Source organism: Phragmites australis, chromosome 4 (genome assembly GCF_958298935.1).
Source record: "Phragmites australis chromosome 4, lpPhrAust1.1, whole genome shotgun sequence".
In the NCBI taxonomy this organism is placed as follows: domain Eukaryota; kingdom Viridiplantae; phylum Streptophyta; class Magnoliopsida; order Poales; family Poaceae; genus Phragmites; species Phragmites australis.
Genome location: NC_084924.1, coordinates 10539599 through 10802136, shown reverse-complemented (window position 1 = coordinate 10802136; position 262538 = coordinate 10539599). Strand labels below are relative to the sequence as shown.

General features: G+C 43.4%; 16 protein-coding genes, 1 long non-coding RNA gene and 2 pseudogenes across 28 annotated transcripts; 12 read left to right on the top strand and 7 right to left on the bottom strand.

Annotated features, from left to right (window-relative positions):
• Positions 1-26963: 26963 nt before the first annotated feature.
• On the top strand, positions 26964-32371 carry LOC133915672 (uncharacterized). The gene is made up of 3 exons (XM_062358919.1): positions 26964-27634; positions 32007-32078; positions 32161-32371. The coding sequence occupies exons 1-3, from the start codon at positions 27026-27028 to the stop codon at positions 32161-32163; spliced, it is 684 nt and encodes a 227-aa protein (XP_062214903.1). The 5' UTR covers positions 26964-27025; the 3' UTR covers positions 32164-32371.
• A 390-nt stretch (positions 32372-32761) lies between these two features.
• LOC133915673 (uncharacterized) lies at positions 32762-33579 on the bottom strand. Its single transcript, XM_062358920.1, has one exon. It carries the CDS (start codon positions 33253-33255, stop codon positions 32929-32931), a length of 327 nt encoding a protein of 108 aa, XP_062214904.1. The 5' UTR covers positions 33256-33579; the 3' UTR covers positions 32762-32928.
• Positions 33580-40525: 6946 nt separating this feature from the next.
• LOC133915671 (uncharacterized) lies at positions 40526-44291 on the bottom strand. The gene is made up of 3 exons (XR_009909368.1): positions 43211-44291; positions 42440-42573; positions 40526-41204 (listed from the first exon to the last, which is right to left on the bottom strand). It is a non-coding gene; the product is annotated as an uncharacterized LOC133915671 (long non-coding RNA).
• A 9781-nt stretch (positions 44292-54072) lies between these two features.
• Positions 54073-58845, top strand: LOC133915669 (nuclear transcription factor Y subunit A-9-like). Of its 8 annotated transcripts, none has more exons than XM_062358916.1 (7): positions 54073-54442; positions 55130-55431; positions 56906-57009; positions 57118-57189; positions 57704-57868; positions 58058-58181; positions 58268-58845. In XM_062358916.1, exons 2-7 carry the CDS (start codon positions 55167-55169, stop codon positions 58330-58332), a joined length of 795 nt encoding a protein of 264 aa, XP_062214900.1. In that variant the 5' UTR covers positions 54073-54442; positions 55130-55166; the 3' UTR covers positions 58333-58845. The 8 variants fall into 8 exon arrangements, with proteins under 8 accessions (XP_062214900.1, XP_062214898.1, XP_062214901.1 ...); XM_062358914.1 differs by having other exon boundaries at positions 54075-54442; positions 55124-55431; XM_062358917.1 differs by lacking the exon at positions 54073-54442 and adding an exon at positions 54449-54953.
• A 12035-nt stretch (positions 58846-70880) lies between these two features.
• On the top strand, positions 70881-72504 carry LOC133915668 (probable cytokinin riboside 5'-monophosphate phosphoribohydrolase LOG4). The gene is made up of 6 exons (XM_062358909.1): positions 70881-71095; positions 71180-71277; positions 71402-71432; positions 71518-71617; positions 71879-71949; positions 72115-72504. Exons 1-6 carry the CDS (start codon positions 70952-70954, stop codon positions 72334-72336), a joined length of 666 nt encoding a protein of 221 aa, XP_062214893.1. The 5' UTR covers positions 70881-70951; the 3' UTR covers positions 72337-72504.
• A 42049-nt stretch (positions 72505-114553) lies between these two features.
• LOC133915667 (putative ABC1 protein At2g40090) lies at positions 114554-119419 on the bottom strand. Its single transcript, XM_062358908.1, has 11 exons — positions 118970-119419; positions 118676-118801; positions 118334-118429; positions 118122-118222; positions 117749-117785; positions 117210-117428; positions 117013-117124; positions 116461-116552; positions 116191-116370; positions 115472-115585; positions 114554-115019 (listed from the first exon to the last, which is right to left on the bottom strand). The coding sequence occupies exons 1-11, from the start codon at positions 119282-119284 to the stop codon at positions 114819-114821; spliced, it is 1593 nt and encodes a 530-aa protein (XP_062214892.1). The 5' UTR covers positions 119285-119419; the 3' UTR covers positions 114554-114818.
• Positions 119420-129194: 9775 nt separating this feature from the next.
• Positions 129195-132537, top strand: LOC133915666 (protein yippee-like). The gene is made up of 5 exons (XM_062358907.1): positions 129195-129583; positions 129703-129746; positions 131780-131888; positions 131973-132028; positions 132190-132537. The coding sequence occupies exons 1-5, from the start codon at positions 129488-129490 to the stop codon at positions 132272-132274; spliced, it is 390 nt and encodes a 129-aa protein (XP_062214891.1). The 5' UTR covers positions 129195-129487; the 3' UTR covers positions 132275-132537.
• A 15525-nt stretch (positions 132538-148062) lies between these two features.
• On the top strand, positions 148063-163180 carry LOC133914588 (protein yippee-like; annotated as a pseudogene).
• A 20068-nt stretch (positions 163181-183248) lies between these two features.
• Positions 183249-183875, top strand: LOC133914587 (uncharacterized). The gene has a single exon (XM_062357664.1). The coding sequence runs from the start codon at positions 183249-183251 to the stop codon at positions 183873-183875; it is 627 nt and encodes a 208-aa protein (XP_062213648.1).
• Positions 183876-184231: 356 nt separating this feature from the next.
• LOC133914180 (protein ANTAGONIST OF LIKE HETEROCHROMATIN PROTEIN 1-like) lies at positions 184232-185694 on the top strand. The gene is made up of 3 exons (XM_062357318.1): positions 184232-184660; positions 184850-185075; positions 185159-185694. The coding sequence occupies exons 1-3, from the start codon at positions 184256-184258 to the stop codon at positions 185602-185604; spliced, it is 1077 nt and encodes a 358-aa protein (XP_062213302.1). The 5' UTR covers positions 184232-184255; the 3' UTR covers positions 185605-185694.
• An 11728-nt stretch (positions 185695-197422) lies between these two features.
• LOC133915664 (zinc finger CCCH domain-containing protein 24-like) lies at positions 197423-200938 on the top strand. 2 transcript variants are annotated; one of them, XM_062358901.1, is made up of 2 exons: positions 197423-197786; positions 198122-200938. In XM_062358901.1, the coding sequence occupies exon 2, from the start codon at positions 198145-198147 to the stop codon at positions 200335-200337; it is 2193 nt and encodes a 730-aa protein (XP_062214885.1). In that variant the 5' UTR covers positions 197423-197786; positions 198122-198144; the 3' UTR covers positions 200338-200938. The 2 variants fall into 2 exon arrangements, with proteins under 2 accessions (XP_062214885.1, XP_062214887.1); XM_062358903.1 differs by lacking the exon at positions 197423-197786 and adding an exon at positions 197795-197968.
• A 1939-nt stretch (positions 200939-202877) lies between these two features.
• LOC133915665 (alkaline ceramidase-like) lies at positions 202878-209637 on the bottom strand. 3 transcript variants are annotated; one of them, XM_062358906.1, is made up of 3 exons: positions 209420-209637; positions 208345-208634; positions 202878-203777 (listed from the first exon to the last, which is right to left on the bottom strand). In XM_062358906.1, the coding sequence occupies exons 2-3, from the start codon at positions 208599-208601 to the stop codon at positions 203261-203263; spliced, it is 774 nt and encodes a 257-aa protein (XP_062214890.1). In that variant the 5' UTR covers positions 208602-208634; positions 209420-209637; the 3' UTR covers positions 202878-203260. The 3 variants fall into 3 exon arrangements, with proteins under 3 accessions (XP_062214890.1, XP_062214888.1, XP_062214889.1); XM_062358904.1 differs by having other exon boundaries at positions 208345-208699; positions 209420-209636; XM_062358905.1 differs by lacking the exon at positions 209420-209637 and adding an exon at positions 208996-209381 and having other exon boundaries at positions 208345-208699.
• Positions 209638-211515: 1878 nt separating this feature from the next.
• LOC133914179 (oleosin Zm-II-like) lies at positions 211516-212031 on the bottom strand. Its single transcript, XM_062357317.1, has one exon. The coding sequence runs from the start codon at positions 212029-212031 to the stop codon at positions 211516-211518; it is 516 nt and encodes a 171-aa protein (XP_062213301.1).
• Positions 212032-215140: 3109 nt separating this feature from the next.
• LOC133914178 (uncharacterized) lies at positions 215141-218809 on the bottom strand. Its single transcript, XM_062357316.1, has 15 exons — positions 218561-218809; positions 218355-218463; positions 218144-218208; positions 217972-218010; positions 217706-217802; positions 217508-217604; positions 217328-217394; positions 217168-217244; positions 216959-217037; positions 216657-216736; positions 216490-216574; positions 216314-216382; positions 216168-216235; positions 216033-216081; positions 215141-215931 (listed from the first exon to the last, which is right to left on the bottom strand). The coding sequence occupies exons 1-15, from the start codon at positions 218765-218767 to the stop codon at positions 215548-215550; spliced, it is 1572 nt and encodes a 523-aa protein (XP_062213300.1). The 5' UTR covers positions 218768-218809; the 3' UTR covers positions 215141-215547.
• A 1835-nt stretch (positions 218810-220644) lies between these two features.
• On the top strand, positions 220645-230035 carry LOC133915663 (pescadillo homolog). 2 transcript variants are annotated; one of them, XM_062358900.1, is made up of 14 exons: positions 220645-220783; positions 220873-220958; positions 221315-221443; positions 224670-224789; positions 224876-225001; positions 225466-225550; positions 225654-225764; positions 226407-226497; positions 226639-226928; positions 227042-227149; positions 228170-228291; positions 228752-228962; positions 229067-229294; positions 229705-230035. In XM_062358900.1, exons 1-14 carry the CDS (start codon positions 220760-220762, stop codon positions 229792-229794), a joined length of 1821 nt encoding a protein of 606 aa, XP_062214884.1. In that variant the 5' UTR covers positions 220645-220759; the 3' UTR covers positions 229795-230035. The 2 variants fall into 2 exon arrangements, with proteins under 2 accessions (XP_062214884.1, XP_062214883.1); XM_062358899.1 differs by having other exon boundaries at positions 226407-226500; positions 226642-226928.
• A 12735-nt stretch (positions 230036-242770) lies between these two features.
• Positions 242771-245914, top strand: LOC133914586 (kinesin-like protein KIN-13B; annotated as a pseudogene).
• Positions 245915-246841: 927 nt separating this feature from the next.
• On the top strand, positions 246842-250452 carry LOC133915662 (adenylosuccinate synthetase 2, chloroplastic). The gene is made up of 4 exons (XM_062358898.1): positions 246842-247230; positions 248869-249561; positions 249636-249947; positions 250093-250452. Exons 1-4 carry the CDS (start codon positions 246925-246927, stop codon positions 250261-250263), a joined length of 1482 nt encoding a protein of 493 aa, XP_062214882.1. The 5' UTR covers positions 246842-246924; the 3' UTR covers positions 250264-250452.
• A 613-nt stretch (positions 250453-251065) lies between these two features.
• LOC133915660 (N-terminal acetyltransferase B complex catalytic subunit NAA20) lies at positions 251066-253771 on the bottom strand. Its single transcript, XM_062358897.1, has 6 exons — positions 253574-253771; positions 253382-253472; positions 252675-252807; positions 251784-251853; positions 251511-251571; positions 251066-251411 (listed from the first exon to the last, which is right to left on the bottom strand). Exons 1-6 carry the CDS (start codon positions 253649-253651, stop codon positions 251320-251322), a joined length of 525 nt encoding a protein of 174 aa, XP_062214881.1. The 5' UTR covers positions 253652-253771; the 3' UTR covers positions 251066-251319.
• A 2020-nt stretch (positions 253772-255791) lies between these two features.
• On the top strand, positions 255792-258781 carry LOC133915659 (F-box protein At1g55000-like). The gene is made up of 2 exons (XM_062358896.1): positions 255792-256327; positions 258185-258781. Exons 1-2 carry the CDS (start codon positions 255962-255964, stop codon positions 258557-258559), a joined length of 741 nt encoding a protein of 246 aa, XP_062214880.1. The 5' UTR covers positions 255792-255961; the 3' UTR covers positions 258560-258781.
• Positions 258782-262538: the final 3757 nt, after the last annotated feature.

The window sequence follows — 262538 nt, the reverse complement described above, 5'->3', positions numbered from 1 at the left end:
TGTATGAGGAAGACTTGAGTGGAGGTGTGTGAGTGTTGGAAGAAGACTCGTTGTGGATGGTCAGTAGCAGGTGGTTTACTACTCTATTTATAAGCATCGACGACTTGGCCACTACGGAAGTTTTGCATTCTGCAATGATAAACATGCAAGGTAACGTGTTCCCTGCTCCAAGATAATCCAAACTGAGCTGCGTGCGCTACTGATATAGGTATCAAGATTTACTTTGATGGCCCAATAGTCAGTGTCCTGAAGTATCAGTGGACTTAAGTCAAAACAATTAAACTCATACAAGCCTATGAGTGCCTATGGATTTGGTGTTCTGAAAATTTTTTTGGAAAACAATGGTTTTGCTAGAGTCACATGACGTGGAGGATAAGCAAGGTAAAAAGTTATGCTTTATCAGTGATTTGGAACTTTATCCAAACAAAACATTGGGCACCTATAGTTTTTTTTTTACATGATAGACTAGAGTCAGACGTACTGTGTGCTGCCGCTGCAATCCAATGGCCCATAGTACTAATGCATTTGACTTACTAGTGGGCCTAGAAGTGAATTTCTGCAATCATCTCTAATAGTTGGCACAATGACATGTGGGCCATGGTAAAGTTTTACTTTTCACTTTCATAATGTAAACTACAAATATTCATAAGTACTAAATTAATACGTGGATTAACTCAAATATCATAATTAATTATCCAAACATCTCATTATATTGTATATAATTATGTTGTTTCTCACATTTCAACATACCATCACAACCACAACCGGAACTCTACGATTGATGCAAATAGACAGAAACATGCTCATAACCGAGAGCGCCGCAATTCGAATTATTTTACACCCTGCAGGGGGTACTCCGTTACCCACACGACTTGAAGACCATATGGCTTGCGCGACCACATAGGTTCACACAAGAGGGTACTCATATCAACCTTTCCTAAATAAGCCCTAATCGTTTGAACATGCGCCTTGGCATACGAGGGTCATCTATAACTACTCTCAGAGCAAACTAGATACCTCTTCAAAGTCTATTATACTGACAACACCTGAGACTAGCACGCCAAAAGATCACAACTATATAAGGTATCCGGCTCATCCGTCCCATATACGAATATGTGGTAAGTACGAGCAAGTGCTAAAGCCAACTACAACAATAGAATGTGCTTAATCGATTCAAGCGGACCTATAGCATCCGAGACTTCCTTCTCGAACTATCCCTATTACCCGCCCGAATCTCAGCTCATCCTTACTAACTTCTACCATTCTCCATCATCATTATCTTTGTGATATAAAGTAAGCCCCTTGCCCAAAACTGAGCTAAAACGTCCAATGCTACCAAGGAAACCCTAGGGTACTTACCCAAAGTCCCTTGCCCAAGTGTGTGACCTTTGGTGAAGGAGAAATCAAAGGAAAAGCTCAGCTGAGAGGATGACTCAGCTGCTAAAATTTTAGAGAAAGGGAGGTGACGAATTTGAATTGGAAAACCTCCAAACCTTCATGCATATGAGCAAGAATTAGATGGATGAGAAGCTAAAGAGGAGAGGAATGCAATGGTATAACATGCATACCTCAAATCCTTGTTCTTGAGTGGGATTTTAGGTGGAGAATGTGAGGATTTGAGAGAGGGAAAGGGAGCTCCTACTATGTTCTTTTGCTCTTGGCTGTTGGAGAGAGCAAGAGAGAGTGAGGAGGCATGGGGGAGAAAGGAAGGGGTGGGGCTGTAGCTGAGAGAGAGGGAGGGGGTGTGGGCTAGCTCAAGGTGGGCCTCACTTGTAAGAGAGCCTAGCTAAAAGCTGCTGCTACACTATTCTTTCTCTCCACTTTTCTTCCTCTCTTTTATAATAACTCCAAAGGTGTTCTAGAACTTCAAAAATACTAGAAATTTTTGTGCCTTGATATCAAAACGAGATTAACCCAATTTAAATTGGATTTACCCAAAAGCCTAGGCAAGACTTAAACTAAGCGAAAACTCTAACGTAGGTTATTCTCAAAATGCAAAGCAAACATCAAATCACCATTTGAAATAACAAGCAAATCCAAAATGCTTAACAATTAACATGATGCTATATTGCTTATGATGCATAATTATGCTTAAAGACACGGTTAAGAAATTGGGACGTGACAAACCTCCCCCCTTAAAAGAATCTCGTCCCGAGATTCAGGTTAGCATAGGGGAGAGTATGGTGAATCGAGGAACTTCACATTGTGGGAATGGAAACTAAAACAACACTCACGCATTGGAGAAAACTTGGGATAATCGGCACGAAGTCGACCTTCACGTTCCCACGTTGCTTCATCTTCGGTCTGATTACTCCATTGAACCTTTAGGAATTTAAATGAATTGCGTCGTGTCTTCCGTTCGGCTTCATCAAGAATGTAAATTGGATGTTCGCAATATGAAAGGTCGGGTTGAAGGCCTTGGTCACTCAACGTCACAACTTTGGTTGGAACGTGTAGACACTTCTTTAGTTGCGAGACATGGAAGACATTGCGCATGACAGAGAGGGATGGAGGTAGCTATATCTGATAAGCTACCTCGCCACACCGGGCAATAATTTGGAAAGGGCCAACATAATGTGGTGCTAATTTTCCTTTTATTTGGAAATGTTGTGTTCCTCTGAGGGGAGAGACCTTAAGATAGACGAAATCTCCAATTTTAAGCACAAGCTCTCATCAATGACAATCGACATAGCTTTTCTGATGAGATTGAGCTGTGAGAAGGTTCTTGCGAATGGTTAGGGCTTGCTCTTCTGCCTCTTTGACCAAATCCAGGTCCAAAAAAGCTCTTTCGCCGGACTCGGACCAATTTGACAGGGTTCGACATCTCCTTCCATAGAGTGCTTCGAACGGAGACATCTTGATACTCAATTGGAAACTATTGTTATAGGAGAATTCGCAAATGAAAAGCATATTTTCCACCTCTTCCCATAGGTGAGAGCCCAAGCCCTTAACATGTCTTCAAGGATTTGATTTACTCTCTCCGTTTGACCATCGGTATGAGGATGGTATGCGGTGCTATGGAAGAGTTTAGTCCCCATAGCTTCATGAAGGCTCTTCCAGAAAGGAGAGACAAAGATAGACCCACGGTCGGAGACGATCTTCGTAGGAATACCCTAAAGACGAATGATTCGAGTGAGGTAAAGCTCTGCATACTGCTTGATAGAAAACATGGTTTTGACGGGAAAGAAATGAGCTGATTTGGTCAACTGGTCCACAATGACCCGAATGAGTCATACCCTCTAGTGGTCTTAGGTAGTCTGGTAATGAAATCCATACCGATTCCCCCCCCCCCACTTCCAAGAGAGAATAGGCAAGGGTTCGGCCTTCACCCTCTGGCAAACATCACACTCGGTGACGTAACGAGCGACCTCACGCTTCATATGGGTCCACCAAAATCTTTGCTTGAGGTCTCTATACATTTTGGTGCTCCTGGGATAAATAGACAACAATGAGTCATGAGCTTCACCCAAAATCTTCTTCCTTAACTTATGGACCTTAGGGATCACAAGTCGCTTTCTAAACCACAAGATGCTTTGATTATCCTCCGAAAAGTCCACAGCTTTGCCCTCCTTCATCTTGTCACGAATTCGGGCCATATCCTTGTCATTCTTCTATGCTTCCTTTATTTGATCGAGGAGGGTGGATTTGACCTCAAGATTTGCAAGAAATCCCTCAAAGACCACATTGAGTCCAATTCTCCAAAATTCATCACAGAGTGTGGCATTTTCGGGCTTGACCATAAAACAATTGCACCAAGCCTTTCGGCTCAGGGCATCGGCAATGACGTTCGCCTTACTAGGATGATAATGAACCTCTAATTCATAGTCCTTGATAAATTTAAGCCATCTTCTTTACCTCAAGTTGAGGTCATCTTGAGTGAATATGTATTTGAGGCTGTTGTGATCGGTGTAGATATTACAAAGATTTTCAAGAAGGTAATGATGCCAGATTTTTATAGCATGCACAACAACAGTAAGCTCTAAATCGTGAGTTGGATAATTTCCCTCATGATGCTTTAATTTGCGAGAAGCGTAGGCGACGACTCCGCCTTCTTGCATGAGAACACAATCGAGACCTATACGGGAAGCATCATAATAAATGTCAAAACTCTTGTCCACATCTGGTTGAGAAAGGACGGGAGCAGTGGTGAAAAGATTCTTCAAAGTCTGGAAGGCTTATTCACAAGCCTCGGACTAAGCAAACTTTACTCCCTTCTGCAAGAGTTTGGTCATAGGCTTAGCAACTTTGGAGAAGTTCTCAATGAACCGACGGTAGTATCAGAAAACTCCAGATGTTGGTGACATTCTGCGGTTGCCCCCAATTGAGCACATCTTGAACCTTGCTTGGGTTAACAGCAACATTATTTTCGAAAAGGACATGGCCGAGGAAAGCAACTTTCTTGAGCCAGAATTCGCATTTGCCTAACATGGCATAGAGACGATGTTCACGGAGCCTTTCAAGAATGACTGGGAGATGCTGGGCACGTTCTTCTTCGGTCTTGGAATAAACGAGGATATCGTCGATGAAGACTACGACGGAAGAATGCAGCTCTTCCATGAACACTGTGTTCATTAGATATATGAAGTAAGCTGGTGTATTGGTTAGGCCGAAGGACATGATCGTGTACTCATAGTGTCCATAACGAGTGGAGAAAGCCATTTTAGAAACATCCTCCGATCGAATCTTTATTTGGTGATAACCCAATCTTAGATCAATTTTGGAGAAGAACGAGCACCGGTCAATTGATCAAACAAGACATCAATGTGAGGAAGGGGATATTTATTTTTGATAGTGACCATGTTGAGAGGATGATAATCAACACGCATCCTCAAGGTATTATCCTTCTTCTTGACGAAGATAGCTGGGCATCCCCAAGGTGAGGAGCTTGGACGAATGAAACCATTCTCAAGTAATTCCTTCAACTGTTTCTTCAATTGAATTAACTCATTTAGAGGCATACGATAGGGTCTTTTAGACACTGGGGTCATTCCAGGTGCGAGTTCAATGAAAAATTCAATATCCCGGTTGGGCGGCATCCCTGGCAAGTTCTTCAAGAAAAACATCCGGGTACTCGTGCACCACTGGGATATTCCAAAGGTTCGTGGTTATGGCACACTACAAAGCATAGAGATGGGGACCACCCTCTCCCAAGTGGAGGGGGATCCAGACACCGGTCAAATTTTAGAAAGAGATGATCCTTCGAGCGCAATCGATGAGAGCGTCATTTTTGGTTAACCAATTCATCCCTAAGATGACATCCACTCCCCTAGTATCAAGAATGACCAAGTTTGGAGAAAATGAAACTTCTTCAATAAGGATGTTGGCCAAAAGACAAACATGATTAGTTTGCAACTGGGTACCGGGTGCATCAATATGATAGGAAGAAGGTAGAGTCTTAGTGACCATATTGTGACGCAAGACATAATCCTCCTTAATGAATGAATGAGATGCTCCAGAATCAAAAAGTGCAACCGCAGGGTGGGAATTTACGAGTACCGTACCAACGAGCACGCTGTCGTCCTCCTACACCTACACCTCAACCTACAAAGAAGAAACCCACACCCAAGAGAGCTCCTATCACGTCCCAAAATCTGTAATTACATAACTAAGCATAAATATGCTTCTAAATCATTATGTTTAATTTTGTGTGATTTTATTTTGTAACTATAAAGCAATTCGTTTAAAATCATTTAAATAAGAGAAAGAAAATTGGGAGAGAAAAGAATAGAAATCGCATTGGAAATACCCCCTTTTCTCTTACACATGGGTCCCCACAAGTGGGCCAACCACCCCAGCCACTCAAATGGGTAGCCCCACCCGCCCTCTCTCTCTCTCCTCCCTCACTCCCCACGCCTCCCACCCAGCAGCACAGCTACTGCAGCAGCTCCCTCTCACTCCCCTCTCAAGCTCTCTCACTCTCCCTTGGATTTCTCTCTATGGGAGCAAGACCAAGGTATGCATGTGGTACCATTGCGATCCTTAGCTCATAAGCTATCCATCTATCCAATTCATTTTCTTTTTCATGGAAGAATCGAGTAGTTCTTGAAGTTCTTGAGCTTTTTGGAGCAAAAATGGAGTTTTTGACAAATTTGAGCTATAGAGTCGTGTTGCTAGTTGATGAGGGAGTTCTAGGACCCTTGGACTATCCCTAACATGTTCCCTTAGGCTTGGAGAAGATCACAACTCGAATCGACCAAAAATCCACTCGAGAACAGCTTTTCTGGATGACCCGGATACTCCGACCTCACCCGGATACTCCGAGTTCAGCAGAAATCATCCGTCGAATTGTGTTCGAAATTTGTTAGGGTTTAGGGTGCAAGATGGGTTTAGAATCCTTTGGATAGGGCATATACACGTTTGTGTAGCACAGATTTGTAAAATGAGTCAAATCAACCGAGGGAAAATTTGTGGAAAAACCTAAGTCTGCCTCACCCAGATAATCCGGGTAAACCCGGAGACTCCGGGTAATTGCGTTAATGATTGACCGAGAGCCTCTCCTGGAGCCTCACCCGGAGTGTCTGGCACAATCCGGATAGTCCGGACCAGCCCAAAGGTTCCGGATTAAGTTAGAAAAGTGGCTAACCGAGCGCCTCTTCCGGAGGTTCACCCGGAGGGTCTGGACCCAGATACTCCGGACCAATCTGGATACTCCGGGTGGCCATTATTTTTCAGATTTTGTTTAGACCGTTTAGTTTTATATTAATTCGCATGTCTTGTACTTCTAGCATGTTGTTAAGTATTGTGGCATACCTTGTTGCATTCATTCATGCTCATCATTGCACACATTCTTGTTTAGTGAACAAGGAGCCGGAGCGTGACGCGGTTGCAGTTGAAGATGACGCTCACCTCCCAGATTTCTACGAGTGTTGCCTAGGTAATTTTAGGCAGCCACCTGAGCAGCAAGACAAGCAACTAAGCATATTGCACATTTGTTCGATTGAATGAAGTCTAAAATTGATAAACTATGCTTATGTATGTTTGCATATGTCGAGTCGAGATCGGGTACAAGTGGATAGATCCTATGTTGAATGCATTACTTCTACCTTGAATTGTTGTTCTCCTTCCCTTGTCGCTTTGAGTATGTTGTTGGTGTCTAGATTACAAGTTAAATCGAATGCTTAACAATGCATAGTTCATTCGGTGAGCATAGGCGTTATTTACTTTCGTAATGATTACAATATTGGATATGGGTTGATGATGGTTGTATGAGTGGTTAGTATGAGACGAGACGTGGGAGGTGCTAGGAGGTATTTATCCTGCCCGGATCTAGAGTTCCCCTGGGTAGGTTAGAAGAGGAAACCGGACACCGTAGACCGCTCATGTCGATTAAGCACCGATCGTCGGTGTAGTCAGCTTTAGCACTTACCTTACTCACCACATGCCGATCTTATGGTAAGGCGAGCCGAATACCTCTGTAGCTGTGATTATTTGGGCGTGAACATCGACGGTGTGAGCGGACGGGTTTGTAAGAGGTGCTAGTTTGCTCCGGGAGTAGTTCTAGTACCTCCGCACCGAGCGATGCATTATCCAAATGGTTGGGGCTTATTAGGAAAGGTTGACATGAGTACCCCCTTATATGGTTCTGTGTGTTTATGCAAGACGTATGGTCCTCAAGTCATGTGGGTCCAGGAGTATCCCCCTGCAGGGTGTAAAAATATTGCGAAATGCCACGCTCTCGGTCATGAGCATGCTTTTGTCCATCTACATCGGTCATAAAGTTTTCGCTTGTGGTTGATGGTTGGATATGTGGGAGATGGTTGAGTTGGTCTTTATTACATGTATGTTCATAATGGTTCCAGTTATTTATGTTCAGTTGGTTATGGTAGGGTAGATTTATGTTTTGTTGGTTAAGTTAGTTGCTCACACTATATGTCTAGGTTGCTTACTATTTATGTTTAACTTAACCATGTAACTTTTCCTTGCTAATGGCTCAATACATAATCCTTGGAGTCGAGCTATGTATATATGCTCTATATTATTTAAGTCTTGCGAGTACCTTCGTACTTATGCTTACGTTTTCAGGTGCTGCTGGTGAGGAAGAGCTGATGTTTGGCTACTTCGTGCCTGTCGATCAGGGTGGCGAGCAAGAGTAGTGCATCCTACTCTCGGAGGTCGTGCTTTTGGGGTGGAGCCTAAGGGCATGTGGCTCTACTCTCCTTTGTTGTATAGGTTTATATTTCCGCTGCATAGATGTTGTTACCTTTTGATGTAAATTGTTGGAAATGTTTGCATGTTAAAGAACTTGTAATATAAATGTTAATTACTTGCTCTTTCTTAAGCTATGTTGTGATGCTAAATGTTGGAAGGTATGTGTTCCGATCTTGGGTACAAAACACGTTCCGGAACTACCGGGATGATATTCTGGTTAATCATCGAGGTTGTGATTATGAATAATGATCCTCCTGATGATTAATTAGAATATAATTTGGACGGTTCCTCACGGCTCCATAGTTTAAGATGAGCGCACCTGTGAGAGAGCCTAGAGTAACTGGCAGTCAAATTCCTCAGAGATGCTATCACTACACCTACTGCTAGAGAGAGGGTCCCCTTGTTAGGTTTTGCTTTCGCCATAGGAGAGATTAGAGGCGTGAGTGGGAGTGGAGTACCCGGTGTTGAGGAACGGACAGGCTACACTAGCCTAAAACAAAAAGTTTCTACGGCATTCATTTAGGAAATCATGCTAGTAGGAGATCATAGATCGTTACCGCTCGACGTGCAGTGCAGCGGAAGAGGAGTTGGAGTAGACCGATCTAATGTCGTGCGCATCAAACACCTCGATCATCTTCTCGATCAGATCCGTGACCAGCCCCGCGCAGGTGGTTGTGCTCCTCGACCAACTCCAAGCAGGTGGTCGTGCTTCTCGACCAACTCCGAGCAGGTGGTCGTGCTCCTCGACCAACTCCGAGCAGGTGGTCATGCTCCTCGACCATTCTGATTAGGTGGTCGTGCTCCTCGACCAACTCCGAGCAGGTGGCGACCAGTCCCGAACACGTCGTGTTCAACTCACCGAGAAGATTAGCGTCGCAATAGCAGCAACGCCCCTTCGGTATCCTCACGTACTGGGTAGAAACGTCGAGCGTCGATGTGTTAGCACCGCATGTGCGGCTAGGGTTTTGGGAGATCGTGTGGAAGGCTGTGGCTAGGGTTTCAGAGTGGCTCAACCTCAGCACGCCCTACCCACGCCTCTCCTTATATAAAGCTCGCCAATGGGCTCTAACATTGGAAGCCCTTTAGGACTCTAACTTCTCATGGATCACAATCCAATCAAAACTCATATACGAATCCAGTTCGCATGTTTTGTTCCAACCTATTAAGTGTGTGACCCGTTAGGTTCATGTAAAAACGGCTACGACTCGTAAACCCTTTCCAAACCGAAATCAATAGTGGTCCCTAGCAGGACATGTTGACTCCCGATTATACATAAAAGATCATATCGGTTGAACCTTGATATACACATGCACCAATCCCTTCGCCTCACGATACCCGTCAAACTCAAGGCGAGATACGTGCCACCCTTGTAATAGCTCGACCATTCACTTGATCAAGTAATGGATTCATCATGATTAACTCTTTAATCATATTGGCATGACAATGCACTTTCTCAATCCAACTACCTTGAGGGCCCAGAGATATCTCTCCTATTATCAAAGAGGGGCAAATTCCATCATGATCGCTCATACCCAACGACATGTTTCATAACAAACCCAAAAATTACCTTTATTACTACCCAGTTATGGAATAGCATTTGGCAGCCTCAAATTATGCCACTACACATTCTGGGAATCAATGACGATCTCAGGTCTAAGGATCCTGCAGGTACACCATTAGAGATAACAACTGGTGGTACATCATAAATAACAATCCCAACAGTATCTCAAGGTGGGTCTGTCCAACATCATGTTCTCTAACATAAATGTTCACATTATTGACCTTGTATCTCTATACCTATGATCCATGAAATGTGATCATCAATCAATACATGTGCTGGTCTTATGTATCATCACAATGATATACGACAAGAATCGACTAAGAATAACATCATGATATAAACAAAGAGTTTCATGAACAAGTCACATATTTACCAATCAATATAAACGATAGTAATTCTTGAAATAACACATTATTCTGTAGTACATGAACATAGATGTGTGATACAATCATCTCTTTAATTGCCTCTAGGGCATATCACCTTCACCCGAGACATATACCGCCCCTCTGTTAGTGTACATGAGTCTTTTCTTCGCTCCTACACATGAGTCTCTAATGCTTTTTGGTCTCTTTCTAGAGGCATTGCCCAGCGTGGATTTTAACCTGACTCATATAGTTTTGGTCCACGTGTAAGAGGTTTTGAGTCCCAGCGCTTTGGTGGATCACATGTTCCCATCGTGGTACTCGTCCCTAGCGTGTTTGTGTTGAGTTGCATGCTCCTACTATTTCGGCTTCTAGGCAAATGATCCAGTACTGGATTTCTAGGAGATTTTTGACTAACCTCGGTACTGAGTCATCCACCTTCTATTCTTCTTTTATGTAGGTGGCAGGTGGAGACCTGGAGAACAAGTGGCTTATAGACTCTGGTTGTTCGTACCATATGACTGAAGATTCATCATGGTTCTCCAGCCTCATCTCGATAAAGCATCACGAGTACATCACTTTCGGGGATGATTAGAAAGGTAGAGTGAAGGCCAAAGTAACGGTAAAGGTAAATGAGAGTTTTACTCTCAAATATGTGGCTTTGGTTGAGTATCTGGGATACAACCTATTTTCTTTATCTCAGTTGCTAGATGAGGACTTGGAAGTGCGCTTCAAGTACGATACTTCTTGAGCTCTTGATTCTTCTAGCGCTTTGATTTGCAAGATTTCTCGAGTTGGGAAGAGTTTTTGGAGCTAATTTTTCTGAGGTTTCTGGTTCTTCTCAGTGTTTACTTGCTCAACCTTTTTCTGAGCTTTAGATTTGGCATAGGAGATTAGGGCACATGACTTTTGATTTGCTTACTCGTTTGAGTGCACTAGGTTTGATCCGAAGATTGCCCAAGCTTAAGTTTTTGTGCTCTTTGTTGGCATGGCAAGATGTTTGTCGCTCCTCACCCACCAGTCAATTTGGTGATGATTGAACGATCGGGAGAACTTCTCCATATGGATATTGTTGGTCCTTCCTAGGTTCGTTCGGTGGATGGAAAGTGGTATGTACTTGTTATTGTTGATGATTACTCTCGCTACTCTCGGGTCTTCTTTCTTGTAAGCAAGCATGAAGTGTTCCCACACTTTCAGAGCTGAGCTTTGATTTTATTCAAAGAACTTCCAGGTGTATTGAAAGCAATTCGCAGAGGTAATGGCACCAAGTTCAAGAACTATCTCTTTGATATTTTTTTCCTTGAACATGGTATTGAGCATCAATTTTCTGCCACACGCGTTCCTCAACAGAATGACATGGTTGAAAGAAAGAACATGACTTTGGTGGAGATGACTAGGATGATGCTCGTTGAGTATAGGACTCTTAGAAAGTTTTAGGCTGAGGCCATTAGCACAGCGTGCTACATCTCAAATTGAATTTTTTACGCTCGATCTTGAATTTGACTTCTTATGAGTTGCGCTTTGGGAGGAAACCGAAAGTTTCACATTTAAGAGTTTTTGGTTGCCGGTGCTTCATCCTAAAGTGTGACAATCTTGACAAGTTCGACTCGCGCTCTTCTGATGATATTTTCTTAGGATATTCTCTTTATAGTTATGCTTACAGGGTTTACAATCTTGAAATTAACACCATCATGGAATCATATGATGTGACTTTTGATGAGTCAATCGCATGTGCTAGTTCTTTCATTAAGTGTGCAGGTGATCAGGAGATGAGTGAGAGCATCTTTGTAGATAGCGACCTTCTAGCTCTTGGTGATGACAAGGATGATCCACTACTTTCCTCGACCACACTTGCTCCAGAGCTGGCTCCTACTTCTTCTACTTTAGTAGAGAGTCTTGCAACCTCTACTTCCACTTTAGCTATTCTCGAGCATGCACCAGCTGTGTTTAAGGGGGATGTTCTCTCAAGGCGTGAGGCCCCTCAACACATTCAGTGGTGACACCCTCCACAGACGATGATCGATGACATCAATGAGAGGGTAACGAGGTCCAAATCTGTTTCTCATACTCATTTTACTGATTCTGCATTTGTTGTTTTTTTTGAGTCCCATGATATTGGACATACTTTATCTGATTCAAATTGAGTCAATACCATGCATGAAGATCTTGAATTTTTTTAGAGAAATCAAGTTTGGATCCTTGTAGAGCCACCCTCTAATGTTCACACCATAGACACAAAATATGTTTTCAAAAACAAACAGGGACAGGATGAATCCATAGTGAGAAAACAAGGCTAGACTAGTGGCTCAGGGTTTCACTCAAATTGAGGGGATAGACTTTAGAGAGACCTTTGCACCAGTAGCTAGGCTTGGAGCCATTAGGATTCTTTTGGCATTTGCAGCATCCTAGGGTTTCAAGCTATATCAAATGGATGTTAAAAGTGCTTTCCTAAATGGTTTCATACAGAAAGAGGTCTATGTCAAGCAACTTCTAGGCTTTGAGCACCCCAAGTACCCTCACAGAGTATACAAGCTTCAGAATGCTTTGTATGGGCTTAAGAAAGCATCTAGGGCTTGGTATGATAGGCTTAGGTCTTTCTTGTTAGAGCATGGATATGTCATGGGGTCGGTTGATAAAACTTTATTCACTCTCAGACATGGCAAAGATTTTCTACTTGTTCAGATTTACGTGGATGATACCATTTTTGGTGGATCTTGCCATGCACTTGTGGCTAACTTTGCAGAAACTATGAGAAGGGAGTTTGAGATATCGATGATGGGTAAGCTCAACTTCTTCCTTGGACTTCAAATCAAGCAATACAAGTAAGGTACATTCGTCCACCAGACGAAGTACACCAAGGAGCTGCTGAAGAAGTTCGACATGAGCAATGTGAAGCCCTTGATGAAACTGATGGCTACCTCGATTGTGCTTGATCCGAATGAAGATGGCGAAGTGGTGAACCAACGGGAGTTCAAGAGCATGATTTGGTCCCTCTTGTACCTGACGGTGACAAGACCGGACATCCACTTCGCGGTCTGTGTCTACGCGCGCTTCCAAACTTCACTGAGGACGTGTGGGGAACCGTCCAAATAATATTCTAATTAATCACCAGAAGGATCATTATCATAATCACAACCTCGATAATTAAACAGAATATCATCCTGGTAGTCCCGGCACGTGTTTTGTGCCCAAGATCAGAACACATGCCTTCCAAAAATTAGCATCACAACATAGCTTAAGAAAGAGCAAGCGATTAACATTTAAATTACAAGTTCTTAAGAATGCAACCATTTCCAACAATTTACAACAAAAGGTAACAACAACTACACAGCGGAAATATAAACCTATACAACAAAAGAGAGTGGAGCCACATGCCCTTAGGCTTCACCCCAAAGCACGACCTCCGAGAGTAGGATGCACTACTCTTGCCCATCACCTTGATCGGCAGCACGAAGTAGCCAAACACCAGCTCTTCCTCACTAGTAGCACCTGAAAACACAGGCATGAGTATGAAGGTACTCGCAAGACTTAAACCATATAGAGCACATATACATAGCTCGACTCCAAGGATTATGCATTGAGCCATTAGCAAGGAAAAGCCACAAGGTTAAGTTAAACATAAGCGGTAAGCAACCTACACATATATGTGTGAGCAACAAATTTAACCAACAACAACATAACTCTAACCCGTCATAACCAACTGAACATAAATAAAAGGAACCATTATGAACATACATGTAACAAAGACCAACTCAACCATCTCCCACATATCCAACCATCAACCACAAGAGAAAACTCTACGACCGATGCAGATGGATAGAAACATGCTCATGACCGAGAGCGTGGTATTTCGAAATGTTTTTACACCCTGCAGGGGATACTCCTGGACCCACATGACTTGATGACCATACGGCTTGCATGACCACACAGATCCATACAAGGGGGTACTCATGGCAACCTTTCCCAATAAGCCCCGATCATTTAAAATTGCATCACTCGGTGCGGCGGTACTAGAATTACTCCCGGAGCAAACAAGTACAACTACAATCCGCCCGCTCACACCGTCAATGTTCAGGCCCCAAATGACCACAGCTACAAATGTATTCAGCTTGCCTTACCATTAGATCGGCATGTGGTGAGTATGATAAGTGCTAAAGCCGACTACACCGACGATCGGTGCTTAAACGACGCAAGCGGTCTACGGTGTCCGGTTTCCTCTCCCAACCTACCCAGGGGAACTCCACATCCGGGCAGGATAAACACCTCCTAGCACCGCTCACGTCTCATCTCATACTCACCACTCATACAAGTATCATCAACCCATATCCAACATTGTGATCAACAATTAAACCTATCGCTCGCGAACAATGGGACATTCCACCGCTCGACTTCTACCGGTGACCTATGCATTGCTAAGCATTTAAGTCAAAAATGTACTTAGATGACAACAAGCTCTCAAGGCTACAAGGGTGTGGGTAAACTATATCTCAAGGTAGAGCAAATGCAACAAACATAGGATCTACCCGTTTATACCTGACACCGACTCGCTAATCAAGCAATATATATAAGCATAATTTGTCAATTTTGAACTTCATTCAATTGAACAAATGTGCAGTATGCTTAGTTGCTTGCCTTGTTGCTCAGGTAGCTACCTATAATTACCCACGCAACACTCATAGAAATCTGGAAGATTGGAGTCATCTTCAACTGCCACCGCGCCACGCTCCGGCTCCTTGTTCACTAAACAAGAACGCGTGCAATGATGAGCATGAATGAATGCAACAAGGTATGCCACAATGCTCGATAATATGCTGGAAGTATAAGACAAGCGAATCAATGCAACTCTAAACGATCTAAATAAAATTTGAAAAATAACAGCCATCCGGAGTATCCGGGTTGGTTCGGAGTATTTGGGTTCGGACCCTCCGGGTGAACCTCCGGAAGAGGTGCTCGGTTACTGCCCTTTTGCTTATTTGATCCGAAGTATCCGAGTGAATCCAAAATATCCGAGTTCTGGAGGCTCCGGGCTATCCTCCGGTGAAGGCTCTCGGTTAGCCACTATTCTAACTTAACCCGGAACCTCCGGGCTGGTCTGGACTATCCGGGATGTGCCGGACACTACGAGTGAGGCTTTGGGAGAGACTATTGGTTAATCATTAACGCAATTACCCAGAGTCTCTGGGCTTACCCGGATTATCCGGGTGATACAGACTTGGGTTCTTCACAACTTTTCCCGCGGGTGATTTGACTCAATTTACAAATATGTGCTACATAAACGTGTATATGCCCCATCCAAAGGATTCTAAACCAATCTTGCACCCTAAACCGTAACCAATTTTGAACATAATTCGACGGACAATTCCTGCTGAACCCGGAGTATCCGGGTGAGGCCGGAATATCCGGGTCAGCCCAGAAAAGTTGTTCTCGAGTGGATTTTTGGTCGATTCGAGTTGTGATCTTTTCCAAGCCTAAAGAGAACAAGTTAGGGGTAGTCCAAGGGTCCTGGAACTTACTCATCAACTAGCAACACGACTCTAAAACTCATTTTCGACCAAAACTCTATTTTTGCTCCAAAAAGCTCAAGAACGTCAAGAACTCTAAGAACTACTTGATTCTTCCACAAAAATGAAAATGGATTGGATAGATGAGTAGATCCTTAGCTAGAGAACGCAATGGTACCACATGCATACCATGGCTTCGCTTCTAGAGTGCGGATTCGAGGGAGGAGTGAGAGAGAGCTTGAGAGAGGGGGGGCTGAGTGAGCTGCAGCAGCTATGCTGCTCAAGTGAGGGCGTGGGGAGTGAGGGAGGAGAGAGAGGGAGCAGGTGGTTCTGCCCCATTTGGTGGCTGGGATGGTGGGGCCCACATGTTAGAGAAAGGAGGCATTTCCAATACGATTTCTATTCTTTTCTCTCCCAATTTTCTCTCTCTTATCCGAATGACTTTAAATGAATTGCTCTAGAGTTAAAAACAAAGTCACACAAAATTAAACATCATGCTTAAGAAGCGTAATTATGCTTAATTATGTGATTTCAGATTTGTGACGTGACAGGAAGTCTCACCGCCAAGTGGTGAAATACATTCTGAGGTACCTCAAGCATACTCTCGAGTATGGACTTTAGTTTTCTGCTGCCTCTTTGCTTTCTCTTTGAGGTTTTTCTGATGCGGATTTTGCTGGTTATAGAATTGATAGGAAGAGTACCTCTGCTACTTATCATTTTTTATGTACTTCACTTGTGTGTTAGTCTTCTTGTAAATAGTCTAGCGTTGTGCAGTCAACTATTGAAGCTGAATATGTAGCTGCTGATAGCTGTTGCTCACCAATAATCTAGTTCAGCACTCCAGAACCAAATATATAGATGCGAGATTCCATTTTCTGAGAGATGAGAAGGGGGACATAGACTTGAAATATATTTATACCTAACATCAGCTAACCGATATCTTCACCAAGCCTCTAGATACTACTAGATTTACCTATTTGAGGAGAGAGCTTGGTGTGTGCCATTCCTATGGTATTGTGTGAGGTTGAGTTACCTTTGTATATACTCTATCTTACTTTTGTTGTATTTGTATTGCATCATATTATGTAAGATAATCATAGTAGTTAAGCTTTGATTTGTATGTCTTTAGCATTTTCGTTTGCTAGAATTGAATTTGGACTAAGTTGAGTAGTTGTGGGGAACAAGCTTTTAATCTTAGACTCCTCTTAATGCTTTAATATGAAATATTTCAAGAAAGCTAGATTTTCTTAAGATGAAATTTGGCGATTTTATGAATCATGTAGACTATGAAATTTTACATTCTTGATCATCATGTTCGTAATTACTTTGGCTTAGTCAATACTTGTGCTAAGGCTAGTTTGATGAATATCTTGCTCTAGACTTCTTGGTTCAAATCAGTGGATTCAGGAATATTGCACTAGATTTCTGTATTTGTCAAATTTTTAGCTCATGATAGAACCTTGGGGGAACATGTGTTCCTTGTATCGCAAAGACACTACTTGAATTAATTTTATGAATACTTGATGAGTTGTGAATTTTGAATAATCATGTAAAAATCAAGTTTCTTGCGTAAAAATGTGATCCAATACGGTTGTCTTGAAGGCTCGAGGTGTTTGCCGTACCTAGTCACGCGACACTTCGCTTGGATAAGAGGCAACTTGAGGATAAAAATGAAAGAAATGTGCCTAAAATATAATCTTGTTTTATTCACTTGATCTAACTAAGTATTAATTTCATATGTGAGTGTGTGCAAAGCCTACTATTATGAATGCTTGTTTGCCTAGTTTGATATTGAAGTTGGTTAGTTCTTAATACTTGTATTGCCTCAGCACGAGTGGATGCTTATGTGGTTGTTGCTTTGAATATGATTTGGCTATGTGAAATTAAATACGCCAACTAATTCTTTGGGTTTAGCTTGTATAGCTTCATGTTTTTGTGTCACTATTTCTTTTTGAGCCTTTGTGCATTTGTGAGCTCCATCTTCTACTTTTCCGTAGCCCTTTGATGTTTCTAGATTTTTGAAATGCTTTTTGGTATATTTATGAAAGCTCATTGGGATTACATGTTCATGCATTACATAATATTTTGTTCTTGATGTTTGCATTGCCAAAGAGGGAGAAATGAATGAAAAGGGGGATATATGAAAAATTTGCACATAATCAAAGAAAAATCTTGCATAAATGAAAAATGTGCATTCATCAAGGGGGAGCATTTGATTTTGTGTTTTTGAGTTGTTATTGCTCTTTTGAGATTTTTAGATTGTCTTTGCCTCTCTTATGCCTTATGCATCCTTACTTATGTCAAGTAACATGTTTTTGCGCTTTCTTGAGTTTTTGGTCACTTGGATGAGCCTATCTTCTTCAAACCAAAATCTTTGTGCTTTGAGGTGTTGTCAATGCACTCATCAAGAGGGAGATTGAGAAACCAATTTAAAATGTGCATTGGTTTATATGTGATGAGTAATTGACAAGGTTGTCGATTTGGTTTGTCGACTTTTGGATTGCTTAAGCTTGGTTTGAGCATTTTGATTATGGACTAACTGGAGTTAGTGTTGGAGAAATGTGTTTGCTTGTCTCATGGTGTGCAGGTGACGGATGCAACTTGGCAGTCGACGGTGGGTGATCGGGCTAAGCGGGTGCTTGGTGCCGGACGATCAAGGAGGTTCTACAGAGTCAAGGGTGATCCTAATTGTACACGTGAAAATCAAGTAAAGCATGAAACAGAGGATGAAGATGGTGTATTGACAAAGTCAAGCGAAAAGGATACCGGTGCAAGTGATAAGGCGGCCCGAGGGATCAAGAGTGGGAGAGACTTGCTGACGGTCATGATCGCAAGACGGAGTACACGTGTCGACTTCAGAGCACTTGCTTAAGGTATAAGCAAGTGGCGAGTCACGTTTTAAGAAGCATGCAGAAGATTTTACGTTTAGACCTCAAAACCGTGGGATGATTGGAGGAGTATGTCACACCCGATTTTAACGGACAAAACCAAATGCGGCTTATGTGTGCCCAGGAGGTTTAACAAACATAAGGACATCATAGGTGAAGTAACAAAAGTAATACTTTAATTTACAACTGTTTACTTCTTACAATAAAGACTTCACATAAACAACTTTAATAACTAAACGACATCATCTAAACGATGGCAGCGGGACGAAAGCATCGGCGACAAGCACTCCACAGGCAACGACCGGAAGACACGCTCCTAGAACACCAGGTCGTCATCTTGGAAATCTTCAAAGTCTTCCACTGAGCAGCATAGGTATTGTGGAAGATAGCAAGGGTGAGCACATGAAGTACTCAGCAAGTGTGATGAAGTAATGACATATAGGCTTTCAACAAGAATAGGCTAACACATGGTATATTTGCGTAAATACGAGTAATGAAAAGATATTTGAACTCAAAAAGCATTAAACAATTATTAAATGGATGTAACCCATACAGTCCAACACCCAACATACAAGGCTCCCCACCTTGTATACCATAACTGTCTAGTACTCCATAACCACAACCCACTAATCACAATTCACTAATCATGTGAGGATCCAAGTCTCCCATAACCGCGTGCACGGCGGTTATAATAGTTTTTACACTCTACAGAGGTTGTCCAGCTTTCCCCACGAGTTAGTAAATTCCATGTTATCGTGTTTGCAAGACACTTAACACACGTCAGTGGTGTGCCGTCAAAAAATCACTAAATGATATTTTCCACTAACCATAGCCTAATCCAGTATGCATCTGCCCACTAGGTTTCACCGCTAGGGTTTACGCGAGTCTAACTCCTACCCAGAAGCCCCATTTTATGCTAACACAACGCACACTGGATAGACTCTAACTAGTATGTCACGCCTTACCCATATCAGCCTCGTGGTTGGTACGTTACTTCTTGGGTTGTCGCTTCACAAACCGATTCTTACTTAGGTTACTTGAGCAAACACTAAACCAACAACGTAACCATGACAACCACCAAAACCACTTCAATCAAGGCCTAAAGTTCCATGTTACTAGAATATTAACAAGTTAACCACCATTGTTGCATATGTTCACTAGTTAAGATTATGACACTTCACAGTATCCCAAAAGCATAGCTAAATAATCTACCCACCAAAGATATCTAACCATAAACATCTAGATTCCAAGAGATGATAAGGAAAAATCTAAGAAAAACCCTAACATAGGTGACTACCTATCAAATTAATAGACGCTGCATGCAATTTTTAAAACAAAATAGTTTAAATCATATGTTCAAGATGATCAAGGACACTTGCCTTCTCCTCCATGATGCTCAGTGTATCCTAGCTCTTGATCTTGACGTTCCTCAAATTGATCCGAGATATTTTAGACTAATCGCACAATTACTGACAAAGCACACAAACAAAATATTCTAAGAACAGAGCACAAAACAAAGAACAACAAGACAAACCATATCTAGAAAGATAAAGCTCAGATAAACGAATATAACAGCGAAAGAATCGCTAAAAACAGTTTTTAGGGTTTAATTTGAAAAATAAAAGGAAAATAGAGGGACCTATATGTAATTTTGGAAAAGTTTAGGGACCTAAGTGTAAAAAGGCATATCTCTTTTTATGAAAATAGGAAAGTCCAGGGGCTTATTTGCAAAAATTACCAATTACTGGAATTATTAGATTTATTTTTGTATTGAAAAATATGTTTTATTACGTGGCTACTGATTGGGCTTACACGTGGGAAAAAGGTGACGTGGCAAGGTGATATGGCTTGATGATGTGGCACTAGAGCTAACTAGAATTAAGTGTGCCACGTGGCGGATTCTAACTGGTCACCAAAAGGGTATGGGTGGGACACGGTGACTCCGAGAGGATAGCGGCGGTGCACGGCCGGAGTACTCGCCGGAATCATGTCGTCGGCGTCGGATCTCGACGGCGAGCGACGAATCTAGAAGAGAAGCGTATGGGGAGTCGGTTTGGGGGCTTACCAAGGTCGGCACGGTTCAGGAAGGGGGTCGACGACGGAAGGGGGCGGCGATGAGCTCGGGATCTCGTCGGCGAAGGCGCTCCGGCAGTCGGAAGGTGAAGGCGATGACGACTAGAGGTCAGGCAAGAGCAAGCGGTTCTCCTGGTGAGCTCGGGCAATGCTGGCTGGCTCTAGAGTGGCGAGACGGCGAGCTACACCAAGGCGGTGACTATGGCAGCTCGGCAGGCTTCGGATCTCGACGAGAATGCTAGAACTCAGCGGGTTTTGTGATGGGAAAAGATCAAGGAGGGGCGGCTAGTTTAATAGGCGGCCGAAGGGGGTCTCGTGGAGGCCAGGGACTCTTGGACAGTGACTGATTTCTGATTGGATATGGCAGTGCAGCCGAATTCGACTCGGAGAAGATGACTCCGACGGGTGAGCCCCACATGGCGACGGCAGGCGGTGAAAGCAGATCGGGTGCGGGCGCTTTCTTATATACAGTCTTGATATGTGCTGGCTATGATGTGGTTACGGTGGACATGGTATATAGCAATGTGACCCATCACATGTTGGAGCTTCTCCCAATGATGAAGTCACAACTCTGGGAGAAGCTCTTTGTCAAAGGATCCAGTGGAAGAGGGGCGACAATGTGGTCTCCAGTGCATCTCAGTCTAGACGAGTTTCAAGTGCACCGTCGCCGCACCCCTCACTTCTAGAGAAGCCAACTTCACTGCCTTCTCCTCCACATTCGGCAACCTTACTTCCAGCTCGAATTTTGTCTCCCCAAAATAGCCCAAGAAGAAGGAAAAGGGAGCCGAGAAGAAAGGCTCTAAGAAGCGCTTGCCGAAGAAGTCGAAGGCCATTACACCAATGAAGAAGTCGATGAACATAGGAGCATCATGGACTAGAGCCCATACAAATTTTAATATAGGAAGCCCTTGATGACAGTAGATGACCTAACAAAGGTGGGACAATCAGGTGTCGACCTGCATAATTACTACATGCAGATTTCTAGAGACACCAAGGTTCAATCCATAGTCATACAGTACATATAACATCACTTCTTAATTGAAGATGACTACTTCCTTGTGAGTTTCAATGACTTATATGACCTCTTCAACCTTGATGCCATGGTCGTATCGTTGTTACGGATCTTCATATTGTAAGTCCCTTGAAACTAGACATTCAGTAATTAATACCAATAAGTCTTGAATATAACTATATTATTATCTATAGACACTTGAACAAAGAAACAAAGAAGAAGAAGAAGAAGCCCATTGGATTTCTTGACCCTGAGGCCATTTCAATCTCAGCTATCGAAACACATGGCAACTACGTTGTGGACTATATGGCTAGGGCAATGCAATACTATTCCAAAATGAACAACCTGTTAGACGCCCACAACATCGGTGGCTATTGGATCTTACTGGTCATTTGCCTCAAGTGGAACTTGGTATGATACCTCGACTCATCAAGACCAGTATGACCAAAAGGCAAATTTGGAGAACGTGATTACACTATAAAAGGATTCCTTGATGCGTAAGTTCTGTCAGGCTTAGTTTACATATTTAACTTTTCTAACATCCAAATGTTCTATAATTCGATCCCTCTTTATGCAGGGCTTTTGACAAGTACCTTCGAGTTGATCCTGACTACAACGCAAAAGACGGCCATAGACTAACACATAAGACCAGGTTCGCGGTAAATGCTATCAAACAGATTACCATATGCTCTATGTTTCTACTTTTTTTTCTTTTAATCTAAACGTAATTTTTTTCCATTGTGCTAGCAACAAGCACTGGACAACACATGTGGATTCTATGTTGTGTACTACATGCTCTTCACGATCCGAGCAAAGGATATCAAATCCCCCGATGTAAGTTCAATACAATATTATTCATAACTAATTTAAGTAATTAGTTTAATTTCATGATAACATAACATTAGTTACATGTCAAATTATACAGGATTATCATGCTTATTTTTTCGACAACGGTGCACTCTCGGGATTTGACAACGGATTGCCGAGTTCATGATGTCTGAAATCATCAACTCACATGACGAGTTGCACTATAGAAACCCTTATTGTGAGGTCTTATGTAATAGGAATTGATTGGAACTTTATAACCGTTGTGATTCTGTGATGAATTGATTGGAACTTTATAACCTTGCGATTCTGTGATGAAGTGGGTTCTTATATAATGTGTTTGTCGATATGGATTTGGATGTATTGCTGTTGTTTCCAGGAAGAAGACGACTGTCAAATCCTGGTTATGCTCCAGGATGCAGCCAGCAAATAAAACAAACATGCAGGGCAACCTACACATAAATGACGAGTAAATAACATTACCCGTACTTATGTAATCATATAAGTGATAGGTGAAGAGGTTACCTATTACTTGTGTGAACATATAAGTGATGGATCACAAGGTTACCCGTCACTTATGTCTTTCTCCTTAGCACATGAGAGACACGCGTCAGTGATGGGTTACAATTATGACCCGTCACCTATGATCTCATAAGTGATAGGTCGTAAACCATTACTAGTGATGACTCATCAGTGACATGTCACCCTTGAAGATTATTACCCGTCACGATGTTTTTTTTCACGTAGTGTCCCCTTCCCATCACCATTACAACAGAAATAGTCATCCAAGCTAGGTCATCAATACCGACTAGGATAGAACCGACACTGATGAAGTATCGATGCCTGTTCATACCTTCCTGTGCTCGATCATCAATTGAGAAGGGTAGAACCGGCACCGATATTCAATATCAATGTCGGTTCTTAGTACAAATCGACACTGATTCTTCAGTGCTGGCTGGTAACTATGAGTCGGCATTAATACTGAGTATCAGTGCTGGTTCGTATTACGAGCCAACACTGATACTCGATCCCTACATATATGATGACTTAGCTGCAGCCTCTCAATCCCTTACACGCCTATCGATTACACTACCTCCTCGACGTCGCTGTCCTTGGAGCCCTGTTGTCTCCCCAATGCCATCATCCTCATCCTCGTCGTCGTCCTCATCCCCGTCGCCATCCCTAGAGCCCCACCATCCTCGTCCCTGGAGGCCCGCCGTCCTTGTCCTCGTCCCCATCACCGATGCCGCCTCCGTGCCGTCCCCGATATTGGTGAGCATTGTCTCTCCTTTCTTCCTCCCTGTGTGATGCCGCTCTCTGCTTGGTCGACGCACGCGCAGCCATAGCCGCGCTGCCATGCCATGGCTATGATGCACAGCCCGCCGCCGAGTCCAAAACGCCCCCCCCCCCACACACACACGCTCCTGGCCCGCTCCACCCCTCCTCGGTTAGGGCCAAGGGCGAGGGCCGCTGGTAGTTCATGCCCTAACTCCAGCGTCCAGAGAAGTAAAATTTGTTGATTTACATATGCCTTACTCTTTGTAGATGTCACGTGGATCTAACAGGTATCATGGATGCATATGAAGTAGTGTCTACATCCTATCGCGTGGTGCCTCCCCCCTCTCGCATCCTCCCAGCATATTCCTCTACGAACTCGACGCCCTGCTCTCCCTGGCGCGCTCAGGGTTGATCAATATAGTATACCTTGCATCTATTTTGGTTGGACAACTGATAATTAAAAAATATGTAGTTGTTAAAGATATGCATCTATTGATGTAGGTGATTCCTCCTCCAGTTTGGTTAAATAGAACGATTGCTAACATAGAGGGTTGTACACAACCTATTGTAACTACCACTATAGATGATAGTGGTACAAAGAAGATATCAATTAGTTTTCAGATGTCGGTAAATGAAGAATCTATCAATATTGTTGTCTTTGGCATCCAATAACCTGAGATGTGGCTCAAAAAAACACGTTGGCAGCGGTTTTGCAAGAGATTGAGGATCAAGTTGGGTACATTTTACCTGACTACAGCTATTTCAAATTACAAATTTGAGTAGAATGTGGAGGATGTGGCTTCAATGACTATCAGTCTATCATGGTTACATGCACATGACACGGTTGGTGCTACAAATTTTAGTCTATAGTATTTTTTCATACATTATCAAATTTTCTCTTCATATTCATACTCTTTGCCTGTAGGATTTTTACTGGAACGACAGCATTTGGATGTTAGCTTAGGTTCACTCTTACGTTATGTCATGGAGCAGTTGGGTTTCACAATGATTCGCCCGAAAGTCAAAATAGTTCATGAAGGCAAGTATCAGGCTTATGTGGAGTTCGGTGGAGGAGGTTTTGGTGTTTATGTGACTATGATGGACCTACCCTTTCTTGCTCGAGATAGTGCGCCTGTTTATGCACTACACCATTTGGATGAGATATATGGAATTGATATTATAGATATCAGCTATAAAGACTATATGATTCGACGTGCATCATAGAATTAGAGATGAATGCATTTGCAATGTATTTAACCTATGATGTGAACTATCATAATATTTATATGTGGATGTTGATGAACTCATGATTATGTACAGATGTAGATGAACTATTTGTGATCCATGTGTATATATATTTCAATACAAATTTGAAATAGGATTTTGAATATTGTATTATTAAATTAATAATTTATTTGTGTCTACAGAAGTATCAGTGTCGGCTTGTCACATTAGCCGGTACTGATACTCAGACTATCAATGTAGATTCGTTCTTATGGACTAACATTGATAGTCTGAGCATCAGTGCTTGTTCTTTGTACTGATAGTCATAGACTATCGTTGTTGAGTAATTAGTGTCGGTTCAAAAATCACCCCTGATGGTGTTTTTGAGTCATCACTGATGACCATTCTGTTGTAGTGCATTGAAGCACACCGAAGAGTGGAAACCAACTGAAGGCACGTTCAACTCACCCATGCACACAACCATCATTCGTGGCGCCCAAAGGTTTTGGCACACCCATCGTCCTGAGGCCTCATTGGGTACGACGCTGGATCCAGCAATGGACGCTGGACTTCAATTGTGCCGATCATCACACCGTCCACTACGACTCTGGCGCATCCACTAGCATTAGGCAACCTTCCATAGAGGAGAGTCCATCCAAGAACAACGCTCTAGATTTGGATTTCAATATTTGTAGCCGGAGATGGATGATATTTGGACAATAAGCTCTACCAGCGAAACACTAATCAAAATGACCTCAAGACCAGCAATAGGCATACATTTAGGGTGTGATTGTTTGCTTGCATGTCCTGTTGCTCGTATGGATCATATATGCAGTTTGAGCGGATGCAAGTTGGTTGAAAAAAGAAGAGTGTTTAATTGGTTGTATCTGTTTGGACAGGCTGAACTGTGTTTCTATTTGGTTAACTGAATCTGAGGTCGTATGAGTGGATGCAAGAGTTGAGATTTTAATTGGTTGCTCGTATAGATGTGGTTTTATGATACTGACAAGTGGATATGCCTGCATAAGAGGATGCAGGAGCTTGCATCCACCGGTCTAAGCTAAAACAGTACATACAGATAACCAAACACGCTTCTCTCTGAGATTATACGGATCCACTGAGCCGGGATCCCTAAATGCGGACAATAAATCACCCCCTTAATTCATATGCTATACGCTGACACTATTGCCTTGTACACAATGGGATATATGGCCTGTTTGGTTCATGTCCCTCGTGAGCCTTATCAAATCTTGGCATTATCAAAACATAGGTAATGCCAAATCATGAGCGAAAAATGATGTTTGGTTCACATCCTTACCAGTTCAATGATAACGCCAAAGCATGAGGTGAAAACAAATGATGTTTGGTTTCTAGCCTTACCAAAATCTATTATGGTTGTTTATATGATAAGTAGGACTCACATGTCATCTACTTTTTTACCTAAGTATACCTAAGTGAGATCTTGTTTTGTAGATTTAATTGTAAGGAATATAGTAATGTAAACGGATCATAATTTAGATATACAATTTAAGAATATTAGTTTGAAAATCATTAATCATATAGTTTTAGAAAATATGCAGCTCTACAGCTGCTGCCACCTTAGCAATAGAGTGCAAGCATGTAGCGCTACCAAATTTTGACGATCGATTCACTCACCCGCGAGTCACCCACGCTCATGTTCATTGTACATTGAGGTGGCAAATTTTTTCAAACATAACAGACAAAATAACATCCAACTAAACACCAGCCAAATACAATAAACATGTCAAAGTTTGGTAAGTTTTTATGTGCCACAGACCAAACAGCGGAAGCAAATTCTATAAGATTCAAAAACTTTTTTCCTATAATAACACATATATACTCTCTCTCCTCTTCAACCTAACTATTAAATCATAAAATAAACAATATAGATAAATCTTACGGACAAAGCTGTATAAAATTTGCTCCCAAATAGCCCCATAGTCCCATTCTTCTCTTCGCATCTTGCACCATGGCTCACATCTCGAGTCGCAAGGGGACGGCTATGATACCGGATACGCCAGGTGGCAGGTCTATATTTGTTCTATTGCTTTCCCCCCTCTGCCCCAGTCCCTTCCGCCATCACCAGTCCACTCCACCAGCCCATCCCGCAACCCACCATCGCTCCGCTCGCCATGGCGAAGACCACGCAACCCTCCTCCCGTGACCGGGAGCCCCTGCTCCCGTCCTCCGCCTCCCCGCCGCCCTACCTCGACCCGCATCCCGCCGACTCCTACGCCGTCCTCCTCGTCCCCGTCCGCCTCCGCCGCCGCCTGCGCCGCGGCTGCGGCTGCCGCTGCCACTGCCTCGCCCCCCTCCTATCCTCCCTTGCGCTCCTCGCGCTGGCCGGTTTCCTCCTCTGGCCCGCCGACCCGGACATCAGGATCGCGCGCCTCCGCCTCGCGCACGTCTCCGTCGCGGCCCGCCCTGCCGTCGCTGTCACTATCTCCACTTTGCTCAAGGTCCGCGTCCGCAACCCAGACCTCTTCGCTCTCGACTACACCCGCCTCGACGTCTCCATTGGCTACCGCGGCGCTCCACTGGGGCGGGTCACATCCGGCGGGGGCCGCGTCCGCGCGCGCGCTGTGTCGTACATCGACGCCGATCTCCACCTCGACGGCATACGTGTGGTAGAGGACGCGATCTACCTCCTCGAGGACCTCTCGCGGGGATCTGTGCCCTTCGACACCGTCGCCGAGGTCGAGGGCCACCTCCACTTCTTCTTCCTCAGCATTCCCGTCAAGGTGCGCGCCGCGGAAACCCTAATTGTTGATTACTTTTCTTATACAACGCAGACTTGGTGAATTGATTAGAATCTCTAAGCAATCGAGCTGGCTGTAGCGATGGATTAGGTAGGATATTGATGACTGGTGAAACAAGTTGGAATTTTTCGTCTCTTACAATAGCTTGGCCGTATATAGTCTATCTGACTTGGTTTTTGAGATCCATATATTGGCTAATGTACTTCAAAGAAAAAACCAACTGAGGGCAATGTAGCAAAAAAAAGTGAGTAAATAAGGTTTACACCAGAATATCTTTCATTGGCCAAACCACCAAACATGGTATGGTCATCGTGTTCAGAGCTTTCGATTTGAGATTATGGTGTAATATATTGTTAGGGGAGAAACATGCTCTAATTCTCAAAGTCATGATTCACTAAACAGTCTAATATTTCAATCTGTATAGTCGACACACATGATTAAATGCTGTTTATAGTTTGCCATACCTTGTATTGATTCATCATCTTTGTTATCATGATCATCGAACTTTTACCTCTTGCATCTATAGAACATCTTTATAATATTTTATTTCAATGTACAATATAATACAGTATATTACTGTAGGAACTAGGAACACATGGTCATTGAAAAGGCAAATCAATATATGCTCTGTTTGCTTTTCTTTTTGTGAAATAAAAATAAGTGTTCAGAGTATTATGAGGTGCTGGATTCTGTTTGCTGAATTTTTCCTGTGTGTATGATTATTTTGTAGCTGAACTGGCAATTCTGGGCCAGCGTTTCAGCTTGTTTCCCCAGAGTTTGTATGTGTTGATGTAAGCGCTGTTAATGTTGCCACAGACATAGTTTCATGGTAATGAAACTAAGGGAACAACCTTTATTCCAAAAAACAAAAACTGACTGGTTCTTCTGAGAATTGTTATCCATAAGGGTCACCTCATAAAAGGAATAATAGATTTAACATCATGAGTGAAGAATACATGTCAACAATTCATATGGCTTAAAATCACTTATTGTACTCATCAGGTCCTATGGTACATAAAAATAACATTTTCACATCCCTAGAGAAAGTATATATATTTATATATTCTTTGCTAATATTCATAGTTGAATACTTAAATGCCAAATTGTTCCTGTGTTTATCTAGATTTGGAATTACTGTGAAACTTGCCAAATTGCTTTATTATTTATGTTTAAATAAAGCATTTCGCTCAAATGAAATGACAATTTGAGTTAGCATATTTACAATTTTCCTTCCATTTGTATCCTGCCTGCACGGTAACTTGTAATTCAGAGAACAATCAAGTACCTAATAGAACAAATTAAATGGTGTGGCATACACGTTCTTTTCACAATCCTGGTGCATGTTTGGCACAATGATGTTCTTAAATCTAGAGAGTTATGAAAAGGATATTATAGTTCGAAAGGAGTTTTGAGGATCTTCGAAGGATGCTTCAGGGCTGATGACTAAAAACTAATTATGAATCTAAATATTTCAATATCATGTATTTGACTGTGCTCGCGCAATCCTACCAACTCAGGTGGCATGGAGCTTCCATTGCAAAACCTTGACCATGCAGTGCATGTCATCTCATCTGTTAGGAAGAAAAACCTAACTAACAGTAGGATCGAATGTGGCCCCCATCTCTGTATCACATAACCATTGAAACACCAAACATCAGGCTTATCTGACATAAGAAATAGTTCTCAAATCTCAACAAATTGCTTTCTCCATGGGAACTCATGGCAATTTGTCTTGTGATCAGCACACCTCCAAGTTTTCCTGACCAGCGAAGGCTACCTATTCCCTAGCAATGATAAGGATCTAGTTTGGCTCCCAAAACCTTGCCAGGTATTACCAGACCTGCCAGGTTGTTATTTTCGCTGTCTCAGTTGCCATAAAGCTAGAGTTCAAGAATTTTCGGTCTGACATCTACTCATCACAAACCATGTTTATTGTTCACTTGCACTTCTGCTCCTAGTTGCCCATAAAGATATGTTTGCTCCTTGTGAAAGAAATTTGTTTATTTTCATAGTACACCCATTGCTCACTAGAGTATATATGGAGCAACCTTCCTAGATTCAATGAAGGGTTTGTTTGTTTTAGTTTGGGATTCTGAAAAGTAGCTTCTAGATTGTAGATTTTGAAAAGCTGGATTGTAAAAAGCTGAGTGTCCAAAAGCCGAGGGTTGTTTGACATCCTGGATTATGGTGTGGGTTGGATGTTTGCTTTGCTTACGTAATGTCCGTAATACTCCTAGTTTTTCTGAGTGCATATTTATATCTATTTAACCTTTTCTTTCATTGTTTTTCATATTTGATCCTAATTATATGATAAATGAGCTGTGTTGTGTGTATGTATTTGTAACTACTACATTTTGGACTTGTAGCAAGGTGAGAAATACAAATTTTCGTAATAAAATCCATCTAAAGTTGTCTCGTGATAATAAAAACACACATGGCAGAGGTTGTCTCATGGAGTAAGGAAAGACAATGTAATTATGAAGCTATAGGAGAAGAAAAAACCTTAGGGTTTGATTGGTAATCTTGTTGTTTTTATCCTAAATCCTGGCAAAGATCGATCTAATGGCCTATGATTTGACTACACAAGAAATTTTTATTTCAAGCTCATGGAAATATAGTAAACCCGTTACATGCAAGAATGTAATTAAATATAGCATTCGGGATATGTTTGTATTCCATTATATAAAAGGTATCGCATACAATCTACGACAAAATCTGAAAAGAAAAAACAAGTACTTCACAAGTACTGATCTAACGGATAGTTATTGTTGGATGGAGAGAAGCTAGGAGAACCCACCGATGTATCTTGGCGTGGAGTGGAGGGTTGAGACTTGAGCGGTGGCATCCTGTGCGCGATCACCAAACCACGTCGCATCGCGTGATTGTGGTGGAGTGGAGTGCAGCACGCTCGAGGTAGCGTCGTGTGATCGCGTGAGGGGGCGTCGGGGGCGCAAAGACGCAAGGGGGCGGAGGCTGGGAGGAGACGAATAGAATAGAAGGATGTGAAGGAAAAAAATAACGATGCGAGAATAGTAATGGCATTGGTGGGTAATTACCCTAGGCTTGTGTGTACACTTCTATTTTTCAAAGAACTAGTCATGGACAGAGGTGCGTGGAAGTTAGCTATCTACGTGTCAGAGCCATGACTAGACTTGCAAGATCTTATGGGTTTCATCTCTAGCCTACCTCAACTTGTTTGGGACTGAAAGGCTTTGTTGTTGTTGTTGTTGTTGTTGTTGTTGTTGTCGCAATCTGTAAAAAGTTGGTGGGAGACAGCTTGTAGATTGTGGTAGAAAAAAGGGGTTAGATTTTGAAAAGTGGATTGTACAATCTAATTGTTTGTTTTAGCTTAAGCTTTTAAAAGCAGCTTTTCAGAATCTAAACTAAAACAAACAGGCCCTGAATCATGCCTTAGCAGTGTTTATGTGTCAAAAGCAGGCTAAATCCATGCGGGTGTTGCATTTGGATATTTTATTTGTTTTGGCATAACGTTATTAAGGAGGCCATAGTTGTTTTGGCTCTAAAACATCTGTTCTTCCCTTTTCCTCCGAAATCTTGTTTGGAGGGAGGTTGAGAGGTGGGGCCATATTTAATCCTGTGCAGTGCCTAGTTTTTTCACGGATTCGGCATGATATAATGACCACTGCAGAGTGCAAACACGGCGAGGTTTGCAGGGGTGCCTCCATTGCAGCAGAGCCGGTTCCACATTTTTAAGACTCTGGGAAAAAAATTGCATTTGTCCTTGAAAATACTCGTCTGATGCCACTAATTTGCATGGCACCTTTTTTTATCTAACATGTTTAGAGGGTATTACTTCTATATTGGTATTTGTATTGCTGGAAATTCAGGGGATTAACATAGCGTTATGCTGATAACACTATATGTCTATCAAGAATGTTCTGGTTGCAAATTATTAGTATGCATGGGAAGGAATTTTAGGAAAAGATACTGGCGTTGCCGCATTGGTGATTTCATTGATCTAGGTCATATATGTTTTATTTCCAGGTTGGGTCGGTTACTTGATTCATGTTTGTTATGACCAAATAAAAATGTTCGTTCTACATTTTTTGGTCTCATGGAATTATTGACCCACCTATGAATGCATCACCGAACAAGAGACAGGTGTCTTGCTTCCTGGCACTTGGTTACTCATAATCGACTGCTGCATTGAACAAAAGATGGATGGATGGATGACTGAACCATATAGTCGTTTTTGTGTTGTGACTTCAAATACCATGAATGACCTTTTCCTGAAAAAAGGATTGTCCAATAGTATACATTATTTGTGCTATGCTCGTTGTCTATCATCCACAAGTACTGAAACCCTTGTATGATTGTTCTTGGCTTCTTGCAGGGGACAATATCTTGTGTGGTGCATGTTAATCCACATAATCAAACCATAGTACATCAGGACTGCTATCCAGAGGTAAATAACTTCGCACTCTATCTTAACCCACTGAAGGTTGATTGCATCTTTTCAGAAGCTGACCTGATGTTTTCTTCACCAGTGAATTGCAGTGGCGTCGAAGCTATCTTCTCTTGCGAACAGATCATTTCTAAGCTTTGCTTGGAGTCCTTGTTGTAAAATTCAATCCATTGGCCATGGATGTACGTGTGCAAAAACGATACTGGGAGATAGGCCTGATGTAAATTTGTTAGCAGGCCGGAACAGCTTACTTTAAATCCATTTTAATAGTAATCAGTTCACCTAAGAGAAAAGGTTGTTTGCCATTGCCATTTTCCGTGCTGGTCGCCTGGTTGGGTGCATGGGAACATGGGATCTGACACCGTGGTTCCTCTGTATTACCTGTTGGTGCGGGGAGTCTGCTCTTGCTCCGGTTTAGCTCGGGTACTTTTGGTCATTCGAGCTGGTGCGTTGTTTTTTAAAGGTTCCTTGCCTTTTCATTTTGGGTGTAATATTACTAGATACACCAGTTATGGTAAGTCAATTCAATTACGCATTTGCACCTTGCACGGTTAACCAAAGGACGCATTGGTGCAGGAAGATGGCGTTCGGATGCGAGTACAAATACACGTACTGAAGGCAACACTGAACAGAAACTGTATCCAGTAGGCGATCGAACAGACTTTATAGTTCACACACGCAGGTAATTTACCTACTATTACTAATTTATCAGTACCAAAAATCTTACAGTGAGGATGAATCCGGAGATCCTAATCTCGTACTCTCGTGAACAAAGTTTCCAACTCTATGTTGCTACTACACTATGCTGATGCTGGTACTGTGCTAGACCCTACCACTACACGAACAAGCACTATTTGGGCTCACTCGTCTTTGACGATCCCTGCGGCGGCGCCGGCTGTGGCAGCCCGCTGTCGAGGCAGCTCCGGCAGCGCCTCTCGACCCACCCCTCGTCGTCACAGTCGTCCCGGCTCGGCGCCACGTGCCGGCCGCCGCACACCCGCGCTAGGACGCCCGCCAGCACCGCGGCGAGCACGATCGCGGCCACGATCACCACCAGCGTCTCCACCGACCTCCCAGTGGACGCGGACCGCGCGGCCGCTTGCTGCTGGGCCTGCTGCGCGTACGACGTGCCCTCCTGCAGCGACCTCCTAACCGTCGCCCACGGCACGGTCGCCATCGATCGCCACACTCTGCAGCGCACGCGAAGCTACAGGGCTGGCTGCCGCTGGTCGATCCCCTCGCCGACGCGGCTGTTGCTTACTTATAAACAGAGGTGCTCGCGGCGGACAAAAGAGGGGTCAAGAACTCGAGGGAGGCAGGTCCTTTTGACGCCTTGTGCGGTGTGTCAGTGTGTGACACTTGATGGCCGCCGCTGCCACTGCGAGCTGCTACTTAGGCGACCGTTGGCTCTGCATGCCATGATTTTTGAAACGACGTGGCGTCTCTTTCTTTCCCTCGCTTGGGAAACCGCTCGGTCCGCGTCGGCGTTTGAAAGAGGCAAGGAGGGAGGGAGGAGGCTGGCTGCACGGACGCGGGCAGCCGGGTGCGCGTCGTTTGAGCGTTGTGCGCGCGGGGCCGCGGCAGGGCGCAGCAGCGGCTTTGACCGGTCGGGTCAGGGTGGGCTCAGTGGGTGGGGACTCGGGAGCGGGGGTGATACTAAGGGTATGTTTGTTGGTTAGAATGGAATTTTGTACAGCCGTATGTAGATTGAAGGAAAATATGTTAAGTGAAGTTATACGTATTAAAAAAAATATTTAGTTGTTTATATTTTTTAAACAGTTTAAATTGATCTTCTGTTTAATTGATTGAATTTAAGATTATATACATCTACTGAGTTAGACGGGAGGAAATTCAGGTAAGCAAAGACACCTCAACATGTTCTCTCGTCGCTTCGGTGTCCTCTTGCAGCTGCGCAGCGCAGAGGGGTGGGCTCGATTGCTACAGTATGTCAGTAGCGTGCCCACACCCGCGGCTGATGTTGCTGGCGCGGCTTGGGATCTGAGCTGGAGTGGTTAGGATGGGCTCGCCCTTCTCCGGACTCAGGGTGTGCAAGCGCAGCGATGGGGGTGAAGGCGGCAATGGCATTTTGCTGTGCTCGACCTGGAGAACCCGTCGCATTTGCATGAAAAGAAGAGGTGACAAGGACTTCTGGCTTCTATGTTCGCCATCAGAAGAGCAATTTGAAGCGAGAGTAGACGCAAGAGGCAGGATTTTTAATGGGCCAGACTGCTAGCCCAACATGCTGCCGAGCTTTGAATGTGGGCCTCTCATCAGCGGTCCTCTGTCCTTCGTCAATGTAGGCCGTCAAAAATCTTAGAATCGCGGATACGTTCTGCATCCGCAGACATGGCTAGTTTTAAAGATCAGGTGTATTCAATGGTGAAGTGTCAAAAAAAAAAAAGGTGTATTCTTGCAGTCCCTAAAAAAGCACTAAGTGTGTACTTTCTTTTTAATAAGTATGAGGAACTCACACACATCAAAGACACACTATACACCCCACATGGGTGCATTTTATCACATGTCTAAATTAGATTGGATTGCATTTTATATGTGCATGCACTTACACGAGATTTGAACTTAGAGAAAAAATAAACATCCATGCCGAGTCTAGAGCTTGAACTTGAATGTACATGATCCACCATCAGGATCCTAACTAACTAAACTATACTTAGTTCTCACATAGTATCTACTTGCAGTCATCCATTTCAATCGTAACTAGGCCTTCAATCTCTGTCTAAAGGCACGTCGTTCTGCATATATATTCACCTAAGCTAGTTAGCTAGACATGCATTGCATGCGCCATATCTGGCAAAGAGGTAGGACTGACTTATTAAATTGTATGCATTGGCTAGTTGGCCCCAAAAGCTTAATCTCATATGGAAAAATTGGATAATCCACTTATACTTCAATACTCTTTCATCATGTATAGGCTGCCTGGAACGTTCAAACATGGCTCTTCGCCTCCCTCTTCACCGTTTAGTGAATGATTTCCACCATCAGGTCAAAGGTATAGCACCACAAGAAAACCCTTTCAGCCTTATGAGTGGGTACTGACTTAGAGAAAAAGAAGATGATGAGCCTTAATAATAATGCTGTACTGAACATGGCCCTGGGGGTTCCCAGACTGCTAGTAGTAGATGGTGTGAACGTCCGAGACCTTCAGGAACCCGGTGTCATACGGCTCGTTTTTGCGTACAGATCACTGGCGGAGCCAGAAATTAGCAATTAGCCAAAAGAAAGTGTCCAGTCAAAAAATATGAAACATTCAAAACAGCATAAATTAAAAGTACATATTGTTCAAACTAAAGATATCCATAAAAAAATATTTAATAAAATTATAATTTAATTTTAACTTTACGTTCCTTCATGGTTTGAAAGCGGTTGATAATATCATTGTCCTTAACTTACAAAAAGAACTCACCCTCAATAAATGTGATCAAACAATCATTGTATTGATCCCCCATCCTATTTCTCAACTTGTTCTCCACATAATTCATGGAGAAAAATACTCTCTCAACACTAGCAGTAGCTGCGGAAAGTATTAGCACCAATTTGAGAAGCTTGTACACAACATCATGTTTGATGTGCTTCTTTGTTTTAACAAGCATAATAGAAATATCAGCAAGATTCTTCACTTTTCTAAACATTTCATCTCTACGCATATCAGTAGCAAATAGTTGAAGTTGATAAGGAAGATGATTCAACTCCGAGCTTGAGAAATCATTAGGATAAAATTGAGCAAGCTTAACAAATTTGGCTTTATTATAAGCAACAAATGAATCAGCGAGATTGAATGATGCCATGCAAAGAAGCAAATCTATGTTTACCTCATCAAATCTCTTATTAAGCTCTCGAAGTTGCCTATCAATGACACTTAAGAACATGTCAACATAAAAACGATGTAAATTCTTGACTTTTGTAAAGAATCTCCTATCTCTTCCAACCGGTTTGTAGAAACTATCCATATTAGCAATTTTGATTCCATACTTAACAAAAAAAGAATTGAAATCTTCAAGAAAATCATAAGCTATATGTATGTATACCATATATATACTCGATTTTTTACCAAAATTGTTGGGTATTCCTGGGAATACCCATGCATCAACATAGGTCTGCCCGTGGTACAGATCCCGCCTCAGCAGCTGCCCAGACAGGTCTGTCTGTGTGGCAGCCGAGGTGGAGAGGCATGCGCTCCCGCGGTAGCAGCGGTGCTCGGCGGTCAGAGCAAAGAGGCTTACGGTCGCGCGGCAATAGCGGTGTGCGGCGGCTGGGGGGGAGAGGATTGCCTGGGAATGAGGCGGAGGTTACCTGTGGGTGGGGGAGTGCGGGGGGTTCTACTGTGAGGGTGGTGGCGTAACACGTCTCTAGGAGATGATATTAGGAATTTGGACTAAGGCTTTGAGAGTTGGAGGCTTGTAGTTGAAAGCTAATAGCGATGGGGCGGTTAGCCTCTCTGGGCTAGGCCGGAGACCAAGCCAATGAGCCCCTTGTGAACTAGTTTAAGCTTAGCTTGTTTGACCACCAAGCTAAGAAAGTGGCTCCAATTAATTTGTTTGGCCACCGAGCCAAGCTTAGTCTTTTTAGCCTGAGCTAACTAAGAAGCCTCGAGTTTTATTTTCAACCCTAGTTACATCTAACAAATCCCCCCTTAACCTTGGTGTACATTGACATCGACAACTCCTATCTTCTTCCTCAGCTCAAGAAATCTTTCTCCCCCGAGTTCTTTTGTCAGGATATTTGTCATTTGTTCTCCGGTGTTCACATGCTCGATGTACGTTACTCCTTTCTCAACACACTCATGGATGAAATGATACCTCATGTCTATGTGTTGACTTCAATCATGGAACACTGGATTATTGCTTAAAGCTATTGTATATTGATTGTCCACCAGCAGCTTGAATCTTTCAGTCATTCCTTCTTTTCGGCTCTTGACCAACCTATGCAGCCACAAACCCTGACATGCTCTAGTGACAGCCGCAACATATTCATTTTCACAACTTGACAATGTCACTATTTTTTGCTTTTTTGAACTCCAAGTCACGACCGAAGGCCCTAAGAAGAACATCACACATGTTGTGCTTCTCCTGTCCTCTAAGTCTCCTGCAAAATCACTGCCAGTGTAACCGGTCAATGTTAATTTAGTGCTTCCTCTTCTGAACACACACCCATAACTTTCAGTTCCACTAATGTATCTCACAATTCATTTTATAACTGCCATGTGATGGGATGTGGGTGCTTCCATAAACAGACTAACCATCCCTACTGCATAAGAGATGCCAGGCCTGATATTAACCATATATCTCAGACAACCAACCGGCCTTCTGTATTCAGTTGCATCCACAAATGAGCTCATATCTTCCTTCTGCAACATTAGTCTATTTTCCATTGGAGTTAGACAGGGATTGCATCCAATCATCCCAGCTATCTCAACTATCTTCCTCACATAGCTTCTTTGACACAGTGTTATCCCATCAACTGATTATCCCACCTCAATACCCAAATAGTATTTGAGTGGACCAAGATCACTCATGCTGAATTTTTCTTTCATCTATGTTCTGAACTCAATGATCCCATCTATGCTTGATCTTGTGATGACTAAGACACAATACAATGTCTCACTCTCATTTGTGCCCCTTGAGTTCATTTGCTGACGCATGCCCAGTGTCAGAAGGTCAAGGAAGTTGGTGTCAGAATAACGGACATAAAGCTATTGAACTATCATCCACATAAACTCCTGCCAACAATATTTCTCCATCCTTGTGCCTTTTATAGACATCATGCTCAAGCGAATTACTGTCAAAGCCTAATGAAATCAGTGTTTCATCCAACTTTACATTCCAAATCCTTGGTGTCTATCTCAATCCATAGAGTGCTTTGTGGAGCTTCAGAACAAGATTAACTTGTACATTGTCAATAAAACCAGAAGGTTGTTCCACATATACTTCCTCTGTTAGTTCACCATTAAGAAAAGCTGACTTCACATCCATGTGGTGGATTTCCCGACCCCCATGGGCTGCCAATGCTATTAGCACACGTACAGTCTCCATTCTGGCAACTGGAACAAAAACCTCATCAAAGTCAACTCCTTATTTTTGTGCATATCCCTTTGCAACTAATTTGGATTTATGCTTTATCACAATTCCATTTGGATCCTTCTTGAGTTTAAACACCCATTTCAAACCAATTGTCTTGTGGTCTTTTGGTAAAGCTGCAAAAATCCATGTCTTGCTACTCTCAATTGACATGAATTCTTCTTCCATTGTTTTCCTCCAATTTCCATCTCTGATTGCACCTTCAACATTGGTAGGTTCTTCAGCACTAAACAAGCACAATCCATATACTCTAGCTTGAAAGGTTTAGTGGTCTGTAGCACATTATTCACAATCCTATACCCGAGTGGTACTCCTTCTAAATCATGTGATTCACTTGGTGGAGGAGAAACCCACTCAACTTCTTGATGTGATCCTTCTGAGATTGGTATTGTTGGTGTTGTCAGATTTCCAGCAAAAGCACTTAAGGGGCTACCAGATGTATTGCCAGTATACACTATCTCTTCCTCAGTGACAAATGTATCTTCCATTGTCCTTACATCACAGGTGTTCCCTGAATTCTCCCACTCCCAGCTCCTATATTCCTCAAACACTACATCTCTTGACACATGCAATTTCTGTGTGTCAGGATCATAGAACTTGTAGGCTTTTGATCCACTTTCATAGCCAATGAACACCATTGCCTTGCTAATGTCTTGTAGCTTCTTTAGATGTGGATCATACACTCTCACATGAGCCACACAACCAAAAATTCTCAGATGCTTCACCTTTGGACATCTGTTATACATGGCTTCATATGGAGTCTTTTCAACTAAGCTTCTTGTCTAAGCTCTATTGAGTATGTAAACCGTTGTAGTTGCTGCTTCACCCTAGAACTTCTCAGGCACTTTCATGCTTTTCATCAAACTTCTTTTCATAGCAACTAAAATCTAATTTCTTCTCTCTACCACCCCATTTTGTTATGGAGTATATGGTGTTGTCAGAGACCTTCTCAGGCTCAGCTGATCACAATAGTTTGCAAACTTATTTAATAGGAACTCACCACCTCTACCAGTCCTCAACTCTTTCACCTTGATATCACTCTTTAGTTCAACTCTTGCTTGTACTGTCTTGAAAGCCTTCAGTGCTTCATCCTTAGTTTTAAGCAGTACAATCCACATGAATCTAGTATGATCATCAACTATGAGCGTGAAGTACTTTTTACCTCCAGGTGTATGCTGGTGTGGTAGGTCCACATAAGTCTGCATGGAGCAACTCTAGTGGATCCTGTGCCCGATAGTTAATTTTATGTAGATGGAAAAGGCTGTCGATGTTGCTTCCCAATCAGGCACCCTTCACATAGTTGTTCAACATGTTCAATTTGTGGCAACCCTTCAACCAGTCCTAGCCTTAACATGTCCTTGAGGGCTCTAAAATGAATATGCCCATACCTTTCATGCCATCTCCATATCATATCATTACATTTTGCTAGCAAACACATAGGTCCAACTACATTCAGTGGCATCTTGTATAACCTGTTACTTGCCCGGGACACCTTGGGCAGTAGAAAATATGCCTGATCATAAATATTGAGTTCTCCATCCTCAATTATGATCTTACACCTATTTTCATCCAATTGCCTCAAACTAATGATGTTACTCCTCAGGTGTGGTATGTAATATACTTCAGATAACGCTAGATGCTCACTGCTCTTGCACTCGAACATAATGTTCCTTTTCCCTCAATTTCTACCAATGAATCATCCCCAAAATTTACTGAGCCCTTCATTGTTTTATCAAGATATGCAAACATAGATATATTCCCAGTCACATGATTGCTACCACCACTATCTAGATACCAATCATTCATACCAGTATCTTCAAGGATGAGTTTTTCTCACTGAGAAATACATGATGTGTGTTCTTGTTATCGGATAGAGATTGCAAAGCAATATTGTCGATCATCACCAATTCGCAGTGGTGTGCCATCAGGAGAGTGACTTCATCTTTATGTGCATGCACGAGATTCACCCCATCTTTCCTTTCTTATCTTCGACGCTGGCAGTCTTGTGCCCAGTGTCAGAGTTTCCCACAGTTTCAACACTTGTCCTATGACTATCTCTCTGGGGAGCCTTAGCTTCACGGGCACCAACACCACCACCTCTACCTCTGGACTAGGGATGAGAACGGTTCAAAAACAATCGGAAAATACCTAAACCACTTTCAGTTTCATATTTTCACTCAGAACCGAAGTCGATAACGATAATGCCAGAAACGAATACGATGTCGATAATATGAGAAAACCGGAAACGGTGATATCAGAACAAAAATATGCCGGTATCGATTGGGAATCGATAATTCAAACTCAAAAGCACCGAACCGTAGCACCGACGGTCACCATACCTGACCTCTAATGCATTGGGTGTGTAGGATGAGATGGACAATGTCAACTAAGACCCAACAAAAAGATTGAGTTTGGCTTAAGGTTTTTAAACCAAACTAATTAAAATGGGTTCTAAACAAATTGTAGCATCCCCAGAAAAATTGGCATAAATTTTTGGGTCTTTTAGCGGCTCCAACCAACAGCTAAAGAGAGAGAAAGAAATTGGAAACTAAAATTGTTATCCATGCGGAACCACAGCTCATGTCTTTCTTCAGCTCTCCTTTTCCTTCCGTTCAGCTATGACAGAGAAGCACGGCCACATGCCCACATGACCGCCAGTGCCTGCTGGTGACCAAACGTCGTTACATGCCATCTTGGCCTCCCTCTCTATGTCCTTTGTGATGCCCCGGGTAATTAGATTACCCGAAACTCCGTGTTTCCACTGTACTTGTCCCATGATCAGTAGCAAGTACACACGGTTACAACAGTGATATCACATCCATACATTTTATAAGGTGAATATGTTTAATTGGATTAAATTTACAATAATATGACCAATCGGTCTACAATATAAAAAAAATGCAGCGAAAAAATACAACAAAATAGATTCAAATATCCAGCAGGTGTGCCTCAAACCCGCCCACAAGCAACTGACTGGGAGTTGAATCCTAGAAAGACCCAACATCATCGCTTCCATGATTTCCTGGCATTATTTCTGAATAAACGACTTCAGGAGGCAAGCTATATATATTGCAATGATACAATAATGCAGGTTGAATTAAAGGATGGCCAACATATCTAGTTTTGCATAAATGCCTTGACAATTTGGAAAATACACAATATAATAGATTTGCAACGTAATTTAAACAGAGCAAAACGTAAATGATAGTGCAAATAAATAAACAATAGCAGCTTCATGTCTACCACAGACCATGAAGATCGATTCTCCACCTAGACATACACAATACTTACACTAGTGCCTACAAGTGAAACCCGACATCCCAAAACAAATAATCTAAACCATGCAGCCTTTCCTAAGGGGCTCTTGACCGCGAGCTCGGCTATTCGAATAGATTTAGTACTCTGCAGAGTTTGTACACTTTACCCACACGACATGAACATCCCTTTGGTGGTACCCGTCGATACCGTACACTCTGCGTGTTGGGTGTACATAGGGCATCATGACAAAGCCGTTACACCGATTAATCCTAACCCTTGCTCCTCCCAATTAATATTATTCCCTCCAACTAAGTACTCCAGAGGCGGTCCCACTAATCTAGAGGGTATTAATCGTTATGTCGGCAAACTTTGATCCCACGCGTATAGCCATGGGAGTCCCTTCGGATACACCCACCTCGTGGATTACCCGCACATACACACCAAACTCCAAGAAGCAAAGGTAGAATTATCCGGGTTAATAAGCTAGGGCCGTCATCCATACCGGCACATGTGGTTGTACTGTTTCCCTTAGTTCCGGGTACAAGGTACCGGTCCTCATACAACACGAGCAGGTCTCCACCTATACACTCTTCTGTGAGACGACGCTCACCTTCTGAAACACATTGACATAAACCTGTCCGAATCTGAACAACAACTCAAGTTTCTCAAAACAACAACTTAACTATTTTTAACAAATCTTTTTATATCCCAAGTGATAGTATGACAACTAAATAAATTACCATAGACAGCAAAGCTAAGCATTTCTATCACATCTTAGTCCGGTTCTACCCAAGTGACATTATCATGTCAACTCAAAGCCTAGGTTAACAATGGTAAGGTTAACAAGTTCAAGGAGAGTTGACATATTGATTCAATTAGGTCATGACTACCATCCCAAATAGCAGTTTTATAAAAACATCTATGCATGCGTAATAAATTTTCATAATCAATGCATAAAGTAAATTTAAACACTGGGCCCAAAATGGTCAAAAGGGATTGCTTGCCTCTCACCTTTGTGATATTTCTGATCTCTATCATTCATCGTTGATCGCACTTACGTACACGACAAATACTCGATCAATAAACACCGAAAGATGCAAATAAATCCATCCAAGAAAATCCACAGCAATGGACATAAAATATTTCTGCATGAAAATAAAGAACATGATTTTAGATGAATTTTGCAATAAGAATCGTGTTAATCGGAGTATGAGTGAAATGTATTTTTCTTGTGTAAAGTTACACTAACAAAGATTTTTAGAAGTTAACAATGTGAGATCAAAACATGTGCTAAAATAATGGCCAAACTCATCTAACATTCTGGACAACATTTTTCTTATAAAGTACACTATTTATACATATCATTAGAAATGGATTCACAGACTTTAGAAATTCCATGATTAAATGGTGAATTAAACAAGATTGATCACATTTAAATCATTACAAAACTTAATCTGAAATTTTCATGAAAACTTGAATTTTTATACTTTAGTTCTTGGCAAGATAAAGCTAATAAAAGTGGTTTCATATTTTTAGAATATTGCATTAATTAACTGTAATTTAAATAAGCTAAAACACATTTAATTTATTAATTAATTGTCGGAAAGTATTGCATGAGTTCTATCATTTTTAACATGTAGACTACAACAAAACGAAACTAACAAATTTGGTTTCATATTTTTCAGGGTCGTATTTATTTTACTATAAATTATACCAATTTCTAGTTATTTTGATCAAACGATGAACAGTCCTACAGAGGCTAGACGGGAGCAGTGGCTAGACCGTGGGCTTGCCGGAGGCAAAGCGGGCGACGGGAGACGACGTGGTTCGGCTGGAGAATGGCACCAACGCGTCGAGCACGCGAAGGCGAACCAGTCCATGTGCTTCTCGTCCGGAGAGCCCGACCAGAGCACAGGCGGCGACGGGTAAGACGGCATGGCAGCGCTCGGTCCTCGGCGAGCACCGCACCGACGACGGGCCGGGGCCAAGGGAGTGCGCGCTTTACGTCCAGTGGATCACGGCGGAGCTCTCAATGGTGCAAGTTGGCTTGGAGAAGCTGTGGAGCAGCCAGTCGTCGATGAAGTGCTTCGGTGGTGGCCACGGTGACCGGTGGAGGCAAAAACGGCCATGGCGGCGCGTGCAGCGGAGGAGGAAAGATCATGGCGGCGGCATGCATTAGTGGCGAGGAGAATGGCGATGGCGCTCGGCTCAGAGAAACGTCGAGGCGCACCGCGTGCTGGACGCGGAGTGCACCGGCGCAGGAGCGCCCGAGCGCAGGCTAAGGCACGGCGTGGCGTGGAGCTCTTGCAGCGCTGCTGTATTTGAGCTGGAGGGAGTGGGCTGCTGCTACTTAATCATCCTAGCACTTGCCTGCTTGCTTGCTTATACTGTTCCTCTAGAACAAAAATCTACACAACGACAGTAGAACTGGTGGGCAGAAATGGTGGTGACCGGAGCTACGGAGAACGGCGCGACCAAGCAATCCACAGTTGATTCCCTGGATGTTGACGACTGCGCGAAGCGATGGGGACCACTGGCGCTGAGAAGAACGGCTGCGCTCTCGCCCAACGAGGCGAGCTCGCGAACTGGTGTGGTCGAGGGAGGTGAGGGAGAGGGAAGGAAGGGGATGGCCTGCTCCGCTTGGCTTTAAAGCTAGAGGAGGGAGGCGGGTGCGGTGGCGTCACCACGCCGCACGCTCGGCGCGAGGCCAGCAGGAAGAACGACGAGAGTGCGGAGGTGCACGGGCACAGAGAGGTGAGCGGACCCGAGCGACCGGATAAGGAGGAGCGACAGGCGCACAGGGAGTGTCACTGTGCGGGATGGCTGGCGTTCTCGGCTGACAGCGAGCACATGGAGCGGCACGGTGAGGAGGACGATGGTGGCCGAAGCTTCTCGTGCCGTGCCGTGGCAGTTGGTTTAATTGAGCAGGACCTAAGGAGAGGAAATGGGCCAATGAAGAGTGAACGTGGCCTGCAAAGTACGCATCTATTTTTAGCTAAGAAAACTTTGATTTTAGAAATCTATCCAGATGCGCTCTAAAAATTCTACCAAAAATTATCAAAATACTACGTACCATAAGGTATATCTGGTTAAAAATTTTATAACTTCTAGCTAAGCCATTTTTTTCTCAAAATTCAAAACAAGATGTTATGCATATAAAACATGATTTGTGATGCATAGAAAAACTCAAGGAAAATAAAAGAAACAAAATCTCATAAATACATTAACACTAAACAAATAAACCATCACAGATTGAACACACCAAATGAATTATTAAAGAATTCAATTTATGCTCTAAAATTTTAAAGAAACTTGATCTCTTAAAAATTAAACCTGTAGTCTCGCATTAACAAAGATTAATTATCTTAAAAACTACAGCTTATAATTTTGGGATGTTACAGTTCTACCCCCTTAAACAGAATCTCATCCCCGAGATTCGACTGGACATGGTATAAGAAGATTAGAGCATGTTATTTTGATAGCTACAAGGATATCCTATGGTGTCATAGGTGTGTTGCACTTTGTCAAAGTAGTGTTGTCTTCATTTGTGGAACATCTTCGGACAAATGACCGATCTCTCCAGAAGGATTGCAGGTTGTGGCCGTCTTCTTTCAAAAGTGAAAATTTTCTTTAGTAAGGACCTACCTCTCTACCGGTATGCTATAAGCACAAAGTGGACAATTGTACTATGACCGGTGGTGATGTATTTGGACTGGGATGTTGGCCTATGTGCACACATAGGTTCCCTCCTAACTATGGCCATATTCACCTAGACAATGTATATGACTAGTTCTGGTTCCTTTTCTCATATGAACTTTTTTTTGAAATATATATGTATGTCTTTTTTGCAGACACAGTTAAAAAAAGATAAACATAAGTACTCAAGATATTCTCCAAAAATGCCAAGAAGTTTCTGTGAGATATGGGAAGACTCAAGGTATTCTGTGAGATATGGGAAGACTCAAGGTCTCGCCGTCGCGGAAGGAGATGTCTTCAAATTCACAACGAAGGCTCTGCACCTTTGCCTTGTGTGCTTGATCACTACCAATCTGCATCGTCTTCAGCGCATCCCAAGCCACCTTCGCGGTGGTCTTGCTAGCGAGGATCACAAACAGCTTCGTCGGCACTGCGCGTAGAATCGCTTCCAATGCCATGCAATCCTCTTGGAAATCATCGACGCTGTGCTCGACTACGTTCCACAAGCCTCGTGCTTGTATCATGACTTTCATCATGAGAGACCGGTCGGCGTAATTGGTCTGCATCAATATCAGGTATGCAGCCGATCCGCTGATCTCTTTCACCACTTGTTGTACCATCAGGTCGTCGCCATCGCCGATGCCACTGGCGTAGACCTTGGGATGCGATGGTGACTGCGAACCGTCGGACACCCTCTCGTCGTCGCTTATCTTAAACATCGCCAGATCAATCTAAGGAGGTTTTGGTACCAATTTTTATTGCAAATCGACTATTTACACTCAAATCGAACACTCACACACGCGAGAATCGGAGAGCACAAAGAAATTTTGGTGCACGCCAACAACCTGCGCATTTTCAGTTTTATGATTTCCTCTTATTCAAACGGAAGCACGACTCAACGAATCCCAATTCTCCTGCCCATGACCCAATCGCATTGCCTCATCGTGACGCTCATGGCACCTGGAGAATCGATTCATTACACACTGGCCTCATTGCGAACAAAATACATAGCTCAGGCTTGATCCGACGCTCTAACCTAACAACTAAACCTACTGACGAAAAACCAACAACACTTACACAGACAATAAATAATAACGACTCCAAATCTAACAGAATACCATAAAAAAACACACAAACATAATCAACATCTGACACTAAACCCTCGTAAATACCTCCAACAAATCACGAGTAGCCCAGCACGGCAGCACGTAGTCCCAGTTGCTCCTGCGTATACAGGCATGATTGGTGCGTGCAGGAGCAGGACACTCCTCGACCCGGGCGCCTTGCTTAGTTCGAGCACGGAGGGCGCGGCGCGCTGGTGCTCCCCAAAACCCGAGCTGCCGCCTCGCCGCGAGACAACACCGAACCGTCCCGTCCCGCGCGAGCGCGCTTGAAGCCAAGAAGAAACCATGCTGAGCTCGCGGCGCCGTCACGTGCCCGCGCCCGCGCCCGTGCCCGTGCCCGTGCCCCGCCCGTCCATCGCCGTCGCGCCCGCTCCACCAACCGCGGCAGGGGCGAGCCACGTCGCGCGCGGTCCCCTCCCCTCCTCAACCCCAGCACCCCACCACGAGGGACGCGTGGCCCGTCGCTGTCCCAGTGCTGTCCGCGGCACGTACCGCGGGGGCGGGGGTCCCGCAGACCACGCCACGCTGTAGGCGCAATGACGGTGTTGCCCCTGGACGTGGAAGGGCGGGGCGAAGGGAGGCTGCTGGAACGCGGGCGTTCGACGGGTTGGCCGGGGCGGCCTCTTTCGGCAGTTTTGCATTTACCGGTTTACCCAAACCCGGCTGGTTTTACTGTCCTCGATCGCTCCGTGCGGAGTTGGGTGGAAAAAGGGCCCGGCAAATCCGGGTTAATCAAGTCTGTCAGAGGCACGCAATTTTTTGAACGGCTTCGAGCGGTTCCCAGTTCTCTACTGACCAAAACACCCTTTGGTTGATCTTCTAGAAATAATAATGGCAATGTCGACGTCGTCCATCTTGTCAAATGAGACGACGCTGGAGAGTGTAATTGATTCTGGGTTGGAAACCGAACTTTGCTATAATTTGCCGCGTAAGCATGACTTTATGGCAAGATTTCATTAGGCAGATTTGAGATTGAAATTCTTTTGCATGGCTTGTTACCTCGCCGGATTATCAATAACGAAGTGGGGCCTTTTCGCGAGCTTCCCGAATAAGCTCAACCTCCCTTGTTTATCCGCACTAAATTTCACCCTAGCTAGACGGCCTTAAATCATGAGGGTGTGCCTTTTTTTATTCGTTGCAAGTCTTAACCGCAGCAAGTTAGCTTAACAATGAAGTTATAATCACACCAAACGCACCAAACAAAAAAGGCACTAAATTAAAGCATCACATCTTGTCCTTAGTAACGTAGGTATGTTAGAATAAGTTAGCAAAAGCATATATATATTCCTGGTTTCATGCGGAACAGAAGTAAAAAAAGTTGTAATCGCAGCACAAAGAGCACGGTTCGGATGGCCATTTACTTGATAACCTGCCATCTGGCGGGCTGTCGGCTTAATTAAACACACAAGAATAAGCCACCGTAGGCTGTCAGCGCTCATCAGACATCGGCGCCAGCACCAGAAGACATCACTACCGGTCTAAGAAGATTCACGCGCCAGGTGAAGCTCAACGCACGAGTGACTAGGGATGAGTGGGCTCAGTAAAGATTGGGTCTGAGATCATGTAATTGAAGAAGATAAATATGAGAGCGTGAGTGAGAGAGAGCAAGTGGAATATGAACATCCTAACGAACACTCTGAATACAGTTGTCCTCTCTTGTCTCCAACTCTTTCTTACTCACGAGTTTCCTTCTCCTCCACGTTGATCCTCTCGATCGTCGATCTCCCACCATAGCTACCCTAACAATCTGGTATCAGAGACCTTCCCTCCTGCGACCGACCTCGAGAATCCCCACCACCACCATTTCACTCGGCTTCAGAAGCATTCGAATGTCATGGACCCCACCACCACCAAGCTCATCCTCGTTGAGTTCAAAAGCTTGGGGAAGCGATTTGAGGGCGTCGAGAAGCACATTGACAGGGTGGAGACCACCCTGAGCGAGAAGTTCAAGTCGATTGAAGATGTGTTGAACACCTTCGACGCATGGAAGGCGCAGATTGCCTCCGCGATGGAAGCACTTCAGCTGGAGATGGGGGTGATGCGCAAGTACATCAATCGGGTCATCATTGACTAGTCGATGTCCTCACCAGGCCTACTGGTGTCATTAGAGATAGCCGTCGTGCGCCCACTTGCAGGGGACACGACTATCGGTCATCAAATCAGATTGGGCAGTGGTGAGAAGTTCAAAATAGCTTTTCAAACACACACATGCCATTATGAGTTTTGTGTGATGCCATTTGGATTGTTTGGTGCCCCAGCAACATTTCAAATGGCCATGAACAATACATTGGCACCATTTATGCGTAAAAGTGTATGACATTTTAGTGTACAGAAAGAGATTGCCAGATCATGTGAAACATCTCAGTCAAGTGTTGCAGTTACTCTGACAGGATCACTGGAGAGTTAAATTGTCAAAGTGCTCTTTTGCTCAACCCAGTATCACTTATTTGGGTCACATAGTGAGTTCAGCTAGAGTTCAGACAGATGGGGAGAAGATTGCTGCAATTAAAGATTGGCCACCACCTACCAATGTGAAAAAACTACATAATTTTTGGGCCTTGCAGGCTATTATAGGAAATTCGTGTGCCATTTTGGATCCATCAGCAGGCCATTGACTGATCTATTGTGTAAAAATTCAGTGTTCTTGTGGACAACCATTACTGACAAAGCGTTCCAAATTCTCCAGTAGGCATTGATAACAGCACCAGTCTTATCTCTTCCTGACTTCACCAAACTGTTTCAGGTCGAGACTGATGCAAGTGAGACAGGTGTGGGTGCTTGTCGAGGGTAAATCCCTGACAGTGATTCCGGGGTGTGTTGGTGGGTGCATGAATGGCGTTTTAGGGAGAGAATGTGTCTATTCGTGTAAATAAAGGATTTTAGGACATAGGGGGTTATACAGGTTCGGCTCTCCCGAAGGATAACAACCCTATGTCTTGATTTTTTTTGTGTTATAGTGGATCTTACTTGGTTACAGTGGTGTTCTAGAGGATTGGCAGAACTGATCTATCGTGCCTTTACAACGGGGTCTTCATCCCTTTATATAGTAAGGAGAGAAAGAACTAACATACCGGTTCTACACAGATGCCCTCTGCTCATTCTAATATCTATCTCAGATCATCATTACGGAGTACCAAGTACGCAACTCTACTATGACAGCATTGTACATCGTGCTGCCGTGAGCCGTCTTTGCCTAGTCTGTAGAATCTTATCCTGTTGCATTTAATGCAACGGGACGAAATGGTGCACTTCTACACCGTCCCCGTCTGCTTGCCTCTGCGCGCCGTCCTTGTCCACTTACCTCTATGTGCTGTCTTCGTCCACTTGCCTCCACGCGTCGTTCTCGCCTACTTGCCTCTGCGTGCCGTTCTCGCCCACTTGCTTCTACTGAATGGCTGATAACATCCCATCTGTCGTGCGGCGCTATGCCGACCTGTAGAGTCTCACACCGTAGCCTTTAATGCTATGGGACGGGACACGCCCCCTACACCGCCCACGACCTTATCCATCGGGGTCGGTGCCTGGTGAAGAGAATTGCTCGGGCAAGTGTCCAATCAGGTCCTGCGACTAGGGAGGCTGATCGTGGGTTTGTGTGAAGATGTGACAAGATTGGTCGCTGGAGGCTTTGCACCGGTCATGGTAGCTCATCGACCGACTAGATTTTTTAGGAGATGTTCCCCTGGTCGTTTGTGCCCTACGTGGGTCCGTTTAGCCGGGGTACCCCTTTACTTGGTACACCGACAATAGCCCCCAAGTTCGCCCGTGATCGCGGTTCGGCCTGATCCTACCACCTGGGTCCCAGGGCAAACACACCTGGGTCCTAAGGCAAACACAGTTTGCCCCATGAGTGGTTATTGTCTCCGTTCATCCTCAAAGTTTCAACCTTTGAGCTCCGCATCATGGGAGGAGGTTTCAAATGACCTGAGGGATTCTTGGCTTTTCCTGCATGGCCTTTCGGGTTTCGAGCAGTTTGAAGGTTTGTTGTAGTCTTTTTTAAATGATGGGTGTTTGAGGGTCCTCCGAGTCCTTCTTCTGCATTCTTTCCTTGTTTTGAGCACTCTTGCGCCTAGAGTCCAGTTTCTTCGTCTTGTCTTGCGCTCGGCTCCATAGAGTAGACGGACCCGGAGGTCATGGCGCGTTCCCTTTCTACCGGAGAGGTCGATGATGTTGGATGAATTGATGGAGGGGGTTTTTCTTCACTCCCTGGATTTGCCTATCGTGGTGCTTCCGGGCAAATCTTCTGTCGCGGTTGTGATTGCGAGATCAGGGATGATACCCACCCGAACGGTGCCCACGACCAGCTAGCCTATGCCGTTCTTCAGAAAGCTGCCCTTTGTAGGGTCGTCTCGCTCTCCTTCCTGGGCGGACCCCCTGGCCAATGTAATCGATATTTTAGATGACGAGGGGGGGATTGTTTGGAATCTTCTGGAGAAGAAGATCGATGAGGAGGAAGAGTTGGAGAAATAGAAGCGAGGTCTTCGGGGCATGCTGGGGCTGGTCAACAGCCTTATCTGGGCTTTTGCGTCGGTCGCGCATCTTGTCCCTTATGCTGGTCGCCGCTTGACCCCTGGAGCAGCGAGTTGCTGTCCGAGGGAGGAGTATAAGTGGTTCCTTGACTTGGTCAGGGGTAGATAGAGGTGAGTGTATGGCGGGTTTTACACGTTAGCCTCGCGCTGGTCTCCAGGTTAGGTAGTGGCTGTCAAGCGCGGTCGGACGCTGTGGTCAGAGGTCCAATTTGCAGGGAGTCCATTTTTGGTCAGGAGGTCCTACAAAACAAGGAGTTTGGTTTTTAATTTGAGAACTTATAGGTCGTATTCTGCACTCGTCCAGAAGGTCCTACAAAAATAGAGAAAACAAGCTCGTTTCAGAGCGATCCTACATATAGAACTTGCGTAACAAGGCAATGTTCTAGGAGTTGTGTAACTCACAGCCATCCTCCATGGCTAACTTGACCGTGCCAGGTCGGGTGACATTGATCACCTTGTAGGGTCCCTCCTATTTGGGAGAGAGTTTATTCCTACCAGCCTTATTCTGAATTTGCCTAAGGATGAGGTCGCCTATGACCAATGTTCGTTGTCGTACCCTTCGGTCGTGGTAGCGTCTGAGGCTCTGCTGATATCGGGCGGCCCGAATCAGAGCGCAATCGCGGAACTCTTCGATCAGGTTTATGTCATCATCTCGTCGCGCCACTTGGTCATTATCCGAGTAGTTGCTGACTCGGGGTGACTGGAGGGTGATTTCGGAGGGGAGCATGGCTTCCGTGCTAAAGACCAAGAAGAAAGGGGTTTCGGCCGTGGCCCAGCTGGAGGTCATTTGTAGTGACTAGAGTACCGTAGGGAGTTCGTCCACCCAACACTTTGAATAGCTTTTAAGCCGATCAAAACCCCGAGTTTTGATCCCTTGTAGTATCATCCCATTTGCCCTCTCAACTTGTACGTTGCTTTGGGGGTGAGCCACAGATGCGTAGCAAACCTTGGTCCCGATTTTCTCGCAGTAGTCTTGGAAAGCACTACTGGCGAATTGAGTTCCGTTGTCCATGATTATACGGTTTGGACTGCTAAACTGCACTACCAGCCCCCGTATGAACTTAATCACCACTGCGGCGGTGATCTTCCTGACGGGCTCAGCCTCGATCTACTTAGTGAATTTGTCGCTTGCCATGAACAGGAACTCAAAACCGCTTGGGGCTTTTGGGAAGGAATATTTGGCAATTCTATTAGCAATTGATGTCTCTCTACCTACGAGAAGGAATATTTGGCAATTCTCTTAGCAATTGAGCAATGGTGTTCTTACTTGCAGCATGGTGAATTTACTATCTATACTGGTCACTGCAACCTATCTCAGCTCAATGAGTAGCGCTTACATACACCATGGCAACAAAAAGTCTTCACGAAGCTGCTCAGACTCCATTATCTGATTATTTACAGGAAGGGGACTGCGAACAAAGTGCCTGACACGTTGTCACGCTGTCCACACTATGAAGGGGAATTTCAGGCCATATCTTCATGCAACCAAGCTGGTTAACTGACATTGTCTCTAGTTATGCTCAAGACCCTGACACTCAGAAGTTAATGGTGGTAGCTACTTCAAAATAGACTCCCACAAGACCTTTTACCTTTAGTCAAGGCATTCTCAGGTACAAAAATATAATTTGAGCAGGCAATGATTCCAAACTATAGCAACATATTATAGCAGCCTTACATGATAGTGCACTCGGTGGCCATTCCGGTTTTCCGGTTACATATCGCAGGATTAAACAGCTTTTTGCGTGGAAAGGCATGAAAACCCAAGTTCATTACTTTGTTTAGAGTTGTCAGATCTGCCAACAGGACAAACCTGATCGTGCAAAATACCCAGGTTTGCTACAACCCTTGTTGGTTCCCACACAATCTTGGCAAATCATTTCGCTTGATTTTGTGGAAGGATTACCTCGCTCCAGTCATTTCAATGCTCTACTGGTCGTCATTGACAAATTCTCTCGATATGGTCATTTCATACCCCTCTCACATCCATTTTCTGCTCAACACATTGCCCGTGCGTTTATGGATTCAGTGTACAAACTCCATGGTCAACCTTTGTCGATCATCTCAGATTGCGATCGCATTTTCACTAGTCACTTTTGGCAAGAGCTATTCCAATTGGCTGACATCCAATTGTGCATGAGTTCTGCATACCATCCACAAACGGATGGTCAGACCGAGTGCTTAAACCAATGTGTTGAAACATACTTGAGATGTTTCGTCAGTTCATGCCTAACCAAGTGGAGTAACTAGATTTCGCAAATGGAATATTGGTACAATACCAGTTTTCACTCTACTCTCAATAAATCTCCATTTGAAGTGTTGTATGGAACTACTCCTCGCCATCTGGGCATCCATGATGGTCATAATGGTCCTATCACTGACTTATCAGCATGGTTGCAGGAATGAACATTGGTGGATGGACTCTTGCACCAACACTTATTGTGCGCACAACAATGTATGAAGAATCAAGTGGATAGAAACAAGTCAGAATGTCAATTTGCCGTGGATGATTTGGTTTTTCTGAAACTACAACCCTATATCCAGTCCTCGGTTGCTATTAGAGTGAATCACAAATTGGCTTTCAAAATTTTCGGCCCCTATTAGATTCTGGCCAAAATTGGTTCTGTGGCTTATTAGTTGGAGCTTCCTCCGAACAGCTCGGTGCATCCGATCTTTCATGTGTCACAGTTGAAATGAGCTGTTGGCATCACTACTCAGGTATCTCCTCAATTGCCATCAGTTAACCATGCCTTGCAGATTCCGAAACGCATCCTACAACGTTGACTGGTGACTCAGTGCCCAACTACCATCGCTTAGGTGCTGATCAAGCGAACATCTACACCAAAGAAACTTGCTACATGGGAAGACACGAAAGTCTTGGTGCAGCGGTTTCCTAACGCACCAGCTTAGGGACAAGCTGGCTCCCAAGGGAGAGGGGATGTCAGCGCTCGTTAGACAACAACGCCAGCACTAGAGGACATCACTATCGGGCTAAGGAGATCCACACGTCGGACAAAGCCCAACCCACGAGTAATTGGGGATGAGTGGTCTTAGTAAAAATTAGACCTGAAACCATGTAATCGAAAAAGATGGAGTAAATAGGAGAGGCATGAGCGAGATCCTTTGAACATTCTAAGGAACACTCTGAATACAGCTGTCCTCGTCTCCAGCTCTTTCTTTCTTTTCCACGTTGATCCTCTGGATCGACAATCTCACTCTCCACAGACACTGCCGAAAGACCCGGGTGGGGTTAAAGCCACCTAACTTCTCTGTTCTCTCTCTCCACAGACAGGTCCGTGGTGACCACTTCACTTTTGTCGTGCACACGTCAAAGCCAATCTATCCATACCTCACCAAAAAAAAAACACTACTGTATCTGTCCAGTCGTCCACTCACCCAAATCGCACACCCCGGAAATTAAATTAAATTAAATTAAACTAAACTAATCTAACACCACCCCCGTCCATCTGTCTAACCACTACAATAATCCCCCGCCCAAACCCGTCTTAGCAGCTAGGGTTAGGAGCCCACGACGCGCGCGACCTCGGCCGTGCTCGCTAGCCTCGGATTGGCCGGCCTCCTGCGATCCTCCCCTCCCCACCCCGGCCCAGCGAGAGAGAGGAGACTGACTGACGCGCTATTGGCCGCCGCCTCCGCGCCTCCCTCCAGTGGTCAGTACCTGCAGCGGCCTCCTCCCGTTGTTCGCTTGCTTGCTTGCTTTTACTCCTTGTTTCCTGATTGGTGGTTCGCGCGGATTGGTGTTGGCCCTTTTTTTGCTTGCCCTCCTCGGGTTTGATGCGGACGGTTTCTATTTTTGGGCGGCGGGTGTGGGGGTTTCGGATAAGGCGTCGTCCGAATTCTCCGGAATTGGGGACTGGGCAAATGAGGGGGTGGTGCGGGGATCTTTCAGGGATGGAGTTTGTTTCGCCGGTTGAATCGGGCGGAGATGGCTGCCGTACGTTGATCGTAGCAGCAGCTGGTCGGGGGTGTGATTCTTGTAGCAGGAATGGGGCTCTCTGATTTGTGCAGCGTTTCCGGGCGAGCTGAGGCTACTAGTACTTGTTTCACTGCTCGAGTAGAGGAGGAAATTCTTGTGTTCTTATTAGCTGAGTTGCACTGAAATTCGAGTACTGTTGGGAGCAGGACTCGCGAGCTTGTGTTCTGCGAAGGATTCAGAGCGTGGTACAGTTTTTGCATCTCATCTCCAATCGAGTCCAGATCGATGGATACCCTGTTTTGCACTGACAGGCCGATCTATCGACGACCCAGCCTGCTTCCATTCTCTTGATTGACCTTTGTTGTTCGTCTCTGTTTGACTTTTCCATGACTTGCCTTCCTGAATGTACTGAAAGAAACAGCGAGGACCTGGACCACGGAGCAAGGCAGCGAGCGGGCATGGAGTCGCGGCCGGGCGGAGCGAACCTGGTGGAGCCCAGAGGGCAGGCCGCCACTTTGCCGTCTGGCGGCACGGCGATGCAGCCGTGGTGGACGGGCTCTGGGGCCGGGCTCGGAGCGGTGTCCCCAGCCGTCGTGGCACCGGGGAGCGGCGCAGGGATTAGCCTGTCGTGCAACCCGGCGACCAAAGGCGCCGCGGCCCACACGGGTGACGATGCGAGAGGCGAGAGTAGCGGGGAGTCACGGAGATCAGGGGAATCAAAAGGTTTGTGCCCCTTTTTGTGTTAAAGAGATGAACTGTGTTCTTTGTTGTTGCAGGAAGTTGCTGTACTGGTTCTTTATCTCTTGTGTTCATCAACGCTTTTTTTAAGCATATACTACATCACTACTCCATCTTGGTTTGAATTCATTGGAAGATTGTTTTCTATATTTAGCTGATCCTATTTAAGATGCTTCCACTAAGGATGTACGGCAACAGTTTCCTTATATGGCATAAAAAGGTGGGAGAAATTCTGACATTGAATGCAGGGTTTACAGAAGGCTCGTTTTTCACATTATATTATTTCCGTTTCTGTCTCAGCATTAGCACCAGCTGAACTCTGAAATCTCATTGCTCCATTGATCGTGAAAGCCAGTCTGTTATTCCAGAAGTGGAATTTTCATTCAAAAGATAGTAATTTTAAATAATAGGAAAGCTTGGTATTTTTAGTTTTCTGATTCGAAAACCTTCATAGATGCATCAATCTCATGTAAGGGTCTTGTATCTGCTGTGCTGATGTAGAATTGTCAATTATCGAAATGTTATATTTATTAGTAGCTCCACATGCCTAACTTTGGTGATCGTACTAAGCAAGAATCTGAATTAACTAGAGCAAATTCTGCATGATGACGATGATAATCTAATAGTTTTCTGTCTGGATCTTGTGGTAAATGTGCTGTAATTTTGGTTGTCTATTATTGACCCTTGCAGACTGATGTTTATTTTTCTTACTGTGTCCTTATGCACGAATGGTTTTTCTCCGTATACAGGCACTCAAGAATCAACTAATCATAAAATCAGCCGTTGTTCGTATTAACAGACAATTAGAAGGAAATAAACAGAATGATTGAATAAAATAAAGTGTGTGAAGAAATTTGTATGCTGTATGGTTGCACGGCTTAATAAACTATTTAATGAACCTATAACCATTTTCCAGATAGCGACAATTGAAATCTCTATACCCATTTTGAGTTTCCTGGCTTGCATGGCTTGTCTAATTGACCTTAACTCCTTTGGTTAGTTAAGTATTTCATATTTTTATTCAATTTTCCAGCAGCTTCCTGGAGCACTGCTGTCTTCACTGAATAGGAAATGTGTATGCAATCTGGATAAAATTATTTTGTTTTGATGAAAAAAATAAAATATATTGTTGGTTGATATGTTGGGATTTTAATTGTCAACCACGTACAAGAGTTTTGCGGGTGAAAAGAGTGAATATTTTCCAATTATTATTTTGTAATTATAAATTAACTCTTAACCTTTTCTCAGTCGAAGTGATGTTTGAGAAAGGTCAGATGAGAGGAATAATGCAACTATCCTGCGTAAACTTTTAGTCATTGGTGCGAGTACAAGTTCTACTTGCATAAATATGCTGTTTGATCTGAAGGGGTTTAGCTCATCTTCCATCATTGCATTGGCAATAAAAGTAAAATGTTTTTCTTCCTTTTCACTAAGGACAGATGTTTTTTTTTAATTCCAGATGGAAGTGTTGGTCAAGAAAACAACCATGCCACATCACATATGCCTGCTTTGGTGTCAGAGTATTTAGCACCATATACACAGCTGGAACTGAACCAATCAATTGTGTGCACTCTTTTCTCCATGGACTCTGTTTATTGCCTGTGTTTCCATTTTTGGTTAACTTATCTGCAATGAGCTTATCGTCTCATGTTCACATCTTTGCTTGTGTAGGCTCCTGCAACATATCAGTACCCAGATCCTTACTATGCAGGCATGGTTGGTCCCTATGGAACTCAACCTGTGGTACTGTTTTATGCAAATTTCAGCATTAGAAATCATTTCTCTGCTTGTATGCAAGCCTAATAGCACTAGTCTAAATAATGGTTTTACCTGCTATACTTCATTCAAACACAATATTAGACCTAAGATGAAGAATTACAGATAGAGTGTATATGTTATTATTGAACAGTTGTCAATCTTAATCATGCTGATAAATCTCAGAAAACGTTACTAAAACACAGTGGAGTATTTTGGTTCCTTTTTTTTAAAAAAAATAAATAAATGCTAACTTGTGATAAGCAAAAAAGCTCCCCGTATCATATACTATGGAAGATCAGAATGCTCAGATGTCTTGTGTCCAATACAGCACTTTGGCTGGACCAATGCATCTTCGTTTTATAAAGATAATATATATGTTTAATTCCTCTGCTTGGAGCATTCCTGAACTGACTGAATTAACTTGAAAAGAATAGACGCATCCCTTTGTATTGTAATTGCCCCTTTTGTATCTAGAGCATCTTATGCCTGCTCTCCGCAGACCCATTTCCAGCTACCTGGATTAACTCACCCTCGCATGCCATTACCTCTTGAAATATCCGAGGAGCCTGTCTATGTAAATGCTAAGCAATATCATGGGATTTTAAGACGAAGGCAGTCACGTGCCAAGGCTGAGCTTGAGAAAAAGGTGGTTAAAGCCAGGAAGGTTAGTGAATCAATCTCATGTTCACGCTATTTCTGTACTTTTGAGGATTGTACAGTCAGTTACTCTGGGTTTTCAGGATGTTCCTTTGTAAATTAAACTCCCTGGTTCCTTTCAGATGACTTTGATATATAGTCAGAAGTTAAGCGTATAACTCAATAGTTTGCTAAGATTTGCATTTGATAATTTCAGCCTTATCTTCACGAATCTCGCCATCAACATGCATTGAGGAGGGCAAGAGGAAACGGCGGACGCTTCCTAAACACAAAGAAAAGTGACAATGGTGCTTCCAACGGTAAATCTGAACCTAAGAGAGGTAATACAGCTGTCTCATAAGCTGTCGATATGCTTCGATCTCATAGAACACTGCCATTTCTGATACCCTGCTTTTGGGTTCCTTAGGAGAGCAAAACTCCGAGCATATCCATGTACCTCCTGACTTACAGCTACGACAGAGGGAGGCATGAAGTAGTGGTCTGGCAACCTAAGACAGTAGCTTCTGTCCACAGGCAAACGCACTTGAGATTGGATTGAGAGCTCCAGCACTGCGCTGCCATCTTTGCAATTCCTCTTCTTTGTGCAAAGAGGTCCAAGGTTGGTTCACCGGAATGAGCTTGGTACAGGTTGTTGGTCCTGGCAGAATGCAATCTGGGTGCAGGAGTCCGTCGAAGTGTTCAATGCCATGGGTAGGTCTGCTGTTTTCAGGCAATTCATTCTTGGCTTTCACATTCCACCCTTGTTTGTACCTGGTGTGTGTTGTAAGTGAAACTAACTTGTGTTCTGTCGTCGGCGTCCTGATGTATAATTAAGATCAACTTCGGATTATTTTCTGTAATTCTGTGTCTGGTTCTCTCTTAGTTTGAACAAGGCCAAAGTTGAACTCGTCATACAGAGATAACAGCTCATGTTGACCCGTTCGGTGTCAGCCACGTCAGTGTTGTACTGAATCCTGTGCAAAGGCAGAAGCTTTGTTTCGATCTCTTTCGGTGCCAATCTTTGTACACGGAATGCAGAAATATGGGTTCCCCGAAGCCCCGAATGGATTGGATCGTTTCTGCTTCTGCCAACGAAATGAAGGCCTCGCCCCTTCCGAATGCTTCTCCGATCCTGAAGTTCTCGCGAAGAGAATAAGATGCAGGTTTTTCATGATTTACGCAGGAGCCAAGTAATTATTGTAAAGTTCCTGGGATGTGAAATTCGCTCCTTTTTTCTTTAATGAAACGAGGAATCTTTGCTTTGCTGCACTTGCATCTCTTTCGATTTTCTGTTTGTAATGCCATGGAGTTGCTGAATGCGGTATCTGCACCGTTGATACTTGAATGCCCAATCTTACCAAAAAAAGGAAAAAGAAAAACTGAATGCGTTAATTTGCCCGTTCTGGTAACTTGATGTGGTTGGATTTCGAGTACGTTTGAAAATTTGACTGCCGTGCAGTTTTCACGTATAATGAGTTCCATATAATATCGATTCCATTTTTCCAATGAGGTCGATTTTCGTACACCCCAGTACGTATACGACTGTGGTCACTGGCCAGCCGTCAGGCAGCCGGGCCGTCGTGGTTTGCCCAATCAGTTTTCCTGTGGGCGGCATGGGAGGCCCACGGCATCTCCTGTCAGCCGCGTCGGGTCGGGCCAAAGATAGGAAACTGATACTGTCCCGCTCCTGATAATACTGTATATATTGGCAACTTCAAATGGCGCCTGGCGCCTCTCGCGAAATCCAATTTGATACATTTCAATAAAGAAAAGGTCTGGTTTGATGTCGCAACTCTCATCACCTATGATGTGATGTCTAATGGAAACCATGTCAGACCGACTAATTGTGATCACTACCCACCGACAAAATGAACGGATAAGTATTTCATCTGATCATAAATACATATCATAAATAAATATGTTTTGGATGAGATATAATTTTTATGTATAATTTTGATCACTAATTTTTATTAAAATATATTTATAAAAACTATTGAATTTGCAATATTTTAAAACAAATATATATATATAATTTTAAGGTTTCTTAACTAAATATTTTGAAAGCTATAGTTAGTTAAAGTTTAAAAAGTTTAACTATTTTTTTTCTAAAATGACATGTATATGACCAGTGGGAATAGCAATTAGAGCCCGTTCCGTTAGTTCCCATAGTTTGCTGTAATTTGTGTGGCAACAAATCGAACGCTAGCAACGCAGGCCAAATTTACTTGAATAAGCTATGCCAAATTGTGGCTGCCGACCAAACCTGTATTTTCTGAACGGATGGTGCACATCCTTTCTGGAGCCAGGCACCGGGGAAAGGAAATTCTATGTGATCCTTCATCCAAAAATACTTACGAGACTCTGATCCATACTATTTTTTTCTGATCCAACGATTGATATATGCAACTGAAAGGAAGTAGTATGATACGTGACGTGACATGTATAAGAAAGAGTCTTTCTGTAAGATCGGATCTCGTAGAATTTCCTTATACCCATTCTAATCGGGGATCACAACAAACGATACTAGCGTATATATCTTGTGCTACGCGGTTCTGGGTCGGTGGTAGGTGGTGTGGAATCATTCTACCGTTGGTTCCTCGGTTGACTCGATTCCTTGCAAAGTCGCAACAGCAACCATGCATGCAAAAGCTAAGCTGCTCCCTCTGCGTACGTGATTTGGCGGCGCATGAGCAAGGTCAACACTGCTAATGTTCTAGTGATGCGCAATTTCATGAATATTTTGATGGTACTTTAACCTGATATAGCCACCGTATACGTTTACGCACGGCAGTCGGTGTGTATCTGAAAAAAGATCGTAATCAAAACATGCAGCAACAATACTAGCTGGGACGCCTAACTGTAGTAGTGCAGTTTTGACTCAGGCCAATTTTCTACAACTGCTGAAGCATTTTGTTTAAATTATTGCAACTTAACATGATACACATAGTTCACGTGTGCGAAAAGATCGAAACCCCTCGTAAATAATTACTAGAGTAAGCAAAAACAGACACAACGGCAACTGTATATCACAATCGTGACTTAAACTTGATTTTTTTTAAAAAAACTAGGTAATCTTTAACTCAAGATTTATTCAACTCGCTACATGTTGTTCTGCGATTTTTTCTTCTGGAATTAGGACCATATTTTATAATTTTTTTTCAGTCCACAGACCAAAAGTAGAAACAGGGCAGGCTCATTCCAGTAGCCAAGGAGGTTATTGGCCCAAGCTAGACTACGTTCATTAAGGGCAAAAACATCCTGAAGGGTTGGTTACACTTCATGAAGTTATTCATGAGCTTAAGAGAACAAGGAAACAAGGTTTGCTAGTTAAAATTGATTTTGAAAAAGCTTATGGCAAGGTGAAATGGAATTACCTTAAAGGGGTTATGAAAGGGAAAAGGTTCTCCCCCTTATGGATAGATTGGATCATGCAATCTATCAAGGGTGACAGTGTGTGTATTAATATCAACGGGCAGAGGGAACCATTCTTCAGAACTTACCAGGGGTTAAGGCAGGGTGATCCTCTTTTCCCCTTGCTGTTTAACATAGCGGCCGATGTACTGAATGCTTTGATGGACAAAGCATCCTCCAAAGGTCTGTTGAAGGGAGTTGTGGACCATCTCATCTAGGGGGATTACCTACAATATGCTGATGACACCATTTTGATGGTAGATAGCTCTGAGAACTCCATTCTAAACCTTAATATCATCATGCATTGCTTTGAATGGCTATCCGGCCTCAAGATCAATTTCCATAAAAAGTGAGGTATTTGTCTTTGGCATGGAGCAAGGTGAGCAGCAAAAGGTGGCCAACATGCTCAATTGCAAACTGAGGCATCTCCCAATGAAATATTTGGGCATTCCCATTTCAGATCATCAACTTGGCATTCCTGCTTCCTTTGAAATCCTAAATAAAATGACCAAAAGGTTAGACCCATGGAAGGGAAAAAACCTATCATATGGGGGAAATTGACCTTGACAAATTCCTGCTTGACTAGCCTGCCCATATATACTATGGGTTTTTACTCTCTGCCAAAAGGGGTTCACAAGTAAATGAATATCATCAGATCCAGATTCTTTTGGAGGGGGGGCTGAAGATGTGAACAAGTATCACTTAGCAAAGTGGGAGGCTATCTGCAGAACTAAAGACTATGGGGGTCTGGGTATTCTTAACACAGTAGTGATGAACGAGTGCTTACTTGTCAAATGGATTGACAAGATTTACTCTAGCTCTGAGGAAACCTGGTTCAAAATCCTTAAAGCCAAATATATGCCAAATGGCAATTTCTTCACCTCCAGGCAGAAGGTGCTTCCCAGTTCTGGCAAGGGTTGCATAAGGCTAAGCATCTATTTCAATGGGGTGCTATTTATAAAGTGAATAAAGGCAACAAAGTTTTCTTCTGGAAGGATGTGTGGTTGGGACAAACACCACTTAAAACCTAGTTTCCGGGCCTCTTTGACTTGTGTGAGAATCTAGACTCACTAGTCTCTGACTACTGGGTTGAAGATGACTGGGAGGTTCAGTTTAATCGAAACCTAACAGCAGAGGACCTTCCCTGGTGGGAGGAACTGATGAACAAATTACAAGATATCCAGCTGAATGACAATGAAGATGAAGTAGCTTGGGCTCTTGATAAATCCAAGAGATTCACAACCAAATCACTCTATAGGTTCCTGATCTTTAAAGGGGTTGTTAGCAAAGGAGCTAAAAAGATCTGGACATCCGAATTGCCTCTCAGGATCAAGGTGTTCCTATGGCAGATGCTATACAATAAGCTCCCGGTGGCTGTCTCACTGATGAAGAGGGGCTAGAAGGGGGAAAAGAACTGCTGTTTGTGTGGCAGGCCTGAGGATGTCAACCATGTTTTCTTTGGGTGTGTGCTCGCCCAATTCTCGTGGAGTGTTTTGAGAGATGTCTTCGGCTGGAACGGGTTCCCTACCTCGGTTGCCGACTTATGTGTAAGCTGGTTACCGAAATCCTTTAACATCTCTCAAAACCTAGGGATCTTTCTTTTTGCAGGTATGGCTTGGGCTATCTAGAGGACAAGGAACATCATGGCGATTGAGAAACACTACCCCAAGAGGCCTGTCGAAGTTCTGATCCTTGCTGTATCATTCCTGCAGAAATGGAGCCCCCTCCTTCGCAATGACGATAAGATGATAGTGGATGGTGCTGCGGCTCAAGTCCAGGACTGGCTTTGGAACTTTTCCCCTAGTCCTGTTCCAATATCTGACATTACCGATTTATGACCTGGCGCTGCGTGTTTCTGATGTAATAGGGTAGTGTTGCTGCCACCTAGGTCCGATGGTTGGCTGTTCTGTTGTATTCCAGGGAGACTTTAGCGTTTGTTCGCTCTGGGCTGCTAGTTTCCCTAACCCCTTTGTCTATGCTCTGGCACTCCTCGTGCTGTTCTTTCTCTGCTGTGAACCTATTTTTTGGCTTTCAATAAAAACCGAGTTGATCTCTGTTAAAAAAAAAGTAGAAATAGGGGGAAAATATTAGTGGCTGGGTCTGAGCAGTCAGGACTGGCATGGTTCCCTGAGTCAGCTCTACCATGCATGTCTGCAGTTAATTTGTGTTGATAGTGAAAAATGACAAGTGCAATAGTTTAGGCCTAACAGTTAGTTTGATTTGATTTTTATGTGGATAATTGGCATAGGTAATATGTTGGTTCGATGTTTAATCTGATTAGCTTAATGATGAGAATTTAAGGCTGAAGCTGATTCAACTATTATTCGGTTTTGAATCGGAAGATAAAATGCTCTATTAGGATAAACTTTACGAGATCAGAAGGTAATTGTTGAAGACGATAAGGTGCAACAATGAAGATCAGAGCTGGTCGGGAATATTCAGGGGTCTTGTTGGACCTGGTCAAATACGAGGAAGTGATCTCTGATCTGGTGATTTTTGACCAGGTGGCCTCTGACCAGGGTCTCTGATCAAGATTGTGTTTTGCTAATACAGTTTAGCAGTGAACAAAATAGGGGGTAAGGCCCGCTGTATTGTGATGGGGTTATCGGGTGATGGGTTTCTTCTGCACTTGTTACATTGTTTTTCTAGCGTTCCACAAATCTCACAGATTTTTCCCTTTTTTATCTGTCTGTTTTTTAACTGATATGGCAGCTTGCTATTGATTTAAAATCTGATAGATTTTTTTTTTTTTAGAAAATCTATCAACAGACGGTCAGTCCCATTTCTTTGGTTGCAAACGAATCTCCAGGTACAGTGTCGCATAGATTTCTTAAGCTGGGGAATATCTGTATGGATGAACCGGAAAGCTTACTCTTTTTTTACCTTATTTAGTAGGGCTCTGGTTCCTCGCTCAGTTAGGTTTTAAGTTTATAGACCACCCTCAAGGAAGATTTCCTTATTTAGTCGGACGTCAAGCAACCACAGCCTATCGTGCATTGCAAATGCATGACCGCTAAAAATGTGGGATCGTTAGGGTGTTTGGTTTAGCCGGCCAGCGCCAAAGCAGGGAGTTTGATTCGGTGCCGCGCGCAGCAGACATCGGTACGACGGAACACAGCGGCGGCAGCGGTACGAGTACGACCCGCAAACCGCGCGATGGCTGGACGCAGTGGCTAGGCAAGAACGCGGCTCGGCTTCAAAAAGGTGTACGCCGCGCGAGCGTACGGGCGCCAGGACTGCGCGAGGACGGTGGGTAGGTAGAATCGGGATCCTATGTCAGAGTAATCTGCGACTCCTTGACTTTAAATTGGTAGATAAGATTTGATCCTACACTAATTCTCTAAATAGTAAAATTGTTGTAGTACTTTTGTGATGGTAAAATCCGACGCTATAAGAACAATGTCTAACGGTAAATTACTATATACACCTCACAAATTACTGTTTGTCTCTAATATGGATATGAGTGGGTATGGGTCGTGGACTCATGGGTGCGCTTGGCATCACCTATGGTGATCTCACATTCTCACACCAATCTCTTCTATGTGAATAGATGGTGAATAGGCCATTTATCTAATGCGGTCAAAGTTTCTAGTCCTAACTCCTATCGAGTTAAAGTAACAACTACTGATATCTGGATTGCGTAAGGGTTAAAATTAAAGTAAAGACTTATTTCCGAGCATACAGGCGCTCGCTCTCCTATCTGCACACTCGGTGAACTATTCGATCGATCGCAGAGGGCTTAACCCTGCACACACACCCGACGTGGGAGGCTCCACTCCTCCCAGTGGGCCCTACTGCCCCCACATGACCTATTCGTGTCAATTGAACGAAGACTCTCAACTTGTGAAGCGATGCCGTAAAAGCATCATCTTCCTGATCCCCTTTGAGCTCTTCGCCAAATCCAGCCGCCCTTTGCCCAAATCAATCTCAAATCAAGCACCGCAAGGCTTCCCCTTCCCTTCTTCTATTCATTGCTCAGCTACAACTTCGAGCTCGCCAAGCTGCACCCAGGAGCTCTCACTAGTGCCCCTACTGCGATCCTGTTCGAGGAAATCCAGCGAAAGGGCGGTGGATCCATTTATCCGCGACACAAATCCAGCGAGGTGGCACCATGGGCCATGGTGGAGGGTGTTGTCCGATGCGGCTAGCAACATGAGGCCCAGCAAGGGTGACCCTGCGTCAAATCTCGCGAGCACAGGGCATGAGGCAAATCCGACGATGGCGATCCCGTGTCAAATCTCATGAGCACGGCGTGAGAGCTAGATTCGGCAGCGCGCATCCTGGTGACTTGATGCGCCATCATCGCCTTCATAGTGCTCTACATCTTCGGCCTCACACTACTCACCATGAGTGTCACCGTCCCGGACCTCGGGCTTCCCGACGCCGGTGGTATCACCCCTACCTCCACCCCAAATGTGGGCTAGGGCGTTGTCTTCTTCGCCGCGCTCTACCTCATCACATCATCATCGACTGCATCAAGCCCTACGTCTGCTCCTCTAGTGCCGACCAATTCAACGACACCGACCCACGTGAGCGCTAGAGCAAGAGGTTAGATGCTTTTGCATTTCAATTAAAACCAATATGCATTCTGAGTTTTGATGTATTTTCTTTTCAATTAAAACAAATTTGCTTTCTAAGTTTAGATGGATTAGCTTTTCCATTAAACAAATTTGCTTTTCAATATGCATTTTTGAGTTTTGATGGAGGCCAGCAACACAAGGCAACCGGCGGCTTGGAGTGTCTTGAGCAGAAATCGAGGCTAGCTGATCTCATCCCCAACGATGAAGAGCTGGACTAGGTGTGGAGGAGCTTGTCCCTGACGACAAAGGATGTATTGATTTGCTTCCCGGTTGCAGCAAATTTCTTCAAAATGTGTATCATTATGCTTTTCTTATGTGGTTATTCTCGTTGTCGGTGGAGTTCCCTCTGTCCCTGGGGTTGAGGATTGGGTGTTTGATGCTGGTGGGGCTCGTCCCCGATGAGGAGGAGCTTGACCTGAGTAATACTATCACTTGCCTGTAACATTGTACTGATTTACTTTTCTTGGTGCAGCATTATGTTTTATAATTTGTATTAATGTGCTTTTTCGGTTTGAATATGCACAACATGTCAATTGATTTGAGCTTTTCCTGAGTGATTTTAGATTTGGGTATTGGGGCTGAGGTTGCGGAGCAGAGCAGACAGCGATGTGGGTTCGTGGGTTTCTACTTTGGTTAGATGACCTGATTAGGAAGCTTCTTAATTAAGCATCGTTTCCTAAATAGAAGTATGTGGGCAGACATGCATTTGGACACATGTGCTGGCGATAGCCTGGTCCTAAAGTTAATGTGTTTTGAATCATGTCTAGTCAGTTTTATGGGCCAAACAATTCACTTGAAAGTGACGATATAAACCAGGTGCAAGTTTTTGGAGTTTATTATGTGGCCCATGTGTATGCTAGAGAAATGTGAAATAGTTGTTTTCCTTTTGGGGAAAAAGAGGAATATGACAAGTAGGCTAGAGAAATGTAAAACCATGCACAAGTGACTGCTTGCACCATCCTTGTCATTGAAATGGCTTTGAGGATCATGCGGGAGTGAAATCTTCTTCCACTACTTCGTGTGGTAAAATTAAGGGAAGATACTAACATGAAAATAGACTATGTTACAGTCGGCGACCACAATTATCCGATTCACTTCCAACTATTGCCCATTCAACACCATTCATATTTCTCCTCCCCCCTTTGTCGTGTCTCTCTTATGCACCTCATCTTCCTCGCCTCTCACTACTTCCCCAGTTCACCCTCCTCCTCTTGTTTCATATGGCGTCCATGCTACCAGATCCACACCTACTGGCCATTGCTGCACTAACCTAGTGGGGCCAGGCTATCACCTTGCCTAGCCCCATGTCGTTGGCACATCCAATTGTTGCTCCCCATTGCCTCCTCGCCCCCCTCTACCACCATCGTTGGTCTGGTCCGATGCCACGAGCATCCCTGTAAACTTGGGAGCACATATTGGGCCCCAAACACTAAACTCATGTTCAAGTTCAAATCGACGTCGATTGTAAGCATGATTCAGTCGTGTGAAGTCTACTGGGTTGTATATTCATACGCATTTCAAAATGTTTAGATTCCAACAAGGAAGATTATTTGGAACCATAAACATCCCGCTAATGACACTTGAAAGCCAGGTTCGAAGGTCCCGTCGCTTTGGTGAATCACTTGAGCTCTTGAAGTGCCTATATAAGTTCTGACCGAAGAGATTCCTTTGATATCCGTCTTGTCTTCTTACTCATCCTTAGAATCTCATCTCATATGTCTCAGGTTCCCTCCACCGACCATTATACCATCGGTTTCTTATTATATATAGATTTAAGATAATATAATAGAAAGAATCTAAGGACCTGTTTGGTAGGGATATCTAGATTCTTCCTGAAATGTTTTGGTTCCGGATTCTCTCTAGAAATGTTTCTCTGGTGCATCAAAATCACCTCTGGAAATTGTTTGGCTAGCTGGTTGGATTCGATTTCTTGAAAGAGAGGATGGTGTTGCAATTGACTATTTTGCCCTTTACTGATATGTTGTGTGTGTTTTTTTTTGCAATAACAACATTAACACAAATAATGTTAATATGAATTTTCCTTTAACGTTAACACAAACAATGAGAGAGCATTATTTCATTGAAGGCAAAAAACAGAGCAACCATGACTTTTCCTTATCTCTCTCCTTTATCTATTCATCTATTCATTGAAGGCATAATAGAGTAGCCATGGCTGCTCCTCTTGGAGCTCGCTAGCGGTGAGGAGAGCAATGGGGGGTGTCGACTGCCATGAAAATGGGTTCACAAGATTGAGAACATCGAGTTGGCTTGGGCAGCAGCGGCACGAGCGACGAAGGCGGTGGTGGGCAATTTTGGAATGAAGAATCGTTTCTTCCACGAAACCGCTTCACTACTACAGAACATGTCATAAAGTAGCGTCTCATTAGTGCCGGTTCTAAAATAACCGATATTGTTGATGTATCAGTGCCAGTTCTTAAAACTCCCACGCGCGAACCACGATTGAGGCACCAAGAACCGACACTAATACTTTAGTGCCGATTCTAGCCATGAACCAGCACTGATAGTGCATATCAGTGCCGGTTCTTGGTGTCTCAATTATTGCTCGCGCACGGGAGTTTAAAAACCGGCACTAATAGTGACTATTAGTGCCGGTTGGAACTAGAACCGGCACTGATACCTGTGTTATATATATCTAGCACTTAGCCACTCTCCTCGTTTGCTTCATTCAGCCGGACGCCGCTCCTCCTCCCCGATCGCCTCCTCCTCCCCGTCTACAGCCTCCTCGTGGTGCGTCGGCTCGTCGCCTACTCGTCCTCATCCTCATTGTGCATCGGACCGCCGCCACCTCGTCCTCGTCTTGTGCCACCACCTCGTCCTCGTCCTTGTCCTCATCATGCGTTGACCTGCTGCTGCCTCCTCGTCGCCCCCTCGACGTCCACGTGGTGAGCAGCAGCGGCAATGGAGGTGGAGGGCGTAGATCTAGGTAGCGTGGAGGCTGCCACTCCATCCTATTTGGTCGCTTGGGTTCGGGTGACCACCCTCGTACTTCCGACCTCCAAATCCTCAATGGCGTATCCCCTTCTTACCCGGAAGGGCCATGAAACAACTAGGTTAATTTTCAAATTCAAGTTAGCAAATTGTATTTATCAAATTGTAGTTAGCAATTTTAATTAGCTAATTTATGTCATAAAATTAGATATGTATTTTAGTTCAAAATATGTTGTCTTATTATTAGATATTTATGTCATGATATTAGATGTGTATCGCTATATCAGTGTTTTAGATGTTACCATCACTTTCCAGTGAGTAACTAGTTTGGTTCTTCCTTGTTCTTCAATTGATGACTTGACATAATTACGAGATTATCCACATGTGCTGATTGATATGGTATTGATGTTTTTTTCTCTAGACATGTAGACGTACCTATGACTTGTCCTAGGTATATATGCATGCTCAGAGATAAAAATATCTTTGCTATAAATTATAAGAAGGTTAGTTAATATTGAAGTTTGCAGTTAATGAATTCAGAAACTAACATACTGATTAATGTAGATGATTCCTCATCTACAATGATTACATGATATTATTACAGATCTTGGTGGCACACCACCTATGGTGACGACCATATTAGCTGATAACAATACAATAAAGATCACTATCTCTTTTATTATTGCTTTTCCTATAGAAGAATGTATCACTATAACAGCATCAAGCTCTGAAACAGACCAAAGACTTATGGCTGAAAGATCTACTATCCATGCGCTTCTACAATCGATTAACCTGCAACTTGGATACATATTTCCGGACTATAACTATTTCAAATTGAAAGCGCTTGAACATAATGAGGATGTGCTTGCAATGACTCCTAGTCTCTAACGGTTACATGCCGCTGAAATGGTTAGTGACATGAATCTGTAGTTTGTAGCTAGGATTATTTCAATAATATTATTTTTTTCTCTATATTGTTGCTCTTTGTCTATAGGATTTTTACTGGAACGCTCGGATGCGGATGGATCGTATCTTGACTTCAATCTTACGTCTTCTTGCCTAGTAATAGGGGTATACATTACTTGGTCCTCAATGTAGAAAGATCCGGGAAGGAAAGTACCAATCACACCTTAAGTTTCAGTGTGATAGTAATAGCTTCGTTATTTACGGTAGTCCAATGGAACTTCCATTTGAAGAAACAGCTAGTGCGCTCATTTATGCACTGAATCATTTTGATGCAATATTTGGAGTTGAGATTTTAGATATCAACTATGTATGTAATGGTATTTGACAATACAAGTAGTCAGCTTGCGAACCATGTTTGTCTATACTTCTATAAAATGCACGAGTTACGACACATCTAAGCAATGTCCACCGTTCACCCGAGTTGATCAAATTATCATTGTGCAAAGTTGGATCCCGTTTCTCCTCCAAAAATACATTTAATTTTCTATTATTTGCCTTCCATACTAGACGCCCAATATTTGATATTTATACATTCTAAAAATACATTCAATCTCCCATTATATATCTTTCATATCTAGACATCTAATATTTATCTTCTATTCATTCTCCGTCGAGTTACTCCAAATATGCACACCTCCCGTATGTCGCATACAGCGCTGGGTTTCTTTAGATGGTGCGCTGCCACCTACATGCCACCTCCATCATCGTCTGCCACGAAGATCATCTCTGTCACGCTATCTTTACACCAAGAAATTATACAAGAATTGTTTTCATCCATTCACAAATCGGTCACCATCTTAATACTCCTCACAACATTGCTACTGATGGCTAACTTTGAACAATACGGACCTCTCTACCCTCATGTCCAAGTACTTGCTATTCTCCTATTTTCTAAAATTATATAATTATATTATAAATTTCATGTATAGAAGTCTTTTCTTCAATGTTATATTATTACTTTTTTAGATTGCTATATCCCGAATTTACTTTACGAGTATATGTGAACTATATGGATCGAGTGGCTACCATCCAGCAGGATATTATTTTAAGGGGACAAGAAGATCTGTAATTATAGCAAGAAAAGGGTATTCTTGTGCATAAATAGGAATCGAGCCATCGACCCTATGAGGGGACCCCGTAAGGGAAGCTAGCCGGCCGGCCTCCATCATATCCACCCTCTCTATCCCATCCTCCTCTCGTGAGCCATGGAGTCGAATCAGGAGAAGGTTGCGGAGGGCAGAGGCGGCGACGCCCGGAGTCCGGTGCAGACGGTCTGCGTCTTCTGCGGTAGCAGTCCGGGGAACCGGCTGTCCTTCAGCGCTGCCGCGCTCGACCTTGGAAAGCAACTGGTGAGTGAACTAGCTAGCTTAACTAAAATATCTAGCAATGTTAGCTGGCCGCGCGTTCGATCGATGACTTGATAGTTTTTGCAGGTGGAGAGGCGGCTCGACCTGGTCTACGGCGGCGGCAGCCGCGGGCTCATGGGCCTGGTATCCAAGGCCGTCTTCGACGGCGGCCGCCACGTCCTCGGGTAATCAATGCCGACCCCACCCAAATCCCAATGCAAGCATTTCTTATTTTTACCAAAGCCACACTGCGTACTTCTTCTCCCTCCTTTCCGGTTGGTCACCCCTCTCTTGCCCTTGCTGTTGCAGGGTCATCCCCAGTGCCCTCCTACCCGAAGAGGCATCACCGAATCTCCATTCCTGTTTCCTATCATGTATTTTCCATATATTTAAGTGCGTATGAAACACGTGCTGTCGATGTGTAGGTGTCAGGGGAGACATTGGGAGAGGTGAAAGTGGTCAGGGACATGCACGAGCGCAAGTCAGAAATGGCGAAACACGCCGACGCTTTCATCGCCCTGCCAGGTCTCACTCAAAGATGGATAATATCAGCATTCCATTTTCAAGAAAAAGATAATCTCAGTATTCCATTTTAAAAAAGATAATCTCAGTATTCTTATTCCTAAACAGCATCACCTTTCTACTGCGACGTCTAGTCTAAAACATGTATTATTCGGCTAAAACATGTATTATTCCGTCGTTGCAATAATGATCGATGTGAAAAACATGGGTGCTCGATCGAGAGCCGAATGATGATCTTAGCTACTAGTTGTCCAATATGCGCAGGCGGTTACGGGACAATCGAAGAACTGTTGGAGATCATAGCGTGGGCGCAGCTGGGGATCCACAACAAACCGGTAATCTTGTCGTATTTAACTGCCATTTGCATTCTAGCTAACCTAGGCCCTCATTCGTCATGCCTAATACTAGCTTGGTTTTCACCCGCTAACACGAAAACGATGTTTAATACTAGGGGTAGCCAACAAACTAACGCTGCATGGTCGTTGGTGTTTTTTGATCAGGTGGGGCTGCTCAACGTGGACGGCTACTACAATAACCTGCTCTCGCTGTTCGACAAGGCCGTCGAGGAGGGCTTCATCGACGCCGCGGCGCGGAAGATCTTCGTCCTCGCCGACACCGCGGGCGACCTGCTGGCGCAGCTGACGGAGGCGAAGTTGGTGTTGGAGGATGATGACGATGCCGCCGGAGGAGAGACGGCCGCCGCCGCCTCCGCTGGCGTCTGAGGAAAAGAAGCTAATTGTCTTCGTGTATTTGTTCCTCTGTCTCTCCTTTCGTTGTTCTCTTGATTTCAAGTGTGTTGTTTTCTAGACTTCATGAATTGTGGATCATGCAACCAGCTTTTTTTTTTCCCAAATGGAAGGGGATCACATCAAACTTTGAGTAGTACAAACCCATTATATTAAGAACCCTTGAAGACAAGAAAATTATATAGAAATTATATCTAGATCATTCACTTATCTTCTCCAACTCCAGTCTTCGTCGCCGCCCATGGCATCGCTCCACTAGACCGAAGCAAGGTAAAACGTCGAGGTTGGAGTCAAATCCTACAACTAGATCTGCCAAACAACCCTAACATTAGAATTCCCGCAAGATTTGACATCTCGAATCTAAAGCCAAGACACATGTGAAGCTATGAAGGGGTATCAAAAGCTGCATCTCCGGATGTGAATGAGGAAGAAAACATCAAACACCACTATCCTTGGATACATTGTAGATGGTAGCTCGGAAATACATCCGCTGCCATCGCTGATGAGGACGATGACTCAGAAATAAAACCCTCAAAAGGAGACAACAAAAGCTCCCTCCCGTTTGCAAACAGAAAAAGCAAATATAAATATCTTAGTCCAAACACGAAGGAGCCTAGAACAAACATATCTCAACGATGGCCCGAGGCACGTTAGATCCAGAGCCAACATCGGGACTTTGGATTTTTATTGACGCTAAATACTATAAAAACTATAGATCTAACATGAGGGCTTCCTGCTCCTTCTCGTAGCCAGCGAGGATGCTGGAGGGGAAAATGAGAGGGCCCAAGTATGCAGCAGCGGAAGAAACCCTATGGGAGCTAGAGGGTAGATTTTTTAACGAAAATAGCACGATTGAGAATGCAATCTAGGGATGGCAATGGGTATAATACCCACAGGTAGAAGCTATATACACACGTACCCGCGAGCTAATTTCCAAACCAGTACCCGCACCCATTACCCATCACGGGTAAAAACTGACACCCGCACTTGCCACTCGCGGGTATCACATACTCGCGGGCACGTTTGTATACCCGTTGATATAGTAAACATGCATTAAATATAAGAGTAATTATGTAACAATAATATCATCAATTTAAACATGCATCTCAACTAAGATAATGAACAATCATCTCACATATATATAGCACACATATCACCCATACATATATAGTTCACACATACAACATATTGTTTCACGATTCAGCGGTGCTTAGTGCAATACAAACGAGCATGGTTCAACAAGACAATAAGTGCGGAGCTGATACACGGGCAAAGTGTCATGTGTAAACCTATTTTATACCTATCTCTCTATACCTGTTGGGTTTAACTTAAAACCCGCATCCATACCTAAGATAAAAATTTCATCACAAATCTATGTCTGTTAGGGTTTTAACCCATGGACACGCGGGTAAAATGTGCTCATTGGCATTCCTAATGTAGTCTACCTAACCAGCTTTCATTTCTTAACCATGTTGTAGGATTGAGAATGACAACTAGAGAGGAGTGAATAGGCGTCTCAACCAATTTCTTCCAAAACAGATGATATTTTTCCATTTTCTCATTCAACACACCTCAAAATCAAAAGCGCAAGCAACATAAAAGAGATAAACAAGTCATAATAAAAATCTTCAAGGAAAACATAACTCTTATGGATGGAATTGAGCACTATGTTCTATTAAAAACCAATCCATGTGTTATTGCAAACAAATGCTTGCAATTTGAGAAATAAACATTTAAATCCAAGAAGATAGTCACGGGGTGAAAAAAGTCTTCAAGTTGATGATTTAGAGGCAAGGGAATTCAAGACCAATTCTAAATGTGAATTTTATGCCTCTAACAACAAGAACAACTTCAATAATGTGAAAAAATTTAGCTTTCAAATAAAAACAAAAATTACAACAAAAACCGAAAAACTTATAACAAATAGAGAAAAATTAGAATGAACACAAGCAAAAGAGAGAACATAAACTTTATTTCTTGCAGCAGAACACCCTATTTTTAACAAATTATAAAGTCTTTTTACAAACAAAATCTCTCACCTAATACATAGGCTAAACACTCATCTCTCTACTAAAATCCTAGCACACAACTCTTAAATGGATGGCTCAAAAGTCTTAACCAGATATTCCCTGTATTTATAGCCTAGGTTCCTTGACCTATAAGTTTTCTAAATTGTTTCTAAAATACTCCTATCTTCCAATACACCACTACCTACCATCAACAACATTTTCGTCCATCTTTTTCTTCGTCGTGACCTAGCTTCATGATGATGCCACGTGCATTCCTTCTTCTAACGGTTTTGAGGTCAAACCGTGAAACCACCTTACACACTTTTCAAAGTGTGACTCACCGCCATTTGCTTACACCTTAAGCAGGCGATCCGATGTCGACATGTGTACTCTATTTTGCGATCTCAACTGCCGGCAAGTCTCTTCCGCTCTCGATCCCTCAGACCTCTTTGTCATTTGCACGAACATACTTTTCGCTTGATTTTGTCAACACATTATCTTCATCCACTTTTCCATGCTTTGCTTTCTCTCTATGTGTATAGCTAGAATCACACTTAGCTCCGCCCGATCTTCTTGATCGTTCGGCACCAAGCATGTCACTTATCCCTGGTCATCCCGCCATCGACCTTCAAGTTGTATCTATCATCCGCACACCATAAGACAAGTAAACACGTATCTCCAACGCTATTTTTCTCTGCAATTTTGGTTAGTTATGATCATAATTGCAATACATATATATATGCTCATGCAGTCCAAAATTAACAAATCACATCAACAACTTTATGAATCACTCATCATATATATACACCAAATATATTTTAACTTGATTTCTCACATGTTAAATAGTATTTATCGTGATTGTAATAGCACAAAGAATGCTACTCCCTCAGTATATATACGTTATGTTATACCTTCATGGCAGCAAATGTTCCATGCACCTTGCAGCATCGTCAAACGTGTACGTTCAATATTTGCTCCACCTTTTTTGTTTTGCATGAGTTGAATTTGCACGCGAGTTTGAGCAGAGCAGCATAATACAAGGATAACTTTTGTCTGTTTGGTATATCTCTAGCTATAATAAATTTTAGAGACGTATATTCTTAGTTTTATATTTGTGGAGCTAGAATTATAGATATATCAAGAATATTTAGATAAACTATTTTATTTCTATTTTTATTTAAAAATATAGACTTAAATCATTTAATTTTAAACTACAAACTTAAGATCTAATATGAAACTTAGCGCTAAAACTCTAGCAAATGAAATCTTATTCTGTACGACTTTTCGGTGCTACGAGGCTAGCTTCTTAGGCCATCTTCAATAGATACTCTAAAACTTTATCCCTATAATACTATTACAGCATCCTTTAATACTATTATAGTATCCTCTAATTTTTTTATCTCCAACAGCTACTCTATTTCGTACCTTCTATTACTCTTCTCTAAACATGGCTAAATGGGTCATTCGTGCCGACCCGGCACGGGCCTGACTCGGCACGGCCCGGCTATGGCACGGCCCAAACGGTCCATCTACAGTAACAGGCCGTGCCGTGTCGGCCCGCGTGCCTTCCCCTCGGCCCACGGCACGGCCCATCGGTGATCGTGCCATGCCGGGTTGGCCCGGGCACGATTTCGGCCCGACGGGCCGAAATAGATAAAAAAATATAAAAAATGAAAAAATATATAAAAAATATATAGAAAATAGATAAAATATAAAAAATATTAAAAAATAGTTAAAAAATTAAAAATATATATAAAAAATAGAAAATACGTGTCGGGCCGGACCGTGCCGGCTCGGGCTAGGCCGTGCCCGTGCTGGCCCGACTCGGCCGGGCCGTGCCGTGCCGGCCCGTCGTGCCGCACGCTCGGCCCAGGCACGGCCCGTAGCCTCGTGCCGTGCCGGCCCGGCTCTTCGGTGATCGGACCGTGCTGTGCCTGGACCGTGCCTCGGGCCGGCCCAGTAGCCACGACCCATTTGGACGTCTTTACTCTTCTCCCTCCCTTTAAATCTACAGGCATACTTTATGAATAGTAATACATCGTCCGGTTTTTGTCCGCAAAAATACCGCCGTCTCATCCCGTTTGGCTTCCTGTAGCGCTGGAAACCATACCTGTTAGAGAGAGTTGCGGGAAAGTCGATCGGCAAAAGGTATATCAATAGGGATGCGGCCGACAGATGAAGCCTCGGTTGAAGATGGTTAGACTTACGGCTCCTTTCGACCAAAAAACGTACGGCTCCTACCGTGTCGCCGTGTACTAACCATAACCGATAACATGCTCAAATTAGAACAAAGCTTTAGCTCATTACTAGTACTGCACTAATGGTACGGATAAAGAAAAAACAAATTAACTTGCATGCATTGATTCAAGGGCACAATGAAGTAGTTGCATGGAGCCGTACTCGCAAGCAGCTCAAGCGCTTAGTTTAGGTAAAAATCTAAAATTAGATAATATATATGAGCATATTTATCAAAATAGATAATATGTAGTCGTATTTACTAATTTAGCATTCGTATTTAGCATATCGTGTACCGAAAATAGATTTTCGGTATATCGTGTATTGAGAAGCTATATTCAGCACACGGTGTGTCGAATATGGGCTACTGTGCCATATTCGGTACACCATGTGCTGAATATAGACCGTATTCGGCACACGGTGTGTCGAATATAGACTGTATTCGGCACACGGTGTGCCGAATACGGGCTACAATACGGTATTCAGCATACGGTGTGTCGAATATGTTTTTTTCCTGCCGAAATATGAACCGCGACGTGACCTCACAGGAAAAAAACACTTTCAGCACAACGTGTGTCAAATATGGATTACAGTGCTATATTCGGCACACTTGTGTCGAATACGGTCTATATTTGGTATACGATGTGTCGAATATGGGCTACAGTGCCGTATTCGGTACACGGTGTGTCGAATATGGCTTTTTCGATACACGGTGTATCGAAAATTTATTTTCAGTACACGGTATGTCGAATACGAATGGTAAATTAGTAAATACGACTATATATTATTTATTTCGATAAATACGTTTATGTATGCTATTTAATTAGTTTACCGTAAACGAGCGAGCAAAACGGCACGAGCGAGAATCCAGGCCGGCCCCGGCAGCTCGCAGCGCCCCTTGATTTTCCACTGCCCGGTACCAGTCCGGCACTGCACTGCACTCGTGCCGCAAGTGGGCGCGCGTCAACCGGGTTGCTGCCACAAATTAACCGCGCCAGTACGTGCGCCCTGCCTGCCCCCATGAGCGCGTGTCTTTTTGACCCCTTGCCTGCGCACAAAGCGGGGGCCGGCACCGCGCGAGACAAGGCTAGCTCGCCCGCGCCCTGCCGTGCGCCGGCCGGTCGCTCGCCTCCTTCGTCCCGTTGCCGTGCCGCGCGGTGCCGTGGGGTGCATGGACCCGCCCGCGAGGCCGGCTGGACTGGCTGCCGCATACGCCCGCGCGCCGAGACAAAAAGCTTGGCCCGGCCCGCGTAGTGGACCGGTCAATTATTGGGGCCGAACTACAGGCGCTACGTACATGCTCGCACTCACTCAGCGGTTACAGTAGCCACTGCCGAGCTGCTGCGGTCTGCCTGCTGCCTCCCTTGCTCCAAGAACAGCCTTTGTTTGTTTGGTTCCTCTTCCCTCCTGTCGAGTACGGCCGGGCGGGCTCTGGCGAGTGGCGAGTGGCGAGTCGCTGCTGGTCCCAGCTCTGCCGCGCGGTGCAAAGGGGGAGGCATGCATGCGCTGGTGCGCGCACACCGGCCGCCGTACCGCTCCACTTTGAGAAGCGGATGCGTATCAATATCAATACTATATATTAAAGCTCCAAAAATCCGAACGATTCAGAGTTCAAGCACTGTAGCTGCTGTTCGTGTAGGGCCCTACGTATGTATAAATATATATATATATATACGGATACAAATATGTATATATATAGGTATATGTGTACATATATGTATATGTATGTGTATACATATCCATATATTTACATGTACAACATATTTTTTGAAACATTTCAGAAAAAATAGCGAAAGGTATAATAGTTATATTGATAAATCGGCTGAAATAATCTAAAATGTATAGAAAAATATCTAAAACTCAAAAAAATATGAAACAATTTTTTTTAGGTTCGTATTACCGTCGTCTACATATTAAAATTATGTGCATGCATAAAAATAATGTTGTTTTCCCCATAATTAAATGAATGTGTTAAATATTAATAAATTCATAAAGAAATATTGAGATGTCTAAAATTGGTGAACCTAATTTTTTTAATTTTTTGTCATGTTCTTTAAAAAAAAAATGGGCATAGCGTAGGTGTGCCAATCCGCCTTAGTCTCCATAACTAGAACACGCAAGATTTCTTAAGGCATGTTGAGCCATGTCGATAGTAGGCGGGAGCCGTCGGATCGGAGATAGCAGAAAAACATGCGTCGTTAGATTGCCCTGGCGTTGGCACTGTTCACAACGTGGCTTCAAGAGAGCTCGCATGAGTAAACAAAGAGGCGTACAATGTAGAGGGATCTAGAGGGCGCGCCATCGCCTCCCCCTCTGTAGCGTTAGCGCCGACACTTACCACTCGCGGCCAACCAATTTCTCCGCCAACGACCTGGAGGGGCTTGCCCATAGCGCGAACTCGACCAAGTTCTCTACCAGCGACATGGAGGGGCTTTGCCTATGGTAGGGCCCTTGGAGCAAACGTAGGCAAGATCGGCGAGGGCAACGTTGGCATCGGTGACCAAGATGCAGAGGAGCAAGAACGAAGCTGCCTCTGCTATCCTCGCACGCACCAAAGTTGCCTATGCTGTCCCCGTGCACGCTTGCAAGGTTTTCGGTGTAATGCTGCCAAGAACATCGACGAGGCGATTGCATAATCTACCGCTCCCCTCTCCAGGTTCTCCGCGCGACCACCGCTACTCCATCTTCTCGGCCGCTCCCCGCGTTACACTACACCCCCCTGCAGGCCCATCGCGGCCCAGCCTGCCTGCCCCACCACGTATCCATGCCGCACCGCCTCTCCTCGCCTCCTCATGTCAGGCCGCTGTCGCCACCGCTACCCTCCTCCGCAGCGCCCTCACCAGCTCCCATGTTTCCTCCCTGATCAAGCACTAGGTGGCTGTTGAGACTGTTTAGTTATTATAGATCCAACTTTGGAGGGTAAACAATCTATGAGCTCAAGGTTTCAACAAAAATACTTGCAGATGGTGCAACAAATAGCATATTCTAGCCTCCAGATGTTATGTTTCCAATCAATTTTGTCAAAAGAAAAATATTGTTGTGCCAAATCATTGTTCTTTCTTATGTCATAATAATAATTTCATACATAGTTGGTTGCCAGCCTGTACTTGTGTTTTATGGACAAGCATTCTTTAGCCACAGTGTCAATGATATTGTAATTGCAGGATGATATTGATGGCAAGGATCAGCATAAACGATCGGGAGAATTCTCTCAATGCCATTGAAAAAACCTTATTATTCTCTCTATGCCACTGAAAAATTTGATCTTCTTTCATTGCCATCTATTTAAACTTTCTTTCCGTCTCTGCCACTCCATCATCTTCTCCAGTCAAAAACACTGTTTGTGTGGTTATTATTCACAGGTGGCACAGCAGCTTCTGTTCCTCCAAAAACAATGATATTCTATTTCTTCAAAAATTCTAAATGTTTTTTATATGTTACATAATCCATGTGCAAAAACGATGGCAACGAAGATGATGGAGAAGATGATTTTTGACATAATCCATGTTACATAATCAATGTTACATAATCCAAAAACAGTGTTTTTGATCGGAGAAGATGATGGAGTGGCAGAGACGGAAAGAAAGTTAAAATAGATGGCTACGAAGGAAGATCAAATCTTTCAGTGGCATAGAGGGACAAGTTTTTTCAATGGCATTGAGGGAATTCTCCTTAAACGATCTCTGAGCTCGAGTAAATTTGGATATTTTGGTGTATGTATCATGTGCTTTCGCTCTTGGATCTTGGTTACTCTGGTTAAGGTGGTGGTTGTTCCTTCCCCTCTATTTCTTGTTTCTCTTTTTCGCCGCCAATGTTGGTTTGATGGTTCACTTATTTAGATATACCAGAGATGTGAGGTTAATGCTTGCAGTTTTCGGACTTCCATTCACAGGAGGCTGTAACTTCGAATTTGTTAGCAGGAGTGTGGGATTCAGATTCGGAGTTTGTAGTTACATAGTTTAGATATATGACATTAGGTTTAGATCATTCCATAATGGCAGCAATCTTCATACTGTGTTCTGAGTGATATTGATCCCCAGCTGTTTAGTTTCTTCCGCCGTTCCTTACTCTGTCTTTAGATAGTATTTTCCCCCCACCATTGACTAGCTTAATTTACCTGCAATTTTTTAGCTCTGCAGCTATCAGCTGATGAGTTTACTGAAAATACACCGACCATGGATATTAAATAGCCCCAATTGGCTATGCTCTTCCTACTTTCTTTCTTTATTTATTTTTAGCATATATCAATACCAGTCGTACATGGTTTTCATTTGTCTCTCTTTGATCTATTAGATCATCTCCAATCGATTCCTATCAAGGTCCCAAATCTCTTCATGAAGAGATTTTCGTTCACTTCAGTGTTCTAACGATTTTTCTTCATGGTTCTCGTCACGAAGAGATTCCTAAGGTTATTCCCTTCAGGATGGGATTCTCTATTCTTTCCCTTCACAAATCACTCTGAAGGGAAGCTGTTGAAGATGAGAGAAAATAAAAGGAATAAGAATGAAAAGAAGAATCGAAAAGGGAACGAAATGGAGGGAATGTAGTTAGGGATAGTCTTACTTTCTCTAACAGCAAGAGTTATAACTGTACGTCTCTATTGTATAAATGCTTTCTATGTATGCGCATGTGCAGGCAATGGTATAGATATGTCATACCGGAGTGCATGAATGTTGAATGCCTCAGGAATTTTGAAGAGGTTGGTGCAATCAGGATCATCTCTTCATTATAATTATGTTATGTGTTTAAAGGATGGTCTTAGCCCAGCAACGGAACTTGCAGCTGGCAGCTATGGCTACATATTCCTTAATTCGTTCACTGTGTTTATTTCAGAGTAAGTTTGTAAAAAATATACAAGTTTGAGTTGCTGTAGGATCAAAATCAGCAATCTGCTATGAAAATCGGAGGAAATGCACTCTAAATGGCAATGCAGCTGGTAATTGCAAGAAACGCGACATCCATGACAGCGGTGCCCTGTGGATATTGCCCCTAGGAGTACTTCTAGGCTTACTAAATTACATGCAAAACCAATTGAGAAGTTTATCACCTTTGGTTTACGAAGTTGCTATGGTGAGCTAAAGAAGAACCTTTGATGTTACCATTTGATCTTTCAACATTTATTTGGAATTTTGCTGCAAATGGCATACTCTTGAACGATACTAATCATGTATCCATATTATACTGACACTTGCTGGTTCTGGTAATCGCTGTGCTCCATAAAGAGGCGGCGCTTTTCTACAATCTAGGCAAGCTATCTCTTAATTTGCATACACCCAATTCTTAATACTTAAAAGTGTTGAAAACTTGGATTTTTATTCAAACCATGCAATTCACGTATATATCGCGATTCCTCCTTAGTACTTATTTTCTAGCTGCTGTATCACATCTTGTTTGACCAATGCCAGCATTTTTCTACTCATGTTGTTGTCTATAAGCTGAGGAGCACCATGAAAATAAAGTGCTCAGAAAAAAATTGATTGCACTTAGTGTACCTTGATGATTAGCTGCGCACATTTCAAATGATCTTAAGCTCATTTCTTAATAATTGCTTTCTAATATTCTAGGGCTGAATTGCTTTTCTGTTCCCCGGCGACACCCCCCCCCCCTATAAATTAAGTTGGCAGCTAGAACGTGACCTCTGTGAATCACCATCTTGGTCCATGTTCTCACCAGAATTTAGAACCAACCTATACTATTCTTATTGATTGTAAACAAGCTATTCATACTCATTTTTCTCAATTCTAGCCAACTGCACAGGTGGTTTTCTCTTATGTTATTAGCTTCTTTCATCCTATGAATAAGTGAAATCAGTCCATATATAGTCCAGCCTGCTTAGATTAAATACACCTCTATGAAAAGATTAGACTTCTCTAAAAAAGCAGATACAATATTTAAATTATATTTTGTATGAAATATGGTGGTTAAGCCCTTCATGTACACATCGCCATAGCAGACAATGACATTGTGCAAAGCATCAGTCCACCATTGTTTCAAACTTCATGTAGCTATATTTTGTATCTTCTTTTTATCTAAGCATGTAATTTATCGTGTTTCATTCAATAATTGTGTTTGTAGTACTGAAAATTAAAATCCACTGAATAGAGAAGTAGGATAGTATTGAAGTGAAAAAAAATAGAAATGTCATATAGAAAATCAATGTGATAGGGATTTGTTTCCTTCCAGTATGGTAGGACGTGGCAAATTGTCATAAGTAATATGGCATATATCGTCACGACTGAACTTATGTGGTTTTGGTCAACTTTGAAGATGTTCTTTTCTTCAGATCGTGTTAGTGTGTCGTTTCTTCTCATGTATCACATTCAAGCAAGAACGTATCATGGGCCAATGGGTCGGGCTAGCAGGCGTGGCAAGGTCGCGCTCTATTTCTAAGTCTCTATGGAGCTGTTTGGTTAGAGATCAAAGGGAGTCTAAGTTAAATTTTGGTTGTACTCTAAAATTTTGGTCTTTGTTTGATTTGAAGTTAAAATTTGGTCATGTCTCAAAAATATTTAGCCGGCAAAAAAATTTCTGTAGTGTTTTTAGGTAAATTTTGAACAATCAAATCGTTCGTCAAAATTTTTAACCGACTAAATTTTAGCTTGACGTAAAACCAAATATCATTTTAACAGTCAAAATTTGATACTACCTAATTTAATCTCTAACTAAATTTTAACTTGGACTGTTAAGGCCAAAAACCAAACAACCCCCGAGCACGTAAGAAAACTCTGCCTTCATTGAGCCACGTCATCAGAGCAACGACGACCGTCGGATCAAGCCAGTTAAGGAGTGCCGCCTGATCGTGAAGGTGATGAGTTCTGTTGCCGTAGCCTCCGGGTTTCTCTCGACTCTTCCTTTCTCTCCATCCCGGTCCGCGTTCGCTCCGCTCCTCCTTCGCGCGCGCAATGGCCGCCTCCTGCACCCCGCCTCTCCCTTGCTCTCTTGCACACCGCCCCGCTCCTCGCCTCCTACGTCGTCGCCCTGCTCATCCGCCACGCCCCGCGTAGCCTCCGGCGCCCAGGCGCCGCTCGCAGCGAAGCACCAGTGCACCACCGGGCCGAGCCGGATCCCCGCCCCGCCTGCCTCCCCTCCCCACCGCATTCGCGTGGTGACGGCACCGGAGGATCCGTGCGGCTTCAGATCAGCCGCTTCGAGGAGACTCGGTTGGGCGCAACCTTGATCCAGGTGAGCGCGGCGTCGGAGGAGACAGGCGTGTACGGTAGACGGAGGACCTCACTCCAGCATCGCCGCTCCTCCCCTAAGGGGAGAGGGGCGGGTGCATGACAGCTCCAGGTCAGATGCACGTCGTAGGCGGACGGTGCCACGAGCGAATCCTGGCAAACTTTAGCCGTGCACTCAAGTACAGAGGCAGCATGCGGCGTGATGACGGCGGCATCAAGAGGCACAGAAAGAGGCGACAGCTTTGATCCAGGAGGCGACAGAGGACTTATATGCTTCAAAAGCGTCGGCGAATCGAGGACAACACAACACGGGAGGTGACCGGCACCAGGCGGCGGCTCAACGCCGGCGCAGCACGACCTGCCCACACCGGGCCACCGCACGCTCCCTGCCTTGCTACGCACTGGTTGGCAGCGCGTGTGCCGTGCGCACTGTGGGAGCCTCGGCCCTCCTCCCTCACTACCCCCCACGCCGTGGCCGCTCGTGCTGTGCCGCCCACGTTGTCGGCTATCCGCTTGAGCCCACAGTCCCCTGTGCTGTGTTCGTGCCAGGTAGCACCGCCGCCTCCCGCCGCCTGATGCAATGGAGCCGCGTCGGCAGGGCAGCGGCCATCGCTGGCGTGGGGGAGCAGCCGTGCAGAGGCCGTCTGTAGAGAAATGTTCAATTGCAGAGATTTTCCTGCGGTAGAGGCATCAGTGGTAAGAAGCGCGCCACAACCTATCCGCCGGAGAAAAACAACAAGCAACCAGAAGGATCCACCTCAGCTCTGTCTATCTCCTCTCTGGGTATGGAGCCCCATTATACTGGATAGTTCCATGCTAGGTCAGCGTATCTTAGGAACAGGTCCGATCCTGATATTTCAGTGGTCCAGAGCGAGATTAAAAATAAGGTTTTATTATTAAATATAAATCGTCTAGATCTAATTTTTTCAGTTTACTTTTAGGCTGATATACACAATATACATATACATATGGGACATTTGGATTTTGAGGGCTCGGGGCGGTCGCACCGCTCGACCCCCCCCCCCCTCCGGACCGGCCCTGCTTAGGAAACCTATCGGTCATATGAAATTGTTTGTTTAGTTCTTAGCTTTGATGTGCTTGAGATGCCTGCTGAAATGCCAAAATGGATGTGTAGAAGAGTTAAAGCAAGTAAGCAACATAAGCACTTCGTTCCCCTAAATTGATATCGCCTTCAAAATCCAGTTTGAGTTCTAATGTACCTTCAGTTCCTGCTGGTAAAAATACTCCAGGGACTACATCCATGGTTAGAACATATAAAATGACTAGCACATGACTAGATAATTCCATTGTTATGTTACAGTTGCATCTGTCATTTCGATTTACATGAGTCGTGAATAGATTCTACAGAGTTTTTTAGAACAGATTAATTTATTAAACTTTTTTCTCCATTGAAGATTAAATTTGTATTCTTCAATATCTTAGATGGGGAGCATAGAACTTTTAATACCAGGAGACAAATTGTAGTTAGCACCTTTTTCTATTCAGTTTGCATTCTAACTGGTAGACAAATTACCAACTTTTAAGTTTTTGAATTTGTTTGTTCTTCTCTTTGCAAAATATCAGTCCAGATGTTCTCAGGAAATGATCAGTTGTTCCATAGCAAGCATTATAAATTCGCCATGGATGACAAACCATGCTTGCTTAAGCTGTGGTAGCTAGACCAGGATGCACCGGACCTAAGGAAATAACGTCCATGGTCACGGTGGGCACCAATTGGAAGTTTTATCCAGTAAACAGTTAGGTTGCGGTGTGTAAATGCATATACTTACCACACAGAAGTTAGCTGCAATGGTGTATATATATGTTCACCGGCTAAACAAGCATGGGCTTCTAATGTGTTAGAGGCTTATGTTGGGTCCGATCACTGGATTACGTGCGCGACAACTCCGGATTCGCGACAATGCAAGCGACCAGGTTTCTCGACCACTCGAGCGACCAGAAATATGAGAGCACGTCAACTCACAACCACCAGTCACGACCAGCTTGAGCGACCAGCCGTACGTGCTCGACCACGATTAGCCTGGCTATCCGCCGTATACGTGCTGCTCTCGATCACACTGATCGACCAGCAACGCCCAGTTACTCTTGAGTCGCGTACTACTCGGTGAGAACGAACTCGCATATCTCGACGAGAAGCAAATAGAACGTCAAACAGCAGAAATTCGACGAGAATAATAAAACAAGGCAAAAACTCTCTGGAGGAAATTTTAGACTCTATTCAACTCGTGACTTGCACAACTCTATATCTTGCTTACAAAAATTAGAGATTGCAACTCATATTTATAGCGACCTGCTAACTTCGAATCCTAACACGAATCGTGCCATTCCACGATCCGACTCCGATTCGAACTCTGCACACATACGAACAACGCTATAGCCGTATACGAACTCCTTGCTTCCGCACTGTCGTGAAACGAGTCTCCGATGCCTATGACAAGGATTAAGTCCAACATACCCCCCTTAATCTTGTCGTGGGTCTAGATCAAGAACTCCCAAAAGATGTCGCATGACCGCTAGCTTCACTGCCGGCAATGCCTTTGTTAGAGCATCAACTCAGTGCTCTTCCGTGCAGATGAAATCTACCTCAATCTGACCTTCTTCAACGCACTCATGGATGAAATGAAACTTGGTGTCAATGTGTTTATTGTAGCCATGAAACACTAGATTCTTCATCAAAGTAATCGCTGATTTGTTATCAACAAATAATTTGACTGCTTTGGGCTCTTCTCCTGTCAGCTTCCCCAACAGACTTCTAAGCCACAGTGCTTGGCATGCTGCCGCCGTTGCCGCCATAAACTTAGCTTTTCAGGAAGAAAAAACAAATGTTTTCTGCTTCTGCGAGTTCCATGACACTAGGCTATCATTAATGTAGAAAGTCATACCTCAAATACTCTTTCTGTCATCCATATCACCAACCAGATCACTATCTTTGTAGCTGGTGATCACCTCTGTTTCTCCTCCTCTGGTATACCCAGTTGTTCATGTGGCTGGTTACAGGGTAGAATCGATATGTGTTTTGGTTAAGTATATGTGTTCACACATAGATGTTAGGTTGCTTACGTATATGAATATTTACTTAATCTTGTGATCTTTTTCTTGCTAATAACTCAATGCATAATCCTTGGAGTCGGACTATTTATATGTGCCCTATATGGTTTAAGTCTTGCGAGAAACTTCATACTCACACTGCTCTTTCAGGTTGGTAGGTGAGGAAATGTTAGCTTCTGCCTACTTCATGTCCGCCGGTGCCGGCGGCGGGTAAGAGTAGTGTCGTCTACTCATGTGGCGAGATTTGGGTGGAGCCTAAGAGCATATGGCTCCACCTATCTTTTTGTCGTTGTTAAGTTTTAAATCTTTCGCCGTGTAGTTTTATTTCTTTTAATGTAAATTGTTGTAAACTTATTTTTACTTAAGAACTTGTAAAATAATTTTAATTACTCGCTCTTTATTAAGTTGTGTTGTGATGTTAAATGTTGGAAAGCCATGTGTTCCAATCTTGGGTACAAAACACGTGTCGAGAATATCGGGATGATATTCTAATTAATTATTATAGTTGTGATACACAAATGATCGATTTAATAATTAATTAGAATATTATCTAGATGGTTCCTCACACCTTCTCTAGAAAAGAATTTGATAGAATTATCATGTCTTTACCATCCAACAAATCTCCTATACCAGACGGTTTCAACGGTGATTTCCTGAAGAAATGTTGGTCGATAATAAAAGGAGACTTCTATGAACTGTGTGAAGCTTTCTACAATGATGAGATATGCTTCCAGAGCATCAATGGCTCGTATATTACCCTGATTCCTAAGAAAGATTTGACTCAATCTGTTGGAGATTTTAGACCAATCTCTTTGCTGAATTCAACCATCAAATCGTTGACAAAACTTCTCACTGATAGGCTACAAAGTGTTATTCTTGATCCCATTCATCAAAATCAGTATGGATTCATAAAATCGAGAACATTCAGGATTGCTTAGCATGGGCATTTGAATATTTGCATCTTTGTCACAAATCTAAAAGAGAAATTGTACTACTAAAATTGGACTTCAAAAAAGCATTTGACAAAGTTGAGCATCAATTCATACTAGAAACCCTAAAATGCAAAGGTTTTGGGGAAAGATGGATTAAGTGGATATAAGTATTTAGGAACTTCCTCAATTTTGCTAAATGGGGTACCGGAAAAAGTTTTTCATTGCAAAAGAGGAGTAAGGCAGGGGACCCATATCTCCTTTGCTCTTTGTGCTACCTGTTGATATCCTTTAGTCAATTGTAAATGAAGCTAAGATTTAGGGCCTTCTTAATCTTTTGATTCCTTTGGGTGCTGGAACTGATTTCCCAATTATCCAATATGCTGATGATACCCTTATTATTATGGAAGCTTGTTCAAGATAGTTATATTGTTTAAAGACTTTTCTAAATACATTCTCAGCTTCTACTGGCTTAAAGGTGAACTACAACAAGTCCAACATCATTCCTATAAATGCGACTGAAGATAAAATGAAAATTCTTGCAGCGACTTTTGGTTGCCAAATTGGTACCTTGCCATTCACCTATCTTGGCCTACCTATGGGGATCACAAAACCAAAGGTTATGAAATACTTACCTCTGGTTCGGAGATGCGAGCAAAGAATGGTAAGCTCTTCTATCTACCTCACCCAAGCTGGTAGATTGGAGCTAGTCAACTCAGTCATGTCATCTCTACCTACATTTTTCATGTGCTCCCTGAAAATTCCAGCAACACTGATTTAGCAAATTAATAAATACAGGAAGCATTGTTTATGGAGTGGATCTGATATAAATGCCTGAAAGCCTCCTAAAGCAGCTTGGAAATGGTTTGTAGATCAAAAGACAAGGGGTTTGGGTGTTATCAACTTGTCCATTCAAAATGATGCTCTTATTCTCAAGAATCTCCACAAGTTCTACAATAAAATGGATCTTTCATGGGTGCACTTAATTTGGAACAATATGTGCTCATAGCATCTAATAAGATTGTGATATAAAGTAAACAACTAAACACGAAATAAATTCAAAGGTAAAAGTGGTACTAATACCTACAGTTTCTTTCTGATAGCCCTATAACTCTACTTAAATAACAAGTGAAGCTTCTATCGTAATCTTGATGTTACAATTTATCCTTTGAATGGCTATTATGTGCTAAATCAGTTGTAGATTTGCCCAACATTTTTTTTGCTTTCCGTGTAGCTAAATTATGCTTGTGGTTTGCCCATCTTATACATAGTTCTCATGAAAATAGCAAGTAGTTTTAAGTTGTCATGTTTATTGGTACATCAATGAAGGTAAAATAGTTGATCCCAAAAAAGGGATTAGTTGTCTATTGGTACAACTTCCTGTTGATTACAAATTTATCAAATGAAAATGTTTAATAGATGGAGATTCAATCAAATTTAATGGTTCTGTGTGGTGGCAGCTGCTATCATCATACCCTCCTACAAGCAGGTTAGTTCCCCTCTATCTTTAGTACAATTATAAGCTGGCCTGCTTAGTAAATCAAACTTCAGTAAATTGCCTTGAGCTCAACTATTTTGGGGTAAGATTTTAAGACTAACTTGTCTTCCTCTTCAAGTATGTGAAAGATCTGTTCTATTGCTTATTTAATTGACAATCACATCTTAGTTATTAGTTTACAATTGAAAGTTACTCCAATCGAGAAAGCCTCTGAAAACTTTTGCATGTGTGCACTACTTGAGGATTCTTTGAGGAGTTAATTAACATAGATATCCTTCTTTACCAAAACTCGAAGAGATGTACAAAGGGTGTACATTGGAGTATAGGTTAATCATGATTTGAAGTTGCATAGAAGTATCATATTGACTTCATCTGTTTCAGAATCTATATTTAGTTTGATATTTGATATCTGCAAACACCTTTTTTTTCATTTTTGAGTCGTTAAAAGTAGTTGGTTGCTTATATTGTAACATATAGTTAAGTTGACTATTCACAAGTCTAGCATATAGCTGCCAAAATGGTTTTTTTTTCTATTTTCCACCAAGTTGCTTTGAATTCATTCATGCTCGTATATAATATACAAAATTTCATAGAACATAGCCTTAGTATGACCCTCCTAGGTACTTTGCTTCCTGATTTGGTGTATTTTGAGCCTGGTATTTATGGATCCCCTTTATGTTGGATTTGATTAGTGGGATCAGTGAAACTAAAGACAGAGAAAAGAAATTAAAAAACTTCATATTATTTATTGTTTTACTAAATGTTTAGGACTTCCCAACTTGAAAGGCCCATTCTTCCTGCTTGCGGTTTCTTTTCCACCAAGTAATTTATTGTCCAAGAAGACCTGAGATCATCAATTGAGCTGCTTAAGACCTGATGAGATAAGCTATTTGGAACCAGGTATTGTAGACTTTCTAATTATCTTTGTATGCAATACCTTTTCCCCTAAAATAAATTACCTTGTCACGGGCTAGTGAGCTGAAGAAAGTGGCGCAGCAACCCTGCGCCTAATTTCTAGCGTTCTCAATCACGAGGTGGTGCCATCGGAGTGACACTAGTGGGTTTTGAGCTTTTACCTCGATAGGCTCAACTACGATAGGGGTGCTTTTGTCCTCTTGCGTTGGCATCCGATAATTTGTGCGGGAGGGAGTGCCACAAGGTTTGCTAGTGCAATGTCATGTGTACTGGTCAAGTAAGGCATGCGATATAGTAACAAAGGTAGGGGAAGGAGAAAGGTTTACATCACGATTTAGAGAACTCCCTCGGGGAAAAAAAAGCGTTAGAGACCAGGAAAGTTGAAAATTTTGTTGCCATGTTAGTTGAAAGTAAATGTTTTTATATGTGGAAATTTTCCATGTCCAAGTTGGAGGTTCTTCTAATCGATCTGAAATTATTTGACAAAGTAAAATAGAAAGACTTAAACTTGTTAATTGTGTCACCTATGTCCTACACTCTCAAAATCCAGTATTAGATTCTTAAACTTGTTAAGTGGTCCATTTGAGGTCCAAATCACCACAGTTAACATCTATTCGCCTGAGTGGCATGCTAGTGGTTCATTTATGGCCCAAATCACCACAATCAACATTTGATCGCTTGAATGGTATGCTAGTTGATTGTGTGCTAGCATAGACTCTAGCACAAAGCAATGACTTCTCGATGATAAGACATCAACCTGTCGACATGAATGGCATGCGTTGTGTAGTAACCTCATTTAACATATATGTAGTAACCAGTGTCCTGGGACAAGAGAAGTGGCGGTTGTAGCTAGGGAAAGCAGTGGGCACATTGTGTCATGCTACAACAATTGAACTTGCAATGACAAGATCCCAAAGTCCGAATTGGCACTCTACAGCCATGGGCACCTAGAGCCACACACAATCGGGTTCGATGCCAACATGTCACGCAGAGCGTCAGATGTTGCTAGGTGATTTGAACCTGAAGTGAACTGCTTAACAATTTTAGGGGCTTGAAATTGTATTTTCAAAGTTGAGGCGCCTAGGTGGCATAACAGGATAAGTTTAAGGATTGCCAATGTATTTTACTCTATGAGTTTTGTAATTTAAAGGGGCTCAAAATTCTTTTAAGGTGACTATTTCACATTGTTGCCTGTGAAGGGGAGTGGATGTGATCATTGCCAACCAAGGCATATCCAAGAAACACTTGGTGAAGGAGGGGTGGGCTGCTCCCGCTGATGCACCATGACACACCAAACTAGGATTTGCACATATTGCTTTGCTTTAAATGAAGCAATGCAATACGCTTTGGTCTAAACGATCAGGGTGGAATCGTACTACTGGCATATGACTTGCCCAAAGTAGTGAATCGGGTCAACAAATGTTTCAATATGCCCACAACTTTCATCTATTGGATATGATCTCGGCTCCATCTCTAACGTATCCTAACAGTTCGAGAGAAAAGGGGAGCCACGTCGGGCGCAACCAATCCAATGATTACGGTCACATTTAGGGTAGCACCATGTAAACATATGAGGGGGGGGGGGACCCGGCACCTACTTGATTGTTCACATTAGGTTTAACTTCCCCCCATATCTCTAAACCCTACTGATCCTCACGGGCGCTGCTACGAGGTGAAGGCTGCTGCTGCTGCAAAACCAATGGTGACCACATTGATCAGCTACACCAAGTCGGCACCCTCTTCCTCATGCTAGCATCCACAACATCGACTACACACACACGCCGCGACCTGACTGTACTGCATCAACAATCTCTATCGACTCATACGCCTATGTCAACCATATGCTTCAGGCCCTAGATGGCGTCATCCAGCTTCGGTAAGTCAATCATGCTTCCGCATTTAGGGGTGTTTGATGTTAGGGCTAATATTCATGATGATTAAATGAAGGCTTAGGCTAACAATTGGTATCAGAGCCATACTAGTCCATAATCAAACCCAATTAATCTTAATGATGATAGACAATGACCGGATGACATTAATTATGATCGAGTTAAGTGAATTAGTCATCAATTTATGTTTTGATGATCAATTAGGCCCTGGTTAATGCAATTAGATCTCTGTTGTACACACATATTAATGGTGTCAATTTGCTTTGGATCGATCATACTTAGTGCTAATTGGTCTCGGGTTATAGCAATTTAATCATGATTTTGTCCTCCTTTACACATGTATTCATGTTAAGTGTGTTGATGTGCTTTTGGGTTCAGGTTTTCGGCAATTAAGCTTGGATTAGAGCTCATATGTGTATATTCATGTCACTTTTGGGCTCGGTTTGGGGACTTGGGTTCAGGAAGCATGTAGAAGGAGGGGATATGAAGATCTTGTGAAACCCTAGAATAACTCCTTTTCCTCATAACCTTAAATCCCCTTTTGAAACCCCAAATACCTAACCTTAGAGTTCAATCCCCAATCGGGGATCCTAATCCCAAATCCAACCAAGATCAACAAGAGAGGGGTAACCACTTATGTTTTTTCTTGTCGATGGTGAGGCCGCCATAGTGCTTTAGTCCCTACTCTCCGGTGCATATGCTCCTTTTCGTCTCGGTTGTGTGCGGATCCCCTTAGTCACCAGTGTTTCTACGTCGATTACGCCGTTCCCTTTGCATACGCACATTGGAGCTTTGCTAGCGTGGTCATCCATACCACCTTGTGTGTCGTCTTCATGCAACCCATCAAAGATCTACTCGACGGAGCCGCGTGTGACCGTGGTTGCATGTGCGCGCCAACGAGCAGAACCTCGGTGGGGTTTGGCCTTCTTTTCTTTGCTACTTTTTGCCCTGTCTCTTCCTCGCACATGGCATCGCTCACCGCTCTGCTACTTTGCTCTCTATCCTTAGTTGCACGCATTTTTGGAGGGTGGAGGAAGGAAATGGGGTTAGGGTTTCTGGGCGCTCACGTTTTCTATTACGGTCGAAACCACCGAACAGCCATCGGATCAGATCCTGCGGTTGGGGCGCGTCTGTCATCGTCGGGTCAGCGATGAAAGAGGTGGACTGGACCATCTAATGAAACAAGCCAACACGGGAGGCTAATGGGTCACACGGGCACACCACTAGGCTAAGCCCCGCGATGATGGGCCACACGTGGGCGCGCATGCGTTATGGGCCGAAAAGGCCTCATTTGCCCTTTTCGGCTAGTTAGCTGGGCCGCTCTCAATATTCTTGGGCATATTTTATTTTTAATATATTTCCAGTGATTTTTTAATGGTTTTCCCTTTATGCACTAGATTTCCTAATGAATATTGCCAAAGTTAATGATGTTTAATGATAAAAAATCATGATTAATTATCTGGACAAATTAGAACCAGTGGGAATATTTTTCGGGGAATTTTACGGTCATTTCTTACATAGGTCCACAATTACTTTTTGACCAATGTTGATTATAATTATGTGGCATTTATGTGTTTATTTAAATTATTTTATATTTTTCTGCCCAATGGTAATGCAGATTGGAGTTGAATTTTGCATGTTTTTAATCAGACCAACGTAGGGTTAATTTGTGCAAATATTTTTTTTCATGATAAATTTCTAATCTGGCCCAAATTTTTCATCAATTGTTAACGCTTTCAATGTTGCTGCCACAATTGATGGCATTGAGCAGCTTATGGGAAACAATTCCCCAATTAGAAATAAAAAGTTATTGTTGTCCTTGGCGTTTTAGACCTAGACTATTCACTTAGGTTTGACGCTCCCACTTCTCCCACCGTCGGTGTGGAGAATTATGATGAACTTAAGAAAACTTAGGAGGTGGATGCCAAAACGTGGGAGCGGTCTAACCACATTTCCTTAATGATTATGAAGAACTCTATCTTAGTTGGGTAAGGGGAGCAATCCCCGACTCCGATAATGCTAAGAAGTACTTAGTGTCCATGGACGAGCAATTCAAAGGCATCTCTATGGTTTGTGCCAATATTCTCATTCAGAGGCTCTTGAGTACTAAGTAATGGGTGCGGTAGCATCAGAGAGCACATTATGATGATGACAGACACGGTTGGAAAGTTTAAGGGCATGGACATGGAGATTTTTGAGGGTTTACTAGTTAGATTGTGTATATAGACACTTAACATGTCCGCGAACATTCTAAATCGGGTTCCCAGTAAATCAATTCCAAAAACACCTTACGAACTATAAACTGGGAGAAAACCGACCTTAAAGTATTTACGCATGTGGAGTTGCCCTGCTGAACCTAAAGTATTTAATCCACATATTAGGAAATTACATCCTAAGATACTCAATTGTCACTTTATCTGCTGTCCCAAAAGATCCAAGGGGTATCGCTTTTACTGTCCAGATAGGATCACTAAGTTCATAGAAATAAGACATGTTGTGTTCCTACAGAACGGGGATCTGAAGCCTTGGAAAGTTGATCTCGAGGAGAAGCGGGTTTATGTTCTTGCACCGCTGATCCAAGAGACATACGTTCCTATGCTCAGGTGGTTGCACCTTCTGTAGAAAATAATTTTAGTGGACCCCTGTTGAGTCCTCTGAAATTCCTAATGATGCACCTAACGATGAGCCTCAGCAATCCCTTGCTGTACCCAGTCTTAGTCCTGCGGCACCTAATGAACCAATCAAGATATCACAACGTAACAAAAGACCTACCATCTCAAACGATTATGTTCTTTACATGAATGAGGATGTTAATGATATAAGGAAGGCAGAAGATCCCAACTTGTATAAAGAGTCAGTGATGAGTGAGCATTTACCTGAATGGCTTAATGCCATAAAGGATGAATTAAAGTTTATGAGCGATAATGATGTATGAGACCTAGTAAAAATATTCAATGAGCCAAAATAGTAGGCTGTAAGTGGGTCTACAAAATCAAACATGACTCTAATGAAAACATTGAAAGGTTCAAATTAAGACTCGTAGCAAAATGTTTCTCACAAAGAGAATGAATTAACTATAATGAAATATTTTCTCTTGTATCAAGTAAAGATCCTTTTAGAATTATTATGACGCTTATAGCTCATTATAACTTAGAGCTACAACAGATGGATGTGAAGATAACATTCCTTAATAGTGACTTGGAAGAAAATGTTTACATGGCTCAATCAGAAGGTTTTGTCATGGAAGGCAAGGAACATATGGGTTGTCGCCTTAAGAAATCAATTTATGATCTAAAGCAGGCGTCTATGGGATGTCTCTTTAAGAAATGTTTATATCGCCTTGATAAAGTCATTAGAAATTTTGGACTTAAGGAAAATGAAGTTGATAATTGCATTTATGTAAAGTTTAAAGGAGGAAAATTCACCATCTTAGTTCTTTATGTGGATGACATATTATTGGCCAGCAGGGACAAGGATATATTGTTTGATACCAAGAGATTTCTTTCCTCTAATTTTGATATGAAGGATCTCAGTGAAGTTTCTTACGTTCTTGGCATTGAGATTGACTGAGATAGGTCCAAAGGAGGGTTATCTCAAAAGGCATACACAGAGTACTGAAGAAGTATAATATGTATAAGTGTTATGTCTCGCCTGCACCTATTATTAAGGGTGATAAGTTTGGGACATTTCAATGTTCGAGGAACCAATATGGAGTTGGTCACATGAAGTTAGTTCCTTATGCTTCAGCTGCCGGAAGCATTATGTATGCTCAAGTATATATACGCCCTGACTTAGCTTTTGTAACCGGGATGCTTGGCAGATTTCAGTCAAATTCAGGACCAGACCACTGAAAGCCATTAAGAAAGTCCTTTTCTATTTGTAAGGCACTAATCACTACATGCTCATATTTAGAAAATCTGATAACCTTGAAGTTATTAGTTGTTCGGATGCAGATTTTGCGGGCTGTATGGATACTAAGAAATCCATGTCAGGTTATATCTTCACCCTCACAGGTGGAGCTATCTCATGAAAAAGCTCTAAACAGACAATTACAACATCATCAATGATGAAATCTGAGTTTGTAGCATGTTATGAGGCTGTCGGGTAGGCTGTATGGTTAAAGAACTTTATCCCGAGATTAAGAGTGGTAGACAATATTTCAAAACCACTTACATTATAGTACGATAATCAACCTACAGTTTTCTATACAAGTAACAACAAGTCGAGTGATGCTGCCAAACACATTGGCATTAAGTACCATGTTGTGAAAGATAGAATCCAGGATAAAACAATCAATCTCAAGCATATGAGTACTAAGTCAATACTTGTGGATCCACTTACAAAAGGCTTACCTCCCAATATCTTTCGTGATCATATTGCCGGCAGGGGGTTATTGATAAGCCTTTGATTTTGGATAAGAGGACCATAAAGCAAACCATCTCCCATTAATTATAATGAATATCCATTTTATGATGGAATAGTATGGTATAGGTATTTAGGTTTCAGTGGTATTTCTTTAACCGCTATAATGCTTTGCCTTAGTGTGTTATTTCATTAGGAGTGGGCTTATGATGTTTGCCATACGATCAAGGGGGAGCACCGTCCCCACGCTCGCACCCTGATCGGTGGCGCAACCAATCTAATGGTTGCAGTCCCATCTCAGGCAACACCATATAAACACATGAGGGGGGAGCTGGTGCCTACTTGATTGTTCATGTTAGGCCTAACTTCCCCCATATCTCTAGACCCTACCGATCCTCACGAGCCTTGCTATGAGGTGAAGGCCGCCGCCGTTGTAACACCAATGACGACCACGCTGATTAGCTACACCAAGTCAGCGTCCTCTTCCTCACATCGGCTTCCACGACATCCACTACACGCGCACAACATCTCCTGACTGCACTAATTCAACAATCTCCATCGACATGTACGCCTACGTCAACCATCTGCTTCAGGCCCTAGATGGTGTCGTCCAGCTCCAGTAAGTCAATCACGCTTCCTCATTTAGGGGTGTTTGATCTTAGGGCTAGTGTCCATGATGATTAAATAAAGGATTAGGCTAACATCATCACCTGAGCTAGGATTGGTTTCTATGTTCTCTACAACTACAACAAGCTCTAGAGGGAAAGCTCTTGGCCAGCTGTGCAACGCCATGAGAAGTGTTGAACCTTGGTGCAAAATCACTAAAAGAATAATTGAACAAGCCTATGTTGATAGAGGTTATTTTCAAAATAAATCAACCTTATGGTGATTTTCTTTTTCAGTGTAAAGCACGAGTTTATTCATTGATTATGACATATACAATGTTGCAATAAGAGGGGGTCCAAGGGGATTGACTTCATACATTGTGTTATTGGCCACGAGGAGAAAAAACCTTAGAACCTGCTCCCATACTTGAGGCCTGGTAATAAGGAATATAAAATTGTATCCCTCTCTTCTCTCTACTCTCCACCTCATGGTTAATGTTTTACCTTCCTTAAAATATGGGGTCCACCTTATGGATTTCTTTAGCGATATACATTGTAGGGTTTGCAAAAAGTATTGTGGGTCCTAGTTTATAGCCAGAGAAGGTATGTACATTAGAGATGCCCTAATGTTTATAGGGGAAATTCCTTATTTGCCATAAAAAAAGGTCTTATTCCCTCACTGCCATTGAAAAACTTGCTCTTCCTTATTTTCCATCAGTCCTAACTTTTATGCATTACTCGCCACTGCCGTCGATTCGTCAGCTTCCCTTTGCGCTTTTGTCCCAGGACCTGCTAGTTTTTTTGTTTAATGTCCACCCTGCCCTTGGCCTTTTGCATTGACTAGGGACCATCTCCTTTTGAACCCAAAGCAAATCGCACGCACGTGTCTACCTGACTAACAAATCCCCTCATGACATCCCTCAACCGCAGCCACCCATCTACTCCAAACCCTAGTCGGGCGACGAGGCCGGCGCGACGAGAATGGCATGTGGTGCTAGGGCTTGATGGCTAGGGCATGGCGTTGAGGCACATGAAGGATCGGCAGCTCGAGCGCACAACACTGGGGTTCGGCAGGTAGGGTGCATGGAGGCTCAGAGGGTGGGGTGTGTGGATGCGTGCGGAGGTGTTTATTCAGGGTCATAGCGTTATGGCTCAGCGAGGTAAGCCCTGGTGCGGTGGTGCTAGGGCTTGGAAAAGGAAGGTAGGGGCTAGATGTGGTTGGGCTCAGGCACGACCATGAAGAGGATGATGGGATCAGTTCCAAACCCTCAGCGTGCTTGGCTCCCCGAAGGGTAAGTGCACCCGTCTCTCCCTCACCTGCGCACATTGCTCCAATAACAAGCCCTTCTCTTCATTGTTTTGTTGCATATGATTTTGCAGTATGGATTCTAATTCTACCTACTTACTAGAAATCAAACTTGTTATCAACCAATAGGCTAGGGTAGAGTTCAGTTGTTTTAGTTTCACAAAAGTTTTAGATTCTGACACAAAAAATTTCATGGACTTCATTAAATCAATCATAGAGAAGTTTCAGCCAGATTATTAGGAAGTTTTCATTATTCAGTACAATATGCTACTTTGAAAGCCTTTCCACAAGTTAAAACAAACCAAGATCTATGATCAATGTTTGACAAATATGCTAAAAGAAAGGAGGTGACCATGTTCATTTCATACTATGATCCCTCATGACTAGCTCCACTTATCATAGAGTGGCCCATTTCACCACCTAAAAAGGGTCATAGTGATGGTCATGATGTCCCATCCCAGCAACAAGATGAGGATAATTACCTAGTAAACCCATTACCAGATAGTGAGCATGTGGGTGTTGATGAGGAGTGTGTGTACTTAGGCAAGAAACCTTCAAATGCTATACAGGTTGCTACTATACCTGACAAGGGCAATGTTCCAATGGAGTGTTCTGATTCTGGGTCTGAGTATGAGGAGGATTATGATTGTGGTTCTAAGTCAGAGTCTGAGGAAGAGGTTGAGGAGGATTTGGTAGGAAAAGACTCTTTGCCAGATGATATAGCAAATGTTGATTATGATAAAGATGACCCACCAATGACAGTAGGTAGCATATATCCTAATATTGAAGAATTTAAGTTGGCATTAGCTTAGGATGTAGTGAACATTGAGTTCGAATATAACTCTGAAAAGAGTGAACCAGGGAGGTACATGGACTATGTTCAACGAAACTTGAAGATAATTGTCCCTGGAGAATACATGCTTCTACAACAGATGAGAAATTCACTATCAAGGTAATGGCATGCTTCACTTCTTCATATTTTTCTTAATTGTGGTTCACTTCTTTACACTTATAATTGTTCTGTTTCACTTATGAAGGTGAAGAAGAACCCTTCGGGCCATGAATGCACTAGCACAAGAAGAACTAAAAAGGTGAAGAATGCAACCAAATATTGGGTCTGTCAGATGGTGAAAGACTGGCTCATCGAAGATGCAACTGTAGGGGGCAAGGGAACTACAAAGGAGGATTAAAGACAAACAAAAGGTGAAGATTCACTACAAAAGAGTCTACATGGGTAAGCAACTAGCACTGAATCAACTATATGGTGATTGGGATAGTAGTTTTGACAATCTGTATAGGTTTAAGGTAGAAATTGAGAGGTCATCTTATGGTAGCTTTGTAGTCATTGATCATCGCACCATAAGTGACAAGATCAGATTTTGGAGATTGTTCTTTGCTTTCAAACCATGCATAGAAGGATTCATTAGTGGCTACAGGCCATATTTGGCAATAGATAGCACATTCTTGACATGCATGTTTAAGGGTCAGTTGGCTATTGTTGTTGCTGTTGATGGGCATAACTGGATGTATCCAGTTGCTTTTGGTGTGATGAATTCTGAAACTAATGATAATTGGATCTGGTTCATGCAAAGGCTTAGGGAGGCCATAGGATTGCCACATGGCTTTGCCATATGAACAGATGCTTGACAAGTAGTGATGGCAGGAGTCAAAGAAGTGTTCCCAAATATAGAGCATAGGGAAAGCATGCACCACTTGGTTCAAAACTTCAAGAAGTTCCATGGAAATGTGTTTGATGGCCATCTTTGGGCAGAAGCTTACTCGTGGCGTTCACATTTCTTTGAGAAACATTGGGCTTCAATGAAGGAGGCAAAACTAGTTGCAATGGATTATCTAAGGAAGTGTCACACTAGACTCTGGACTAGAAGTCAGTTCTCAACCCTTTTCAAGGTGGACTATGTTCCAACAATTGGCGATGAGCTTTAACAGATGGATAAAACACTACAAGAGCTTGAACTTGGATGACTTCATGGACAAGATCACACAACTACTTATGATCAAGTGGGAACAAAGGAGAAAAGTTACCAGGAAGCTTGAAGGTTTGATTCTACCACATATAGTTAACAGGTTGAAGGAAAGGAGCAAGGACTTAGACTTGGAAGTCATGAAATTATCAAATGAAGTTGATGAAATTTCTGTAATGGGAGGCAGTGGATTCAGATTTGTGGTGAAGTTACATGAAAAGACATGTTCTTGTAGAGAATGGCAAGTTTCAGGTGTCCCTTATGTCCATGTTATAACATTCATCACCTCCCTTGACAATGCGCCTCTAGAGAACTATGTGGACCTATTTTATTCTATAGAGAAGTTTCAAGCTGCATATGCTCAACTAATCCCTGCTTTGCCAGAGAAGCCCGAGTAGCCTAAATCTTGCCATAGATTCTTCATGCATCCACCTCTTTTGAAAGGCACAACTAGAAGGAGAAAGAACAAGAGGCTCAGAGGCTGTACTGAGATCAAGGGTAGCACAACAAGGAAGAAAGGGCAGCACCAATGCCCTATTTGTAAAGACTAGGGGCATCACTGGCACAATTGCAAGGAAGGTGACCCATAGGACATTGCAGCTATGATGGCTGTAAGATAATACATTGTACATGTTTGGTTCTTTACATTTTTTTTATATTTTTACATGTTTACTTCTTTACATGTTACAATTAAACCTTCATTCATGTAGAGGACCACCAAAGAAACGTAAGAGGGTCATTAAAAGCACCTCTATGACTTTTCCACCAAGGTTAACGCTTCCATATGCCCTTATGTTTGTATCACACCTACTTTAGATTCTAAATATCTTGCTTTTTGACCATAGCCAAAATATTGAACCTTCTACTAAGAAAAAAAGTAAAGTTGATGCATCAGATTTGGAAGATCAATTTGGTAAATGATTAACACATGTTGCGTACAAGATGTGATTTTTAGTATGCTGAAATGCTTCATTTGTTGTATAATTATCAAATGCTTCATGGTTCAAATCAACATGAGGATCTTTCCATTAAGTACCTAGTGCCAATTTCAGGTAATTGTGAGGAACGGTGATGTCCTAAGAGGGGGGTGAATTAGGACACTTAGAAACTATTTGTCTCCAAAAACTTCACAAGATAAATCTATCTCAAATTCTATCTAAATGTGCTCTAGGTTTATCTAGTGTGTCTACTCTACCTCTTAAGAGGATTGCAACCTACTCTAGCAAGGTAAATTGCAAGTAAGTAAATGTGGCAACGTAAATAAGGTAGAGAGACAAACTCGGCATAAAAGATTTCTATCCTGTGGTATCGGTAGCATGAATGCTACCCCTAGTCAATGTTGGAGCTCCACAAAGGATATGCTTCCTGTCGGCGTCCGGTCATGGCTATTGAGCCACCAAGACACAAAGACAAGGTCTTGATCCGGATGAGCCACCAAGTTACCAAGGTAAGATCTCACCACTAGCCTCTCTTCTGGTCACTTGCCGTCATTATCACTTTAGAGCTTGAGCCACCAAGGCAAGGGTCTCCCGTCCCCATATACGTATCTTGTCGCCGCTCCACACCAAGTCGGAGGGTCAACAATCTTGAGCCACCAAGGCCCAACATGTCGGCGAGTCACTAAGAATCTAATGCATCAATGCACCACTTGGTACAAGCTAGGATCACTCCTTAATCCCTTCTTCAAGCTGCAGCACCTAGCTACAACTCACTCTAGGCCTATAAGCACTAAACACTCTAATCTTGTGCTTAATCGCCTTGGATGATCAATTTAAGCACTTTGGCTTGGATGTCTTCTCAAGTGTGTATGAGCTTCCTCTAGACTCCAGTAACATGTCACACCTTCAAATGATTGAGTGGAGATGTATTTATAGCATCAAACCTACCAACTAGCTGTTTTTCCAGTGGCTAAGAAAAACTGTCAACACCAGATGATCCGATAAGAACAGTAATACTAACACCGGATCATCCGGTGAGTACAAACTCAGAATCTAGCCGTTAGAACTCCACTCATAGCCTCTATGAACACTGGACACTCCGGTGTGCCTTGAAATCCATCACCGGACCTTCCGGTGAGTTATCTTGAGCTAGACCGCGTCACTTCTTATCTGAAAGAAATGCTCTGGTGCATTGATATTTAGAGCACCGGACCTTCCAGTGGGTTATTCTTCATTCTTCAACACTTGCAGTCGCATCTGCAAGAAATGCTCCGATGCTATACTCTGGTGTGCACAAACCAAGCACCATACCATTCGATTGGTTGATCTTCAGTCTTCTGCATTTGCATTCTTCTCTGCAAGAAATACTCCAGTGCTATCCAGTGCAGATCACCAGACTATCCGGTGAGGTCATCAAGCTTCTCCTCTTTGTCAAAAATACGCCGGTGAGTTCAACACACAGAGCACCGGACTATCTGATGAGACTATCAGCCTTTGTGCACAATGCTGTGGTGAGTGCAAACTTCTCTGCACTGAACTATACAATGAGATCAATTCTCCTAGGATTTCTCCAATTCAATCAAACTTTGTCCCGACTATGATGACTTCTTGATGTACTGCATCCATGAGACCTACTAACATATATTCTTGAAAAACATGTTAGTTCCAATAACTATATTGTCATTAATCACAAAAATCACAATCATAGCCTAATAGGACCATTTTCGTTGCAGTAATGAAACACAAGCTATTGTTGCTGCTTCTGCTCCCAAGGCTAGAAAGAAGAAAAAGGCCGATGAGAAGGAAAATGCTAAAGGGAAGGAGCGGCCTAAAGGGAAGGAAAAGAAGGTGAATCCTGAGGTGCAGCGTGATAACCCTGCAATGGCCACAAGAAGAAAAAACCAAAAACAACTAGCCCTGCAATGGCCACTAGAAGCAAAAGAAGGCTCAGTTTATGAACCTGATGCAATGTGTGATGTCAGCTCCTTTTGCTTGGTCTCCATAAACCAATTAAAAAGAACATGTTGTAATGCGTGATGTGAGCTCCATTTTGCTTGTTCTCCATAGAACCTGATGCAATGTGTACGTAATATGGTAGCTCCTTTTGCTTGTTGTCCATGAACAACCGATGTACATGATGTAATATGTAGGTGACATGCTCATGTTTATTTAGCCTTGTGTCTGTGAACCTTATCGTTGATATATATGGCCATGTTTATTTACCTTTTGTTCATGGCCCTTGTTGATGCAATATATGCAGGATTATTGATGGATTTCTCATGTGTATGGATCGTTTATGTGCCCAATTGTGTCACCATGCTATGCATCTGCATTGTTGTGTCTAGAAGTGGAATGAAAGGAAACTAGGCAAAATTTCAGGACTAGGGCAAATATGTCTTTTCTCATACCATTTAACGCCGTTTAGTCATGGAATTTACAGCAGTGACGAGAAAGGCATAAAAGTTAGGATTGATGCTAAATAAGGAAGAGCAAGTTTTTCAATGGCAATGAGGGAACAGGAACTTTTTTCGACGGTGAATAAGGAATTTCCCCTTTATTATATGGATACATCAGTGAAATTTGGTGGGTTATGTTGTTTTAGGAGAATCTGGTGGGTTAAGTAGAACAAGAGTTTTTTATTTTTATATTTTCTAAACAAAATAATTATAAAAATATACCTCGGATGAGAAGAATTGCGGGACTAGGCACCTACCGCCTAGCCCTTTGAGAGGGCGGTAAGCCACCCGAGGGTGCCACCATGGCGTTGGAGGTGCCACGGTGGCGAGTATGTAGGTCTTACCATCCTCTGAGGGGGCGGGTAGTGCTACCGCCCCCTCCTTCACTATAAAAAGGTGGAAATTCAGCCTAAATGATTATTTAAATCTAGAAAAAAAAAAAGAGAAGTGAAGGAGCATAGAGGGAGGTAGCGCGGCGAAGCCTTACTATTTTGGACATGCGGAGATCTTGGATCTTAGTTTTCGGTAATTATTCTAGACTTTTATTTTTATTAGTAATTAAAAAACCACTAGATCTAGGGTTTAGTAACATAATAATAGTTACATTATATGAGATCTAGGGTTTAGCACGGTAATCAGAAAATAAGGTTTTTCTATCTTTCGTAGTATATTGTAAAGATATATTTCAACATGGTAGGATAGCCATCAGATGCATAGCTGTATTTAGAGTACGGTAATTTAAATAATCTAGACTTCATAAAATAGTGATGTATGTAATAATTATAGATAATTAGAAATTTAATTAAGTAGATGGGAGTTTAACTAGTTGAAAGTGGTTAGTTTTCTTAGGAGCAATATTGATTGTAGTAAACTAAATGTATTGTTAGGTGATCATCTGTCCAGGTGATTTTGTTAGTGTTTTGATAATCAGAAGTATATGGTTTCGGTGTTAATGACGGGACTTCGACAAACTAAGTGGATTCAAAATGATATGGAGGAATCCTAGGTGGGTCCAAAGGTGAAGCGATGCAGTAAGTGCGACGAAACTAGGCATGCATACAAGAACTATCTAACAAATGCAAATGATATGGATGAATCTGAGGTGGGTCCAAGGGTGAAGCGATGCAATAAGTGCGATGAAACTAGGCACCCATACAAGAACTGTCTGAGAAATGCACCTGATGTGTAGATGGGGTCACGACAACGGTCAATCGTGAATGTGTTATATTGTGAGGTTTCCGCCTAACCTATGTGTGTTGTATTCCGGGATTGTGTACCTATATGTTATAATATGTTCATGTAACTGTGTATACCTATATGTTATAAGTTGTTCATATGACATCGTGTACAAGTATGTTATAATCTTTTCATGTAATTGTGTGTGCCTATATGTTATATGTTGTTTATGTAACTGTGTGTATATGTATTCTACAAACTGTTTATATTTGTTTTGAATGCAGATATGGCGCACCCACCGACCCCCAAGCTTCTTGACCCTGCAGTGGACAAGAAGCATTATCGCTTCTTGTCCATCGTTCACCAGACCAATTTAGGAGTTTTCCAACAACGTGGGCCCAGAGATCTACTTACGATCGACGATCGTTTACCAGTATGTCGATAGTTACCTGCGTATAATTCTAATTATTTATTTGTTGCATGTTCAGCTGAGCCTCCGTTGTTCTGGTGGTGACGTATCGGGCCTTGTATGATGCATGCACGAAGAAGGAGATACTAGCCATATTTGCTAGGTGCCCACTCTTACTGTAGTTGTGGTCCTACGAACGATTCAAGATCAGCCGACCCGTTGTGGACCAGTCCCTGTACCCTGAGGAATGGTACGGGGAACCCGAGGAGGATGGACCCACCATGGTCTCGATGTGGCGTCGACGTCAAGTATGTGGGGAACATAACTATGCTTTACTTGCCTAATATTTTTAGCCAGGCTTCGTACTATTTTTCTCCACAACTGAACTAAATGCACGAGCAGGCCCACATCACATACAAGCTTTTTAGGTCATAGCTCGATTGTTTGGGTCCACATGACATGGTCTGGACCCCCTACAACCACTCGAAGATGCATGAGTGTGCACATTTCGGTCTATCTCTTTTGTGTAGCCACAACAAGGACTACCGGCTTATGAAGAAGCTGCTCGTCTTTGACATTTACGTCGAGGAGTACTCACCCCACCATGTGATGAGGCAGTTTGGACGCTTCCAGGCGTTCCCTATCTTCAACGTTCGCACCGTTCAGCCCCACGTTCATAGGTAATTAAAATCAAATATTTAATACATAGCATTTGTATCATGTATAGTCTATCTAATGTGGGTGACCTGTAGTTATTCACGTAAGAGGCAACAGGGTGGCACCCTCTGGGCAGATTGTTTGGCACCATATATCTTGACGTGGGACCATGCCCTTGAGGATGTAGTCAAGGAGCCTCATCCTTTCTCTGACCCGGTCTACCAGGAGTACCTGAGGTGGTATGCCCCGCGCACACATACACGGGTCATCTACACCCCAGATATTGTCCGACCTTGGCTTTAACTGCGGAAGCCTACTCGGGCCATTAGAACGAGGACGTTACATTATCGGTATGTTTAAGTAACTTATCATTTTTGTTAACATATAATCCCATATAAACTGCTATAAACTGAAAATCTTGTTTCACGTTTGTTTCAACAGTCCGATATCTTATACGATATCCATAGGAACACAGCTGGAGCCATGGGATGCCTCAGGCAAGGGATGCAGCTTACTGTGGCGGATGTAGCAGGATTTGTCAAGCAGGATTTCGACAAGATCATGCGGGCCCTGAAGCTTATCTCATGCCGATCCATCGCAGATATCGTCGGTGCCCCTTCCAGGTCCAGTGGGGTCAACATAGAGTCATCCAGAAGTTCTGATGTGCAACAACCTTCACAGGGACTAGCATCGACATCGCCACCACGAGTGATTATGCATGGACGACAGCGGCAACATCGCAGCCGTCATACCCGAGTCAGGAGGATGAGTCTGGGTCAGACCCCACGTTCGATATCGTGAGGGACTTCTTCAGGGGCACCCCATAATACACCATCATCATAGGGTCATAGTTTCCCGGTGCTCCACTATCGATGCAGTTAACCCAGGAGGAGGCCTCAATGCCTACGATCGCTACGAGGCCTACTAGGCAAGTTGTTCCACCAAACAACCTGACCTACTCTAGGGGCATTGTGAGGGCGAACCAGCGGCAGCGGCGATGGGACCATGATGGTGGGAACAGCCGACGATAGCGGGGGGAGACAGTAGTAGGATTTTATCTTTACTTTTGTAACTTAGATGTTTGTTTCATGATGCATCCTTGATTCGCAAAATAGTCATCTGCTCTTCAATTCGTATATGTCTACTTTCTATGTATTACATGCTTAGAAGTTACTACTTACCATGTCATTAATGCATTTCTTAATCCCATGTGATCGCACGCTTCCACCTTTTTAGGGAGATGCGACCCTCGTTGTCAGCTTTTTAGACTGACAAAACTGCTCGCTGCCACCTTTTCAGAGTGATGTGACCACACGCTGCCAACTACTTAGAGTCCAGTGACTAGTCGCTGCAGGAAGGCATCCAATTCATGCACTCTCTCCAAATTACATAACTATACTTGGTTCATACACCACCGATCCCTGTTTATAAAATGGGAGGCCGAGGCAACGAGAAGGTCATGACATTGCAGTTTTCTAAAACACCACTACCATCGGATACCCTATACCACACCATGGCTGGCTCCTCAAGTAAACATTTCTCGTGGGCATCCAAATCCTCAATGATAGCCCTACATACTATGAAGGAGACCCATGCAAAAGGTGACAATGTGTTCAAGGAGAAGAACCTAAACAAAGTGTTGTCGAAATGGCAGACCATGACATGTTGTCCCTATTTCACCACAGAGGAATGGAGGAGAATGGTAAGCTTTGTGACCTCCATGGACCTAAAGACACACTTGTTAGAGTGTCATCAGAGATATATTAGGGTGTGCGAACTAGACGATATAGCAAAGTATTTTAGCAAGAGAGCACACACCATATTTATGCACCCTCAGCAGTACGAGGAGCACATTAAGTACATTCATCGTTATTACATGTCCCCATTATTTTTTGGTTGCACTTCTAAGACACGTTTATATTTTTGTATGCTCTTTTTATATACTAGGTGTTCCCTCATGATGAAGAGTTGCTGAAAAAACCCATCGAGAACTTTATTCTTTTGCATCTGGTCTTCGGCGATGGCTGCCTACCCGGACATAACTGGAGATGCAAATGTGGTTGTTCGAGACCTCCACGCCTTTGTGAAAGAGGCGGTGATTCTAGCCGTCATGAAAGAAGTGGTCGTTTGACAACCACCACAAGAGGATGTGCTTCTACCACTTCTGCCACAACCAAATGGGTTGGTTCTGATGATGATGACTTCATGCCAACTCCTTAGAGAACTCCATGCCATTGTGAATTCTCTGACGATGGGGCAGATGACTGGGATCCTAATTTTATTTTATTTTTGTATACACTGGCACCACATAGACCAAAACCCCCAGAATACGATTACCAATGGATGGATCGGGAGATAAGACATAGACAATTTCAAGGGTCATTTCGTCTGTAATATTTATGCTACTAATTGTTGAACTTTCTGAATTCAAGGTGCTTTTATCATTTTTAAACTATTACATAAGGCGTATATGTATCTTAAATGTAGCCTACATGAGATTAGTAATGCTTAAATTCTATGTACCCATCTCATATACACATATATTCAATGTGGTTTAATCATTTCACTTACATGTATTTATTCTATCTTCAAATATTTTCTGGGATTTATTTGTATTTTTATCTTATATAATTTTTAGGATTTTACAAAAAAAAAGTATAACCTGAGCCTGGCTACCCGCCCCCAGAGAGGGTGGCAAGGCTAACTGCCTCCTTAGAGGGTTGTAAGGCCTACAGGTCTGCCACCGTGGCGCCAGGGGTGCCACCGTGGCACCCCTGGGTTGCTTACCGCCCTTTCAAAGGGCTGCAACCCACAAATGTTCTCGTCCAGGGTATAAAAAAGCTTAGTAGAACAACATTTCATGATTGCGGTGCCTAGCCCAACCAATGCAAAAACTTGCAGCCTAGCTCCAGTTCCAATCAAGCAAGGAAAAAGTCCATTTTGTCTCCCTCAACTATTGCCCGAGTCTATTTTTGCCCCTTAATCGCAAAACTAGATATTGTTGCTCCCTCAACTATCTAAACCGGATTTTTTTCCTCCCCGTGTGGTTTTGAACCCGATTTTGTCCTATGTGGCTCACATGTGGCAGTGGCCGCCCACATGTCAGATGACACGTGACATGAGTTATTGTACATGTAGACATTTTAGACACTGAATTGAAAAAAATGACACAATCTCGTGTCAGATAGCGGTGCAGCCGCATCGTCATCGGCGGGGAGGGGAGCATCGGTGCTCGGCCACGAATCCCTTGTGACCATCATGCCTGCTGACCTCCTAGTCGCGGTCGACTGTGGCGGCATCCAGGGCCACGCCCTCTTCTTCGATGCCCTTGTGCAGCTCATCTCGTTGCGCTTCTACTTCCAGGCCACCGACGAGGACCGCCCCTGGTACCAAGGCCTCTCCAAGTTCGCCAAGGCGCCCATGAAGTCCTAATCCCATGCCAACCTCAAGGTCACACGCCACGCATGCCTCGAGGGCAGACAGCTGGGGGGGGGGGCTCACGGGTACCGAATCCATGGCGAGGTCGAGGAGACTATAGTAATTCGCCGCCTCTAGTGAGCTTCTCCTCCCTTCTTCCACTCCAGTAGCATCAGCAAGCTCTCCTCTCACTCACATGACTCTCACGTCAGCTCAAGACCCTTGGGAAGGCACTTAGCATCTAGCTCTGCCATTGTCGTCGCCACCCGAGCTCCACCTCACCATCGCTAGCTCAACTCTGACCACCCCAGAGCCCCCAGATCCCCCAGAGAGCACACTGAGCATCCTCAATGTATTCTCTAGCTTTCCCAGCCCTCTTGTTCCCCTCTCCGAGTCCCCACCAGTCTGACACCGTGTACAACGCCTTTGTTGCCCATCTTTTCTGTCTCCAGCCATTAGCAGAGCCACACCCCCGGACAGCTTCCCCACACCTCATTAAAGCTCCGCGACAGCACCAAGTTCAGGAACAACGGCTCCAAACACATTCTCATGGAGAACCATGGCCACCTCCAACTCCAATGAGCTTGTCCCTCCACTCCGATCACCGCCCATGAAGATGGAGCCACGATGGAGATGAGGATGAGGTGCCCATCGCTCCCATGATGGAGACGAGGACGAGGTACCGTACCACATGTCGTCACCACCTGCCCACCGGAGCACTTGCCAGAGCCGTCCCCCGGGGAGCCACTCGTGGTGGATGTGTACTTGACCTCGTCAGATGGTGGGGGACCGGAGGAGGTGGTGGAGCGATGGACCATGGCGTTCGAGCCCTGGCCCTCGCTGTCGTATGAGGAGCTCAACATCGAGGGGGAGCTCCACGCGGAATAGAGCTCGGTGAGGAACATCAATGCAACACCTGCACACTTGCCGTTGGGGTCATCACTGGTGTGGAGAGGTCGACGGCGAAGGGCATGCTCATCGTGGACAGGAGCTCAGCTTGTTGGGGGATCAGGAGTGGAGGGGAGCTCGGCATGGAGGGAGACCTCACCACGAAGGGGAGCTCAGAGCTGAGGGCAGGCTCACCGCGGATGGGAGCTCGGTGTGGAGGGCGACCTCAACCTAGATGGGATCTCAGCGCAGAGGGTGAGCTCGCTGTGAATAGTATCTCACAGGCGAGGATCTCGGCGTCAAGGGGCAGTGGCGTAGCCACATTGTGGGAGGTGGGTGCACAGGTAGCTCCTTCCATCCAAAATTGCTACCAAATATAGTTATGATGAATAGTAAATGAACAGTAAATTTGGTTGGTCCTGTCAAGGGGGAGCTCCACGCGGAATGGAGCTCGATGAGGAGCACCCGCACACTCGTCGTCATCCCCTAACCTTTTGTAGTTTTGTTGCTGGAGCAAAGGGAAAGAGGAATATGGAAGGTGATGAGTATGTTTTCTGCGTGAACGTTTTGTTAGCAAAATTAAAACGTTTGGATGCCACATTAGTGTCACCTAGGATAAAACCAGGTTCAAAATCACATGGAGAGAAAAAAATCTGATTTAGATAGTTAAAAGAGCAACAATATTTGATTTTACGGTTAAAAAAAATGAACTCGAGTAATAATTGAACAAGGCAAAATGAGCTTTTTCCATCAGGCAATCATCATACCATCCGCATCTCGAGCCACGAACGCTCAAGTCGCCAAAGCCGAGTCGGAGCCAAGGCCCATCCCCCTGCCTCCGTCTTTCGCGGCGCTTCCAGCCCACGACCCCAGCCGCGTCTATAATAGCACGACCCTGTGCTGTGTGCACCCGCACCACGGCTGACGGACGAGTCATTGCGCCGCGCAGCAATCCCTAGGCCGCGTCGCTTGCCTCGTAAGCACAGGAGCTTCCCCGCGCCGGCCACAGCAGCTGCAACACAGGCAAGCCTGACTCAGATCTGCGCTGCCGCTCGAGTTGTGCCCGGGAGGAGGCTGACGGGACGAGATGTTGCCCAACCCGGACTACTACTGCTACTCTGACTCTGACTCGGACGACGAGGACGTCGACCGCTACGTGTTCCTCGCGAGGCAGCCCGCGCCGGCGGGCCGTCACGGGGACGCGGTCTCTGAGGATGGAGACGACGGTGGCGATGCGACGGCGGACGATGAAGAATCCGAAGGAGGCCGCGGGAGGAGGAAGAGGCATCTCCGGGAGGTCTTGGACGCCCCACCGTCGCCCAAGAAGGCCCGGCTCGGCCTGATCACGTCGCCGTTGGCGCCGACGCTGCCGAGCGGTTCGGATCAGAGGGCGTCCTCGCGGTGCCGCGTGCGCACCACGAAGTCCGGGAGCGAGGAGGCGCCGGCGCGCTGCGTCGCAGTGGCGCACGAGGAGGGTGCTCTGAAGGGAGGAGAAGCCACGATCAAAACCAAGAAGAAGGTCGTGTGCGGCAAGAGAAGCAGGGGTCCGGGCTGCGAGGAGGATGGTGATCGGAAGTCGCGTCGGGCTCTGATAGCGGCGGCGAAGACGGGCACGTCATCCACAGCAACTTCAGGGCGCTTCCTCTGCAACCTATGCGAGAGAAGCTTCGATAGCCACCAGGCGCTCGGAGGGCATGTCCTCGGCCACCGAAAGAAAGCCAAGATCGCCAATGCCGCAGCAGCAAGTCTCGGCGACGCCGGTGGCAGCGGTAACTGCAAAGAGGAGATTGCCGTGGTTGAAGTGAGCCAGGAGGCTGCCAATGGCGTTGGTCGCGCAGAGAAGAAAGCCATAGTGGCAACGCGCTATGGTGATGCCAATGGCAATGGCAACTGCGATGAGAAAAAGACTGTCCACGAAGTTGCAGAACATAACGAGGACGTCGACAGCGGGGGGCACATCAAGGCCGAGAAGGCGTCCGTCGACGTTGAGAACCACGAGGGTAACCATGGCGATGGCAACAGCGACATGAAAACGGCCGTGTTTGCAGAGAGCCATGAGGGTGTCGAACTGTCGATGGCAACGATCGCAACGAGACGAAGGCCATCGCAGTGTCAAGCCACGGTTTCACCAACGGCAACGAGGAGATGGCAATTGGTGCGGCAAGCCACAACGATGCCGGTAGCAATGGCAACGTCAAGGGTAAGAAAGCCGTCGTTGGAACATGCCACAAGGGTGTCAATGGCAATGGCAACAGCAATGTGTGCAGGACGCCGCACAAGTGCAAGGTGTGTGGCGCAGAGTGCCCCACAGGGCGCGCACTCGGCGGGCACATGAGGAAGCACCAGAAGCGGCCGGCGCACGGGGGAGAAGGGAGACCGGCGAGTCCTGTGACAGACGAGGACTGCCAGACACCTTTGGTTCGGCTGTTTCGGCACCGAGATTTGCTTGCAGAGAGCTGTGGTGATCACGGGGGAACAACCAACGGACATGGTGCGCACGTTCTGACTGAAGCTGATCTGTGATCTGTGAAGCCTGGATCATCTCCAAGAGCCTTCGACTAGTCGAATAGCCCGTGCAATCGTGTGACAAGATTCGAAGATGCAACAGATAGATCATGCTTATACAGCAAAGGTTTCAGAGTCTGGCAACATGGCATACTAATTAGGGATAAACTCAGGCGTGTGAAAATTGCAGAATGTCTTAGTGATACAGATTTGCTTAGCTACAACAAAGGGTTATTTTCATTAAGTTTCTATATTTGCAGCCCCTCTGCTGCTTGCAATGGATGCTTCTATTTGCAGTGTTTTTCAAGATGGTGTATTTTCCTTCTTGGTTACTTACCTCCCAAAGACCATTTTTTTTTTGCCCTGTCTAGCTGTCACCCAGGCAATTCCGGCTTAACTCTCACCCGAATTTTGGGCCATCCGCTCCATTCGATCAACGCCAACCGTTTTCTTCCTCCTCTGACTCGACTCCGCTCCACTCGATCTCACCAGTCGTTGACGCGCTCACCCCCGCCCTGCCCTCTTGCCGTGTCTTCGGTGGCTCCCTACCGCCAGATCCACCTCCGCCGCCCGCTTCCTCGCTAACCCCTCTCGCTTTGACACCCCTTCCGCCGACCCTCCCCACCAGGCGTCCTCCACCACCCGGCCGGCTTCACCCTCGCCGCCTTGCCGCACTGCCCACCAACCGCTTCCTCCGCCAGGCCAACCTCCCTCCCCAACACCTCTTTCTAAGCCCGGGGACCCCGAACCCCCAACCCCGCCCCCGAAACCCTAACCTCTCGGCCTCACCGGAGCTCGTTAGAGAGGGAGTAGATCGGGGCGGATCTCAGCCACTGGAGTTGCAGAATAAGTGCTCGCCGGAGAGGGAGAAAACGAGGTGGAGAGGGAGAATACCAAAATCGAGTGAGAGCTCACCCGGGCAAGTCATAGCAATCCCCTTTTTATTTGTTTGACCCTCCACGATGAAGATTTCGAGAAATGTTATAGCGTTAGAGGTTCTGCAGTTGACTACTTGGGCTTGCTTCGTAATCAACTCACAAATAAACGTAAGATTATCTAAAAAGTGGAAAAAGGAATTTAGATCCCACTATGATGGCCTGCAGTTACAATTGTCATCAAGCCAAATTTGCCCCAAATCAATGTTGACTACCTTTCAACAAACCGGTTTGCTCTTACATTTGTCCAATGATCAGTGTTCGCTAAACACGTGTTTAAATGCTAAACGGCAGGTTTGCATGCAGTTTAGTGCCTAAACGCTGAATTAAACGTTAGACACATTTAGACGGCCACCGACAATCAAAAGCGGTTTAAACAAAGTTATGAAACACGAGCTAAATGCGTTTAAACAGCTACGCACACATCAGACAGCTGTCTCGTCAATGGCGAGCGGCAGCAGGGCATGATTGAGCGAAATTTTAGTTTGGTAAATTAATTTTAGACTGAAATATTAGTCTTACTGATATTTGCCATATTATTTTGTTATCAATTCAAATTATTATGATAATTTTTGGATTGATTGGAGAACACAATAGAAGATTGATTGAAATGATGAAGCTACATTTCAGCCTCTATAAGGTATGCTAGTATGCTACTCACATTCTCACTTGGAAAACATCTAGCACGTAGCTATATTATTGCATAGTTTTGCTGCTACAGTATATAACAGTTAAAACGTTTAAATCATCTAGACGATCGTTTAAATAGTTTAGACACTGCACTGCAGGTGACCGACTATCGAGCATTTAGCGTCTAGGAAAACATTGCCAATGATGACAGTTTGTAATTTTGTATACTTGTAATTCACTTAACAGAATGAACATAACGTTATCATAGTATACTGTACTAGTGAGTAGTGAGTGTACTACCATCATGAAAAACGATCGATCATGGTGAAACAATGGTCGACCAAAGAATGACGTATACAAAAGAATGGCAACCTAAACTAAATGCCAAAGTTCTCTCTCAAAAGAGAAGGGACTAAATGCCAACTTCGCATTTCCACCACTCTAAAAACTGTTAATACACTGAGCTGCACTTAGCCAGGCAACAGCTTCCTAAGTTGCATAAAACACAATATCAGCTTCAAACTGAAGAATCGAGCTTCCAGCAAAACTTCCTCCAGCCATATCATCAATTTATTTAGAAAGGACCTCTTGTTCATCCTTTTAGCATCCAGCAGAGCTTCAGAAGAGACCCGTCCAATGATCATAAATGATTCCAAGGAAGTACCTCCAACCTGTGATAGTTCACAAGTTAATGGGGCCAAAATGATTTAGTTGTTCTTAGCGTTTCAAATCCTAGCTCCAAATATGCTTAAATAGGAGTGAGGATTGAATTGACCCCTGGTATATAATGGGGGAAAACATGTATAAAGATGGGCTATTAGAATTTAGACAAAAATGTATATTGATCCTCTGTAGTCAATTGCTGATTACTGCAAACGCTACTGAAATTTCAAGCACATGTAACAAACCCCCAAGCTCAATCCCATGCTTCCCTTTTTATAGCAGTCATTTTGTAGTATGACCAGAAACTTTCCATTATCAAAAGGTAAGATCCAATACTAGCCAGGACTGAATGACAACAGAAAAAAGTGAAGGGAAAAAGGATTGTAACAATAAATGTAGCATGATATGAGAACCCACACATTTATTCTGGAAAATGAGAACCACATATTTATACACTCACCAGGGCATGATTGACTGCACGTAAACAGTCATTTGTTTTAAGCATCAACAAGATGACTCTTGGTAGTCTCCTCAAGAGCTCCGAGATTTCAGAAAAATATAAGGAGGCATACATCTGTGCTCAAGAAATAGGCAATCAAGTAAGGATGGATCATCATCAAGGACCTCAAGGTACATGACACTATTGACAGGCTTAAAAAAGACGTAAATGATGAATCTGAATCCAATTATCTAATACTAGGATGCATGCTATAGAAAGCAAGCAAGAAAAAAAAACTACATAATATGAAAGAAAAGAATTGAAGAACAAGGTAAATTTCAGTTTGTATATATAAAAAGAAAAGACACTCGATAAAAATTGAGAATCTAAGATTTTAAACCTAGGTTCATGTGGGAAATAGGTTTAGATTCCAAGTAAAACGTAGTGAATATGTATTCCTTTCACCCACTTTAGAGTGAGTCTGGGTTGATGTTGGGTGTTTCAACAGTTTGTTGTCTGTTTTATTTCTGTTGGCAGCGTCAAGAAGATTCAAAGACCTATTAATTTGACTAACAACGAGCAAATCACCACTAGCAATATCAGAATCTTCCTAGCATTGCATGATGGCAACTTCATAGGCCTACAGGTAATGTTGAATGATGTTCATTTGCACCGTTACATTTACTATGGTACCATGGATGGTCATTAGGGACACAAAAAAGTTGTACAACATTCATCACCTGTAGTTCAGAATAATCATTATTTTTCCCATCCAGGACAAGATGATCAGGAGATGAGTCGATCACCCTTTGCCATGGCCTCATCGTGAGAACACCAGCAAAAAGTGCATGAAGATCCTCCCCAGCGCCTAGTTTGACACTGTTCTCCTTAATTGCTTTTGCATCAGCAAAAACAAGAGCCTGCATTGAACATGTCACAGAAAATAATTAGTATCAGCTACCGACTGGTAATTCGCAGAACTACAAAAGAAATTGTAATAGGACTGTCACCTTCCAAAGAGAAGCATAGCTTATCCTAGTAGCATAATCAAGCTCTTTGTAAAGACCGTGATCGAGAAGAATCAATTGCGGCCTTTTCCACCCTAATTTAAGTAAAATTTTGTACGAAGTTAGCCATCATAATGCTTCGGATTACCTATCCAACAAATATAAATGTTGGAACAGAGAAAGATTGTGTTGCCACATCGAAAGAACAATTTTTCCTCATGCAATTATGCAGGGCATGACCATCCTTTAATCCTAGGAGATTTGTATAAACACCGATGTGTAGAATTGCACACCTCACACATTCCAACACATTCAACAGACGAGATGAAGCAACCGAACTTTTTCTTAGAGCAACTCTGCTACCCATCTATGTAATTATGTAATGTTGAAACATCAACATGCACTATTGTAGATCCCAACAATAGAAGAATCATTCAATTTATTGTCGAATTATTATTTTTCGGATAGGTGACCACCTATGCACTTCAGGAAAGCAAAAGGTGAATTAAATGACTCTTTGATTTTGTTTAGGATGATAGAAATAAAGATTCTCACCAAAAGTTTTTCTGCTGTCTTGTGGCATGGGTCGGACCATCATATTGGCAGCATGGGGATCACAATGGACAAAACCATGCTTGAAAATCATCTCAGCAAATGCTTTACTGATCTAGACAACTAAGAAGTGAGTATTTGTAACAAAATCACTGGTATGATTAATCGATTACTCAAATGATTATACTGTGGCAACTTACTAGGTTCGAAACATCAACAGGGTGAATTCCAATTTCTTTAATGCCATGAACATCAGTTACTTCCTTGGCATCCATAAACTCCATAGTGAGAATTCTAGATGTGCTGAGATTCCAATAAACCTTGGGAGCATATATGCTACCCGCAATGTGAGGAGACAACCTTCTAAAGTTTTCCAAACATTTTTCACTGTTTCTTGCCTCATTCAAGAAATCTAATTCCTGAGAATCACAGTAGTTGATTAGTACGAACTCCAGAATTTTTTTTTTATCTATGTTCTTTTGAGTTCAGCACGCCATAAATTGTATTAAATTCAAGTTTCTAAATGAATAGATCCAGCTGGAAAGAAATATTGATTAGCACAAAAATTAATATCAACAAGGCAGCAATCATAGGCATAAATAGACTGAACAATTATGATGAACCATAACAGCATGTTAATGTATTTGGTAACAAACAAAAAGAAAGAATAAAAAGAAATATAGAAATCTAAGAGGTGGTAGCAAGGAAATTATATTGCCAGGCAAGATTAGGAAGGTACCTTAGGGGCACTTTCTCGAACTTCATCAACTAACCACCTACATGGAAACAGGGCAATAATGCAAAATGAGCAATGCCTGGAAAACTGAAAAGTAGCATTGCAATCAAGGATTTACAGTCACATTGACATAATATGAGGTTATGAGCTCAGCACCCAAATGATGCATTGCCTATGAAGAGCTAGAGGTAACTATTCGAACATACAAATGGATATCATGTTGCCTGTCAAGCCACAAAATATAATTGTTTGTCTCGTTTATGCTGAAACTAAATCTTCAAAATATTTCCAGTTATGTACATGCCATTGTTAAAAATTGAAGAAGAAAAAATAAACAAGATAACAAAAGAAAGCTGCTACCATTCACAAGTGGTACCTGTAGTCAAATGTAGGGTAAATATAATGCAGAACATTCACTAACAAATCCACAGTGGCTATATCTACAACACCAGTATTTGTCAGGTGATCGTGCTGAACCTGGAGATCAAGATAATAAGATACAGTGTGAGAAAGAAAACAAGTAGTTAGATTTGACCTCTACAGCCATAATGTGTTCAGGATGGACTGCAATGTTTCTTAAAACTCAACCTTAACAGCAACTTTTCGCCCATCATGCGTTCTGGCAGCATGGACTTGTGCAAGAGAAGCACTTGCAAGTGGGACAGGATCGAATTCTGCAAAAACCTACACACCAGAAGAAAGGAGAGAAGGGAAATTGAGGCTAGAATTGATTCCAAACTAACATGCCGAGCTCTAGCCAGCAAAATTCCATTATTTGACGCTAGCATCAGAACTCGACAAACACAAGATCAATAATACATTATCACTGATTCGCTGTGCACTTCTGCTCCAGCTATTCAGCTACCTTCCTACAGGCAGCTGTATTGCTCAAAACAGTAATGCAAAGAGGATGGCAGGCAAGGCACTAACAGTTTCTGGCGATTCTCTAAGATCCTTGGCGAACACCCCGCGGACCTGCTCGTACGATGAGACCGGGCACCTCTTCAGCATCGATTCCCTCATCGTCTGCACGTACTCCTCCGGCACGACATACTCCTAAAACAAGCAAACAAACGCACCGACACAAACAGCCAAATGTTAACCTCCCCCAGCTGCTTAAAATTACGCTATCTCACAGACAAATCCTTGAACGACCATAGTAAGATCAGAAACAAATCGAACCACACGAATCACTGGAAACAAGGCCAGAGGCACATTCCGTACCAGCTGGGCGATGTGCTGGCCGAGCTTGATGTAGATGCCGCCGTTGCGGAAGCAGAGCTCCTGGAGGCGGTTGGCGGAGCGGAGGTGGGCGTGGTGCTTGGCGGCGAGCCACGCGGGTGTGCCCGGCTCGAGGCCCCAGAGGGACCACGTGTAGTCGACCGCGATGGTGGCGGCCGTGACGGAGTCGCGGAGGAGGCGCGGGGGCAGGTGGGCGCAGACCTTGAGGGTCGCGGCGGGGTCCTCGGAGTTGGCGATGGTGACCGCGCCGGCGCCGGCGCCCAGCGACAGCGCCGCCGTCGCCGCCCGCCGCCACATGGCTCGGTCGCGGCTCCTGTTCCCGGCCGCTTTCTTCCGCCACAAGACGTTCGGAGCGACGCGATGGGTTCGACCTGGAGTCTGTTTGGGCAAGTTGGCTTTGTTACCGACGGGATCCCGTCCGTGTGTTCGCGCGATCCGTCCGTGTTTATACCGACACCACGGTGTCACAACTCGCAAAGTTAATTTGATACGCGACAGTGTGAGGCAGGAGATGGTTCCTCTTAAGTAACGTCGGCCAGAGATGTATCGGAAGCTCAGTCTAACAAATAAAAAACTATATAATATTGTTTCGATTTTTTTATGATATTTTGTTACAATTTATATTTTGCTAAACTATATATATAACTATTTCAGATGTTTAAATTTAATGTTTCAGACGTTATGGAAATATGTTATCATAGTTATTTTCGTATGTTGTAATTTAGAATCTCTTGCATATAGATTCGGATCCGAAAAAATTATCCATTTAAGTTAATTCATATATTTTCGTATCGTCAATATTTCAAATGTTTAAATTTAATATTTCAGATGTTATGAAAATTTATTACCATAGTTATTTTCGTATGTTGCACCTAATTCTACACCACATAGGTTTTTGCCTGAAATGTTGCGTGCAACATGACGGGATATTGCAGTGGAAATTTTTCTCTCAGAATCGGATACATACAACAAGCTATTTTGGTGTATTTTTTTGATGTTGCAAATGTTGACTTCAGATGTTTCAAACGCTATTTTTAGATGTTGCAATGGACTATTAATTGGACCGGACGATGAATCCGACGTCCGTGTGATGTTGCGTGCAACATATCAATATGTTGCGGTAGGAATTTTTCGCTCTCAATCATGCAGCTACGAGGTGGTTCAAGTAGTTTGATCCGACGATATGAAATCGTTCGAAGCTGTGACTCGGATCGGACGTCCAGGGACTAAGGGCATCGTAAGTCAGACGATCTCGTTACTGTGAGGCAAATAGCAACTAGTAAGGTCGAGTTTTGTTTGTTTGAAAAACTTTCAAAATTTTAGAAAATTTTGAAATATTTGAGCTCGGTTAGAATCATATATAGAATTTCAGACAAAATAGTTCTGTGCCTGTAGAAATTGAAAATTTAGGATTTCAAACTGGGCCTGGAGGTCTGGCTTCGCATACTCAAAGACCAGTTTTGGTTAGTGTATGCTTGCTCTTCTCTTCTTCCTTTGTTTTTAGTAAATGTATGCTTATGGGTGAATGTAAGAAATGGGTAATTCTCTTCTCAAAATATTGGATCTATTGTATGATTTTTAAATGTTCTAGCAGTTTAATTTCTAGAAATCTATTGCGTAATATTGAGTTGAGAATATTAAAAACATGTTTGGAATTATAGAAGAAAAAAGTTGATGGATGTAGATTAATTGGCTGAAATCCCTAAAACTCCTAAAGTTGAGTGGAAGTTACTACTCGACAGTTGGCTATTGTGCAACTGTCTGGCAGTTGTCTATGCCCATTGAACGAACAAGCATCCGTTCGGAAGGGGTGTCTCTCAAACAAACATATTTTCACTTGTATATATATTTATAAAAGATCAATAAAGAAGGAGTTCGAATAATTGTTTGTCTACTATTACATTGCAAGCCTATCAAATTTAAATAGTTATCAGACACACATTGCTCTACTCGATCAATAAACAGAGAAGGAGAAGAAGGCGATCATTGAGAGGTGAGAGCCATGGATGATTGGAACTTACTTATGATGCACTTGGCGTCTGCCCTTCTTCGTGTTCTACACCATGCGCGACGTTGTGATCTTCATCACGCCTCGGGTCGTGGTCATCGTCACCACCCTCCCTAGGGCCGCGGTCGTCGCTTCTTCACACACCGTGCTCACCAAGGCCCTCACCCACTCAATCGCCCTCAGGCCAACACGCATGGCGCCGATCCTAGCACCACACCATCCATGGCCCCAACATGCGATGTCGTCAACCTGGACAACATGGGCTACTGCCCGATCCACGGCTTCGCGCCGTTCACGTACGAACCAACCTTGAGCACCGCCACCCCGCTGCCACTGGAGGTCGACATCCACATCGATGTCATCGAGGAGTCATCATCACCACCGCCTCCACCAATCCACCTCGGATCGAGCCGCCTAGGGCGCATCGCCGCTTCGGTGGTGCGCCTTCACTCAAGCACCACAGCAACACCCATCACGACAGCTCTCGACCTGGACACACTGACGACTGGGGGGTCCATGGCCACCAGCCGTGGGTTCCCCCTCTTACTTCGTCATCATGGCCATGGCCTCCGTCAACATCGTCATTGCCTCGGATGGCTTTTCCCCTTCACGCGGTGCAGGCCCCGGTGACATCATCCCCTCTGCGCGAGGGGGCTTCAATGGCCCCCATGGCGGTCGTGTCATCGACACCGCCCTCTACATCGACCTGTCACATCCTCTGTCGCTTCATTACAGCAAACGGTGAATCGACGCCCTAGCCTCCGCCCAGGATCTTGGTCTCCGGCGGTCGTAGGCTTCGCAAGCGGGGGCCCTAACACCGGCAGTGGCACTAGCTACCTCTCCTCCGATGAGGAAGAGTACACCCCATGCTGAAGCAAGGCGATGCGGCAGCACAGCGGGGTGACAGCGAAGGTAGCACAACATAGCGACAGCACGGATGCGAGCGAGTAGCGGTGGCCAGGTAGGGGAAACTCTAACCCTAACTGCTCCATTACCTCTTTTATGACGCCGCACGCGTCCTCCTAACCTGGGTCGGCCGAAAGGCCGCCAAGGCCCAGGCCTAGGTTGCATTGACCCCTTGTTTGTGCCCCCCCCCCCCTATTGAGCCAATGGACCATAGCCTCAACCCAAGTTGACTTGGCCCACGGACCTTGATTTTCTGGGAAATTGCAAATTAGTCCAACTATCAATATTGTTCATTTAAGTACTTATCATGTTTAGGCCCTAAAATTTACTATAATTGCATCATGCATTGTTTATTGTAGTAATTTAACATTTTAGACCATATTTTCTGGAATATTATGGCCCCGTTTGGATAGCTTGTGGCTTTAGAGCTTATGGATGGTTGAGAAAGAGGATGCGGCTGTTGATAAATTTTAGTTGTTGTCTTTTACAATAAACTTTTAACTTCTCAGCATACCAAAAGTCAGAAAAGCTTCTCTCAACCTGCTTCTTAGCTTCTAGGTCATTTCAGCTATATCCGCTTACTCAGCCAGCTAAAAGCCACCATAAGCTGGGGCAAAAAGTCAACCCCTTGGATAGCTCCTATCTTTTTTCACGGGACCTATGTAATGTCAATGTGTTTACTTCCTGCAAATACCTATAACATGCTATTTTGTTTACAACCGTGTTAATTTTACAATTGAGATTATTTTCTTGCAGAATTACATATTAATTCACTTAATTAAGCCCAAAGAGTTCGTGTGGTCAAAAGTGCTTAATTCAAGCAGAATTAAAATGCAAAATAAAATTAAATGATTACCTCAATTAATATTTGTAAAACACGTGGTCATAGAACTATGGAATCTACTACATATTTGCATATTATTTACTATTACTGTGAGATCTATATTTTATCATCTTGACTTAATGACTACCGTCAATGTGTTGTTCCAAATATTCTACTTAGCATAACATAAATTAATAGGAACATATGCATCTACTGACAAATGTCAGATTATACCTTCTACTGCTGTGAGATTTACATCATATTTGATGATTATCTTTAACATGTTAGCTGCATAATTTGAGGTCTACACTATGTACTTTAAGTCTCAACTTGACTTTATAAATTTTACATCATTATTATAACATTACTATAATGATTTTTAATTTATCAATAATAAATTAATCAAATCTAAGGATTAAATCCATGTAGGTCAAGATGATCGACACAGGGTTCGATTCACTTGCACTTGATGGTCACAATTACCCAACATGGGCTATGGACGTCAATGTCAGCCTTATGTCCCGTGAAATTGTAGCGGCAATCAAACCTAACCAGGAGGGAGATCAACCGCTACCAGATCATGTTAAATATGGAGCATTATAGATAATAAGATGTTATATCCATCTGGATCTCAAATTTGAGTATCTGATGGAAGAGAACCTTAGCACTCTATGAATAGCTCTTAAAACCATATATGAATAGTAGAAAGCAGACATTCTACCTGATGCAAGTCATGAATGGACACATCTCCGACTATAGGACTTTAAGTATGTCGAAGATTATAATCATGTTATCTATAAAATATGTTCCAAGTTGCATTTTTACGAAAAAGAACCTACATATACAAAAAAATATAGATAAAACTTTATCTATTATGCTTCCCGCTGATAGGATCTTACAGCAACAGTATCGCGTAAGAAATTACCAAGTGTATTCTAACTTAATTCAGGCTGAAAAGTATGATGAACTCTTACTAAGGAATCATCATCAGCGTCTAATCGACGTTGCTCCTTTACCTGAAGTACATTCTAATGTTCATAATAGCAATAAGTTCAATGATTTCTCTAAGGTAAACACAGACACAAACAGGAAGAAGAAGCCATGTGCACCAGAGCAGAGAAAAGGGATTCCTAAACTCAAATTTGACAAATATAATGTTTGTCGCAAGTGTAGTTGTTACAAGCAAACTACTAAGAAATATCGCACCCTAAGACATTTAATTGATCTATATTTATAATCCGTGGGACGTGACCGACTTGCTTAATGACAAAGATATGAAGCACACTTCAATCTTCAAATTGACACCACCAAAGAAGCTAGTTATTCACAATAAATTTCACAAAAATCAAGTAACAATTAGACTCTTCAGCAACCAAAAGATCTCATGAGCACGTAAAACATGATTGTTGAATTTGCTTCACATGACATTTTTGGAGACCTTATCTAGTCTCCCAATTCCTTAGATACCATGTTATTTGTGTCTATTAGTTATTGTAATAAATAAATTTCTATCTTTATATATTGTATGTCACAATATTGTATCAGCACTTACGATACTAAATAAAGTTTATATGTATTATATATATATATGATAAAGAATTTCATATTAAATTATTTATTTCTATATATAGATTTTTACGAGAGTCAATCCGATGGAGGAGAAAATGTGTCTTGTGGACTGTTGCACCACAAATTCCATACTTAGTGAAACAAAATATTTTCATACTCTTACTAAGAGACAAGAAATTATTTTGACAATCGATGGACACGATGCAGTGATTGTTGGTTTCGGTCATGCCATAATTACTCTCCCTATGGGTACTCAAGTTATAATCGATGATACTCTATGTATCCCGATTCAATTCGTACCTTACTAAGTTATAAAGATATCGGTCCGAATGTTTTCTATATTGAAACTCATGATGACAGAGGAATTTCTCCTCTTAACGACAAACAACGATTATGACAAACAAGTAAATGAAAAAAAATCATCTTTATCGTCAGGATTGTATTACACATATATCAAACACGTAGCAAATGTTGCGTACAAGATAATTTTTCATAATGTCAATGCATTTCAAACTTGGCATGATCGCCTTAGTCATCATAGTATAGGGATGATACAGAAAATTATTAGTAATTTCATTGGTAATGATTTAAGTGAAGCTAAATTTTCACAATCTTTGAATTTTATGTTCGCTGCAAGTACCATAGGAAAGTTAATTTTAAGGCTCTCTTACCTTAAAATTCAGGCAGAATCACTTAAATTCCTTGAACGTATTCAAAGTGATATATGTGGTCCTATCCAACCACTTTCTGGACCATTCAGGTATTTCATAGTTTTAACAGATGCATCTACACGATGATCTCACGTGTGTCTCTTGTCCATACAAAATCATGCTTTTGTCAAGATAATAGCTCAAATTATTAAATTACGAGCACATTATCATGAACATCAAAGTCAATCAATTCGAATAGACAATGCTGCAGAATTCACTTCACGTGCCTTCAATGACTATTATACGACCATATGAATTCAAGTTCAACATTATGTCTCATATGTTCATACTCAAAATAGCTTGGCAGAGTCTCTTATCAAGAGAATTAAGCTCATTGCACGACCTTTATTACAGAAATGCAATTTACCAACATCGTGTTGGGGTCATACAGTTTTACACGCTGCATACTTAATTCAATTGGAACCTACTGCATATCACAGTACTTCCCCTCTACAATAGTACATGGAAATCCACCAAGCATTTCTCATATACGTAAATTTGGTTGCGCTACATACGTACCGATCACACTGCAGCGTACATCCAGGGGCCCACACAAGAAATTGGGGATCTACGTGCGGTATCAATCACCGTCAATCATTAAATACCTCAAGCTCCTCACAGGGGATCTATTCATGGCCCAATATGCTGACAGTATATTCAATGAGGATTATTTACCGATATTATGGGGAGATTTCAAGTACCAGACAGAATACCAGAAAATCAATTAGAATGTTTAAGACATTTTCACCTCAGATCAATATACTCAAGAATCTAAACTACAAGTTCAAAAAATCATCAATTTACAACACATTACAAATAACCTGTCAGATACATTTACTGACTACAAAGATGTCACTAAATCCTATAAATCCTACCAAAATTATGCCCAAAAGAGTGTAGGTACCAAACAAAATCACTCAACTCCCTGTTCAAAAATAAGAGGGAGAGAAGTATAGCCATAAAAGAGGATACAACTTCTCGCAAACACCAAAGAAAATAGAGGAAGAAACTCTCTGAAATAGTAAGTGCAAGTCAACCTCAAATTGACAGATACTCAATGGGTAGTATACACCTAGTGGATAGGCAACATCCACAACTCACCTTAAGAGTGCACACAATTCATGATGTAGGACATCGGAATACTTTGACTTAATCGTATTAAGAAATCATGAATAGTCACTGAGGGTACAAGAGATTTCCACCTACCATCTAGATTCTAAAGAATTATATGATTGAAAGACTACAAGTATGGACACATACTTCTCCACAACGATTGCAAAAAACCTCCAAAATAATCCAGATCCCAAGACCATGACAAAGTGTCGAAAGCGCTCGGATTGGACTCAATAGAAAGATGCAATCCAAGCAGCGATAAACCTCCAAAAAAATGTTTAAGATTGAATTTCATTACACATATCTCTTTCTTTTTAATTCCCCTGCTATCCAAATGCCACCAAAGAGGAGCATGAGAATTTATTGACATACTTGTTTAAACAACATCGTATTTATTGGAAGCAATGAGATACCATTAATTAGGAAGTGCTGCACTGAGTTCTTCCATGCCAATACAACCATTAAACACAGAATAAATTCCATCACCTCTCTGAAGAATGACATGAACCAATCTGTGTTTGATCATGAAGCCAAGGCTGTTCTTCTTTGGGAGGTTGGGTAGGTCAGACTTTCAACAAATGTACTTTGATCCAGATACTTTTTTAGTGGCAGAAGAAAATTTGGATTGGTTGGACAATGCTTTTTCTAAAGAAGAGATTGATAAGGTCATCTCAGGACTTCCTTTAGACAAATCTCCTAGTCCAGATGGCTTCAATGGGGACTTCATTAAAAAATGTTGGCCTGTTATTGCTCAAGACTTTTATGATTTATGTCAAGACTTCTACGAGGGCAATGCCTGCATGCAGAGCATCAATGGTTCTTATATTACTCTGATGCCAAAAAAAGATTCCCCAAGGATAGTGGGAGACTTCAGACCTATCTCTCTTCTCAATTCATGCATCAAGTTAATTACCAAGCTATTGACAGACAAACTTCAGATGGTTATTCTAAAGATAATTCATCATAATCAGTATGGTTTCATAAAATCTAGGTCCATTTAGGATTGTCTGGCTTGGTCTTTTAAGTATCTACATCTCTGCCATAAGTCAAAGAAAGAAATTGTTATTCTCAAGTTGGATTTCAAAAGGGCCTTTGATAAGATTGAACATTCAGTGATTATTAACATTCTAAGGCACAAGGGACAGGGGAAAGATGGATCTCTTGAGTTCAAGGTATTTTGGGATCTAGCACATCAATTGTGCTTCTTAACGGTGTGCCTGACAAGGTGTTTCATTGTCGTAGAGGTGTAAGACAAGAGGATCCCCTATCACCTCTCTCTTTTTTTTTTCTAGCTGCAGATCTTCCTCAGTCAATTCTTAACAGAGCCAAGGACCAAGATCTTTTACATCTGCCATTACCGTTGGGGGTAGGGTTGGACTTTACAATAGTTCAATATGCAGATGATATTTTACTCATAATGGAGGCCTGTTCAAGACAACTGTTTGTGCTCAAGACCTTTCTCAATCCTTTTGCGGATTCAACTGGACTTAAAGTGAACTATAGCAAGTCTATCATGGTTCCCATTAATGTGTCTCATGATAAAATGGTTCATTTCTCACGCACCCTTCATTGTCAGATTGGTTCTTTACCTTTCACCTATTAGAGATTGCCTCTTGGTCTTACTAAACTTAGAGTTGAGAATTTCTTGCCTTTATTTCAAAGGATAGAAAGGAGATGTGTCAGTACATCTATCTACCTAGGACATGCAGGAAAATTGGAAATAGTTAACTCAGTTTTCTCCTCTCTGCTTACCTTTTATATGTGCACCTTAAAACTTCCAGTGATAATGAAACAAATTGATAGCTAAAAAAGCACTGTCTTTAGAGGGGTTCTGATGTGAACTCTAAGAAACCACCTCTTGCTATTTGGAAAATGGTGTGTAGGCTAAAGTTAGAAGGAGATCTTGGTGTGATTAAACTAGCTACTCAAAATGGAGCTCTGCTGCTTAAATCCTTACATAAGTTCTTTAACAGGACATATCTTTCTTGGGTTAATCTTCTTTGGCAAAATTACTATAGTCAGGCCAGCTCCTGGGAGTCACGAAAAAGGATTCTTTATGGTGGAGAGACATTAATAAACTATTGGAGAAGTACAAAAGTATTACAACAACTTGTATTGGTGATAGAAAATCATCTTCATTTAGCATGATATGTGTGTAGGGATCTTACCTATTTATCAATGGCCAGAATTATTCTCCTTCTAAATGAGATCAAGTATCATGTGGAATGTTGCGTGAGAACTTCCTAATATGTCCCAGATTTTCCAACTTCCTCTGTTTGTCATAGCTTTCCAACAATTTTAGGAGATGGGAAGTATGCTTAGTGACCTAAACTTAACTGACGCTACTAACGTGTGGACATATATTTGGTGATCTCCTCATTTCTCATCTTCTAAATCTTATAAAGTTTTTATGGGACATGCTACAATTCATTCAATCTTTTGTTGGTCTGTTCCTCCTCATGTCAAATGAAATACAAGGTTTTTTCTGGTTTCTTCTCAAAGATAAACTGAATACAAGAGGTCTTCTCAGGAGAAAAAACATGGAGCTAGAATCCCACTCTTGCGATTTATGCATTCTTCAGAGAGAAGAAATTTTGAATCACTTATTCCTTCTATGTAATTTTGCCCGTGCTTGCTAGGCTTCCATTGGTCTTCGGGTGTCAAGAACTTTGATGCCGCTACAAATTTTCAGAAGTTTTAGAAGGCAGCTGGTCGTTCCTTTCTTCATAGAGGTGATCATTCTGATCACTTGGAGTATATGGATGGTGAGAAATGATTGGATATTCAATGATATTGATCCCACTATCATAGCTTGCAGATCAAAATTTGCACGAAATTTCCTTGTTATTCATTTTTTTCTTTCTTACACTCCTTTTCTTTATTTGTTTCTCTTTATACTCTCTTTCCGTTTTTAATATATATAATTAGTAGGAGCGTCCCCTCTTATTCTTTAAAAAAAAAGAGCACGAGAAGAGTGCAGAGATGCGGACGAAATATGCCAGATCTAGTAAAGCAGCGGCACGCGTCCAGATCCAGCACCAGCACGGCAGGTGCAGATCGCTTGGTGTGCGACGACTACGAGCCGACGACTCCCACGCCCTCGGCCTTATCACTCATCCAGACCAGTCCTCCCCCTCTCCTCCACCGGCCCACGCCATCGCTTCCCATTTCCCCACTCGCTTTCTCCCAACCCCAGTAAAATTTTCTCCTCTCCCAATCTCGGATTCGAGGAAGGCGGAGGAGGGGAGAGGCGTGGATTTCGAGGCGCGGCGATCGCGATTGGGGTGGCCCTTGATCCGTCCGCGGCTGAAATCGTCGAGAAACCGAAAGGGATTGGGGTGCGCGGGGAGGGAGAGCTGGAGTAGGCGGCGATGGGGCGCCTGTTCCTGATACACCTGGACGGCAACGTCTACAGCTGCAAGCACTGCCACACGCACCTCGCCCTCGCCGCCGACATCATCTCCAAGGTCCGTCTCACCCCCCCGGCAAAAATTCCTAGTTAATTTCGGCGTTCGCTGCGGCGGATGTGTGCAATGAGACTGAGAGCGGTTGTTTTCTTTTTGTTTGGTGTTTCGGTTTCTTCCAGGCCTTCCACAGCAAGCACGGGAAGGCGTACCTCTTCAATAAGGTGTAAGTGGCCTCCTGTCCTTTATCTTCTCCTCAATTTGTTCATCGGTTTAGGCTGAGCTTCTTAGGTTGCGTGCGCTTGGATATGTGTGAAATTGGGGGAAATGCAACACTGTTCTTATCGATTCCGGGCGGAAGATTCAGTCATTTTGAATCTGCTAGGTGGTTACTTGTGGTAGCGCTAATTCCTTGTTCTGTAAGGCAAGATTGATACGATTTCGCTGCGGCGTCTAGTTGTTTTCAGGATTCGAGAGCCTTAGCTACTCCTTTCTAAAAGATAAACTTGACAATCAGGAATATGTTTTTGACTTTTAAGGATAATGCCTACTCTGCTACTCAGAGCACAAAGCCACTCTTTGGATAAGGAAAATTGGTAAATCAACTGAAATTCCTTGCCTTGACTCGCCTACTTCTCCAGTCTTTGATGTTGCTTTCCTGGCTTTCAATTCCTTTGGGAGGCCTGCTAGGAGGTCGAATCTCCCCTTATTCCTCAGTAGCTCAGTGGTAGAGTGATCGGCTGGTAACTAACTGGTTGTAGGTTCAAATCCTACTTGCCCTGACTCACCCTCGGCGGACGAACCTTGCAGAGGAAACATTGGGTTTTCGAGGTTTGCAGATTTGACTGAACACGGAAAAACTAGAAACGAAAATAGAGAAGAATACAAAAGGAAACTCCCTAAAGTCTAAACTGTACTAGAATACCAATAGGTGGTTGGAAGGGATGCGACTATATGCTATAGTATGCAATAGGCAAATAACAAAGTCTTAATTTTCTCCAAGGGAGAAATGAGAAGAATCCAATTGAAAAGGAGGTATAAGCCTTTTTCCCCCTCTCATTTTTTTATTATTCTCCTTTTCAAGGGGTGATGTATATGCTGGGCACAAAACCTACCTTTTTCTCTGGGACAAAATATTTGGGTGATCTAGTTGTCGTTGACGCGGGATCTGATTCTAAGAGTTCATCCTAGATTATGTTTGGTTCCCTATGTCTAAAATTGGTCTCTTATTCAATCTTTTACACATACATGATGTATGTGATGCATGCTTACAACAATAGGTCAATAGCCCATATTGCTGATGTACAAGTATGTTGCCCACATTTCCTCAACAACATAAGTTTCCGGGAAGTAATTGGTGTATGGGTTTAATTCTGGAATCATAGACAAACACCATGAGTTCAGGACCTCGCAGGTGCAATTAAAAAAAAATGCAGCCCACTTCGAGTCCACATAACAGGCTTGACAGAGCCTATATGTGAGGGGTATTATTGAATTATGACTATATTGCAATATGTTGTCCAAAGGTCAAAAAACCTTCTAGACGTTTCATCCTACTTTGGTAAGCAAAACTTAAGTCACAATTTCTCCTAATTGCTTTGTTTCCACCCCTCTTATGTGCTGCATCAACTCGGAATCAACTGTATCTTACCTCTCATGCTACTATCAAAGTATCAATACCTAAGGCTCTTTGTTTGAAAAGGAAATGCAGATGTTCACATAGAAATGAGTGTAAGTTCTTGTATTATTGGACTCTTGCCCAATAGAAAGGCTTCCTTTGGAGATAATTATAATTTGATTATCAAGCTGCTAATCAGGATCTTCTGTCACACACACCAGCTATCTGCCTATCTTTCGCTGAAGTTTAGTTTGTATCTCGTAGAAGCCCACTCCAAACCAGGGGACAAGTTAAGGTAACCAGGTAAACCTAATCTCAGGGCTCAGGCAAAGCACTCCATGGATTGTCATTTGCGGATACCACTTTTGTCAGAATCTGGAGGTTACCTGTTCAAACTTCAGGTGCAGCAGAGACAAATGTACTATAACTGTTCTTTGACAGAACGGGGCCTAAACGGTTTGATGGTGTTTTTACCGTGGATGGGAATAAATTTGGTAGTGATTCGATATCAAAACAGTTCATTAGCTCCATCTATTTCACTGTTTGGTATATTGTAAGGTGCAGTATTTCTGGAGATGAGTTATTTTCTTCAGTATTCTATCAGCCAGCATATATGTAATTGACTTATGTTTTATGTCCAGTGTCAATGTGACTAATGGAGTAAAAGACGATCGCATGATGATCACTGGGATGCATACTGTTTCTGACATCTTCTGTGTTGGCTGCGGATCCATTGTTGGATGGAAATATGTATGATTTGTAATGATTATTTATGATCTCCTCCTCCTGTGTATTGCCTAGCATCTAAGTTCTATGATGATGCGTCTTCTCTAGGAGGCTGCACATGAGAAGAGTCAGAGGTACAAGGAAGGAAAATATATTCTGGAGAGGTGATCGTGACAACATTTTGTCTTGGTTTATTCACTTTTGACATATACTGTTCATTTTTTTTTTTCATATTGTTTTCAGTGGCGCATAAAGCCACTCATTTACAGCTTTATTCTTAATCTGGAACTCACTGGAAAATAGTAATCTTTTATTGGCAAAGCAGGTATAAGGTGTCAGGCCCCGACGGAAGCCTGTATTGGGTTACACATGATACTCGTTTCGGTGGAAGCGATGCGGATGATGTATGAAGCACAGTTCAACAAACTCAAGCCTGTTGTTCATCCCCTGTAAATAACTTGGGTGTTGTCGGTCTTTAGTTATCCGGGGATTGCTCCCATTAAAAGAAATCCCCGGCGTAAATTGTTATTCTAGGTGACCTGATCATCCCTCCCATCTTCCCTGGGAGTTGCATATTATGTATATGCATGTAATCTGTGTTGCATATAGCACATCAAGTTGTATCCCGGGAATGCCAAGCGCTAATGACCAAATAAAGTCCGTTTCTCAAGTATCTGATCTGGGTGACCTGCTGAGTATGAAGGTATGGACAGATGTGAATTATGCGTTTGGTTCCAGTTTAATGCTGATAATTGGCGTCCGAAATCCTTCAAACTAGCTGAATAACCAGCTTAATTGCGCGGCTATTTTTTAACATATAATTGTATTCACTATACAACTATAATACGTACAATATTGTAAGTGAAGTTTGATTTGGTGCAATTTGTTGTTTTTCCACCAATTTTTAACGATAAGCCGGTAAGTCCAATTAGAGTCCTCCCCCTTATTGTTGAAATTGTTGAAGTCACGTGATTGAATCAGTTAGCTGTTTTTGTAACAAATTTTAAAACGATCAATCGTCTAGTTTAATTTCAGTGAAACTGTGCATGAATGTAGGCAACAAGCTTCTTCAAAAAGAAATAGAAAAAAAGAAAACGGAATGCAATAAGGAAGAAGAGGACATCTTATCCACGGGCCGGCATTTTGGACCAATGGATCGGTCCAACCAAATAGGCAAGGTCAAGTACGGCATGTTTTAAGTCTGTTAAAGAAATGTAACTGGACAGTTGATATTTGGGGTGAATCGATTGTTATCATTATTTGCATTGTACATGTCTATATACACGATGAATTTGCTATTCTCAAAAGACATTAATAACTGCAAATTGCAGTTGCTAATTGATCAATTAACTGTAAAACTCTCCATTGATCAATTTTGTTATCTATATATAGCGCAATGAAAACTCCTCTAAAACTCATATTGGAGAAATATGAGTAGAAATATAATTGTAATATGCCAAAAAAAAACTCTATAAAAATAAAGTGGAGAAAAACAATAGAAGAAAAGGAGTGGCATATATAAATATTTTGTTTTAATATTGTCTTATTAAAAACCTTATATGAGAAACTATTATGAAAAACTCATAAAGAAAAATAGTGCAATATTTATGATATGATGATCATTAACAGATTATAATTTAAAGAGTTTACTCCTCTAAACTTTGCAAATCCCAAAGCCGTCTCATAGCAATTCCATGAATGTATTTCTAGAATATAGATGTTGGTCAGGACTTCATGAATAAATTTACTAGATTTTCACAAGACTTTTTTTTGCAAAAAATAATTTCTCCACTTTTTTGTAATTCGTGGGGATAAAATAATTTTGGAGCAATGTGTTTTGTGATATTGCTTTTTATATAGCATGCTTGCATTTGAGCAATACAAATAACATTATCTTCTTAGATAATTGTAAGAGATTCTGATGAACATATACCGTATGATCCTTGATTATGATTAATCACTCTGTGAAGCTATACACATTCACGTGATGCTTCGTATAAAACAATTATTTCAGAATGGTTGGTGGAAGTAGCAACTGTAGTTTGCTTTGATGACTTTCATGAGAAGTTTGTACTACCATATAGGAAGATAAACCCAGTTTATAATCTGGCATTATGAGGACCAGACAAATAAACAACATCGTTATATTCAACCATGTTCATATCTTGATTTTCTAGTAGAATAAAACAAGATCATACCTTTGAGATATCTGGATTTGCCTTGCACCAACCAAATGTATTTTAGTTGGGGCAGAACTATGTCTAACTAGCAAATTGATTACAAATGTAATATCAGATCTAGTGTAATTTGCAAAATACATAAGTGTTCCTGTAATACTGAGATACAAAACTTTATGTCCAAGTATCTCATCATCATCCCTAGGTTTGAATGGATCTTTATCCATACCACGGGATCAAACGTCCATAAGAGTCTTTTTACAGATATGATTTATCCATATTAAATTTATGCAATAATTTCTCAATATATCCATACTGGTATATCAATATTCCTAAGAGAAATTGCTCAAGTTGTAAACATAAGCAAAAGTTGGTTCTGTCCAAATATTTTATCTCAAACTATGTCTTAAGATGCTCGCTTCTTTAATATCTTGCATATTTTTGATGATATTAAGACCATCGACATATACTAAGATGATGAAAAATCCTATTTAGGATTTTCTTTATGAATACATATGGGAAATCATCATAATTTGAGTAACCCTTTTGTGCAAAAAAACTCAATTAGTCGGTTGTACTACATTTTTCCTAACTGTTTTAAGCTATAGAGTGACTTTTGTAGTTTTACATAATACATGTTGTAATTTGCTTTAGGAATAGAAATTTTAAGCCATTCACTGACTTACATATAGATATCTGAATCAAATAACCCATATAAGTATGTGATCACTACATCCATCAACTGTATGGATAAATTCATTTGTACTGCTAATGAAATCAAATATTGAAACATTATTTCACTCATAACAGGATAGTATGTTTCATCGTAATCGATATCTGGTCTCTGTGTAAACCCTTGTGCTATAAGTCTTTTCTGAAGCATTGACCACAAAAATATGTGATTTAGTGACACCCTTGTGGTCATTAAATTCATTTGGCAGATTATTTACAATGTGTTGTAAATTTATAATTCTTTGAACTTCTTGTTCAGATTCTTTAGTACGTATGACATTCTAATCTATTTTCTGACATTCTTTGTGGTATATATCTCCCCTAATGCCGAAAAAATACTCATAAAAATGCAATCAGCATACTGTGCTGTGAATAGATCTCGTGTTAGAGGCTTAAAGTATTTTATGATTGACGAAGAAGTATACCCCACATAGGTCCCTATTTTTCTATGAGGACTCATTGATGTACGCTATGGTGGTGATCGTGGTGCTACGGTGGTGATAGAGGTACATACACATCACAACTAAATTTTCACATATGGAAAATACTTGGTTGATTTTCACGTACTAACAACAACGATAAAGTTGCATGATACGCGATTGGTCGAATCTGAATTAAATATGCGGCGTGTAATGCTGCAAGACCCCAACAAAATATCGGTAAATTGCAATTATGTAGGAGTGGTCGTGTAATTAATTTGATTCTCTTGATAAGAGATTCAGCTATACCATTTTGAGTATGAACATAAGATATTGAATGCTATAGATTGATACCTAGAGTCATACAATAATCATTAAATTCCAAGGAATTATTTGATAATGTGTTCAGGATATTTTGCTCATAATTTGATAATTTATTCAATTAATTTAGGAAAAGCATGATTCCTTATAAATAAGAGACACACATGAGACCATCTTGTGGATACATCAATGAGTATTATAAAATACCTAAATAGTCCATATAATGGTTGAATAGAGCCGCATATATCTCCTTAAATGTGTTTCAGGAAATTGAGTTGCTCATTTTAAATTTTTGAGGTAAGAGGGCCTCAAAAATAATTTTTGTATGACACATACGATGCACACAAAATCTAATAATTTGAATATTTTGCAACATTAATATGGCGACCAACAAAATTGCTAATAATTTTTCTCATCATCCCTACACCGGGATGACCAAGGCGATCATACCCAGTCTTGAACTTATCAAGGTTTTGGAAAATTATTTTAAACAGAATATGTGGTACGGGTTTAATATACGTATAGTATAATCTAGATGATAAAAAGGAATTCTCTGAAGCATTTGCTTGCAATATCTGTATGATTTGATGAGAAATAAATATTCATCACTATTCTCAGTTTGAGTTTCCACATGAAATCCATTTATGTGGGTATATTTATAACTGAATAGGGTACAAATGGAATCGGGATACAAGAGTGCATCCTCAACCACTATGTGTGTACCCATAGGAAGAATAATTGTGGCTCGATCTGAACCCATAGTTAATGCATCACATCCAATGATGGTAATAACATTTTCATGTTTCTCGGTAAGAGTATGGAAATAGGTTGTCTCACATAATATTGTATTAGTTGTACAACTATCCACTAAACAAATTTCTTCATTCATCCATTGCTTCCCACAAAAATTCTATATATAAAATAGAAAAATTCAATATGAATTTAACTCATATATAGAATACATACAGTGCTGATATTATTGTGTATCATGTCTGAGGTATATGATCGGACATAATAACATACAATATGCAACATCAAGTATAGTAGGCTAATGACATTTAGGGGATGATTAGATACTAATTGAGGTCTCCCAACATATTCTAGTAATTGAATTCCACAATCATATCATCGACGTTGAGGGGGGCATCCTCTTTCTGTTGGACTTTCTCTTGGTTGTTTTGAGGAACATTCTGAGAAGAGCCCACCACCAGATTGTCTCACTACTACAGAAATAATTTTTCCAGTGGGTGAATTACAATTGGATTATTGGAACTGATTGTAATAAAGCTATTTCAGTTGGTTCCATAGCTCAAACTGACTGAAATTGGTCGTCGAGCCAAGAATCTACTATAATAATAGTCTATTACAATCGATTTATAATAACAATCGATTATAATACATTACAGTTGGTCCATGACAAATTGATTGCAATAGTTGGACTAATAAAGTTGGTTCCAAACAAGAACCTACTAAAATATGTCAGTTTGCATAGTGAGTTATTTAGAAATTCATAAAATATTCATACGAAGTCAGATGAAAAAATAATTGTACAAAATTGTTTCTCTCAACGAGATATACAACTTGATAGTTGACAATATTTTTATTTGAAGTCATTTTGGTGCCCAAATAATTGATAAAAGTTTCAAATAACAATGATCAAAAAGAAAAATATACTATTGCTCTGAGCAATCAGTAATAGGTGAGATGATAAGGTAGCATAGTGCAAGGCAAGTGATCATAGGTTTGATTCCCACAAACCGCACGTGCACATATTTTGTGTAAAAAAAATTGTGTGATTTCTGACTTTAGCCAACTTTTTTGGATTTTTTTTAGTGTCAAAATTATGGGTATCAGTATTCAATCCAACTTTACGGCCCAAAGTGGCCCACATCCTCCAAATCCTAATATATATTCTAGGCTGAGTGTTTGATCCCCATACTCAATTCCTGATTCCCCTTCTCTCCCTCTCGTCATGCCTCACGATTTCATGGAGGAGAGCGTGCAGCCCCACATGTTTCCGCACTGAGGGTAAATCATTGGCCTCATTCGAGAACAACAAAGGTGAGTTCAGCCATGAATGATAGTGGTGACTTCAGTTGCTTCTCCTCTGCGGCATGCGTTGTGTTGCGACACGCGCCTCCTGCTCGACCTCCCAAAAGGTACGTCCAGGTGCTCCTCCCCCCACCTAGATCTTACGATGTGGTTGGTTCATAGATCGGATTTGTTTTTTAGTTACATATTTGTGGCATGCCTTATGTGTGACTGCAATGCACGCATGTTGCTCATCCTCCCAGAAGATACATGCAGGTGCCCCTCCCCCACCCAGATCTTACGATGTGACCAGATCATAGATCATATTTGTTTTTGGATAAATATCTGAGTGAACGAGCAGAGACATGCGTGGAGGCGCAGCACTGGGAGCAAGCAACATCATGTGTGTTGTGACTGTGTGCGACAGTTGAGAGGCAAATCTGCCATCAGGTGCATGGAGAGGCGTTTGATGAGGAGGCAGAGAGGGACTTTGAGGTCTTTAATAGTGGCTCAGCTTTGCCCACAATTGAGGGTGCCATGGGCATTATCGTCGCCGTCAACAGCTTATTCCTAAATGACGAGTAGGCAAGGTGTTCAACTGAATACTTCGGTGTTGATACTGAAAATGATTTCTATAGTAGTGTCTTCTGGTTGTGCATTGAAATGGGCCTCAAATTTATCCCCTTGAACTTGCTTGTCTTTCCCAATAAATTTAAGATATAACTCAACCAAATGTTTGGGAGTCTAGCATTTACTTGTACGATAATTTGTACATCCACACCTTTGACAAAGTTGATAGTTGTCTTTATTATCATTTCTCCTGACATGATCTTTGCCCTTGCCAATTCCATTATTTTTCCACCTGTTGGAAAACCTCCACTTCCTCCTAAATTTCTTATGGTTCCTTTTGGCACCATGAAATGTACTTGTATTCTAAGTGTTAGCATGCACTTCAGGTGGATGTGCAGTACATGTTGTGTGATTTTGATGATTCTTCATGAGAAGTTTATCATGTTTTTTGCCTGAAATAAAGGTATATATCAACTCAGAATACTTCGTATATTTCTGTTGGTGGTATTGTTATTGCAATATCCGCAAAAATGGATGAAACACGCATAAGGTTTTATCAATCATATCTTTATCTGAGACTGTGTGATCATATAATCTCAACTTAGAGTAGATCTTATGAACTTGAGAGTTATAGTCTATAACGGACATAAAGACCAAAAAATGAATGAGTGACCATTTGGGTTGAGCTTCGGGCAGTATTATTGCTCTTTGTTGATTATATCTTTCCTTAAGGGAGGTCCAAAGAGTGAGTGGATATTTCTCCATTAAATACATAGTTTTGAGATCTAGATGGAGGTGACACCCTAAAAAAAAATGCAAGGTTACATATTTTGAATGTTCGGGAATAGGTTCGACATTCTCTTGTGGTGGAGTTATGATGGCAATAAGTTTCTGGACGGACAAATTTTATTTTGATATCCATGGCCTAGGTTAAATAATTACTTCGATCTAATGCAAGTTTGGTAAATTTCTTTTTGGTAATTTCAATTATATCCTAAATTAAATGCAAATGTTGTAATTGAGCAAAATGCGAATCAAAATGTGTCAAGAATGACAATAGATGTAGACTTTCAATATAGGACATGTGACCAAGTTGCTGCTAATATCTCGAACTCCACTCCTGATGGAATGAGTGATGCTTCAATCACAACCAAAGATATAGTATGTGTACTATTAAATATTGGGAAGACACGATGAAGATAATCATCATGTCGTTATATATCATGGTGTAGACCTCACAGCAGAGGGCAATTAAATCGCTAATATGAACATGGACTCCGTCTACTTAGACGGGCAACACTACAGTCGCAACCAATGTCATAGACTCGTGCTATGCCAATATTATAGAAGATAATTATCAATTTATAAGCATTTTACATTGATTTTTTGTGAATTATTTAAGCATATTTGAGGCTTAAATAAATAATTAATGCAGAAAAATATTTATTCCAATAATTTGCAAAGAAAATGTTTGCAAGAAATAAATAAAAATATGTAATAAACAGCAGAATATTAAATATGAAAGTATTATTGTGGTAATACAATAATGATGCAGTAATACACATCGCTAATCTAAGGAGCTTGAATGCAGTAAATACAATATAAATGAGGTTATATAAAGGCAGTGCATAATTTATATGAAACCTAGGTTTTTTTGTAAATTGTGGTGGCTTGTGCATTGACGAGCTGAATGGGGTTTCCCATGGGATGACGCCTACCACCGCCATGGGGAGGACCGTCGCCGGCCTTTTCAAGAGCGCAGTGCTTTCGAAGGAGTAGTGGCGATGAGGATACAGATGATACCGCATTGCTTACCATTGTATAATCGATCGATTAGCGAAGGGTAGAACAAAATGTGTGATAATGTGTTGAAGTAGGGAATGCGTGATAGAGATTTGGAGTGAATTGATTGTTACCATTTATTGCATTGTACATGTATATATTCATGATGAATGAGTGGCAGTTAAGGGTGTAATAAGATCATATACGGATAGGTAGAGCTCATTATGTATTTTATTATATATCTTTTCTTAAATCGGAATCGAATATGAATAGTGTTGAATAATTATTTCCTTATTTTGTATTATATCTTCTTTTTTTTTTCTCAGAGTCGGAGTCAGAGCGGATAGTGTTGTAAGCTTTTAGTTAGTCAGGCAGATGAACAATTTTCACTTCATTTGCATCCTCACACAGCACGTTAAATAGTATAGGGTTGCAATCAAAGTGAGCATAGAGAGAATGATTGTTGAGATGTGAAAATAAAAGCACTCAGTATTATCTATTTACAGATGTATGATAATATATATATATATTATCATATTTTTAAGTAAAATCATAATAAATTTTTTCAGAACACTTAATATTCGGATACTTCGAATGGATATCCGTCATTATGTATTATTTTTTTCTCAATTTAAAGTCGGACATAGATAGCGTTGAATAATATTAAATAATTATTATTATATCTCATATTTATTTCGCTGGTTTTTAGATAGGTGGGATACATCCTCCCGTTTTCACCCTAGTGGCAGTTGCCATTCCCAAAAGACATTAATAACTGCAAATTGCAGTTTCTAATTTATCAATTAACTGTAACAAAGTCGTCGGTCGCCATCAGCGAGGAGAGGACCATCATGTCCTTGCCAAACTCACCGGCCATGACTATACTTCGAGTCAACCATGTGGAATTGTTGGAGGTATATTCGGTATTCTTCTGCTATGGTCTCTAAACTCCTCCACTCTACTCATAGGACGGTTTTTTATATAATTTTTTTATTTTTAAATAGCATAAATACATGTCTATTTAAAAAATAGCAAAAATACAACCAGCGATCTACACTTATACTTATCACCCATACATTGGGTGATTTATTTAAAAAACATAAAAATGTCATTTTTTATGCTCTCAAACCTTCAAAATACCGTATAAACTGTCATGAAAAATTATGAATATTTTTTTATGTAGATGATGCTATCATCTAGTGCTCATAAAATTTGAACTCAAATAATTACTTACACAATAAGAAACAAAATAGATAATTTTCAGCATCGCTGAAATTTGTCTTTTTTGTTTTTCATCTTACGTGTCATATTTTTTAAAAAAATATGGAGAGCCAGAATGCATCATACTATACATTACCACATTTTTTTATAGTTACCCATGACTGTTTAGATAGTGTTTTGAAGATTTAAGAGCATTGGAACACGATATCTTTATGATTTTTAAATAAATCTTTCAGCTTAGTGGTGGACGGGTGGCAAGCACCTATTTTTACAAATTTTAAAAATAGATATATATATTTCTACTAGTTTTAGAAATAAAAATATATAAATAGAAAAATTGCTAGGTGTTGGGGATGATCTCCCGCCCCCCCTCCTCCCCCCCTCTTTGGAGGGTAGCTCGAAGTCTACTGGAAAGATTGCATGCTTGTCATTGCAGTTTCGTTTTAGGGACTTCATCTGAAGGTGGCGAAGATTGCGAAGCTCCATAGGTCGAAGGGTGTAGGCGCACCCACATCCACGGTTTCACGAAGAGGCAATGACCCCAAAGGAATGCAAAAACAAATTATTTAAGGTCAGAAACGAACCAAAGCAATGCGAAGAGTCATCGTCAAAGGATGCCCTCGAGGAAATGAGATTGCGAGCCACCGAAAATCTGGGCAGGTATCAACAGGAGATAAGAAAATGGAGAGACAGGAATATATCTGAAAAGAACTTCGTCCCCGGAGATTTGGTGCTGCGAAGATTCCGTAACACAACATCAGTGGGAAAGCTACAGAGCAAATGGGATGATCCTTTCTTAGTCAAAAGGTCGTTAAGACCCGGCTCATATCATTTGGCTAATATGGAAGGTGAGGAGATTCCACATACTTGGAATGTGGACAACCTTCGTAGGTTCTACGCCTGACAGCGATGGCGACCAAGACGAAGGCTCTTGCGTAATTTTTCTTTATGCAAATTTTCTTTTCATGTAATCAAATTGTACGGGAACTGCACTTTTTTCCTCATAGGGGGACCCCTTCGTTAGGGGTGAGATTTTTAACGAGGCAGGAACCCTTGTAAACATCAATATAGTAAAAGTACCCTCAGAAAATACTGCTTCTTCCGAGTATTGGTAACTCGTCATCGAAGAGCGCCAGCCTAAGAGCGGGGTGATGCACCAATCGACGACTGAAAGGCCGCAAGTGGATGGTGCAAATAGAGGTGCTAAGTGTCAACGAAAAAAGACGTACACTTTCGACCTTAAAAAAATTGAAAAGCCGAAGTGTCGCTCGACCTAAGAAAAGGCGGCGCACTTTGAACTAAAGTCGGGGGCTACAAGTGCCTGCCCCTGCACCGAAGGAAAAACAAACTTTCAGAAGAGAAGCCGAAGTGTCGCTCGACCTAAGAAAAGGCGGCGCACTTCGAGTCAAAGTCGGGGGCTAAGAGTGCCTGCCCCCGCACCGAAGGAAAAATAAACCTTCGGAAGAGAAGCCGAAGTGTCGCTCAACCTAAGAAAAGGCGGCGCACTTCGAGCCAAAGTCGAGGGCTAAGAGTGCCTGCCCCCGCACCGAAGGAAAAACAAACCTCCGGAAGAGAAGCCGAAGTGTCGCTCAACCTAAGAAAAGGCGGCGCACTTCGAGCCAAAGTCGAGGGTTAAGAGTGCCTGCCCCCGCACCGAAGGAAAAACAAACCTTCGGAAGAGAAGCCGAAGTGTCGCTCGACCTAAGAAAAGGCGGTGCACTTTTAGCCAAAGTCGGGGGCTAAGAGTGCCTACCCCCACACTGAAGGAAAAATAAACCTTTGGAAGAGAAGCCGAAGTGTCGCTCGACCTAAGAAAAAGCGGCGCACTTCGGGCCAAAGTCGGGGGCTAAGAGTGCTTGCCCCCGCACCAAAGGAAAAAAGAAACCTAAAACAACTAACTTAAGAGCGTCCGTTCAACAAAATGAATTTCTATCAGCCAAAGTTACCTACGACCAAAAATGGGGGGGGGGCATTTTTGAGAAACCAGTTTTGTGCAGTCGCAGGTATCTGCGGCGAAAAATCGAGGGGGGGGGGACATTTTTGAGAAAACAGTTCTGTGCAGTCGCATGTATCTGCAGCGAAAAATTGGGGGGACGGCGTTATTTGGTACATCACTGTCGAAGCGATGCCCCACATGAATAATCGAGAATGTCATTCGTCGAAGATAACACCGCTCGAGTAAGCAAGAAGGCATTCCTAACATCCGAAAACATCGCAAAACGCCAATGTCACTTCGGGCGCGATGCCGCCGAAGTGCCCAAAAAAGGAAACAAGTAATACTGTAAATGCAAAATTTATTCCGCAAAGCGGTCAACATCAGGATCAATAAAATCCTTATACCACCGACTAAAAGCAAACTGAAAAGCTATGCATTCACTTGCATGAAAACACATGGTTGGGGCCAGTGGGGCCCCAACATGAGTTGAAGTCGACGGAGGCGCTCGAAGATCATCTTTGTCGCTGTTGTGTTCAACTAGTTGCAAAGAAGGGCCGCGGCGATAGCATAGCTGCGGCCAGCGAAGTGGAAGCTCATCGTCGTCTTCAGGCTCAATCTTCGGCTCAAGGAGCATAGCCGAACCCTCGACGTCTCCCCGCGCAGTACGACGCAAGTCGCGCTCAGCTTGGCTATTAACTAGCGTCGAAGGGCTAAAAGACTTCCAAAATGCTTTGGTCCTAGTATTCATAGCATCATACGCTTTACACTTCGCATGCCAGTACCGCTCAAGCTCAACGTCAGGGTGACGGTGGCAAAAAGACTCCCAGTAAGACCAAGACACAAAAAAATTGTCCCTCATCATGGTAAGGGGGGCAGCCTCTTTGGCTACCTGCGTAGTGTTCGAAGGGAGGACTTGCGCAGGGAGCGCAAAAAGTCAAAAACACTTCGTAACAATGTAAATATATTGCGTTGCCAATGTACAATACATTGCCCCATCGCAAAAGGAAAACTAAAAACAAAAGGACGCTTCGCGCTGAATCATCCCACCTTTTCAGTATCTTCGGCCACCGCGGTTGTTGCCTTAGACGAGGGATCATCCCTCGCCTTGGCCTGCAAAAGAAATATTTCATAAAAAAGATATATATGGTACGACCAAAAAGACAACAAAACAAGTAATATGAAGCAACATACTCGTTGCCGGTTCATCTCCGCCTCTCGGAGGGTGAGCTCGCGACCTTGTACGCACCAATAGGTTGTGGTAAATGATCGGGCGGTGCTTTTCGATGCCCTCGTGACGGCTGAAGTTGACATATCCGTCGGGTATTGGAAGGTAGAGCGATATGATGGTCGCAACCCATCATTTCAATTGACTGCACAAGACTCCGGGCAGCGACCATCGTGCAGAAGTTGCCATAAAGCTGAGCGGCCGGGAGAAGGCTTCCGCTAGTTTCACTAATCCAACCTATAAGTCCTCCCAGCCTGACAAGATGGATTGTTGGGGGCGTAGCCGAGGCACCAATACCTTCGAAGGTATTGCTGATAGCTTCGCACGCAGCGACTGCCTTCGGTTCGAGCTCCCCAAGCGCGTTTAGAGCATCTTCGGAGACAGCCTTCGCCTCGCTCAGTTCGCCTTGCAGCTGTTGTGCCCTAGCACTCTCCGAGGCGCAAAGCGCCTGCAGGTCACATACTTGCGCCTCAGAAGATTGCAGGTTTTGGCGCAAGCATTTCACCTCCTCTTCAGCCACTTGCTTCTCCGAGCGAAGGGCGCTGAGTTCCTTCTCAAGCTGTTCCAAGCGTGACTCAGCTTCCCTCGCTCGGCGTGAGAACTCGCGTTTCTGGCCTTCCGCTTTCTCGGCGCGCTTCTGTAGCAAATCAATTTGCGCATGTGTGCTTCGAGCGCGGGCTTCATATTTCTCTGCTTGCTTGCGCTGAGCTCGTGATATAAGCAGAGCCTGGGATGTCGCACAGATATGAGCAATTACCATAAGGACAGCAATAATAATAGAACATGCTGGCATACCTTCGCAATTGCCACATCGGATGCATCGAGGAGCTCATTGACAGGCTTCTGGCCGAGCGAAATTTCAAGCTCGGGGAGGACAAAGGTACTAAAAATCTTCTTCGCGTCATTGACCTCCCCAGCGCTTGGTTCGAAGGAAGAAGCCTTGAACGCCTCGGGTGCTATGGCCTTCGCGTCAAGTAGCCCGTCGTGGCCCATCAACCCTTTTCCACCACGGTGGGGTGCGCTCAGGGTCGATGCCTCAGTTTCGGAAGAGGAACTCGAAGACAACGACGGCGAAGAATAGGCTACCACTTCAATATTATCAGCTCCTTCGACTTCGGTTTCCCGGGTGGTAGCCTCGAGGATTGTTCCCATCTCTGTCAACTCCTCATCGTCACTCAGAATTAGCGTTGGGAGGTCCACACGCGAACAAAACAATGACTTCGGAGGCTGGGTCTCCTGGGTGCCTTCGGGAGTTTCCCGCCTAGGCACATCACGCGACGCAGCTGAACCGTCCGGAGACATTTCCTCATGGCCAACATCAGAGGCAGCTTCGCGTGGCCTCTTCCGAAGGGCAAGTGCCTTCTTTTTCCGACCACCCTGTGGTGATCGCTCGGACTACTTCCTTTTCTTTACAGGACTAGCAGCAACCTCTTCGCTGACATCTGCTGCCAGAGATCCATCTCTGGCACCCTGCAGCACGGTGCAAGCCTTCGGTCTTTCACGGTAAGAAAGGCCTCAGTATTCCAAGGCTCGATTGATTCTTCGAACGAGGCCTTGTTCGGCGCATAACTGTGCTTCGCCCAGTGTAAACTTGCCGACAAGCATTACAGCTCTGCCCTCAACTTCGGACACCGACAAATCTGGAAAATATCAATACGCGTAAGCAAATGCGGCTGAAATTATAAATTAAATATGGATGTTTTACAGGTAATTGCATACCGTGAAGCCGTGCACGGGAGGGTGAGGTCGGCAAAGCCCCTCGGGCCCTTTTCCTCCAAATTCCGGGATACTCCAATCCCGGCTGAGGGGCCAAACCCTAGCAGCTATAAACTCCTCTTTCAGGTCGTGAGTAGATAGATATTTCACGCACCTGGCGAAGGCCTCGAGAGCTGTCTGTTGGGATGCTTTCAATTGCACGTCTGGCGCGCGGTTTCCCCTAACCTCCTCACATTTTGACACAAGAAACTCTTCGGCATCCACCTTGTGGTAGAAACACCACTGAGTCCAGTCGCTCGGCCATTTGTTCTTGTACACGACGACGGGCATAGTTAGTACAACCATAATGAGCCTCGCTCTGGACTCCACGAGTGAAGACCGGTTTGGGTTGGTGATGAAGGCGATGATCAGCAGCGAAGGCCCTCGTGGATGCCTTCGCTCCCTCTGACCGAGCGGCCCAGGCGAAAAGCCACATCCTTAATATCGCATTGGGCGTCAGCTAGTGGAGATGTACTTCGAATAACTTCAGCACTTTAATAACCATATCATCGCATGGTAGACAAAGACTCGCTCGAAAATAATGAACAAATACAACCGCTTCGTCGTCAGCGGGCTCCGGTGTCTCCTGCTCGCCGAGGAGCCGAACCTTCGAAACATCATTAATCAACCCCTCCTTCACGAGGCTGGCTAACACTTCATCATCCACTTGGGTTGCCCAATCCAGTACATCTTCGGGCGAGAAGACCGGGCCTTCGGTGCCATTCAGCTCAAAGGGGATGACTTAAACAGGAAATTACGCGAAAAGCTAAAAGGGGGGCTTCGTCCGAGGAAGGCTCAGAAGACTATAAGAGGCTTCGTACGAGAGCGACAGCTTCAACAAAGGTGCGGTAAAAACAAGTGACCGCGGTGTGATATTTATAGCATAGGGGGACGACGGTTAAGCGCATCGAAACTTGAATCGGCGAGGAAAATTACGCTTCGGTGTATGTCGAGAACATTAAATGCATATCAACGATACAGTTACCAAGTGACCACTTGGCCATGCTAAAAATAAATAAATAAATAAATAATAAAAAAAAACATTAAAATTTCAACGAAGTGCATCCGCCACATTAGACTTCGAGAGGCCGAAGGGGACGGCGTTGAGATGTATCTTGCAGACTACAGGTTCGGCCCATCGAAGATAAACCTTACCACTAGGGAGCTACTGTTGGGGATGATCTCCCCCCCCCCCCCTCTTTTCGGAGGGTAGCTCGAAGTCTACTGGAAAGATAGCATGCTTGTCATTGCAGTTTCGTTTCAGGGACTTCATCTGAAGGTGGCGAAGATTGCGAAGCTCCATAGGTCGAAGGGTGTAGGCGCGCCCACATCTGCGATTTCCCGTGCCAACGAAGACATAGGCGAGCCTTCGACCGAAGGTCGAAGCCCGTGCCTGCGGTCCTGAGTGATTGCGACGGCTGAATGTAGAAGCCGACCTTCGCACGGGGGCCAAAGGCCATCTGACGGACGACCGAATGGAGAAGACTTTGGCAGATCTTCAGAGACGAAGATCATTGCGGGATAGTGGGCCCATTTTGGTCGTTCAGGACAGAGTTGTGATTATGTAATTATGCTCACTTGTACCATAATGCCCCTGGATATTCCGAGAATGTAGCAGGTAAACGGGTAGGATTTGTAAACCACGTCTGGGGTGGTCGAGTACGGGCTATAAATAGGGCCATACTGTACCCGAGGAAAGAATCGAAAAATTGTTCCGACTCTAACACGTGTCACCCCGAGGACCCTTCGACATTCCTGTAACCGAAGGTCCATATTGTCAGGGATCTCGGTCCCAACACTAGGACACCAGCTAAAGTAAACAAGGCCTTTTTGCTCAGATGCAAGGACTTGTAAGGTTCTTGCGCTTTTTTTTTCTAGCTGTCGCTCGACCTCATCCGATCAGAAGAGCCCCGCCCAATGGAGAGAGGCAAGGGCATGCCGATCCCCGCACCCGGTTAGCGCTGACGGTGGCGCGGCAGCCGCCACGTCCAAGGAGAATGTGGCTGTGGTGGCGAACGCTGTCATAGAGATGGCCAGTCGCCTCATCGTCGACGCAGTCGACGACTACGTTGCTCCCATCAAGCTCAACACGGACGACAACATCTACAGCTGCAAGAATTGCCGCACCCACCTCGGCCTCGCCACCGACATAAACTCCAAGGTCGGTCATTCGTTTCTTGGGCCACTTCCCGATGACAAATTACTTGTCAAGTTCGGAGGATTTGATGAGATGAATGATTTTGGTGTTTCAGTTCATGCAGGACTTTTACTGTAGGAATGGGAAGGCTTATCTCCTTGATAAGGTGTAAGTGACATTTTGTTCATCCAAGCGCAAGGCAACTTGTTTCTGTGAGGTGACTTGGGGGTGGCGGCGCAACACCAAGAGGACCTGGCGTCGTCTCTGTGAGGTGAGCTGGGTGGGGGGGGGACATCGCCACCGTGCCCTGGCCCCTTCCACCGTGACTCCATGGGGCCACCACCGCCACTGATTGGCGCGAGGGGGGGGGGCAAGTGGCGTCCTCGTAGCCTAGTCTCCCCCTCTCTCCCTCCCTTCATTTCCTTCCTCTCCTCTTCTAGATCCCGATGGCGACGGCCGACGTGACTGACTTTTCTCCTGCTCGGCTTGTTTTTGTGATGGGGTGTTTGAATCTGTGTGCCTCTCTATATCCTCACGATGGCGCGCGTGGATGGTGGCTAGATCTGCGTTGGACGTTGGGATCTTCTTCGAGGCCATTGTCACCGAGTTCCAGGCAGGCTGCGTGTGGATGGCAAGATCCGGGCGGGATCGCCCATCGGGGTCCGGCTGCAGCTCGGACCTGTGGCTCGGTTGGCGCTGTCCCTCAGCCTTGTGCGCTCGCCTTCATGCGGGTTGTGGCCTATTTGTGCTCACCGGTGTTGGTGTGGTGGGACTATGCTACTCCCACCGTTGTGCGCGTAATCCAATTCTGCTACGGTGGGTGTCGACCTATTGCCTATGGCGGTGACCACCTACGTTGCGCCATCGACGGCGGCACCGTGCTGGTCTTGGCTTCTAGCGTTTGCGTTGCTTCTTCCCTTGTCTGACCTCCTCCTCTTCTGTAGGTTGGGCTCGTGGGGAGCTTCGTGGCACTAGGATGGTTGTAGGATGGCACGGTTGATAGGAGACAGAGTTGCTGCTACTTTGGTCATGGCCCTTGCGCGGGCTGGCCCTACGCAAGGGGCGGGAAGTGGGAGTTGTTAGCGAAAGCTTTGCCTGATCTTTGGCTGGCATCGATAACGGTGATGCCCTTGGGCGCTGTTCTCCTCGTAGGCATTGTCATGACGTCTCCCCATCCCCTTCCCTGATGACTCTGGGTGAAAACCCGGTTCGGGCAACCAGACGGGCGACGACGGCGACTTGACGTCACGTCCTCCTTGGAGGTGTCGCTCTAGAGGTCCATTTTTTGCACCACGGTGGCCGTCGGCTTAGTGGCTGCTTGGTCGGTTTTGGTAATGACATTGACTACACTTGGCTTCGGAGGATGCCCAGAAGTTTCTGCAAGGTTTGCCGCTTTTTTGTTGCAGCCATGCTGCATTCAAGTGTTCGACTGATGTGTGTTAGGATGAGTGTGATCATGGGGAGTCGAAGCTGCTACGTTGATGGAGCATGATGGAGCTTGACAACAATAACACAAGGTTGGGCTCTCCCTCACGGGGTCAGCGGGGATCGTGGGTGTGGACATGATGATAACAAGGCAGCAGTTGTGGTTTGTTTGTGTGAAAGTCAGAGCCACCGCGCTATGATGCGTGCTAGGAAACGATGACCTACGTCAGACGCCGTCGGTTGGTAGGGTTCTGTTCGTTGCTATGAGGGTCATTGTTGGGTTAGCTTTGATCCAATGCCATCTAGTTATTTGGGTTTGTTGCTAGTTTTCCCTCAAATAAACCATACAGTTGTGAAGTTTCCAGGTCAGATTTCCCTAATAAACTGGATCAACTCTCTCCTTCTTTAATCAAATCGGTAGAGCTCGGGCCACCCTTTCAAAAAAAATTGTTCATCCATCTTACCTAAGAGTATTTTCAACTGACTCCTTAAATCTTGCTCTCTATATCTTTATACAGAGAACATCTTCAAAAAATTCTATCTTTATTTCTCTACGCGCTCCAACCGACTCCCTAAATCTCGCTCCATAAATTTCACTCACCTATATTTTATTAGTATCTTATAAAGAAAAAATATTTACAATAGCTATATTTGTAATGACTATATTTTCAACTATTATATTTACAACGGCTATAAGTTCAAGAAACAAATTAAATGACAATTAGAGTAGAATTTAGACATTAAATCGTTGCTCCAAAAATTTCTCCTCCAGGGCCTTCACCTTGCGGTAATCTTTATCAGTTCCAAACAACCTAGTATATTTTTGAACAGCAACTCCTTCAACGATCGACGGTTACAATAATTAACATTCGTGAAACAATTCAGGAAAAAAAATGATCAGGAAACTCTTACCAGTCCATGTAGATGAAAGTCGATGAGTAATTCCCCAACTTGGTGTAGAGCACATGGTGATGGTAGTCATGAAATTCGGACCTGTAAATGCTGTACAGCACAAGGTTTGATTCAGAAGTATCTGGAGATGTATATACCGGGCAACTACTAAAGCTACAAGCTCTGAAGATTTATAGATGTGATTTTTTATGTTTGTCTGATTACTTCTTTCCTTCTTGGAACAAAAATATCTCCCCGGTAAAAACTTGCTCTGGGATAATAGAGCCAAAACAATCTAGAAATCTACAAGATACGTATCAAGAACCTACTGTAAAACCCAACTAAAGCAAGATTGAATATTTAACTGGAGAATGGATGTAAGACTAATCTCAGAGTTCTAGTGAGATTCAGACCAATAAGTTCAAGAAATAAATATCCCAAATAAATCTCAGATGGGAATGCATCAATAGAACCCACAAAATTAGGAACCACTACGTTGCTAACTCACTAGCTGAACCATTTAAATGGTCTAGTAATTATTAGAGAAGATAGAAAGAAACTAACCTTGCATCAAACTGGTCCTTCAAGAAACATCCTGCTGCAAATCCATTTCACCAAGCTTCATTGGTCGAAAGCTTGGATTTTCTTTTCCTACCACCGAAGGGGAAAAAGTGCTTGAGATAGATTATTGGCAGTGATCTTGGATTGAGATTGACACACCAGGGAGACCCACAGATCAAGAAGCCATAGCCAAAGGTTGGTGCTGTTTAGGGAAAGCTGGAAGATTCTAGTAATGGTGCTATGGAGTCTGTGGCCTCCTGGGTGCTTGAGCTCCAGCAGTACCTGTTTACAGCAGCAGGACTCTTCGGCGAGCTTGCAAAAGGCGAGGTGACCGCCAGATCGTAGGCGCGCGCGGGCGTAGTGTGGGCAGCAGCATGGGCAGGCACCGCGCGGCCGCGCGCAAGACCGTGTTTACCACGGCAAGCAACGGGAATATATGCCGCCACCTCCAGATCTGGCCCGATCGCGGGGCAGGGGGCAAAACACGGCACGAGCTATGAAAGGGGAAATGGCGCGAGGGAGATTTCACGGGAGAGGGGAGGTCGTCAGTTGTCGATGGCGACCGCTACTATCCTTCTCGTTGGATGTGACGAGCATGGGGAGGCGGTAGCCAGCCCCAATTTTTGCCGACCCAGATAGCTAGCCGGCTAGAGCTGATTTTTCCACCGAATCGGTATATTTGGTTACAGGGAGTCGGTTGGCCGCCGGTTGGAGATTGTCGATGTTTTGTGAATCGTGATCTAATAAATTTGTTAAATAATTGAGAATATTTTAAATAGATGAATCATAAAAGAAATATATAGTGGTTTTTAGATAGATTATGTCTCCCTAAGATAATAATCCAACGTTATATTTTTCTTATATAAAAATTAATATAGATTTATCTTATAAAAATTTTTAAGCCGATTAATTTTAGTTGTCCTAATTCACCCCCTTCCCCTCTTAGTATGTCACTGATCTCTTTCACCTAGGATACCCGGATATGATAACTATCTATTATTTATCATTAAGCCCTCCGTCAGTACGTAAAATGAGGCTTTAACAATTTAAATACATAGCCAGCAAAGATAAACTTTTTATCTAACCGTGTCATCGAGTACACTTGAATTTCCAATTAGGGTGAAGAATCTAACCGGATTTCCTGGGTTCTCAAATCACCTCCTCGGCTTTCCAAATGCCTCTAAGTTCTTAAGAGAGTGCTGGATTATTTGTCTCATCATAGTAGATTTTCTAGTCAGCCTGAAAAGTTTATCCCATCTTTGCCAAGTACAAGCGAGATAGAACTCGCCACTGTCTAGGCTCGGAAGTTGAACCGTGGTACTGGAAAGTTTACATAGTGGTGAAAAAGATTCTTTGTCATATATGTGAAAGGATCATCGTCCCATCCTTTCAACTGCTCCAATGCATTAGAAAACCCAACAGGTAAACAAGTGCACTGATGTTTGCCTTTTTGTCCACGTCGCTCAGCTGAAAAGACGTAGTCTTGATGACTGAGCGTCTCTTGGTCGTCCGTGACTCGAAAAGTAGCCATGCCCAAAATTAATGCTCGGGAGGTGAGGCGTCCTGATTCGTTGGTCTATATAAACCTTTGGGATCCTACTCCTCCTGATTTCACGCCTTATTCTCCCGACTACTCACCTTCTTCTCCCGAACACACACCCCTCACCCTACCATCGTCTCCCACCGAATCGATTCGGTGGTGGAGGTCATTGACGTCTCTTCTGATGAGGTAGGTGAGGAGAAAGTGGCGACACACGGTGTCCTCGTTAAAAATGGCAAGCCCCTGGCATCTCTAGTTCAAAACGAGGTGGACTGGGACCTCGTGGAGGTGGAAATTGAGGAAGAAGAAGCAATGGACCAGGCGGAGAAAAGGGGGGCATTCGACAGTGTCTCCGTTAAAGATGGCAAGACACCTGCTGCTTTATCCTCTTCATCCTCGTTTTATTCCTGTGAAGACGATCGGAGAGAGTAGCCAAGGCGGTGACCCTATGGCGGTTGGGAGCCAATACCTAACCCAAATCGTCGTCGTAGAGCAGCAACCCCGACGATGGTGGTGGGGAGTCAATGCTTCTCCCAAATCTTCATCGTCAGAGATGTCGGTGATCTTGGGTTGCGACACTGGCGAGTTCAACCGGGAGCTGGGGCACCACTGACCCTAAACTCTCATTGGGCAGGAGAGTTAGGGAAGTCTCTCATTCCTCTTCGCCGGGTAGTTCTTTTAGGACTTTTCATAATCATCTCTCCCTTATCTATAAAAGAGCTCAAAAGATCTTGTAAAATAGAATAATCCTATTTCTACTAGAATACTTGTGTATGACTGTGAACCTTCTTTTGAATACAAGAAAGTTTTAACAAGTGTCTGACACTTCTTTTGGATAGTTTTGAGGTTTGAAAATTTTCTTGTCGCGATGACCTCAGGTTCGACTACAAGCGGAAAATGTCTGACTTTTCGAGTACTTGGGAGCCTGATAAGGTTCTCTGTAGTTCCTAAAAGAAAATATATTCCCTTCTCATTAGGAAAAGATATGCTTGACAAATTTTGTACTTCTAGTATACATGAAGCCTCCGACTGACTATTAAGGAAGGATTCCTGGACGAGCAGTCCAAAAAGCAAGTGCGCACATGGGTATAGGTTTCTGAACTGCGGCTTATCTCAGTTTTTTGAAGATATTCATTCGAGAATAGGCAAAAGGATGCATATTAATAATATGATAATGAATGTACGCATATAATAATATGATAATGAATATTACAAAATACATTCTAAGTACTTACATATAGAACTAACAAAGCTGGTCAATATTTCAAGTATTTTTAAGGACCTGACCATCCTCCATAACTAACCTATACGACCATGGTTGGTTACATTCAGCCACCCTATAAGGATATTTCCACTTCGGAGATAGCTTGTTGTTGTTCTTCTAGCTCTGTACGAGTTGCAAAACCAGATCTCTGGGTTCAAAGGATCTTTTGCAAATGTTCTAGTCATGGTAGCGTCAGAGAGCTTACTGGTACCGCACTGATCTGATCAACACTTGTGTCCTTTTTCCTCGAGAACATTAAGGTTATCCTGTCATCTTGGGATTTCATCCTTATCATTGTACAATTCAACACAGGAAGATTTTATTTTTAAATCACAGGACAACATTGCTTCGGTCCCATAGACTAGGAAGAAATGCGTTTCACCCGTCGCCTAGCTAGACGTCATTTTAAGTGCATATAATACGTTAGGAAACTCAGAGCCCAAGCTTTAATGTAGGCGGATAAGCAGTTGAAGATGTGGTTTTGATTCCTTAAAGTATTAGGCCGTTCGTCACCTTGACATATCCATTAGTTTGTGTATGTGCCACAAATGCAAAACAAACTGTAGTGCCGAGTTCTTTGTAGTAATCAATGAACGTCACGTTGAAGAACTGAGTGCCGTTATCGCTAATGAATCTCCTCAGGACACTGAATCTTGTCATGACGCTTTTCATGATGAATTTCTTGACGGTCATCGAAGTAATTTTTCTAACTGGTTCAGCTTCAATCCATTTAGTGAAGGCATCGATTGTGATGAATAGGAACTTGAAGCCCCCGGGCACTACCAGGAAGGGCCCTAGAATGTACAACCCATAAGCTGCGAATGGCCATGAATGGTCTGATGTACTCTTCTGCTGTAAAATTGATAGCTTGTGAACTTTTTTACTAACTCCCTCGCATCATGCAGGGTTTGGAAGGAAGCCGAATGTCTAAAATCCTTGTCTAAAAGCCTTCCTGACCAGGGTTCAGAAGTAAGCGTGAGCTTCACACACCCCTCCATGGATCTCTTTGAGTAGTTCCCTACCCTGCTTCTAAGAGATGCATTTCATGAGTACTCTATGAGTGCCTTTTAGATAAAGGACGCCGTCCACCAAGGTATACATCTTGGATCAACATAAAATTTACTCGATTATTACATCATCTTCAGGCATAACTCGATCTTGAAGGTACTTGAGAATTGCGGTCATCCATGAAACTTCATTTTCGAGTTGAGCCATGAGGTCCCCCACGACTCCTTTTGGGGCGTCAATCCCTAGCGAGCCCCTGATCTGGTTATAGGTCTCGTAGACCATCACTTCCTCGACTGCGTCCTCTGATAATTTTGCAGACAACTTTGAGAGTTTCTCTATGAAAATCCCGTGTTGTTCTAGAGATCATGAGGATGTCATGCGGGCAAGACTATTGGTGAGGCAGTTATCCTTCCTTGGGATATACTTGATCTCAAGTCTGACGAATTTCTTCTCCATCTTCCTCACCTCCACGAGGTAGTCCTTCACGGTCTTATCCGAGGTTTGATACTCCTTGATAACTTTCTTCACCATAAACTATGAATTCCCTTTCACAAGTAGGCGGCGAATGCCTCAAAAGAAGAAGCTACTCGGAGTGCAGCGAGCAGATCCTCATACTCGATTACGTTATTTGTGGTCGAAAATTGATCTGCAAAGCGTATTGCAGGTTTTTTCCTGTTGGAGATATTAGTATGATCCCAACCCTCATTCCTTGAAGTGTGAGTGATCCATCGAATAATAAAGTCCATATATCTGATAAGTTACCGCGATCATCCTAGGGTTGATCTAGTTATGTCCATTCGACCACGAAGTCAGCGAGTGCTTGCGACTTGATTGTTATTCGAGGTACAAATGAACGTTGAATTCTCCGAGTTCAACTAACCATTTGGCGATTCGGCCGATTGTACATTTGTTGTGCAGGATCTCGCTCAGTGGAAATATTGATGGTATGGTGATCTTGTGAGCCTGGAAGTAATGTTGTAACTTACAAAAGGCCATCAGTACTGCATATAATAGCTTATGTACTTGCGGATAGCATTCTTTAGGACTGTGGAGCACTTCACTGATGTAGTACATCGGTCGCTGGTTTTTCTCTTATTTGTCTTGCACTTCTCTTTCCACCACCAATACCTCACTTATAGCATGTGGTCTGGCCATGATGTATAAGAGAAAATCTTCATTAGGGTTGGGAGCGACTAGCATGGAGGAGGGGGGGAGAAAGGTACCCATTAAAATTGGTGAATGCCTCATCTGCTTCTTTTGACTATTCACACTTGTCATGTTGTCTTAACAACTTGAAGAAGGGAAGTTTTCGATCTCCGAACCAGGAAATAAACTGACTAAGGGTTGACATGCATTCAGTTAGCCACTAAACTTCTCGTACTGACTTAGGGGATTGCATCTCTTTAGTAGCATTGATCTTCTAGGTATTGACTTCTATTCGGTAAGACTAGATATCAGAGTAATTTCCCCGTGTTAACTCCAAATGTGCACTTCTCTGGGTTCAGCATGACTCGATTATTGCACAGGTTGTTGCACGTTTCACGTAGGTCGGATATGAGATATTCCTTCTTTTTGGTTTTAACGACGGGATCATCAACATAGGCTTCTACGTTCTGGTCGATCTGATCATAGAGTATTATTTGCATTCCTCGTTAGTATGTGGCATCAACATTATTCAATCCGAAGGGCATTTTAGCATAGCAATAAACCCCAAACGGAGTAATAAAGGAGGTCTTCTCCTCATCCTCTGGATGCATGCTAATTTGGTGATAACTATAATAGGCATCGAGAAGGCTTAGATAGTCGCAGCCTGAGGTGGAGTCAACTATATAATCTATTCGTGGTAGAGGAAAAGCGTCCATAGGGCATGTTCTATTGAGATCCGTGAAATCGACACACATTTGCCATTTGTTGTATGATTCTTTGACCACAACAAGGTTTACAAGCCACTCGGGGTGATCCACCTCTTGAATAAAACCTGCCTTGGTGAGGCTTTCAATTTCCTCTTTATTGGCTTCTTTCTGATTCGATGTGAACCGTTGTACTTTCTGTTTGATTGAATTTGCATCGGGTCGGATAGCTATTTTACGTTCAATCACCTCCATGGGGATATCGGGCATGTCTGACTGTTGCCAAGCGAACACGTCGGTGTTTGCTCAGAAGAAGGTGATGAGCGCGAGTTCCTTTTTGGGATCCAAGTCGAATCCAATCCGAATGGTCTTCGATGGCTCTGTTGGGTCTAAATATACTGCTTTGACTTCACTGTGAGACTTCATGATGACCTTAGACCTCAACTTTTTTGTCTCCTTATCGGGTTGATGTTGCGTGGCCATGTCTAGACTCTATTTGTCACAGCGTAGGCCTGCTTTCGTGCAGCCCCAAATGGTGATAACTCCCTCGAATCCTGATATCTTCACACACTGATAAGCATAATGCGTTGTTGCTATGAATTTGGCAAGAGTAGGTTATCTTAAGATGGCATTGTATGTCGTCTCAAAATCAACCACGTCGAACAGAATTTTCTCTGTCTGAAAGTTGTCCTGCTTTAAAAAGGTATCTGGTAGTGATATCTGGCTGACAGGAGTAGCCAAAGATCTTGGTACAATACCGTGAAAAGCTTGAGTGACCGCTTGATAGCAGATCGAGAGATCTACATTCCTTCGAGTGCGTTAGCGAAGTGGATGTTCAAGGAACTCCTTCCATCGATAAGGACTCGAGTAACTTTGCAATTATTTATCGTGGGATCGACTCTATCGGGAAGCGGTCTGGTCGTACAAAGTTGTCAGGGCAATCTTCTTGGTCGAAAGATATTTCAGTGTCTAACCAATTAATGGCATGATGACCCTTGGGGATGGTAGCTAAGACTTCTCGAACCACCATCTTGTACTACCGTTTGGACTCATAGGATGCGGAACCACTGAACATGTGGTCGATTGTCCTCTCGCCTGGCTAAAAAGATATTGAATTCGAGTCATCCTCGATGCTGCCGGAGATGGAATCCCTACTCCTGGCAGCGACATGGGTCTTCTTTCCTTTGGCAGCCTTTTCGACCTCCGCCTTGACTAACTTTTTCCAGAGGCAGCACTCATAGATGATGTGGTTGTCGGTTTCATGGAAATAGCACCAAGGTTTTTCATCTTGTTCACCGGAGCCTGGTGAAAAGATTTGGCCCTGGGAAGGATCGAAGCTAGTCGGGATGAACATCGGGTGAATCTACAAAAACTTTGTCAGATTTAGCTTTCTTGCCCTTACCTCCCTTGGTGTTCTTCTTGCGCTTGCTTTGGACCTTGTTGTCATCGAGCCTTAGTTGAGGACATTTGATGCCCTAAGTCTTCTCCTTGAAGTAGAGAAGCGCATTCTTGACCCTAGCAGACTTATCGACGATCTGCGTGAGCTCTTTAACCGTTTTGGGCTTCTTTCTAGCGATATCTTCAACATAACGCTAGCTCTTAACCCCTTGAGTGAACACCTAGATGACATCGTAATAGCTAATCTTGAGGATGGTATTCCTGGTATTGCTGAAGCGGCATACAAACTCGCGCAAGGTTTCATTTCCCATCTACTCGCAACAGTGGAGATCTTTTTCATGCTGGGGTGAACGTACATACCCTAGAAATTAGCTCGGAACACGTCGCAAAGCTGCTCCCACAAGTAGATTGTCCCTGGAGATAGATTAGTCAACCACGTCCTGGCTGCCCCTTCAAGGGAGGTAGGGAGGTCCTTTGCCATTACCTTCTCATTCTCACCAGCCGCCTGGATGGTCATGGTATATATATGAAGAAACTCAATGGGATTTGTATTTTTATTGTATTTCTCGATCATCCCAGGGCAAAACATTGTTGGTCAACTGACATTCTGTAGATCTGGAGAAAAGGTCAAACATCCTATAATGGCACCTTTCTGTAGATCTGGAGAAAAGGTCATCGAGTCTTTATCACGGCATTCGAAGATCGGTCCTGATTTGATCGATGTCGGAACGTTCTCCGACTAGATTGATGAGGGGTGGATGAAGCCTCTTTAGAGGCTCCTAAGCGTCTTCGCTAGTCGCTGATGACCTCACGCAAGTCATTGATCAGATGACCTCTGACTAGCAAGGTTCAGTGGTGATTGTTCACCCGATTGCCATCTCGGGAAGCCTTCTTCTAGGGGTTATGCCTCTCCGAGTCCAATACGTCTTGTGACGGGGGATTACCTGGTCTACCCCAATTAGCATTATTTTCAGCTAGGGCCAGATGAGAGTTCGTGGTCTAGAGAATGATCGTTAACACACAATTCATTTCACACATATCTGAATGTATGAGTTCTAGAGGTGCCAAATTTCTCTCCTCGGTTGCCTTATATGGCTTACGATGTTGTTTTGATTGCACACAACTATAGCACTTAGAATATTTGACCATGAAAAAATTTGGAATTAAACTCGTGCTGGAAAGTCGAGTCATATAACCAAAATTCAAATGACATAACGACGAATACCAAACACTAGCATCATCATTAATATTTCCACAAATATGGTTCACAGACTTATTACTAAAATCAGAAGGGAAAAACGGAACAAGCCTCCGCACTCGTAGCCTTTACTAATAAATTGTCTATGCTTTGACACTACTACTTTATTGGACTCGAACACCACTTTAAACCCATCTCTATAGAGAAGGAAGCCGCTAACTAGATTCTTGTTCATTGTAGAGACATGCTGCACGTTTCTCAGCTGCATAATCTTTCCTGAAGTAAACTTTAGATCTACCGTGCCAACACCATGAATAGAAAGATGCGACCCATTTCCCATTATGACAGAAGAATCATAGGCGACCTGATAAGAAGAGAATATTGAGATATTAGCACACATATAAACATTGGCCCCTGTATCAATCCACCAATTAGTATACTGAAAATAATGAAGGTATATTTTCATACCCTACACATCCATTTTCAGCTTCACCGATGGTCACCACATTAGCAGTCTTTGAGTTCTGCTTTTGTGGAGCCTTTCTTCCCTTATAGTCTGAACAATCCTTAGCGAAATGTCCAATCTCACAGAACACAAAGCAAGACAGTTTTTTTTGTTCATCTTCTTCTTCTTGAAGGTGGTAGTTTTGTTGGCTTATTATCTTTTCCTTTGTTCTTGTTATGGAATGGCTTTTGCACCATATTAGCGCTAGTCTGTCCTCGCCTCCTTTTAAACTCACATTCTTAGCCCGAGCTTTCTCCTCAAAATCAAGAGATAGAAGGGTACATTCTTTTATTTTAGATAGAAGAAATATTTCTTCTATCTAAAATAAAAGAATTTTGCTGATTTATTTATTAATTCTCAACAATAATCTCTTGTCTCTTGTTCTTTAGAACAGTGGCAAAGTTTCTCCACGAAGGAGTTAACTTTACAACGATGCTTCCAGCCATGAACTTGTCGGGTGCATTGATCTTAGGAGTTTGAGTTCCTTCATGACGCATTGAACCTCATGAGCCTACTCGACTACAGAGCGATTTTTAACCATCTTATAGTCATGATCTACAGTTCACTTTCTGCATCTGATGCACCAAATTTAGCATTTAGTGTATCCCATAGCTCCTTCGCGCTTTGTATGTGCATATACACATCGCAAAGACGGTCACCAAGAACGCTAATAATGCATTCTACAAAGAGTGTATTGGCATCTGTGAATGCCTTTTCCTACTCAGCAGTAAGAATTCATTCCGGCTTGCCATTAGCCACCCAGTAGACATTCATAGCAGTCAGCCACAAAGTGACTTTGACTTGCCATCTCTTAAAGTGTACACCAGAAAACTTGCCTAGCCTCTGTGCATCAACAAATCCAGCCATTGATAAACCTAAGTGCCTACAATAAGATTTTTGGATTGTTGAAATATAAGACACTTTTAGGTTTAATTCAATCCATAAATAATTCATGAGTAAAAACTGATAAACTGATATGATCATATCATCAAAGCATAAACTAGATATGTGTACGAAAGTACTACATATGACTTGAGCTAATATACTTAAAATTAGAAACCGCGGGAAATAAAGTACGAGTAACATGATTTTTATGTATTGATCCTGTGTTGTGGAGGTTGCTGAAGATGCTGGTTGCACCGTGTTGATGGTACGATTGATCCCGCTGACGACGCGTCGGATTTGTTGACGATGATAGCGGACGGCGCCCAAGGGACCATGAAGACGACCTATTGTGAAGAACTTGAGCAGTCGTGCGGAGCACTTTTCAAAAACCTTATTCGTCCTCTCTCGATGCAAGATCTCAAGAGTGGGGGTTTCAGAGACCTGCTCTCCCAGTTGCCGGTGCATACTGATACAGGGATGGAGTAGACTACAACGGCAGCACAACATAATGGTAAAGAGATAAAACCCTAACCCTTATATAGACCAACGTAATAAGTGTGTTCCTAATTTTAGGGCTACTCTCAATTAGCAATCTATATTATTTGTATATCTAATAAGACGAGATCCTTTCATATATATAGGGAGAAAAATCCTCCCGCCTCTACTTCTATTAGTGATATAGTATTAATAGAGGGTGGATCTTAATATGTGTCATTTTTTCATAATATATGCCTTTAAGATTTATTAGGAGTTATTTCATAAATCAGTCCAATAATTCTATCAAGTACGGTGGTTAGATAGATATGTATAAGGCTATTTGCTATATGATACCCAATAAGCAAATATCGAGGTCCTAATTATCTCTAAGATAAATGAAGGTGAAGAATTTAAGTGACAAGAATAGTACTTTCAGCATTGTTTCCTTCTTCTATTTACTTTTCCTATTATTCTCTTCTTTTTAAGGACCAATGATTTTCATGGGGAGAGCTTCGGATGATCCAGTAGTTGTTTGTTGTGGTTTATGATTCGAAGCGTTCATCCTAGATTATGTTCTGTACTTTTGCTGCATGACTAAAAATTGATGTCTATTTCAATCCCTAACACAATGATCCATAATGTCGGACCGCGAGTATTTTAGAGTCTGTTTGTTTCAAGTTGTTTCTGACTTCTATTTTTATAGAAAGTTTAAAAGTCATAAACTTAAATAAACGGGTTTGTTGAAAAATAGTTTTTGGAGAAGGCAGAAGCTTGTTTCTGAGTAAATGAATTAGAAGTTGAGAGTAGCTTTTCTGAGAAGTAGTGTACTGAGAAGTTAAAATATTATTGTAAAATCCAACAGCTAAATTCCCTCTCTGACGACTTCGATGAACTATGAACTTATAATTATGGAATCGACTCGATCATCAGATTATAAGTTCGTTCCATACCTTCAAAAGCAATTTTTAAAAAAAACTAAAACCATAACTTTAAAAAAAATCAGAAACAAAAACCCATACAAACACACCCTTAGTCACCTTTCCTTAATAGCGTAATTATTTTTGAACTGGTTGCCGTTTGCGGTTTAATTATGCTATCATAGTCAAACGCCATGAATTGAAACCTCGCAGGTGCAAATTTTAAGGGGGAAAAAGTATAACAGTAGCCCACTTTTTGTGGAGATGAGTATTCTGACAGCTATTTCTAAGGTGCAGTTTTCTCGAGATGAGTACTCTGTCAGCCAGCAGATGTATCACTAACTCATGTCTATTATGTCCAGTATCAATGTGACTTCTGGAGTAAAAGAAGATCGCATGATAATCACAGGGATGCATATTATTTCTGATATCTTCTGTATTCGCTGCACGCACTGTTGGATGGAAATGTGTAAGATCTGTAACGGTTATTTTGTAGCCTACTGTGTTGTTCCTAGCAACCATCCCCAAAGAGTTCTATCGTAGGTGAGAATCTCTTTGTTTCTTTTAATATTTTAATAGTTTTTTTCACAATTCTTGTTACGAAGATCAATAGTTTTCTGAGACGAGATTCTCTCTCATTTTACTTCACGATTTTTTTAAAAGAAAACTATTAAAAATGAGAGAAAATAAAGACAACAAGAACGGAGAAGAGAATTAAAAAAATAAAATAAAAAGAATATGATTATGAATGATCTTACGATGCCTCTTCTGTAGGAGGCTGCACATGACTATATGAGAACTTGAGAAGAACCAGAGGTAGAAGAAGGAAAATACATTCTGGAGAGGTGATGGTCACAGCATTTTGTCATTGCCTTTTTGCTTTGGTCATATATTATTCGTTTTTATTTATCGTTCTCGTTCAAACAAATCCAATTGGGGGCATAGAGTTGAGCCACTTATTTGCAACTTTTTTGTATTCACTGGAATAATCTTTCAAGCCAAGCAGGCATATGTTGTCACGGCCTGATGGAAGCCACTACTCGGTTACAAATGATGCTCATATTGTTGGAAGCGACGCGAATGATGAATGAAGCACAATTCTACTGCCTCGAACTTGTTGGTTTTCAGTTACCTGGGGATTGATCTGGGTGCCCTGCTAGATGCCTACGATTTTGAATTATTTGCTTAGAGGCAAATGCTAACAATTGACATATGAAATCTGACTAAACTGCCCGAATCACCAGCAAATTGGTGCTATTAGATTTGAAAAAAACAGTTTTATTCGCTATGCAAGTCTAGTAAAATAAAGTGTATTTTCGTTATACAATTCTAATGACTAAAATCCGAGATCTATGTATATGTTGGATAAACCCAACGGGTTGTTTGCATATAAATGGGGGAAACTTATTTATTTTTCAAGATACTGCAAGACTTTTGCTGTGTTATGCTTAAGGGTGCTGTGCCTTCGGCCCTTCACCCTTCAGACTTCATGAATTACTTGCCCATGTTGATTAATAAGAACTTCTGTTTTTATGAACACTGAAGCAAACCAAAAAAGATATCCAGAAAGTATTGCAGGACTCAATCAGTAAGACATTTTAAAAATGTATTCATCGGCTAGCTTAACGGAACTGTACATGAATAACGTGCAATAGGGAAGAAGAGGACATCAGCAGGCCTGCACTTTGGATCCACAGACCGGCCCAGCCCAATGCGCTTGCGCCGGTTCAGAATCAGACACGACATGCCGTGACATCGCCATCAGAGAGAATCATCACCATGTCCTTGCCAAAGCGAACTGACCGGACATGTCGACGCCATCTAGGCGAAGCTACGCTGCAACCACGTGGAATTTTGGAGTATTCGCCTATTCGTCAGTGTTCCTCGAGTATGTTCTCTGATCTCTATATGAGACTCGTAGGACACCTGCAAGTCAGGATCTTGCCTGGATTGGCAAGGACATCTATGTAGGGTTCTACAAAGTTCATGATTAAAGCAGCCGGGAAAAAAGAATGATAGGACAAGAACATGGTAGGGCCTCTAGATTTACTGCGATCCGAATAGCAGTATTGTTTGTGCCCTTACAAATGGTCTGAATAGCAGTACGTACCTATGTCTTATTGTTTATCAAGGCTTCGTTTTGAGCTAGCCATTATCGCTGTCATATTTGATGAAGCATTGTCTTGTTTATTTGTTCTAACCAAAGGCCAAACATTATTGACACATGTCAATAATTGGTAAAGTCGATGGGGGCAAATACTTGTATAATATAGAAAATTTTGGTTCTCAATTGTATGTATCGCAGGAGATATGAGATTTTATATAGGTTTGGATCTTCTTTAAAATAATAGTCTTTCTTTTTGTCTTTATTAATCTTAGAAAAGACAATTACAATGGAAATATGTCTAGATCTTATCCTAATAATCTTGATGAGTTCTTTCATTTTCTAAATCCTAAAGTCTTTGTCGGATGAATCTCGTACTTGTATGACTCTGTTATGGATCTTAATAGGTTGCCACTGCTCCTATCTAACTAGACTTTCTCTGTATTACTTATCGACTTATTGCTGGGAATTCGATTGCTTTGATTGGCTCTGATCTATCTCGAGAACTTCTTGACGTAGCCCCTCCCCATCCTTATATAGTTGGGGCAAATGAGTCGTAACATACTTGGAAACTCCAAATAAAAGTTTACATATTGTAGTATTTCCAGATATCTAGAAGATTCCTTCCTAATCTAGGGATAGTTTTCATATAGGACAAGTTGAATTAACTGATATATCAGCACATGGCTTATTATCACATGACAGTTATAAAACCTACCGTATCGGGTTAAGGATATGTGTGTGATAGATACCCATTCTTAAGATATACCATATTTTTATTAAATATATAATTATTTATTATTTATTTCTCTCCAACTAGCCTCCAACTCTGCTCACAAGAGGGTAATTGTATTATATGTAGCCGAGAATTTGACCGTACTAGAATTCACCTAGTCGGGAATAGTCTTTGATTAAAAATGTTCTTCCTAGTCAAAAATTATCTCCAACTGAATAGAATATTTCCTAATCGAGAAGTTCCTCCGACTAAATAGAGCTTTACTTGTAGAGGCCTCCCTAGTCGGGAAATTACTACTGACCACATAAGCCCAAATTTCATCTTTTTTCCATCCTCAAGGAATATTGCATTAAATGTGCACAACTTCTTAGGGAAGTTGAAACAACAATGACGTCTGAAAAGGTGTTTCCAAATTTGAACCACCACAGACATCGTTAACTTGGAGTGGTAGCATCCGCAACTATCATGGAATAGTCATCAAACCTCCTTCCCCTATAAATAGGAAATTATCTGGATGTTATCTCCATCCCGCTCTCACATTTCTCAAACTCTTTACCTTCAAACAATGAACTTTTCTCCTTCAACCTCGAGACACCAAATTCCCCAATGACGACCTCTAGTAGTTTGTACATGACATTGGAGATGATTGATTCGTGCATCCAGAAGCTGGGGAAGGATAAAATGATCGCTTCCAAAAGTCTGATCCCCTAGAGACTAACAGGGGGTTCAGACGTCTCGGGATAACGTCGTAAGGGCCGAGGCGTTCCGTCTGCTGCGCTACTGTGGCAGGGGAACAAGACAGGGCGGGCACGCCAGGCCGCTCTGCGGCTGCCCAATGGGCCCTCTCCACGGCACCCATTGCCAGTGCATTTATGGTGACGGACGACCGGGCGTAGGACGCATTTTTCACCCCCGGTCACTTCGCCCAAAGGAAATGATGACGCCCTTTCCATTTATGGTATCTCGGAACTCGTGCCCCCCTCCCGTTCGGGGCACGCTACTGCCGGCGGGTATTTAAAGCAGCCGGCGGCACAAAAGAAAGCAAGTGTGGGAAAAAAGACAGGCCTGAGAAGATGAAACAATTGCTCATAAGCAGAGAAGAGTAGATCAAGAGCTCCCAAAGCCGGTGGCTACACAGAGACCGAAGAACAAGGAGCCTCAGGCTCTAAGATAGACAAATATCCTTGTAACCAGCAACATCCTTGAGGGACATTCTCAAGGCATTTATAGTATCCATACAGGAGTAGGGTGTTAAGCCCCCGTGCGGCCCGAACCTGTCTAAACCGCTGGTGCATTTACTCCGTTCCGCATTAGATCACTCCACCCCACCGGCCATCGCATTCATACCCATTTATTTCTCCGGCGAACATATTCAGGATCATCCCCCCGGCCGAATCTCTAAAAAGGGGTCCCCCAGGATCCCTGCGACAGGAGTTCACCCTCCGACAAACTCCCTTTAGCCCTGGAAACTTTATGCATTGGTATGTGAAATGAGTACCAGCCATGAACTTGGCTAGAGTCAGCCAGCTGAGAATGGCATTATTTTCCATCTTGAAATCTGCCATGTTGAACATAATCTTCTTTGTTCAGATGTTCTCGGGTATCCTGAAAGTAATCGGGAATGAGGCTTGGCCAATAGGTTTGCCCAAAGAGCCTGGAATTATACCATTAAAAGCATGCTTTGATGGCTTGATGTTTATTCTAGGTACCTACATTTCATCCAAAGTACTAAGAAACTAAATATTTAAAGAACTTCCACCATCAACAAGAACTCAATTTATCTTGTAGTTGTTGATGCTAGTCTAGACCACGATCAAATAATGACTAGGGTTATTGGTCGAGTCAGGACAGTCGTTCTGATCAAACTGGATTGGGACGTATGACCACTTGATACACTTGTATTATCGCTTTGACTCATAGGTGGAAGATCCCTCAAACATATGATTGATGGTATGATCACTATTCTGGAACAACATATATTCATGTTCCTCATCTTCGTCACATTGTTGGGGTTTAGAATCAGAAGGTCTATTTGAGGGCTTCATCTCAAATTCTTCTCCATATGTTTAAGCATGACATGATAGGTAGTCAAGTCATGTGTATCCAAGTTATGAATATAACACCACCTTTTGTCCGCATCCTCCTCCGATGTGGGTTTCTTACCCTTATCATGACCTTGGAGGTGTCATCCTCTAGGCCAAGTTGAGGCATCTTTTCTCCTTGATCGAGGGAATGGCTTCATTTGACTGTCTTTGTTGCTGCTGCACAGTGGTCAACCATCTCAAATAGCTCCTTGACACTTTGAGGCAGTCGCATGGCCATATCTTTGTTTAGCCTTCTATTCCGCATTTCTTCTCAGAACACTCGAATTACCAAAGAATTAGTGATTTGAGGAATTGTATTCCTAATATTACTAAACCTTATGCTGAATTGACATAGAGTTTCAATGTTCTCTTAGGAAAGACAATGCAAGTCATATTCCTTTCCGGGACGCTCGTAAGTACCCTAAAAGTTGGTCAAGAAAAGGTTGCACAAGTGTTCTCACAAGTGAACTGATTATGTTGACAAATTGGTCAATCATGAACTGGCAGACCCTTCAAGTGTTGTGGGGAGGTAGGTTGCCATAACCTTCTCATCACCCTTGGCCGCCTGGATAGCTGTTGTATAGATCTAAAGGAATTCCAATGGATTAGAACTCTCATCATATTTCTCTGACATGCTGGGTCAAAATATATCCGGCTAGGATACTCCTCATAGGCCAGTGTAGGATCAAGGATACCGATTAGAGAGGTGAATAGACGGTTTCAAAAATAATTGCTAAGTGATCAAATAAAACTAGTAGAATTTAAACTCACTGGAGCAATATAAAGCTACCGGAACTATTTCAATATTTGCAATCCTAGGGTGACATGCAACAATTTATATTCTAAAAAGATAAATTGCATAAGGTAAAATATATGAATGTAAATAGCATAAGAGATGGCACACGAATTTTATCTCGTGGTATCGGTGATTTTCCGATCACCCCTAATCCACGTTGGGTGAGTTTAAGATTCTAACCACTCCTCTATCAAATATGCAATTCTCACCACGAGAAAAGACTCACATCAAGCAACTTGATCTTGAGCTGGAATAGAACAATAAACTACTCAATACCTCAACTTCACTAGAGTAGCACTTTACCGCTCCAGTGAGACATGCTCAAAACCTCTCACAATCACCAGCTGGGCTCCTTCACAAACTTCTTTGAAGGGATCAACAATGCAATCACCTTCAAGCCATCTAGGAGGCGTCAACCTCCAAGAGTAATAAGTCGACAACGCTTACTTGAAGGATCACTAGTGCCACAAAGTTCAAATGCTACAAAGCAATGCACTAGATGCTCTCACACTCTCAAATATGCAATCACTAAGCCAAAAGAGGGAGGAGGATGTCAAGTGCTCAAGAGAATGAAGTGCTAGCTTGAACCCTTGAACCAGCAAAGGATCTATTTATAGCCCACAACTCAACATGTGGTTGTTACCCAAAAGCTGACAACTCTATGCATCCAGCGGTCAGACCGCAGTACAACTGGCGGTCAGATCGCCACTGGTCCAATGGCTATAAAAGTGTAATGATTACTTTGAATCTCAACTGAATTTGACCTGGCGGTTAGACCGTCACTGGTCTCAGTCGGATCGCGAGCCTAGAATAGAAGCCAAAACTCTTTATTCCCTGGCGGTCAAACCAGCAAGCACTACAGTCAGACAGTGACTAAGGAAACTTCGGAAAAACTTCCTTGCTTATACAGCGATCAGATCGGCCACACCTGGCGGTCAGACCGCGAGCCACTCGAAACATTTTCCAAAGGCATTTTTCTGGTTCTACTCAAAGTAAATTCCTCATACAAGATTTATGGCTCCTCTCAAAGTGAATCCTTACTCTAGATGGAATGCAAGTTTGAGGAATAATGGCACTTTTGATACTTCAAGTAAACACACATCAACCTCTCTTATTAGTATAGCACTTATCCTATCAATCTGGTCATATCTCTTCTCTAATCACCATTGATCGGTAAAAGTAAATGCCCTATATTTTATATATTTGCATTGAGCTAGCCATTTGCATATCTTCCACACATGCTTCTTCTAGATCCTCAACATTCTTGGGACTAACCTTTTCATAACTCAATTAAGCATGTTAGTCTATAATTACATATTGTCATTAATTACTAAAACATGAATTAGAGGTCTAGATACTTCAATCGATCGTAAAAGCTCAACACCTGATAATTACCGCAATGCTTCTCTGATAATTGGACTCATAACCTCCACCCTCAAGAATCAAATTAGCATGATTCATGTAACTTGGCCTAGTTATTCTAAGAGACCTATCATGATCTCCCGCTCTATTATGACATTCATTAATCTCGTGACATAGATCCACATCTGACTAGTTTCTAGGAGGTGGCGCATGATGTATCTGCTAACCACAAGTGTGTGCCCTGTGATATGTTGGTCTGGCCTCTCACCTCTGACTAGGGGAAGCTGAATAAAAGCTATGTCGACGTGTGCTACTCATATGAGTAGTAGATTTTGTCGAGGTTGAGACTTCTTCCAATTGTTGCACATCGGTAACAATCTTAGTAATGTCTTCTAACCACTGCGCACCTTCTGGAGTATCTAATCCCCCTTGAGGCAAATTATCGAGTAGAGTCCTCACACTTTTTAGGTATTGAACATACCAGAGGAAAATTGTTCATCATTGCATTGTTCATCTGACTCTTGCAATGTTGATATCCATTGCGATTGAGAGTTGAAGAGGGAGTTTTGATGGACTCAAAACCCTTCGTGGAGCATCATCATCACTTTTATGATGGGACTTTCATGCCTAGGGCTAGCATCAGCCGGATCCCATAGAGGATCAGCAAAGAGTGCATTTACCTCGTAATCCCCCATATCTTCTTCTTCTGTAGATGTATTAAATTTCGAGAAGCAAGATTCATCCTTCAGAATATCCTTCTCTATATTATCAACTACTTGGTAGCAAGAGCTATCAGAAATTAAGGCCACATTCATAGTTCAGTTTTTCGACTTACAAGCCATATTATTACGCAAGTAATCATCTTGACCAGCAAATACTTGTAGAACCCGTCGTCAGAGTGGCCCATTGCCAGGGACTAGATATGTTTAGTTGATGAAGACATGTCTTGTCGTATCACCATGAATAGCGCCAGTTGTTGATGATTGGTAAAGTCGATTATGCAAATACTTGTATAAAGAAGGTATATCTAGTCATCAAATTTACGTATCGAAGAACAAGATATGAGATTTAATATAGGTTTAGGCTTCCCTAAGAATAATAGTGATACTTTTTGTTTCGCCTCGATTAATCTTAGGAAAAGACAATTACAATGTCTATATGTCTAGTTCTAATCCTAAAGATCTCGGCAAGTTCTCTCATGTTCTAAATCTTGAATCCTTTTCCAAATGAATCTCGTCACGATATGACTCTATTATGGATCTCAATGGGTGACCTTTGCTCCTATCCTACTAGACTTGCTATGTATTGCTTGTTCGGCTTCTTGTTGGGAATTCGATTGCTTTGACTTGAGCTCTGATCTAGCTCCAGATCTCCATTGATGTACCTCTTTCCCCTCCTTATATAGTCGGGGCAGATGAGTCATACCACACTCGAAAACTCTGAGTAAATCTTCTCGGATTGTATTACTTCCGGATATCTGAAATACTCCTTACAAATAGAGATAGTTTCCATATATAACACAATGAATTGTTTGGAATATCAACACGTGCTTATTTACCCCACATCGGTTGTGAAACCTACCATATTGGGTTAAGAATACATGTACAGTAAATACCCATTTTTAGAATATATCATATTTCTATTAAATATATATAATTATTAATTATTTATTTCTGGTCAACACTATACACAAACGCCCATGCATAATTCAAGAGGAGTAATATACCCTTACCATCCGTGCCCCATATAAGGAGGTCACTAACGCATCGTGTTGTACTATCGAATAGTCACAATAGATGAGCGTCATCTAAATTAGCATGGCCGAGACCTGGGCAAAAATCTAAAATTAGGCAACAGACGTCACCGTATTTGCTAAAATAGATAACATATTGGTGTATTTGAAAATCTAGCACTTATATTCGGCACCTCAAACACTGAAAAATCGATTTCAGTATCTGAGACATCGAAAACTCCTGTATTTGGCGCATGAGGTGCCGAATACGATACTATTTACCATATTCAGCACCTACGGTATTGTTCACCGTATTCAGCACCTCACGTGCCGAAAACTCTCAGTATTTGGCACCTCATGTGCCGAAAATAGGCCGGATGCTCACATCACGTCGGGTCAGTGCTTTTGGTGTGACAGTCGCGTCGGGTTGCGTCGTTTCGCTTTTGTCGCTTTTTTAAACCCACACACTATCGTATTTCGCTATAAAATGTGAGTGAGCTGGTTTTGTAGCACAATTTAGGACACTAGTGAATAAATAAAGAAAAAAAAGGGGGATAAGTGAGTGTGTGTAAATTTATTTCAATGTAATTCTATCGATATTTTATTATTCATTTAATGTATTTGTGTAGATAAATTTTTAGGGAAGTAATGTCGGGAGGATACAAAATCTAATTTGTCAAACAATAAAAATTGTAAAGTACGATTATCATATAACCTGGTATAGACGTTACATATGATGATAAATATTACATGCAATATGGGGTTTTTCATCACTGTGCGAATAGACCATATCCATAAAGATATAATGACAAACAACATTAGCATGTACGGTACACCTAAACACTAACTTGATAGTGTACCGCTACTAAACCAAATATGCCTAGGGAATGAAAATAGATCGGGTTATAATAGATACTCTCTACTGAGTGCACCTAGCATATTTTTCCTTTCGCAGGGCATCGAGGCCCTCCACTTTAGCGCGACGGGCCCTCTCATACTTCCTTCCCCTCTCTGCTTCGCGTGCCTCAGCCGCGACGCGCTCCTTGGCTGCCTTCCTCATACGCTCCTCCTCTTGACGCTTGAGCCGTAGTTCTTCCTGTTGTTGCTCGTACTCCGGCATTCGTACGCTTCCCTCCTCCACTGCATGCTCATGTTGACCCACCGCTTCTGGTGCGCATTTTGCTACATGTCTAGCCATTCCATGAAGTCACAGATAGGTGGAGCAGACTGGACAAATGAAACAAGAGGGTAGATTAGTTAGACAGTGTATAAAATCGTACGGAAAGTGCCACATTAGTGATATATATCGCTATACTGGCGGTACTAATATGGTTCATGTCAAGGCTTGTCGTACTGGTAGTTGATACACATGAAGAAGCATAAGTCACAGGTGTAGGAGATGTTCTAGGACTCGCGAAGTCTACAAGGGTCGCCACAGAAACCAATCGATAGTTCAACCCCCTGAGGGATGAAAATCCACCAATATTTCTCGGGTGGGCTTGGTGGAGTTGAGGGAGATATTGCAGTTGAGAGAGCTGAGAAATGAGTGATCTATCTATGGATGAGGGTGGGGTTATTTATGGTGGCTAGAGGTTGATACATGAACTAAGTGCATGGGCTTGGCTGGGGCCTGAAGCATAGGATTCCCTATGAAAGCTAGAAAAGTTGTGGTATTGATGCTTGGCAGAGATTCCCTGTGAAAGTTGTTGTTTGGTGTGGTCATTTCATTATGCAAAAGTTCAGCAATGAGTAATTGTTGCCTCTACATGGAGGTATAGAATCCTATGTAAGCATTCCCTGTAAAAGTTGTTAATTTTGAGTGGGTGTAGAAGTAGCATCGATCCCTTTGATCTTAATCCAAAGTTGAAGTCTGATTTAAGCATTCATCCTAAAGCAAGCACAGCCCGAGGTTGAACGGTTCATACAATCACATTGTTTATTTTAGAGTTGCAATTAATGTTAATCCTCGAGGTGTTGGTGATACATTAGCGTGTCTAAAGCCAGAGTTCACAAATATCTTTCATATGTTGGAAAGAATTGTGCTTGGATAGTACTTTAATATAATAAACTTATCATCACATTAATTAGATAAATAGTTCACAAATAGTTCATAAACAAAATAAATAGTCATGCCTGCCTTTGCATAGTTCATAGTGCATAGGTATTGAATACTTAGATCATGTCAAGACGACGGAGGAAAGTGGCGAGGCAAATTAGCGGAAGAATGCCAGTTGTGCCCGTCAATGCTATCAGGTTAAGATGGTTGTAATCTTTGATGTGGTAATGAGAAGTTGTAAGGATAGGTACCAGCAAATCCACTATCATTTTCAGGGACATAATGTCCTCTGGAGATGGAGACCTCAGAGGGAGGGGTTGTTGTGGCATGAAATCATCATCGTCGTTGTCATCTTAAGCTATCATGATAGTAGCATGTCTATTTCCTTATCGGTTCTGCGAATCTCGATGTGATGCGTGAATGTCCTCTTGTAGTGACCATTGAACATTCTCCTATATTGTTGTTGTTGTTGGAACGTCGAGGCATTGGGAGCATGAAATTGTCATCCTCATCATTTTCTTGATGATTGTAGAGGACGCCACTGTACCCCTTAGGTTCGCTGATCGTCGTCGTCTTCTACGCGAACCAGACATGACACCCCCGTCGAAGACCGTATACATCACTAAGAAGTTAGTGATATCTTTGTTGATCAACTATGCGTCTTCCGGGAATGCCTAAGACAAAAGAGGAGTATTCAAATCAATGAAAAAAAGATAAATAGGGTGAGCACATAGGAAATTACGAACCTGAATGTGGGATGCATACTGGTCAGGCAACATCACTATCATTCTTTGCCTCTTACAAAAACCTAGAACAGAAGGATGGTCGGCTAGTTCGCATATCTTGAGATATGTTTGACACTGCTCGTGCAAGAGGGCCCTAAGGTTCTCGGTGGTTATATGTTGGAGCGGAGTGGTTAACGCAGAATAGAAGGGTCTAGCATGCAATTTAGCAACAACTTGGATTAGGTTTCTCTCTTTAAAGGGATCATCCTTCCCTTCACGCACAACCTACAATGATGTATTAAGTGCTATATGGATCATTGTAGGTGTCTATAAAAAGCCTATACTCAAAGATCTCGTCATAGATTTATTGATCCATTACTGCAACGTTATGGCTATGTACCAAAGCACGGATCCCTGATTATTTAAGAAACATTAAACAAGTATTAAATATCACAATTATTTGATGAACATTACATAAGTTGTGTGCCATGATTATTTGACAAACATTACATAAATTAAAAATAATTAAATTAACAATACAGTGAATAATACATAATAGGAATAACTATGACAATAAAGTCAACAATACATGTGTCATTAACAAGCACAAGTGCACCAAACAACTGCACTAGCGACTCGACGACAACGACGCCACATGCAATCCACATGAGTGTACGCGTCTAGTGGGTGTGTGGCCCTCATCCCAACGGCTTGTGCTGGCCCCCCTGCCTCATGTTTCATTACTCGTCATCATCAACGTCCTGCCCAGTAGGACCCCCATCAAACGTGTATCCCGCCCTACTAACTCTACCCTGCATGTACCATGAAGAAGGATCCTCATTTGGCAGTGTAGACGCCCCTAGAACGTGCTCTGACAGAGTCTGGTGTGCCAAAGGCTCACTCTACTAGTACCATTGTGAACCCCTAGGTGCATCAAGATATTGAGGGTATTGTGCACTAAGGAGCCCAGTGAAGCTGGTGGCCTATATTGCAGCAGCCCAATCAAAATCATTTGTATCATTTCAATTAGGCATCTACTGCGTGCAGTCAACGATGTCCTCATGGCGAGTCGATGTTGTAGGCGGTGGTGTCAGCATAGCTTGAGGAGGTTGTGTCCAATGCGGGGCCTGTGAACCTAGTGTACACTGCTCGGACGCAGGAACCTGCGTGCACTTCTCGCAATGCTCTGAAGCAGAAGGTGCCTCTCGCGACTATGTCCGAACGGGTTCATCACGGGTACTAGATGAGCGCCTACTGTGGGAGGCATGGGAGGGGTTCATGGCTTGTAGGTCATTCCCCCTCCAATGCAGGACACAACCACCGAGACCACATATAGCGGACAGGAAACAGGACCCTCTCGTCCTTATGTAGTCCCAGGGAGGGTTCTGATCCCTCCAGGTTGATGACCCACTTACTTCTCCACAAACTTGCTCCACCTGCGTATGCATCTCGTAAGCCTCTTTTGTTTGTATAAGATGAGGGTCATGTCAGTAATACAGAGGTTTAATCAATAAAAAATGTTATAAGTATCGCAACAATTACCACAACATGAAGAAGACGGACATGATCCTTGGGGGAGGATCTGGGGCCCAGCTCTATAAGTCCACTGAGTAAGGTGGCACGCGTGCATGGAAGGTACCACGAAAGGTACTCTCAGCATGTGGTGTCGTCGTATTATCCACATGAACAACGACATCTACCGCAACTGACTCCCTCCACCTCTATAGGTGCTCAGCATTCACGGATGCCCAGTCCTGCATGTCTCCACACCTGTGCGCTCCTCCTGTACGTGAACAAAATAGTTACAATTTATTAACATGAATCACCAAAGATACTAATGCTACCTACAATAACACACTTACTTCTGCGTACGACCGGCATCTCGTACTAGCACCACCTGTCGGTACCTAAACTGCCTCTATACACGCTCATGAGAATATGTTTTCGCGTTGTTCATGTACAACAAGAAGCATTTGGTCATCTATAAGTTTGAGTCATGCCAACAATATAATGTGATGAGCCCTCCAGTCATAATTCGGACCACTCCTGCCATACACCATGGATCCCACTCCACAAGATCAGTGCTAAGGACGTCCAAATTACTGATCACCTAGGAGTAGCTACCATGGTCTTGCTGCTAACTCCATCTCAGGCTAGCATGCATCCACCGATACTCCATCGTATGCCTCATATCATCTGCAATGCCATCAGAGATGGGAACTGGATAGTAGCTCTTGAGCACCCAAGGCTAACTAACCGGGGGTACTCCCAGCTCCATAGCTATAAAATGTCGAGGCAGCCTATAACTGATCCCCTCTTCTTTGACCGCTAGGTTGCATCACACAATCCTTTGTACGTGACAGCCAGCACAACAGATCCTCAACTGTAAGATGTCGGCTCATCAGAATGTAACGCGAGCTGACTCACTAACTATACAATATGGGGGACGACATAATCGCATGCCACGTTGCAAAACATGATGACTCCCAACAGGACATACAAGTACACCTCATAGTGGTGTATAATTATAGCATCATCCGTATCTGGTGGGCATGGACCGAACTGTGATAGTCCATGAATCTAGGACATGGAGAGGCCAACATACTTTTTGTTATATTGCACACCAAACCTACATGATACATATAGTCAATGAAACTTGAATATCACTACAATATTTGAAGTACATTACATAATAAATAATTACCTATCCTCAATGTAGCCCTTTAACTGCTTTTTTATTGGTCGCAAAACTACTAACAGTGCGCCCTAGATTGGCAGCCCGATCAGCATGGCCACGTCCCTCAATGTTATGGCCATCTCGCCAAAAGGAAAGTGCAATGTGTGCGTTTCAAGACGCCACCGGTTGATGAGACATGTGAGAAGTGGATCCTCAATTAGCGGGAGAGGTGTCCTGCCACCACCCACCAAGGGAGCTCCAGCCATCATGAGAGTGAAAGGTAGTAGTCCTGCCCATGTGAATAGCTTGTGAAATCAAGGGTCTAACTCCTTAATCATATGAACACTCCAGGCTCGCAATGGAAGCAACTACAAAAGATATCTAATACATATACTGAGTTAGTAGAAAATTATCGTGACAATTAAAAATCATATATAATCGTGGTACCTACTGCCCTGTGAAAATCATATGTCCCCTATGATTCTCGTTGTACCGCTACTGTCCACCATGAGCCATGATAATAATTTCAAGCTAAATGGTTAAATAAGTAGGTGAATAACAAATTAGAATATATTACAAGCTTCATGGTTTAATAAGTATGTGAATAACAAATAAAAATACATTACAAACTTCGTGGTTCAATAAATAGGTGAATAACAAGTTTCATGGTTCAATAAAAAAGTATTGTATGTGATGCTAGTACTAAACGATATATTACAAAATGAGTAGTATAACTAATAGGTGAAAATAATTTAGAATACAAACCATGATTGCGAACAACTTCAAACAACAAACTAAAATACAACAATTCTAATACATTACAGTTCGATAGTGGCCTGATAATTTGCTACCAGGTTAGGCATGTACTCCTATCATGACCAGGTTGTTTGCAAAGTTTGCACTTGTGTAAGCCATCAACAGCATCTACTTCATCCATATCACCTTGCATCCTCGTGGTTCTATGCCTTCCAGGATCTGTGTGTTGTGCTAAGGGATAAGGTATCCACTTAGGCCCCTCGATCGCTTTGTAGCTACTTTCGACGTTCAAGGATCGCATCTTTAGAAGACATGTGTTTCTCAATGCATCGATCATGAAGTACGGTGCTACATACTATGATCCGTCATTGCCACCCATGTTCCTACAAGCGGCTAAGACATGCAAGCACGGAATATGATGCAGTTTTGGCTTATTTCATGTGCACTTCACATCGTGAGACCCAAGTTGACATTATTGCATGGTGTCCCCTGCGCTATACCCTGAAGCATACCTACGGTGGCACATGACCTCGAATTCATTATTGGTCAAGTTGTAGATCCTCATCCAATGAAAGTGTACCTTGCTCATCCTTCTGGATGTGATTTCCTTCACCTTAGGTGCCAATCGTGTGCTACAATTCATAGCAGCATTACCACAGTCTCGACAGTAGTCTGTCAATCTACAGAATATGAGCTCAATGATGGCACACGACGGGGGGCACCGTACTCCCTTTAGGATATTGTTGAACGTCTCCGCTATGTTCATTGTCATGATGGTGTACCTAAAATATGGGATATAATAATTTTAGAAGACATATTTACATAAGAAATGGTATAATGTGATCATTTAATCTGGCACCGTGAGTGTCATGGATTAGGACCCAACGCTCTGCAGGCTTCCTCGCTATCCACTGGCTAAACGTAGCACGTGAACGGCTAAAAATAGTTTGTCCTCCAACCATTTGCGTTCGTAGATGGTCCTCCAATTCTTGTTGATCTGTCATTATCTTATGAGTGATCTCATTTAACTCTCTTCATATCTAGTTGAACTTCGTCCGCTAGTTCTGTAGACATAACCCTTTGAATCTCTTTACAAGAGACTTATTGTGGTACCTTGTGTACAGGTTCACTCCCAAGTGTCGCATGCACCATCTTCTCTACATATCAGGCCATGCAATGGAGTTGTTTGTGCTATCATGCAGCACGTCCAACGCATGCAGAAGGCCATTGTTGTGGTTTGAGATGATGCAAACTCATTCCCTGTTTCCCGCGACACGTGTCCTCACCAAAGTGAGGAATCACAGCCAGCTATCATTGTTCTCACTCTCAACCATTGCAAAGGTAATAGGAATGATCTTATTATTTGCATCCACTGCTATCTATATCATAAGAGTACCATGGTACTTGCCGCTCAGAAATGTGGCATCCACACATACAACCGGTCTGCCATATATGGAAGCTTGGATGCAATGTACGAAGGAAAAGAATAACCTAATGAGGTATCAATCAGTCGTGCTGTATGACCCATCCTCTAGCTTGATCGGCTCATCTGTCATAGCCCACTGAGTCTCTAGATTCATCATGGCAATCTACAGTAGCCTAGGAGCATAGTTGTAAGACTCCGTGAAGCTTCCAAACATAATCTTCAACGCCTTCTACTTTGCTCTCCACATGGTGTCATAATTGATCAGCATACTCGTCTTAGTCTGCACCTTCTTCATAATGGATTTTAGAGACAAACAAATTTCCATGCCAACAAGAATGATGAGGAGTTGGGCTATGAACCTCGCATCAACGGTGTGGCTCACATTCTTAATAGTCTATTCGCTGCATGTAGGTAGGGTGTGTCTACTGATCACAAAACAGTTCTCATATTTCAGCATATGTGCTCGTATAAAGTAAGGATAATTCGGGTTCTTGATACACCTGACCTCATACTCTGTAGGGTTAGACCGGGCGCACTTATGGTATCTTCTTGTCATTACAGTATAGTTGCTAATAAAGTGGATGACTTCCCTCTGTTACGAAACTGTTGTCCGACCTGGATGTCGTTATTCCGATATCCCCAGTTAGATAAGGTGTTATACTTAACGACGGCACAATCCAGCAACCCAGCACAACAAAAGTATTGGATCGCAGGCACCAAGTCATCATTGTCAGTAGCTTCTTCATCTCCGCTACCACCGACTTCATCATACCTGTATCCTGCATCTACCTTAGAAGGATCCACTCCAGCTCCCTCTCTACTGGAACTACCCTCCTCGACATGCCCTCCATCCTCTTCATGCATCACCTGCAGGCTTGATCCTTTCATGGTAGTCACTACATCACCTTACACAAGTCGTGGCACTATATTTACGTACACCCCCATATCAAAGTTCTCCTCCAATGCCTTGCGTGAATACAAAGCTCATGCGTTGTTCCTTCTCATCTCGAACAACGTATGGATAATGACCGAGCTATTTGGAACAAGTCGTAGTCGTACACCCTCCAGGACAACAGTATAAGATTATTAGTTCACACGCAAAAGGCTTATAACATGTGATTTCAGATCATCCATGTCATTAGGTATCTCAACCGAACTCTCTATGTGATGATGGTTCTAAATTGTTACAAACCTCCCGTGCAAAACTAAGGGACATTCTCCGTAATAAATATGGTAAGTCATACTGTATCTGCTAAACAAAGTACATTTAATAAAATAACTACTTAGATGTATGTATGATACATAACTAATTACACCCCTCGATAAATAATAAATTAATTAACAATGCAAATTAAATAGTACCATACTTAACCATGCTAAATATTTAAGTAATTAAAAATGTTAATTAAATCATCAATATTGAATTCAAATGAAATAATTAATATTGAATTAAAATATTAAGTAAACTAACATGAAAGTTATATTGACCAAATATTCAATCTCATTATAAATTGACTTCAAAAATATTTTGGAAGCTAGTTTTGCTAGGTTTCTTTGCGTCACATTTACTCTTCCAGAAGTCAGAAACATCAGCATGTTGCTCTCAACCCGGGTGATCATCTCCTTTTTACGGTGAATACTGCTATATATATAGTTCCTAGCAAAATTTTAGTACTTATATTTCACAATCCACTATTAACCTATTCATAGATTTCTTTATGTTGAGTGAGCTGAAGAGAGAAATAGACTAGTCTACGGTGAGTAGAAGACACTAAAAACATTGCTCTATTTGACTTTATAACTACTTCTTTTCTTTAACTAACGGTAGGAGTTCTGGTACGTACCGCTATTTTAGTAGATTTAATTAAAATACTAGTTAAACAGGTGCATACAACTATTAATTAATAAAATCAATTTAACAATTTTTTGGTGCATTGTGATTTTTATCAAAAAAATTTGTCCAACCCAAGTTTTTTTAATCTTCTGAAAATTATTTTTTATCTTTTACCCTTTCTTTTTCCTTTCTTTTTCTGTCTTTTCTCTCATTGCACCAACACCCTACTTACACCTATAGAGAGTATGAATACACTAGACCACCATCCTACGCCACCACTAGCACAAAGTGCCACCACTATGCATCATATTATTAAACTAATTAAATAATCTAATTATACTAACTAATCAAATTAATGCTAATTACTATTATACAATCTACTACCTCTGACTAAACAAATAATTACTATTATACAAATTAACGTTAATTACTATTACACAAATTCATATAATCAAACTAAGTAAATAATTATATAAATGTAATTGAATGGATTAAACAATCTACTTACTTTAATTACTATTATTGCTACAAGTATTAATTAAATACATAATTTAAGTACTTATTGTAACTCATATTACTACTCATCCTCGTCTCGGGCTAATTCTCCTCCCCTCGCGCTGCTGTTACTCCTCACCTCGCGTTGTTTCTTCTCTCCATGCATTGCGCTACTGCTTCTCCTCTCCTCTTCTCTCCTCTTTTACTCACGCTACTTGTCTGCTCTCTGGCCGTGCTGCGACTCCTTATAGCGAAACACAGCAGCGCGTTCGCATTTTATAGCGAAACGCGGCAGAGCGTGCGTTCAAAAAGGCAGCAACAATGAAACAACACGACACGATGTGACTTATCGTGCCGAAAGCACCGACCAACGCGATGTGAGCGGAGTCAGCCTATATTCGGCACCTGAGGTGCCAAATATATTGCCATATTCAGCACCCCGTATTCGGCACCCCGTATTTGGCACGGTGAACAGTGCCATATTCGGCACCCCGTATTCGGTACGGTGAACAGTGCCATATTTAACACCTCAAGTGTCGAATACAAGAGTTTTCGGTACCTCAAGTACCAAAATCGATTTTGCAGTGTTTGAGATGTAAAATACAGATACTAAATTGATACATATATTAATATATTATCTATTTTAATAAATATAGTTATGTCTGTACACTATATTGATATATTTGCCCGATGACTTTACGCGGCGCACTAGCTGGATCCAGCCGCAAACGGCAATTTTTTGTGCTCGCGTACTAGGGCTGGATTAATTGCTTGGCCCATCAAATGGGCAAGATGATGCAGCGGCTCCACCCCCACTGTTGGTAATGGTAGTCCAGCACGGAGAAGCGTGGCATCCATCACGCGTTGCGTGCCGCGGCCGGGTTTCCCGGTATATATATATATATATATATATATATATATATATATATCATACTATTTTATATATATATGGTGTAGCGTATTATTATATATCTATTGAATAATATTTCAGTAATAACTACTGAATCACATTTTACTACTAAAATTTTGTTCGGTGATACTAAAATTTTGTTCGGTAGGTGTAGAATAATTTACTACACCTAAGATGTATAATAGCATTTACATATATATATATATATACATATCTAAATTTTTATGTAAATTTTGCCATATATAATATTATGTATCTGCTATTAGATATGTATTATGTACTTAGCTAACAAGTTAAGCCCACAAGGCCAGATGTGGCCTAGCTGTGGAGCTGCCCACGACCACGCGCCACCCCACCAGCTCGCGGTCTCAAATGAAGTTGATGACCCATTAGGACTGCAGCCCATGCGACTCGGCAGCTCCCGACGCTAGTACACCACTTATGAACATGGCAGAAGCTCCACATCCAGCCATCTCGGTTCTCCATGAAACCTAGAAGCGAACTCGACAATGGAGGGTAGGTGCTAGGGTGGCGCTAGCACGAGCCAGGTGGAGGCGGGCCTAGGCGCTACCGATGCCTATGCCGAGGCCGGGGCTACTGGGCGCTGGTGCGGCAGTGGCTACCCCGCGACCACGAGTGAGGCCCGGGCCACAAGTGCGATAGGGCATGGGTGCAACGTCAAAGGCGTTATGCGCTCTATCTCTATTGATGAGTGCCCCCGTATATCACAAAGACATACATGCTTGCTGCCTTGCTGATTGAAGAGCTTCGAAGCTAGATACTAGACACAAATTTGCTAAAATATGGTATTTAAAGGGATTAAACTGTGTGTCAAAAGTAAAGAATGCATTTTACATTTACTTATTTATGAGAAGTTGGCATTGGGAACAATAGCATAAACAAGCGACAAGGGAAAACTTTTTAGGACTGTCAGTATGAAAATTATACTAGTAGATTCACGAGCAGAGAGATTATATTAAACCGTTTGTTGACAAAAGTACTTCTATATCTGTAAGATCATGTTCTTGGTTCTCATGTGTCTTCAATATCAGTTCTTGCATTAAGTAGATGATATGTATAGTACAACAGTTATAGTATTACAGTTAAACTTCGTATATAATTATTACATAAATTTTGGCAAAGGAATCGTCGAAATCGGAGCTAGAACAGTGATTTGGTGGTACCCATGGGCGTGTTCGGATGGTTGCATCCGCCGGTGCTTGCGTCGGCTGGTGCTTGCTCAGCGTATATTGCAGAGAGAGATGATTGTTTGGTTTCCAGGACAGTGCGTGCAGCGTGCATCCGCTCGTGCAAAAATACCTGCATCGGACGTACGCGCAGAAGGACCATCGCTCCCAGGCCAGGCCGAGCGGATGCAACGGCAGCACAGAAGGTCCACCCGTCAGACGAGGCTCCCATTACCGCAGTCGCGTCTTCCGCTGCGCCTTCTCCACAGCCGATTTCGAATGGTGAGTCCGGTCTGGATCTGCATCTCCCACAGCGGAGCGGAGCGGGCTGAGGGCGGCCGCCGGGGGAGCGGAGCGGCGCGGGCTGAGGGCGGCCGCCGGGGGAGCGGAGCGGCGCCGGCTGAGGGCGGCCGCCGGGGGAGCAGCAGGGGCGTCGCGTCGCCGTGTGGGGGGGGACGCCGGGGGAGGGCTGCTCGGGGGCTCGCCGCGGCACTGGGAGGGGGCGCCGGGGAGCGGGCAGCCGGAGTGGGCGCCGGGGAGCTGGCAGCCGGAGTGGGCTCACGTCACTGGGAGGGGGCGCCGGGGAGCGGGCAGCCGGAGTGGGCGCCGGGGAGCGGGCAGCCGGAGCGGGCAGCCCTCGTGGGCGCCGGAGATGCCGGGCGGCCAGGAGCGCGGGGAGCGGCGATGGGGCCGGTAGGCTTGGCGCAGGGGCCGGTGGGCGCAGGGAGGCGGCGATGGGGCCGGTGGGGTTGGCGCAGGGGCCGGTGGGCGCAGGGAGAGCGCGGGGAGCAGGGAGAGCGGCGCAGTGCCGAGCCAGGAGCTGAGCTGCGCAGTGCTGCGAGGGTGGGAGAGCGCGGGGAGCAGGGAGAGCGGCGCAGTGCCGAGCAGTGCCGAGCCAGGAGCTGAGCTGCGCAGTGCTGCGAGGGTGGGAGGGGAAATGGAGGCTGCGAGGGTGCTGAGCTGTGGACTGAAATTTTTTTTTATATTTCTGCTGCACAACTAGTAGCTAATTTTGGTGCACTGCATTTATTTTTTTATAATTCTGCTGCACAACTAGTAGCTAAGTATTGTGCTGTAAATTTCAGGAAATTTTGGTGGAGTAACATATACAGCAGAGAACTTTGAAGGTGCAAGGGTGGATCTTGGTACTTGTATCCGTGAAGAAACGAGGTAATTTGTATATGTGGTTTGACATGTTGCTGTATGAGATGAAGCTGAAAGGATATTTCTGATCATATGAACATTTATAAATATAATTACAATTTGTCCGTATTTGCAATGGTTAGATGGATGAGTTGGCTGTCAAGCGGCGAAAAATAATTGCTCATGCTGCGGGAGTTGTTGCTACAATGTGTGCGTACACGTTGTTTTTGTATAGACGTCGAGGTCGTGAAGCACCCATCAGCTATGGTCCTTTAGCTGAAAGAGATAAAATTAGAATGGAAAACCTTAGATTCATTTTTCATAATGATGATCGTCATTGTGTAGAACAGCTTCGTACGAGGAGAGCCCCCTTTTTTCACTTATGCACATTACTCAGGACAAGACGGTTGCTTAAAGATACAATTCATAGCTCCATTGAGGAACAAGTTGCCATGTTCCTGCAAGTGGTTGGCCACAATTGTAGATTTAGGTTGATAAAGTTGAATTTTAGAAGGGGTTTGGAAACAATTAGTCGCTACTTTCGAGAAGTCCTGTATGCTATTGGGGAGCTACGAGGAGAGATGATTCGACCACCGTCCAACGATGTGCACCAAAAAATTGCAAACAGCCGCAGGTTCAACCCATATTTCAAGGTACTAGTGTTAGGTTCCGTAGTTGTTGGTTCCATTTATGCCCGCCGTAGTGGTTAACTATCATTGTTTCTTACTCTTGTGTAGGATTGCATTGGTGCTATAGATGGAACTCATGTGCTAGCTAGAGTCCCAGCTAGCATGGCAGCCACCTTTCGGGGTAGGAAGGGGGTGACCACACAAAATGTTATGGCTGCTGTTGATTTTGATCTTAAGTTCACATATGTCTTAGCTGGCTGGGAGGGATCTGCTCATGATGCCATCATTCTAGCAGACGCTTTAGAAAGGAATGACGGCTTAAGGGTTCCCCCGGGTAAGTGTTGGTCATTAGGTAACAACAAAAGTTTAAGTTAACGTAAAAATTTGCTTACTTGGATACAATTTCCCTCTTGTCAGGTAAATTCTACTTGGTCGATGCAGGATATGCTGTTCGTCCTGGGTTCCTTCCACCATATTGTGGCTGCCGATACCATTTAAAGGAGTATGGTGGAAGGAACAACCCTCGTGACCATAGGGAATTATTCAATCTGAGGCACTCCTCGCTTAGAGTCACAGTAGAACGAGCTTTTGGTGCATTGAAGAATCGTTTCAAAATTCTTTACAACAAGCCGTTTCACCCGTACAAAACCCAAGTGAAGTTAGTGCTAGCTTGCTGCATTTTGCACAACTGGATCCTAACACACGGCCCTGATGAGTGTGTCCCTGCGGAACAAGACTGGACTCCAAACCCTGTGGAACCCGAAGCACATAACGATGTTGCATATGACAACAACTCGTGGGCAGCAAAGAGGGACGAGTGGGCACTAGCTATGTGGAACAATAGGGGAAACATGCGTGTATGAAAGGCATCGTGTAATAGTTGGTACTTTTAATTGTGCAACGGTTTGTAGACTAAATTCATATGTAACTGACTATGTATTATTGGTAATTTAAGTGCAGATTTAGTGCTGTTGATTTTGATGAATGGAAGTGCAGTTTTAGTGCTGTTTTGAGATGAATTGATGTGCTGTTTTAGTGCTGAATGGAAGTGCAGTTTTAGTGCTGTTTTGAGATGAATTGACGTGCCGTTTTAGTGCTGTTTTTAGATGAATCTAAGTGCTGTTTTAGTTCTGTTTTCAGTCAATGTAAGTGCAGTTTTCGTGCTGAATGGAAGTGCAGTTTAGTGCTGTTTTGAGATGAATTGATGTGGTGTTTTAGTGCTGAATGGAAGTGCAGTTTTAGTGCTGTTTTGAGATGAATTGATGTGCCGTTTTAGTGCTGTTTTTAGATGAATCTAAGTGCTGTTTTAGTTCTGTTTTCAGTCAATGTAAGTGCAGTTTTTATTGCTGAGATTTGCTGAGTTTTGCAGGTGATGGCTGAGCATGGGGGTGTCGGTGGGGCAAGGAATCAATTGCGGTGGACAGCCCACATGTCCAACATGATGCTGCGCCATTTGGTTGCGCTGATTGAGGGTGGAGTGCGGACTGATAAGGGCTTTAAGGAGGCGCACCTAAACACAGTTGCAAGAAAAGTGACTGAGCAGTGCGGTGTAGAAGTCAGCGGGAGTCAGGTGTACAACCACCTTCGCAAATGGAGATCAAGGTGGGTGAAAATATGCAAGCTACGGGACATCAGCGGTGCCTTGTGGGATGACAACACACACTCCATCGTACTAGAGGACGAGCACTACAAAGGCCACATCAAGGTTGATGCATCACAACTGACTTCAGTGTCAAACACTTTGATCTATTTTCTGATAGATACATCTCATATTTGTAGGATCACCCTGCTGATGTTGACTACCTCAACGTTCCTCTCGAGAACTATGAGCAGATGGTTGCCATCTTCTCTGTTGGACAGGCCACTGGGAGGTATGCTATGGGCTCCAATGAGCCTTTGGGACCTCCTCCCGATGAGGTGGAGAGCGAAGGCAAGGCGGACCCGATTTCGACTGCCACCAATGCGGGGATTATCTTTCCCGAGGTTATTGCAGAGTCCGTGGATGATGACACCAACACCAACACCCCTCCCCCGCATGCCTCTGAGGAGGTTGCTGTTGGATCGGCGGGGGGGAAAGGGAAGGACTCCTCCAGTGGGGCTGGTTCAAAGAGGAAGAGGGCCATGATCACAGAAGATGAGGCCATCATCTTCAACGGCATGACCGAAGCTGTAAAGGATATGGCAGGTGCAATCAAGGCAACCGTCCATGCTGAGGCACATCCCGATGTGTACAATGCGGTCATGAACCTCCCTGGCTTCTCCGAGGATGCATTGCTGGCTGCTCTTGATTGGCTCTATGACCACAAGCCACAGAGCATTGGTTTTGTGCAGATGAGTGCTGAGCATCGTCGTAAGTGGATGAATCGTTGGATCGCCAAGCACTACTTCACTGACTAATGTGCTTGTCATCTAACACTAACCTTTTGCCTACTTAGTTGGTGGTTAATGAACATTCCTCCACCCTCGAGGCCATATCTATTTATGTAAGATGAAACTGTGGACATCTTCTAATAGCTAAGCTTAGTACATGATGTGGCACTATGGGTTGTGATGATGAAGCGGTCTAAACCTTATAAACTGTTGGCTGCTCATGTGATTATTTTGTGTAAATGTTGGAGGGTTCATGCTTAGGTGCAATATGGACATGTGTTTATTGTGCAAATCAAGTTAGTTGAGCACCTTTCGTTCAACTTGATTCTTGTCTGTTACGAATTAACTCAACATATGTATTGTCTTATTCTATTTAGCACATCAGTCTTATGCCTAAATGCGATCAGCGAGAGATAATACAACAACATATGCTCATCATCTAGAGGACTTGACAAAATTCGAGCCATAATAGACAACCTATAACACTTCATCCAAACTTACCTCATTCAAGTACATTACCTAAACAACACTTCAAAATTTCTAAAAATTTAAGCCACATTCAAATCTGACCTACACAACATACACACAACAGCTTTAGGGGGGTAAGCACACCGCTCCTCAGGTGCAAGGTCACCATACTCCACTCATGCGGGCAACCAATCACAATCTCAGCACTTTGCACCCGCTCATACAGCCTCATATACAGCCAACCAAACAGAATCTCAGCTCAGCTTGCATCCACAGCTGCAGCCAACCAAACACACTTTTTTTTCAGAATACGGATCCCCTCAGCCTGCTTCCCCTCATCCAGGATATACGGTGCAGCTCTAAAAACCTCGTACAGCCAACCAAACACACCCCATATGAACAGTGCTGGATTGAGCTGAACTGGGCTTAGATGGGCTAAGTCCAAGCCTGGATGGTCCAGGCTGGGCTTTGGGTTGCACAGTGTCAGCCCGCTCAGGATTGGGCTGGTGGTTTAGCGGGCCTTGGCGGTGGGCTTTGAAGCTGTGGTGGCCGTGCAGATGTCGGGCTTCTACGCGACAAGGCGGACTCGATGGAGGGCTCATCGATGGTGGCCAGCAGTGAAAGCGCTACCAGACGATGGCCGAAAAGGGGGCAGCGACGCGAGCAAAATCGGACAGCACCTCCCTTGCACAGGGAGATGCCAACCTGCAAAAAAAAAGGGTCCCAAGGCCTCTAGCCATCATGGCATGATACCAGCACGCCAGCGGTGACCACTACACGACAGTGGAAGTCAATAAGCACGGCGGCGTGTGGCTACACACTAACAGAGAGCTCGGGGTGGCAACATGCTATCTACGCGGTCACGAGAGCGAACTAGGAGGCTCATCGGTGTCTAGGTCGAAGGAATGGGAAGGCAACCAGTGACGAGAAGCTGCAGCGGTGATGGTGTTCACTCGGCTTCGTGCACGGGTGGCTCCCGTCGGGCTCCAGGTGGATACAAGGCGGAACAAGGACGTCGATGGCTCCCAGGTGCTCCTCGGCAATTGTGGGGACAGGATGTCGAAAGCGAGGTCACTGTGACAGCAATGGCGAAGGCGGCAGCATGGTGATGAGGCAAAATGGAGAGAGAGAGAGAGAGAGAGAGATCGTGATGCGCTATTTATAGACGAGAGAGGGGAGATGGAGAGAGAGACGATGGGCACATGACATCAGGCAGATGTCGGCGGGCATCATCACTTCGAGGTGGTGGACGGCTCCCACCATTTTCCCCACAGTATGGGCGGCCTACACCGTCCACGCACAGGCGGGGCATGAAAGTTGTGCGGCATGGGCGCTCAGGCATGGGCGGAGGGAAAGCGAGAGAGAAGGGAGAGTGTTGGTGAATCAGGAACCAGGGGTCCCCGAATCCCGAGGCCAAGCCAGCAATCCGCCACATGACGCTATCCCGCGGGGTCACCTCCGTAAGGTAAAAAAAAACTAAGTCCCGGGAGAGGGCGCTCGGGGCCACAGTCGGTGGTCCCCGAGTACCCGGGTTCCCCGATGATCTGCGAAGACTAAGTGACAGGAAGAAAGTGCTCAGGGAGGTAAACAGTGACCCCCGAGCACTCAAGTCCCTCGACGACCAGGAGAACCAAGTACCGGGAGGGGTGTGCCCGGAGCTGCGAGCAGTAGCCCCCCGGGCACCCGAGTACCCCGAGGACCCACTAAAGGAAGTTCTGGGAGAGAGTGCTCGGGGCTGCGAGCTGCGGCCCCCGAGCACTCGGTTCCCCGAGGATCTGTACAAGCATGCTCGGGAGAGAGTGCTCGGGGAGGTGAACAGTGGCCCCCGAGCACTCGGTTCCCCGAGCACCAAGGAAGGGTGTTCTCGGGAGAGAGTGCTCGGGGAGGTGAACAGTGACCCCCGAGCACTCGGTTCCCCGACGACCCAGGAAGCCCCTCTGTCAGTGGCCCCCACAGGAGTCCAGCGATGAGGTGTCAGCAGGTGAAAGGCCCGAGGCCGCATTTAAGAGCGCGCGTGGCCTGTCACCTCCAACTGCTCCCGCCACGCTTGGTGTCAGTTCCTACCATATTCTGGCAGAAGGGCGTGGGGACATTAAATGCACGGGTCCCATCCCGTGCCATCCGGCGCGCCTTGGGATAACGTCGCAAGGGCCGAGGTATTCCGTCTATTGCGCTGCTGTGGCAGGTGAACAAGACAGGGCGGGCACGCCGGGCCGCTCTGTGGCTGCCCGGTGGGCCCTCTCCACGGCGCCCGTTGCCAGTGCCATTATGGCAACTGATGATCGGACGCGGAGCGCATTTTTAACCCCCGTCACTCCGCACAGAGGCTATGATGACTCCCTTTCCATTTATGGTACCTTAGAACTCGTGCCCTCCCATTCGGGGTACGCTACTGCCGGCGGGTATTTAAAGCGGTCGGCAGCACGGACAAAGTTGAATCTCTCGACAAGCTAAACAAGTCTTCTTGAAAGCTTGGCAAGCTCTGCACGGTTGAAGAAGTTAAGGAAGTAGAGAAGATCGAGAAGTCCAAGAGCACCCAAAGCCAACAGATACACACAGACCAAAGAACAAGGAGCCACAGGCTCTAGGATAGACAAACATTCTTGTAACTAGCACATTCCTGAGAGACATTCTCAAGACATTTATAGTATCCACACAGGAGTAGGTTGTTACGCCTCCGTGCGGCCCGAACCTGTCTAAACCCCAGTGCATTTACTTCATTCCGCATCAGATCATTCCACCCTGCCAGCCATCGCATTCATATCCATTTATTTCTCCAGCAAACATATTCAGAATCATCCCCCCGGCTGAATCTCTAAAAAGGGGTCCCTCAGGATCCCTGCGACAGAAGTTAACCCTCCGACAGAGAGAGTGGGAGAAGCGAATGCCGGTGGGATATTTTCCCTGAGAGGAGGAACAGCGGTCGATGTCACGATGAAGTGGATGAGAGAGAAGAGGCGCAAGCGCTCGTTGGATCGCCGACACGTGGACAGCCACACGATGCACGGTGCGAGAGCACGTGTGGGAGCAGGCCGGCGCTGCGTGGGCGAGCTGGGCCGGTAGCGCGGTGGCGTGGGCCGAGCGCACGGTGGGAGGAACGGCCAGTTGGATCGGACGATTGGGCTTTGGCATCCGTTCCTAGTGTGAATGCATGGTTGAATTATGAAAATTAGACAGATTGACACGCTTTGCTATGTCTAGATTGCATCATCTGTATTTTTTTTAAAACATTCACAGACTGCGATACGAAAGTATAAGGAAGATTATATGATACAACCATATAATGTTACATTGATACTATCAAGTGCTAATATACATTGTAGTTGGTACAACTGTACGGTACTGTTAAAATCATAACATTATCTTTTGAAGTTTAGCATTACATAATACAAGAAAGACTCGAAAGATATGACAGAGTTAATCAAGCATCTTGAGCTATATAATTCTGAAAATAGAAAGCTCGTAGACATAGTATTTCATCCTTCCTTTCATTGAAGAATACGATGTGCGGGTTGCATTCAAAATATTAGAGAATCTCATAATCTTTTTCTAATTATAGGGGCTGAGAGCTCCTAGTGGAGTAAATAAAAGAAAAGAATAAAGAAAAGGAAAAAAAAGAAACAATAAAATGAAAGGCCGGCTCATTTAGTTATAGGCTGCAATGGCCCATTTCTTCTACTTCGGCCCGGCTTGTTCCTTTTCTCCTGCTCCACACGAGCGAGTCCTAGCCAGCTCTTGTTCGTCGTCTTTCTCAGACGCCGCCACCCCTCTCGGTCCTCTCCTCCTCCACCCGGGCTCACCCCCATCTCCATTGCTTGAGCCGCGCAGCCCGACCCACACCGCTTGAGCCGCTGCTCTCTTTCTCTCTCTTTCCCCGAACCGAACGGCTCTCCTTGAGCTCCTCTTTCTGGATCTCCTCTGTCATGGCGTTCATGCCCCAAATCCGTGCCTGCCCTGAGGCTCTAACGCCCAAATAGAATGCAAAAATGGATTGTCCGCCCATATAGGAGTCAAGATCTGTTGCCCCCGTGCTCGGAGCTGCTATCTTTGCCGCCAATTTGTGTCTCTATCACACTCACCCACAAGCTCTTGTCCGCTCCCCTTCCTACTTCGTGTGGCCTTGCCCGTTGGGAGGCGGCTTCGATGGCTCAATCTGGTAGAGGGGGTGCAGAGCGAACATGGAGGTCAGTGAAGAGGACCACAGAATCGGCGAGCTTCGGGAGCCTTCGCGAGGGCACGTGTGCAAATAGCGTTGGAGGACTTGGGAGGACGACTCGTGAACATAGGATGAGCATCGGACGGCGGGGCTACATCGCTACAATAGCTATAGTACCCTGGTGCACTGGGAGCTGCCAATTGTTGGCCTATTAATATATGTTATAGATACCACTTGTCATGACATAATAGCAAAAATTGCAAGAGTTGTTTTCACATCTGAGATTTTGGTATGCCACTTCATTTAATATTTTTTTTTTCCAACGATCTTATGCCCTTCATATGCATCTCATACTTTTATGTTTTGGTTTTTCTAAAGGTAGATTTTAAGAGGCTTTCGTGAAATAGCATTGGATCTTTTTGTCATATGCTCAAATGCTGACTCTCTTTTTTTTTTTTGTCTTAGAGAGGACTATGAAACCATACGGGTAGCTTATTAAGAGAAAGACTATTTATTTGAAAAAAAATCAGCTAAGTATATAATACCGTATGTATACCAAAGTTTGGAATCATGAGCCCACAAATGGTCAAAACCATCGTTTTCGTCGGTGTTTATGACGCGAAATCGCCCCGAAACCACCAGCCTGCAGCGGTGCTGCCGGGCGCGCGGGGCGCCTGTCTACCTACAGGAGTTCGCTCGCGGCCCCTGGACCACGCGCCGTGCGGTGCCGTGCCATGCCGTGCCATGCCCACCCCGCGGGCTGCACTCCCGGCGCGCGGGCGAACCCGGTGCGTGGAAACCCCGCCCGCGCACGGTCAGAAACGGCCGTTCGTTCGCGTCGCTGGTTCGGCCTCGCCCCGTGACCGCGATCCGACAGGAGCCGCTCGGTGACACAGCGCGGCGAAGGGGACAAGGGGACGCGGACGCGGACGCGGACGTGAGGGTCGGAAATTTCGAGAAGGCGGAATGGAGTGGTGGTGGATGGGCGCGTGGTACTGCGTGGTGGGGGAACTGGCCAAGCTGACAAGCTGCTGTTGCCATCGGCCATCGCTGCCTAGATCTGCCCGCGGCAGCTCGGTTTTGGCCAGAATGGGCATGCAGACGGAACGTGGGGTTGCCCTCGTGCGGTCGTGGCCGGGCAAGGACGGGGGCCGGTTGGTTGCTACCGATTCATCGTCAAGGGCCTGTATCAAAGCATGTCCTTTATCTGATAGTTTTTTCCCCACGTATAACTCGTTGCTGCGTTTCTTTGGAGGGAATCGTCTGTTTTTTTCCTTTTGCGGGTCAAAAATCGTCTTTGTTTGCCGTATGGGAAAAAGGACATTTGACGAAGTTCGATGGCCTGATTTTGTGCTTTGCGATATGAAATGGTCATGGTAGGTTCAGCTAACTTGATATAATCCAAAGCCTCTTTTTTTCTTCAGGGAATAATCCAAATCTTCTCGAGAAGAATAGGTTATATGCATAGACGGATCCGGTAGATAGGCTAGGTTGTTCTAAGACTACCTGGTAATCTGGCTCATTTTGATGTAAGTATGTGTTAAGGTTAGAAAGCATGACTATGAGTGTAGAGTAGAGTTACTCAACTATCATATATGTTTGATGTTCGATGTTACAATATTGTGAGTTTCAATTAATCTTGTAATCGTGTATGTTTAATGTTGATTGTAAATTCCAAAATTGCAATACCGCGTGAGACCCTGTGAGCTTCAATTTATCTGGTACAAACAGTTGATGATCATTATATAAGAGAATGTGTCTTGGTGTCATTGATAAAATTTAGCAAGAGCTTAAAGACAAGTAAATTACTAATTACTTTATCCTTATCTAGAAAATCAAGTTTTAGCTTTGATCCTTATTTTAAAAAAGGGAACAGAGAGATGAAAGTGAAGTGGCTGCAGCACTAGCTAGCAGTTAGAGCAAACGCATTGCATGATATAATGCTAATAGTTGTTGTTATGATTGATATCTTGTTAGTTGTTTCAATATTTATTTGACAGATATCGATGTTATTGTTTTTCTTTATTATTCAGATTACTCACATAATACTTAATTAGCATGATTTTTAAAATTAGATTGTGTGATTTATGCTAAACTTTGAACCATTATATGGCTTAATCATATTTATTGGGCTGAATATTTTCTTCAAAGTAAATAAAGATGATATAATTGAGACTTTCATAGTTATAAGATTTTTGCAAAATTTGAACTTATTTATTGAATTTATGATATTATGATATATTTTTTAATACATTTGTATTATACTTTTAGAAATTTCTTATCTATATATTAATTTCACGATCTTATAAAATATTGTAGTACCTATTCAATTCAAAAATAGTAGCTCCGCCAATGACTCATGGTAGGCAACGAACCTGAGTCGGTAAGATACAGCTTTATAGAACATGTAGCAGTAGAGTTGACAGCTCATTGGCAATGGCAACACCGCAACACTCATTATAAGTATACGTCGTTTTAACCTCAACTATTTTTTAAATATAAATTATTTTTAAACTTTATATATATATATATATTTCTTTTGCTCTATTCTTGCTCTTGTTTGATAAATACTACTCCTCTCATAAATAAATAAATTATCTTTTCTAATATAATAAATAAAGAACAATAAGATCATTTGATCTATTTTTTTAATATTTATATATAAATCTAAAATAACCTACATTTATAATTAAACTAAGTAGTTAATATATTAGCTGGCATGCATAGCAAAGCTAGAACTCGAAGAAACAAAAAGGCTTCACGGCACACATGAAAGATTGCAAGAAGCACCGAGTAAATTCCGGCAGGATTTCTGGACGAAAGCCAACTCTCAAACTTCTACTATCTCGAAGTAAGTTCACTTTTTGAGTTTATCTGATTAGATGGTAGGTGCATATAGCTCAATATTGAAAACTTACCAACAAATTCTGCTCGGGGCAACTTTAAGTTACGGAACCACAGAAAAGACAATTATAAGGGCATGTAAAGATACTTTATCAGTTTAGAAATAGGATGCGTATTTTATTTTAAAAAATCAAATTTTATATACTTTATTTATATTTAATTAATTATAAGAATTTTTAGTATATAAAAATTATATAACTAGATTTATTATTTCATACTATATAGATTTTATAGTTATAAATGATATATTTTATTAAAAAATTTAATCAAAATCTAACTTCGAAGATCCAATTTAGAAGAAATACGTCTACTAAACAGAGAGAGTAGTCGTGTAAGAGTGCTTAAAGACACAATGTCCCTATGTCATGAAACACCCATAGAAGATTCATCTCATCTACGGCAAGCACATCTTTGTACTAGGTGATTAAATAATTGTATTCTTAGCATGCTACGAAATAAGTACCTAAGCTGTCCTACGTGGCCAGAATAATATTTGTCCTAAGCACTTGATTGTATTTTCCCTAATAGAATGGCAGTAGGCTCTTATTCTTCTTGGACCCCTTTGCTCTAATCATTGCCTCTAACTCCACATTAAACAAACATCCAAGTGATGTGCCTAATTCGATATTCTTGTCAAAATAAAATATAACAAATGAACCGTAAGTGTCCTCTAACTTTTGCAAGGCATTATTTGTAGCCTGCCTAGCTTCGAAAACAGCCTCTTGTGGCCTACAAGGCTACAACAATGTACATGCCCAAATTAAATGGCTATAACCAACCCTTTATAAGAACAGTAGCAACCACACCGGTGTGTAACACGTAAAAACAATAATACTGTGACAGAGACTAAAAATTTTCAAAAAAAATAAAAAGTTAAGGATACATCTTAAAATTTATCAACTTAAGATAGCGAAAATATACTTATCTCTACACAGAAAATGACACTGAAAGGAAAAGGCAAGAGGTCTAGCTAACCTCCGACACGCAGCAGGGTGAAGCGGGCTCGGAGTTGGATGCGAGGCATGGGGGTGATTGGTTATTGCTGTGGGGAGGGATCAAGAAATTTGATTACATTCTGTAATTAGTATGTTCTAAATATGAATTTATGCTATGTGATTAAGATTTATGGATGGTAGATATCAAAGATGTATGTATAACTCTTGTATTCTATATCTAATTATTATAAAATATATATATATATTGATTCTAGTTATTGAATAAATAAATAAATAATATATTAATATTTTTTAATATTGATAGCGTCTATTAATTGCAGTGGGATTAGATTTGAGTAATGCAATGTCAAATTGGACTTCTCCTTCTTGGACTTCATTGGATTCGATGGATTTAGACTTGGATATACATGGATCTTTTGGTTTACTTAATATGGATAATTGGATGCTAATGAACCAAAATTTGTATGTCCAACTTGTACATTGGACTTGACAAGGCGTTGTTGGCCTTTGCTGCACTGGTGAAGCGGAGGCGCCGCAAAGCCCCTTGTGACGGAAATCGCCGTGACCTCGTCATCGTCTTCCTCAACATCTATCTCTCTGTTGCTCTGCTTCGCAGCCTGCGCGCGCGGTGGAAGAGATGGACGGGAGCTCAGGTTCCTCTCACCAGCGAGGCTGTCATGCCGTCATGATCTCCTACAAGCGCGGCGATGGCTGTGGCTTCAGCTCGCTGACATGGGTGTCGCCACTAGAGACGCTAGCGCGGGCGGCACTGGCGGATTGGCAGCTGCTTCGGCTGTCCATCGGCACGGCGAGGGCGGACTCGATGCTTGAAGAGGATGGTTGACGCGGCTTCCCGACGGTGCGGCGAGGGTAGAATTGATCCCGTAAGACTGCTTGTTGAGGTCCTGCGAGAATCGGCACGAGCTGTTATGACCTCCGCCTTGAGTTCTTATGGGAACTGCAGCAGGTGGTGCGACGAGGTCCCGCCGGATCGACGATGACTGCGATAATGACGACGACGCACCGCCCGTGTGCTCCAATCGTGTCCCCCCGACCACAACGTCGGCGCCCCGGTGGTCACTCCCACCACCACCGTCGCACCCCTCGCGGCTGACTCAACGCTACACAACTCAATGGCGTCGTCGTCCTGGAGGTCGAGCGTGACCTCGACCAGCTCCTCCCCATTGTCGGAGCTGCGGTAGAAGCCGCGCGGCGAGGAGCCCGTGCTGAGCGACCGCCACTGGTGTCTCTACGGCAAGCTTACCAGTGTGATAATTGGATGTGGTTGGATGGATTTGGACTTAAAAACATGGTTTGGATGCAATACACCTTGTATTTGGTTTGTATTGGACTGGATTTTTATTAGATTTGTCTCTTTCGATTTGGATATGTATCCAATCCACTTGTAATTACAAGTTTTTAAATTGACTGAAGGTTACTAAACAATTAAGAGAAGAGAAGAAAATAATCAACTTTGATCATAAATGTTTCATCGTGTAAGATATATATTAAAGATTTTTATCAGTCATAACTTGATTTGATATCGATGAAGGACATGCCAAATGGCTTAGAAACCAAAAGTTTGTACCCACCACTTAAAATCGCACGTGGAATGTTAATGAAAAATTTAGGTTTATGTCATAAGTCTAAAATTTTCAATGTCAATAGTGTTCTTCTGTACTAGCACACCAAACATTAGTAGTACAAAACAAAAAGGATTTTAATGATTTTATTTGCGCACTACACCCCGCTTACCCCTCTTTTTACCGTTTCTCATCCGAATTATTTACTCCGGCTAATTGCCGCCGAGATAAGCAGAGACAGACAGAGAGTGTGCGCTGCTGCGAGAACCCTGAAAGCCTCAACCCCAACTTCCTCTCTGTACCCTGTTTCTCTATCCTCACTTTCCCCTTTTTTACTGCTCCTCCTCTCTCTCCTCCCTCGCGCACACCCCAAGCTTCTCGTTTTCTCTTCTCCCCAACAATCGCGAGCCGGATAGATAGATCGGGGCCTATCTTTGCCTCCGCCCAGACGGCTCGGCGCAAGCTCGCCGCTTTCCTCTCGATCCTTCGCGCTTTCCCGTATTGTCCGTCCCTCCTCCGCATGGGGATTTCGGAGATCTTGGGGGCGGTTCGGTCGCTGCCGTGATGAGATAGTTCGCCGCATCACGCGCTGATGTGATACTGAACAGGCAAGCTGGCCTCTCCTTTCCTTTTTCTCGCTCGGATCTGCTGCGGGGAGCAGCTAGGGAGTAGTACTCGCTTTCCTTTTCTGGCCGGCTTGAGAGCATGAGCTCGGTGGAGGCGTCCTGATCTAGCCAAAGATTGGATTTTTTGGGAGATTTTGGGTGCTTTTTCTTGCGGGATTTGTGGGGTGGGTTTTCTTGATCCCTTCTGCAGGCCCGGTCTTGTATCTCGCTTTCCGTTTTCTTCCGATTCGGTGGCTTTTTTAGTCTATTTCTTGTGCTGCTGAGGATTTGGTTCACTAGTTTCTTGACTGGTTTTCTTTTTCTCGCCGTCGCTTCAGTTGTTCCGATCCAAGGAGCTCCGATGATGACCGGCATGCCGATCTCCGCGCACCCTGCGGCCGGCGGCGCGGCGGCGGCTGCCGTCGCCGAGATGGCGAAACACCTCACCGTCGACACGGACGACGCCTTCGCCAGCCTACTGGAGCTTGCCGCGGACGACGACGCGGAGGGGCTGCGCCGTGCGCTGGAGCGCGCGCCGCCGGCTACCGCGGACGAGGCTGGCCTCTGGTACGGCCGCCGGAAGGTCCTGGAGCACCGCACCCCGCTGATGGTCGCCGCCACCTACGGGAGCCTCGCCGCGCTTCGCCTGCTGCTGTCCCTTCCGTCAGTCGACGTCAACCGACGCTGCGACACCACCGCCCTCCACTGCGCCGCCTCCGGTGGCTCACGGACGGCCGTTGAGACCGTCAAACTGCTGCTCAGTGCTGGGGCAGACGCTGACGCCACGGATGACTCTGGGCGCCGTCCGGCTGATGTGATATCTGTGCCACCGAAGATGTTTGACGCCAAGTTCGCCCTCCAAGATCTTCTTGGATGCCCGAAGTCTGAGCATGGCATGCTCCGGGTGGTGACAAGGTCCACGAACTCGTTCTCATCGCCCGTGCCATCCCCTACTGCGGAGGATGCACGGTCTCCGTCTGCTGCTGTGATGATGACGACAAAGTTTGCTGACCTGCCTAGGGTTGTGACATCGGAGAAGAAGGAATATCCAGTGGATCCATCCCTTCCAGACATTAAGAACAGCATCTATGCTTCTGATGAGTTCCGCATGTACTCGTTCAAGATCCGCCCATGCTCGCGGGCATACTCGCATGACTGGACTGAGTGCCCCTTTGTCCACCCAGGAGAGAATGCTCGGCGCCGGGACCCTCGCAAGTACCACTATAGCTGCGTGCCATGCCCAGACTTCAGAAAGGGTGTGTGCCGGCGTGGCGACATGTGTGAGTATGCTCATGGAGTGTTTGAGTGCTGGCTCCATCCAGCACAGTACCGTACCCGCCTTTGCAAGGATGGCACGAGCTGTAGCCGACGCGTCTGTTTCTTTGCCCACACAACTGATGAGCTCCGCCCACTGTATGTCTCCACTGGATCGGCGGTACCATCCCCAAGGGCTTCAGCAACAGCTGCAATGGAGATGGCTGCAGCAATGAGCTTGATGCCTGGTTCCCCATCATCAGTTTCAGCGGTAATGTCCCCGTTTACCTCACCAATGTCCCCCTCAGGCAATGGGATGCCCCCTTCATTGGGCTGGCAGCAGCCTAATGTTCCAACATTACACCTTCCGGGCAGCAGTCTTCAGTCGAGCAGGCTCCGAACCTCTCTTAATGCAAGGGATATGCCTGCTGATGACTACTCCCTGATGCAGGATCTCGATTCCCAGCTTATGAATGATCTTTGCTATTCACGTCTCAGTTCCACAGGGAACCACTCTGCTCGGACCAAGTCCCTGAATCCGTCAAACCTGGATGATCTCTTCTCTGCTGAGATGGTCTCGTCCCCGAGGTATGGTAATGCTGAACAGGGTGCTATGTTTTCACCTTCTCACAAGGCTGCTATCCTGAATCAGTTCCAGCAGCAGCAGCAAGCGCTGCTTTCACCAATCAACACAGGAGTCTTCTCTCCAAAGGCTGTGGACAACCAGCAGTTGCCTTCACACTCATCTCTGTTGCATGCATCACTGGGGATATCCTCTCCTGGCCGGATGTCTCCTCGATGTGTTGAATCAGGTTCCCCAATGAGCTCCCACCTGGCTGCTGCTCTTGTCCAGCGTGAGAAGCAGCAGCAGACAATGAGGAGTCTCAGTTCTCGTGACCTTGGGCCTAGTGCTGCACGATCATCTGCTCTTGTTGGCTCCCCTCTAAGCTCATCATGGTCCAAGTGGGGATCTCCTTCAGGAACACCAGATTGGGGTGTAAATGGTGAGGAATTGGGTAAGCTCCGCCGGTCATCGTCCTTTGAGCTGAGGTCTGGTGGTGATGATCCTGATCTCTCTTGGGTACATACACTGGTTAAGGAATCTCCACCAGAGAAGCAAATTACTACAGCTGAATCCATTAACTCTGTTGGACCCTCCCCACTAATGCCTCCTGGCATGAGCAATGGTGATGGTTCTGGTCTGCACACACAACTGGATGGACATGACCAAGCTGCGGTTATAGGAGCATTGCTTGAGCAGATGCAGCTTGATCAGCAGATTGGTAGTCTAGCAACATAGATGCACAATGAGCCTGGAAGGTGTGAGGGTACTATTCTTATCTAATGAACTCGAAGTTTTTTTTCTTCTGTTAATTGAGATGTTCGACAAAGATGGATAGCTGAAGGCGGTGATTCACAGATTGGTTTTCTTTAATTTTGGAGGTAAATCATATACATTATTGATGTTCCAGTAGGTTAAGGAGTGAAGTTCCTCGGTTGGGGTTGTTCCAAGGCCAACCCTGGTAGAATTGCACCCCGGCAGCATCAGTTCATCAACCAGAAGTTCTCTATTTTGTTAATTAACCCTGTTAAAAAGGAAGACTTGTTTGCTGTGTTGGAATTCTTTCCTTTGTGTAGTGGTGTTTGTTCATTATGATATTGATACTTGATGTACTGATGGTGCAAGTGGTTACTTGGGATCCTATAGTAGTCTATCAAGTTCAAAGGTATTTTTTCCCCTTTACCATTTGTCGTGGATTATCTTGTGGCCTTGTTTTGGTTAGATCTTGAGGCCTGCATAATCCTTGGATAATATTTGCAATAATGTAATATTGTTTTGAACTTGTATATTATTTTGAACTCTCAAAATATTATGCATCTGAAATATCCTCATTTGTGTTTGGCTGCTGTCTTTGGGGAAATTATGGGTAGCAAATGGTTGGAAACTGGTGAAATATCCTAAAGATGTTTTTTTCACCTGTACACGTGTGTGATATTGTGATGCTTTGAAGAGGGTATGCAAACATGACTGGTAGTGGCCAGTGGGTGCTGGGTGTGTTCAGTTCTTGGCGCATTTTTATTTGCCGAATGTGAGCGAGGTCATACGTCGAATATTAGTCTGCTGCTGCGAGATTGGAATCTTATCCTCTGTGCCCACCCAGATCGTGATTCGAATTCCTACCAGTATTTCGTGGACGCGTATCAGCGACATGATTCTTGGTTTCTTCTCCACAACAGAAACACACGGTTCTAATCTTCCAGAAAGCCATGGGAGTTTTTTCATGCCTTCCATAAAAGAGGAATGATTTCTCAGTCTCAACTCTCAAGTCTGCCTAAGACTGCCACTTGGAATTCCACCACAGTCGCTAGCTGCAGCAAGTATCCCAATTTCCCGTTGTAAATGCACGAGAGTTTGAGCTACAACAAGGTCCAGGCAACTGAACGACAGAGCTGCTTCCACGGTCCCCGTCCAGAAAGTGCAGGATTCAGGTATGTCGGTATTGCTTGCAAGTTTCCGGCTATGGATCCCCATCCGGACTACTACAACGAACGACGCAAAAGCCCATGCCTAGCCAACGTGCACCAAGCATCGATCGCTGGCAGCATTTCTTCTTCAGGATATGCACTAGGATAGGAGTGGTAATTTTTCCCGGGTCGCTCGATGCAGCGCCTGCTCACCGCGCCCGTGCCCCGCCACGACGGCTCATTGTTGCGCCTGCTAGCCGCGCCCACCCTGACGCACCCACCGTGCTAGGGCCCACCAGAGTTCATGGATCCGACGGTGACAGGGACGAGACGAGTATTTGCCCTGATACGACTTTCGGGAACAAGGATGCGACTCCACGTTCGGGGACGAGGCAAGGACGGAGGGCACCCGGCCCGGCCTCGCCACGTTGCCATCCCTACACTAGGAGTGGTCGACGAGGCGTTACCGACAAAACATAGGATCGGCAGAGGTTGTCACTGCAGTTTTTTTTTTTTTTTTTTTTTTTTTTTTTTTTAGAAAGCGTTGTCACTGCAGTTGTGAGCTCCAGTTCCCAGCAAGGGGCAGCTATCAAGCGGCCCGCCGTCCGAACACCATTCACGAGGCCACGCATATGCATGGTCATCAAGGCACAGATCTGCAGCGCACATGCGGCCTGTTGAACCCACGTCGCATTGACGTTAATGGAGTAATGTCTTACCGCACAGGTGTAGGGATCACGAAACTCTCTTTTCCTGCATAAGGATCCAGTAACTTAATCGGCACAGGAAAAGCAGAAACTGTTCTTTTGCAGAGCAGGGAAAGCAGAAACCATTAAGGCATTAAGGCTGCGTTTGTTTGCTGCTTCTGAAACTGCTTCTGCTACTGACAAAAGTCAGAAGCTAGAACAAACGAGGTTTTAGAGAAGTGGCTTCTCCAGAAACTTGTTTCTGAGAAAAATGAACTAAACCTGAGAAGCTCGCTAAAATATGCTTATCTGAGAAGCTATGTGCTAAAAAACCAAAAATTTATTGTAGAAATCAACAACCTATTTCCAAAAGCAGCTTTTCAGAAAAGCAAAAAACACAGCTTTTCAGAAAAGCTCAAAAACAAAAGCTCAAACAAACACAGCCTAAGTGTGCAGTTTCATGTAATCGGCACAGGAGGGCACATGTATCGGAGGAGGAAACAACACTTCGCCTTTGTAGCATTCTTACATGCCAACCGAATAATCGGCAGGAAACCATGCAAATAAGCTCGAAATAACAGAATAAAATACTCCAATAAACTACCAATGCAACCCGCAAACATGCTTCCAGTAACAGCATAAATTAGAACTCAATAGTATCTAACACGACAACTCAGTCATAGAACAGTTTTTCAGAACGTCAGTAAAAAGAATTAATGGTCATAATAAGGATGGACCTACCTCCCCACATAGTAGTAACTAATACAACTCAACACCATTCAACGACAAATAAATAAATAAATAAAACTCAGTCTTATCACTAACAAAAGACAACTGCAAAGAAACCAGAAGGATGACCAAAACTACGGGATGAACACTCTAATCTCTGATTAACGATTAAGTATGGTACAAAACAGGTGTCAGTTTAAGTTACCAAAATCCGGTGTGACATCAGAACATTTGTAATTCGTAATCACTTGGATGCCCATATACAAAAATGCCACGGCTTGTCGGCGCACATTGGGAGGCATAAGCTTACCAGTGGTAGTACTGAATCATTTGAACAGAAACTCATTCCCTCTTTTGGGGTTTCTGAACCTTGACGTAAGGCAAGAAACCAAGAAGGTGGGTAATTCTCGGCTCCCACCCACGTTGCTGAGCCCGACAAAACATTAGGAATGTGTTTGCATAGTATGAGTTCAAGCCCATAAACACATGCCACCATGCGTGTCCCTGTGGGTTGACGTACCAATGTGAAAGCTTCTTACAGAAGATACGATCAACTAGCCAACAGAGAGTCGCCAGGCTTAATGTAAGAACCCAGAGCTTTGCAAGCCGCTTCGCAGCCAAGTCTTTCGTCTGTATGTAGTACTTGTACATCCGAGGGATGCAGAGGAGACAGAGGCCAATGTAATGCAAATTGAACACTACTTGGAACCGCGCAAAGAAATGGACTACAGCGAAGGCAGCACCATATAGGAAAAGGAAAGTAGGCATGGTGCTCCTGTAATGCCAATCTGGTGAATAAAGGACATACATATATAGGAGGATCTCCCACACCATCGGAGTCTCATCGCTCTGTTGTAGCCTGGAAAACAAAACATCACCGAAACAACAGATTACCACAAAGAATGTATTACAAATAGTAAAGTAAACATGGCGCAGATAGAGAACAACAAGATGACTAACAAATCAAAGAAACAGGAAACTTACAAATCTTTACACCTAAAAATAGGGCAACGGATACTAATCCTAGTTTCACGCAAGTATCCAATCTAAAGTTGTGCAGATCAGTCCCAATGTCAGATAACTCTTGACGTGTTAAAGTAAATGGCAAATATTAGATTAATATAGAGCGTGGGTCAGTCGTTACTGCTGTATTTAATGGTGCTTTCATATGAATACAACACTCTGGGCCATTTAATCCCCCACAACAGATATCTAGATTACCCAAAGTTTTTCCTATGCACCTGGTGCTGAAGTTGAATAAAATCGAAGTCAGATGATTAAATAGAAAGAAAAAAATAGGATCTTTCAACAAATGTGCTAGGTAAATACTGAGATTTATCATTAAACATCAGGAGAACATTTATCCCATACAGCATTTTGTGCATGACCATCACAACAGATGCCAATAGTGGCTGGTCAGGCAGTGCATCAGTATATAGCCAACAGTGGATTCATATGTGCCAAAATGGAACACACAGCAAAGAAAGATTTCTGATAGTTTCTCTGTGTGTGTGTGTGTGTGTGCATGCACGTGTGTTTGTTCGGTCCAGGGAGTGAACCAGAGAACATCAAAGAAAAAATAAACAACATTTTAGGGATTAGGCAGTTATTCGGTGGCATATCGTGGATTTATCCCACAATAAAAGAAATTGACATCTAAACGAAAGATCAATGCTTTAGAGACCATCTTAGCCATCACTGTTAGTTGAGCTATAGTTTGTGGACAGCAGTGCGGTAAATCATGACCAAAAAATACTCAAGTGCACGATAATGCTAAAAGAGCTGCGTCAGTAAGTTGAAAAGATAAATACAATACCCCGGAATTTGGATTGTTGCCAATCAAGAAAAGTATATGAAAAAATACTCCTAAGTGTGTTCAGTGAGTAACAGAAAAGTATATCCCAGGTAACACAACAACAGCAGCAGCAGCAGCAACAACAACAAAGCCTTTGTCCCAAGCAAGTTGGGGTAGGCTAGAGATGAAACCCACAAGATCCAACTAAAAAGATGATGATAAAACAATAATAAATAAAGGTACTGGTAACCAACACACCAGAAACAAAAAAAAAAAAAATCTTTGCTTAACTTATACATACACAGCAACCAGCACTATCAAAAGAACAAGTTCAGATTGATAAAACATAACTCACATCAGCAGGATACATGATGCTATCCATCACATAAAAAATAGGACACTAATTCCATGCAGACAGAATAGCTTCCTTGTTATCCTCATAGCAATGAGCTTAGGGCCCTTCAGGGAGCACTGTTTGATTTAAAGCAATTTCTCCACACCCAAGGGTCTTTAAATGTAAAGCGTGCCTCATGGGTAACATTTATGAGGGACCTCATCGATGCTATTGATACAGTAACTTTTAACAGAATGCAGATGCTTTAGCAAAAATTATTGAGAATATAATCTAACGAACAGATTAAGTAAAGCTAAGGATTTAACTATATTTAAAGACTGTTTGATAGGATATCAAGGAGAAGAAAGAATGTTTCAGATGCTTACACCGTGACAGGAGTGCGGACAACATAGAGAAGTACAAAGTGGCAAAGAAGACAGAGCTGTGAGCGAAGCAAGGGATCGGACTTATGAAAACCTTTATCAGCGGTTGGGCACAAAGGGAGGAGAAAAGGACATATATAAGATGGCTAGGATCTGTGAAAGGAAGACGAGGGACGTCAACCAAGTCAAATGCATCAAGGATGGGACCGCTCGACTTCTGGTGAGAGATGATGAGATCAAGACTTGATGACGAGAGTACTTCGACGAATTGTTCAATGGGGAGAACAAGAGCTCTACCATTAAGCTAGGTGAATCTTTTGATGATATCAATAGACCATTTGTACGAAGGATTCATGAAGCTGAGGTCAAGGACGCTTTCAAAAGGATGAAAGGAGGCAAGGCGATAGGCCCTGATAGTATCCCCATTGAGGTGTGGAGATGTCTTGGAGACATGGTGATAGCATGGCTAATTAAGCTCTTCAACCTAATTTTTCAGTCAAACAAGATGCCCGAAGAATGGAGAAATATATTAGTACCAATCTTTAAGAATAAGGGAGATATTCAAAGTTGTACTAATCGCCGTAGAATTAAGTTGATGAGCCATACAATGAAGCTATAGGAGAGAGTTATTGAACATCGCCTAAGAAAAATGACAGGCATTACCAAAAACCAATTTGGTTTCATGCCTGGGGGGTCGATCATGGAAGTGATTTTCATGATAAGACAACTTATATAGGGAACAAAAAAAAAAAGACATGCACATGATATTCAATGACTTGAAGAAGGCTTATGGCAAAATACCGAGAAATATCATGTAGTAGGCCTTGGAGAAACACAAAGTTCATTACCCTCATCAAGGATATGTGCAATAACGTTGTGACAAGTGCTCCGACAAGTAAAGGTGTCACCGATGACCTTCCGCTTAAAATAGGACTACATCAAGGGTCAGCTTTGAACCCTTACTTATTTGTTTTGGTGATGGATGAGGTCACAAGGGACATTTATGGAGATATCCTTGATGTACGCTCTTTGCTAACGATGTGGTGCTAGTTGACGAGAGTATGATAGGGGTTAATAGGAAATTGAAGTTGTGGTGATATACTTTAAAATCAAAAGGTTTTAGACTTAGTAGAACCAAAATTGAGTATATGAAGTGCGATTTCGGTGCTACTAGGCATGAGGGAGAAGATGTTAGTCTTGGTGAAGAGATGATTTCCAAGAAGGATACCTTTCGATATTTGGGATCAATGCTACAGAAGGATGGTGATATCGATGAAGATGTTGTCATAGAATCAAAACCGAATGGATGAAATGACGTCAAGCTTCTGGCATTCTCTGTGACAAGATGCCACAAAAGCTGAAAGGTAAGTTTTATAGGATAACAAATCGACCTGTGATGTTGTATGACGCCGAATGTTAGCCAACTAAAAAGCGACATACCCAACAATTAAGTGTAGCAGAAATGCATATGTTGCGATAAATTTGTGGCCATACAAGAAATAATCGGATCCGAAATAATGATATACGTGATAGGGTAGGGGTAGCGTCAATCAAAGAAAAGCTTGTCCAACATCAGTTGAAATAGTTTAGACATATCCAATAGAGGCCTCTAGAGTACATGTGCATAGCGGGATACCGAGACGCACTGATAATGTGAAGAGAGGCAGGGGTCGACCAAACCTAACATGAGAGGAGTCTATAAAGAGAGACTTGAAGGAATGAAATATCCCAAAAGAACTATACACAGATAGAAACGCGTGGAAGTTAGCAATCCACGTGCCAAAACCATAACTTATGCATCAGTCTCCTTATACCATTATTACTTTTATTTTGTTACTATTACTAGTACCTTTATTATCATTATTGTTTTCACATCATCTTTTTAGTTGGATCTTGTGGGTTCCATCTCTAGCCTACCCCAATTTGCTTGGGACAAAGGTTGTTGCTGTTGTTGTAGAGATAAAAGTCATTGCATTATACGGAACACGACATTCTGGGCCTGCCGCCCAGCCACAAATAAATGTGACAACTGATTTGTACAGTGTGCAGGACGAAAAGGCCCAGGGATGTACGAGGCTGGATGGCAGGGCCATGTCAGGCGATCACCTTTAGCTCCACACGACACATAGCACAACTAAATATGTAGCTTTGCAAAATCGCTTCTTAAATCAGTAGTTCCTCGATGGTTTTGCTGTGAAAATCATTCACTAATTTATAACACATATTTCAGCAAGCTGAAGTTTATCCATTTGTAACCAGAAAAAATAACTACAATCCGAGGCAGTCAACAGTCATGAATTTTCACATTGTACAAAGAAAATAGTTATCTTACAATTTCGAACCAAAAGAATTACATTCTAGACAGGAAATCAGCAGAAGAAAAAAAAGAAACACGCCATAAAACATGTTTCATTTTTAATAAAATAATGGAACAGGGGCATGAACTCTATGGTTCTAAGAAACCAACAACTGATAAGATGTTTTAGGTGAAGCATCAAATCCCGAAGCAACAAATTACAAATATCCTTAAGTGCGATGACTTATAAAGAATTTTATCACCAAATAATTTGCTCATCTTCTCTGCAATTTTTCTGTGCAAAACTAGGATCAGAAATGACGTTCGGCCTTCTGCAAATGGCTGTTTTCTTTTTTGCAGTATGGTAGAATCAAATTTCAATGTCATATATAGAAGAAAAACCGCAAGGTAATGGAGCAACAAAAGGAAATGGTCACGCTTGCTTCAAAAGTAGGTGAACATGGAAACTAATACCACAATGCAAAACACCCATCCATAATGAGCTAAACTGGAAGAAGTGCATTAGAGTAAAGAACAAACATTCAACTAGCTATTCTGATAATTGCAAGATCAAAAGTGACATCCACAGAAGCATAGGGTAGTTAAGAGAAAACTTACACGTGTTGCAAGGTGGCATGGAAAATCATACTCCCAATAGCAAGTATCATATTTGATATATGCAGGACACTGAACCGTTTCTCAAAACGCTGGCGGAAAGCATTCACTAGTCCAATAAGCGCCAAAAGAACACATGGAACATTGGAGATGGTATTGTAGAATTCCGCAATATATGATGAGTGCGTGTAATTCTCCTCGCATAACTCAGTCGTTGATGTAACAGGTCCCCAGAAACTCGCTACCATTGAATCCGCCATGCTTAGCTCTTGATTTGCTACTCTAGCAACAGCCTATGTCACCAGAGTTGGATGTCAATATAGCTGGTGCTAAATCATGAGCACACCAAACAAAAGATCTGCACAGATGGCATGCAGTTTTGTTAGACTCGTTGAGTAATCAAATGTAGTGAATCTATGCTCTCCCCCGTTCAAGATATCAAAACAGCGCATTCAACAAGCTAACAGATAAGTAGCCAGAAAGTGCTTCCAGCAATGCACTAGATTAAATTCACTCGCTAAAAACAACCCTTGAGGACAGACAGTCCAAAGTCAACACCATCAACGGACCAACACAGGAACAATTAAACAATTTGCTTAGCAAGGCCCAGAATAGCACCTAACAGTCCGCTACGAGACGATACAAACGACATACCAAATCTAACTCAGAGGCAACCTCCTCCTTCCTCACAGAACTCGAAGAGAATCCACCCGCAGATCCCACGAAAACCCCAAACCCTCGCCGCGATCCCCAACCGCCGGAGCCTACCTCCTCGCCCTAGCGATCCCTAACCAACCATCCCCTAAACCAAAGCCCCACACACGCTCCCGCAACAGATCTGCGAACGGCACAGATGATCAGACCAAGACAACCACGGCCGCAATTAGCGAACCAACGATCGCAGAATCGTACGATCTAAGCCGGCCTCTCGCATAGAGAAAGGGACACGGCCCGCCCGTCCAGGACGCGGATCGCCCACGGCACGGCGCCGCGGAGGGAACCGGCTGGATCCTGGCGGCTAGGGTTTTGATCGCGCGGATTGGGGAACAAGGGGGAAGGGATCGGAGAAGGCGGTTACCTCGGGGCTGGGCTGGGCTGGACGGTGCTCTCGCTCGCACGCTCGGCAGCTGCGTGCGTGCGTGCGTGCTTGGATCTACCGCTAGGGCATGGAGTGGGGAGGACGGCGAGGCCCGTGGGGTGCCCTGGTTGTTTGGATCGACCGATCGGCTTGGTTTGGCTTTCCCCTCGCCTTTCTTATTTTTTTCCTCTCTTTTTTTTGGCTTTCCCCTCGATCTTCTTTTTTTGGCTTTGATGCGCAAGACGTTGGTACGACGCGGTGTGCGTTTCGAATCACCGTGGCCCGCACGTCGGGCGGTGTGAGGGGGCGGGGCCCGCGGGTGTGGTGGTGGTGTTCAGCGGCTCGCTTTGTCGGTGCGTGCCGATGGGACCCACAGGAAGGGAGGGGAACAGCGGAAGGAAAGTGTGGGGTGGCCGGGTGGGACGCGGTTCCTCTGCAGTACAGTCACTGACACGTGGGTCCGGTCCCACGTGTCAGTGGCAGTGCAGTACTGCAGAGGATCTCTGTCCTGTGGGGTGGTCGTGGTTCCTTCCGCGGTGGACGGCGGCGCGGGTCTCAGGTCAGGTGCGGGGCAGCACGCGCCGCTGCTTTCACGCGGATTTGCTGAGCCCACTCACGGGCCGGCTACACCGTGGTTTCGCGTTTCAAATATAACTAGCGTGTTTATATGCTATAACTAAAATATAAATATTAGATATAATATAAAACATAAATTTAAATATAGAGATGTAAATATGTTGAGAGTACTATTGAACGAATATATCTAGAGCGAGGTTGTAGTTTGTTTTCAGATAAAATCTAAAAAAAAATATTTGATAATTTTTTTCTAATTTTTTCAAATATTTTATTAGGTCAACGAGTCCCATATCTTAGTTATCGGTAACGAAACGTAGAGACTAGAGGATAATAATGGATGGCAAAAATAAAGAAACTACTCAAATTTGAGAAGATTTTATTTAATAGGAGGAGAATAGAGGGAAAAATCATATGAGAACAAACTCGTATTTTATACGGTAGAGATAGAGATTTTTTTAATATGAAATAAGATAAGAAGAGGACATAAAAGTGAGTTTGATCTCGAAATTTCGCTTGGTCGAAACGTCCACTCTCGTGCAATAGGTTTTTCTGAATAAAACTTTGTGAACATCCTCCGCAATGATTTCTATGGAATGTTGGCGTCGCTCTTCTTTGTAACCATTTGCATCAAACTCCAACTAGGTGAGGTCAACACCGAAATAAGGGAGCTACAGTCCAGGAACAGTATTTTTGTGAGGGTGTGAACATTAATTTGAAGTGAACTAGTGAAGTGCTGGTACTGTAACATCAATTCTGTACTAATCTCGCTGTATCACATGTACCATAGCGGTGTTGTAGCGCTAAATGTGAAGGCTGTTTCCAATCCAGACTTAAGTCACCATACTGTAGCTCTCTCACCTTGCTTAGCAAAGTGAGAGGAGCCGCTTCCCACCACGTCACACTCCCTTGTTGTACTCAGCTTGAAGGTGACTACATTGCCCCCTCCTTCCTCATCACAATGCTGCCTTCCACCGTTCCACGTACGGCCGGCAGCGCCACGAGACCAGCCTCTCGCCGTCGCCAAAGACGAGCCCGGAACTAGGCCATCACAATGGAGTTCTGGGAAAGAACGGAAATTTTGCTATCTTATTTATGTGAGCCTCAGCAGAAACGACCATGGATTGCGAAGCTTGACGAGAACGCTCCATACCTTGCGAAGTGGCAGTGCGTAACAAAAGGCGACTTATAAAGCAAAGAGACGTTACTAGTCACCAATTTTTTCCTTCAACAGAGGAGCATAGTAGCATACTGCTGGTGCATATACCCAACTCTAGCTCAAACACAGGCTCCCCCTACCTTATTCACAGCTCGGAACTGAACCGAGAACATAACATACACCGATACTACACACGAACTCTAAGCAGGCAGGCATAGGTTCACGACACGCACGGACACACACTCGGGGGAGACACGCACGCACAGCACTTCACAACGCCACCCGCCGCTTGCACGCACGCACAAATGCGAGCGTTCGCGTTCCATGCACGGCCCTGGCATGCGAGACGTGACGCTTGCTGCGCTTACGAAGACGCCCTCCCTCCGCCGCCGCCGCCGCCGCCTCCTCCCGCGCTGGCCTCCTGCGCCCTGCTCTGGATGGCGCTTCCCGCCTGGGCCGTCTTGTGGCCCGCGTGCGCCGCGGCCTCCGCCATCCGCCGGCGCGCCTCCTCCACGTAGTCGGGCGTACGCTGGAACGCCTGCCGAGCCGTGTTGGCCAGCACCGTGAGCGAGGAGAGGCCGCCGAGCCCCAGCGCGCCTGATGTGAGGAACCCCGTCACGGCCATCCCGATGAGCAGCGCGGCCGGGACCAGGACCGGACTGAAGAGCAGGAACACGGGCGTGGCCACGGCCAGACCCACCACGGAGCCCGCCAGCGCCAGCCCGGACAGCACCAGCAGCAGCCCGCCCAGCGGGAACAGCGTCGCCACCGTCAGGGCCTGCGACGCCGTGGGAGCCTTGTCGTGGAGCATGCCCTTCACCTGTTCGCCCACCGGGTGGCCGCCGTGGCCGTGGGTGCTGCTGACATCGCGATCTGCCATCGCTAGGCGCGACTTGCTAGCCGAATGTGCTGCGGCCGGTGGAGAGATCGATCGAAGAGCTAGCGCGGCAAGAACAGGAAGAAGCTAGGCAAATGTGAAGTGCAGTGGAGAGGCCGGCCGGCCGGGCCACCGTATATAGGTGGCGAGAGCGGTGATGACACGAGAGGAGGGGAGGGGCACGTGGTGAGGGTGGAGGCTTGCATGGGTTACACCGGTCAAGGAGGCTGAAATGGCACGCGCGGCTGTTGGATTCATGCGAAGTAGTGTGTGATGCGAGACAACGTCAGACAGCAGACGGTGTGTGAGCTAGCACTAGCAGGGTTGCTATGAGCCAGCATGCGTTATATTCGAATTCATATTTACCGGAGTTTGGTAGAGTTAAACACCCAGATAGAGCATGACGTTAGCAGATGGAATCATGCACGACCTCCCTTCCCTTGTACCACTATTGTCGTGCAATGCGTGCAGCCAATTTCATAAGAATAAGAATTTTTAACACCAATGTACACGAAAGTGCTTAAATTTCTCACAATACAAATTGGCTTTAGTATGTGTAAACAATCTCCTTACATTGTACTTTCATAGATTCTTGTCAACATACTCCACAATTAAACATTTTCAATTAGAAGTGTAACAGCGCAGATATATTGTTATGCATTGTTTCAATAGCTACATTTTGTCTTCTTCGTATCTCATAAACAAGATTCAGATTTGTTTTAAAATTTTGCATAAATATATACCACGGCCTTGTGTATAGCTAAAGTGTTTTGAGAATGTCTGAACGTTTCCATCCGAAAGAGTTTACATGGTTTAAAAAACTTAGCTAGTATTCTTAAGATATACTCCCTCTCGTAACAAAAAATCATTTTAACTTGCGTGCAGTCAATATGTTTAAATTTTAACCATCGATATCTTTAAACGTTTCGATTAAACTTTTGAAAACTGTATAACTAGATTTGCCTTAAAAGGTTGTTTAAATATTATAACTTTGCTAATATATTTTACATGCATTGTATACTAGCAATTGATTGTCAAACTGGTGTATTATTGACTATATCGATATCCAAAACATACTCTTTTACGACACAGGAGTGTATGTGTTAGAGAGATATATTACTTTGTGTATTATCCTCAGACTAAAAGGGGCTTCTTGTATATTGTCCCGTATATATGTGTATATATTCTGGCCCAGGGACTCCAGGGAATACAAGTTCCTATTCCTAACATGGTATATGGAGACAAAAATTAGGGTTAGGGTTCCTCCTCTCGCATGTTGCAGCTTCACGCTTCTTCTTCTCCCGTAGTCGCCAGTCCAGATCTGCTCGGCGTAGCCCCAATCCGACCGGAGCCCCTCCGCCGGATCTCTGCTCGGTGCAGACTTCCCTCCCTCTGCTGCTGCCGCTCCTGACGCTCTCGGAGTCGGGCTTGCATCGGGATCTCGCCAGGACACGTCATCGCAGCTTAGGTTCATCACGCCTCTGTTAGATTCGGCGGTGCTACCGTCTGTCCGCTGCCGATCATCGGGCTCGACGCGCATCATCCCGCTGTTGCCCGGCTCTACTTGACGCCGTTGGTCGGAGTCGTTTCGCCGACTTCCGCCCTTCGTCCCCAAGGCTACGCTGGCCAGCTTCACCCCAGCTTGGCTCTACCCCGCACCGTCCGAATCTACCATTGCTCTCCGCCTTCACCACGTCGTCGCTCGCTGGACCTCTCCGCCAGCCGCTCGCCTCTCTCTCGATCGGGCTGAGCCGGACTCGTTATAAGGAGATCGAGTCTGGTCTGAGTTGGTAAAAAAAAAAGAAGAGAAAAAAAATATACAGCAGCTCGCCGCTTTTCCTTGCGCTCTTGTTGTCGACCGCTGTTTTTATTTGCACTCTCGTTGTCGTTCGTTGCTACTCGCTATTGCTTGTCACTACCTTTGCGCTCTCGTCGTCGAATGCCACTTCTACTTTGCGCTCTCACCGTCGTTCGTCATCTCTTCATGATGTCGTCGAACACCGTTTTAGTTCCTCGATGCTCAATGATCTTTGATGGTGCTAATTACTGGGACTTCGTGCAATATATGCGCGTTCACATGCGCGACCTTCGTTTTTGGGGTGTTCTCTGTGGCAACGTTCCTTGTCCACCTTCCCTAGAGCCTCCAACGGAACCCGTGCAGCCGACTACTGACAAAATAGATAAGACAACTATTGATATCGCTACAATTGCTTATGAGAAGGCCATATCTGCCTATTCAAAAGCTTTGGAGCTGTATCATGAACAATTGTCTGACATTGCTCAGTGGATTGATGATGATACTCGTGCTACATCTATTCTGATTGCTAGTATGGAACACATGTTTTCTTTTGAGATTGTTGGATTCTTTACTGCCTTTTAGATGTGGACTTACCTTTGTCAGATCTATTAGTCGTCAAAGGATGCTTTCTATTTGACTGTTGTTCACCAGGAATAGTCTCTTCAGTAGGATGATACCACAGTTGATGCTTTTTATGCTCAGATGACAAATATGTGGCGTCAGTTGGACTATCTTTCTATTGCTGGTTACCTCTCTTGGTAGTGCTGTTTGGATCTACGTGCTGAGTGTGACTTTCGACACCTATACGAGTTCCTAACTCGCATTCATATGAAGTTTGAGTAGCATCAGATTCAACTGCTTGCTTGACATCTAGTCTCACGCTTGTGGAGCCTCTTAAGATGCACCTTTTTCCTTCCTATGGATTGATGCTGGGGTGCGGAAGAGCCCAATGAACACCCCAGGCTGTCTGTGGACATCCGTAGTCACAAGAGACAGGAGCGAGGATCAAGACACTTTTCAGTGTACAGAAGTCAAGCCATGTCAAATTGTCAGGCGTAGACCAGAACCGATTACTGTTTTCAAATTTCAGCTGCATCGGGATAGAAAATACTCCAAGTTGTGGCCATTTAATTGAGCCGGGAGTCAAGCCATGTTAATTGATTCTGACGTCGCAAGAATATTATATATAGTCTATGATGATTGTTTGTAGATTTAAGCTGACCAATCTTCATTTATCTCGGCCTTCACATAGACAAAGGTGTGTGCACAACACATGGACACATTGATGAAGGTACAGCGAGCATCACCAGACAACTTTGCTGCATGCAATATATTACTTATAATGTACTGACAGATAGATAAATCGAAGTATTTCTTCAGTTCTGTTAGACTGAGCTCAATGGAAAAAAAGAAAAAGGAATACAAAGAGAAAAGGAGGATGGTTCTATAGCAATATATTATGTACAACCGCGTTTCAAAAGATCAATGCGAGGTAAACCACAGCAACTCCACAGAAGAATTTTCCCAAAATGTGCAGCTCTCTTCACAACTGATACTTAATCCTGCCAAGGGAAGGGGATTGCATGAATTGCTGTGATCATCTAACACGTATGAGCAGTGTAATTTCAGGCAAGAAAATCCCACCATAAGTTAAGAAAACCCAAGTCCTCAAGGCCGCTAGGACTTCTTGATACCAGTTAGCTGTCAGAATGTGTCAAGGTTCATGATGTACTACTGGCGAAGTAGTCCCGAATTGTTCTCCTTTTCAGCGAAGGAGGCGGGCTTAGAACTGAAGAGGGGCTGTTCATTGGAGCTTCCGGGCTCTTCCTCACATCAAAGGCCTCCTCCTGAAACAATGCAAATGGTCTCTTCTTCGCAGATTCTGGAGTGCCAAAGTCTAGTGCTCTGGGTTGAAGGGGAGAGTGGGTGCCACTTGGCGATTCACCATCAACACTGGTGCAGGCAACCGCGTCTCTTGAAGTAGTAGCTCGCTCATGCGTAGCAGACCTTCGGTACTCGGTGTTTGGCACAGTTATCCGCTTACGGATTACTGTTGGTGAGCTTACGTTGGTGCAATCCATTTTCTTGGTACCCCATACACGAACCTGGTACATACGGGTATAGAGTTATCATTGTTTCAATTTATTTCATGTCCCTCCCTAGTACATGACAAGAAAAAACTGCAGGTCTAACCAAATAAACTCACCGTGGAATCATCAGAAGATGTTACTATCTTTCCAACCTCAGATACACACCTGAAAACGGGAAATTTACAATGCAACATGAGGATTAGATTGTCAATGAGGGTTTAACAAAAGTTATCACTCTTTATAGACCGTACCAGTCAACTGAAGTGACTTCACCTTCATGGCCTTCTAAAACTATGGGGCTACTTTCAGGTTGATCCACCTATGTCAATGGAAAAGTATTGGCAAGAATAGAATGAATAGAATGTAAGACAGCAGATCATGAACAGGCAACAAGTACCTGCCACAAGTATACATTTCCATCACTCGAACCACCAAGCATGTGAGTTCCATCAGGGCTAATAGCAGACTGCATAGGACAACATTTAGGTGTTACAGAACATAAATCAAAGAAACTAAACATATGCAGCTTTTTAAAACTTTTTCAAGGAAGAGTCAAACCAGATGATTACTCACTTTGACAAAGAAAGACTCAATTTTGCTGCCAGTGAAAATCTTGATTGGGCCCTTGTTCACATGGAGAACACTGTATAAATAGATCCTGAAAGACTCACATAGTCAAAAGCAGTCTTCACCGATGACATGAAAACTATGCAGTACAGTCTGATGAAGTCCAATTTTACCTGTTATCCATGCATGACGCAGCAATGTATGCACCATGTGAGTCTTGAGATAGGCAAGAGATTCCATGTTTCACACCCTCCTACAGAAACAAAGGACCAGTAAGTTCGATCTGACATCGTCTCCAAATTTAGACAAGACATCATTTTGTAGCTATTGCTCCAAAACTGGCATCCATGGTTATACTCTTAAGCACTCAACTTTATGAATGTATATTGGTGAATGTATATTGATAGCTATTGTCTCCAAGTTACTATCTCTGTGCTACTAATGAATCATTCTTTAAGAGTGAACAACAGCTTACCAAATGTTGTGTCCCTGCTTGAGAGTTTTTGCTGGAGACAGGCACTTTAAGGTTTCGTGTGTCCCATATTTTCACAACACTGGCAGAAAAACTAAATGTTAATGGTTCTACAAAGTGACATCATAGCAATACATTAGAAGCAATATACAAACTATGAAACTGGGTAATGAATTGTAAATGCAGGATAAAAAGATGAGAGAACGGCTTACTTGTCTGATGCTCCAGAAGTAGCAATGGAGACATCGTCTTTCAGATAAAGAACTGATGTGATGCTTGTTGAAGCGGCCTAAATATCACCAATATCAGCAAATGAACGTTAGGGGATATATGGTCATCCCAAGCAAAGATTATGTCATGTAGATTTAATACCTTTGCTCGAGACCTTGTTCGGCTCCTTTGGATTGGACTGTGGGCTTCTCTGACAACAGCAGAAGACCTAGCATGTGACACGTTTTATGTTCAGTGAAACATGCTACATTGCTACCAACATTCATGATCAATGTGGATTTATTAGATAAGGGAGCATTTAGTAGCAATAGGCCAACATACATAAGGCATTGTTCACCATGGCTACTTGAAGATTTAGGGTTACATCTTAAATCCCAAAGAGCAAATGAACCGTCCCTTGAACCGGAAACAATAAGCTCTGCAAAGAAAATAAACTATTTGAACAGGAGTTTCTGACACGACTTAGGAGGATAAATGTGTCAAATTATACATAGTAGATTCAGGCTAGATAATACTAACCAGGATTTGAAGAATGGCATGACAGCGACTTCACACTTCCAGTGTGTCCTGACAAGACACCAATGCATTTCCTATTTCCCACGCTCCATATCCTCACCTGATACAGAACAAACAATCATAGTGATTTTGCAGAACGAAGCAACGAGTTCATTGGTACATGATATCCTAAACAGTTTTTTTTTTTTTTTGAAACGGAAAAACTGGCAGGAGGTCTGCCAGGCTTTCTATTACTAAACAGTTTGTTTTGATCGTGTTGCATTACTTACAGTTTGATCGCCCGATGCAGTCATTATTTGGGATCCCTCCTACATAAGTAACACATAAGATTGCAACTTAGTCAGAGACGTACATATACTGCTGAGACTTAACCTATGGATTGGGTTTTATACTATAGGATTCCTTCGGCCTATTTCAACCATTGCAAGTAAGTGAAGGTACCTTAATCCAGCACACATCAAAGATTGCATTGTTGTGGGCAACCCAATCGAACACCCTCGTTTCAGCTGCAAGAAGAGCAGGATGTCAGATTGAGATAGATTGCACAGGGCACCCAACATAAGCCTCAAAATACCCAAATCTTCAACCATATAGGGAGCACATCAGATCGAATTGGGAGTGGATGGGGAAAGGTACGGAGCTCGGAACCGACCTGACTTCTCTAGAGATGACGAGCTGGACGGGAGGCGCCGGCGGGTGTCATAGAGACTGACGTAGCCATCCTCGTCGGCGACCGCCAGGAACTGAGATGTCTTCGCGGTCTGGAGAAACGGCAGGGCTCATCAAACGATTGGTCTTCACAAGCAGGATTTAACAATGCAAACCACGCGAAATGGCGGAGGGATCCGGGTTCCGAACCTTGCCGAAGGAGACGGCGAAGGGGATGGCGGGGTCGCCGGAGTGCTCGACGGATATGACCCCGCCGCCGCGGCCCCCGGGGTCGGAGGAGAGGTCGGCGAGGTACGGTAGCCGCGCCGCGCCGCGGGAGGAGGCCCCGGCACCGCCGAGCTCCCGGGTCAGGAGGCCGCCGAAGAAGGACGCGGAGGTGCGCCGCCGCATCACCATGTGTGTGTGTGTGTGTGTGTGTGTGAGAGAGAGAGAGAGAGAGAGAGAGAGAGAGAGAGAGAGCGAACGATGAGGGGGCAGGCGGCGCAGGCCGCGGGCGGGAGGCGTTTAATGGAGGAGGTTTTGCTCCTCGCGCGGAGGCGCTGGCGGGAAGAGTTTTTCGTAATCGCGCCGAGCGAAAAGGAGAAGCCGCGAAAGCTGCATCCGCGCTGGGGTGTTGGCTGCTGGATTTCCCTTGGACGCAATTGGATATTTGGGGTTCACCGCTTCATCGTACCATCTCAGGTTCTCAATTTGGGCACGTTTGAAGACGCGGATCGTTGCGGGTTTGGCATAGATCCTGGCCCATCGGCCGTGATTAATGATGGGCCGAGAGACAATGAAAATTTGCAACATTTTCGAGCATGCACTTAGGGTCGTAAAAATGAGCGTTTTAACTTTTAAGGGTATGTTCATATTCGTAAGTGTACGCTATACTTTAAAAAACACATAGGCTTCCAAATCTAAACCTTGATTTAGTAGCCAGCTCCTTAGGTTATCTTCAACGGAGATGGCATTTTTATCTTTTCGAGTACTACAGTAGAATATGATTCGATTTTAACCAGTAAATCATCTCTAACAGAGTTTGCAAACCGTATTTTTCTCTTGCTACAGTAAAGCGGGATGGATGAGGGACACGGCAAATTTGCAGTCAGAAAATGACTCCCGCAACACTGTTCTCAGTGTATACGTGTGGGTTCAAAAGGAGAAATAGAGTAATAGAAGGTAGGAAGTATAGTGTCTGTTGAAGATGAAAAAAATAGATGATACTGTAATAGTGATAGAGAATACTATAATAATGAATGAATATTTAGATTTCTTATTGAAGATTGCCTTAGCTATTTTTGGAGCGAGCTTGTCATCGTCGGATCCTGCATTTTGGCAGTATAGGTGCCTGACTTTGTTATATCCCAGTTGTTGGTGATTTAGAATGAGTTATTGGTTAAAAGAATTCCTTTCCATAAAAAACTAAACCTTAATAGGTTGTTGACAGCGTGAACATCGATTGCTTTGAACATCCATAAAAAAAGATTTGTTCACCGCTCAACTGTTTTAAATATATGTCATCGGTTGGTTCATCTTTGAGAAATCACATCGCAACTGTTTCCGAAGACACCTACACGGTTACAATTGACCTCATAAAATCCAATAATTAAGCAACAAGGTTCAAAGAGATTTTTTTTTAAACGCCGGGACCCTTTTTCCGGAGGTTTTTTTAGCTTTTGACGGGATGTAAATCACGTGCAGCCCCATGGCTCGAACGTGGGTGACTCGGTAGGGAAGCTCCTTGCTCCCCTGTCACTGTCAGCCAAGCTAAAGCTCGATACAGGTTAAAAAGAACTTAATGCAAAGTGGACATATGATTTAGCCAATTTTTTAGTCGGTGTATAGTACATATGACTGACTCGTAATTATAAATCTAATTAAGTCGTAAGTTGTATAACTTACTTATAATTAGTGGATCAATAATACGCATATATAACTAAGTTGATATATACTCAAAATAAGTTGTAAGTGATTCTAACGGGCTTCCGAGATAGAAATTGTCCAACTCCAAATAGTTTCATTCTTTAGTTTTGCGACTATATGTCATTTACGTGCAAACGTTGCAGATTATGTACTTTTTAGAAAGATATATATTGATCGTGGAGTAATTCATAATCTTTGGTGTAAAATGACTGCATTATTTAATAGTGTTTTTACCTTTTTATCATCCATTGAAGTGTAAGTTTGAGCTAAATTTGCTATTCATTTGATTACTTCGTACAAATAGAAAAAAACTTGCGAGGAGACTCCTTCGAGGCCGACATCTTTTAGCAAAACACCACTCCTTCCAGGCTTCCAGCTCAAGCAGCCGCCCCGCTGCCATATAAAAGCAAAACCCTAAAACCAACCCCTTCATATCCGTTCCCCTCCTCCCCCTTACCCGCCCGAAGAGCGACCGCCGCCGCCATGCCGAAGCACTACCGCCCTCCGGTAATCCTCCCTCCCCCTTCCTCCTTCTCCAAGGGCCTTCTCTTTGTTGCCCGCAGGGTCTCTTATGTGCCGTTCTTGTCGTGCTTTAGGGCAAGAAGAAGGAGGGGAACGCGGCGAAGTACATCACGAGGACCAAGGCGGTGAACTACCTGCAGATTAGCCTCGCAACATTCAGGTTCCTATATTATCTCCGGATTAGTACTTTTTTATTACCGACAAGTGGTCATTGGGGAACGTCTACCGCGTCCAATTTTGGATGAACTTTTGGCGATGCTGATGTTAACCAGTTATGCTGGAACTGGAAAATTTGCACATTGTTTGTGGCAGTTAAAACCGTCCGGTAAGCTACTTCGTTCGGTTTGTTGTGTCCTATATGGCTTATTTGTAACGAGTAACTTGATATGCTAATGGAGTCACTGTGTTCTGTATGAACTGTGTGCAATTAGTAACTTAACATTGTAGTTTGAAGGGCAAATTGAATTCTCAAAAAGTCTGCAAAGAATTGTATTGAAATTTTCCTATTTATTGCAGGAAGCTATGCATACTCAAGGGGGTCTTTCCGCGGCAGCCGAAGAAGAAGGTGGAAGGGAACCACAAGACCTACTACCACATGAAGGATATCGTCTTCCTGCTTCATGACCCTTTGATTGAAAAGTTCAGGTACTTTTCCTGCCAAATATTTTTGTAGTGGCCACTATTCGGGGCAAGTACAGAGGGAGTCACTGACTTAGAGGCAGGGTTTGAAAATGCGCGAATATCAATCGATATTTGACGATTCGAGCCGTATCGCATTCACAAACCGACCAGTTTTTGAAATTTGAATTCAAAAATATAAAAAATAAATAAATAGTTCACAAAAATTTCTAAAAATACTAGAGACAATTCTAAGACCTTATGTGAAAAAAAAATCAAAATAATGTCGTTTGCATCATATTTTATACAGAGGAAGTTTGAAAAAAAGAAAAATACAGAAATAGGCCGTATGAGTAGGATGATTTGGCCCATCACGTTAAGTAAAAGCTTAACATGCAAACACATTTTTCTTGTGTAGGGTGTATCTTACGAAGATCTTTAAAAATTGTTTCACTTCATTTAGAGTTTTATTAATTTCTCCATGATTTTTACAAAGTTCACAAGCATAAAGTTAACATGTTAAAAAACAGCACTGTAATTAACTTTTACATGTCCACCATTATTTTTCCTACATAAAGCATAGTATAAGTAAACTAATAAAAGTGATTTCACAAATTTTGGAGGTGTGAATCGGTTAGTTATGAATTAATCTAGTTGCAACACATTTATACAATCCCGCGTGTTACAATAACTATTTCATGAGTTCATGTATTTTTAAAAGACATAGGATCATGTAAGAAGACTAAAAAAATTGGTTTCATGATTTTTGGATTAGCAAATAATTAACTATGCATTTAACTAGGTTTAGCAAATACATTTTCTCATAGAAAACATTCAACTTTTTCATGAGTATAAATACTTTTATCATGTAGATCATGTTACAAGGAAAGAAACAAAATTTATTTCACTTGATTTGAAGCTCAGATGAATTAGTTATTGATTTTACAAGGTTGAGCTGTTTTTTGTTGTTTTGTTGAACTTCACTGAAATGCGAAGAATGTGTTCGGTTTTCGAAGAAATTCGAGCGGTTTTCAAAGAATTCAGAATTTGATCGAATATCGACGAAACCGATTGCATTTCAAGAGTCCAATTCAAGCGGATTTTGCCTCGGTCAATCGGGTTTGACCGCACGAATTCATTCGATTTTTCAAAATTTTGCTTGAATTTCTTGATATTCGTGAATATCAATGATTTCCCAATTAGAATAGGACTGCACAAAGGGTCAGCTTTGAGCCCTTATCTTTTTGCTTTGGTGATGGATGAGGTCACAAGGGATATACAAGGTGATATCCCATGGTGTATGCTCTTTGCAGATGATGTGGTGCTAGTCGACGATAGTCGGACGGGGGTAAATGGAAAGTTGGAGCTGTGGAGACAGATCTTGGAGTTGAAGGGTTTTAGGCTTAGTAGAACTAAAACTGAGTACATGAGGTGCGATTTTAGTACTACTAGGCACGAGGAGGATGAGGTTTGCCTTGACGGGCAGGTGATACCTCAGAAGGATACCTTTCGATATTTAGGGTCGATGCTGCAGAAGGATGGTGAAATCGATGAAGATGTGAGCCATCGAATCAAAGCCGGATGGATGAAGTGGCGCCAAGCTTCCGGCGTCCTCTGTGACAAGAGAGTACCACAGAAGCTAAAAGGCAGGTTCTATAGGACGGCAATTAGACCTGCGATGTTGTATGGCGCAGAATGTTGGCCAACTAAAAGGCGACATGTCCAACGGTTGAGTGTAGTGGAGATGCGCATGCTAAGATGGATGTGTGGCCACACAAGAAAGGATCGGGTTCGGAATGATGACATACGTGATAGAGTTGGTGTAGCACCAATTGAAGAGAAGCTTGTCCAACATTGTTTGAGATGGTTTGTGCATATACAACGCAGGCCCTCAGAAGCGCCTGTACATAGCGGAAGAATAAAGCGTGCGGATAATGTCAAGAGAGGTCGAGGTAGACCAAACTTGACATGGGAGGAGTCTGTAAAGAGGGATCTGAAAGACTGGAATATCACCAAAGAACTAGCCATGGACAGGGGTGCGTGGAAGTTAGCTATCCACGTGCCAGAGCCATGACTAGACTTGCAAGATCTTATGGGTTTCATCTTTAGCCTACCCCAACTTGTTTGGGACTGAAAGGCTTTGTTGTTGTTGTTGTTGTCGTGAATATCGGTAATTTGAGGGGGTCGCATTTCGGTGCTCGATCGCATTTGTGGACCTGCTTCGAGGATGTGTTAGTTTTCTTAATTGCTTATTGCTCTGTTTATTGTTTGGGGAATATAGTGTTCCATGAATACATTTTGATATGAATGTTCAATTTGATAAGGGATGTTATGTCCGTTAACAAAGAACACGGTGATAGGTGTTCTGAAATTCCATTAGGGATTGCTTGGATAGTTGGGTTTACAAAAAACTGTTTTTCACTAAATCAACTTTGTAATTGACTGCCAAAAACTTGTTTATTTAGATTAGGATGAAACGTGGTTAAGGATTTCTTGTTTCCCCGAAACTGAAAATAGTGAGTTTTATGAAAAAAAACATAATCCATTGTTTTTTACAGAAAAACTGGATAAGGTATAGATAAAACCCACGTTCAACCAAACAAGATGTCCACTAGTCAAGATCTTAACTGACAAATTAAAACTGAATTTTCTATACAGTGAAGCAGAAGCTGATCCCTAAAATGTCTAATCTAACAACCACTTATTGATACTAGTTAACCTGGATCTGCATTTCTTCGGGTTTAATCATCAAGAACATCTTATCTTTTTTGAACAGGATATTTGTGCATGAGGGATGTTTTCTTATTTTTCGATTCAATTGCTGATGTGGGGGTGAAAAATATATTTCCAACGGCAAGAAAAAATTGTAAAAACACAGTGTTGCCGTGTTGGCAAACAAAGGCCATTTGCTGTGCAGTGTAGACTCTTGTGCATAGTGCTGCATCAATAATATTTTGGTATCCTTGTAAGAGTAGTAGCCTCTTGGTTCCTTGTTTGTTGGTTATGAAAATATTGCTGCATGATTGTGAGACAGACTAGTGGCCTCTTAGTTACTTGGCTGTTTATGATATAAATCTTGGGGTGTAGGTGCTCTGTGTGATTAATTACAACCTTATAATTTCACTGCTTTCAAGCTGTGTTTATTATCTCAGGGAGATTAGAGTGTGTGAATAAGACCATGCTAAGAATCCTTGTTTTTCTGATGTCTCATATACTTCCTTCTTAATGATATTTTTATTACATTTGATTTCAGGGAAATCAAGGTCCACAGAAAGAAGGTTAAGAAGGCTGTTGCTAAGAAAAACAAGGATCTTGCAGACAGATTGTTGAATCGACCACCAACTTACAAGCTTGATAGGCTTATCCTTGAAAGGTACCAAGTGAACGAAAAATGATTCTTTTGGAGTTCATTGAGTATTCTCTCTACGTAGCATTTACTGTTTTTTCTTTATTGAACAGATATCCGACGTTTGTTGATGCTCTTCGAGACTTGGATGATTGCCTTACAATGGTGCATCTGTTTGCGGCATTACCTGCTGTTGATGGTGAGCGTGTTGAAGTCAAACGAATCCATAACTGCCGCAGGTATGCTTTGTGTAAGATTATGAAATTTACTTTCTCAGTCTGAGACACACGATAACACCCCCTCACCCTCTCCCAAAAGAAGATAAAATAAAATGAAAAACCCAGGGTGTACATGTTATTTCCCAGTGCACTAGGTGACCTTGCTCTGATTTTTCCTTCCTTCATTGTCATTATGTCTATTGCTGTATCTTGTGATGCAGCAATTAAAGGCGGCAAAAAGAATGATGCTTTGCAAGTAATCGGTGAATTTTATGTTGATATACAAATATATTCTTCTCTTTAATATCCTATGGTAACCTTCAAACCTGCATGTAGTCTGCGAATTGCTAATTTACGGTCCTCAAAGGCCCAAACTGAAATCCCGTTTTTATGAAATGGAAAGAATAGCTGGTGCTTTGGTCATTTACTATTTCTTATATGAAGAAGCCATTCCAATTTTTATTTATTTGGAGAAATTTTTATAGGTTAAGCCATGAATGGCAAGCATACATATCCCGTACTCATTCTCTGAGGAAGACATTTATTTCTGTGAAGGGCATATATTACCAGGTAATTACTTGTGGTGCACTTCTTTTATTAGTGTACCTTGATACCTTTTTTATGTTCTTGCACATGCTATAGTCAAAATTTATGATTCTACCATGTAACTCAGGCTGAAGTTCAAGGACAAAAGATCACCTGGCTAACTCCTCATGCTCTTCAGCAAGTATTAACTGATGATGTTGACTTCAATGTGATGCTCACTTTTTTGGAATTCTACGAGGTAACAACTATGGCGGACTACTCTTTAGTTTCATGCTTTCTGCAACAGTCATTGTAAATTTCAGGCAATTAGTCTGCTTACCAATATGGCAGTGTATTTGATCTGAAGCTCGATGTTGGGTATGTGTTCTGTTTTGTTGCATGAAATGTGGGATTGTCATAGACAAATGGTGCTATGGTTGCTGGTTGGGCTATAAGGCTCTTTTTAACTTCTAATGATGTTGGAATGTTAATTTGCTTGGTATAACTGCAAAGTTGTATAATTTCAATGCAAGGCGGAGAAGTGTGCCCTGTAGCCACTTGCCAAAGACACAATAATGCTATTTTCCTACTTGCATTACCTCTGTAGTGTTGAGCAATTCACCCCTAAATCAAGATATCATGTTAGGGTATCCAGTAAGTAATGTAGTGCTTTATAAACTATATAACCAGTATTACATGGTTTTCTGCTGTTATCTGTAGTTCTGTTTTTCTTGAGCACAGTTTCCTAGGCTGGTTATTGGCTTTGACAGTGTACATGTTGGCATTTTCTTGAATGCTCCCTTGGAAGATTGATCACTTTCTGTTGACACAAAACACCAACTTTAACAGTGCTATCTGTAGTGTCCGTTTCAGCTTTCTGACTAGCCTATCCTACCTGCAGACACTTCTAGGATTTGCAAACTTCAAGCTTTATCATTCAATAAATGTAAATTATCCTCCTATTCTGGATTCTCGTTTGGAAGCTTTAGCTGCTGGTATGTGCTGGTGCTTATTGTTATTAATTGTCATTGCCCCTTTTTTTTGATGTATACACTGGTATATCCTTTTTCTCCTTGTTCCTCTAAGTTTCTGTGGACCTTCCTTTTTTCTAATATTTCATCTTACGACTGTACCAGAGCTCTATGCATTGTGCCGATACATGTATGCTGGTTCCGGAAGAGTGATTGGCAATTCAGAATCTGGCAGATTAATTGAGGAAAAAGTGGACGAAAATAGTAAAGCAAGCTCAAAAGCAGATGAGTCTGAACTTAGATTGGCACAGCTTCAGCATCAGCTCCCAACTAATGAACCTGGTGCACTGATGCATCTTGTAGAAGAATCGACTGCTGTTGATGCAGATGATAACGAGACTAAAGAATGCAAAAGTTTATTTAAGAACTTAAAGTTCTACTTGAGTCGTGAGGTAGGTTATTGGAATTTGGCCGTACTGCAAGCCTACAATATTCTGGTGCAGATCAATTGAGTGTGTTGATTTGAATAAACTTTCCTATTTTCATATCCTTTATTCACTTTCAGGTGCCTAGGGAGTCCCTTTTATTTATTATTCCAGCATTTGGAGGAACTGTTTCATGGGAAGGAGAAGGAGCTCCATTTAATGAAGTAGATGAAGACATCACTCACCAGGTTAATTTCATTCGCCATAATTACTACACCAGAGTTCGAATATATTGATGGAGACAAATTGGTGTACCTTTTCTAATATAAAATGCCATACAAAGTACCACTATAGCGATGCCATATTAGTGTACCCATTTCTTTCTTCTCTACAATGCAGTTTATTTTGAGACGTGGTTAACTGTTCATATCTCATAAACCGTAAACAGATTAGTTGGTTCAGATGAAAAGCAGACTAATGAAGCCAAATTGAATGGTCTGTGGCAGGCTGGCAGCTTGTTTTATGCTTGCTACTAACAATATGCCCATCCAAAATAGGACTATGCTGTCACACCCTCACACTATATAGGATTTTTTCTAAGAAATCCATGATACGCCACTGAATAATTACATGATTCACAATGCACCACTCTGCGTGGCTGACATGTCGGTCCTGGGTCGTCAGCGACTATGCTGTCACACCCTCACACTATATAGGATTTTGTCTTAAGAAATCCATGATACGCCACTGAAAAATTACATGATTCACAATGCACCACTCTTTGCGTGGCTGACATGTTGGGCCTGGGTCGTCAGTGACTATGCTGTCACACCCTCACACTATATAGGATTTTTCCTAAGAAATCCATGATACGCAACTGAAAAATTACATGATTCACCACTGAAAAATTACATGATTCACAATGCACCACTCTTTGCGTGGCTGGTATGTCGGGTCTGGGTCGTCAGTGAGACATTAGTGGCATTCAGTGGTATGTAAAGAATTACCCATTTCATTCCTATGAATTTTGAAGCATAATTGAATTTTTGTTCAAGCCAGATACACCATCATTCACTTGCCCTTGTAGAATATGCACCTGTTATGACTATATTGTTCCATCAGGCATACTTTTGAGTTTTCATTTATTCCGTGTTGTTCTTTTATTAATTTTGAGTTACAAAGTTGCTTGGTGTTTATTTGTTTGGTTTCTTTGACTGGAATTCTCAATTTAGTGATTTACTCAGTCTATCACTTCTGTTATAATGCAGATTGTTGATAGGCCAACACAAAGCCATGTTTTCCTTTCTAGGCAGTATGTTCAACCACAGTGGATATATGATTGTGTAAATGCTCGCATCATATTGCCGACAGAAGGTTATTTTGTTGGAAGGTATATCACATGGGATATGTTTGATATCTTCTATTTTACCACTGCCCAATGTGGATGCTGCTAGATATGCTAGATTTTGTAACTGCTTATGTTGTACTGTAGAATATCTTCTCTCCGATCAAGTTATGAAGACAATCTTTACTTAGTGACAATTGTTTTTAACATGTAGGAAACATGGTTACAAAATTGCCAACTCCTGCTACTCTTGCTGCTGCTAGTTACTACCCTCCAGTGCTACTGATAGAACTTGCTAGTAGTTGCTACAGCTAATATTTACTAGTTGACAGCGCTACTGCTAATATTTGGCACTGCTAGTACAACTATACCACATGTTGCTGCCACAATATATAGTTACATTTCCATCATTGGCTACAGACCGTGAATTATACTGTGCAATAATGTAGAAAACTAATTATTCTTAGGTTAGTACATCATGTATTTTTAATTCCTCATGTTGCAGAGTACCTCCCCCGCATTTGTCTCCTTTTGTGGACAATGATGCAGAGGGTTACATTCCCGAGTATGCAGAGACAATAAACAGGCTGCAAGCTGCTGCTCGCAATGAGGTCTTGCCTCTGCCAGGTATAGGTGATGAAGATCTGGATAATTCGTTGGTAGCAGCAATCATTGATCGAACAGAGTCTAACGAAGCTGCTGAAAAGAAGAGGAAGGTGGGCTGTGTTCCATTTCAGTCTAATTAGTCTCTAGTGCTGCTGTCTTTTCTTGTATTGAACATTTTTTTTTTGTAATGCTTTCTGCCTTTACTTTTTCATAGTTGGACATGCTAGAGAAGCAATACCATGACGAGCTGAAGATGGAATATGAGGGCATTACTTTCTCTAATCTGTCAAATAAGAGAGCAGATAACTCACCAGATGCCATGGACAAAGATGATACTCAGTCAGATCACGTGGATGCTAATAAACAAGCCGAGAAGGATGCTGCTGACATTTCTAAGGCTCTCATGTCTCGCAAGACGAGAGGCCTTGTTAAAGCAATTGAGGTATGTGTACTCCATCTTATTCTATACGCGCCACTGTTAATGGCTTGCTTCACGGGACTATGGTTTCTCAGTCCTATGATCATGTTCCTCCAATAGAAATTTTTGCAATTAACTGAAGTGGTTATGATGCATGATATGGCCCTGTTTTTATGGGTCCAAAATTGTGGTTTCACCCATTGCGAAAACTTCCCTCCCTATTATGAAGTACTGTGCATAATCCTCGACCCATATTAGGAAAACTTTATCATTGACTTGGTATTAATATTACTAGCCTCTGGTATTAATGTTACTTCCAATCATTAGTTGCCAAAATTCCATCATAGGTTACTAGCCTTATGCAATCTATCGCCTTAGTCTGTTACTTCAAATGATGGTAAAGATGCTGATTCTGGTGCTTCTGCTAATCACAGATTGGCAAGGAAAGGAAAAAAGATAAAGTCGAACTACTCAAGAAAAGAAAAAAAGATGCTGATTCTGGTGCTTCTGCTAAGCGACGCTGACGCTCCGAGTTCCTCAGCGTCGTCCGTCTGTTTGGACCTGCTATCAGCCCTGGTGTAGCATGATGCGTGGTTGCCTTCTGATATCTATGCTGTTCAAGATAGGCTTTATGGATGTACCAAGATACTTAAATAGAAAGTTTTGATCTATTTTACTAAGCATGCAGGGTCGTTATTGTTAAGTCTGGATGTTTTCATCTTCGTTGAAAGGTGCAAGAATTCTTAGTAAAGATATTTTGCCGAATGGTTCTTCCTGCTTTTCAGGGTCTGCGTGCGCTAAATCATCGGCTTCATGTCTTGTCAGTAAAATGCCAAAGGCTACTTGTACATGTGTTTACAAATTTTCGGCGCGAATCGAAGTTCAGAGAAACAGCTTAAGAAAGTATCAACATACGACCAGAGTGATGGCAGTCCTGCCCGTTGGGTCCGGATTTCGGTCTGTTTTTTCGTCTGGACAGAGCGGGTCGGCTGTGGGTCTGTTTTTTCGCCCATGGGTCTACCCAAAACTAGGCATATATTCAGCCCAATAGCCCACCTATCCTTGTCTATCCTTAACCCTTGTCTCTGTTCACCCAACCCCACACCCCCCTGACGCACGCACCCACCACGACACGGACGGAGATCCTCTGATTTCATTCCGCTGCGAGTGTAAGTGCATGGATAAGATTCATCGTAAAATCAGTACAATATTCTTATGAAGAGGCCATTGCTACAATATCCGGCTGCAGATTATTGTCTCCTTTTTTCAGCTATGAATAATATTTCTAAACTAAGTCAAATATTGTTTTAATAATTCAGCTGCCTGTAACCTTCAAAACATGATTGTGATCCCGCGAGATACTATAATAATGCCATTAAGTTACTCACAGCTTGGTCATTACTTGACCATTGCTTTTGATGTTCAATGAACCTGTAGAATGTAAAGTTGCAACCACAGGATGTTTACATTTAATAAATAGGTTCCTTTATTTTGTTTCTATAAGTTCTGTCTAAATTGTGAATTGAAGCATGCCGCTTACGTTTCCAGCAATCAAATTTGATTAGGGGCAAAAAGGTTGTTCTGCAACTACAACATCTGAACTTTGAAGATACTCTGCCAGATGAATAGCAATTTCTTTTCTGTACATGTTACTGACCATACTTGGACTTCCCTGGCCGTCACCGTCTCCTACATACATAGGCGATTCAGTAGCTTCCGCCGCGCCCTCGCTGTCAACTCCGACCATTATGCCTCCTCGGAGCAGGTAAACAATCAAACGCGATTGATTGATTCCTTTCTCTCCTATTTCACATTGCGCACAGAAATCTGTTCCTGCTGATGCGATTTTCTTGGCATTGGGACAGGAGAAGAAGCTGAAGACGTACTACTTCCTGGTGGCGAATGCCAAGTTCATGCTTGACGAGGACCACTACGCGAAGCGCAACATGGAGCGTTACTTCTGCCATGTGGTCGAGCCCAAGTTCTTGACAGGTTCCAGCATTACCAAGCATCTTAAGCTGCCATGATTGTTTCCACTGATCGAGCATGCTAATCGCAAGTGAGTGTTTGCATAATGGTTGGTGCAGTACTGCAGTGCCAATATACCATTGTGATGGAGCATGTTACATTGATTTTGATTTCATAAGAAAGTGACCTTCCATTACACTGACTTGGCAAGGAACAAGGATGCTGGAAAATGAGTACTTTGTTGATTCAGATCCAAGTATTCCTTTTCATAAAGAGGTCAGATTTAAAGAAGTCCTTAAAAAATGAAGTTTAGATTTAAGTACACCAAATGTGTAGGTTTGCGCAGTTAGTGTTAAGTGGAGAAACTGCAAAATTACCCCCAAAAATCGCACCACACGGGGCGCATTTCCTGTATTGATGTACATCATTAATACTGTTTATGTGGTAAAGTTTATGGCGTAACCAAATAATTACCAAGCTATCACACATGTGCTAATTTCATTCATAATATAAGGAAGCATTGACTATATAATATCTTGGGCAATATTGACTATATAATTTCTTGCACCATCATTCGTTCTATTATGAGGTAGACAATGAATTCATTTTTGGGAAAGTCTGGCTTCTGTGTCCTTTCCACATAACTTGTCTGAATTCAGTAAGGAAAAGTGCATGAAATTGCAGAATATAAGGCTAGGGAACAAAAAGAGCTAGAAAATGAGCTGTTGGATCTAGAGCTGAATCTTAAAACAATAGAAATGGGTAAAAAATTCTTTTTTTTATTGCAGTAGCTTACATATTAGTTTCATGTAGGTAATTTCAGGATTAACAATGATAGCAACAGAAATACTGAAGTAGTTATTGTGCTTTTGTAAAGGCTCTATTTTGCATGAACGTACAGGCTACCAAAAGTAGCAAATCTAAAGAGCAAGACTTATATAGTAGCTAATTAAGCTTTGCGAGCAAAATAAGATATCACTTATCATAGACAAAGTAATGTTAATTCTGTTGGAACTTCTCGTTTGCAATGGAAAGTATAAGCAATAACTGAACTAGGAAAGTATGTTGAACAGCACCTATTAGGTCCCACTCAGACTTTTTTTTTTTCTGTTTATTGCTTTTTGGTCAGTTTCATATTTTATCATATGCCTTACTCTTATCTTGATTTTCCCTTTGTGTAAATATAGCCAAAGAGCAATTCCAATTATTAGTTTAGCCACAAGCCATTTGAATGGTGCAACTACAAAATCTACTAAAACAAAGTAACTTAAATGAAAAGACTTTATTTTGAAACATTTGGCATCCATATTTTCCATTCTATTCTCATGCTTAAGGTACTATTGTATTTTTTATTTCTGAACAACAGAAGTACAGACTTCTAATCAGGATAAATCTGCACCTAATTGCTAACTTGTCTTAGTAATATTTTTGGATCACATTGTGATTTTCTCTGCAACCTAATCCATTTTTTGTAGGCACTAAATGTATTTGAAACTTGTGAACTTTGTTAGGAATAGCAATTTGTCTTCAATAATAGCCTCTGTGAGCAATATATATAGTATACGATGAGTACATGATAAAGATTCTATTAACCTAACATATATGTAATGGATAGGAACTCTATATACCTAACACCCCTCCTCAAATGCAAGGTGTATGCAATAGCATTGCATTTGAACAAGATGACACTAAGTAATAAACTTAGACTAATACATCAAAAAATTGTCTCGTCAAAACCGTCGTATAGTGGAATCTTTAATCATGTCGAATCAAGCCGAAGAAGTGTTATACGAAGCATAGGAGTAGAGTCGTGAATAATAACAAATGAATGCCTTTGGTCGTTGCAACAAAGCGATAAGAAATAGCAAGACAACATATGTAAGTTATCACTAAAGCTATAAAAAGACCAAGATGACACAAAAATGACTTAGACCAAGATGACGAGTAGCAAGACAACAGACGAAGTTGTCACTAACGCTACGAAAAGATCTAAATGGCTAAATTGCATCAATAACGACCGAAAAGAAATCGACTAATTAATGAAGGAATATGTGGACTTACACAGCATAGACGAACTCAAAGAAAGACGAGCGGACTTGGATGTGGACGCAGCGGAAAATAACGAAACTATACTCAAAAGAAGCTAGCAGCATAAGCAAAAGTAGGGAGGAACTGCCATCATCAAAGGTAGGCCCAATAGCAAGCATGACCTAGCAAACCAAACTGGAAGAAGAGGCCATGCACTATGCAGAGATGCACTAATAGCACAAGCAGTAGTAGAATACCAACAACGAAGAAAGCATCACCAAGATGTGTAGCAGTAGGCCAATATCAGCAGGAGCAGTACCAAATGTGTGTAGCATTAGGAGATAAGCACCAAGAGCTGCTCAAGATTAAAAGGAGACTTTTGAAACCCTTCAGACCAATTGTAGTAGCAATAACATGCTTCAACTAGATAGGAGGCACTGGAACATTAGTAGACAGAGGGATGGACATGGCGGTATAACTACACCGTTGATAGATACGGTGGGATAGGTGGCGTGACTGGAGATTGCGGTGGAGTGCTTGGCATCACTGGTGGCTGCGGGGGTGGCGAAGAAGCCGAAGGAGCATCTAGCTCCACCAGCGGCGAAGAAGGCGAAGATGCGGGGGAGCCAGCAGGAGTCACTGGTGGCTGCACGGGAGAAGGAAAAGTCGGCAGACCAGTCGAATGTTAGGTATGATCTCATTCTAACTGTTACCCTTGAGAATAGGGCAACGACTGACCAACTCATGCCCATGATCGGTGGGCGACAACTAACCTAACGGCTTAGTCCTAGGCTACACCGTGTATAAGAAGGGGTTCCCGATGCCTAACATTAAGAAGAATGAGTGAGACACATCGGGAGGCCTAACCCTATACCCTACCGATCAAGGAATACGCACGAGAGTGACTTGAAGGCCAATGTTGATCATTGGCCACTACCAGTGCCAACGTCAACATCTGCATCCTCCACGCCGATGACCACAACACCAGTGCCTGAATCGAGTAGGAATGGGTCCTCGCAATGAGCCCAATGGCTTCTACGACAATCTCAGGTTCTTGTTCAATTCCATCTAATAACTAGTGTTGGGGGTCATCATTAAGGACCCTCGACGCCCCTAGCCCCGCCAACCTACGCATGTGGAACACAGGTCCCTGGAGGTCTTGCGAATCTTCGAGCTCCAAAACTCTCTGGAGCCCCAGTCCTCCAGAGCCTGGGCAGGCTCCCCGAAGCACGGGGGCGAGTCATCAGGTCTTGGAGAAAGATCAGCCAGAGGGGGCCCGCCAGCCGTTCTCCACCTGCAATGAAGTGACTGGCATTTAATACTGATGTAAGTGGAGGCCGTTTTGACATCCTAGCGTAAGTGGGAGCTAGATTGACACATTGGACAGTGCGGCACCGCAATAGGCGACCGACTGAGTACTACGCCCTTAGGGCCACTTGCGCTATAGTAGATAATATCTTCTGATTAGGGGTAAATGCATCCTATCTAGACCCATGTTGTGTGATTCGACCGACCCTAGGTCCATGTGGTATAGTGATAATTTGAATCGCTATCTCTGTAAGGGCATGCTTGCACATTTACACCCTGAACGATACTATAAATACAGATCCATTGCCATCAGGCTAGAGGACCAATATTTTTTACTATCAACACATTTTTGTTCTCCATCCTCTCCACTTCTCTCTAAGCTTGAGTCTTCTCTCTAGAAGAGACTCTCACCGTACTTTGTTCGTGGAAGACATCTTCTCTTCTGCCAACAACGCGCCATCTGTGGGGAGTCTGAACATAGAAGTACTTGAGAGATAGGATGCCACCCAAAAACAAGACCACCAAGGCCACAACGCAGGCGACCAACTCCCCATCCATGCCTGTGTGAAGATCCACACGATCACTGCGACCAAGCACATGCTATGTTGATGACATCCCCCTAACCAAGGGGAACGAGGGCCCTGTGGCCACCACCAACTCGACCACGACCTTAATTGTGATTGATGCTAGGGTCCCCCACCTCGGAAGCCCAGCAGCAGCAGCATAGTGAGGGCCCCGCTGTGTCCCCAGGGGCTGCAGCCGGCAGTGTCACTGTGAACGCCGCCTTGGCTGAACAGTAGTCACGCGTGGTAGCCCTCTAGGATTAGCTGGAGGAGCTGAAAGCGGCCCTGCAGGATGTGTATCAATCTATTCATGTAACCATCGCCGCTCCCTTAATGGCCAATGCTGTCCCGGCCTAGGCTCCGGGGGCCGGCGATGGCTTCGTCATCGCGACCCATCACCTCCAAGCACCCCTATAGTCGGTGCACAGGTTCCGAAAACCTCGGGTCTATCATTGCGAGGCTCTGTTATAAGACTATGTCTCTCCCCTCCAGGCATATAGGCTACACCCTTCTCGGAGGGTTTTTGACCCCGAAGCTACCTAAGTTTAGGGGCGATTCAGACACAGATGAGTTTGTTCGCTTGTACGCCCTCGCTTTAGAAGCCAACAGAGGCGGACAGGCCGCCATGGCCAAGTGCTTCCCTCTCACCTTGGAAAGCGTAGCCCTTCGATGGTTCTGGATGTTGGAGCCTGGGACTATTTATGCTTGGGCCCAGCTCCAAGACCTCTTCTGCAACAATTTTCAAGGCACCTTCGTCGAACTGGTGACCTCTGGGAGCCTGTTCAATGTTAAGTAGTAGTAAGGCGAGACCCTCCAGGATTCCTTCCGGAGGTTTTCCCGAACCAAGGTCCAGATTAAACGCATCTCAGAGTCATCGGTCATCGACGCGATAACCCAGGGTCTGGCTGATGGGTGCCTCTTCGATCGATTGCACCGACACCCTGTGTGCTCGGTTGCTCATGTGCAAATTCGAGGAATATGCACGTGCGGAGGAAGATCGGCTCTGACAGGGGCTCGTGCAGGCAACCTCGACCCCCAGCATCAAACTTGAGAAATCAACCTCGCAAGCATGGTCCTCACATGCCCTTCCTCCTCCTCCATCAGCAAAGAAGGGCTCCAAAGAGGCTAATGGCTCCGGAGTCTGCAAGGTATGGCCATGACAACGACGTGGCATCTATAATATTAGTCAAGATCGAAGGGCTCCGAACCTGCCCCGTTCTAGGGGTCACGGCCAGGGGCGCTCCGGAGCCTTCCCCGAGCGGCATCGCGCCCCTAGCTGGCACCCCGAGGAGGGATACTGGTGCACTCTGCACGGAGCCAGATGTGGCCATAACACCGAAGACTGTTGTACCCTCATAACCTTCCAAGAGAAATACCTCGGGAGATAGATAGTATGCACGACGGTGGAGAGGGCGACAAGGAGCTGCTCGAAGGCCGTAGACCAGCGACGGGTCACCAGGTTGACCACCTGGCCTTGCAAAACCCTTCCTAGTTGGCCTTGCCTGCACCAACTCTGCCACCCGCGGAGCATTACAACAATGAGAGAGACATGGCCAGACAGGTGGTTCTCGCCATAACAGGGGGAGAAAGCTCTGACTTCTTCTCAAAATAGCAACAACGAGACTATGCGTGTGTGTTTAATCACGTCGGGGCAACCAACATCCATCGTCAGGCCCCTGGATGGGCTGACGTCCCTATAACATTCACCTCTGATGACTCCGAGGGGATGGAGTTCCCCCACTCTGACGCCTTATTCATCTTAGTCGGCATCGTCAAAGTTGAAGTCCGGAGGGTGTTGGTCGATAGAGGTAGTTCAACGGACCTTCTCTTCATACACACTTTTGACCAGCTCCGTATTCCATGAAGCCAGCTCTCTCTGGCCCATAGGCCACTGCAGGGGTTCAATGGGGCCCCTCTTGACGCCCTAGGCCAAATAGAACTTTCGGTCATCTTTAACGAGAACCCTGCAGCGTGAACCAAAGTGATCACATTCGACGTTGTGGATGTACCCTATGCCTACAATGTTATCATGGGACGGGGAACTCTGAACAGGTTCAGAGCTGTTCCCCATCACAACAACCTCTACCTAAAGATGCCTAGATCCTAGGGGCTAATCTCCGTCCACGGCGACCAAGACTTGGCAAGACGCATTGAGTACGGGCACCTTGTTCCTCTCAATGGTCGTCGCATCCATATTGTGGCAAAAGAGAGCTTCAAAGACCCCCCCCCTTCAGCATACCACAAACACCGTGGCCATCCGAAGCCACGACCAGAGGGGGATGTAAAGCATGTTCCAGCATGTTTGGACCAGCTCGACCGAACCTTTCAAATCAGGGCAGAACTCACTCTGGAGCAAGAAGCCTAGCTCCTGGCCATCCTGCAGGGCAACCTTGATGTCTTCGCATGGTTCTCATAGGACCTCCCTGGGGTCGACCGCTGCATAATCGAACACGCCCTCTGGGTTGACCCAAAGTCTAGGGCAGTGTGCTAGGGGCTCCACAAGCTCTCTCCTGAGAGGGCGGAGGCCGCAAAGGAGGATGTCTAGAAGCTGCTGGAGGCTGACATCATCCGAGAGGTCATACACTCTGAGTGGCTCTCAAACTGCATCTGGTCAAGAAGCATAATGGAAAATAACGCATGTGCATCGACTTCACATCACCCAATAAAGTCTACTACTGATATCCATACCCCTCCCTCGCATCGACCAGCTAGTAGACTCCACCACCGGCTACAAGTTACTGAGCTTCCTAGACGTGTACTCCGGATACCACCAGGTGTGGATGGCTGCAGAGGACGAGAGCAAGACTAGATTCATCACCCCTTTCGGGATGTACTGCTACATTTGGATGCCCTTTGGCCTCCAAAATGCCAGAGCCACCTTCTCCCGTCTGGTACACAAAATCCTAGAGCAATAATTAGGCTGCAATGTTGAGGCCTATATCGACAACATCGTTGTGAAGAGAAAGCTTGAGGAAGATCATGCTATTGACCTTCAAGAGACATTTGACAGTCTCTGAGCTGCTGGCGTATGGCTTAATCCTGAGAAGTGCGTATTTGGCGCCAAGGCCGACAAGCTACTGGGATACCTCGTCTCCCGGAGGGGTATTGAGCCTAACCCTAGCAAGATCCATGCTATCACAGAGATGTCACCCCCCACCAATGCGAAGGAGGTCCAGTGCTTGTCCGACTGCCTTTGCAGCCCTTAGCCGGTTCCTTGCCAAATCCACTAAGCATAACCTCTCATTTTTCAAAATGCTTAGGGATCCAAACCTTTTAGATGGACTCCGGAGTGCCAAGCCGCATTCGAGGCCCTCGGGGCCCACCTTTCTGACCTCAAGACGCTCACAATACCCCTACCCGGTGAAGGGCTCCTCCTGTACTTATCCACATCTGCTTCCGCTATAAGTGTTGCACTAATGCAGGAGGAGGAGATTGAAGGTCGTTCTGCAAAAAGGGTCATATACTATGTGTCGAAGGCCCTAGCTGGGGCTAAGACAAGCTACATCGAGCTTGAGAAGATAGCATATGCCATCCTGGTGGCCTCGTGCAAGCTCCAACACTACTTTCTCGCCCACGACATCACTGTACCAACCTCATACCCGCTTAACAACATGTTCCATAATCAGGAGGTGACCAGACGTATTGGCAAGTGGGCTGTGGAGGTAGCCCCCTTCGTGGTAAAATTTTTGGCCCGTACGACCATCAAGTCGCAAGTCTTGGCCGACTTCATTGCCGAATGGACTCCAAACCTGCTAGACCCCCCAGGATCCCTCCATAATATATATGGACACTATAAACCAAAGGAGCATATGGTTTCGCCAGTGTGGGGGCCAGTGCAGTCCTCATCTCCCCCACAGGACAGTGGGCCGAGTTCGTCGCCCACTTGGAGTTCGAGACAACCAACAACATCACCGAATACGAAGTCGTCCTCTTGGGCCTCCGGAAGGCCCGAGCCTTAGTGAAAGTGCCTAGAGGGGGGAGGGGATGAATAGGCTTTTCTGAAAATTAAAACTAAAATAGCGGATTAAATCTGCCGGATACTCCGGTGAATGTCGGATACTCTGGTCTGGTCTGGAGTATCCGGTCTAGTCCGGAGTCTCCGATCTATACAGGAAATCAAGAACAACTACGAATTAAAGCGAGCAGCTAGAATCTAAAGATGTAGCTATGTCTACTAGTTATCACAGAGCTAAAATAACAATTAATACTAGTAAGATGATCACTAAGGCAACATATATGAAAATTCACAAATTCACACGATTAAGTAAATTGCACAAATAAGAACACGAGAGATTACCCCGGAGTTCGGCCACCTTATAAAGAAGTGCCTACGTCTCCGTTGAGGAGCTCACAAAGAGCCGGGTCTTTTCCAACCCTATCTTCTTCTAGCGACCACACAGATCAAGCTATAATTTCCTTACTCAATTTGAAGTTGATTACAAACTTCCCGTAGCACTCCACAAAGATTGGGTGCTCTACGGGTGACACCTTGCCGTCTAGAAGCACAAAGCTTTAAGAGTAAAGATCACAGCGAATGCTCGAGGAAGAACTCAATGCTCAAGTGGCTTAATCTCACTCCAAACCCAAACTCACTAAATTTTGCAAGCTTTGCACTAGAGGTGGTTGGAGAGACTTTGAATGCTCTTAAAATGCTCAAGGAGTCTAGAGTTCACCAGTAACAGCAAGCCTTTAATGCCAAGGGGTGTAGGAGAATTTATAGCCCTCTCTAAAAAACTAGCCGTTACTGTTCTATCGGACCTGACCGGAGTATCCGGTGAACACCGGAGTATCCGTCCCCAAATCTAAAAACGGCATCAGAACGGTCACAGAACGTGTCAGAACTAGCCGTTACAATTCTGTTAAGTTACCGGAGTCTCCGGTGTGGAGTCTCTGGTCCTGACAGGGCTATCGAATAAACTAAGTCCGGAGACTTGTCGGACCCTCCGACCTCTCCAGGTACTGGAGTATCCGGTGAATACCGGAGACTCCGGTCTTTTTTATCAAAAAGAATAAATGCTAACTGAGACACCCCTGCCGGAGTCTCCCTCGGAAACTCCGGTTAAAACATTTTCTCCTACCGGAGTATCCGGTGAACACCGGAGCCTCCGGTCTTTTTCAATAAAAATAAAGACTTAACCGATTGACCTCTGGCGGAGTCTCCCTCGGAGACTCCGGCCTTAAAACTCACCAACTACTGGAGTATCCGGTGAACACCAGAGACTCCGGTCTTTTTCAACAAAAATAAATCGGAACCGAGCACCCTCGGCTGGAGTCTACCTTAGAGACTCCGGACTAAATACTGAGTATCGGAGTATCCGGTGAACACCGGAGACTCCGGACTTAGTGGACTTTGCAAAACTAACCCGGTGTCCGTGGATGAGTGTGTCTCTCAACTTGTTGGTTCTAAAGGATATCTTGAGCATTGAGACACTAATCAAGCAATCAAATGCAACTCTCTTAATAGAGCGGCTATCCTAGACTCAATTTCAAAAATAAAAGATTTTAAATCCTATTGAGTACTCCTAGTTTCTTCTCCTTTCTTTTCGAAGGGCGTCAAACGTCATATGTCTTCTCAACTAAGACTTAAACCTGTTCATGACTTAGACAAACATATTAGATCCTTAATCGTTTTGTCATCAATAAGTCAAAACCCACTTAGGGGCCTAGATGCACTTTCACTTAGGGGCCACCAGACTCATCATCAAGACCGACTATCAGGTTGTCGCTAGGCACATCGACAAGAGCTTCAAGTTCAGCATCCAGACATGGCAAGATACCTCGAAGCCATCCGCAAGGCTAAAGGGTCCTTCCACGGCATATCAGTATGGAGCATATCGCGGACGGACAATGATCAGGATGACGCCCTGGCGAAAGCTGCTGTTGGGAGTGGAGACGTGCCATTGGGAGCCTTCTTCGGGTCCTCCATCAGCCGATGGCCAATATGCTAGATGAAACGGCTACCACCGTCCTCCCCATTGGACCCCCGGATTGGAGGGCCCCCCTCTTTTCCTTCCTAAGCGGGACAGAGGAGCCAGATGACCCCATCATGCTCTGCCGCATTGAACATCACACAAGGGGCTACCTCCTGGTTGACGGCACCCATTTATAAAGCGGGGGTTTGCGTTCCCCTCCACCGCTGTGTCACCAAGTAGGTGAGGGCCAACTCCTCTGGCAAATTCACGAAGTACTCTGAGGCAATCATCTGGCACCCCATGCTTTGGCTAGCAAAGCACTCCGCCAGGGGATCTACTACCCAATGGTTATGTCCTACGCGGAGGAACTCATCCGCACTTGCTAGGGATGCCAATGGATGGGGCACCGGAGCCACTGGCCACCGGCTCCCCTATATCTGATCGCTCCCATGTGGGCCCTGGCACATTGGGGAATGGATCTCATCGGACCATTCCCTCGCACCAAGGGAAACCTTCGGTACACCGTGGTGGCCTTGGAGTATTTCTCCAAATGGGTCAAGGCTGAGCCCCTCACAGCAATCACATCAAAAAATGTCTAGAAGTTTTTCTGGGCAAACATAATCTGCCACTTCGGCATTCCACGACAACTCACAAACGATAACAGAACACAATTTGTCTTTAGACCGTCTAGAGAATTCTGCATTGAACTCGGCATCGAACTGTGCTTCACTGCCATCTGTCATCCACAATCCAACGGGGCCATCGAGTGCGCTAGCGATAACATTCTTTTAGGCCTAAATCGACGCCTCGTCGGCCTAGCTAAATGCCTATGGGTTGAAGAGCTGTCAAAAGTTTTGTGGTCCCTCCGTACCACGGTCACATGACCCACAGGGTTCACCCCCTTTCGCCTCCTATACAGTGACGAAGTTATGACTCCAACTGAGATCAAAAGATACTCACTCCGGGTACAACTATTGCAGACTGTCGGAGAAAAAGAGCTCTCCCTTGACCTCTTTAAATGCACGTGGCTCCATGCCATCCGAAATCTCAACTACTACATAGCTATATCATCAATATCCTAGGCTGTCATTTAGCTAAGGATTGAAAATTAAAGATTTTTGGGGCTACAAGGGATAATTTGTGAAATTACTATAGACTAATGGCGTAGTGGGGTCACATACAAACAACCACGAGACAAAGTCATGTCATGTTTAAGTTGATCTAGAGATTACAACTATCTATTACACAAATATATTTTTCAACTATAATTTTTATCTCTCCTACTTAAAAAAGGAACAAGGCGTGATCCGTCCACCATCGAATATTCCTTCGCCTCCCATCGCGATTCCTCTGCTAAGCATCGCCTCCGGTCGCTGTTCTGGACGGCTGTGCCCTCGATCCCTGATTCCCCGCCATGCCCGCGTTGTTCGTTCCCTGATTCCCCGCCCGTGCTTGCGCCCCCACCCGTCGCCTTCTCCGCGCCCCCACCCCCTCCCCGGGCAAACCGTCTTGGGCCCATGGATATTTCCCCGCCGCCACCACCGCCGAAACAACCGCACAGCACAGCGCCCCAACCGCAACCGCCAGCTCCGCTCGCCATCTTCTCCTCTGCCCTCCCTCACCAGATCCGGCTTCCCCGAGGTCGGGGGCGGTCCAGTGGACGCCACCGCCGCCTCCTCTTCCACCACCACCAACCCCGACGACCCTCACAGCTCGCCTAGATGACGACGGCGGCCACAACGTCCGTGACGGCAGCGGCCCCCTTCACTCTCCTGGCGGGCGCGGACCTGGGCCTCCGCAGTTGCGACTGCCTCCCCACCGCTGTGCGGTTCCAGCGCTGGGCGCTCACCACCACCGCGCTCCTCAGGGATGTCGAGCTCCGTCCCAAGGAGCAGGGCCAGCCCGAGACGATCGACTACCGCGTGTTCCGCCATCCATTCGCCCCCAATCCTTCATCCCTAGCGGCCGGGCACAGGAGGGAGTTCAGAGCCCAGGGGCTACAGTGGAATGTCGGAACAAGCGCGGCCTATGGGCACAACAGGTACGGGCCGATGGCTCATAGAGATCTGCATGGAGGTGCGAGTTCTCTGGCTGAGCTCATCACGGGTGTTTTTGTGAGCGCACCGCGGCGGGGTGTGGTGCAGGGATGGAGAGATCTTCGTGTCGGTGGAGCCGGCGACGCCGAGGCAGCTGCGGGGAGGGGACGTCACGGTGGTGACGGTGATGGCGAGGGACTTGCCGGGGCAGAGGCAGCAGCTTAGCCCCAGGCTGCTCGACCTCCACGCATTCAACACCGAGCTAATCCCCGATGTGAGACTAATCAGCTTTATCTTTTATTTTTTTAGTTGCTATTTCTGTTTTGGTGTTCTCGTGTGGCTGGGGTTTAATCATATTGTTTGAGAAAGTTGTCGATGTGGTGGATCTGACATTCTGAATGTGAATGGAGGGTCATGGGATCGTGGAACTATCGCTTTTATTTAGTTTTTGAATTGATCAGCGATTTGGAAAGCGAATACAGTGTTCTGGTCTTCTTTTAGGCGTACTATTTTTCATGTGCAGATGCTAGAATGTTAAACAAATATTTTTTTTGGTAGAATCGTGATTGGATGTTGAGATGCGGCACCACATCAGTATGTTGATTGTAGCTGTTGAATTGTTAAAAGTTAATTTGGTTCATTAGTTCAGACGATGCTATGCATTTTTTTTTTTTGGTGAGGAGATGATGCTATGTATTTAGTCATGTAACGATTTGATTTTAATCCTAACCTCTGCCCTGGCAATGTGGTATTGCAAAAAAGGATATCTACTCATTTCCACATTGACAGTTCTATAATAACTTGAGCTAAAGTTCATATTTTATCTATACAGTTTCAAGTACTAGGGATGTATGATGGTGCCCAAAAGTTTGGCTATGGAGGAGGTTTTGATGATTCAGATCTGAGCTTCGCGGCAAATAACCAGATGAGCAAGTCCACCGTTTTCGCTGAAAGTAAACTACCTGAAGACCTTCCCTGAGAAAGTGAAGGCAGCGCCTGTTGCTAAAATCAAAGTGGTGGTATGTTCCTTTATTTTTGCTCCACAATTGGTGATAAATATTCCTTATTGGCTTAGCGGAAACTACCGTAACCTTTCCAGTCTAATAGTTTCCATTGGATATGTCAAATGCAGGTGCGCAAAAGACCACTTAACAAAAAAGAAATATCAAAGAAAGAAGAAGATATCATAGACATTGAATAAAGATCAAACTCTCTGACTGTCCATGAGACTAAACTTAAGGTTTGTTTGTTTCTTCTATTTATAGTATTTATGGCCAATGTTCCTGAGAATACTAAGCTTCTGACAGTTTTCACTCAATGCTCAATATCTAGCACATCATTCCGCAGGTCGAACTTACTGAATATGTTGAAAAGCATGAGCTTGTATCTGATACTGTGTTAGACGAAGATGTTCCAAATGATGAGGTAGGTATAAATTGCATACCCTTTTCATTAATGTTTTTTAAGTATTGTAAATTCATTCTCAGTCACCTGTCTTCATCCAATTTATAGGTTTATCGTGAAACAATAGAACCTGTGGTTCTTGCAATTTTTAATCGAACAAAGGCAGCTTGTTTTGTTTATGGACAAACTGGTATACATCCGATCTTCTCTAGATACATTGTATATCTGCAGCATACTTGATATCATTTCAACTAATATTCTCACTCAGGTAGTGGAAAGACGTACACCATGCGGCCCCTTCCTCTTAAGGCCTCCCAAGATATCCTGAGATTAATGCATCATACATACTGCAACCAAGGATTTCAGTTATTTGTTAGCTTCTTTGAGATATATGGTGGTAAATTATTTGACCATCTCAATGATAAGAGGTGAGTTACCCTAAAATATGTGATTTTCAGGATTAGTGTATATCAGTGAGGCTGCTATTTCTCACATTCTGAATGTGCATTGCTTCATGCAGTAAACATTGCATGAGAGAGGATGGAAAACAAAAGGTTTGCATTGTTGGTTTACTAGAGTATAGAGTGTCTGATGTTGAAACTATCAAGAAGTTGATTGAAAAAGGCAGTGCCACCAGAAGTACTGGTACAACTGGTGCAAATGAAGAGTCCTCAAGGTCTCATACCATTCTTCAGCTTGTTATTAAAAGACGTGTTGATGGCAATGACTCCAAACCACCTAGACTGGTCGGCAAGTTGTCATTTATTGACCTTGCTGGCAGCGAGAGTGGTGCTGATACAACCGACAAAAATAAGCAAACAAGGTCACTTTCGCAATTTTCGTTCTCTGAATGGAACTCTCCAACTGAACTGCTTTTACCTTTGAAAATATCCAAGTCCTTTAACCAGATACTTGTGAATTTAGTAGAGACCATCCTGTTTTCATTTTTCCCAATTTGGTCTTGAAATTACACGGTCCAGAGTTCTTTAACCTCGTGCTTGTGAATAGTTATTTTTTTGAAATATTTGTTTCAGGCAGTACTGTTTTCTATGTTAGCATAATATTTTTGATCACATAATTCGTATAGATTTATTGCATCCAAAGGTGGTAAAAGGAATCAGTGGTCAATTTTGATTCATCTGACAGCACATTGCTTTGTTTCAAAAACAAATTTTGGTACTCACAGTGATAGTGTTCAACCTTTAATCATAAACCATTGTTTAGAAGGTAATGACATTTAATATAAAGATTCTGTAGTTTTCCTCGAACTAGAATTTTAGTGTGGAGATTGTTGTTTCAACACTTCTCTTGATCCCAAAACTTAATTCTCATGTGTTACAGGAGCTAAAATATCACCTTGATTGATCAATACACGTAGCGTCATCATCGCTATGACTTTCCTTCTTCATCACAAAGCCGTCAAGGTAACAATTCCCTAAATATGTACCTCTATCTTAGTCTGTTAACCAACATTCACAAAACATCATATATAATAGTAGTTGCTCCTCTAGAGATAGAGTATTATGTTTAAACATTCAGTTATGGATATGGCTTGGTCAGTCCTCTACTTTTGCATAACAGTGTTCGTATCGGCACCTAAATTTGTCAAGCTCTATATCAGATACACGGTTCAGAAGTTCTACGAATTTTTGCCTCCCGTTGCAACGCACGGGCAAAATACTAGTTACTATATAGAATTTATGAGGACAAAACAATCCTTTTAAATTTCTCCTGTCATGGACGGTTTCAGCCGGTACTTAGATATCAAGGCTTTTATCAACAGTTATGTATTTCGCTTGTCACCGTGGAGACCATGAGTGACGACATGTTAAAGTTGGGGATGCACATGCATCTCCTCCCATCTAAAATTACCATAAAAACCATTAGATGAACAATATCATTTTTAAATTTTATGTGTTTAGCATGGGCGAGTGCGGTCGCTCGCTGGTGGAGTCGCCGATCCACCCGGCGTCCGAAGCTTCGGCCTGGCCCGATGCGATCGTGCGGAGGCGGGCACCATATCAAACTATTTAAATATTTACAAAACAGTTCCTCCATTGGAGGTTAGGGCTCTAACACAAGCTCCTTATGACGGGACATTTATTCTCTCTTTAAGCGTCTCTATAGTAATCTTTGCATTATACATACCCTAACCTCAGCCGAGATATCAGGATTCGTGAAGATTTTGTTCATACGTATACCATTACCATTTCAAAATTTGCCACAAACTAAATTGGCGTCTCATGATTTGCCAGCCTAACCCATGTAGTATCAGTGATACACAGTAGTACAAGAGGATCCACCTGTCAGCGAGATACTTCAGCCATCGCGCTTCGCCTAGTCTCGTCCATTTCCACTCCAGCACCCAGTACATCAGGCCCACCAACCAGCCACCGTCTACCCCTTACCCGTTTTCCCTCCACCCGCGCCGCGCCATGTCGCTCGTCCCTCTGTCGCTGGACCCCGCACCCTTCCCCCTCCTCCCAGCCGCCGCCGCCGCCGGCCGCGTCCCGAGGCCTCGCTCGCCAGCCTTGAGACCCTCGCCGCCGCGCCTATGCCGGACGCTGAGGGCCGCGTCCGTTGCACCAGCGGCCGCGGAGGAGCCGTCCGCGGCCGCGCGGGGGAGGCTGGAGTCGCTGAGCCAGGTGGCCGGGGTGCTGGGCACGCAGTGGGGAGACGAGGGCAAGGGAAAGCTCGTCGACATCCTCGCGCAGCGCTTCGACGTCGTCGCCCGGTGCCAGGTCTCTCTCCCGTGATGCTCGTTGCTTTGCTACCATCGTTAATCCGGATGGTGTTCGATGAATTGCTACCGGAGATAAGATAGTACCATGTGGTTCACGTAGGCGCAGATGAGCGAGTTGGTCAACCTCTGAGATAATGTGGTTCGAGGCCAGTGCGATAGGAGTTTTTCGTTTCAACTCTCTCCTCCTCTCCTCTTGATCCTTTGTGTTCTTTCAATTCTCTGTATTGAGAAGTGAAGTCGTCGCGATGGAAACGGTGTTGTGATCTTGCGGTGGAGGTGAGGTGACTCGAGATTAGTTGTTGAAGGATTTTAGTTAAGGCAACCTCCACGACATCCACGAAAGCTTTCAACGTTCTGCTCAGCGAAAGCCCCTCTCCTCTTTGGTAGTTAGTAGTTACTACTGTCATGTAAGTATTTAGTAAACCATCCAAAGCTTCAAGATTGTTTGAGCATGAGTTTTTATCTTGTGCTTTTTATAGGATGAAGTCATAGTGTCATACAGACACACATCAAGCATGGGTTTTTATCATCGGTCCCCAGTTCTCTTCAATTGTGTGAAGATCTTATCATCTCATCCCATCTTATCATTTTAAGTGATAGCTGTAATGTTTTCTGTTCTGTTCTAGAAAAATATCTTAAGTTCCACTGCACCTGAGCTTCATTCAGCTCCACCATACTTGAACTTTCTTTATTCTAACAAAGTTCAGTAACTCATCATAATTATTGGTTTCAATCAACCACTTCACTGCAAAAAGTTTGGTAGCACTAGGCCACTAGCTATCGGTCGTATGGATGATAATTGTGATTTACAAGTGGGAAACATTTTGGAAACCATCAACCATGCAGTATTACTATGTTGATAAGATTGAAATAGAACATCGACTGGAAGCTGCTGCAGGCTTTTTCTAGTAAAAGTCAATTTGAATTCCTTATTACTAATGCTAACATTCAATATCTTTCGGAGGTCATTTGGTAATGTTTGTCTAGATCAATATGAATTCCTGAGAAGGATTGCATTGTACTGCACTGTCGTTAACTTTTCTTTTTTTCGAAATGAGTTGTTAACTTTTCTAAATGCTGTGTTCGTGTTCTCAATCATGTTGTCTCTAAAGCAAAATGAGCATGAACTCGAAAGCGCCACATTTCCTGATTATAGCCCTCCTGTTTTCTTGTTCTTCAACAAGCAGAGGAAAAGTTATGGATAGTGACTTATTTTGTACTCAACAGAGTAACTTCCTTTTAAGATGTTCATCTTTTGATGGCAAATCCTACTAACAAAAAATGGAATCAATCATACAACTTCTGTTTGCTAATGAAAATAGTGATATCCTCTACCAGTTCTCTTGTAAAAGCTGCCACTATTAATAGCACCAGCTACGATTGACTCTGTTACGATGATGGCATTTTCAACACGTGCGACTCCTTGTGGTTTAACATATGGTTCCCTTTTGAATAACCTTGGTTGTGTAGAGTTCACTTCACTTAATATTCCTTATATTCCTTATATTCTGCAGGGTTATTTGAAGTTCAGTTAACTTAAGCTGTTTCTTCTTCTAAAATGTTTCTTCTGTGCAATAATTTTAATGGTGCCCATTTTACCCTTTTAACTTGTAGGATGTTTTATGTTTCTTCTTAGGGTGGAGCTAATGCTGGACATACCATATACAATTCTGAGGGGAAGAAGTTTTCACTGCATCTTGTTCCGTCAGGCATCCTTAATGAGAACACACAATGTGTGATTGGTAATGGAGCAGTAGTTCATCTTCCTGGATTCTTTAAAGAAATTGATGGACTGGAATCTAATGGAATTTCTTGCGAAAGAAGAATTTTGGTATCAGACCGCGCTCATCTTTTGTTTGACCTTCATCAAGTTGTTGATGGACTTAGAGAGGCAGAACTTGGGAATTCCCTTATAGGAACAACAAGGAGGGGAATTGGACCTTGCTATTCGAACAAAGTTATCAGGAATGGACTTAGAGTTAGTGATCTGCGACATATGGACACCTTTGGTGCAAAACTCAACACCTTATTGAGAGACGCAGCTCTGCGCTTTAAAGATTTTGAATACAGCAACAAGATCTTAAAGGAGGAGGTTGAGAAGTATCAAAGGTTTGCTGAACGACTGGAACCTTTTATTGCTGACACTGTGCATTTCATGAATGAGTCAATCTTGCAGAATAAGAAAATATTGGTTGAAGGTGGTCAAGCTACCATGTTAGACATCGACTTTGGTACCTACCCGTTTGTTACTTCCTCAAGTCCCTCAGCTGGTGGAATTTGTACTGGGCTTGGTATTGCTCCAAGAAGCCTCGGTGATCTCATTGGAGTGGTAGGCTCAATTATTTGAACTGCTTAACATTTCTCATTTTCCTTCCCTCATAAACCTAACGGTTTTATGTGCAGGTAAAAGCTTACACGACCAGGGTTGGATCTGGTCCATTCCCAACAGAACTATTGGGTAAGACTGGTGACTTGCTCCGTGCTACTGGAATGGAATTTGGGACTACAACAGGTCGGCCCAGGCGTTGTGGTTGGCTTGATATAGTTGCACTGAAATACTGTTGCCAAATCAATGGTTTCTCATCTTTGAATCTCACGAAGCTCGATGTCTTGACTGGACTCAAGGAAGTTAAGCTGGGTATCTCATACTGTACCGAAGACGGCAATACAATTGAATCATTCCCAGCAGACCTTGATCTTTTGGATCAAATAAAGGTATGGAGAAGAAAACAGTTTGTTCCCTTTTATCAAATTGCATTTCATTGGTATAACTTTATATACAAACAGATCAAAGCGTTATAGCACTTAGTGTGGTTCTTGTTTCACTTGATGACAACTCTTGTGGTCTCCGCTTGTCTAGGTCAAATATGAGGTCCTTCGTGGGTGGGAGGATGACATTTCTTCAATACGAGACTACAATGATCTCCCAGAAACGGCTCGTCTTTACGTGGAGAGGATAGAAGAGTTGGTTGGCATTCCAATCCACTACATCGGTGTCGGACCTGGACGTGATGCTCTTATATACAAATAACTTGTCATCTCTTTAGATATCCCTGATTTGGTTCAATAATGCAATTGTTTTGGTTACTAATAAAGACGGAGAGTATAGGAATTCCACATCCTCTGCCAAATGAGTTCAAATGAGGCTCAGGAAGCATATCTCCACAATTTGAGTTTTGTTAACTCGACACCTAATTGAAGCATCTCTATTTACAAACTAGGACTATTGTCTGACCTAATTTTGAGAGGATGCCGGCTGACATTCAGAAGGCCTGGGCAATCAGAAATGTCCTTCAACTCTGTATGAATGGCTCCGAAATTTCAATTTTTTTTATGAAGACTATCCTAATAGGCCTGATTTTCTACACAAACCCTGCAACCGAACAACGCAAACCTTCCACTGGGCAGCGTGCCTTCAGTGCCTCAGTTCTCATATCTGAAAACCTGTGGCTGAGTTTATATTCATCGCCAGCATCTCGACTATTGCGTATAAGATTTTTCAGATGGTAACGCTCGCCCTAATATGATTGCTATCACAATGTGTTTGACAAGACCAAAGAGAGACCATCAGTTTATCACGTGTCACTCGTTGCTCACATTCTCATGCAGGATCTCAGATCTCCATAGGTGAAATGTTGTCGATTACGTTTGTAAGTTATATTCCAGCTTTCGTGCTACAGCGCTGCATAGTTATAAAACTTGCAAAATAGCAGCTAGTAATACGGTCTAGTTATGCACTTTAAGGTACTACAACTACACGACAGAGCTTCATAGGATACGAATAATTTCGGTTCGTAGACTTAAAAAAGGGATGCCATTCCACCCACAAGATATAGTTCTCGGCTCTCACTATTCTCAAACACAGCAAAACCATGGAGTCTTAACAGGAGAGTGAAAACGAACAATACAACCCTTCTCTACTCGACGATGCTAGAAAACCAAAGCTTGTTAAACCCCACACCAAAGCTTGTTAAAAGAACAATACAACCACAGCAGTAACTAGAAATATAGCATCAATCATATTCAACCCCACACCGAAGCTTGTTAAAAGAACAATACAACCACAGCAGTAACTAGAAATATAGCATCAATCATATTCAAGCTCATCAGGTGTAATTGGTCTCTTGAGTGGTATTATGGACTTCTTTTCCACGTCTTGTGATAATGCTTTTCTCATATCTGAATCCAAAGAACATATACTGATGTGAGCAACAGCATCAGAGCAAGCAATAAATTTGAATATGCACGGCTTGCGCATCTGGCACAGCAAGTGCTTACCAAGGCCATCTTCTTCCCCTGAGTAGTACCGAAGCACTCTCCGATAAACCACATAACCAAGCTATGGAAACAAGGAGCATAATTAGGTAAGACACAACATAGTTCCATCTCGAATCAAACTTTGGTACTGCTGTTGGAAAAAAATAAAAGAACATATATTTGGGAGTAACAGAAATTGCTACTTTGAGTGCAAGACAATTCACCAGTCATTATCATTCAGTATTGACATACAACAAAGTAGGGCAATTGTCAGAAGGATTGTAAAGAGTGTACCTTTTCATACATCCTTATTGCAGGCATATTAGATGCTCTTACAAAAAGATCCACAAAGTAAGCCTTATCCCTGTATAGGAAAATTTCGTTATACTAGTACTCTATGAAGTAATGCTAGTGAAATAACATCTATGAGTAAGGGCAATACAAGTAACTGACATGATAACAGTAACCATAAGCCACATTTCATATTCAATGTCTGGTTATCAGCCTATCAGGGTCACAAGTAAACCAGACTAGGAAATTAAGAGGGATGATATGCTACAATTCAACCATCCACATGTATGATCTAAAAGTGGATGCCTAGCAGGAGTATTTGTACCTGGCCACACCCTTTGAAAATGCCACTAATGAAAAACTGGAAAGAGTGCCACTGAGAACAAAATGGGAGGATACTGTCCTCTTACCACTCTACAAGCTCTACATAGAGGTGTTTCTGATCATACTCTTGTTTCTAACTACAAATCTAAATTCTGGTCAGCCATCAGGCACAACACACACGCATGCATGAGAAAGGGAAAATACATCTTGACTTGAGCTAAGCTGATTACACAGGGATGTGTTCCTTGATCTAGCTAGCAAAAGCTGGAATCTAGAACTAAAAGCCTCAACCACCAATGATTTTTGACAGAAGCAAACGTGGAGGCTGAGGAAGGATCTCAATGGATGGGATTTCATTCAGCATTGCTAGAGAATTAAGATGGAAAAAGAAAAGGCTGGTGGGCATGATAGGTTACACGAACAATTAGCACCCACTATGACTCAACAGTTCAGATTATAAAAACCACGCCACTGAAGATTCGATAATAATACAAGACCTCCCCAATACAAGGAAGATAAAAAAGATTGCAGAGACTGAATCACAAGGATAAATATAATTAGGCTACTTACATCTTATCGCTGATTTCCTCCAGCAAGTTCATAAGCTTCTTGGCTAACTTCTGCCTCCGAAATTCTGAGGCAACAGACACAGCTGTAACGTGTCCATGCCAAGATTCACCTTGTCCTTCGACTTTACCCATGACTGCAACAGATATCCAACTTACTAAACATGACAGTAAACAAAGGGAAGGTGAAGAAGAAAGAAATGGAACAAGCAGAACATCGAAAATATTGCATTCCGTGCTTGGAAAGGGGATAACATCGAGATGCTCAATGTTCAAGATTGAAGCCAGCAATTATCTAAGGTAAGAGTGACTCATCCTATTCCTATCTTCACCTGCCATTTCGTACACCCCCATTATGAACCAACATTGCAAATGCCACTATCCTCACAGGTCCATTTTCCATTCCTGAATCAATGCCTACTTGAGAACCAAATCATCCAGTTTACCAAGATTCCACCAGACTATTCGCACATACACATAGGATTACTTGTGTCAAAAAAAGCATAGTACAAGAGGATAATCCAGTGCCTTTAAACAACTCATGTCTCAACTCTCAAATTAAAATCCAGGGTTTGCAGTCTGCAACTCCAGCTAATCTTAATCTGACTAAAAAAAGATGCAGAAACACTAGGAACACACAGCTATCCTCAAAGATTGACAGGCCAAACCAACAAAACACATGAGCAACCAGAAAGGGCATGGGGAACATACTGTATCCCATGACGCGGCCGCCGGGGCTGACGGTGGCGTGGAAGTAGTCGGGCCAGCGAGCCAGGTACGTCATGTAGAACGACATGTTGAACTGCGGCAAGCAAACCGACGGGTTAGAGGAGGGGGAAGGGCACGGTCACGGTCACGGGCGGTCCGTCGAATCAAGGGACAAGAGGAAAGAAGGGAACCCACCGTCTCAGTGAGGTGGTCGAGGTTGACGGAGGCGAAGCGGAGGAGATCGTCGCAGCAGAACCGGCGGATAGTCGTCATACTTCCTTCCCTCCTCGCCTTCCTCTCGGCTCGGTGCTGTGGCGGCGCCGAAGCGGAGTTTCGTCGCCGGGCGGGGCGGGGCGGCGCTCTAACCGGATTTGTGATTGGGGCCGGCCGGGTCTCTATAGGAGAAGGTTCTAGTTGCTGGAAGAGGATCCTGGGCCGTCCGATCGGAGAATAGTGGATCAGATCACAGTGAGGGTAAGCCGGTGAGCGAAGTCTGGGATCTATGCGGAATGAAATACCCGGCCCGGTCCGGACCATTTGGAATTTGGAAGGAAGAAACAAGCCCAGTTGAATGGGACTAGTATTTCGAGTTTTTTTAAAATATTTTTTCGATTAAAAATTTAAATAAATAGATTCCTAGTGGAAACAATTACAAAACAGACGGCAAGGTACGCAAACAGTAAACCTCAATGAACAGTACTTCGAAGTTTAATTTTGTTACTATCTTCTCTATTTAAAATAGTGATGTTCTGTTGCTCCAAAAATCCTAAAACTTTTTGTACGTGTTGCATAATACATGTGCAACCCATTTTAATTGAATTCACCCAAAAATCCTATGTAAAATTTAAACTAAAATTCTCCAAAAAAGACTACTTTTATAACCTCTAGCAATTGTTAGCGCCTCAAATAAATTTCTAAAAATCTGTTATAATTCACTAATATTCTTCTTATGTGATGTGATAATTTCTAAAATTATTTTTAGCTCTAGGTTTATATATGTTTGAATTCAAATTAAGTTAAAAGAAGAATATCACATGAAATTATAAAAATACATATAAATGATGCATCACAAAGGAATCCACTTTTTTACCATATAATCAGGCTAAAAATAATTTTAGAAATTATCACATCACATAAGAAGAATATTAGTAAATTTTAACAGATTTTTAGAAATTTATTTGAGGCGCTAACAATTGCTAAAGGTTATAAAAGTAGCCTTTTTTTTGGAGAATTTTAGTTTAAATTTTACACAGGATTTTTGGATGAATTTAATTAAAATGGGTTGCACATGTATTATGTAATACATACAAAAAGTTTTAGGATTTTTGGAGCAACAGAACATTACTATTTTGAATAGAGAAGATAGTAGCAAAATTAAACTTCGAAGTACTGTTCATTGAGGTTTACTGTTTAGAGGGTGGTAGGAGTTTAGTTTTGCAATTGTTTCTACGAGGAATCTATTTATTTAAATTTTTAATAAAAAAATATAAAAATAAAAAAAGCTCCTAATATTTCTCGTTAAAAGCAATGCGGCCCAAGTCCTCCCGCGGAGGAGGAATCGAGCCCGCGAGGTAACGTAGAGAACGCAGGAATTTTTTATTTTTATTTTCTAATTTAGCGAGAAATAGATGTTTATTTTAAAAAATATAAAAATAGACTATTGTCGTTCATTCCGTGGAAGAAATTTAAATATCACCTGCTGATAAATGATATGGCAGTACACGTGTCTGTACTGAGATTTTTCTTGCCCTTAGAGGACGGGACGGGTGTTTTTATATATAAATTTGTATTTCTCACCAAGAGGTAGTAAATTTTATATAAGATAAGGTGTTTTTTTTTCATAATTTTGTGCAGAAACAGATTCATTGGATAATAAAACCTGACATTTTTATCAATGGATAGATATGAATACAAGACATCTATGTTTAATACGAAGACTACGGTACATGATTTAGCATAGTAAAATACCGGATATAGAATAGAGAACCATAGAGCGAGAATATTTCTCGCTTCTTGCCTTCTAAGAGAGATTTTTCTAAATCCCGTTCTCTCAGCGACATCCATTTGTTGGGCCATCAAAAACACGGCTCCCTCCTCTTGTCCACAGAGAGAGATTTTTATAAATCTCACCATCTCAACAAATAATCTATTTGTTGGTCTGAATGGTGACTATGTAAGCTACGGTGATCTCTCCTCGCTCTTTTATTAGGTGGATCATCCTGTTAAAAGGTGAGAAATAAATATTGTTTTTTGAGAGAGAGATTTTTATAAATCTCACCTACTGAACGGACTATATTTATTTCTCTATGAAATAGCAACATGCACCTATTTTTACAATTTTTCCAAACGGCACCTATTTCTGCCAAATCAGAAAATAAAAAATAAAAAATCCGTGAACGCAGCGGCTCCCGTTCACGCACCACGCAGCGCTCTCCAACACCACATCGCCAAGCCCGCCTCCGTCGCGCCACCGCACGCGCTGACGCCGCTTCCCCCACACCGTCACACGCATCCACGCGGCCCCAACGCCAGCCACAGCACGACTCTCACCCGCCCCCTCCTCCTCCTTCCCTTCCCCACGCCATGGACCCGCGCGGCGTGGACGGCGCCGCTTCCTCCCCCACCGACCCGCCGAACCCCGAGTCCGATCCGGCCGCGGCCGCGATGGACGCGCGCCTCCCGGGCGACCTGCTGCGCGCGGTCCTGCAGCGGTTGCTGCCGGCCGACCTCGCGCGGGCCGCCTGCGTCTGCCGCGCGTGGCACGCGGTCGCGTCCGATCGCGTCATGCTCGAGGCCGTCTTCCGCGCGCCCTGGGGCGTGCGCCGCGTCATCGGGGAGCCGGTGACGCGGGCCTTCTGGCGGGCCGCCTCCCTGGGGCGCTTCGCGCTCTCGCACACCGTCCGGCGCGGAGACACCGTCCCCGGCATCGCCCTCAAGTACTCCGTCCAGGTGCGTGCCTGCGCGTTATCCGTTCGGAACGATGTTGTTGAGGTGCTATAGAACATGTCGAAGCTCGGATAGTTCTCATGTGAATCAGATTTTGGTCGCCCATAAGTACTCCGTGGCAGAACCAATCAATACTGAACTTGATCATATGAATCTGGTTTTGATCGCTCGTAAGTACTCCGTGGCAGCACCAATCCATACTGAACCTGACAGATTTCATAGTGTTATGAAAGTAGAGAATCTGGCGTACTGCAAGATCAATGATGCGAGGTTATGTCTTCCCATCCGAAGATGGAGCCAGTGGAACTTAATAGTCAATTGGTCATCAGTGGTTATTGAACAAGTATTCTTAAAGGAAATGAAGAAAGTGTTAATAATTTGTTGGTGCACAAAGAATGTAATAACATTCGCCAAATTATGAGGAATTAAATACTTAAACTCATGTAGTATGGGATCTGTCGTTTGATGCCTTGTTGAACCCATTGGAGTTCAGCGCTTGTGTAGAGTACATTGTTTATCATGCTGTCCCTAACCTTCTACTAGGCAAATGAAGAGGAGCTCCAATTGGGAATTGATGATATGGCAGTAGTTGTCAGGAGTTTGGTGCGGCTGATAAAACATAGCCAGGATACATTGAGAGGAAGCAAGTAATGAAGTTGGAGCAGGAGAAGTTTCGTGGTGTTGCCCTGTTGGTGATCTGGGACTGGGATCTGTCCTCGTATTTAGCATCGAGTATGGTGAATCTGCCGCTACTTTCTCAACTCTGTCTGCAATTTGTGGGCAAGTGCCAAATTGATACTATCAGTTTTGGTACTTGCTCTGTTGCTCAATTGGTTGAGCTGCGAGGTGGGAGCAGCATCATGGTAAAAGACTATTACGGTGCAAGTTATGTTGTCAAGCCAACAAGTGAGATACATACTAATTGTAGATTTATCGGATAGTTACTTCTGCTGAATTTATCGGATAGTCATTTTTCCAAAAAACCCAATACGCGGATACGTTCATATTAGTTAATATTCATATAGTCATACTAAAAGTCTCAAATTTATGACATATTAATTTAGTAAAGGACATAAATAACTAGCAATAAGCCAATAAGCACAACCTAGGCTTCTTCTTCATCCTCATCCTCATTTGCTTCATCCACCACTATACCAGTCCCCACATCTCTAAAAGACACAACTTGCAACTCAGGTTCATCAGGAGAGAGTCCAATGTGTATCCAAAAGGTATCCGATATGTATCCAATGTGTATCCATAATTATAATATTTATTTTTGGCTGGATACTCGGTGGATACGTATCGACCGTGTATCTGGCACGTATCCATATCGAATACAAGTTTTTTGTGAGTAGTGTTTCATAGATGGCTTGTTCTCATGAGTCTTGAAATAGCTCTTTTCGATTAACCACTGATGCTGTTTGGATCACCATGATCTCACTGCAATTATTACACACTTATGTCCAGTGGCGGCCAGAGGGCAGCCAGGTAGGGGGGCGCCTCCACCTCATTCTCCCTCTCCATTTCTTCTTCCTCTCCTTCATCCATGGCCCCAAAGAATGAAAGGGGCTCGAGGCCCCCCCCCCCCTCTACACCCCGAATCCGCTCCTGCTTGTGCCTTAGATTGTGTCGGTATGGTAGGCAATTTATTTTTGAAAAGAGGGCTTATTGGATGCATTGCAATATTGGAGTGATGGACATTTTATTTAGTGACTAGTACAGGATTATTCGGTGTCTACATATGTTACTTGAATACCACCTTTAATGAAGCTTTTGATGCGATTGAAATTAAAAATCCATGGTTTACTCTAGCTAAATTTGTTGATGTTGACGGTTTCATGCGTGTTGAATTGCATGCAGGTGACTGATGTCAAACGGTTCAATAACATGATGAGTGACCATGGTATCTACTCAAGGGAGAGGCTTCTGATACCAATCAGTAACCCAGAAATTCTGTTGGGTAGCACCTGCTACATTGAGATGGATCATAACGCGAAGAGAGAGGTCGCAGTCTTTTATCCGGAGGGTCGCCCGGGTGGAAAAACTGAATCCTTGGCAATCACGGTTTCTGCGGAGAGACGAAGCAGAAAGATTGTCGAGTCAGTGAGGCGGAGCTTGCATGTTGACGACGGGACTGCTGCATACTACTTGTCCATTACGGAAGGCGATCCGAGGGCTGCCATGGTGGAGTTCTCCGAGGACCTAAGGTGGGAGCAGCAACGAGCAGGCCATTAGATTCAGATCAATGGGATACGTTAAGATCATGGTACTTGATGGAATGATGGGTACCATTTGATGGTTGCTGCCTGCTTGAACTGCTATTGCTGGGTTACCCTCTACAATGTATTGTACACTCTGAACCTTTGTAATATAATATAATGTCAGCTTCCGTGTAATTAACATACATACATGTATAATAATTTCCGAATGGCAGCTGTGATGAAAAACAAATTCTCATGTCATGGGGGTTACGGCTATCGGATGACTGACCGGTGAAAGTTTCACTGGTCATTTGTGAACTTCTTTGAAAATGTACTTATTCTTTAGTAAATTCCACCGGGAGTCATCAAACTTGTATTGATGGAAAAGATGCAAGAATTTTGATGATTAAGATGTGTAACAATTCTAGCCTACAGCCTTCTCAAAGTGAGTTCTGCCAAGTCCTGACATGCAAGCATGCTAATAAGAGTTTATTTTGTTCGTATCTGCTAGGTTTCGAAACGTTGGATGATCAGTTTCTGAGAAACCAACCAACAAATGGTTCACTAGGCACTAGTACTGCAAGCATGCTGCCATTTTTCTCACAAAAAGAAAATGCTGCTATGTTTCAAAAAAAAAAAAAAAAGAGTGAAGAAAATAGCATTCAGATACTAGAGGATAAGACTGGGCACAACTGGGCGCGACCTTGCAGCCAAGCAAGCAAACGTACATACTGGACAAAGGGCGTCTCTCTCTCTCTCTCTAACGCACACAAACGAGATCTATCACTATCAGATTGGATCAATGATTAACTGTGCGTACGTCGTTAATAAAAAAATTAATCCAGCGGCTCCGGTAGCTGCAGAAATGATTAACCGGCTGGGTCATCTTGCCCCCCTGCACAGTTAAGCACCGGACATGTACAACAGTTGAGACGACTATTGTGACTGCTGTTGTTTCCTAAAGCCTCTGCCAGCGCTGCTTCTTTAGACATTAAAGGCATAAATAATACTAGGTATTTATCACCAATACTTAAAAAAAGAGTATTAAATATTTATATAAAAATTATAATTTTCAATGTAAACAAAGACTCACTGTTAAAAAAACTATATTTACATCTAGAGTGTCTTTCCACAGGTAGTTCATACGAAAAACCGCTCTAGCAGTTGGCGGCAGCCCCCTGCGGTTTTGGGCTGTCCGTGAAAACAAATTTTCACAGGCGGTTGTCATAAATGGACGATTACCGCAGACGGTTCCCTATGTAAACCGCCTGTGTAAATAGTTATTTTCAGAGGCGGTCCCTAATGCCAATCATCTCTGAAAATAGGATGATTACCACATGTGATTCTTTACGTGAATCACCTATAGTAATTGATCATTTTTAAAGACGATTCCTTATGTAAACCACCTTTGGAATTGTGATGATTACCATAGGTGGTTTACATAAGGAACTGTCTGTTGTAATAGATCATTTTCAGAAACGGTTCCTTATGTGATCTGTCTCTAGAAATGAGATTATTACCATAGGCAGTTTATATAAGGAACCACCTGTAATAATAGATCATTTTCAAAGATGGTTCCTTATGTGAACCGCCTCTGTAATTGGAATGATTAACACAAGCGGTTTACATAAGGAATTGCTTGTGATAATGGTCATTTTTAGAGGCGGTTCCATCCATTTCTAGAGACGGTTCCTGTCGGAGCGTGAACTCCTATCGCAGGGATTCGGAGGGACCCCTTTTTGAGATTCGGTCGGGGGATGATTCTGAATATGTTTGCGGGAGAAATAAATGGATGTAAACGCAGTGGCAGGTGGGGTGGAATGATCTAATGCAGAATGCAGTAAATGCACTGGAGGGATTTTTAGACAGGTTCGGGCCGCACTGAGCGTAATACCCTACTCCTGTATGAATGCTATAAATACCCTGAGAATGTCTCTCAGGAATATTGCTGATTACAAGAATGTTTGTCTATCCTAGAGCTTTGGGCTCCTTATTTTTCGGTGGTCTCAGCTTCTGTGCTTGTGCTGAGCGTTCTTCGAGTCTTGGCGTCTGTGCTCTAGAGTTCCTCAATCTCTCAGAGTGCCGTACTGGGCACTGGAGAGCTGGATCCGACCTTCTTTGTCCGTGCCCGCCGGCTCTCTTAAATACTCACCGGCGGTAGCGTGCCCCGAAAGGGAGGGCACGAGTTCCAAGGCGCCATAAATGGGAAAGCAATCATCATGGGCTGCTGCGAAGTGACCGGGGGGGGGGGGGGGTTGAAAACGCGCCCCCCGCCCTGTCTTGGTCATCATGATGGCGCTGGCAACGGGCGCCGTGGAGAGGGCCCGCCGGGCAGCCGCAGAGCAGCCCGGCGTGCCGCCCGGTCTTGTTCGTCTGACACAGCAGGGCGGTAGGCGGGGCGCCTCGGGCCTTGCGATGCTATCCCAAGGCACGCCGGATGACGCGGGATGTGACCCGTGCATTAAATGACCCCACACCCTTCTGTCAGAATGTGGCAGGAACTGACACCGAGCATGGCAGGAGCAGTTGGAGGTGACAGGCCATGCGCCCTCTTAAATGCAGCATCGGACCTTTCACCGGCTGACACCTCACCGCTGGACCCCTGTGGGGGCCACCGACGAAGGACTTCTTGGGCTGTCGGGGAACCGAGTGCTCGGGGGTCACTGTTCATATCCCCGAGCACTCTCTCCCGAAAACGTCCTCTCTTGGCCCTCAGGGAACCGAGTGCTCGGGAGCCGCTGTTTGCAGCCCCGAGCACTCTCTCTCCCGGAACTACCTTCCTTGGGTCCTCGGGGTACTCGGATGCTCAGGGGTCACTGTTTGTGGTCCCGAGCACACCCTTCCCGGTACTCGGCTTTTCTGGTCGTCGGGGGACTTGGGTGCTCGGGGGCTACTGTTCATGACCCCGAGCACTCTCTTCCCGGCACTTGGTCTTCGCAGATCATCGGGGAATTCGGGTACTCGGGGGCCACTGTTCATGGCCCCGAGCGTCCTCTCCCGGGACTTAGTCTTTTCGTACCTAGCGGAGATGATCCCCGCGGGAGGGCACCGCGGGGCGGATTGCTGACCTGGCATCGGGATTCGGGGACCCCTGGTTCCTGATTCACCGACAGTTCCTTATGTGAACTGCATCTGAAAATATATGACAACTTATCTTAAAAAATTCATAACATTTTCATACAAAGTCAGATATGGACAAACTTTATATGAAAATTGCAGCTCTCGACAAGATCTACTACTTTATAGTTGAAAACTTTTTTATTTAAAGTCATTTATGTGTCTAAATAATTAGTTGAATTTTCAGGCATAAGACAAATCAAAATAAATGTATATGCTATTGTTACCACGAGTCCTATTAATGCAAGCAACTCAATAATAAGGAGAAGCAAAACAATACTACCAACTCTAACATCTCCAACAAAATCAATAAGAAGAAGATCAAAGATCTCCACTATCTTCCCAAGAAGAAGAAAGATGGATGACAAGGTAGTGGCCTACAAGATTGGCATGCAAGATAGGGGGGAGACCAACAATTTGGATACTCAAGGATTTCATTGATAATATAAAAAACTCCAAGAAGGGTTGGATTCTTAAAACGACTTTAAGTCCAAGCGACTCAGGAGGATTTTGAGACTTAGGTTACGCAAGTATTAGTGATAACAATAGCATATGGACTCCTTTTGATCTCTTATGTCTAAAATTTTAAATAATTATTTGGATATCTAAATAATTTTAAATGAAAAAATTTGAACTATAAAATTGTAGATCTCGTCGAGGGCTACAAATTTTATATAAAGTTTTTCTCCATCCGAGTTAGTATGAAAAAGTTATGAATTTTTTAAGATAAGTAATAATTTTTTATAATAAGTTCATCTACAAATCACCTGTTAATGGATGGTCATTTCCACAGGTGGTTTCTTATGTGATCTGTATATGAAAATAGATGACAACTTATCTTAAAAAAATCATAATTTTTCATACGAAGTTGAATGAGGACAAACTTTCTATAAAAA

Excerpts from the sequence above, each read along its gene's own strand:
- LOC133915662 (XM_062358898.1), top strand. The coding sequence starts at position 246,925 with ATGTCGCTCGTCCCTCTGTCGCTGGACCCCGCACCCTTCCCCCTCCTC. Across the intron at positions 249,562-249,635 it reads TCGGTGATCTCATTGGAGTG|GTAAAAGCTTACACGACCAG; the intron begins GTAGGCTCAATT and ends TTTTATGTGCAG. Across the intron at positions 249,948-250,092 it reads ATCTTTTGGATCAAATAAAG|GTCAAATATGAGGTCCTTCG; the intron begins GTATGGAGAAGA and ends CCGCTTGTCTAG.
- LOC133915667 (XM_062358908.1), bottom strand. The coding sequence starts at position 119,284 with ATGTGGCGGCGGGCGGCGACGGCGGCGCTGTCGCTGGGCGCCGGCGCC. Across the intron at positions 118,802-118,969 it reads GCCAGCACATCGCCCAGCTG|GAGTATGTCGTGCCGGAGGA; the intron begins GTACGGAATGTG and ends TGCTTGTTTTAG. Across the intron at positions 117,786-118,121 it reads TACCCTACATTTGACTACAG|GTGGTTAGTTGATGAAGTTC; the intron begins GTACCACTTGTG and ends GTTTCCATGTAG.
- LOC133914180 (XM_062357318.1), top strand. The coding sequence starts at position 184,256 with ATGGATGAGTTGGCTGTCAAGCGGCGAAAAATAATTGCTCATGCTGCG. Across the intron at positions 184,661-184,849 it reads TTAGTCGCTACTTTCGAGAA|GATTGCATTGGTGCTATAGA; the intron begins GTCCTGTATGCT and ends ACTCTTGTGTAG. Across the intron at positions 185,076-185,158 it reads CGGCTTAAGGGTTCCCCCGG|GTAAATTCTACTTGGTCGAT; the intron begins GTAAGTGTTGGT and ends CCCTCTTGTCAG.
- LOC133915672 (XM_062358919.1), top strand. The coding sequence starts at position 27,026 with ATGGCGAAGACCACGCAACCCTCCTCCCGTGACCGGGAGCCCCTGCTC. Across the intron at positions 27,635-32,006 it reads TCCTCAGCATTCCCGTCAAG|GGGACAATATCTTGTGTGGT; the intron begins GTGCGCGCCGCG and ends GGCTTCTTGCAG.
- LOC133914587 (XM_062357664.1), top strand. The coding sequence starts at position 183,249 with ATGGTGAGTCCGGTCTGGATCTGCATCTCCCACAGCGGAGCGGAGCGG.
- LOC133915663 (XM_062358900.1), top strand. The coding sequence starts at position 220,760 with ATGCCGAAGCACTACCGCCCTCCG. Across the intron at positions 220,784-220,872 it reads CGAAGCACTACCGCCCTCCG|GGCAAGAAGAAGGAGGGGAA; the intron begins GTAATCCTCCCT and ends GTCGTGCTTTAG. Across the intron at positions 225,002-225,465 it reads CGAATCCATAACTGCCGCAG|GTTAAGCCATGAATGGCAAG; the intron begins GTATGCTTTGTG and ends AAATTTTTATAG.
- LOC133915666 (XM_062358907.1), top strand. The coding sequence starts at position 129,488 with ATGGGGCGCCTGTTCCTGATACACCTGGACGGCAACGTCTACAGCTGC. Across the intron at positions 129,584-129,702 it reads CCGCCGACATCATCTCCAAG|GCCTTCCACAGCAAGCACGG; the intron begins GTCCGTCTCACC and ends GGTTTCTTCCAG. Across the intron at positions 129,747-131,779 it reads GCGTACCTCTTCAATAAGGT|TGTCAATGTGACTAATGGAG; the intron begins GTAAGTGGCCTC and ends TTTTATGTCCAG.
- LOC133914178 (XM_062357316.1), bottom strand. The coding sequence starts at position 218,767 with ATGGTGATGCGGCGGCGCACCTCCGCGTCCTTCTTCGGCGGCCTCCTG. Across the intron at positions 218,464-218,560 it reads TCGCCGTCTCCTTCGGCAAG|ACCGCGAAGACATCTCAGTT; the intron begins GTTCGGAACCCG and ends CCGTTTCTCCAG. Across the intron at positions 215,932-216,032 it reads CATCTTCTGATGATTCCACG|GTTCGTGTATGGGGTACCAA; the intron begins GTGAGTTTATTT and ends CGTATGTACCAG.
- LOC133915669 (XM_062358910.1), top strand. The coding sequence starts at position 55,095 with ATGACTTGCCTTCCTGAATGTACTGAAAGAAACAGCGAGGACCTGGAC. Across the intron at positions 55,432-56,905 it reads GAGATCAGGGGAATCAAAAG|ATGGAAGTGTTGGTCAAGAA; the intron begins GTTTGTGCCCCT and ends TTTTAATTCCAG. Across the intron at positions 57,190-57,703 it reads CCTATGGAACTCAACCTGTG|ACCCATTTCCAGCTACCTGG; the intron begins GTACTGTTTTAT and ends TGCTCTCCGCAG.
- LOC133915660 (XM_062358897.1), bottom strand. The coding sequence starts at position 253,651 with ATGACGACTATCCGCCGGTTCTGCTGCGACGATCTCCTCCGCTTCGCC. Across the intron at positions 253,473-253,573 it reads TCGACCACCTCACTGAGACG|TTCAACATGTCGTTCTACAT; the intron begins GTGGGTTCCCTT and ends TGCTTGCCGCAG. Across the intron at positions 251,854-252,674 it reads GAGGAAATCAGCGATAAGAT|GGATAAGGCTTACTTTGTGG; the intron begins GTAAGTAGCCTA and ends TTTCCTATACAG.
- LOC133915668 (XM_062358909.1), top strand. The coding sequence starts at position 70,952 with ATGGAGTCGAATCAGGAGAAGGTTGCGGAGGGCAGAGGCGGCGACGCC. Across the intron at positions 71,433-71,517 it reads GTGCCCTCCTACCCGAAGAG|GTGTCAGGGGAGACATTGGG; the intron begins GCATCACCGAAT and ends GTCGATGTGTAG. Across the intron at positions 71,950-72,114 it reads TGGGGATCCACAACAAACCG|GTGGGGCTGCTCAACGTGGA; the intron begins GTAATCTTGTCG and ends TTTTTTGATCAG.
- LOC133915659 (XM_062358896.1), top strand. The coding sequence starts at position 255,962 with ATGGACCCGCGCGGCGTGGACGGCGCCGCTTCCTCCCCCACCGACCCG. Across the intron at positions 256,328-258,184 it reads CCCTCAAGTACTCCGTCCAG|GTGACTGATGTCAAACGGTT; the intron begins GTGCGTGCCTGC and ends AATTGCATGCAG.
- LOC133915664 (XM_062358901.1), top strand. The coding sequence starts at position 198,145 with ATGATGACCGGCATGCCGATCTCCGCGCACCCTGCGGCCGGCGGCGCG.
- LOC133915665 (XM_062358906.1), bottom strand. The coding sequence starts at position 208,601 with ATGGCGGATTCAATGGTAGCGAGTTTCTGGGGACCTGTTACATCAACG. Across the intron at positions 203,778-208,344 it reads CATGCCACCTTGCAACACGT|GCTACAACAGAGCGATGAGA; the intron begins GTAAGTTTTCTC and ends TTTGTTTTCCAG.
- LOC133914179 (XM_062357317.1), bottom strand. The coding sequence starts at position 212,031 with ATGGCAGATCGCGATGTCAGCAGCACCCACGGCCACGGCGGCCACCCG.
- LOC133915673 (XM_062358920.1), bottom strand. The coding sequence starts at position 33,255 with ATGGCGACCGTGCCGTGGGCGACGGTTAGGAGGTCGCTGCAGGAGGGC.